The 288,358-nt window shown below is 44.7% G+C and overlaps 3 protein-coding genes across 7 annotated transcripts; 1 reads left to right on the top strand and 2 right to left on the bottom strand.

Moving 5' to 3' along the window:
* Nucleotides 1-10,595: 10,595 nt before the first annotated feature.
* On the bottom strand, nt 10,596-113,074 carry PSD3 (pleckstrin and Sec7 domain containing 3). Of its 3 annotated transcripts, XM_065662415.1 has the most exons (16): nt 112,979-113,074; nt 100,470-100,578; nt 85,397-86,453; nt 83,585-83,977; nt 69,136-69,342; nt 68,955-69,035; nt 65,728-65,840; nt 63,406-63,464; nt 59,686-59,775; nt 36,833-36,876; nt 28,320-28,513; nt 25,873-25,943; nt 19,868-20,025; nt 18,840-18,984; nt 15,459-15,602; nt 10,596-11,026 (listed from the first exon to the last, which is right to left on the bottom strand). In XM_065662415.1, the coding sequence occupies exons 1-16, from the start codon at nt 112,997-112,999 to the stop codon at nt 10,814-10,816; spliced, it is 3,099 nt and encodes a 1,032-aa protein (XP_065518487.1). In that variant the 5' UTR covers nt 113,000-113,074; the 3' UTR covers nt 10,596-10,813. The 3 variants fall into 3 exon arrangements, with proteins under 3 accessions (XP_065518487.1, XP_065518489.1, XP_065518488.1); XM_065662417.1 differs by lacking the exons at nt 83,585-83,977; nt 85,397-86,453; nt 100,470-100,578; nt 112,979-113,074 and adding an exon at nt 80,067-80,154; XM_065662416.1 differs by lacking the exons at nt 10,596-11,026; nt 15,459-15,602; nt 18,840-18,984; ... (1 more) ...; nt 25,873-25,943; nt 28,320-28,513 and adding an exon at nt 36,160-36,233.
* Nucleotides 113,075-134,713: 21,639 nt separating this feature from the next.
* On the top strand, nt 134,714-141,743 carry NIPSNAP3A (nipsnap homolog 3A). Of its 2 annotated transcripts, XR_010608824.1 has the most exons (7): nt 134,714-134,827; nt 135,964-136,171; nt 138,157-138,318; nt 139,369-139,518; nt 139,885-139,971; nt 140,080-140,269; nt 141,080-141,743. XR_010608824.1 is itself a non-coding variant. In XM_065663306.1 (6 exons), the coding sequence occupies exons 1-6, from the start codon at nt 134,753-134,755 to the stop codon at nt 140,154-140,156; spliced, it is 759 nt and encodes a 252-aa protein (XP_065519378.1). In that variant the 5' UTR covers nt 134,714-134,752; the 3' UTR covers nt 140,157-140,334. The 2 variants fall into 2 exon arrangements, 1 of the variants encoding a protein (XP_065519378.1); XM_065663306.1 differs by lacking the exon at nt 141,080-141,743 and having other exon boundaries at nt 140,080-140,334.
* A 953-nt stretch (nt 141,744-142,696) lies between these two features.
* Nucleotides 142,697-238,605, bottom strand: ABCA1 (ATP binding cassette subfamily A member 1). 2 transcript variants are annotated; one of them, XM_065663419.1, is made up of 51 exons: nt 238,242-238,605; nt 237,720-237,801; nt 220,592-220,742; nt 215,498-215,591; nt 211,550-211,691; nt 210,538-210,659; nt 192,455-192,576; nt 190,358-190,549; nt 183,009-183,092; nt 178,237-178,477; nt 177,509-177,648; nt 176,708-176,824; nt 173,646-173,834; nt 172,391-172,596; nt 172,123-172,299; nt 171,321-171,543; nt 170,751-170,972; nt 169,924-170,128; nt 169,265-169,378; nt 168,631-168,802; nt 167,955-168,086; nt 167,295-167,434; nt 166,133-166,270; nt 165,377-165,597; nt 164,852-164,924; nt 164,121-164,323; nt 163,065-163,113; nt 162,843-162,956; nt 162,388-162,536; nt 161,832-161,956; nt 161,357-161,455; nt 160,136-160,325; nt 159,891-159,985; nt 159,440-159,472; nt 158,587-158,692; nt 157,816-157,890; nt 157,224-157,393; nt 156,142-156,319; nt 155,475-155,590; nt 155,242-155,386; nt 153,822-153,945; nt 153,060-153,189; nt 152,806-152,926; nt 152,562-152,624; nt 151,991-152,097; nt 151,418-151,559; nt 147,738-147,872; nt 146,896-146,999; nt 146,676-146,768; nt 146,259-146,502; nt 142,697-146,056 (listed from the first exon to the last, which is right to left on the bottom strand). In XM_065663419.1, exons 3-51 carry the CDS (start codon nt 220,655-220,657, stop codon nt 145,916-145,918), a joined length of 6,783 nt encoding a protein of 2,260 aa, XP_065519491.1. In that variant the 5' UTR covers nt 220,658-220,742; nt 237,720-237,801; nt 238,242-238,605; the 3' UTR covers nt 142,697-145,915. The 2 variants fall into 2 exon arrangements, with proteins under 2 accessions (XP_065519491.1, XP_065519490.1); XM_065663418.1 differs by having other exon boundaries at nt 162,388-162,539.
* Between the last annotated feature and the right edge of the window lie 49,753 nt (nt 238,606-288,358).

The following is a 288,358-nucleotide window of genomic DNA, read 5'->3' on the forward strand; positions in this document are numbered from 1 at the left end:
CACCTGGTTCCGGACACGTCCTCTTCATTAACCCTGTTACTCTCCACACAGTATCCTACCTTCCCACGCTGAGCCATGTCCATCCCAAGAACTGCAAGCACAAGGCTGTTTGCTTTCTGTGTGTTGTACAGCCTGTTTTCTCTCGCTTTGGACAGCCATTATTTCTCACCCACTCCCACCTCTTTCTGCACTCTCTGTTTTTCTTTAGTGGCTGACTTCTCTGCTTCCCATGCATCCTTCCTTCCCATCCAGAAGGCCATCAGCCATCCCCAACCCTGACAGTGCCTTCAAAACAATCTCATCAATTTTGAGGTCAACGCTCAATCATCTGTGACAAGCTCTTTGTGGCAGCCTCCCTCTTCCAACCCATGTGCTGGTAAATATGTTTTTAACCCGTTAATTATCCTTTTGGTGTCTCTTCACAGCTAAGCAGCGGTAACCTTGCAGGCTATACAACCTGTAACAGCCTGGAGGGGCAGCCACCTCCTGCAGAAATGCAAAAGGAAGAGCAACACGCTCCAGCTGGCCTCACATAGGGCTAGTATGTGTGCAGTACATTCGCTCCAACCACGTGCTTCATCGTGCTTCCTTCAGTAAGGACTGTTTCCTACACATCTGTGAGGGGCTTGACCAGCCTCTGGTGAATGTATTCAGGGCCAGGCTGTTTCTGAAAGGCACAGTACACGCACTCTCTGTATCAAGAATCCTTGAAACTGTTGGCTGCAGAAATCAGAAGGGTGCACTGGAGAACTTGCTGCATGAGCTAACGGTCTGTATCTTCCCTGAGCAGAACAGCCAGAGGTTGCTGTGTGAGCTGGTAAAGCCACCTTTATGTTCTTGTAGGAAGCAACTGTATGGACTCCAATAAAAAACATTCAATTGCAGAAGATGAAATACATTTGGTTTATTTCTTTCTAAAGTTTGTACATATACATATATCATTATACATATGTGAGATCCTTCACTAGGGTTGCTTGATTTCAATTACATAAAAATTATCGGTAAGCTTGTAGGCTCTCTGTTGCCCGTAAGCAACATTTATTCCAACTTATAAAAACACAGAGGAACAGAGTTATAGTCAGAAACATGGACACAAGAGAGAAGTCTACTTTATATCTCACAGTTTCAATACATCAAAGGCGAATTATTTGTCTGTATACCGTAGGCTTACTTTATCAGCAATGATAAAATAGAGGAAAATATTTATATACAGTCACCTCAAGTGAAAAATAAAGCAATGTAAACTTAAATTCCAAAATATTATTTTAAATGATATAACAATATCCCCAAAAGTCCTCTTCCAAGGGGAAAAGGACTGATTAAGTGCCTTCATTTATCAGGAAATGATCATTCTAGTACCAGTTACATGAAGCAGAATAAGGGAGGGCATCCTACGATACCTGTAGAAAAAGAGTGACAAGTCTGCTTCAGGAAAGCATCTCTGTGTAAGCCAGTATATGTTTGAGTCCTTATGGACATCAGCAGCACGTGGAAACATCTCCCATGAACCAGGGCTTGACTAAGTCTGCACAGCTCTGACTCTGACCACTGAGGAGTATGCTTTTCTGGCCATGCATATTCCCAGGAGCAAAATGGGGTGCCCTGGTGGTAGGACAGCCTCAAACCCGAGATGATGACTGCCCCAGGAGTCAGAACAGCAAGTTTCACACTGCTGGACAAGATTTTGTGATTACCTCATGCTGCTTCACAGCAGACCAAGAAGCTACCACAAAGAAGAGAGACTGGGACTGCGTCTCTACTGTGTTGTATGAAAAACACTCCAGCGAGTCAGTGATGAGAGTAAAGTGAGTTCAAGGTTACCAGAAAGTAGGTTCCTACACTTGGCTAAAGGGACAGGAGGTCACACCGAGGAAAGATTTGCAAGGACTGCTGTCAGGCCCTGTAAGATCTGCACATAAGAGATGCACAGGGTGTGTGCAAACACAAGTGCAAAATGTTTTTCTGCACTACCACTACTACAGTTAGTTTTCCCATATGAGTACCACACAACTGTAACTGAAAATTCAGTCCCTTTTCTTGTCCTAAAGGAAACAACACAGCAACAGCTCAGGCAGAGGAAAAATGATATTTTCCCAACAGTGACTCTGAGTGTGATGGTCTCATCCTCATCTTCCCACTACATCACCATAGGAGGCAGGTAACCCCACGGACAAGCTCTGTGCCGGAAAAAGGATTACAGGATCACAGCTCACCCAAAGCAAGGTGATGGGGACGTGCCTCTTCATTTCATCTCAAGCTGCAGTCTACTCATGTCTCACTCCTGCAAGACACAATCACTCTGGCCACTGTCCAGTGAAGTACAAAGGCAATGACTTCACTGAGGTTGCTCAGCTGATTCAAGGTAACTTGCATAAGGTAACTCCAGGTAGGAATTCCACCCACAGGCTTTGGTCTCCTTTCCAGGGAAGTAATCCTAGTATTGCCCTCACTAGAGTGCAATAGGAAAACTGGGTTTCCTCATGTCTTTTTACTTAGACCAGCAACTTGTTACAAGGTTGTTTAAACCTTCAAAGAGAAACCTCCCAAAGGCACACAAGATGCCCAAGAGAAATATTTCAGGTCTGCCGCTCTTCTTTTTCCTGCTGATGAGCCAGACACTCCTCTGGAAATATGTACAGTTGCAGTAAAAAACTCTCACTACTGCTATGACCGTGTCTGCAGGAGACATCACAGGCACCTGTCCTGCTTGGACACTTTCGGACATGATGTCCCCTTGCTGAATTTCCACAGAGTGAGGTGAACATTTTCAGGAGTAAAGCTGTGTTAGATCCTGAGAGCGACCCTTTCAGAAGTCAGCATGGATGCTCTGGTGCAGGCATCGGCCGACATCAACAGGGAGAGAGTTAGCCTGGCGTTAAGCTATAGCAGAAAATCCCACCCAGTAATCCTTGCTTAGACTCTCATAAATATAAGCCTTTGCTTTTGACATACAGGACAACAGGCAGCTCCTGGTGGACAACACATGGAGATCAAGGCAGCTCAAGGGATACCCTAAATCTGCAAAAGCTCTGATGACTGTTTAACCTAATTTCAGAACTAGAACAACAAAGAACCTAACAAAGTTTGCAGCTGCTTAAGTGCGTTGACCAAAACAAGCCCCAGAAAAGAACAACAGCAGGCTTTGGAGTGCTGAGCCACAGAAGCCATACTATACCTATGAAATACATACACACATCTATAGGCACCACTGTAACATGTTCACCAAGTAATGTAAAAGCCTCAGATTGTACCTCACGCAAACAGTATTGAACTTAAAAGTTTTCAAACTGTCAGAAACTCTGTTCTTTAAGCCAAGTTATTATCCCAGCCTTGAGTAAGAGGACACAGTTCTAATGAATACAAATTCAAAAACAAAAAAACAAAAGCAAACAAACAAATAAAGAAAATAACAAAAATCCCCACACAACCCACACATCTTCTCCTCCTGCACTCTTTCGGAATTTGAAAGCACTGAGCATGAGGTTTCCGTAAGCACGTAAGTGATGTAAGACTTGAATCACTGATAAGGGTTTGCCTTGTGCAGTGTCACAGACTGGATATCATTGACCTCCCTTATTCCAGCAAGAGGCTCAGGGGAGTCAGAGGATTTTGCGTCAAGCAAGTCTCCATGGCAGCTTGGAAACAGCAGTGAAGCTGAAACCTTGCCTGCTTACACAAAAATACCCTCTTGTGCTGGTCTCATTTAGGTGAATTACGTCCAAGACCACTGCTATAGAGTGGCTACTAATTACAATGGTTTATGTCAGAGAAAAAATCCTGTCCTTGTAGTCTGTAGCACTTTCAATCTTTTCATTGCTAAGTGATGTACTTTTCCTTGGTCCAAATAAACTTCTGGCCAGTACCCCAGCTGATCCCTGGCACAGATTTAATAGCAGATGCCATGGGAGGTCCCTCATTGTTTAAACATTTATAATTTTTAATGACTGCTCATTGTTCAAATGGGAGGACAAAGCACACTTTGGGCTGGCCTAAATTTGCTCCTCCTGACCATGGGAACAAAGTCAGGTCAATGGTGCAGCTCTTGGGAAAGGTGTTGCTTGCATTTGCTATGGAAAATGCTCTAATAAATAACTAAAAAGGAGCCTCAACACAGCTAACAAAGTGGATGGGCATGGTACATTCTCTCAGGCAGGGCTGAGCTTGCCTCCTTTCACTGTTGCCAACAGGAGAGCAGATACTCCCAGATAGCATGCAGACATATTTCACTGGGACCTGTCCTCCTTGCTCCCATTTAAACCAGCCTCCTCATAAAGCGACTGTAGCACCCCTGGTTGAGGGTGCTGCTGTCACAAGGGAGAAAAGCAGCAGGTGGTAGGGACAGTTCCTCAAGCAGCACAGTACAGGTGGAAGAGGAAGCCAGCCTTTCTAATTACCCCCAGCACTGAGGGCAATGCTCAAACACACATTCTCCAGCAGGTGACCAGCCACTGGTATTCCTACAGTATCACTGTCCTATGTACTGGTGCTCAGTTTAGGCAACATCATTTCTATAGAGGCTGACAAAGCCTCTTGTAGCTGCAGCACATGTCCCACATGGAGAAGCTGCAGGTGAAGCAGCTCACTAGACTACACCTATGCTGCTGGGAGAGCTCTGGGAGAGGGGAGATGCCAGGCACACTGCTTCTATATGCACTAAAAATACCCTCTGAAGAGCACAGGAGATCAGCTCTGTCATGGTTTAAACCCAACCACAAAGCTCATTCACTCACTCTCCCCACCTTTTTTTTTTTCCTCCCTCTTTCTTTCCTTCCCCCCCCTCCCCCAGCCCCCCGCTCCCAGAGGGATGGGGAGGAGAATTGAGAGAATGTAACTCCCATGGGTTGAGATAAGAGCAGTCCAGTAACTAAGGTGTAACACAAATCACTGCTGCTACCGCCAATGATAATAGCGATAAGGGAAATAACAAGAGAATACGATACCACCATCGAACGAGTTCGACCACCCTGAAGAGAGCCCGTGCGCTTCCGGGTAACTCCCAGTTACCTCCCTGGGCATGACGTGCTGTGGTATGGAATACCTCTTTGGCTAGCTTGGGGCAGGTGTCCTGTCTCTGCTTCCTCCTGGCCTCCCCTCGTCCCTGGCAGAGCATGAGACTCACAAAGTCTTTAGTCAGGGTAAACATTACTTAGCAACAACTGAAAACAATTGGTGTTATCAGCTCTGTTCCCAGGCTGAAAGTCAAAACACAGCGCTGCACCAGCTACTGAGAAGGAGAAAAACGGCTGCTGGTAAACCCAGGACAAGCTCTTTCAAAGAAATTTCTGATACAGCTTCTTTGGTTCAAACCCCCAGGCAGCCTAGTGAATGGATCCCTGGGGCACACGCTAAGGAGCTCTGGTTGTGCTCTGTGGAGAAACAAGGACTTCACAACTGCCCTCTTCAGAGCAGATGTGACATTCCAGAGCCTGGGGAGAGCAATACCAGGGAAAGTTTAAACCAGCAGCAAGCTGTAAGATTGCTGGAGATAAGGTGTGTATACTGCCTTTGCCTCTGCAACAGCAGATGGTGGTTCCGATAACCTGGATACCTCTGTGCTTGAGGGACACTGGTTGAAAATGGCCTTTCTTTTAATTATTTTTCTTTTCTTCACCACTCCCAAAGGCTGGAAGATGTATGGCCTGATTTGCAAAGTTCCCAATTCCTTGCAAAACAGTGTTTCAAAGTTTCCCCACAGCATGGGTTGCCTCTGCCTCCGAGACTTTCGGAAAGGAGACCAGGAATGTCTCAAGTGTCTGGTCTGAGTGTGGGAGGGGGGACCTTGCATCCCTGCAGCTAACGCTAGAGGATTACAGCAGTCTGAAACTCTGTCTCACACCTCCCAGCTATAACTGTGGCTGGAAACCAGGCTACCAAGGAGCAGAATGATAAAGCTGTTCACAGGGTTATCCATTCAACACAGCACTGCTTCAGAGCAGGTTTTCTCAAGGGAAGACGGGACAGTCAAATTTTCTGGATTTCTGCAAGCATGGAAGGAAAGAGACCTGTTATACAGAAGCAGCTGAGGTGCTAAGATGACAGACAGGAGCAGCTTGACAGAAAAGGAGGAGGAGCTGTCAGACTAACTGTGATAAGGCCAAAATTGAATTAGGGGTGGAGAATGTAGACACAGTTAAGTGGTATACTGTCTGCAGAGAAAAGCCTTCCACACTTTTCAGAAGAATATTGCCATTCAGTACCTGCAGAAGCCCAATGATTTACCCTGCCACCTTTGACTTTCTCCACTGCCACATCCACCTCCTCACCGAACAAGCTGCTCTAATGAACCAAGAACCTCACTTCCCCACCAGAGAAAGGCAAAAATGCTGACTATTTCAGGCCAGAAGAACCACAAGCCTTGTTACCAGAAGGCACTAGGGCTGTGAAAAAATCACCAAGCAATTGCAGTCTCTGGAGGTCTGCTAGCCCACACTCCTGCTCAAAACAGGGCTCCAAGAGAGCCTCAAAATGTGGGCAGACTGCATCCTAGGAGCAGGTGGGATCAGAGGGAAAGCACTTAAGGGATGAGCTGTTACAAGCCTTTAGAAAGCTTCTGGTAACCATTTACAAGTGGCTGGCTACAGATGAAAAACTGTCTGAGCTGGCGTCACAGCTGAACAGCGTTCCCCCACAGCTCCCCTGCATTAATCACTCTGCTGGCTGACTTATCTCTCTACATCAATTAAAGACACAACATAAATACTGGATTTAAAATCTGTAGTCATGTTCACTGGTCCATGCGTGATTTATCTGCAAGACGCACACAAACACACAGCCAGCCCAGAGAGTCTCTTTAGCAGCCGCTGCTGAACGAAAACCATCTCCACCAGACCCCTGCATCTTGCTGACTCATGGAGAACAGTGTGGTTTTGGCTTCAGGAGAAGATCTCACCTGCTTTGGTTACTACACAGGGAATGAGGAAAGCAATTTTGTCCTTCACCTCCCTGCTGTCAAGTGCAGACCCAGTGAGGCCCTCTCCTGCCTCACCTCCCTCAGCCAGGAGAGGAGATGGTCCAGCCTCCGGAGGGTGAACAACCAGCAGTGCTTCCAAGCAGGATGGGTCCTCAAAGACCTCTGTCTGCATCTTTATAGGAGGGATGCTAAAATCCGTTGGCCCCATCCTGATCCCTTCCCAGCATCCCCCACTCTGAGCACGCAGACAGAAGCTTTGCCTGAGCAACATTTGCATGCCGCAGCAGGGAAGATGACAAGGAAGGATGAAACCTCCCTGCTTCACTGACGCAAACACTGGCTTGCACACACACACGCTCATGGTGGTCTGCCAGTAACTCCTGTTGGCACTGAGCACCCCCGGAAAGCTGCAGGCTGTGCTGCTGATATCAAGTTCAGGTGCATGGTGGGTCTCAGAGGAGGGCTGGAAACCAGCAGAGTATCCTTACACATTGCAACAGGAGCTCCAGAGCCACTGCGGTCAAGCTCTGATCTCAGCTAAAAGCAAACATTTCAGCAGAAAGGCAGAGCAATGCAAAGCTATCTGGCCAGACTCTCAGTAGTGCAACCCAAGAAGATGCACCACTGAGACTTCCTCAGAACCTGTCCTCAAACAGAAGATGGTTAAATACTATCTGCATACTGCCTAACAGATGATCCTATTCCCAAGGGAGTCCAGAAGCCACAGGCATTCACAACAGGATCACTTTTTTCTCTCGGCTTCTAATACGTGCATTTTCACATGGGTGCTTGCAATGGCTAGAATTTGCAAAGCAATGGAGCAAAATGGCATTAATTAAAACTTAAGCAGAACCTGAAAAATCCTCAGTAAATTAATCTGCATGCCTCAGCAGTCTCACCAAGAGTGTTCCAAGCTCAAATGTTTAATGACTAAGACACGCATTGAAAGAACTGCATTTGCTAAGTCCAGATGAGACTTTAAAAAATACACCCTAATCCATTTATATGTGCACATGGAAACACAGAATAAATAATGGGGAAAAAAAAATTACCATTTTTGCAGTTCACTTTTGACTTTTCTTATTGTTTCGAATCATTTCCTTTGCAATGACTTTGAAGAGGAATTATCCTGTTTCAGTGTCAAAGCTGGGCAATGCATTTTACACACATAATTTCTTTTTGGGTTCCTCAATTTAACTGCAGTCTACAGCAACAAGAATATTTTTAAAGCCGGGGGAAAAAAAAGAAGTTAAATGTCACCTCTTTGCCTTTTAAGGCACTGCACTCTGTAATCACAAGAGGTTTGCTGGGCATATTCCAGCCGGTCTTTGAAAGCTCAACTAGACAACCCCACCCTGACAGCTAACCAAGGCCCACTTACAAACCTCCAGATTTATTTTTTGTTTCTTCTGCATGCTTACTAGCAATGTTTTCAGTAACAGGACAAGTTTTCTTCTTAAATAAGCATTCAGCGGTCTCTGAATGAATTTCTTCTACTCTCTCCTGCTTGTTTTAAACCACTAGAGCATGCAGGGATCTGGCTTTGTTCCCCTTGGAGAGCTGTTGATCTACCACATTTGATTAATTCAAACAATGCCTCCCAATGAGCACTGTCATGCACCTGTCTACCCTGAGTCTCTTAACACAGCATCCTGCACCACATCACTTCAGCTCCAAGCAGCATAAGGCATTTCTCTCCTTCAGTAAGAGGACTGCACATTTGCTCCACTGTAGTAAGCATGCACAATTTCTAATGCTCCAGCACTTGGTAAGTACGGATGGTTTCTATTCAGGACTCTGCAGTTTTAGCAGGATTGGGAGCCAGCCTCCTGACTTCTACCAGTGGCAGATACTAGATATGTCCCAGCAATCACACATGGGAACAGTCCCTCTGGTTTTTCTGATGCGCGGCAACTGCAAGGATTGATTTGCTTCACCACCTCCCGCATTTGAAAGTGCAACATCTCCGTTACAGACAACAGTGAGCACAGCATCGCAAAAGCTGTTGAACGGTGGTCCTCAGTGAGGGAGGCAAGTCATGCGGTGCCTGTTATGGTCCTTTTCTCTTTGATCACTCCCTGTCCTGCCCACTGAACTGGCAGTTCAATAAGCTAGATTAATTGACTTGGACCATTTGGCAAGTCTGGCAGGGCACAAAGCCACCGAGGTGGTAATTTTTTTTGATGTGTGGTCCTTTGACTACTCGGGCTGGAAACACCAGTGCGTTTCCAAACAATCCTTGCATTGATCTTGACTCCTCTTTATGCACTAAGAATTACATCCATCAGGAAGGCTGTCCTGCGCCAGGCACAACACAGGTTTGTTGTGCCTAGCAACAAACAAAAGAAAGGCTAGTTTGGTTGTACTGCATGTAGGGGAAGGGTGACGCAAAATGGCAGAGACCTGTTTGAGCTCACTCAGCGGGCCAGTATCAAACCTGAGGTTAAAACCCAAGGTTAAGTATCAGGTGAGAAAGTGCTCTCTGCAGAGCCACAATGCCATCCAGGCGAGACGGTCAAGAGCAGGAAAATGATTTCTACATCATCTTTCTACCCCCTGTGCCTGAAAATTGCTGGCCCTGAGGGATCTGTGGCACAAACCAGGAGGCTTTCAACTACAAAAAGCTTTACCCATGGTGGCCTCTCCCTGTCCTGCGCTTCTTTCTTAGAGGCTGGTGCAGGGTACACAGGAGCTGCAAGGTGAGCTGGCTCATGGTGGGTGGAGAATAAGATCTGCCAAAGCTGAGGCTGCCTTGTGCTGGCCTCCAGGCACAGAATAGCCAGTGTGGCATCAAAACCCAGCCCGCAGTGAGGACATCTGTCCCCTTCTCCAGTCTGCACCAGCCTCTTCCACTTATAGGTGAGCTAAAGCAGAAAAATGGAGATCTGAGGAGAATCCCTTACTGAAGAGAAAAGGCAAAGGGCTCTGACACTAGCAGAGAAATTACAAACACCTATCTGTGCACACCAACACGGAAACTCCTGGAAGGGGGAACATCAGGGAACAATACATCATAAGGCTCTATATAGCAGCTAAGTGAGAGCGTATAGTTAAAAACTACACAGAGGCCTTTTGTCTTTAAAATACAATGCTAACGGCTGACATTTACAGCAGCCTTCTCCACAAATAAACTTAAAGCCCAGGTAGGCATTCTGACCGGGAGGTCAAGAGATCCCTAATCTCCCTGACTGCAGAGAGCACAGGTCTGGATACCTCCCAGCCTGCTAACTCAGGAGAAGGCTCTTTGCTTGTGAGAAAGCAAACAAAGTATTCAAATGCTGTCATCCTAGCATTGCCAGAGGTTTCCAGGTTTCACTCCTTCGTGCTCGTGGGTCCAGGGTCAATCCAATGCAATAATGATAAGCAACAGTGACTATTTACTGCTGCTAAGTACCAGTACCAACATGCTTCACATTGTTCCCAGCACCCCTAGCTCTAGCTAGCCTTCTGCAGCTGCCTGATTGCACAGCTCTTCTCACAGCTACAGCTCTCTTCCACAGCACTGCAGCATTTGTCCAGTTACTTTTCCCACCCACCACGTCAATAAAGTGACAAGTGACTCGAGAGATGAAAGCCACGTGCCGATGGGAGGAGATAAATGGGGAAGAGACAGAATATACGTCACAGCGCTCTATCTCTTCCAGAGCTCCTTTAGAAACAGAACAACACAAGAAAGTCCTGATGCTTCAACTGCTAAATGATAAATTAACAAAGCAAAGCAGGAGCAAAGACATCTCCCACAATCTGCACAGAAACAGCAAAAATATACAATAGAAAATGTCACTAACACCCCATTCAGGCAGATGCACTTTTTTTTTTTTGTGAATGACAGGTTATTAAATGGAAAAATTTTGAACACCGGTACTTTGCTTCATGGCTGTTCCTCTAGCTGTCATTTGCACCTTAAGTGACCTTCTGCTTAATGCTGGGTGTTTCTGGCCTGTGGTCCTTCCTCTCTGAGACGTTGCGTTTCACCTTGGCACTAACTGGAGACTCCTGGTTCAATGAGGGACTCGAGTGGGATTTCTTCAGTCCTGGTGCATCATTCTCTCCTCCGCTCAGCAGATCCTTCACCCCTTCTTTCAGGAGACTGACGTAAGTCTCATAGCGATTTTTCTGGGAAATTAAAAGAAAAACCTGAATCAGCCTGCAAAAAAATCTGCAGAAGCACTTGAGATATCGTACCCATAACTTAATGCTCTCTGCTGGCCTTGAAGAAAGTCAAGAGCCTAATATGGATGGGAACAATGGTGCCTGATGTGGACATGAACAATGGTGGGTAATGTAAATTACACTCTACAAAAAAGATTCAAGGCAGGTTGAGCCCGGGGGCGCTGTGCAATTAGAGGCACACAGCAGCAAACAATTCCCAGAGCTAAGCTGAACGGTGGCTCTCAGATACTTGAAGCGCATAAGGATTTCCAAGTAACAAAGCCAAGTAAGAGCTTGCTGACTCCAGTCACACTGAGTCATATTCTGTGCTCACACGTACTGAGATGCTACGTGCCCCACGCAGGAGAAAGAATGCAGCAAAGTAAGGGACAACAAAAATCCTGCTCTGGTTTGCTACAGCTCTTCCCTGCAGCCCTCTACTCCCACCTTTTCCTTTTGCAGTGAAGGAAAAGGTCCTTTTCCTTGCTTTAGCCCCGGGGGAGAAACCAAAGCAGGGCACTCCTAAACTCAGATAGTACTGGCTTGGCCACCACTGAGCTTGTGAGAGGATGCTCTGCAAGACCAAACCTGAACAAAAAGGAGCAAATGAGAGGGCTGAAAGCAGCAAGGCATGTTTCCTTTACAGGGCCACACACGGTGAATGATGAAGGTTGCTCTCTGTCCAGACACCTGTATTTTACAATTGGAAAAAGTTCACTTTACTGTGCCCCACGTGTTCTGTTCTTTGGAGTGAAGCTTTCCCTCTCCAAGGGGAAGATTCTGCTGTGTGCCACAATACCATCTTTTTGCACAGAATGTCTTGGCAACCAACAAAATGAGGGTACATTAACAGAAGACCTCAAAATCAGAAGCTGGTGCAGGAGGTCCTGAGAACAAAGCAACCCACCTCCCAAGGATTTGTTTAAAAATGTGCCCCTGACATATCCACTAAAGACATTATGCAGGCATTGTAATTCAGATGATCTCAGTGGGCTGGGGTCAGGGATGGAAGCAGTAAACACCCATACTGATTGCTAATTTATATTTCAAAGTGGCAAAACAGCAGCCAACTATTATGTACCTGACAGAGGAAAAAATGTTGAAGAAAAATTCTTCCTATTTATAATAAAATAATAAAGTTCTGGCAATAGCAGGAAGGGCAGGAAGTCAAAAAACTTGGTAACTACTTTGAAGTGTGGAATATAAAGGGAAAAATTACAAACAAGGAGAGAACGTGACTGGGTTTCCAAACAGTCCTTTGAGTAAACAGAACCGCATAGAGGAGGATCATAAAAAAATCCACCTAAAAATTAAATTAAAAAAAAGCAGTCTGATCAATTCCATATCTGGAGTTCCAGCTCCACAACACGAAAGACAAACACATAAAGCAGGTAAGATGTGTCATTCAATAAAAAAAGAAACAGAGAAACAGCAAGCAGAACCCTGATCGTGATGCACTGGGCTGATGAACGATTCAGCATATAATGAACAGGACACCTCTGCAAAAGAAAAGGCAAGCCAGTGCTCTAAGCCTGGGATCATCAGGGTAGAGAGGGACTTTACCACTGTATGGACTTCCACTTTTTGCTGGTGCAGTAAACGCCACCAGGGTCAATAGACCCACCATTCAGAATAGAAATCTAATGCAATTTCTGCCCAGCAAGTCTGCCAATGGACTTTGTAGGCCCATGATTTCTATCGCAATTATGCAATGCATTTGGAAGTTGCTATTTTGATTTCAACTGCAACAAGCTTGCCCTTTCAGTGATCTCACATTTGAAGGTAGGTATTAAAGCTGGTGGAAAATTTTCCTTAAAAGAAATTGATCTGGAAAATTCTGTCAAGAAAGTAAACCCACAAAACTTAAAAAAAGAAGTTAAACTACTCAAAAGCTTCTGAAACGTTCTCTCTGAAGAACAAGAGCATATACTAAAGAGGAGATGAAATAGCCACCCATTAAATTTCTATCTTCACCTCTCACCTGACAGCACTCAAAAGATCTCTCTCAAATCATTAATTTGCTCCAATGAGCAACCATCATCTGGAGCAGTACTTGCTCACACAGCAAGCAAAGAGTAATGTTCCTTCCTTGGTGTCTACAAGTAAACACACCAGCAAGAAGAAATATTCCTCGCTGCATCCCTGACCCAGGTGCCTCCTGTTTCACCTGCCCTCAGGGGGAAACACCATTTCATTTGTCTTTCATCCAGAATAAGAATGAAGGGAACACTTCATGTTCATGTACTTCATGTGGGTGTAGAAAAAGGGGAATTACAAGGGCCTGCAGAAAAGAAATCTGGTTTCTGCTTTTCTAACGGGAATATTCTGCTTCCTTTGGGACTCAAAGGCCCTTCTGATGTGCTTCTGGAAATGTACCAGTATGCTCCTTTGTACATGGATGCAAGGTCTGGTCTGCAGTCTCAGCCTGAAAGAGCCAAGTACAAAATACTGCCCCATCTGCCTCTTGCTCTTTTGCTTTGACCCAATGCAGCAACGTCTGTCACCACCTCCTGCCTCATCCTGGCAGGATTTTGTTCTGAAGGGAAGTTGAGGAAACCCCCAAACCTGGGGAAATTTTCCATTCAGGATTTTCATATAGCTCACCTTTGGTTTTGGGGGTTTTTTGTTGTTTGGTTTTTTTTTTTACTGTCCATTGATAGTTCAGCATGGCCTGCAAACTTTGTCCCAGGTGTGAAGGTAACACCGCATTGCATATCAGCACCTTGAATCATCATCATCACCCAGACACGCATTCCTGTTGTGCTGATCACATATCTGAATTGCACAGTTCAATTGCTGCTCAAGGCTTTCACAAGGGAAGAAGGTACCTTTTGTTTCCTGGGCTGTAACGGTTCTGGCTTGTACTAAGGTATGTGAGAAATGTTTCTCTAAAGACTGCAATGATAAAATTGACAGAAAACAGAAAAAACCTCACAACTATCTCCTTCTCTATCAATCTTTCTAAAATCATCTACATTTCATCCTAACTCACTGTGCTTCTAGAAGAGATTGAAATAAACTTTTTGTCAAGGACTCAAATCCAAGTAACTCTTTGCTCTCTCAAGTTGCACAAGACCCCCTGTAGAAGGAAAGAGTACAGAGGTACAGGCTTGCTCTGTACATCCAAGTGCTGTGTTCAAAACTGACATTGCACCATTGATCACAACCCTTTGATCTTGACTGTTCAGCCAGTTTCCAAACCACCTAAGTGTCAATTTCGTAGTCCACATTTTATCAGCTTGTCTACAAAGATGCTAACAGAGACAATATCAAAATCCTCATTAAATTCAAGAACAGACAACATCCACTGCTCTACTCTCATCCATCACACCAGACATTTCATTGTAGAAGGCTATCATGTCAGTCAGGCATGATTTCCCCTCCATAAAGCTATGCTTATTACTCATGATGACCTCCTTGTCTTTAATGAAGTTATTGAAGTTATTTTCAGGAGAATTTGCTCCATCATCTTCTCATGGACGGAGGGGCAGCCAACAAGCCTGTTAGCTCCCTGGACCTTCCTCCTTGTCTTTCTTTCTCCAGCTTATATAACACATGGCAGGAGGCTTACTTCAGTTATGGAGGCTTTTGTTGCCTCTGGTGGTCTCTCTGACTTTTGTCTTACCTGCCTCTTCTTCCGATTATGGATTCTCCTTGCCAGGCACTGCCTATCTAAAGTAGGATCCTTTCAGACACAAGGCAACACTGACTTGCAGTTTCTGGGAGGGAAAACTCAAAGATGTCGGAATGAATGGTTGCTGAGCCCCTCCCACACAGACCTACAGTGTGGCAGATACTATGATGGACAAAAGCTGCTGTCAAATACTCACAACAACCTCCTAATGCAGCTGCCTAAGTCGCATCACTCAGTCCTGTGATATTTAATTCTACCCTTTTCCTGCTCATCCTGACATCCAGCTCACTCACTGGTACACAGCACAAATGGCTCTGATGTGGCATGCCTATGACAGTAATTTTAGAAGAGCATTTCTTTCAGAACGTACCAATGGAAGACAATCATCATGATCTGCATTACTGAAGAATGCTGTCATCCTGTGAAGATCGAGGTGCCAAGACAGTACACAATGCATAGTCCTGCAGTGTGAGACGGCTCCTGCCTGAAGACCTTATCATCTCTTCAAACAGATACATCTGGTATATCACCTGTTTTGCAGGTCAGGAGCTAAATTCATGGCTAAGGTCCCAGGAAGTTCTTATCAGAAAGAGGAGCAGCATCCCAGCTGCTGGATACGAACTTATTCCTTGGTGAAGTGAGGTGAAAAATGCACAACCTAAATTGAAACCTAAGTTGAAACTGTATCCAAAATATAGGACCAGCTGCCTCATCCAAAAAGTACACCCAAACAGGAAAAGTAATCATGTTTCCTATACATACCTCAAACTCCAGATAGTGGTCCTTCAGTTTGTAATCCTCTACTTCCTTGCCTTTGAGTTTCTTGTCAGGAGGATAGGAGCGGTGCTCAGCAAGCTCAGTGGAGATCTGTTTCAGCTTAGTTTCATGGGACTTCAGCTGGTCATCCTTGAAAAACACATTAGGCACTTAAGAGGCAGAATCTAAAATATTTGATAAGCACAGGAAAATAGACACCTGTACAATAATACCAATTAGTTTCTTTTTCTTTCTCTCCTTCTCTCCTTTAACTAATCATAATCAGATTGATAAGGTCTGTTATCCCAGAGCTCTGTCCCCAACACCTCTCTCAAAGGCACCCAAGCAAAGTGGCCAAGTTTGCAGAAAAACTCGGCAGCTAGCAGATGCCACCGGGAAGGATAGCAAACCTGCCATCCCTCACCTTGCTGAGAGCAACGGAAGCAGCTTGCTGCAGAGCATTACTGACAACATGACACTCCTGCTCTAATACACTTTTTGGCAAATTAATTAAGGCAGCTGTGTATGCAGTCAGACCAAGGACAGAATGAGACAGGCGAACACCCTGCCTCAGGTCTTTGTAATGTAAAAGTAGCTCATTCCAGGACAGAAAGGACATGAAGTCAGTGTTCCTTCAATTTTTGCACAACCAAATGCTCTCTGGTCTGCAGCTTCCATTTCTTCAGAACAATACAGTGCATCCAGAAGAGGAAGGGCTGTCCAATCCCCAAAAGGTACTGTGTTTTACTAAGCTGCTACGAGCCTTTATCCCACTGTGCAGCTGCAGAAAGTGAAGAGCTACTACTCCCCCTTTCGAGGCAATTTCCTTTATCATAATCCCAGGCCCACTCACTTCCTCCAGTCCATCTGTCAGCTAACCTTCCCTCTGCTCAGAAGGTTTCCATCTCCTGCAGCATGGCCTTCTGGCCATTTATAGGCTTGGATTTGAATTTATGCTTGAATTAGGTAAGTCCAAAATAGAGACATGATCATGCAGATCTCAGTGACCTAGCCAGAGTCATAACAGCGGGTAGTACCCAGCTCAGGTCCTGTGTATGCACCTAGCCTCAGAAGAGGGGACAGCTGCCAGTAGTTGTCCCCCCACGGTGTGACTGCGCAGCTTGCAGCTTCAAGCCTAGCTTGGACATGTCTGCACCGCACTGTGAGTCACAGCAGGGACTGAGCCTTTTGGCTCACTGAGCTGGAGCTGTGGAAAAGAGCAGAAAAATTGAAAACTTCTAAAGAGGATAATAGCTGAGCCCCAGCTAATCTTGGGTTTCAACTCTTTTGCAAGAGAACCAAAGTAAAAAAACAAGGGATAATATGCCTGGGCCTATACATGGTAGGGTTCAAACCACTCGCTATTGGCTGCCAAAAATTCATGTTGCTGTTAGTAACTACCCTGGATATGCTTGCTCTCTCTATTAGGGCCCAATCACCCTTTACATTGTGCTGAATCCTGGGTCCCAGTGACATCCTGTTGCAGTGAGTTCCATAACCTGATGATGGGAGGTCTTTGAGCAACTATTAATTTGGCACTTGTAATTTCCAGGGCAGCAGGCCTTTGCAGCTTTTGTGTGCACATGCACATTCTCAGAAAAAAAGGTGGAAAAAAGCCCCAAACCCTAGTAGATCTTTTCTAGACTGGTTGCTCCTTTATATATAGCTTTGTCACGTCCCTCTTCGGCTGGACTAACCAAGATCAGACACTGATTTTCTTTTGAAAGCAAACTTGGCACAATGATCTCGCAGAATACGTCACGTCCCACCTCTCTCCCACACCCACGTTAGGTTCTCACTGCACACCGACTTCTGCCTGACCAGAAACAGGCCCTTTGAAGAAGTTCTGTCCATCATGATTCGGCCCACAAAATCCTAAACAGAACCCACAGGGATTTGACAATACATATTTTTTTTGTCTGCCAAATGAGAAGCAGCCTGCTGGCAGCTTTTCCACACTGACAGATAAAAGCAAACATGTTTCTGCTTGCCTTTGAATTTATCTGCTTTGAACACTTCACATTCTTCTGCCTTTAGCTAAAACAGCTTATCTTATTCCACTTTTCGTGTCTCCCCTTCTTCAAGACACAAACCACAGGGCTGTGTTCTATTTCTTTCCTTTCCAGATTAAATGGAAACAATGAGACTAGGAAACAATGTGCTAAATGGAACAATCACACAGAACAACAGTGAGTAAAAAAATTTTTTTGGTGACTGGGGGTAAATTACTGGAGCGCCATACAGTATTTTTAAAAAGGTATGCATGATCAAAAGGTAAACCACACGGATGAGACAAGTTAGTATTATACTGTATGAGACACGTTTCAAACTTTAACCCAGAATAGAACATGGAAAGTCGGTCACCACACTGTTAGAGGAAAGGCTACTGCTACAGAGAGGGAAAAAGCAGGGGCGACATAAAAACCCCCACCCTCTTAAAGAAATGCAGATTATGAGATAATGGTTTCTAAGGAGTGTTGCTAAGCTATGAAGATGGCAAAAAAAAAAAAAAAAAAAAATAAAGATTTAAGATGCAATCCAGCATGGGCAGATGACTTTAAAAACTAAAGGAGGTTACTCATAAAGTCTACACCTAGGACTGGGATCTCTGTCCTAGATCACCAAGGACTTGTGACCTCTGCCACTGTCAACCTGATCAACACAATCAATACCATGTTCCTGCCAGTGCTGGAAGGATTGCAGGCGTGCATCACGGCTCCTAGAGTACACAGACCTATGGGCACAAGCATCAGACACAGCCTGTCTGAAACAAGCAGAAGTAGGTGTTTTTTCATGCAAGAAGTAGTAGAGCTGTGAAACTCCCTGCTACAGGATGCTGCAGAAGCTAAAAGCTTATGTGATCACAAGGGGAGACCAAAGATGCTCACGTAAGACACAGTTTATAAATATACATCAAACAAGAAATCCCTGAGCTGGTAAGAGCTGGAAAAGTATTGTGGGAGAAATATAACTGATGCTTGCCTGATGTATCAGCTTTCACCTTGTCACCTCAATAAGCTAAAGACCATTTTTCCCGAAATGAGTAGCAATAAACAAGCATATTCAAAAAAACCCACCAGTCAGACAGTATTTGAAATGTCCTCTGCAGAGCCATAACCATGGAATGAAAATTCTGTATCTGGTACTACGAACACTGGTGATTGCTTCTTTTCTTCAAAACTATAAAACAATTATATTCAAGTCTGCTCCTTCTCTCTCCTTACTTCAAACCTTGCATCAGGAAACAAGCAGAGATTTACGGTGCAAGCCTCCCTCTCCGAGGAATGCTAGTGGCAACAGCCTCAAAATAATGCTGAGGACAACCACCCAGTCTCCTGCCAGCCAGAGAAATCACTATCACCTACCCTCTACATAATGACAGCTCACCTGAGATAGCTTTGTTGTGGTGGCTGGCAGGAGTGGACGACTGAACTTCTTCTGAGAGCCAATTGCTGCCGGGAATGGTGGTGCAGAGAAGACGGCAGCCACACAGTTGATCTTGTTGATCCAGATCTGCATTTCTTCTTGGCTCCTGGGGAAGAAACACATTTTAAGCATGTGTTGACTCAGCCTCCTCTACCTTTCCCACCCCTTCAATGGCATTTTGAAAGCAAAAATAACCAGAACCGGACAAGTCTTAGAGTCTGTTCAGTCTTCTGGTCTCTCTTTGCAAGTGGCTAGTGTCAGGTATCTCAGTCATAGCCTGGCTCGTGATTAGGTCCACAACTCAACTTAGCACACATTTTTTCCTAATCCAATCCAGATGACACAGGCAACAGAAAGAAACTAATGTCCTGATTCAGAGGTATGTCCTAAGGTCTTAGCTGTGCTGGACACCACAGATTTCTTAGAGGTTTCACATGAATCTCAGTAGAAAAGGGCTCATGCTGAAGACTAATGCACAGGTTTTTAATGTCAGAAGCAAAAGACAGGTCATCTGTTCTGTCTGGATACCACAGCCTGAAGACCGTAATCAAATTATTCTTGTATTAAGTGGTAACTTTGTTTCTGACCAAAGCATATATTCTAGAAAGACATCCGGCTAGGACCTGATGACATCAGGAGACAGACAATCTAAGACCGCCTTTGGACATTTTTTTCAATGATTAATCACCCTGACTGTTATAAGTTTGTGCCTTGTTTCCAAATTGAATTTCCTACAGCTTCAGCTTCCAGCTGCTGCATCTTGTTATGCCTTTCTCAGCTAGATTAAAAAGCCTCTTAAAACTTGATGCTTCTTTCTCATGAACTACTTTTGCACTGTAATCAAATCACTACTTAATCTTATTTCTGATCAAATAAACAGAATCAACCTCTTAAACCTCTGCTTTAACCTGTTTGGGAACGAATTTATCCCTCCTTCAGCACTGCTTTCTTTCCCCAGTGACTGGCACGAAACAGAAGTGAGCACTTACTGGGCTTGGAAAAGTAGGACCCTCCAATCTGCTGTTTTAAGCTTTAGGACATTGGGTTTCTTCTCATAGTCTGTTGCCTTGGATGCCAGTGCATGATGCACACTAACTGCATTCTTCAGATCTTCCTCCGACAAAGCCTTTTCTGGCTTATATTCATCCTGCAGGAGTTAACAGGGGGAAAATGGCATCTTATTTCTCCATGTAATAACCCTTTTTCCTTAACCTAGAAAAAAACTTGTTCCATAGTCATAAATAGTATTAAAGTACATTAAATGAATGAAGTCTGACTAGAGCACTTGAGAGTGGTTTCCACTCCCTTTAACACCTTTTCCTTTCTCTTTCCTTCTGTTTTTTTGATCTCTTTGTAAGTGAGAAAAGTAGTTCCACTATCTGCTTGACAGGAAGAGGAGTAAACTGGGAGTATCTGACTATCACAATAGCTGCGGGTTACCAGCTTTCATTTAAGGAATCATTCATGGCCTGTTCCCCACCTCCATTGCCCAATTGCTTGGGTTCTCAGCTTCCACTGCTCAATTTTTATTTCTCCCAAACAACTACCTCTGTATGTCCTCCTGGCAGGCCCTCACACAGAGGAGAATCCTCATCATTAATCTCCACAAAGCAAACATATCAAACTCCTTTAAATCTCTCTGCTCAGGGTCTGCAAATGGCAAGCACAGCACTGTCCACGTTTCTGACACAACAGTACCACTCCTAACACCAGATGACAAAAGCAGGGGGTCAAACTTCTCTATGTTGCAAGCATTAGCCTGGGAGCAGTCTTTGATCTCTTGAGTTACAGAACCTGGATGAGGGTACAAATGCGGTGTAGCCACAAGTCCAGTTTAAAGTCTACCTGACTATAAATGGCTTGGGAAAGCCAGGACCTTTTCCAAGGAAAAGGCACTTGCCAGCAATGCTGTATGAGCCTAGCTTCTGAAGGACAGGCCAAAGCAATCTGCAACTGACTCTATTTCTTACCCTTAGCACATCAAAAAATCAGTCTCATCTGAAACACCCACCAAGGGAGGGGGTGTGACAGCTGCAAAACAGAGGAATAGTTCCCTGCAGGCGTGTGGTTAACTACTGATCCCTCTACTTGAACACAACAGTTACAAGACGGGGTTTAGCAGGCAACAGATTGCAGGACATAGACCATGCGCAGGGACAGCACTAGCTTAAGTACCCAGGGAGGCACCCACGCTGAAGAGGAGCTGGTTAACACACATGAATTGGTTTACAGGGCTTATGTGACAGCACGCAGACCAGGGCTGCACCCAGAGGTAACTACACCTCTGCTGAAGGCATGTGCTCTCAGCCAGACTAGGTATAGTCAGGGCTCTCCCAGATGAGTTTCAATGGATGGAGTGACCATCTCCTACAAGGGAGGACAGAGCGTCCTGCTCATCTCATCCTCCCTCACAGAGGCCCAGCTATCGCAGGCTCAGGACTTGCTGCTGCTCAGACCTGAAGAGATGCAGCTAACCAGCAATACTGTTGCAGCACCACTTCCACCTGGGGCAAGACAAGGACACAACCCACCACAGATCTGGCAGGCCTAGCAGAAAGGCAAAGCACTGCTGCACAGATGAGCAAGGGGTAGCATTTAACATGTGTGACAAAAGGAGTTTTCAAGTAAGCGAAGATAAATGGCCTTCCTCACTCATAGCTTGAGTCCCAGCAACCTTTGGAGGGATTTCCACATCGCCCTGAACTCATGCTTAAGGCACTCTCTAAACTTCCTTCAAGGGAGATATGGGAAAGTCTCCAGCTGAAGGACAAGAACTGGAGAAGGCTGTCTAATGTCTGGCTGAGCCCCATCTTGAAGATGGAGAAAGCAAGCCCACAGGTCATGCGCTTCCTTCATGAGTTCAAAAGCCGATTTATTTGATGGTTTGGGGGGGGAATGACTTGCTCTACTGTACAGGGGGACTGGAAAAACTTCAGGGCTAGGAAATGAGCTTACACAGACCTCAGAAACATGAGAAATATCCTGGCTTTCCTGAAGTTACTGCCTAGGGACAGTGTCAATTATCACCTCGCCTGTTGTCTCTCAGCTTCCTCTGTGAGACGCATCTGATGTCCACAACCCACTCTGGTGTCCAATCCTGTTTCAGAAGAACTCCACATTTGGGCAGTCCCAGAAGCAGTCCTGGCTGAGAACCCTTCCTTATCCACAGATAGCATTCACACTAATCCCACCGGATCAGATGGCTGCAATCTACCTTGACAGATGGGGCTCTGCCAACTTCTCCAAAGGCACTGATCAGCATACCGGAAATGTCTCTGCGTAGCTGGCCAGCCTCAGAGAAGACTAGAAGGACATGAATGTGCTGTTAAAATTCCACCTCTAAGGCCTCCAACTCTTTCCAGCTGGCAGGGAATGCTTAGGGGCACAGGAACACCCATATCTCCTATGCCATCAAGGACAGCACATGCTCTGATGTGCCAGTGTCAGTGTGGAGGCTGAGCTGAAACGGAAGGCAGCTCACTAAAGTTAGACCAAGCCAGTGACAAGAAATAAATGGTAAGCCAAAAAAGAACTGTGACCTTTCTATCAACTGAAGGCTGATGCAAGTGCTGCACACAATGCAATGACACGCTGAATGCATCTCTCTCAGACTCCTGGAGAATGACTTTACCACATCCTGCTGACCTAAAGTCAGCATGTTTCTAAATTCATTTTTGATAGACCAGAGAATGGTATTTGGCTTTTTATCAGTCAGTGTACTGTGGGTGGATATCTCCCTCAGTTGCATGTGACAGCTGCAGAATTCTCTTCCAGAATGTCTCGTCACTGAACACTTTACATCATTCTGGTCTTTCTTTAATATTGCAATAGAGGAAACACATTTGAGAAAAGTTATATAAAACCACCTGAAAGCCCGCAAGATCGCCAAGTGCAACATCAAAGAGCAAAGATGTTGCAAACCTCACAGAAGAGCCTGAACAAAACACGAAGGTCCATGTCCTGCACTGCTTGCCCAGAAGCAATGTCTAGCAAGGAAGTGAGGCCAGCCTTATGTCTTCTCTTTATAAGCCTCTCTTTTGTATGCACATCACATCCCATGTCAGTCAAGTGAACAGACATTCTGTCAAGCTCCTACTTCACAATTTCCTATTGCTATGAACAGAGGGCAGGAAAGTAACCTTGGCCTGAGGACGCCTAGGGCCAAGGCCAACATCCCAAACATGTCAAACCTCTCATTTTATGTAATACTGCACAGGCATATTTAGTTGGCTAATTGTGAACGCTTCCACTGAGTGCCTCCAGTGGCATTTGTGCTCACTAATTCAGAAACCATCTCTCTTAAATCACTTACTTAAAAATAAAACAATATGCAGCACATGAATTGGCACTGGAACAGTTCCAATGATAAAAAAAGAAAATACATGCGGGCATGGAGACAAAATGGCCCAGATAAACTCCTCGGTAAATCTCAAGTGACCACTCTTTACAAACCACTCTCATACATGGACTTTGAACGCAGAACAAGGAGAACTGGACTAGTATGCAAACAGAATGACAGCAGAAATGGGATCACGCTGCCCACTGGGGGAATCACAGCTGCTACAAACAGTATTTATATTACGGTAGTGTCTTGAGGGAACAGCTGAGTTACAGATAAACACAGAAAGCAACACTGCAGAGGTTGGTATATGTGTTTGTGTTTATATAGCACCTACGACAGTGAGATTTAAATCTCCCCCACTTGAATAGCACTCAGTGCAATGGACCCATCACCACAGATGTTACCTCCACAGATAAACAGATAATATACAGATGATGAGAGAAAGAGGGAAAACGAGTGTTTGTTTATGTGAATGCACCATGTCCCATAGCATTCCACAATCAGGAGAGAAGGTAAAGGCAAAAACATCTTTTGACCATGACTACTGCCAAAGCTATACATTTCTACCCAGAAATCAAGCTGTTCTAAAACGCTCCTGAATCTTCTGAAATTAGGATAATTTCAGTGTCCTGGTATTGTAAAATGAAATAACAGCTCGTCAACTTTTACTTGGCCTAGCTGCGTATTCTAAAACCCTGGCACCCTCAACTTCTGTGATACATCCCTAACTGAGCAAACTTTATTTCAGGGCTGAAGCAAAGCCCAGGGGAGGCTCAGAGCTGCCCCATCATTCTGTGAATGAGATACTTCCCGTCAGGCCCTTTTGTCAACCTTGTGTTAAAAGTACAAGGCACTAAAGTAAAAGCCTTGCTTGTCACTGTGCTACAGTAAGATAATTTCAGAGCAAGTGTCTTCAGGACCAAGTGGGAGAGTGCAGCTTTGCAAAGTAACTACTCTGTAATCACTGAATTCAAATACCGTGACAAGCGCAAGACACACAAATAACAAATACGTAAGAACTCCAGCAACGCATTTCATTCTGCAAAAATGCACTCGGATGTGAAATTACTCTCTTACTGGTGAGAGCGGGAAGAGCACCATTCTGTAGAGAATTTGCATGCTACATCAGCATCTCTACATCTTGTTAAACAGCATTTTAAACTAATATACCAGTAATACTCATAAAAATATGAGTACTTAATTATGTACTTAATTATGCATATGACTACTTAATATGAGTACTTAAAATTATTAAGACTCCGAAATAGACAGCATCTCCATTTCTTCCCCTAGCAAACTTATCCCCCATCAAACATCAAGTAAGAAATTAATTAATGTGTTATGGACAAGGAACCTTTTCACTTCTTAGGGAGCCATGCAGTCTTCTCAGATTTATTTCAGAAATCAAAGCAGATTACTCAAACCTGCCATGAAGGCCACTTTAGCAAAATCTGAACCTGCTGCTAGCAAAAGGACCAGAAGGAAGGCTCAGCCTTGTTCTGGTCTCTTGCACTGGCTTTGAGTATGTCACATCCAACTTTCAGCCCAAATCTTCCATCCTGACTGCAGATTGTTTTGTCTGTTTCAAGACTTCAGCTCTCTCAAAAAGGTACTGCACTAAGAGCATCTACCTTGCAAACCTCATGCTGTAAAAATCAGAACCAAAGTACTTGCTTTTTTCTAAGAGACTATCCAGAGTGGCTCCAGTGAAACCAACAACTTCAGAAAGCCACAGCAGGGGAGGAGGAAACAGCAGTATGCACTTGAACTTGTGCCCCTGACAGTTGTAAACCGTAGTGGAAAAATAGAAAGGCTTTCAAAGGAGCACACTTCTACAACACAGGACTGCCTGGACAAACATCACCTACTTCATTAATATTTCACCTATGCTGGGGGCCAAGAAGTCTTAATAATCTACTTTGTTGCTATCATTTATTTGATTTTGACAGTTCTCACCCATATGTTGCATTTCATGTACCAAGAGTACAGTTAAAACTGCACTATAATATATTTAAACTTGTGCCAAAAGACTTGAAGGATTTCAGCTGACATTTTTTTTTTAGACTTCTTGCTGTCATGGAGCAAAGTTTATTAGAAACCAGTATCTCATCTTGCTCTGGGGAGAAAAAAAGTATCCTTTTATCCTTCCATTCTGCTGGGGAGTAGAAGCTGCAGCTTCCTACCAAGGCCAAGGCGCCATTCAGTCGATTTGCAGCTGGTCTTGCAGGCACTGCAGAAATGTATACCATAAAAAGATGGGAAAGGAGGACAGCCTTACGGGAGGAGAAGTCATATGTATGAAATGCAATGTTAAAAGCAGCCTAGAGGAATGTATGCAAGACATAGAGAGATAATGCTGTCTTTGCTGGTGAAGCTGGCTATTTTTTCAGCTGTGATTGACGGCAATGATATAACCAGAAGTGATAGGGTACACATGTGGATGGGGACAATGGAACTTTAAATTATGAAAAGAGAGAGATGTCAATGAAAGGGTTTATGCCTATGTGTGTATAAACAGGGTAAGGGGCAGAGGGTGCAGCTACGCTGTGTGTCAAAGGGAAAGGAGCCTGGAGGTGGGCTGTGAGAGCGGAGAGGATGCCTGCTGCTTTATCACGCTTTAATTAGTTTCCAAAAGACAGTGATTTCCCATACCTTCTGCAAGTACAGGACCGTTCCCTTTAGCACAGCATAAAAGGTTTTCCAGCCTCGCTTTCCCCGGGGAGCTGCAAAGAAAACAAATGAAAACCCATTTAACTTGGATCCATTTTTACACTTTGTCTAGGCAACAGGAAAGCTACATTAATCCTGTGTTAAACCTCCTTTGTACTCTCCTTCTCAAAGGACAATGCAACTCAGCACAGTGCCTGCACATACCTGCTGTGTGAGAGAGTAATAAACCAACTCTGACGACAGCCCTGGACTGGATCAGAAGGGAGCAGCAGCAATGCAGAAAGCAGGTCAGAGAGATCCAGCCTTTGTGCTCTTGCAGGTAGGCGGACACTGTCCCTACAGAGCTAGGTCTGCACCCTGTGCCGTGACAGTTCTCAGAAGGAAATACCCTTTCTTCATGTCACAGCAAGCTGGCAGGCATTGCTCAGGACCAGCGGGGCACTGCTTAGAAAGCAGTGCCTCTCAAGAGCATCCTTCCCTCTTGCCACTGCTGCACACCTGAGTTGGCACTGAGTGGTTAGATAGCTTCTTGGTCCCCTCCCCTGTTCCTGCAGCCACAGGGGAAGCCAAAGAAGAAAAAAGAGAGGGGAGCTAAACAGAATACTAATGAGAAAAACAAAATCATCCCTCAAGAAACCTAAAGAGGGGGATTCAGCATGACTGCTGCAGTTTGAGATTCAGCTGCAACAGAAGGAGAGAAGGCACAGGCTGTACGGTCACAGCCTGAGACTATAAGCCTGCATCTAAGCTCCACCAAACATGCACCACCTACCAGCATCGACTTGCCTCTGCACTGAAATTAATAACTCATGCACGACTAAAGCATCACCCTCAAAAAGGCATCCCATTCTGATCTTAAGACAGCAACTGATAGTGAAGAGGTTATTAGTCCCTTGCTCCAGAGGTTAATCATTCTCATCTTACATAACGGGCCTTGTTTCTAATTGGCATTTGTTTGGACAGCTTCCAGCCACCGGCCCCTGTTACATCCTTCTCTGGATTGCTTAAGTGCTTCAGTCCTCAGTACTCCTTTCCTGAGAAAACACCTATAATATGCCAGCACATCACTTCATTAGGAATCCTGCACAGGCTGATCTGTAACAGCTCCAGTAGGAAATGAAATATAACAAGGTCTAACTAACTTAAAAAAAAATTGTCTCATTTTATTTGCAATGAATCAGAGTCAGAATGTAACTTTTTCAAGAGCGGCACGACAATGGCAGGCAGGCCCCCTAGACGTACAGGAACTTCTGAAAATGTGGCCTTAATTACATTACTCATAAAAGGATTATCCCCAGAATGCCAGCATCCAGAGTGTTGAGTAATGAGCATTTCTCATTACTTTTAATTAAAGAAATAATTTAATAAAGGCAACTAGATACAATTACTTACTGAGGTTAAATAAACAGAAGTTTAATAAAGAGGAACCTATTCAAAGCATCCAGTCATCACAAAGAATGAGGTCAGTTTGATTTCGACATCTCTGTTTGGATTTAGCCGTCCAGCTGTCAGCCTCCAGCTTACAAACACCAACCTCCAACTGTACCTTCTAAATTATATTAGCAAAACATGCAAACATCAAAGAGCTTAGCCAAGCTAGGAGACAGTTGCAGTTACTGGAAACCCATCATAAAATCAGACTTTGCCTTCAGAATGCAGTCGAAGAGTGTGAATCCTGAGTAGGTGATCATAAACAACTGGGAAAAATACAGATGCTCTGAGTAGCAGATCAATAGAAAACAAACAAATGAAGATGTCCAAACAACAGAACACACACAGGTGAATCAGAGACTTTCAATAATTAGTGCATCACAAATATATGTAGGACAAAAGGGAAAGAGAATAATAAAAGTAAGAGGCACAGCAAGTTTGCCACAAGAAAAGGGCAGGGAGGAACAGCATAGTGTAAATCTGGCTGTTACCAAAAGCTGCTGTACTTCATTGGGTAGATGACTCAAGGCTAGCAAAGTAGGGAAGGAACAGTTACAGCATCTTCCAAGTAGAGATAAAGAACAGCCTTTTTTTAAAGACAGACCCAGAGGCATGGGGAGATTTGAAACAATCTGGTGTCACACAAGGAAAAGGAGAATTACTGAACTACTACGAACAGCTACTGTAATTCACTGCAAATTGTTTTGTCTTCTGTAAGCCATGAGATTCATTTTCTTTTAGTACAAAAGATTTACATTGCCTGCTGTATCACACTATTCATTATGCTTACGTATTAGAGCTGCTACAAATGGGACTGAACATTGTAAATCCTGGCCTAATAGTGGAAGTGTGATAATCCAATTGCTGCATTGTTTGTTATTGCTGCAATTTCCCCTAATGAAGCAGCACTATTTGCCTTGAAAGCACATGGGCTCATCGTAAGTGGCATTATGCATGGATAACAAGAAAGTGAGATGTTAAGAGTGAAAGATACTCACTTTTCTTTCCATCCATATCCGCATGGATTTTCCGAGCCAGAAATCCAGTCTTATACACAATAGCATTGGGGTCATGAGGGATGTCCAGGAATGGGTTATTTGAGTTGCCAATTCGACTGACAGCCTTTGTCTGGCTCACATTATCCTTTTCATCTGTACCATCTGAGTGAGACTTTTTCTTCTCTTCTTCATCCCTTAAAAAGCAGTAAAAAACAAGCATGAATGAGGGACTAACCAGCAAAGTTTCATTTCAGTTATTCTTGCACATTCCTTTTCAAAACACACCCCTCTCTTTATAGGGGCCCTATTTAGAGAAAAACTTCAGCTATGCTCCAAAATATAGTCAGATTATAGGAAAGCTTCAGTTCACCTTGTCCTTCACTAGCACAAGGACATAGGAGCCGGATCTCAACGAAGCCTAAGCTTCCCTTTTACAGTCTCAAAAGCCAGTATTTCACGACCGTTCTGTGTCCTCAAACTCCACCTTTTTTTAATTCTAATTATTTGAGTGCTAAAGTGTGAAATATTTGCCTGCTGGGTTCTCCTGAAAAATCTCCAATTTCTTCATGAGTTCACATGTAGATGAATTAGATTACTGCAGATCACTGTGGCTTAGCCCTTAACTTTGCATATGAAACACAGACTCTACTTCTTTTTCTTTATTTTCCTCTGCAGACTAGCATAAAAGTAGTAATTTAAAAATAAAAACTACACTAGGTGAACTACATTATCTGTATTTTAGAAACAAAATGCTGCCCAAAATGTTACTTATTAGGGCCATGTATTCAACACATTTCTTGGGGTCAGCAATGCAACCCTTTTCAGCAAGTCACAAGCACTGCCTGACTAATAAATTCCTTTTTATACATCACAGCCAGTTGGAAAAAGGACCAGGCAACCTAGAAAACAAAGGGTGTCCATCACAAGAGCAGGGCGATGGTTTCAGAGAAATCTGGGTGGATGGTGTATTTGGAGGAACCAGAGTTAGCATCAGATTAGAGAGCACCTCTGTATCCTTGAAGTCCCCACACACTCCTCTCCAGGTGACTGGGAAAGGTGTGTCAGGGAGGATGAAGGCTGTCACTGGAAAGTCATGGTAGCAATGCTTCTCCTGAGACCAGCATACGATGCAAAAAAAAATCAGTATCACTTAAGTGTAATGATGGCTGATGAGGGGGTGCACTTCAAGCCGCTGCATCTCACTGAACCCAGATGGTCAGGAGAGAGAGAAAGTTCAGGCAGACCTTCCAATCACATGCATACATTCAAAGACATCAAATCAGATGAGGATTAGCAAGGTGTATGTCAGCCCAAAAGCTCATCTGGGAACACACTACAACCATGTCTGTTTATGGGAATTACTATCCCAAGAAATGTCCTCCAAGAACTGCAGGCTAGAGCAACAATGTGTATTATCCTGATCTCTCCTGAAACGGTCTTCTGGGAAATAACTTAGTCTGAGGAGACACGAGGAGAATAGATTGGTTTGACAACAAGGAAACCAAATCCAGAAACACAGAGGCTATATTAGTGAACTCACCAGTGCCAGGGAATGTTCCAAGACATTTGACTTTGATCACTTCATATTACTTTCTGCTTGGCATGGTCTCAGCCCAGCACACTGCCAAACTATTTCCAGACACCATTTAGGAATTAGCGCAGTTAAAAACCACCACAACAGGCAGTACCTTTTGTAAGGTAAGACTTTTCAGCAGTATGGATATGGATACACATCAACATTTAGCCTGAGATTCAAGCAAATCACATAAAGCCATGCGATTCAGTTGTACAGAAATGGTGCAGCCAAATTGGCGCACCACACCTTCATGGTGTTGTCTTGCAAGGTCCTCTGATTAAGAGGAACAAAACTTTCACTAGAAGACTCGATTCCTGCAAGGAAGAGCAGTCCTTGCATCTTTCAGCCTATTGACACATGTTTTCCCACTCAAGAACAGAATGATTTGCAAAAAACTTTCCTTGGTCAAAGTATGCTTTGGTTGAAACTCTCTCCAACTGGAAAAGTGTAGGAATTTCTGACAATTTTGATTGTCCCATCCTTCCTGTATCTACCACACTTACTAGCTGCTGGTACGTCTGTGGACACACAGTATGACACATGTTCCTTAGATATTTGTCTGTTCCAGGAGCAAGTTCTACCAACACAAGTCTATGGTACCTAATCCAGACTAAAATTTCTCACTGGGCATAAGCTCTTAGGCTGATTTGTCACACTGAAGTGCCTTGTGAATTCTGGGATCTCAGCCAAGGACACAGTGGATTTCTCCTTGCCAGCAGAGACCTACTGCAGTAAATGGCTTAGCTTTTTTTAATAAGCTATCTCCTTCGGAGCTATGGGACTGAATTATCCTATAGTGATCAGCTGTCCTGTGGGAATGTACCAGTGCCCTTATCCAAGCAGCTGCAGGTGGTGTGGTGAGCAGTCCTGGGGATGATGGACACCACTAGTGCTGAGGGCAGTGCTCTCGAACTTCGCATCTCTGAGGAAGCTATTAAACAGGAATTCTTCAAAAGACAAATGCAGACAGACCAGACAAGGACAAAATGACATCTGCTGTCATGACTGCTGGTAGCACTGAACAAACCTTTAATTGGTCCTTTAATCTGTCACCGAAAATGGGGCATTGTTGAGACTCAGAAGCCTCAGGCACTTTTGAGAGCTGAGTGCTCTGTCAAGATGCATAAGGTCAAGATACAGGAGCCAGTCTGTAAGATGCAAGGGAACCAGAGAGGCAAGGGGGACTCATTATGTAGAACGAGAAATGGATGAACAACTGAGAAAACAGAACTAGAAGGAGCTTCTCTCTCTCTCTGATCTTGAATATGAAACACCAGTGGAAATAAAATCAAGTGATCTGGGACTCACTTATTACAATACTCCATTTTTAACAGTGGTCAAGTGTAAGGAGAAAGCGGGGCAACTGGGAGGAGTGTCACAGTTGCAAAACAGTTCAGGTATTAGCTTTGCTTATGAGCCCTTTGAAGTTGGCTTAATAGATAGGTCCTTGACAGGCTTTAACAAGGATTTAGCAATTTGAGCTTACCCCTCACCAGCCTTTAGAGTATGGTTGCAAGAAGGAAGATACGCAGAAAATTCAGCTGGCCTCTGGATACATACAACCTGAAAACTGATCTTTGAAACCCTAGCCTGTGGGGATGCAACTACTTCCTCATCCTCAGATGGCTTTTGGGAGATGATTCAAGTTCTGTAATATCCCCAGTGCAAAAGCAGTCTCCAGTGATGCAGGAACAAGAGTTAGTGGATGGTGTCTCTGTTCAGGTGTGTTCAGAGTCATGGATCTAGTGTCACATAGGCAGAGCTCAGGTCCCTGTTAGGGACAGGCTCAGTGCCTCTCCTTTCCATGTTGGTTTCAACACACCTTTCAGTAGCAAAACACGACCATGAGGGTCTACTTAGGTTTGCAGAACTCTTAAGAGATTTTCTGTCTTTGATCAGCAGAGGGAAATCACTCCTGGCTCTGGGTCTGCAAGTGATTCCTCTGCTGACCCCGGACCTCTGACAATTGAAAGGGGCTGATGGCTGTGAACCCTCTTGTGTCTCTAGTGTCTTCGCTCTGCAGGGTACTTGTGACAGTAAAAGGCTACCACCTGTAAGGTTTCTCCAAGAATCTGCTTACAGAACAAGGAGATTCAGTTACACCTCCCTTAGCTTGTCTCTTTGGGAAGAGATCTGCAGATGTATCAGTAACCAGGGCACCAGCTGTCCATGAGAACCAGCACACCAAACCCAGGATCTGCTTGTTCTATCACTTGAAGACACATCATTAAAACAGCAATGTTTTCCTTACCAAATGCATGATCACTGACAACCAGAAAGAGTTTGGCTTTTAAACACACAGATTTGAAAAAACTGTAAAAATGCGTATGTTGCCATTTTGGTGAAGAAATATATTTTTGCCTCTCCCCAGAAAGACCATATACAAGAAAAGTCTCTTTTTTTTTTTTCCTTCTGAGAGAAAATCATCATCTTGTTCTCTCAGGAACAAACACATTTCTTTATGCTTTTGGTGTGATTTGAGGCTCTGCCTTGGAAAACTTCGAAGTCACTAAGCTGGAAAGACAGGGTCAAGCCCTTCATTTTTAAAAGTCTGCTCCATGTCTGCATTTTTTCAAATAGAAAGCTTAGATGACATAGCAAAAGCCTATACAAATCCATTTAAAAAGCTGCATTAAAAAAAAAGAAAAATCAGATTTGTAACATATATTTATGAATCTTTGGAATTGATAGCATCTGTAGTAGCAAACTGACTTAAGAAACGAGCAGACAGAAGTTGTGGCATCTTCCGCAAAAGGAGGAGAGAAGAAAGGAGAGCCAGGTGATTACCACCTGTCCCCTTTCAAAAACCAACCAAACAGGAAACATCCTGGAACTTGGGAGTCAAAGAGTTAATTATAACAGGGAGAGATTTCTTGGTCTGATCTAGAAAAAGGTGAGCTTCAGCACAGACATCTTTATAACCACCCCAGTCTTAGTGTCACAGTTTGCTGCAGGAAACACAGAAAGGATTTGGCAGCAGCCCTTCCGCACCATCACTGTCAAAGACCTATTTTGGTTTGGCTAGAAGCTGATTATTTTTCAGTGCAGTCTAGAAAAACAAAAAGAATATACCATATCCATGTCTAAACTTCTCTGGAAAGAAAACTATCATCAACTAGTCAAAACCCAAGTGATTCTCCTGAAAGCTACACTGTCCTGCTGAAAGAAAGCTTTCAGAATACGACTGGCTCAAGTGCAGTCATTTGTTTTTTGCAATTCTGTAAGCGGTGCTTTGGGATTTCATATGGTAATTCTGGATCACCACTCAGCCTATTTTAAGATGATGATTTTATTATTCCTATCACCTTCAACAGGAAGTAAACACAGTAGCACAAACAATGGAGAACAATAATGTTCACTGCCACATTTCCATGTAGACATCTGCAAACAAAACATATTTAGATCTGGCGCCTCTGAAGCCAAATTACTTTTTCTTCTTCAGCTTAAAGATGATGACAATGGGTGCAAAAGCAAAGGATGAGAAATGTCTAGAAAACCTGGGCCACAATATTATAGACAATAAGACTGAAGGGATGACAAGAGGTCAGCTAATCTGTCTCTTTGCCTCTGAAGCTGGATCCACTTCTCCTGACCCATTCTGGGCAGAATAAACAGCTCACAAAACCCTTCAGCAAAAGCACTTCCATAGCTCGTCCAGGCAAACCTATGCCCTGGTTTAAAAGGCTTATTGCTAGAAAGCTTCTTTTAGAGTTGAATCCAAACTTCCCTTGCTTCAAATTTAAACCCACCCACAATGGGCACGAAGAATAATTCACACCTTTCTTCTCTGTGACAGCCTTTACACACTGAAATAAATACACTCAGGTCCCTCTCCTCAGTGCTCCCTTTTCCAACTAAACAAACCCAACTCTTAATCTTGCCGCTCATGTTCACAGAATCTTGAATTCATTTCATCTTACGAGTGATGTCAGGGTTGAAGAACAAGAGCATGAAAAAATCTTATGGAAGTATGAAATACCTCAGGGAAATTCAGGCAGCATGAGAAATCAAGACACAATTACTGGGGCTACATGCACTCCTGGAGTGATTCCAGTAACCTCAGCACTCTGAAAAGAGGATGCATGGACTAACTGGAAGAAAAAGTACATGGTTTCACTGCAGTCAATAGGAACTTCTGCCAATGACTTCAGTGAGACCCAATCACCACCTAGTGCTTCAGTAAGTAGAGGGGAAGTATGTAATGGGACAATGACAGAATAATTGTATTTCTGATGGTTAGTTTTCCCGTAACACTTTTCTCTTTTCTCCCAGGACACTGAACAAGGAAGGCAAGAGGAAACAGCAAACAAAGTAAATGGCAAGCCAAGTAAATGGCAGAATGTTTTCTGGCAGTTCTACTGTGAAAAGCAACCAAAACATTTGGGGGGTGCAGTAAAAAGGAGCGCGCTTTCAGGACCCCACATTCACCAGTTAGGGGTAAATTCCAGGTCAGATCTCTTTATTTTAGACCATTGAATGCAATATGCTTTTAACTTTTTGAGGAACTTCAAGCCTGGAACTACTGCAGAAAAAGCAGTGTAATGCAATTCTGTCTTCCAAAGCTGTAATTGTGCTTCCCTGATGATAAAGGATAAATGAATACTCCTACTGAAAGTCTCTAGAGCACATCTGCTGATTAAGGTGTCATTTCTCTTGACTACAAAATTGGAGTCAATGGTAGCCTTTTCTTTCCGTGGGCTTTGGATCAGACTGTAATTCTACTGGAAATGGATGGCAAACCATTTAGGATGATGACACACCCAGCTTACAACTAGTAAGATAAGGATCATGCAGCAGTCTTCCCCCATGTTACATATTGCTGTTACCCTCCCCTGCCCATAGACTTATTAATCTACCAAAGAATGTGCTGCCAGAACAGCTCTTAAACTGCTGATTAGCTCATAAGAGAAAGTCTTAGATCCTCAAAGGGATTCTAGCTGGTGAAAAGGCATTCCGTCCACATGCCAGCATCGCAAGGGAGCCCTGTTTCCACCTTTGCCTTACCTCCTGCTTCTTCCCCCGTACCAGGGAAGAAAAGCAATACTCTTTGGAAAGGAAAGAGAATCTTCCCTAGTCCCATTACTGCAAAAGCAGCCATGCCCCCTTCCTATCTGCTTTTCTCTGAAGATCACAACAGCAGAGCAAGAGAGTCATGTGCCTCCTCTCTTTAGCTCAAGGCAGTCCTGAGCCTTCTTGGGGTGATTACTTTACACCAACCACACATCTTTACGAATGACATGTAGAAAGTGAGGAGATGTAAAAGATGCTGCCCTCTTCCAGCCAGCACTCTCAGCCCTAAAGGTAAAGGCACAAAGTCTTTGACTATGCCCAGAATGAGCTTTGTTTCTCTGCATGTGAAGTAATTTTCCCATCAGTCTGAGGTATTTGTCTGAGTTTTGAACTGGAATGGACAATTGGCTCCTTTGAGCTCTCTGCTGGGAGAAGGTGGCTTTACACCCACATCCCAAGGCCTTATTTAAGAATGAATCTGATTTCTCTCTTCCAGCCTGCTTTCAATTTCTCCCCAGAAAATTCATTAGCAAGGGACATGGACTGGACTATGTAAATGTGAAGCAGTTACTACCTATACAGAAGAAAACTCTCATAAATCACCTTGACTGAAGCTTACGGGAGCAAAGCCAGGCATAAGCCAGTTCCCACCTGGAGGCTGCCCAAGTGTATTAGGCACAGTATGGTCTCTTGGCAAGAGGAGGAAAATTCTGACATTGGGAAAGTCACATAATGGATTCTGCTGGGTCCAAAGTACCCGAGAGAGTCTTCCTAACAGCTCCGGTGTTGTGACATGTAAGATTCACACAGTGTATTCCAGGTCCAAGACACAGGCTGGGAAAATGTCTCCAACCATATTTCTCATAAAGCTCATCAGAAATGGCACTCCTTGGTGATTCTCCTTAGCAGAACACCTTCCTCACTACTCTGACATTATCTAATACACTTACGAACAGAGGCTGCAATCACAGTTGGGACCAGTAGCCTTTGTAAGTGAGGCTGCACACCCTGCCCTGACAAGAAGCCCATTTGCAGATGATGAACTTAAAACAAGCAAGATCAGAAGCCAATGAGCCTGCAAGACCTATGGCAGGTGTTAGGACTTCTAGCACAAAAGATGCAGGAGCATGCATCCCACACATATATTGTTCTCAAGAAGGTGAGATTTCAGATATGCAAATCCACTCAGGTAAATATCTCGTACAGCCAAAATAGATAAAAGACTTTTTTTTTTTTTTTATTTTACTTCCAATTCCACTGTTCCGCAAGCGGCAAAAACTAAAATAAACTCTTCTACTCTTTGCTGGCATGCTTAGACCTCCTGAAATCTAAACAAAGAGAAATGACAATTTAACACAACCAGAAACTGAAGCTCTCTCTTGTCTGCAGTATTTCCGCAGTTAACAAGTGTTAGGCTGTCAAAAGCCTATGGACAGGGGGATATCACTTTGTCCAATTTATCATCTTTCATATTAGGTTGTTGTCAAGTTATGCATAGTTAATCAGGAGACAAACCAAGACAATAAACCAATAGCAGGAAACTCAATCCAAGGCATGTGTTTCTATTCAGTGGTTCTGACACAATGTACCAAAAGATAAAGGGAGAAGTCAACTTCTGTTTTATTTATGCAGTCACAGAACAATGGAGGATTTAATTTCTCTCTTTTCAGGCTGAAGTTTCCTTCTAAACGAAATGTCCTCTTTCCTTACAAATGCAGTTGGCTCCTATCATTAACAACTCCCCTCACTGGAGAAACAGATGAGGCAGTATTGCCAGGTCTTTCATTAACAGAAAAGCAAACTCATTACGTACACTGGCTGTCTTCTACGGGCTTTGGAGCCCACTCAAATGGTGACATAGGACGTACAGACAGATTACTACAGAGGCACTATTTTTAAACTCCCGATTTCTATGTGGTATACTTACACTGCCCATTCCAGCTTCTCATTCTTGATTGAATTGTAGAGGGCCTGCAAAGAGAGAAATGAGACGGGATTATTGTTTGACCCCTGCTACACATACATTAATATCCTGAGGAAAATTACCTAATACCAGCAAGTGAGCTGTCTCTCATCAAGGAAGTACCACAACTGCTCGTGGTAACACAAATCTCATCTAAGGAAAAAATATCAGAGCGCAGAGTTTGAGATTACACTTATTTTCTCAAGCAGGTTTTGCGGTTTTGTGGGGTTTTTTAAAATAACTGTGTTAAGTTTGCAAAAGCCACAAGTCCACAGCCTTGAAATTCAAGGTCCAATTAACTCCTGATAGTCAATGAGATTTGTCACTGACTTTGATTAAGCCAAAGTTTCACCCTATGGGCTTACCTGTAAAACTATGCCAGAATAGCTATTTGAAGTCCCTGAGCCTCACAGACACCTGAATGCTTTCCCAGTCGCACACCCAGACAGAAACACATTAAGTTTCTCAGTGCAAAACAAAATGAACAATAAGCAGCTTTTGTGCTTAAAGATCAATGTCTTGGACTGCTGCCTGCTAACATCATTACATTTTTAATTTGTAGGAAAGATGCCAGCAGGTCTGACACCAAAGGTCACAATTCTGCTGTTGATACCAGCCTGCAAAGAAAAGTGTCGTGAAGCTGACTTAAGCCTGGGTGGATATCGGTTGGCACGGATTTCTTTTGAGAGGAAGTAGGTACATCACTTGGATAAGTGTGACTGATTTCAGCTCTCCAGGAGCTGATGCATAGGATGGGTAAATGCCTGCTATTACTACAACCTAATGGAGTTCTTCAAATAGGCCACTTGACTCAAGTGAAGTATTTTGGTATGGAATGTCCCTGATTCTCACACTTATAATCCACATTTGTAATTTACCTTATATACATAGCTAGATTTACTCCCTCTGGCACATAACTCCTACACAGCCTCAAAATATGTTAACGTGTAGAAGAACTGTTGGTGCACATGATTACCAAAAAGTAGCACATCAAGTATGAACAAGCCTGAAAATCACATACTATAATAGCTATGACATGTTCAACAGCAACATTAACATTTAAATAGCCTTAACTCTGACCCAAAACAAAAATAATTTGGAAAACTGAGGAGCTGAAACTAGTTTTGTGCATATGCCACAGCTGAACTTGCAATGAGAATCCCATGAGCATATCCCACTGTTCATCCTGTGATCCACTGGCTCCTCTCTGAATCTTGCACAAGCTATTTGACGATCCTTAATATTCAGTTCTGTGAAAATCTGTCTCGATTGAACATACACAAGCAGGTCAAACATACTGGTACAACTCGCCTCACGCTCATGCTACACATGCAGCAACTTTAGTCAGAGTGTACCATAAAAGTAGGTTTCTCAGAGTAACAGAACAGATATGACCAACAGGAAGAATTATCCCACATCCTACTTATACTGAGCTACAAGACAGAGGTCTCCTAAACACTAACAAGGGCTTTGCTGCACTATTCATAGCAGTATGATAAAACATTTCCAACTCTGGAGTTTTCACTATTTCTATATATCCTATCTTCTCTAAACTTGTATAAGAAGCTCGGATCCAAAGGCAAACAGCTGAAGGTGAAGGAAAGGGCATTGCTGGCAGTTTGTAGGCACTTCACTTAATTTTCAGGTGACAGCTATCAAGAGATTTTAAGACCAACCTGCAAGAAGAGAGCAAAAGAAAGGACTAATATTTCTCCTACCATGCAGCCAGCAGCCCAGGAGAGTTAGACTCAACTCCATTTTTTCCGCACAAGCTGATGCTAACACTGATTCCCTAGGGTCACTCAGTATTTTCTACTAGAAGCCACTATATTTATGATTTGGCCAGAGCCCTGATCTTATTCTTTGACTTGTTCTTTTCTTCCTACTATGATTAAAATATTCTCTTACATTTTGAGCCAGAAAACTACTTCCAAATATAAGGCAAAGAAGCTGCATTTTTTTCCCCACTTGCCTTCTCATTTTTTCAGAAGCAGCATTTTTCTTGCCAGCTGGTTGGATGAGTTTCTGAGATGTAGCAAAAACTTGGCCTTGGGTACCAGAAACACCTTTTGCTGCTCTCTGGCCCAAATGCCTACAAGACTGGGTCACAACCTCTGAAAATGAACACCTGCCCTGGGCAGTACTGATTTTTATCTGATTTTGCTAAGGAAGTCCCTGGGGATCATTACGGCCAAAGATCAGGACACACATAAGCAGCACTCCAGGTTGGCTCAGGAAGAACAAATGTCCCAGGCTTTTGCCTTGCGGCAAGAGACACATACTTGTCCTGATCTTTACTAACGAACCAGACTCCATCTTCCTTCTTTAGGGAGGACACCAACCCAGTCGTGAGGCATACATCTGATGCAGGACACAGTATCCCCCATAAAGCACCAAATATAGCCTCTGAGAAAGTCTCTGCTATTTACAGAAATGAAAGAAAACCGTAGACAGTACCCACAGCCCAGGAAGCTGTGTACAGGGCATGTCTGGTGTGTCTACAGAGTGTGTCCAGTGAGACCTCAGTGAGTAGACCTCTCAAGGGATGGAGATACGTGAGTTCTTGTGCCTGCACCCCAACCCAGCTCTCCGTCAGAGACTGCTGCCAGGCTCCACACTCACCGCCTGTAAGAGCTGCTTTATGTTATTTCTCCAAACAAATTTATGCTTTAACATTTTCCTGGTGTCTACTGGGCTCTTGCATGATCCAGAGAAGAAAATTTTCCTCCTCCCATGTTTTGCAACCAGTGGCAGACATGTATAGCACCTGCTCTGTCACTTAATTCATAGCTGTTTCCCAAGGCAGCATTCAGACAGCAGCTCTTGTCAGCAGCCATTTCTCCAGAGTATGATTAAATCAAACAAACTTGGAGGCAAGCACTTAAATGCTTCACTAGATTGCAACAAAGCTGATCAGAAATTATGGTGGTACATGACTTTCACTATACTTAACCAGCTGCAAGGACATATTTTATTAACTCACATTTTCTCTCTGGGACCTGGGAGCAGGGGGGAAGCTCTGCTTTAAAGTACTCTTACACTTTGACAACAATCACAGCTTCTTACCTGCTAGCATGGCAAGTGCTTGGCGAATTTGCTGTCTAAGCTAGAAAACTGGAAGCTGGACCACAACAGGGAATACCAGAACAAATACTGCATGACTCTCATCCTCCAAGCTGGACCAATACAACTTGGAAAGGGGAGAGATTTTCTATCTCTTTCAGCACCCAAGGCTACTGTAGGCAGGATCCAACCCCCCAACTACCAACTACTCAGCAGTGTCTGACTTCACTGCTTCAACCCTTAAGTTCAATTACCAAGACCACAAAAACCTATTCCTTACAGCTTTCCCCTCTCTGAGAACTGCTGACCTCTGGGGTCCACCACACCTGAAGCTCAGCACTGCTCTAAGCTCCCTGGAGAAACTAATGCAGTTTTGAAATAAGAATAAAAGAAATTAACTGCTGTATAAAACGAAACAACAGGGAACATCCTCTGATTTGACCCCTGCGCACTGCAGTGTAAAAAAATAAAAAAAAAAAAACCCAGGATTTATTATGTGTTTGTGGGATTTGTTTGTGTTTGTTCACAAACTAGGAAAGAGACTAAGAAATTTACACTTTTTTTTTTCTTTTTTCTTTCTTTTTTTAAATGGAAGGCTGCAACTCTGTGAGAAACTGCCAAGTTCCATCTCCATTTTCCCTTTGATAAGCAGGTAGGTCAACTAAAAATCCAGACTTCCACAAGCTCTCACCAGTTGATAGTTTTATTCCAGTTGGAAAGAGAAGCAAAGCTATGCAGGGAGCGCTTTGAAAACTCCTGTTCATTTCACAAAGCTGGCAAGAGAAAAAGGTCACTCGCCATCCTCACCTCCCTCAAAACCTTGTCACATGCAGGAACCACTGGACCCATTTATACAGGCAGCTCTTGGCACCTGCTGACTGCTGGCCATGCTGTGAGTCAGCCTCTGCGTGCAGAAGCCCTGAACAAAAGAAAGGCACAACCAGGTGTACTTAACAGGGACAAAGCCATAATGAATTACCCAGATATGCACCTCAGTAAATCACAAGGCTGGCTCTTGAAGCACACTACTGACTACACACTAGCCCACCCAGAAAATCCTGCCAAGAGAGGAAAGAATACACCACAGGTATTTCTTATATCTGCTTCGGGCACAAAATAGGAGCCAGAAATGCCTGAGTGTGAGTAGCTAAATGGGCAAAACCAAAACCAAGTTCAGAGAGCCAGCAGGGATGACCCAGACTGTCTTCTCCAGCTTGTGTTTCCCAGGCTTTCTGCTCACACCCAGTTCTACCCTGGTGTCATAGAATCACAGGACAGTTTGGGTTGGAAGGGACCTTAAACCTCATCTAGTTCCAGCCCTCCTGCCATGGCCAGGGACACCTCACACTTGACCATGTTGCTCGAAGCCCCGTCCAACATGGCCTTGAACATTGCCAGGGATGGGGCATCCACAACTTCCTTGGGCAGCCTGTTCCACTGCCTCACTACTCTCACAGTAGAGAATTCCTTCCTTATACCTAACCTACATCTCCCTGGTTTAAGTTGTTGCTGGGGGAATGGCCATCTGATCATTATAGGCAATACCCTGAGTGGCTTTTCCTGCCCATGGGACAGGGATGCGCTTGTGCTCTCTGACCTAAGCCACCATCCCCTGCAGCCACTGTGAGAAGAAGCCTTGCCTGGGGACATTTCTTCTTTCCCTCCAGCTGGTAATGGCAGGGTTGATCCCAGCCAAGGAAGCCCCAGCCACAGCCCTGTGTAAAGGTGTGCTTAGTCTTTGCTGTCATAAATGCTCAGTCAGAAGTTCAGCATCTCCCCCAGTTGCTCACACCAGTCCACACAGGGCTCTGTGCTGGGATCACAGCCATCAACCAGGCACCACACCCTGCTCCCACCATACATGGTTTATTGGAGGGATTAAAAATAACAGAAGTAGCAGAACTCTATAAAAATAAAACTGGTTGCAGAAGCAACAGATACCAGACACCACAGGTGTCTGTATGCAGACCTGACAGGTGTTAACGTGTCTGTCCTTTGTACAAGGGCGTATCTCTCTATCACTGCCTTCTGCCAGGTTTGGATGAGGTGCGACACATCACTATATGCCACTCCCGGTTTGATGTTTCAGTGATTACCTGAAGGCTGACTTTCTCCAGGAACTGCTGCAGATCTACACTACTTCACCATCTCCCGTTTGCCACACTCCCTCAAAATACCGATCTTGAAATACTCTCCTGTCCTCATGCACAGATCTGTAACACCTGGTGAGGCAAGGATAAAGCTTCTGATCACTGAGCGCCTGTAGCTCCTTGCCAGGCTCAAAGCCCACATACCCCAGTGTCTTGTGCATTTTCCCCCTTCTGATGACGATGCAGCAAGGATGCTGGAGTAGTACCCTGAGAAGCCCATGGGTTAGTGCACAGCATGGCATGTCTGCCGATATCGCTCTCAATTTCAAATTCCACTGGTTTGTACAACAAACGTTCTTCTAACAAGCCAGCATACATTATTCATAAAACAGCACAGAGCTGTTCAGCAGCATATGGAACTGATGAATGTTGTTTTGGTGTGGGTGGAGATAGGGTTGATAGGAATGTTTTAGGGGGAAGGAAAGGAGATCATTTCACCCAGGGAATTTCAAGTGCGTCACCAACTGGAGGAGAACATTTCTAAGAGAAACTCCTCTGTTAAAAATCTGGTTTGTATGGAGAAGGAGGAGGAGGGGGAGAAAGAAAAAAAAAAAAGGAAGGAAAGATTGTGCCATATATATCATCATAAAAGAGAAAAGGATGGTTAGCTGGGGCTCCTGAGAGCCAGGAAATTAATGCTACAGAAGAAATGCGTCCTCTGTAAAATTGATACATGGGGGCTGCTAGAAAAGATTTGTTCTGTACTTGCTGGAGTGTTTCATCAGTGTTATTGGTAAAAGCAGCATGCTGCATTATTATGGGTGAACAGAGGAAAGCCTAGGGAAGTGTTTCTCAATAGTGGAGCACTTACACAGCCTATTTCAGAAACTGTTTTATTGGCCCCGTGCATTTGCAGGCAGGACAGGCACAGGCACTCTGCAATTCTGACCATGGCTGCGGAAAAACAGTCTGTCCAAGGGAGAGACTGCTGAGCACACTGGGTCACACAGACAATCCTAAGGTCCTCTGACTCACCTTGCATGCAACCAGAGAACAACGGTACATCAATTCACAGCATCCTTTTTGCAGGTTCTCCTGCTGGCATGAGGCTGTGGTTCCTACTGATAATATACTTCTGGGATGCATCAGGTCGTGGAGCCTGTATACATAGGTGCATGTGTGTATGTATATATGTGTGCACAGAAGCACTACCTGATGTTTTTCAAGCAGATGATAGGTCCCTGGGCTACCTAGCTTCTTTGAAGCTGGCAGCAGGCAGACCTCATATGCAGGCACCATGTTGGTGCTTTGTTCACACTGTCTAGAGCATGATAGTATTTAATACTGTCTAGCTCAGCAAAATAGGCTGAGTCACACAAGTGCAAAGTATCAGATGAGTATGTTTCTGAGGCACAAATGGGTTAAACCTATCTCCTGTCCTTAGTCAGCTGAACCAGTCCCGGAAACAGGTCTTGAGCATTGTAATTACTTCATACGGGGAGCAGATATAATACAAGGCAGTCCAGACACAAAGTGAGAAACTGACAAAAATATGAAAGAGGGCAAGCCTACAAATCACGCCCTGTTTGAGACTGGGGGATCTACACAGTGCCACTGCCCAGAAAGCCCAGCCTAGAACTAAAAAAATCTCATGAGAGGTGATGTAAAAGAACAGACACACAGACTTACACTACAAAAAGACCTCCTTTTCCATGCTGCACATTGGCAACTTCCATGTCTTTTCCACCAACACATCAGTACAGAAGAGCTAAAGCTCAAATATAAATCAGTTCTCTAAATCAGTGACATCTTAGCAAAATAGATGGGCAGACAAAGAACACAAGGGGGAACAGACATATGGAAAGAACAGGACTGCCCAAAATCACAAGACCAATCAGTGGCAGAGCTGCTTGTCATCTTGTCAGTTGGGCAGGCATCACTGATGGGCATGCGGGAATCTTCTCAGCCCTCCGTAACACAGCTTCTACAGGTCTTAGATGCTACACAGATACAAATACTTCTGTATGAAATAAGGAAACAGCACTAAAACCCAAAGCTGCAGAATGCTTCCCAACTTATGGAGCTAGGCAGGAGAAGTGGGTATCTCACACAGCACTCAGGAGGCAGAAATACAAATCCCACAGATGGATGAACATAAAGCGTTCATTACTGCAGTAGCTAACTAACTGTGTTAGACACCATCCCTGCCCTGGGGACATTACACCATGCATAGACAGTGGACACAAAGCCTGGGAGAGAGAACAGAGGTACAGAGATTATGTGATTCACCCAATGTCAAAAGACCTAAATTTCCACCACATGCAAAGATTTTTTGCACATAAATCCTCCCACTGAAGACCATGCGGTTACTTCCACGCCTGATGTGAAAGCGATCACAAAAGCGAGGTCCCAGAGCATCTGCAAGATGCAGCCTCTACTTTGGCATTTGCTGAAGTAGCAGATACTGCATCAGCAACAGCCCGAGAACGATGGCCATGCTATTTCTCCTCCACAGCCTTAGCAGTACACTATTTCTTAGTTATGGCCAATAAGAACCTCAAAAAAGAGGTTCCTGAAATTGGACTAAATAGAATACTTCATTTATTTTATATGCATCACTCTGTGATTACAGCTTTGCAGCTGAGGCTCTGAAATAACCATACAACCTGTAAACCAGCAGAGAGTGATCTGCTAGGAACTACTGTGCAGAACTGGGTTCTTTTCACTGTAGCAGAGGAGGTTTCCCTCAGGACAGACAGGAGATTTAGGAAAGGGACAGTACAGGAAGATACATTCATGTGTCTGCTTGTTTGCATACACACGGACACAAGACATGGTTAAACGCCTTTGCCTGATGCTCTGAAATATTTCAGCCTCATTCAACACACCTTTGCAAATGGTGCAAATATATCTTCTATTCCCAAGGCAGAATCAATTTGCAGCAGGAATGAAATTAGAGGCATATCCAGTGACTGCATAAAGTTCATCCAGCCCTTGGAGATACGGAGCACCTTTGGGAGGTAGACAGCTATTAAAGCTCCTGCCAGGGGTTCCCGGGTGCCTCTCAGTTATTGAGCGGGAGTGAGGAATGAGGAAAGAAGAGATACCGCATGGAGTGGGGGTTGCTTGCCTAGGGATGGGCAAGCAGATGCTGCACACAGCCACCGTAGCAGCTGGGCACAGCCTGTGCTACCAACCACTACAATATACTAATGTATTCCTATAAACACACAAGTGATGCCTTCTTAATAAACACTTGATGGCAATATTTAATCATGCATGCAAGAGAGATGATATTTTTACCTAGCACCCACACCTACTGAACCACAGAGCTGTAGAGAAGGAGCAAAAAGTATTTTTCTACAGGACAGCATTCCCATTAAACAGATTATCTCAAGGACATCACTTGCCAACTCCAGCAGCTTTCCTGAGAGCAGAGACCCGATTAGTATTCTCCCTTGCAAGTTTTCACTCTTTACTATTGCACCAAGCTTGGTGACAGAGCATTCCTCCAAGAACCGATCACTATCACACACCAGACCTTTTTCACCTTCAAGTCTCCCCTCAAACCCAGAGATTTTTAGTCTGACCTGCAATTCTGTGATCACTGCAGATCATTCAGAGCCCTTAATTCCTGCAGAGCGTAACCTTTTCAACACCGCCACCTCCACACCCAGCCAAGGGAAACACTATGAATATTAAGCTATTTACCTTGCTTTCTTTAGTAGAAAACTCAGAGGAGTTGGAGATTTTCATAGACTTTGACCGATGGGACTGCCGCCAGAGAGATTCTTCTCGGGAGTATTTCACCGAACCTGTGGCTCTCACCCGGACTTTGCTGGTGCTCTGAACACTGTTAACTCCAATCATTTCCAAAAGTGAGTGTATGGGATGGGAAGAAGAAATGCTAATGGCACTTCCCAATCCCCTGCAGAGGAACTGGAAAAGGTTATGTCTGGAGAGCCCAGGCTCAAGCAATCAGTGTTTGCTTAAAACGCACTAGGCTGTTTCCTCCAGCATCTTCAGGCACACTCTTTGGAGCCAGCCTGATTGTTCCAGGCATTGCTCACGTCACTGGATGGTTGAGGGGGGGGCGAGAGGGGGGAGAGAGAAAAAGAAAAAGAAGAGGCTGACAGAAACTCCTCCCCTGCTCCACTCCCCTCTCCAGCAGCATCAACTCCCCCTTCATACACACACCAACAGCGACAGAGAGAGAGGTGGAGAGAAAGATGCTGGAACAAATGCCAGCAGATCAAGCAGGAGATTCATTTTCAGTTCACACGGCCACGCTTCCCTGCCTGCATCAGCCTGCCATGCTCATTACTGCCTGCAATAACAAAGGACACTGTAAAAGGAGTCTTCAATCACCTGCCAGCTACAGGCTTCTGAATGTGAGAAATATGGATGGATTCCCAGCGCACTGGAGAATCAAATGAAAACCCACAGCACCATAACAAAGTTCTGGCAAGCCCCAGAGAGATGACCCAGCAAACCTCCACAACTCTAAGCATATGCACTCGTTAGCCAGAGTCCTTAGGGTGCCTTCCCTGGGGATAAGGGACAGTGAGATCACTCTCATGCTGTACAAAGGGCTTAGGAGAAAACAGTTGACTTTCCCAAGGTGATCAGTGGAAACCAACGGCAGAGCTGTGAGCAAGCAGCTGGGAACCCATCTCCTTCCTCAGAATCAAGAGAGCTGTAGCTCCACGAGCAAACCGCATGCTCCGGCAGCGGACTCCACCGAGCTTCCAAGCAGCACCCTCTTCCTCCACTGCATGAAACCCACGCCACACAATGATGGGAGGGCCACTGCCATGGCCCATGCACACCTTGCATCAAGCATTCCTGGAGCCACTCTTCCCCATGCAAGGGGTGAGGAGGCCAATGCCAATAGCAGCCAGTGCTCTTGCCAGGGTGGATGCGCTCTGTAAGGGAGAAGAGAGGTGTTTACCCCAATGCTGCAAAAGCACCATAATTTCTGGCTCCTGGAGACCCAGAGCACAGCAGACTGTGCATTGCCATGGCAACCTCATCCAATGAGAGAGAGAGAGAGATCTCCTCTCTGCTCCGCATGGAGTTGTGGCAGCTGCCGCACGCCGGGGCAGGTGGAGCAGCTCCTGCAAGCACCAAGGCAGAAGTGTGTGATGTGGATATCACTCTGAACTCAGAAAAGGAAAAACAACTTGTGCAGAGGGAGCGTGAGGAGATGGAACTCACAGCAGGCTAGCACCATGTTCAGCAACCTGCCCCAAGCCTAAGTTGACTATGAGCCGGCAGTGTGCTCTTGTGGCCAGGAGGGACAACAGTATCCTGTGGTGCATCAGGAGGAGCGTGGCTAGCAGGTCGAGGGAGGTGATCCTCCCCTTTACTCGACTTTACTCAGGTCACATCTGGAGTACTGTGTCCAGTGCTGGGCTCCTCAGTAGAGGAAAGACAAGGAGCTACTGGAGAGGGTACAGCAGAGGGCTACAAAGATGTTTAGGGGACTGGAGCATCTCTTCTGAGGAGCGATTGCAGGAGTTGAGCCTGTTTAATCTAAAGAAGAAAAGACTGAGAGGGGATCTCATTAATGTAGAAAATATTTCAAAGATGGGTACCAGGAGGATGGTGCCAGAGTCTTTTCAGTGGTGTCCAAAGAGAGGACAAAGAGCAATGGCCATAACCTAAAACACAAGAAGTTTCACCTCAACATGAGGGAGAACTTCTGTACATTGAGGGTGTCAGAGCACTGAACAGGCTGCCCAGAGGGGTCATGAAATATCCCTCTCTGGAGACAATCAAAACCTGCCTGGACACGTTCCTGTGTAACCTGCTCTTGGTGGCCCTGCCTTGGCAGGCAGGTGGACTGGGTAATCTCCAGAGGTCCCTTCCAACCCTAACAATGCTGTGACTGTGTGACACTAACCCAGTAGACTAGTCTGGGAGGACACCAGAGCCTCTCATCCCACCCCACCACAAGGTACAGGGAGCTGCAAGTCTGCACACGCAGCCAGGGACAAGGGGTCACTGCCCTGGCACGCCAAGAACATCCTGCACTGAAACAGCTTTGGCAGACAAAACGTGGGTGACAGGGCTCCACTCACACCCAAGTCCCGTCCAGTGCCAGCCAAGCCATGCTAATGCAGAGCAAGAGTCTGCTCGCTCTGTGCACACCAGCACCCAGGAGTAGGTAAGAAGCAGATGAACTGAGCGGGCCTTTCCCCTAGTTATATCTTCTCAGCCTCTTGCAATCAGGGATTTACATCCTTAGTGGGCAAGTGGCTAGACAGCCATATTATGGTCCTAACTGCATGTCTGCTCCTAAAAGAGAGTGCTGCATCTCCAGTATGCAGCAGCCCTTTAGTCAGCAGTCACCCTTCGCTCATGTTACTCTCAAGGATGGTACAGGTGCAAATCCTTTCCATACACTGCAATAGGCGTGGACCATGCTGAGGGACAATGGTTAAGTGCAACAGTGAACAAGGAACCTAAATATCAATATAAAAACTGTCCCTGGTGTGAGAAACTTCAGATTCCTTGCTGATCCTGCCTCTGTCCTGCTTGAGGTACAGGCTTCTTCCCACTTGGCAAGCAAGAAAAGCTCATTTTCACTTCCATGACAGCCAGGTCTAGCAAACCCACCCCTATCTCACACATTATGATTAAATTCCAGATGTGCTCCAGCCTTTTTACACAAACCTGTCATTGGTAAGGGGTACCTGAAGGATCAGGGGACCTTTTTTTCTCAGGCAACAAGCAATTACATGCTTTAAGTTACTTGTGCCACTTTCCAGAAAATGTTTTATGTTACTTAACCTGTCTGAAATTATCCTCTGTTAGTGGAAAAGCTTTTCAAATAAAACCTCTTCTTAGAGGAAATTTTCACTGAAAACAGCTCCAGATGAGCTAAGCAGCAGGTCCCAACAGGTGCTACGTAAATGGCCACAAATCACTCCCTATCCTCGCAGCCCCCCGCCTAGCTGATTATTCTTGTTCTTGGATTTATAAGGCCACCTCCCTAAGCACTCTCAACATCTGAAATAATTAGATTCCTTAAATATCACACACGGACCTAGGCCAACGTGAATTACTCAGAGTAATTTCATTATTAAACACAAGCTAGACGGAATCACGGCAACATTTCTGTTGCCTGCAGCTCAGCGCTACCACTGCTGCCTAAGTGCAGCAGTTCTCTACCTAGCATCTTCTGAACTGAAGTTAGCAGATCCTCAGGCGGGACAGGAATCTTAATTCACTAGGGAACAGGTCTGGTTCAGCTGTAACCAAGCAGCAGTCCAAAACGCTCTGGGTGACAAGCTGCATCTTGTTCAATTTTATTTTTTATTTTTCCAGTGGTATATTGAAAACTCCTTTCAGCTCACACCCTCCTCAAGACAGAGCCTCCTGAGATCATGCTTCTGAAGCCTTAAATGTCTTCAGCTCAGGGATTCAGCCCAGATTTCCTCAGTGCCCCTGATCTTCCTCTGCAAGCGATAATACACCTTCTACTCCTGACAGAGTCAGTAGCCTGTGTACATAGTGACTGTCATCTTGTGGAGAGAGACCACTCTTCAATGTTAGAGAAGTCCCACCATTTTAGAAATCAGCATGCACACAGGATTGATTTCTGTCTGTAACTGAGCAACAGGGATTTCTGAGGGAGAAGTGGGTTGTTAACATAAATAGAGGGATAGAAGGGAATTTTTGTTATAGAAGGGCTGAAATTACTGTGCAATACCAGAAAAATCAAAACTGTCCACACCCAGGAGAGCCTCCAGGTGTGCCAAGAAGACCTGATCTTCCCCTGGATCAGAGGCCAGCAAAGAGGTGGCAGGAAAGGGGCAGAATGGAGGTATTCAGCCAGTATTTAGTCTGAACAGTCCAGTGATACCACTGGGGTGACCAAAAGAATGGAGACCCTGTGTATGGACCTTCCCTACCAGCACCTCTAAGGAACAAACCACAAACTAGTAGAAGAATTTGAAACTCTGGGCCAAAACAGATGTAGGGGAGGAGGAAAACCAGAGTGTCTACTATTCCTTCCATCCCACCCTTTCAAAGTCACCCAAAAGCTTTTTACCTGTCACAGGCACTACGGCAGACTACATCACCCATAGAAGAAACAGGCAGCCGTTCCAATTTACTGTGCAATAAACTCCTTCCCACCTCTTCCTCCTGTAAGTTGCCCTGGAAAGCCAAACATACTCAGCCCTTTCTTGGTCCTCCTAAGTCATTCAGCAGATCAACAACAGAAGAAGAAAAGCCATGGAATTCAAAGAGAAATTCAATACTGGCTTTCAGGGACCAAGCCCAAGGACTGCACTATTGTGTCTAAAGAACTCCAGTGCCCTCACACAAAGCCGCAAGAATCCATTAGCATCATTTATGCCTGATCCCAGTGACAAAAATACCAACAACAAAAGCCAACAAAATGCATAAACACGCACACATCAATTACGTAAAATATACTCTCAAGAGCCAGTAACGTATTTGTACAGCACAGAAAAACAGCATTTTAATGCTGGAATTAAATACTGTTTGTTAAATAAACAACATTAAATCTTTCATAAGATTGCTTTCCTTCTTCCTTCACTGTTGATTCTTTCTTCTCTCCAAAATGGACAGGGAGGGGAAGGTGAATTCTGCTGAATAAGCTACTCATACACCATGGCTACAGAACTAGAGCTTAACGACCGATCAACAGTAACATTATTGAACTGACATTCCTCTGATATTAAGATAATGATTGCTGTGGTCTGCTGATTAGGGGGAGCTGACAATCAAAATTAAATCTAAATGCCTCCAACTGCCATCCCTGTAAACAGCAGAAATACTAGAGCAATCCCTTCATTTCTACACGCATGAGCAACCAGGTCAAAAGGAATCCTAACAGGGTAACAGCAGATATGCTGGGAAAATGATATTGACTTAAGATTTCAAAATGGTTAGCCAAAATTATCCACCTAGCTGCTTGACCAACCACAGTGCATTATTACCAGGCATTTATGGAGATCCTGCGATTTATCCCAATCTGAATTTGCCAACAAAAAATGTCTGTTGATGTCCTTGAGAAAGAATCACCCATTTTCTTATAGTTTATATTGTAGTACATACACCTGTGCTATAGGCTCCAAAGGGATCCCTGGGGAAGACTCTGATTTCTCTTACAATATGGAAAGTAATGCTTACAATGTAAGCAGTCAAATTACTACAGCCCAGAAAGCTACCCTATGTCAACTATGTTACTGTAGCTGCGTAAGCATGTGCTCTTAGACCACCTCAACTCATAGCATCAGGAAAACACAAGCATTGCTCCTATGTCCCCATGAAGGCAACTGAAGCCTATATGTTCTACTTTAATCGAGAAGCAAGCTAAAAGTGCATCCACAACCAGCTGGCTTGTGATCATAAATACAAGTCTTTATTACTGACTTTTCACATTACTAAGCCCCTAAAAGCAAGCAGAGTAACAAAACTATATTGGCTAGTGGAAGATCAAATCAATCTTGGTATCACTGTATCTCTCTGGAATCTTGCTTCATCTTGAGCCAAAAGAAACCATTCCTAAGATAAATGCCCAGCTGAGAGTGGTGGGAGACCACAGGTTTAATGAAAACAAGCTCTTTGATAAATAGGGATAACAGGGATGCAAAGAATTTTGCCTCCTTAATCCTGATTAGCATTTCAAATTAAGAGATGTCATTACTCATTTTCCTTTCCTTGAAGCATACCTGAAAGCAGCTCTGTGTCACAGACTAGCTGTTGTGTTTCCTGGCAAAGCACTACCGTCTCCAAGGGAAAAAGTTTCTCTTCTTGAATTTCTCTTTTTAGGAAAACTATCCTCTACTGTCAACAGACCTGACAGAAATTAAGCAACCCATACAGTAGGTAACTAACACAGATCACTAAGTTCTTTTAAGTTAAAGCTGCCAAACATACCTACAGCTACAGCAGCACCTCAAACAAATCAATAAAAACACCAAAGCCCCTAAAAATATGAACAGTTATGACAGAAATCCACAGGAGGTGAATCAGCACTGGTACAAGGCCTCCCAGTTCACTCAGATCAGCTGCAAACAACCCCTTCCTCTGTCCCTGCAGTGGGCACGCTTAGAGTCAGCAACACTGAAATAAAACCCTCAACCACCCACCGCTCCCCCAGAGATGTGCATACAAAACCAAACACCCTTCAATGCTTCCCTCTGATTCTGACAGCAAACACAATAACAACGCAAAGGAAAGGAGAGGGGGCAAGAAAAGGAGCGGAAAGGAGGAGAGAGAATTGAGGCCACCCTAAGAACTACACAGGTTTCACGTAGATGTTCCCTATGCTTGCAAGTGTAGCACCGTAGAAGGAGCAGCTAAGGGAAACAGGCTTACTAACCTTTGTCATCTCTTTTCTTCAGAAATGTATGAACCTATGAAGTGATGTTCAGCTGTCTTGCCCAAAAAGCAGGCAAATCCTTCCTAAGCCCCATGACTCCTGCCAAAGCCCATCTGTCAGCAGGGCAGAAAATAGGTGGCTTGGGTTTGCCCCGTGTTTGTACCAGGATCTTACGAATACTTCATAACCCAAAGAAGCACGACTTAGGAAGGAAATTAAATGTTCTGTCTAATATCAAAGGAAAGAAGGGAAAAAAAAAACCAAAACCCAACAACATTTAAGGAGCAACCTAGCACTCCTGCTTGAAAGAAAACAGTGTAACTAGGTCAGAGAGAGAACATTACAATGCCATTTGAAAAGCGTGATGATAAACAGAAGGAAGGAGTACCAAAGATTTATACAGCAATAATTCTAAAACTGATGGAAGTAATGTTTTCTCCTTTCTTTTTTTTCTTTTTTTCATTTTTAAAAATATGGTATAAATTATATTCCTACTCCTCCTTCCCTCGAGTTGCAGCACAGAACTTAAATTTCAAGCAGATCAGTGGGTGGAAGATCAAAGAATGTTTTTCAGAATTTGTTTTCTACCTACATGGAGGTGGGAGTAATATGTCATAGGGACCAAAATGTATGTGTGACATTGTATTAGAGATTTCCCAGCTCAAAAGGTGCCCAGAATTCATCCTTTAAAGTGGCAGAAGCACATCATTCCTGGATACTACCAGTCTGTATCCTCCGCACTGACAGCACAAGAAATGGGAAGCTCTCAATAGCTCTCAACAGTGAAATTCATCCTCAGGAGCTGCTAAGTGTTTCAGTTAAAGCAGAGGACAACTGACAGCCTTGGCTAGCTGACAGACTGGAGGAGCTAGACATCAAGTGATTCACTTGCCTGATCAACCTGGCCAAGACACTACAGAGACCTTGCCTCCACAGATGAAAATTAACCCCCCAGACATTCATTAGGAGCCTGGTATTGAGCCATGTAATTGCAGCTAGTAGTAATGGAAATTCTTAGCTGACTCTGCTTGGGTTTCACTCCTTGATGACACAAAGGTGGTGAGCTAGGTGAGATCTTTTGAATAACAATCGGCAAGCAGAGAGATGAAAGCTTAGAGAAGCAAAAATAATTCACAGAAATGCAGATCATGAAAGCAGAAACAGGCCCATCCTGAAATGCCTGCTTCCTAACAAGATTAGCAATCCCTAGTACCAGCCCTAGACCACACAGAGGAATCCTTATTCCTGCACTACCATCACAAAATTTTATAATATAAGCGTTTCCTAAAGTTCTGCTTTCCCTGATCAGGGACAGAGAGTTGGTAGAGAGCATTAAGCTTCTGTTACTATCTTACGCTGCTTTCCTCAATACAATACCTGGGCTTATTTGACTTGAAAGAAGTGCAGAAATCTCAGACTTTTCTCTTTACATGCATTGAAGCAGGTTCCTGGAATGCAGAAAGAAAATACACCTATTTGCATTTCAACAGGACAGAAGGGGTGTTAAGGCCACTGATATCCGTGGGATCTGAAGCAATGAATTCACCATCATAACCTTTTCATTTTTAATTCACAGCTCTGCACAGGCATGCTTTACCTGGTTATCACTCTTAAGTGGGACAAACAATACACAAAAAAATTGCCACCCAAAAGAAACAAAGGTCATTGTAGCAGAAAGTTCCTCACTGAGGATGGAGGGGAGTGAAGACAAGCCGGGTGTTCCCTTCAGTCACTATGGCTCTGTGGGTCTTTGGAGACTGAAAGGAAAGTACGCTTTCACAAACAACTGTTTAAGACAAGGATTAAAGATTTTATCCCGTGTTCCCTGACTTTTATACTGCCGGATTAGACTCTGCCGTCTCCTAGCAGCTGGGAAGGGCCTTCAGTAACAAAACATGCATTTCAAACAGACAAGAAATGGCTGCCTCAGAAACATTATCCCAACAAATACATTTTTGACAGGAAAAACTTCACTTGGGGGGAGAAACAAGGAGGCAAGCTGTCTAAGAGAGCAGAGCCCTGGCTTCTTCAGAGACACTTGGTCTCCTCCACCCCTTCTCTGCCCATAGCCACAGGATGCTCCAACAGTCAGTGCTGCCCTCCTGGAGTCCTTCTGGCATGCTCCTGTCCCCATTCAGTAACAACAGGAAGGTGGTAATTCCTTGGTGAAGAGCCTCAGCCATGAAATGGAACAAGTGCAGAGACTGCAGATGAGAGTAATTGTGGTGTACACAGCAGACTGATTAGTGTGATTTCCTCTGCGTAAAAATGTGGGTTGCTGGGTGGAGTGGTGGACACCTGATGCTCATTCCCTTCTCTCTGCTAAATACCTGAAATGACTGGAATGGATGAAACAGGATGCCAGTAATTCTCTTTAAATTGAGTGTTCGCTTTGGAGGACTCTTAGAGGAAAGAAAAAAAAAAGGAGGAAAGAGGAGGCAGAAAGACAATATCAAAAAGAATATATTAAAAAAATAAATCCTTAATTAAAGTGCAGGGAACTGACAGCAAAATGAGAAAAACCCTACCTTGCAGCTTCTAAAGTAAATTCCATGTCCCAGCAATCCTGATCAAGAATTATGATTACTTAGGAAATTAAGGAGGACTGGTTCTTCAGAAGAATTCAGCACAAATAACCTTCACTTTATTTGGTCACTTCATCACAGTGCTTCTCCAGGAGATTAAGGGCTAGCCAGAAACCAGCCTTTGAGAAAAAGCAGATCTTTTACACAGGAATGGAATCTTATCTCCGTCAGCAGCACATATTCAGATGGCTCTAGCCAAGTCCCCCTACAGAACCATTTCAGGTCCCTCAGCATGATGGAGAGGCTCCCTTATAGCGTGATGGCTCAGCAAAGAGCTACCACCTCTTAGCAGAAGACACACAAACAGGTACGACCCCCTTACACCCAGTGTTCACATTGTGGGGCAGCACAGACACTACAGTTAGCACACATCAGAAGCTGGGTGATGCCCTTGACTCCATGAATGAGGTACCCTGGCTACAGCAGATACAGAGGACATTCACATTCACAGGACAATATGGGCAGGTGGCACTTAGCACACAGGCTAATGAGAGGCCCCTTCCTCGGATGCTGCCTAACAAAAGCAGGGATCCATTTCCCCAGAAGTGACTCGTCGTCGCAGGCTCTCTATGGGCCAGAGCAGACACTTCCTCTCCTCGCATAAGGAAGGCCTTGTCACTGCACCTTGCTGGAGTGGAGTTTCGCACACCCTTGGCACAAGGCAACAAAAAGAAGACACAGTGGCCAGCACTGTGTCACCACTTCATTCATGAGGACTGCAATGCCTGCAGGAAATGAAGCAAGTGTGCATGGCCAAAATCAGGTTCTTTACAAGCCAATCTCATCCTCTTCTCATATCTCATGAAGCCCAGCTCTGAAGAAAGTTATGGTCACAAATGCAAATCCAGAGTATCATCAGTGAAGACAATATCACTGCACCAGATTAAAGCTGGTGTGAGCACAGGAGGAATCAGCCTCCAGATAAACTGCCTCTATGCTGTAGTCATGAAGCTCCTGACATTGCCCCAGCAGATTTCATCTTCCTTCCAAGTAGGGAGACACTAGCCACAGCCTACTTTTCTACAGGAATAAATGAACAACGGTCTTGTCATGATTTTCTTAGGCTAACAACCCATAGGTTGGATTTAGTTGTTTGTTCCTGATGTGTTCAGCTCTCTTTCAGCCATGATGGTGCTGTATCTCTCCTCCAGCTTCCCTCTCTCTCCTCCAGCTTCCCTCACCATCAAATGCATCTGCAGCAGCTAATCTGGGATGTCAGGAACTCCAGTCTGAGGAGATCATAGAATCAACAAGGTTGGAAAAGACCTTTCAGATCATCAATACCAACCATTAAGATGAGTGCTGCAACTGGGTCCTTTTGTTACTCTCAGTCCCAGTTAAGCTGTCACTCGTCCCCACCTGTAAAAGATGTTAACTGTGTGATTCACCATCAGCCTCAGGAGTGAGCACTGAGCCCATTCTCCGCTGAGTGCTGCTGCACTAACTAGAACATGGGCAGTCACGACTCTGGTATTTAGCAGTCCTTCCAAGGCTTCAACTCACCAGGACAGAGACCTTTGCTACAGGAAAGATTAAGATCAGGGCTGAGATTCACGAACATCTTGCCAGATCACAGCTTGATACTATTTGTGTGTTCGGAGTGTGACAGCTCAGAGTCAAAGGACAAGGTTTCATGAAGCTTCCTTGCCCTTGAAAAATTTCATTTTCAATAACCTTAATTCTGCCTGGATTTAACAGATATGACTCACCTTCTACATCAGCCAGACCCACGGAGATAGGCTCCTGATTTACACCAGAGAAGAGAATCATCAATTGGGATGCTGGTGCTCATTTACAAGGAATTTGCCCCAGTCTGAATGTAAATAGGAACCCTGTAGGAAGGATAAACTACCAGCATGCACCTAAGAGCAGTGCATAACTGGAAATCAGGCTACTGTCTCCATGTCTAGTCCTTTCTATCAGCCAATGGCAGATTAATGGTATGTGTGACAGACAGCCGAACTGGAGCTAAGATGGAATAAAAGGGAAGGCACATGTATCTGCCTGCCTGGCAAAGTACTGAATGTGCAAACACTGCAAGCAGATCCCATGGGGAGAACCACACTTTTAATCACAGTTTGGCATATTTGCCTTTATGGGTCCTAGTTTTAAAGGCAACCTCAGATCTGACAAAAGGAATGAGGAAGAAGAAAAAAAGATCAATCTCTGTGCAGATGGCTGTACCAAAGTGAAATTCTTTTCAGTGTTAATGAATAGGCAGCAAGACATAAGGTGAACAAGATAATATATCAGCATTTCTCATTTCCATCTCTTGCTAGAGTAAAACTTCTGTTCTCAAAGCACTATCAGCACTATCAGACACACTAAGAATCATGTCCTGAAGGCCTTATGGTGTTTACCAAAGTGTCCTTATTGTTGGGATAAACTCAAAAAAACCCAAAGAGATGGCTCCCTCATGGATTGGAGAGAAAGGAGCAATCAGATCTTACATGAAAAGTCTTCTGAAGCTGATCACACAGAAGACAGAAGCATCCCTCCTCACACGTTGGTATATCTGCCCCTTGAAGGGCCATTTTCCCATCCAGACGAAACAAGTGTTCAGGGCCACACTCTGTGCTCAGTAGCACCAAGAGTGGTGGGATTGACTGAAGGCAACTGCTGATTTCTCCCTGTGAGCCGACTGTCCTAGATAGCCCAAGCAGTATTTCCACCCTTGACTCTGTGAATTGGGCCCACACTAAGTGCTGCAGAAAGCTTCTCTAGTTCTGGCTGAGCACTACCTGCAAAGATGTATGCACTTGCTAAGATGTGTCCCCTCTTCCTTCCCCTCCAGCACGACTCAGCTTTGCCCTGGGGCTCAGCAGAAACAGAGCGTCATAGAGGGGTGCAGCAGAGCAATGGCGGTGGGGGGGGATGCAGAAAGGCCGGCAAGGCAGAGAAGCCCACCTGCTTCCCACAGATGCGCATTACTCACCAGTGGGTGCTTAGGACCTCACTCCCACAGGGGCACAGTGCCACCCTGTGGAAACGGTCCTTCCTCTCCGGGCAGCTGGGGAAGGATGCGGGGAGATGGCTCGCTGCCGCTCCGACGCTCATTAGCTGCACTGCTAATGCACGGGCAAGCCGTATGCATTTTGGCACTGCGCTGAAGCAGGGCTCTGTGAATTTAATTTATTGAGACTAATGCAAATTTAATTTCTGCTAACTCTTTGTAATCACATATATAGTGGCAAGGTGGCTGCTGCTGACACAGTGATGTGGCTTCTGAAACACACAATTACTGCCACTCACTCCACTCTCCTCCACTGACAGTTTAAAAACAAGGGGCAGATCATCATCAGATCTTAGACAAGCCGGAGGAGAGACCACGACTGGGTGTCACCTCTGTCCCCAAGACATGAGGGCAGCATGCAGAAAGAGCCTCAAATACGGCAGGACACTGATGCCTGGTTTCTTCCATCCTCCCACATCCAAAAAAATCCTGAGCCTCAGTCCTTGCTTTGGGTGGGCCAGCGAAGAACCAGGATGCCTCAGTATTAGCAGGTCAGTGCTAAACACCAAGATACAGCCCAAGCTGCGCAATTCTTTCATCAGGAAAACAAACAGCAGGTGAGCACCAGTGGAAGTCTCTTCTCAGTACACTCGGAAGGTGATTTAAACACAGTCTGGAGACCTATTTATTCAGTAAGGGCTGTAATTAGCCTGCAAATTAATCTCAACATATCTCTCTCTAGCAGAGTGAGAAATGAGAATCCTTGGAAAAAGAAAAATATTAAGTGTTGCTGCAGACAGATGAATACTCTGTATACAGTTTTAAACAATAAAGACATTAAATCCAAACGTAAGGAAGTTGAGTTTATATTCATAATCCCCTAGTAAGAACTGAGGCAGGAGGAATCAACAAAAAGTTCCCCAAAGAGGCTGGAGAAACTAAAGAAACTAGAAATACTAGAAAACAAAGTCTGACACTTGTAACTATGCAGGTACATCTGTATTTCACAATGGGCAATTATTTTGACTTACTTCAATAGGCATTGGGTCAGCTCTCAGATGCAGCAAGCTCTCATTTTTATCTCCATTACCAAGAAAAAAAAATATATATATTATGAATTCTAGTGTATATGCTCTCTCTTCACTTAAGCAGACTTCTGTTTTACGCCAGCAGTCACACAAAAGAGAAATGAAACACTCGTTACTACTGACAATGGAACAAGATTCGTCCTGCTTAGCCTCCCTCCCTGTTCTTCATATTTAACTCCTGGCACAAACTTAATGAACAAAACCTGAAGCAAAGCAGCCTGTGCCAGACAATACATTCTAATCTGAAATTACATCTCCTGCTTTAATGTGAAAACCCCAAAGCACCTTTTGATGAAAACACACACACGCCTTACAAATATGCAGAGCTCAGGATTAGCTTACATATTCAACAGTCAGAACTAACTGGCTGCTTCTGTCCACTGTAACCAGGAGACAGCACTCTGAGATGGTATGGCTGCATGAGCTTGCAAGACACACAGCTCTTGAGCTGGCCCTAATGGAGTTCAGTCTCAACCCTCCATGCTGCAGAAAGTCTCAATAATAATCAAGTGAAGGCAAGAGCAAAAATGACAGCCTATATATGTTCTTGCAGGAGAAATATGCCCATCGCTCATTGTGCTTGACAATTAAGATAAAGAAAACACAAGCAGAGTGTTCTGTTTTAAACCATTACTCACAAAAAATGAAAGCCACGTTCTGCAGTTCATTCCTTACCTTTAACAGCCCTTTTGGGAAGTCTTTGCCATCGTTCATCCCCTGGAGGTTAGCAATGAACTCTTGGCAGGTCATCTTTTTCCCAATGTTCTGGAATGGATGGCGGAGAGATATAGCATCATATTATTACTGCTTTCCAAAATTAGGTAAATAAGCAACATCAGATGAAACCCATCTCCATCTCTCATATAAGCCCAAGGCAGGCAGCACTAAGAAGGCATTCCCAAGGTTACCCAAAGACGAGCATTCTTTTGTGATGTCAGAAAAAGGGAAAATGCATTTGGACCCCAAGTCCCACACACCCATCCAAAAAGAATAACACCTAAATACTGGAGGGTAATGAAGAGGTGATGAATAAGCTTCCTGGTACCTGCATGGTGCCTTACAATCCCATGTCTCAAGAGGGCCTATGAGCCTCTGATGGCAAAGCTCTACTTGTTCCTGCTGTGGGGCATAGGAAACAGTTGAATGAGGCCCTCTCCAGACCTCTTCTTATAGTTTCCAATGCTCCCTTCCAGTAGCTACTGCCCTGACTTGCAGTAAGACTCCCAGGAGCAGCCATTACATTTTCTGATTCTTAGGCTGAGGCTGCCCTGAGTGTACCGTAGGATTGCTCTTTTCTCTCCTCCTGTCTAATTCTCAGAATGGAAGTTGCCCAACTGAGTCACAAATAGGAAAGGAATGGTTATGTTCTTGTAGGACCTGAACTGCTTCATTTGGAGGCTTGAAGCTGTTCTAAGGTGTTCTTGGATCCCAGTGGCCATCACCCCTTAGAGAAAGTGTCCGTACTCAGTCCCCTAGGTGCTAGAAGTCCCACCACTGGCATGCGGGGAGCCTTGTGAGCCATCAGCAGTGACAACACTGAGTTGGTGAAAGTGGAGACCAGAGTGATCCGAGCTGGGATGAGCTGTTAAACATGATAGAGGCAGAGGGAAAATAGGGCCTTGTGATGACCAAGGTATCTTTCAAGATGCCACTGCTGCCAGTCAAAACAATGTGAAGATGACTTCTCCATGGTCAGGGTATGCCTTGGCTGCAAAAATATGGTGGAAGGCCTTTGTGTGCAGATAGTAACTTGGGTTAGGATCAAGAGGCCAAATTAACACAGTAATGGAGCCCAAAGAAGGGCACCAGTTGGTAATACAGGTCATTCAATGTTACACTTACACGACAGGTTGGATGGCACATCCTCTATTTTCCTTCCATAATGTATGATCAGGGAGGGATAAGAGAACCAGCCAACTTTGACCATCAGCCTCATCTAGCCACAGAGGAAGATTCCACATCCTGTGGCTGGCATGGACCAGCAGAAAGAAGGCAGGCAGGAACACTGGAACAATGATGCACTGCTTCCCACATCAGGAAGGCTCCTGACAACACAGTCTGGCTGTAACCCTGGCTCTCTGGTTGCTAAGCTTTGCAGAACACAGCTTATACTTGCAGTCTTTGACTGCAAGCTGGAGCTGTTCTAACAGACTTGCAAATGTTTTCCTTCCTCCCTGCAACAGACTTCAGCCTGCTTCTGTTTGTTTCCTCCACGCAGCACTTCACAGCTTCCCCACGCTGACCAAAACCAACAGCAGTGCGGCTCATTGCACCCACTGAGATAATCGGCACTGCAGAGGAATGGCTGTTTCGCTCCAGGACCAAAGCTAGTATCTCCACGCAGTGCCAAACAGGTTCCAGAAGATGTGCCTGGCAGTCTAGAGATGATACCTTAAAAGTCTCTAGGATCACAGTCTGGTTGATGACCTCCCTGCAGAGAAGCGAGCATGCATCTCCAAGACACAGATAGCAAAGATGATTTAGTTACAAAGAGAATGAAATGTGGCAAGACAGGGATAAATAAAGGGATTAGTAAGACTTTGTCTACAGGAGTTAAGAGAAAATGTGAACTGAAGGCAGAGCAGCTGCACTACAGCCCTACAAGCAGTTGAGCATATTGTGAAATAAAAGTGTCCACACTTATGATGAGTATGTCAGCAACAAATGGATCTCAGTGCAGACAAGCCCTGTGACTCATTTGCTTCCTGTTCTGGCAGAATCATGGTAAGCATGGGTCAAGATCATTATCTTTGTTAGGAAACAGGCAATTAGTACGTATCTGCAAGGGGCTGCATTCAAAGTCAAAAATGCCCAACTTACCACCTATGTCGAATAACGCAAAGCATTAAGAGGAAGACCAAAATTACAGGAATTCAGAGAGAGAACACAAGTGCAGAAGTCTGGCAAACATTACGGCTGCATACACATAATATACTAACAAACGCAAGTAGGATCAGCCTCCAAAGTTACACATTGCACCAGCCAGTATCATTCTAGCTTCAGCTGCAAATCATCATGAGCAACAATGGGTCAGACCCAGAGAGTTTACTCCAGTGCCTAATGAATATTGTAGGGCCCACTAACGCATTACAGGGATCAACAGCAAATGCTGCCAGGCTGATGAACAACCACTTCTCCCTCCCTGGATGCCAAGGCTGCTCATTGCTCTGGGGAGCGGGATACCTGTGCAGGCAGTTTCAGGTGTGCTCAACAGAAGCAGTGTCTGCTAAGAGGTGCACCTGGACACATTCCTGTACCTCAGCTCACCCTCCCAGTGACTGACATGCTCCTCAATAAGGCAAGGCTCAGCCTTCAGAGACAAAAATTCTTTGCGACAACCTCCCCCTTCCCACTTCTACCATTTTCAGACAAAGGCATTCAGTCAACAGCAGATGAGTGTCAAAACCCCTGGGAAACATACACAAGGCCTCAGCTTCATGACCTGCACTGCAAAGCTGCACCCACAGGGGATAAGCAGCCCTGAGAGACAGACCGAGGGTGCCCCCATCGCCTGCTGCCAAACCCATCACCCTTGTTGCATAAGAACTCCCAGCTGAGGCCCTTCTGAAAAAGCCCTTGGCAGGAAGGGTCTCAAACAGACAGAAATCCCAAAGCCATTGGCTGAAGCCACTGCTCCTGCACGATATCATGCCATGCTCCCTGTGTTTTCCCCTCTCCTTCCTCACTCCAGGATGCAGGAAGCCTCCCATCAGCATGAGAATACCATGCCTAGCAGGTATACTGCACCATGGGTGCTGAAATACATGTCCTAGGGCTGCTGGCACAGTGTACAGGTACCAGTATGACTAAGAGGACTCAAACTGGAATCCTATTTCCCCCAGGCAGGCAGTGAAGGAACACAGGGCTCCTACTCAGGATGCCCACATCCGCCCTCTGCTCTCTTGGCTCCAGGCAAAGCCGTCATGACCCTGACTATGCAGAGCTCCTGTTCCACCACATCTCCCCTGTGCAATTGGGTGCCTGTGAACATCACCTTACCCCTGTGACATTCCCAGCTCCTCTTCACCTCCCTTCTTTCTTCTGCCTTCCCAAATGTTTTCACATACTGCAAAGGGGAAGCCAATCCCAATCACAGCCTCCTGGCCAGGGGCTCTAACCAGGGAAGGATGAGAAGAGCAGCAGAAAGACAGGGGACAGAGGACACGGAGCATCCTTACACATCATAGCAAAGACAGGCACAATGCCAGCTTACACGACTGATCTGAGCATGCTGGAGAGCCCTGCCCGGGACAACATCCTGGGAGTGCAGCACTGCTCAATGCCTGCAGACCTGCATCACCAGCAGGCTACCAGCAAGGGATTCTGCTGCTAGAAGGCCTCCCCCTCCAAGCACTGTGTCAGGGGAGCAGTCTACACAAAGCTGTGCATACTCACGTGGCCATGCAGGTCAGTGTTCAGCAGCATCATGGCACACGTGAGACAGTGAACTCCATCTGCAGAAAGAGACATAACCAGAGTCACAAACAAACTCACGACTGGACCTTTAGGAACAGCTGAAACTGAACCTCGTAGCCTAATTGAGGCTGTTCCCTTAATGTGAATCTGTTTTATCAAGAAACACACGTAATTAAATAAATGAACAGTGAGGTCATCACACAGCTGCCAAGCCAGAACAGCCTTTCTTTCATCTTGTAATGACTGTCAAAACTATCTTGCAGCACCCATGGATGAGGCAAACTAGACAGGAAACCACACTGTCACTCTTTTCTTGCTGATACCAATACCACAGCCTGAATCAACTCCCTCTTCTACATTTATTTCAGGGCAGAAAGAGAAGAATAAAATACCCCCATTCTTGTGTGCAGAGTGGGTACAACATGGTATCCTGTCTTCCCCCTCCTCTGGTCCCCTCCTCATTCAGGGCTCAATTAGACTGCATCTGGGAGAATTTCAGTCAGCTATTTATGCTGCCTTGGCTCCATACCGCATAGAGAATGCTCCAGTGATTTCTAAGGCTGTCCTGTACCAAATTCCCCCAACAATGAGCCAGAAGAGACAATCTATATCCCTCACTCCATCTTTGGAGTCACTGCTGCAGACTTGGGAAAGCCAGCGTAGACTGACAGTTCGGAAAAGTGAGCACCAAATTCGTAGTCTGGAATTTCCAGGCACCCTTTTAAAGCCCCACAGTGTATTGGCTATGCACAAAACACAGTGAAGGTGACAGTGCCCAGAGTGCTATTTATCATCTCTGAAAATCCAAATGCCTCTAGTCAATTTACAAACATTAAGAACATACTAGGAAAAACATTTTCTTCATTCTCTTTTTCACAGACACATGGTGTCACCTTCCCTTCTCTCACGGGGGTGTCAGAAAGACAGTCATTTATGAGACATGCACACAGTGCAGGGAGATGTATTTAAAAACCTCCATTGAAGTGTCCAGAAAATGACTACGCAAAAGTCCCTCTTTCTGTGAAGGAAGAGAAATAAGGGGTGAGCATAGATACATCCCACATTCAGTGTGACTATGACAGGCTCAAATTTATGCAGGATGAAGCCATTACAAAAAGGTGCTCCCCAAGGAGCACCCCAAGATCATATATTCTCTAAACATTTGCACAGGCCCTAGCACGCAAGCAATGTGGCTGAACTGTAGCAGAGTATGAAATGAGAGAAGAAGTATTATCACTAGCAATAGTTAAGTCTAAAGCAGCTTGAAACGTGGCTGTGGTGCTCCAGTTCAGGTCTATGCATTTCTCTAGAGTAGCCTGTCCTCTCATTTCCAAACCACAAATGCATTCAGAGGATGGATCCTTGTCTCTAAGCTGAAGAGTTATGGATTTGATGAATGGACCATGACCCAGTTCAACATGACCCAGCAGTGCACACTTGCAGCCCAGAAACCAACCTTACGCTGGGTTGCATCGAAAGGAGCATGGCCAGCAGAGGTGATTTTGCCCCTCTACTCTGCTTTCATGAGACCCCACCCGCAGTACTGTGTCCAGCTTAGCCCTGCTTATTCTCTTTCTTGCCCTCCTCCCTTTCTCAGGATGTGATCAGCCTGCACTGTCATCACCAGGCCACATGCCTCTGCCAGCACAGCCAGCTGAACATAGCAGTATGCCAGTGGACAGTTTGTCCTTTTCTCCAATGCCACCTCTCTCAGGTTAGATCCACGTGTTTGTTTGTTTCCCCCATCCATTTCTGAAATGACTGAAAACATTGGCAAGGAGGCAGCACTCTGACTGATGTTAGCTAGTTGAGATGAAAACATGCCAGGGTCTGGATACAACACCCAAAATTCACCCCCACAACTGGCAAGAACTGGCATGCCTGCTGCCAGTGCATGCTGAGACACAAGCACTGAATGGAGCGTGGGAAGAGAACAGCTTGTCTTCCACCTGAGATGGGACCTGTTCTTATCCACACGTGCGTAGCTACAGTACAGGTACCCACAAACGCTGGAAGTCACAGAAACCAGAAAACCCCAGCTGAGGACATTCAAGTCTGGTGATGCTACAATTGAGCATTTACACTGAGGAGGCCTAAATGCCTTTTCTGACGGGGGAAAAATACAGATTTTTCACTGCCTTAGCACGATTATGTGTGGAGAATTTGGAGGGTTTCAATACCCTAATGGGGTTCAAGTCTTCAATGTGGCATAGCAATTACACACCTGCAGCTCCCAGGCATGTACCGCACATACAGATGAAGGGAGACAATCAAAGACCTTCATATCAGAAACAAAGTTACCTTGAGAAGAAATAGTGTCTGGGTTGCACTGGTAGTATCTGCTGGAGAAGTGGATTAAAACTCTCTCTCGTTCCTGAGTTTCTCCGATAAGTGAAAAGGCTTTAAAGAAACTCCTGAAAGAAGAGCAGAAAAAAGTGAAATTAAAGTCAAGAACCATTTTTTGCCTCACACAGCACACAGAGTAAAGCACACTTCACAGCAAAATGTACACTAAGTCATAAGCACACACCAAATATTTTGTTCCAAGAACACTTCTTAGGAAAATGGGCTGTTATTCTGTGTGCAGTTAATCGCAGCATTATAGTAAATGAAGCACGAGTTAAATTACCACTGCTTTCAGCCACGGAACATACAAACTAATAAGCAATTAGACTATTTGAAAGAACTATTCTTATTCTTAGTATTTTTCTTTGGGGAAGGAACTGAAGCAATTGTTCCTTATGAATGACAAACATCCAGGGTGTTCTGTCCTTTTGTAATCGCCAATCACTCCTGTACCTTTCAGCTTTACGCTGGCTAGTACTCCCATCCAGATTGCAGGAGCTACTCCAGGGGAGTAAGTGAAGTACATGCACTGCAGGCTCAGAGCCCACACAAAAGGTGCAGTCTTCCTTCTGGAGGGTCACCTATGAGAGTGGTGAGGGCGACACCATTTGCATTCCAGAGGGCAGTGTGACTACCTGATCTGCAGAAAACATCTGGGGAATGGGGCAGAAGAGCCTGGCCCTCCTGGGTTCTTGCTCATGACAGGCCAGGGTGTAGGGCTGGTCACACTCATTAAGACACAGCCAGCGAGCCTGTGCAAAGAGGTGGGACATACATCTTCTACTCTTCATCCAACACTTCACCACCACTCCTCTTCACCATGCTGCTATTCTTCCTGATAGAAAAACTTGCCTCGTAGCCAAAGACGAACTTCTGCACTTCCCAAAATCCCCACATCCTGGAGCCAAGAGATGACCTCAGTGGCATCAACCTACGCTCATTTGTCAGGATGCTTCTAAGAAAAGCCTGAACACACAAACCTACTGGGTCTCAAGCAAAATAGCATACAAAATAAATGCCTAATAGACAATTTTTAAATACCCCATGAGACTGCATCTAACACCAGATCTGAGAGGTGTGGAATATGTTGCTGGAACATTCACATCTATCTAGTCTGGACGAATAAACATTAATTTTTTTTCTTTGATGTAAGGTCAGAGATGGGCTGTACTTGCAATGATCTCGCACCCATACAGAGTGTGATCTGCCTGGTAATAACTTAATTTCACATGTGATGCATTTCAAGTAACCCAATTCACAAGTAGACACAACTGAGTTTTCACAGGGTTTCTCTTCACTTCCTACCTCATACCCTATGGGACATTTTGACAACTAGCCATCTTTCCTCCTCCTCCAGCTCGAGCTCTTTCCAGTGACACCCCCTGCCCACGCCAGACACCACTGACCTACACCCTCTCCTCCTCTTCAGCACCTTTACCACCCTGGAAGCAGCCTCAGAGAGGCAACTAATGAAACAACGTTTGGCAAATAAACAAGGCAGGTTCCTTGCTCTCAGAACATGATGCTGTAGGCCTAGGACACAGGGTAAGTTTCTGCCCACCAGGAGGACCAGGACAGACTCCGAGAGGAGCTGGAGCAATGGTCCCACCTCCTCCCCTCCTGCAGCCCTGCAGAAGACATGACTGTTGCACTCAGGAGATGCATAGGTGATGTGAGTCCAGGGTGTGGAAGCATATTAGAACGATGAAGGAACAACATTCCCCATGTTCCAGCCCTGCCACCAATGGTGATACACACTGCACAATGGCCTCCCACAGTTGGGGGATAGCATCAGTCTGGGCTGCCGCCACGGGCTTCAAAATGCTTAACAAACCACAGCTTGTCAGCGAGCCAGCAGCAACAGGGCCGTTGCCTCTCGCTGTCTCCAAGCAGCATGCCTCAGCTCCCCCAGGTTTCGGGATAATGCTGTGCCCCCCAGCCTCTGCTGCATGCTCAGGGCATACAGCTGGCCCTTGCTGCGGCTGCTCCTGAAACCTCAGCAAACCCCTGGCATGTCTAAGTCCCACACGAGCCAAGGCATATTTTAGAGAAGGTCATGACTACTAATATTAACAAGTGATCTACCGGGAGCAGAGACCTCCTAAATATGTGCTACAAATTAGGTGTTGGATTTCACAATTTAAAAAACGGGTATATTTAGCATTGCACTCCAGGGCTGCTAAAACCGAGAGTGAGCAGCAGATCCCACGCTACCCAGGCTGCTCCCGCCCTGTGCTGTGTGAGTGCTCCAGCTTGGCTCTGCTCCCCTTGCCACGGGACCAGCCAGTTCACTTCTTTTCCATCGCCTTCAGCAGGCAGGACTCCAGGTTTTCCATTGGGTCTGCCATGGTTTCATCGAGTCAGCCCTTGGCAACACATTTGCAAGAGACTGGGTAGTACCTGCAGACCTGCTGGGTTTGTATCATTACTAGAAACAATCAATGCATATGAGTAACTTCAGCCAGATGATTTAAACTCACTTTAAATCCCTTCAAATACCAGAACACCAGGAACCGTGCTAACAGGACACTGATACACAAACTTGGTATTCTGCCTCTTAAGAAAAAATACTGAAAACAAACATTATTGAGGCCTAATTTCAGTGGAAGAAGGAAGGAAAATTGAAGGGCTGGGTTTTCAAACACCCACGCTGGCAGCTACCATACTCCACAGCATTTTCCACATGGAAGTTTTTGCTGTTCTGCACATTTTTGGGTGCCTCAGAGGGATGCAGCAAGGGGGGCTGCAGAGCCACATCAAACCCTGGACATGGCTTTGTGCACTGCAGCCAGGCAAAGCGAGCTTTAAAAGGCATCAGCCAAAACGTTTGTGTGGCTCAGCTGTGAGCAACACCTTCATTCCCTTGCAGCACCTCACAAACTGCAAGTCCCCTGTTTGCAGAGTGACTGGTCCCACTTTGTCCCACCTCCACTGCATCAAGGACCATGTCTAAGCAGGTCCACCCAAAATTTTCCCCCTCTGGGAAATGTCAGAGCCCCAGCAGCACTCTGGAATACAGCAGCATATAAAGACAAACAGAAGAGAAAAGCTCCACCCCAGAAACATGTCACATCCCTCTCTTCACCCTCTTAAGCCCCCTCTGGGCAACTGCCTGAACCAGGACAACAGATCCAACAGCACCATTACCAAAACAGGAATGTAAGTCTGCAAATGGGATGTACCTGAGTGAGTAGTCTAGCGTCATGCCTGTGAAGTCAAAAAACTTAAGGTATTCTTCGGCCACAAGCTTGCTGAAGTCGTTGCTTTAAACAAACAAATAAGTAAAGGTTATCATTTGAGAGTGAACCCCTTCAGAACCAGCAAGAACAACAATGTGGCCAAAGGCCTCGTATCAGCACGTACTTTTTACCCAAATGCTTTGCCACATCAGAGCGTTTGAATCTGTCCAGACGGTAGAGGCGCTTAGCCAGCCGTCGGGCTGCTTCCAAATTGCTGCTGCTGCCATTGCTGAGATCGTGGCCAAGGGCTCCGGTGGCATCTTTCTCCTGAAGTTCATTGCTCCCCATGGCAGCACTGAAGTCTAAAACCATACTCTGCAGTTCAGCATTGCTATGAGACAGAAAGAATATGAAAAGAAGAGAAACAAGATGACATTATAATTTCAAGAATTATTTACTCTTAGAATTGAAGGCAATTAATGGTACAGAGACAAAATTACACAATATAGCAAATTCCACTTAACTGAAGGAGCTGTGTGGAAGAAGGACGTTTATTTAGCAGTCATCAGAGGATAAGAGAGCTAAACACAGAGACCCAAGTATGGGCCTTCCAGCCCAGAAACACATTTTGCCCTGCACTTACCTTCTGAGTGTGATGAGTATCCACAACCTGTGCTCACTTCACAGAGAGCTGTTTGCTATTATCGGTCTACAACTGCATCTGACAACACTGGCCCCTCATTTGCTTTTTGCACTAGTATTTTTTAACCCAATCACTTTCTTGGCTTGAAGGGGTCCCTGTAAAAGTAGGCCATTAGTAATTTTCCAGGGGAAAATGCAGAGAGCAAGCCAGGGTGCTCAGCAGCTCCAAGCTACTCGGCACAGGTCCCTTCCTTATTCTTCCCCAGTTGTCCTGGAAACAATACAATTCCCCAAATCTAAAATAACATCCACAGAAGCCTCAGCAGCTCTATGCCATCCCTGAGCAGCAGGCATCCCACAGATAAAGCAGGACTCAGACCAAGGAACCCAGTCTGGGGAATGGGAAACACAAGTCACCCAGGCCAGCCTGGAGAACTGCTTCCTTTTCTCCCGCAGTAATTTCCCTCACTGTCTGCTCAAAGACAGGATGTTCAGCATGGCAATCCCAGGGCATTTTACATAAATCATGCATTTATAGATTCTTCCCACCTCTGCTACAGCAGAAAAGCTCTGGCTGAGCTGTGTGCCTGCTTTGCTTCTCCCCACAGAAAGGCAAGAGCCCTCCACAGCAGAAAGCATACCCACAGGTACACACCCCTGCATACAGGCAGGCTTTTAACTTTGGGAAAGATCTTTTCTGACACTGCATGAAAATTCTTGCAAAACCTCAGCTCTGTCTGTGTGTGCATGATGGCATTGCTATTAAAAAGAAAATACTATTCAGAAATTATTTTCACCAAATCCTCATTTACACAGGGCTAATGAATGATCAGCAGGGGTCATGGACAGGGCAGACACAAGTGGAATGAGTTAAAGATGATTTAAAACACAACACTTCAGCATACCATGGTTTCATACACCACTGTAATCTTCGGGCTTGACAAGCCACGGTTAGAACAACCGAGCACTGCGATCCAGTAACAATTATCCAGCCATTTACTGAAATGTCTACTAGCCTTATTAACCCTTTAAAGGTAAGGCGACCTTAAAACAAAAAACTTTGCTATTCTGCATGCCTCCTTCCACACAAATCATCACCTGTGCCCTACCTCCCTTCCCATGCATGGTTTAAGAGAAGGAGGTGTGTGGCGCTGGGGAAAACAGATATCTAACCTGTTCCTACAAGACCTGGAGATTTGATTTTGCATTTATTTCAGTGTAAATGATCAGGTGCTACAACAAAAGTGGCTCAGTCGCAGTACTGTAGTAGGGAATTAATAACATAAATACAATTCCAGCAGCATTAACATCACTGACCACCAGCTACCCTAGAAAACAAAAAAGCTCCAAAACACTAGCCAATATCTGAAATTTTCTAACATTTTTGTCTACTCCGAACTTGTGAAGAAAGCAAATTTCAGAATCCTCTGACACATTTCCCAAGCGATGTTTTGTTCATTCAAATCAGGCATGACTAACAGTTGAGAAGAGGAAAAGATAACCAGGTGAGCTAACATATCCACATATTCTTCCACGCACAAATGCTGCTTCGAAGGCCATGTCACTTTGCAGCCTCACTCTTCAACGACCTACATGTGGGTGGGGGCAATCCCAAGCACAAATATAGAATGGGTGGAGAATGGATTGAGAGCAGCCCTGAGGGCAAAGACTTGGGGGTGTTGATTGATGAGAAGCCAACCATATGCTGGGTTGCATCAAAAGAAGCAAGACCAGGAGGTTAAGGGGGGCGATTCTTCCCCTCCACACTGCTTCTGTGAGACCCCACCTGGGGCGTTCAGCTCTGGGGCCGCCAACACAAGAGGGACATGGAGCTGTTAGAGCAAGTGTATGAGGATGATCAGAATATGGTCAGGGGGCTGGAGCATCTCTCCTGTGAAGACAGGCTGAGAGAGTTGGGCTTGTTCTGCCTGGAGAAGGCTTCCAGTGCCTAAAGGGGGCTTACACAAAATACAGAAAGGGACTTTTTACAAGGACAGATACTGAGAGGACGAGCAGGAGCAAATTTAAACTGACAGACGAGAGATTTAGATCAGATATTAGGAAGAAGTTCTTTACTGTGAGGGTGTAAGGCACTGGCACAGATTGCCAAGAGATTTTGTGGCTGCTCCATCCCTGGCAGCATTCAAGGCCAGGCTGGACACGGCTTTGAGCAACCTGGTCTAGTGGAAGGTGTCCCTGCCCATGAGTCCTGGAATAGAGTGGTTTTTTTCCTTTGTAGCTGGTACACTTCTGTGATTTTGATTTAGTGTGAGAATAACACTAATAACACAATGATGTTTTATTTGTTGCTCAGTAAATCAAGGACTTTTCCGTTTCCCATGCTCTGCCAGTAAGGAGGGGCAGGAGGAACTGGGAGGAAGCAGAGACGGGACACCTGACCCAAACTAGCCAAAGGGATATTGCATAGCATAGAACATCATGCCCAACATATAAACTGGGGGGAGTTGGCCAGGAGCTACCAACTGCTGCTCGGGCTGGGCTGGGTATTGGTCAAAGGGTAGTGAGCAACAGTACTGTGCATCACTTTTTTTTTTGTTGGGTTTTATTCTTCTCTCTTTTGTCATTATTTTTTATTATATTATTATTATTTAATTTCAACTATTAAGCTGTTCGTTTTTCAATCCATGGGTTTTACCTTTTTTTCTGATTCTTCTCCTCATCCCACTTGGCGGAGGGAGGGAGGGCAGTGCGCGAATGGCTGCATGGTACTTAGTTTAGATGCCAGTTAGGGTTAAACCACACACCATGGCAAGGGGGTTGGAAAGGTCCTTACCACTCTATGATTCTGATTCTTTGATAAATCACAGGCCTGTTTCACCACTGCACTTTACTAAAGGCAATATTTATAGCCCTGAAAGATGGCCAAAGCTGACAAGAAACATCTGCACACTGCTAGGAACGAGTGCACTATGAGAGCCAACATTACCGCAAACCACTGTAAGTTTAGAAAGAAAGGAAGTGCCAGCATCTGGCACTTGGTGAAATAAACAGTACAGCAGCTCCCAGCTTTTGTTTTGCCTCTTGAAGCAGTGGCAAAGATGTGAACAAGGAACACCCAGCAAGAAGGAGAGTGTGCTCTTTCCCCTGCTTGCCAAAACTAGCCAAAAGGCTGCATAACAAACCTTATCTTCAAACCTCCCCAATTTAAAACTTCCTCCTGATGGAGGGGACCCATACATGTATCGGCTTGAAGAATAAGGGATGCTTCCTTCAGTTATTCTGACAGTCAATTAGCTTGGTACTTTGTAAGTACAAAAAGACAATCAAATCAGCAGTATAGGTTGCCTGTAACATAAGGCTTCTGTTAAGGGAAATGCCAGATTGTTAATATTAAAGAGAGACTTCAATTCTTGGGATTTCCAAGTGGTGAGAAGAGTCAGTGCCCACAGCACTGAAGGCTTAGGAAATGAAGACTATTGCAAGCTGCCTTCTGGACAGGTCATTTTAGCAGGGTCTAGGGCATGTTACTCAGGGACATGTTACAAGGCTGACATCTCTTCTTACCTCCAAGACTCTCTCAGTGAACCATTTTCCTGCCTTGTCTCAGTTTCCCCAGCTGCTGAACACAGACAGCAATACTTGCTTCCCTCTGTAAAGTGCTTATCACAGGATCTAATCAAGGGCTAGGAGTGATTGCAGACTCTCTTCTGCAGTCTTCAGTTTCTGCACACAAAGGACCCACAGCAGCACTCCCAGCTAAACACAGCCAAGAAAGGGCTTTGTGATACAAAGCAAGACTGGTCATGGATTTCTCATGCAGCTTTACTCTTTATCACATAAAAATGAGAAACCTCTTAACTAACAGAAGTAGGCTGAAAATGTAAACAACTATATTCCCCCTAATCCTGGATTCAAGGCCAAACAGGACTATAATGATACTACTGGTAATTGCCTGTACAGCAACAGCTCTGGATTTTCATCCAGAGACTGTTACATTAATCTCCTCTATCGGAAAACACAATAAGCAGAAGCCAAAAAAAACAACCCCTGAACCCCCTGGTCTCACAGGGTGTATGAGCTGTGGCCAGAAACCAGCTCCTTAACCCTTATTTCTGTCCCAGCAATGCATTCCTTACACATGCTCTCTCCTTCTGCCAAAGCATTCCCAGGTTCACAGTGAATGCACAAAGGCTGTGATCACCATATCCAGCAGAAATTACAGCAATTCAATAAATAGCTGCTATGGTAAATTCAATACTAACAGCAGCAGCCGCCCCTCCATCCTCATGGATGAAACACGGGCAGACTGTAACATCTGTAAAGCTGTTTCACCTTTAACACACCGTAACAGCTAGGCAGTCTGAAACATTTTATGCTGTCTTCTTCACTTACACCATTATAGACCAGGACAAGGGTGATTTAGCTGCCACTGCCAAGGTATCTCAATCCTGTCATGCTCAGCACTTAGCACACTTTATCTGTTTTAAGAATATCCCAGATTCACTTATTCTCCTCCAACCCCAATCCCGAGTTTCACCAAAATCTAAAACCTCCACAGCAATGTAAGGTTGTGGAGTGGCTGCAACTTCCAGACAAAAACAGAGCAAAGCCAGTAATGTTCAGGATATAGGCACTTCGTATCACAGCGGTCCACGTTTCCACCCTACTAGCCTGCAACTGGAAACCTCAGCAATATGTACCTGCAGTTTCTGATGCCTTAAACCTTGAGATGCTCTTCATTTTTTAGCAAATAAATGGGGGAGGGGGGGAATCTCTGTTTTGTCCCAAGGAAGAAGAGCATGTCAGCATTTTGCTTTATAGGAGAATAGCTCAGATCCAGCATGGAACAAGTGACTTGGCCACTAAGAGGAGCTGATGTTCGGAGTACACACTGAGTAGCAGGCAGTGACAACTCAGCCTAAGCACTGTCCTCAGTCCAGCCATGTCACTGATTACAGCTTGCCACTGCCTGCAGCTTTTTATGGATCAAAGAGTAGCATGCACTCTGCAACACATATTCCCCCCTGGATGCACACGGGACCCTTCCCCAGGGAACGCTAACCCATCCAGCACGCATGTCTGCAGGGAGCGCACTGGATGCACAGATTTCAGAGGAAGCTTGGATGAGAGAGGACTGGGATCTTCACAGCTCTTTTTGGAAAAAGAAGAGGAGGAAACAGGAGGAAATCAACTTTTTCCCTCAAATAAATCTGCATGCCTTTAACATCAGCTTTAGTTCAAGGCAGGCTATGTCAGGCATTTGCCAGCAAAGTTCATCAGAGCAAAACGCTGCAATGATTAAAAATAAGGAAGGGTGGAGAGGCATTCTGGCTCACTGAAACTAGGGCCAGAACAAATGTTGTTTTCAGCAGGGTTCAGCATCCGCCGGGGAGTCACGCTGGGACTGACAATCACCCTCTGCAGCTCCATGCTGGCCCTGTTGTTTTACATGCCTTCACCCTGATCTTTCTTCTCCTCCTGGTTCCGAAACAGAGAACACCATTCCCTTAACAATAACCATCAACTCTGGCCATGAAAATCACACTGCTTCTAATCCAACAGCCCCTCAGCAGTGGTTCTCACCCCACAGCATCACAGGGGCATCAGAAAGGCAGAAGCACTCAGATGCCCCTGACACCAGCCTGGACCTCACCGGGGGTAGAGACTTTCCTCTGCAAAAAGCGCTGCCCTGAGGGGACAACCCTCTACACTGCAACCCTTCAGAGAGGCATGGATGCTCAGCCACATTTCAGAAATGATCAGTGGCACAGGCTGCGTTTTGTTTCAATGGAGCTGAAAAGCCACGTTTGAGCAGCCTGGCTCTGAAAGGAATAGCCCCATCAGCGAAAGCAGAGAAATCCCGGCAGCAGTGGGACGTGATGAGTCAGTTCCTGCCACAAATGACCGACCACACAGACAGGCTGGGAGCAGTTCTGCTGCAGCTTTGCTGCAGCTCTGAACTGGCTTCTTCGGGGCCAGGAGACAGCGAGCACAAAATCACATCAAGTTTACCTCACCAGTTACCTCCAGCTCCGGGGCTCTTCCAAGATACAACTGTAGGAAGGGGAGAAAATAATAATAAATAAAAATAATGCCCTTTCCTAGCAGATGACTCACTGTGCTATTTTACTTCGAATAGTTTAATCAGCTTTGAAGTCCTACATATGGATTCTCTTCAAAGACATGCTTTGAAGTAGATCCCTCTTTGAGGACTGACACAGCTGCACTTTGCTGCAACTCGATTCAGTGGGTGTCTCATGAGCACAGCATCAGCCAGGACACATGAAGGGAGGACAGTTTCTGCACCTCAGAGTACCCGCCAAAGATCCATTAAGGAGTACCTCAGCCTTGCCACGTCACACAGCAAGGAGCAAAGTGAAAAATAAACCATCCCCATAATCCACTATTGGTTATCAATAAAACGCATATGCAAAGGCAATTTCAGGGGCTGAAATGCATGCTGCTCCTTAAAAATAACCTCTTGCTCCCTGTAATCATCCACCCTTTTTCTTTGATTAAAAGAATTCCCACCGATTCTAAGTAGAGAGCCAACAGCTAAAGCATTCAGAAAATGCCATTTCTGATAGGCTTCCATTACAGCAAACGCAAACACTGTCATTACGGGATCAGAGCATTAGGACAAGAAGTCCCGCTACACGCAGGGGCAGGATTGCAGCCCTTCTGAGACACCGTGTCCTTCATTACACAGACACCTGGCTCACTGCCACCTGAAGTGCAAATGTTTTCTAAAAATACCTCAGGTTTGATTTCATTTCAACCTCAGGCTCCTGGTATCATAGCTGTGGCAGGGGTTAGCAATTGCAAACGGAATCACACCACATTAAACCCACCATGCTTAGGAAGTGAAAACCTGGCCCTTGCCACAGAGGGTGTCCAAGGGCTATCCCCGCTGTGGACATTTCTGGCCAATGCATTGACATGTAGCCTGGCCTCTTGGCTACATCAGGATAGTTCCGCACTCAGGATCTGGCCCACCTGCCCCTAGACATAAGCAAAAACAAGACCCAAAGATCGCACAGCACCCCTGTGGCCTTGCTCAGAAAACACTCAGCCCCTAAGTGGTTCAGGAGCTCTGCAGCTGGATCCCCTGAGCCCATCTGCCCCATGCATGCTGTGGGTGTAAAGTGTCCCAACACTCAGCAGCAACAAGACATTTCCCCATGAGGCTCCTCCGGGACAGGAGCACAACTAGGAAGTCAGAATACTTCCCCCTCACTTGGACGCCGTTTAACTGTTTGGAGACCGGTTCAGGAAGCGCACATTGACAGAGCAGCTGGTCCAGCTGGACCTTGCTGACAAGGAGGAAACTAGATGCTTAAGAACGTGGGGTTTTATGTCTTTTACTTAAGGCTTCCTTGGAGATGTGCGATGGAGCGTTTCGGCACTGGCAGTAGTATCACACAGGTGCTTTACATTTGAATCATGCAGCAGAATGAAATGCCTGCCCTCAAAAAGAATAGTTAATAACTCTTATTATAGTTAATAAAAGACAGACTTCCGCAACAAAGGAAAACCAACCGCCAACCAACCCACAGCCCATCCAGCTGTGCTAGCAAGGAGTCTGCATGCTACATGCCCTGTTATTCTCCACCGGTGCTCCCACGTCACATCTGAAGCTACACATGCTTATGCCACCCTGCCAACTGCCAGGCTCTGCCTCTCTCTACCCCAGCAGCCAGACAAACAGAGGAAGAAAAGAGTTAACCAGCAAGAACATGCAGGAGGGCTTGAATGGCAGCCAGTCATGGCTAACGGATGAGACAGAAGGCTGCACTTTGGGACCGACCTGGTGCTGGCAGGGACGCCTTGTTTCAGTGAATGAATGCTTCCTGACCTAAATGGCTTTGACTTTAATGGAGATGTGCCAACAGATGCCAGTTTAGAAGCTGAGCTGCTGACAGCTTTATACTGAGGCACTTTGTGCAGTGAACTGATCAGCTGTTCCACTTTTTTTTTCTTCTTTTTTCCCCCCGTTTTCTGTCTCTGTCAGCTCCTGGATTTTTGTTTTGTTTGTTTTATTTTCAGAGGAGGCTGGGAACTGAAGAGGCGAAAAGTAAGCAGCCTTTTTTTCCCTAAAACAACAGTTCGTTTAGGAACTAGAAGCAGTTTTACAAAGTCTCACTAAACTGGTGTTGCACGCACCTCACCAGCCAGAGCAAAACTGGCAAACTTGCATGCTTGCATTTCCAGAGCCTTGATAAAGTGATGCCACTTCTCCACAGGGAACACCAAGGCGATCAGTGTGGCTTAACATTTTTGTAGATACTAAAGTTGTGCAACAAAGGGGAAAGTCCTCAGCTGTCAAAATGCCACCAGTTTCAGAAATTTACCCCTGCAGATTGCACCACTTCATCTTTACCTGGATTTAACATATGCATGCCAGCATATTGTGCTTACTTGTGGTTCAACAACTGACAGATACACTAGCTCATGCGCAGGAAAATGATCTCCAAGATGTGTTTGCTGTTCACCGGCTGCAGACGAATTTGGCGCATTCGCTCTTCTAGGAAAACAACCTGTGGCATTCTTGTGAATAACTTTCCTTAACCTGAGCATATGGATGGCAGCAAACAGGAAGCACCAAATTCTGACAGCACTAGCTCTCCTACGTTCCAGTGTTTGTCACGAGTTGAGGCTCGTCCAAAGGCCAAAACACATCCACGTAGGGACATAGGGATCTCAGTAGATTCAACTGGGTCACAAGGTGAGTCTTCAAAGGGGAAACAAGTTCTACCAGACTGCTGATGTACAGACTAATAAAACGAATGAATAAAGGTTCCATGTTAGATATGTAAGTACTGACCCTCATATTCACATTGAAAACCAAACACAAGCTACCTTGGACAAAAATACCGGAGTGCCAACAGATAACTGGCATGGAGAATACTGATACACTGGGAGGAGACTTAGTCAACCTGGAGAAAGGTATCAAGACCAGGTTTATCTCGCAACAAAGTTTATTGCCTCAAAGAGGAATAAGCAGAGTGCCAACAAAGAAACTGCTAGAAAAGACCTGTAAGAAAGAAAACAACTATGGGAACTACTATGAGAGGCCCAAACTACTAGGAGTAACCTGGCAGCCACCGAGAACTGCAGTTCATGTTCCTGTGCATTTACTCAGAGAACACCAGGTTCCCTTAGGCAGTTTTCTTCCTCCTCCTCCTCCCCCTTGAATTACAGAAGAATACATACGTGGCTAAATTTGTGTTTGCACCTCTAGGAAAAATAAAGTTAACAGGACTTGCAGAATTTGCTGAGCACCGTCAGTTCTTTGAAGACGATGGCAGGTGGCAAATATTTAGCATTTTTGAGGATTAGGAGCTGCAATATAGGTTTTTTTTTTTTCTTTTCTCTCTGGATTTAGAAAAATCTTGAGCGATGTCCTGCCAACAGAGACCACACCTTCCAAGAGAACTTGGAACAAATGCCAGAAGTTTTTCTGGGTTCTTTTACTTTCTTGTTCTGAGTGTAGCATACAAGGGAAGAGAGAATGAGAAGTCTGCCATAAAGAATGCAGAAAAAAAAAAGAGATATTAAAAAAACTGTCTTTAAAGTCTAAAATCAGAAAAGAAAGATAAAGATCATCACTGACAGAACTTCATATTTCTCTTTTAGATAAAATGATGCTCTAATGCTCAGTGTATACACAGCAAAGATAATTCGCTCTTCCTAGGTGTATCTTACTCCTTTGGAAATACACCCCCTTCCTCCCACTCTGATTTGGTGTAAATTATTATACCCTGTTCAGGCGATGCATCAGGCTCAATGTCTGGGTAGCATCAGGCTCAATGTCTGTGTAGCACCATGCAAACAGTCTTCCTTATAGCCTCTGCGATTAAGACTGAATTCCCATTTACCAAGGCTGAGCTTTGTTCCATCTCAACACAATCAACTGGCTGGTACGAGAAGGGAGGAGTGCAGTGTGTACCTGGGGCACAGGTACAACGGTGAGGACTGCAGGGATAATGTGGGAACACAGGGATCAAACGCAGCCCATATATAACATCTTTATTGCCACTGCAAAGCTTCCTTACACTGGCAACCTGTGGCTCAACATGTTTCATGGGGACCCCACAGTGCCCTGATAGAGAGGCTGTCCCTTGGCTCTGAAACGTCAGACACTACCCCAGTTCTCACATCTCCATGTGGGGAAATTTAAGGCTCCTTCAGCTGCAGAAATCTTGTTTTTTTTTTCCCAGAAGGATAATCATCATATACCTAGGAGTGAGATTGAGCCTTCGAAAAGATACCAAGTGCTGGAACCACTCCCAAAGGAATGCAAGCTGCACACCCTTCTCCCCCAAGCATCCTTCCTCCACTGACCAGACACAAAGGGCACCAAAGCTCTGCTAGGAAAGGACCGCTTGCAAAAGCAAGCCAACCTGTCCTGCAGGAAAACATGGGGCCTGCTGACGACCCCGCGCCCCAGGGAAGCGCAACAGAGGGTGGCTGTCAGAGCAGGCACATTGCACGGCTCTCGCCAGGACTTACTGCGTTTAGCCATGGCCAGCAGCTGATGGGAAGGACAGCAGGGACGGAGCCTCCAGACATCCGGGAGCCCATACGAACTTGCAGCCCGCCAGCCTCTAGTCATTTTATTATTTCTTTTCTTCCTCCTTTTTTTTTTCAGTTCTGAAGGCATGTGACTGGCCTTCACATACCAGAGCTGACCCCTCCCAGAGCCAGCGATTTCCTAAGAGCCGAGAAGGATGTTACCCTCCCGTTTTTTCACTACGGGACTAGGCTTCCCTGCCAGTTCGCGTTAGGACCTCACGCCATCTAGGGTCCGCCTGCCAGTTACGCTCGGGATCCCTCCAGAGGTAAGGGTGCCAAGGGTGCTGCCATGCCCAGCTACCCGCTAGCGGGAGGGCACGGACAAGGGGAGCACCTGCTCCTCCTTCCCTCCTTGGCACGCGGCTGCCGATTTCCAGCTGTAATCCATTAACTCTTTGCTCTCACATCCGCCCTCCCCTTCTGTACCGGACCGTGAAGAGCTGCGAGCGTTTCACACTCTGCTGCCCCATAAATTAGCGCGGCAGTTGGAAGCACACTCACTCTCCACGCACTTTCCCACGCGGTTTTTTTTATGTCTCCGAAACACCACGGCGCAGGGAGGTGCCGAGGTTTTGCTTTCGGTTTTTGCTCCCATGGGTTGGCGGCTCAGTTTAGGTAAAAGCGGGGGGTACGCTTCTGGTGCCACACTGCAATGTTGTGCTGCTCTGCTCTCAAACTCCCGGCACCCCAAATTCCCCTGCTGCGCTTTGGACTTGCCACTTTCACACGATGAGACCCCCCATCTGCCTCCATTCCTACGGGATGGGGTCCTCCAGTTGCAATCCTGCCTCCGCCTGCCTTCCAGCGGCTTCACATCGCCGGGCGCGCGGGGGTGCTGCTGAAGCCCCTGCCTGCAAGAGACGGCGGCTCCACACAGGGTACAGAGACCTCCGGCGGCGCCGAGCGATAGCGCAGGCAACCGGCTGCTGCTCCTGCTGCTGGTGGATGGTGCCCCTGCTGCCGCCCCTGCTGGCGGTGGTGGTACTGGTGATGGTGGTCCTGCAGCGACGCTGCCGCCCCTGGTGCCTGTGGACCCCTACCACCAGCGGCAGGACACAGGTCCACGTAGCACTGCCTGCATCTGGCATGGCACAGGGCTTGCCTTCCCCACTTTGGTCTCCAAAAAAAGCTGGACCACTTCAGTGGGTGACCCTTGATGCTCTGAAGCACCAGGCAGGTGCTACACATCAGGAAATTACAGCCCCAACACAACTGCAGGTTCATGGTGCCATAGGAAACAAGGACTTGCAGCAGAAAGTACAAGAATGCTTCAGTGGCTACTGCATGTGCTATCACACATGTGTATTTTTGGTTCAAACAAGTCTGGAATTGCTTCAGGCAACACAACCACGCATGCAAACTCTTAGAAATAGTACCCACAGCTCAGGCAGCTATTTCTGGTTCACCTGAGCATCACAGCAACACACCATCTTGACGCTTCTGTGAATAACTCTCATGCAGTCCCCAGCATGCACACTGCTCCTCACCCACACACTGTAACACTGTGACTATCACTGGCTCCAACAATACAACACACATGCTCTGCCGGTCACCTGTATCTTCGTGCAATATGACATGATATCAGAATATCATGGTGGAGGGGTGGTTAATAAGGTATAAAGTCCAGGAAATTACCCTTTTGGGCACATTCGTGGTTGGCTGTACAGCTGGAGCTACACTTTATCACAAAATCAAAGAATTGTAGAATGATATAACTGTTTGAATTGGAAGAGACCTTAAAGATCATCCAGTTCCAACCCCCCTGCCATGGGCATGGACACGTTCAAAGGTTGCTCAAAGCCCCATCCAACCTGCCTTGAACACTTCTTAGAAAAGCGAGGTTTTGGGGCTTGTCTCTAACAGATCCCTGCAGACTAAAACACCAGAGCTTTCTAACAAACCTGCTGTGGGAAATGCTTCTTTCTTTGTATTTTTTATTAAGGGGAGAAAAAGGAGAATTTAAAAATCCTCTGTTGGCTTATCTGTACGGCTGCAAATTTAAACTCAAATTAACTTAATTCCCAATGAAATACATACTAGGCAGGCACCTAATGTGTCTCTAAGCATCATATAAGCACACCTATAGGATAACTTGTGTCTTGATGAATTGGTGTGGGCCTTACTTGACAGTACTTCTTAGATACTAGATGCTGCAACCATGTAGTAACAGAACCAGGGTCTGCATATGCTGCTTGTCCTCCACACAGCACTCTCTGATTTCAGTATAGGAAAGGAGCTGCAAGTGCCAGGACTGACCTGAGTTTCTTGCTCCATCCAGGCTGTTGCAGACTAGCAGTCACATACTGCCTATTGGCACTGAACAGCTCAGGGTTGTACAGGACTTAAACAAAATTCAGTAGGACTAATGGAAAAAAACCATTCTAAACTCCTAAGTCCTTCTGTCTGTTCTTTTAATGTCAAACTGTACCTTAATCCACAAAATTATCAAAACTGCTTCTGCTCAAAGGACTTCTTTCACACCAGCACAAAAAGAAAAAAATAGGTGAAAGACCTCCTACCAGTGACTCCCAGGAAAGCTCAGAATGACTAGTCCCATGTAAGGACTCAGATAACCTCCTGTCCCTGGAGGATGGAGACCCAAGGCATCTTTGTCACTAACAAGGTCCCTCACCCCTCTGTAGACTACTGCTTCTGGTCTGAGCCCCCACTTTGCTGTCACTGCCTTTCACTCTCCACCACCCCCCCCCCCACCTTTGACAACACACGATGAAAAAAGTTTGCTCACAGACTGAGTTTTTGCAGCTACACATAATTTTCTGTCCACTTAGCCTAGTTTTTGCTTCTCACAATTATTCTCTTAAAATAGTTTTGTTATCTCTTTCTTTATCCAATAGAAAATACTGACATTTTTGCAACCCTCCCTCCCCTTTCAATAAGTAACCAGTGCACAAACGAAAAGAGCACGTTACAGCCTCTAATCCATGAATGTGGTGGGAGCAAAACCTTGTCCCAGCTGAAGTAACCAGGACAACACCCATTGACCTCAGGAGAGAAAAAGCTAGGCACAGAGACACCTTTAACATACAATCACAAACTGCATTTGGACAACTCATCTACGTGCACAGGGTGTTATTGTTCCTAAAATTACTGTAAGTATATTCAGGTATAACTGGAGCTGAACAACGTTCATACATAACCAGCAAAAAACTCCACCAGAACAGGTCCCAGGGATGCGTCGATACCAGCCAGCCGTTTATTGACACATGTATCACCTATAAAACATTGGTAATGTAAATTTGTACTTTTCTGATGAACAGCAGGTTTGGAGAGATCACTTCTCTCCTGCAGCTCATTCTATTACACTGGAAATTATTCTGTGTAGAAAACATGCAGTGTTGAAAGAGACAAAACTACACTCTGCAACCATCCACTGAAGTAAATAGACATCAGGGAAAAATCAGCAGGCACACAGAAAGCTCACTCACGGCTTTTACCTTTCCAAATGAGGGATCTCCGTGACGTCTCCTTTGAAGAGTGTTTCACTTCCATGCCTTAAGCCATTGGCGACACCTCCACCGCAGCCTGTCACCTCCACATCTGGGGGAAGCTGCAGGACATCTGGCTGTCCCAAGGCTGAGGTCCGATCTAGAAACTGGCCACCCTCCTTCATGCGCTGCTGGATCATGGGAGTGAGTGGCATCTCAAAGCTGAAGTAGCTATCAGGCTCCGAATACAACGTCTCCAGCGACTCCGCGCTGTAGTATAAAGATGCATTGTCTAGGATGTTTTCAAACTGTGAGCTGTATAGATCAGTGGAGACATCGGAGTGCCTCTGCCCAAGGATATCTTCATATCCTCCTGTGGCTGCTTCCCCCTCCTCCACCATCCTGGAAATGAATCAGAAACAGCTCATTTCAGCTTGGGGAGAAAGGTTTAGACCTCTGGGTGAACCTCCTTACCTTCTACCTTTGCAAACAGAAAGGTCAATGTGCCTTTGTGCTAAGAGCACAATGCGGATAAAACACTAGTTTCTCCTTGCACCACCTCTGCTCATGACTGGCACCGTCTCCCTCTCTAGGGACATAAACTGAAGCAATCTTTGTGAAAAAAGGAGGGCAGGGGAAAGGCCTAATATTGCCTAACAGATAACATCAGCTGCTTATGTGCAAAGGAGAGCACTCAGAAATGCTTCCCCTAGCACCACTGCCATGCTAGAGGCTGCACAGGTAGATGTGCAACCACATGGGGCCTCTGTCAGTTTACTGCTGTCAGAGGACAGTTTGCTGGCTCTGCAGCCCTAGGGCTTGGGTCTTCCTTGAAAGGCTAGAGGAAATCCCTCCAAAATGCAAAGGGAAGTGAATGCAATTAAAAGCCTGGAGCCAAGAGAAACAGATTTGAAGGGTGAAGACTCAGCCTGCTTGCATAGGGGAAGGTGTAGCATCCGCCTGTGGAAAGTGCTGCTCTCTGCTGTTCCAAATAGTGTGGAGCTTCTCATGGCACATGCCAGGTGTCAGGGCTACCTGCCCAAGTGATCCCACACACAAGCAAAACTCCAAAGATCCCGAGGTATACAGGCAGGAGTCTCTAAGCTCCTGTCCCTTGCTGAGATCCTGTTGTTTCAACAGCAAACACACCATCAGGCCAGAGTAGGCACAGTCTGCTCAGACTGCACTGGTGGGACTGTTTGCTTTGTTACAGATGTGCATGGGGAAACAAAAGTGAGCACACCAGGATGATCCTGTAAAAAGCAGCACACAAGTTTTGCAATATATATATATATACAGATAAAATCATATACAGTTAGGTAATATAGAAAGCACACCACAGCATTTACCCTCTTATAACATACAAGGCCTTGGGTAAAAGATCTTTACCACCCGATGCCTCAGAGGTGCTCACACTGTTCTTGCACAAACTCTGTCCAAAACCAGAAAATCTGGCCAGGCACAGACAGCCAGGCCTGCATGCTGCCTATACTTAATTACATGCCTGTCCAGGTCCCAGCTGCAACCTGGTGCAGATGCCTCGCCATGCAGCCATTACTCTGCAACAGCGAGAGACATCTTTACATTTCCAAACATGAGGTGGATTTCAAACTTTCACGAGGTGGTGCAGAGGGTGTTCAGTCCCAACTTTATGCACTAGCCGCCACCAGGCACGAACAGCTACCACTGCCACCATGCCGCAGGCAGCAGACGAACAGCCAGTGTTTGCCATTTGCTCCTAAAGGGGTAGGCACAAGCCACGTGCATGTGGAACGAGAAAAATCGCCCCTGCCCCCTGTGCCCCCACAAGCAGTATCTCACCTGCCCTGGCCTCTCACTAGCACAGACGTCTCCTCCTCACCACGGTTCTTCTTGTCCTTCACAAAAACTTCATCCTGCCTGCTGTCATCGAGCATCGCTCGAGGAGTGGCTCCAAGGGCAGCGGGTCCTGGCTGTGGGTCCTCACAGACCTCGCTCCAAGCGCTGTCTGGTGAGGAGACCAAGCCTGGGGAGACCATCAGTGGCACAGGGTGGATGGAGGTTTTGGGGAAAGCCTTCCTCTCCACGGACACCGTCTCCAGCAGCGAGTGCTTCTTTCTTCTCTGCTCCTCATTTTTTTGCAGCCATAAAATCTCCACCCCTTGAAATTCTACATGTTTGCTCACAGCTGCCTCTTTAGAGAGCCTCCTCTCAGGACCCATTTGCATTTTGCCTTGACTGTACGCTGAAAACTCCTCAAAACGCGCCCACCCTTCCACTCTGCTGGCTGCTTCCAGGTTTGTCACAGATGGTCTATGACAGCTTGTCTCCTGCGCTGCATGGACCTCCTCGGTTTTATTACTGATGGCTTGCAAGGACTCGGACTGCTTTTCTCCAGTCCATACTGCAGCCAGATCTTTCTCTACAATCAAATGCATCTTTTCCTCAGCTGTTCTTTCAGATGGAGGAGGCATGTCTGAGGGTTTTTCTTGGCCTGCTGGAACTGGTTCTCTGGCCGCCTGCACATTTTGGCTGCCAGTAATGCTCTGTTTTTCCATTTGCGTCTCCAAATCAAGAGAAGTATTTGCTCTCTCTTGCACCTTTGTTGCTTCCAGCCATTGAGGGATTTTCATCATCTCTGGCAGGTTACCTGCAGGTTGCAAACCTTCTTCTGAGGCACACAGCTGTGCTGCCCCGGCATCAGGTCTGGAATCCTCTGCAGGAGCCGTACGCTGAGGAAGGGGCCTGCCAGGTACCTGGTGCTGACTGTCCTGGCTTTCTGGGCTGCGTGTTACAGGTTCTGCCCTCAGCCCGTCTCTGCTTGCCTCTACAGTGCCATACTCTGGAAATTCATTGATGATGGTATGAGGGAGCAAAGTGCTGCTTCCGCGGCCACTACCTGCAAGGGAAAAAGAGAGTGTGGGCTTACCTATCTACAAACAAACAAAGCACAAGCAAAAGGCCTGACCTCCCTCCCCAGCCCTCTCTGAACAGAGTAACTATGCTCTCCCCAGCAGGGAAAATACCGTTCTGTTTAACTCACTTCTGCACGCTCTCACAGTGCACTTATCCAGAGCTGGTCCTTTTACATACGAGTTTTTGGGCAGCCCTACTTTGGGAGTGTGCGCCGCCGAGGAAGGAATGCCAGAAATGTCTGCTACACTTCAGAAAGGGTCCCAGTGGCCCACAGACAGTCTGAGGCCACAGGCCAGGCGCAAGGGCTGAAGAAAGCAGATATTCAGCAGTCTGACAGTCATCCACAGTATGTGTTGTGCATGTTGGTTTTATTAAATAAAAAAAAAAAGGGTTTAGGTCATTTTCACTCGTAAAGATGAAACATCAGGAAGATAACCAGCCCCACCCCTTATATCCCACAGCCTTGACAAAACCAATTAGCTAAATTACAAAGCAATTAATGAGCGATTCAGCTTTCTGCCTGCACTACCCTCTTCCTTTAACAACTCAGGTAACTGAAGGCCATGTGGTAGTGATGTACGCTTGCTGTGTAGTTCACGTTTTCTGTTGCAGCAAACCCACCACTGCACAAGAAGCCTGCTACCCCTCCCCTCCTCGTGCTTCTTTTCCAACCGGTGTAAACAAAGCAGGAGCAAAAATGAATGGGCCATTTTCCAAGTGTGGAGCATCCAGTGGCTCCCATTGTTGTGGGGTAACAGAGAACCAGCTGTCCTCAGAGGGATCTCACCAATGACACAATGACAGATACTTGGCTACCTTCTGTTATGGCCCAAGGAGGAACTGGGATTTTGAAAACACAACAACAAACAACCAAAACAAGAAGCAGCAACAGCTGCATTTGCTGCACCCTCCTGGAAAAAACTGGCCTGGAGTATAAAACTGTTTTAAAACAAACAGCAGAGGGGGCAGATCAAACACCTATATGAAAAATGTCAGAAGTGAGAGCTCGGAAACCAGACATGAGCTTACATTTGGATGCTTCGCCCCACTCGAAGTGCATCCCTAGGTGCTGTACTGAAAAACGATCCCCATCTCCACTCTGAGCAGGCTGGCCGTAAGCCATCTCTGAGGAGGAAGCCATGTAGCTGTTGTTAATGATAGGCTGAGTTCAAGGTGAGAGGAAGGATAATTTAACACAAGCTCAGCACCCCACTAACGTGGCCATCTATCTGCCAGTGGTTTGTAAAGACAAGCGACAGCTCACACCAGTCAGATCACTATCCAGTATATCTAGCCACAGGATAAATACCCCACATGGTGCGTGGTGCAGGATCAAACTGACAGGCTTGGAACTTGCCAGACCACAGCCTCTTCCCCAGTAGGTTCTCCAGATATCTCCATGCTGTTGATTTAATCACTCTGCAATAAAACTTCAGTGGGTCAGGTTTCACCTATATGACTTGGTTTCTGTTGAGGACAGTGACTGGACAAAACAGGGATCTCTTTTCTGCTGCAAGGTCCCAGTAAGCTGCGAGGAGCATGGACGCCTTGTTCACTTCTGTACCACCAGCCTCTCTTCATGGCATGGTTTCCAACACACAAGCGTGGGTGCACTGGGAGAGGCTGAAGAAGAGAGCAAGGCCTCTCTACTTATATGAGTGTTGCCAGGCACAGTGTTTTTTCTAAGTGTCCAAAGCCCCAGACAAACAGCCCTCTTAGCACACAATTCAGCCACTCCATGCTTGAGTGCATGCCAAGCCCACCCACTTCACGGCATAGGAGGCAGGTTGCCTGTGAAGTGGGGGACGCTTCCACCAGGACAGACTCACGGATAAGAATGATGTTGTGTGGCTGCAACAGCCCTACGCTTGCACCAGGACCAGCCCGAGCCAGCAAAAAGCCCCGTCTCCTTACTCCCGTCACTACAGAAGAAAACGTGAACCCTTCTCGATGGACACAGCTCCAACTACTGCAACTCTCAGCTTGCAGACCTGCAAGCAGGATGTGCTCCAGTTGGGATCGCTGCATGCCCCCAAGCGGGGCAGCATCTGGCCATGCCCCTGCCTGGGCTGAATGCTCTGGCCATATCCCAAAGGAAAGCAACACATAGTGCCCCTGGAGCTGAGACCCCCTGCGCCTCCCTCCAACCCACACACCCCTCCTCACTGGAAAGAAGCCCAAAGCATACCTCCCCGGCCTCCATGGGCTGGGATGCAGCCAATGTGCACTGGAGGCCAAGCTCTGACAAGGCACCACACACAAACCCTGCCAAGAGGCCAAGCTCATCTCTGCTAATTGCTACCTTAGCTTCTGAACTAACATGAAGGAAACAGAGGTGGCCTTATTTCTGGTGGTGAACGCTAAAAACACTGCTGCACATCCCCATCCACCACCAACAGCCGCTGCTGATGACGGTAGGCAATATCATAGGCAATGATGGTAGGCAACGTCATCCCAAGCAAATTTTACCCTCTTGCAAGCCCAGCAGACTCCAGAAAAGGTACACATGCAGAGCACACAGGCACATATATGGGTGACGACATACCCGTGCAGAGCACCTAGGTGCATATATGGGCAGAGGGAGACACGCAGGAGGGGGGAGCATACACACAGGTACTCCTTTGCCACACTTGCAAGCTGAATTTCACCTGGGCAAGAAACGAGCATTTTCACAGTAGGAAGTTAAGGCCCGTTCTACAGTGAGGCACCAGCAGCCCTACTTTGGAAGCCCTGCTGCTGCCGCTGCATGCAAGCGCAAGGCAGAGGGATTCTTGCCTTCACAGCATCTTGCAGGAACACTGTCTAATTCACTACCTGATTAAAAATAAATCACACATGGCACCAAAGTCTGCCCCCACTACGCTAGGTACAACCATGCACACAACTGCTGAGGTCTCCACTCCCTGCAGCAAACCACCACCAATTGCCCTCCACTCCTGAACAGTGCAACGCCTTTCCCTTTTCTCAGAGAGCTATTTCAAGTACCAGAGCTCAGAGGAGCTTGAGCTCTTTAAGAGAAACTCCTCCCTTATTCCCATCCACCACCACAGCATCATGTCTTGCTGCAGCTACTGGCATATCCTGTCCAACCCCATCCCCCAATATGACTGCATTACAAACAAGGCTAGAAAGGCAACAACAAAATTTAAGGACCGCACTGAAGATGAGCAGGGAAAAAAAATACCCATCACCAAACAAACAAAGAAAGGACACACACTCTCAGGTAACACCAATTTCTACTTTGCATTGAAGGTGGCTTCTTTCAACAAAGAAAAAGAAAAAATAAAAAGAAAGAAAGAAAGAAAGAGAAGGAAAATTAAATGGAGAGAGATAAAGCTAAAATAGAAATTGGGTGAGTGGCTAGAAAAATGAGACCGGGCAAATATAACCTAACAGCAATTGGCAGTCTTTCTGATGACTAGACGTTGAAAGAATTCATGACTTAAATCAGGCATAGATATGATATTTCATAGGTAAATAACCATTTCATGTCAAACAAGCTTGTCTACAGCATAATAAAAGGAAATTCTAGGAAGCAAAACACAAGTTACAAGCATAGACAGACATTTTGTTTACAGGTACATTTTACAAAAGAATGGTGTGAGTGTCTCTCTCTATACAGTATATATATATATATATTAGCTAGCTCGAGAAATTAGAGATATTTGCTTGAACAGTCTCCTTACTCACAGAGGTTACTGTAGCTCCAGCAGTTACCCATTGGTCAAAGAAATAAAATGCACAGATCATCAGTTTATCTATAGCGATACCAGCTAATTCAATTGCTGCTGTTCTAGTCAACTGGAATCAAAATAGTTTCAAATTTCCTGGCAGCTGCTGCCCTGCACTGCACACAATGATGTAAATGGATGCTTTCTGAGTATTATGAAACTGATGGGGGAACTGCAGTCTCATTCAGTCTATCGCAGGAGCTATAAGGAGTCCACCTTGGCAGCTTGCAGGGGGAAAAAAAACTTCCTCCAGCAAGGCTGCCTGACGGTATGCCAGGAAGACGTCTGTGCTTAGCTGCCGTTTATTGTAACTGCGTCCATAAGCGATGAAACGGGTAGAATGGCGATGCCGAGAGTCGTGTGCTGGTGTCGGAGCGCGGGGTTTCGGCATTACGGAGCTGGGAGGTTTCACTGAGCAGCCCCATCATCTTGCATTTTATTTCTCTGCAGCTCCTTGCGCCGACCACAAGCAGCACACGGGTGAGCCTGCATGCAGCGTCACACCAGTTATGCTTTCGTGGTACCGGCACTTCTTGCCATTATTTGTAACAGGCAAATTAGGGCAAGTAAAAACCCTGCATGTGTTAAGGGGAAACGAGTCTCTAGGTGACAGAGCTTAACAATCAAATCGCAGGGTTTATGGTAGTATGTCATCATTGCAGCCTGACAGAGAGGGGGTCACACGTGCTTCCCCGTCCTGCACCCCCTCAAGTTACAACTTCTATATTAACTAAAACCATCCCGATTTATAACACAGTACAACACGGAGCGGCCTCCCCGTGTGAGAGGGGAGGGATGCTGCACAACCACCGGCAGCCTTGCACAGCAGCCCTTTCTCCAAATGATGTCATTCTCCGTGCCGTGATAGGTCCTGCCTGGCCAGCGGAGGTCCCTCGTTAGCCAAAAATGGGGGATTAGCATAATGCAAGCGTTGTGCTTTTGTAACTGGACTGCAAACAGCCACGCTGGACTGGGCGCAGGGTTTTCTGCAACCTGCAGCCACTCCAGGCTTTCGGGCAGTTTGCTTGCCCAGGGAAGTGGAGCCAGGCCATCATCCATTCAAAGTTACATTGGCATTATGTAAAAACACCAAGTTGGTGGAAACAGGGAAGCTGAGTGAAGGCGGGGGGGGGGGAGGTGGGGGGGAGGGAGGGGGTGTGGGTGCAGGGAAGCAGAGGGGAGAGCTGCCTAGCAGAAAAGAATCCCTGGTTAAATGCTCTGCTGCCTTACTAAACAGGCACGGAGAGTGGAGAGTACCAGAGACATGGCAGAGCTTACACAGAAAACGTGACCGTGTTGGCTGAGATCCTTCACCCTAAAAAGAGATGACCAGCGGGGGGGTTTCGTGTGGCCATCAGTGGCGGGTGTGACACAGACCCAGCAGTGTGCACAGGCAGCGTGTGCCTTGCACTTACTGTGCTTGAACAGCCAGGCAGTGGTGCAGCAGCCAGTGGCTCAGGATTACCCAGAAATTAAACTGAACGGTTCAGGGAAGAAAATAATCCCACTGCAAGCACCCTTGGGCAGTGTGTCATGCAGGAAACCCCGCATCCGCTGCTTGCCACTGCTCTTGCATAGTTTATAAATTGTGGGATTCTACGGGCAAGCAGGGGCTGTGTTAGTGAATCTTCAGCCTGCCACACGACATCCGTGCCCACACTGGGTAAACTTCTCACAACTGTCTCTGCTAGTCAAGCCCCAGTGCTCCGGGTCAGGTGTGATGTGATGCCTGAGTTGTCACAGCTTGAAACACATAGAGTGAGAACATCTGCTACGTTAAGAATGTAAACCCTATCCATTACGAAAGCAATGAGCAAAACAGCATGTATATACCTGGATCACTGTGTATCTATTTGAGCTGGTGTGGGGGGGGGGGGGTGTTACAATTGCAAACCTTCTAACCCTGTTCCTGACGGAAAGCCTTAAGTAAGCAATGCTGTGAGTTGGTTGCATATTTTCCCCCCAAAGATTTTAACTATTTCCCAGTGGTAAACAGGGTTTGGGAGCACAACCTCACTGAACTAAGTGCCCACCAAGGAGCTCTGCACCGTTCCCCCCGCTGTGGGAAGGATGGCACCTTGCCACAATGAGCTCAGAAAAGGACAAGGTCCAAAACTAATAGGCAGCACGTGCTGGGAGGGTTTAGTGTGAGGGATTATCCGCTACAAATTGCTCTATGGGCCACAGATGGTCAGTGAGATAGCTCGGTCCCAAGAGTCATTACCCTGGAAAGCAGAGGGGTAGTGAAACAGCTGCTAGCACGAGCAGGAACAGGAGGGAATACAAAGGGAGTAATAGCTGGTCTTCTCATCCTGATGTAAAAGTGTGGGTGAGCCTTAACTATATTTAACGCACTTTTCTTCTTTAAAGGCCCACCCCCACATGGCTGTAAGAATTTCAAGTTTTGGTTTAAGATGTATGTTTGGAAAAGTCTTAAGCCCAAAGTTCAAAAGAATCCAAAAATTTCTATTTTTCAGAGAGGAAGCGGCTAACAGGTGATTTTCTAAATGCATATACACAGCATGATAGCAAGAATTACTTTAAGGGCTCCCAAACAGCCTTCAGCCAAAGCGTAAACTTCTGGATCAGTGACGCAGCCCACAGCTGCTTTGGCACTTGCAGCATCTATAAAGACTTTACAGCCCCTCAGAATTCACTTGTACTTAATGTTATATTTTTTAAAATATTGTATTTTTAAAGAATCTTTTTTAAAAGCTCAAAAGCCATTCAAATAGAAAGATCTCATCAGATAAAAAATGTATTGTCAGACTCTGAGCAAGCAACAACAGCTTAAAAAACCCCACACTACTACTCACACATATCAGACACTCTGGATCTTTGCAGCAGCCTCTGAAGAAACCAGGCACATCCACGGAAAAGGATGGCCTTTACTGCATTTTAGGGTTCTGGAACTATTAGCTGGGGTACGAGAAAGCTTGCTAAGCAGTCCTCAAAGCACCCCAGGAGATGGATGCCATGTTATACACCCAGCTAAAACAAAAATAGGGCACAGAAGGGCATCTGCATCTCCCAGGGTCCAAGTATTTGCTGCTAAAGGTGCGGCTGGACATTGCATGGTAACTTCTCAGCAAGTTCACACAGTGAATGAGATTCCCTTCCTCAGGAAGCTGGACAGAGTTAAATAAACAACACAGGGGTCTAGAGCAGAAAGCGCTTGTTAAAAGCGGTGAACTGGAACAGGAAGAATACCTGCATTACCAGGCCAGAAATGCATCTATCCATATAATCTTAATTAAACGCCTTCTCCCTGTTCATTATCAAGCCATCTCCAGCAGCAGGATAACATGCATCTATTATTTCATAAAGTTGCAAAGATGAATTGAGGCTGCAGCATGATGAAGGGCTTGTGTTGGTGTCCTGCCTGTCTCACCAGGTGATGGGGCTGAAGCCAAGGAGACGAGAGGAGCCCTCAGTGACAACTCACAAAAATGCAGCTCTGACCTACAGCCACCCAAGTCAGCTGTCCTCCTGCCATGCCTGCTGACCTGGGCGCTTCATTCTGTCTGCCCAACTGAACGGAAGGGCCTTCCTGCTGCTGAGGAAATGTTTCTGAGCCCTGCCAGCTTCAGGCGAGCTCAGCCTGTCCCATGTGTGCTCACAGCATCTGAAGCAGACAGACACCACTGACATGGCTCCAGCATCACCAGGCCCCCAGATATTTGTGTCCGTATGTCAGCACGACTCTTGATTCAGCTGGCAGCACACAGATGGGGAGGTAATAACTGACTTAACTCTGGCATTTCCTAACTTCTGCGTGCTGGATTCTGCACCTTTAAAAAACAATAAACAAACATCCCTTGTTTAACGATTATTTGTACTAAACTCTTGGCCTTCAAACAGCTCTGTTGTTTACCAAGTCAAGGATGTGGTAATCTCCTCCCTGCAGCTGTAGGTTATGACAACTTGAACTATCCAGCTTTAAAGTGAAGGTCACAAGACATCCAATTTCCTCCTGCAGAGCAAGGGACTTAGCATAATGCTTCACGCCCCTTCATTTTTTCTTTGCTTGGAACTGGAAACACAAGCACTCATCACACCACACCTGATGGCTCCCAAGCATGCCCCAGCTTCACCCAGGCCTGGAAAGCAGGACTCAAAGGAAGAGACAGCAAAACACCTCCACCTCAGGCAAGCCAAGATGCAGGACACACTGCAACCTGTCCCCCTTCACCAGCATTAGTTTTATCATGTGCACAGTGAGATGCACTCTTCTGACAGCACTGTAAGCGCTTGCTGCTCCTCAGAGCATCCAAGCGCTAGTTCAAAATGACCTAGCTTACTCCATGTTGGAGTGAAAGAGTTGCTCCCAGCAAGGCCAGTCTATGCGCTGATGCTGGAGAGTGCACAAACTCAGTCAGAAAAGTACCTTTTAATACAGTACCTCTGGAGTCTTAAATTCTACAAGTAAACCTTCTCACTGCAATACTGCCAACTAGCAACACCAAACATCAGCAATATCTCTGAGAAAATGGATTTATTACACATTACTATTTAAAAACTCCCATGGGTCTTCAGCATGACAGAAAATGCAGAGGGACACTAGAAACAACAACAGAAAAAAGCTAATAGAATCAAGTATGCAAATGAGAATGATGAAATTTTATTAAGTGTGTGGGGCCACCACACATCTGAGCTTTCTGGATTGCAGCATTGCATGTTTCCCTGGTAAATCACGGAATCACAGAATGGTTTGGGTCAGATTGGACCTTAAACTTATCTGCTTTCAAACCCTCTGCCACAGGCCAGGACACCTTCCACTAGACCAGGTTGCTTAAAGCCCAGTTCAGCCTGGCCTTGAACACTGCCAGGGATGGGGCAGCCACAGCTTCTCTGGACAACTTTCATCAGTGCTTCGCTACCCTCACAGTGAAGAACTTCTTCCTTATATCTAGTCTAAATCAACTCTCAGTTTAAAGCCATTCCCCCTTGTCCTGTCACTACACACCCCTGTAAAAAGTCCCTGTCCAGCTTTCTTGTAGGACCCTTTAGGTACTGGAAGGTTGCTGTAAGGTCTCCCCAGAGCACTCTCTTCTCCAGGCTGAATAAGCCAAACTCTCCCAGCTGTTCCTCATAGAAGAGGTGCTCCATCTCTCTGATCATCTTTTTGGACTGCTCTGGACCTGCCCCAACATCTTTCTTGTGCAGAGGACACCAGAACTGCACGCAGTGCTCAGGTGGGGTCTCACCAAAGCAGAGGGGCAGAATCACCTCCCTCGACCTGCTGGTCACGCTCCTTTGATGTTGCAGGACATGCTCTTAAACACGTATCTGACGTACCTGTTCTCACAGGTTCTGTCCATTGTAATCAAGCAACATGAACGTGAAAATCAGGCAGTCTTAACCCCTAGATAATGCAGTTTCCTGCACCTCTTCAGGAAGCAGAGCTGCAGAGGAAGATGCCAGACCGGGAGCCTGGACTTTCAGGATTGCCTGGAGATGGAAAGATCAAGAGATGAAAACATAACAAAGGGTGGAGCAGTGAAATGGAAAGTGATGCAGTTGAAGCACTGAGCAAGACTACAGTCAGCAATCTGGGCTAGTGTGAGAATGATGCAACATGTGAGTGAATGTGGTCTAAGGGCATTTTACACAGTGAGGATCAGGAAGGTATCACCTCCATGCAATGCAAAAAGGATGTAGCAGAGCTGGACACAAGTAAAGTGACACAGAGAAGGCAGACAGAAAAGCAAAGGACAATGTAGTAAGTTAGTGATACTCATTTTACAGAAAGTTGCTGGGGTAATTTTCTTAAGGCTGTTTAAATCAGCCACAAAAAGGCTCTGCTTGTACAAAAAAAAAAAAAAAAAAAAAACAGAAGAGGAAAAAAAACCAAAACCCAGCCATTCTGTGCTTCCTTTGCTGCTGAAACAAATTAAAGAAGCTACAGCAACAGCAATCGTTTCCATGATTCAGATTCAGGAATGGGTATGCTGCATGGGTTAAGGTATAAATTTCATTTTCTTTCATGTGCCAGCTCTGGCACTGTCTGAACCCTTGCAGAGGGGATTCAGCAGACATTGCCAGGAGAAAGTAAACCTTTTTCCGTAGAATTGGGGTTTTTTGGCATTGTCGGGGGGGTTGCCATGACTCAGTCGTTCTGGCTTGAGCTTGCTAAGTAGGTGGATGAGCACAAGAACTAGCATGAGACAATCCACAGCAGAGTGTGGTTGCGACCGTCTCTTTTGGCAGAAGCAAGCTGTTAAATGAGCTCAGCTGCCTCATGACACCTCACTGTACACAAAACAGCAAGTGGCAGGCTTTCCAAAAACCTATTTGTTTCACCAGGAACTCAAAACCAAGCTTCTTCCAGCAGCTGTTGGAAAAGACCAGATTTGCGTAGCAACCCAGGGACTTTTTTGTGAAGGATGAGATGATTAACCCCCCTGTTACACACGACGGGAGAAAGCTTTATTCTCCTAGAAGCATCAGAGAAGGGACTGTTCCTGAGTCTTAAGAAGCTATTTTCTTCCTAACAACTGTCTTGGATTTATTTTCTTATACAACAGGAATTACGGGGTCCCTGGCTTTCATGTTTACTTAAGCAATCATTTTGTAGTATCCCCCTATGTTTTCCCCCAAGGAAGCACTTTTTAGGACCAAGTCATGTTGTCAGGACTTTTTTCTTCTTGGTATTTAAATATATTAGCTGCAAAGTCACAAAAATCAGCACTCTGTGGCGAGCCCAAGCCCAAAGATAAGACTGCTCAATAGAGACCACTGTTTCCACGGCTGGCTCCAGAGGGTATGTTTCCATACACAACAAACGCCCTTTATGCGAAAGAGGCTGAGAAGACGCCTTGTCCGAGCCAGCCAAATTCAGTTTTTAAAAAACATTTTCTTTTGCTGGAAGGCAGAAGGCTGGGGTTTCGCCAACGAAGGCGCACAGGCAGCGCCAGGCGCGTGGCGGCACGTGGAGCATCCTCCCCGCTCCCATGGCGGCAAGGAGCAGCTCCACGGGCAGGGGTCCCTGTAGGGTGACGTACGGCCCACAGCACTCTCACCGTGAGGTGAGGATCCCAGGGGCCTGGACCAGCTTCTGCTCCAGGGCAGGAGAATGGGCAATAGGTGTGAGAAAAGAGCCAAACACAAGGCATCAGGCAGCAACAGACAAGTGCACAGCAGTACATCAGGGATCAAATATCTCAGGTAAAACCAGGCTGAGGGCAGTGAAGGAGGGAAATGAGGAGGACTTGGTTTTCGTGCGGCAGCTTTATGACCATTTGAATGTCATCAATGAAACACCTCTTCTACAGGCATCTAACTTTTTTTTTCTCCTCCTCTCACCCATGAAAATAACTACAAGGTTCAACCTGGAAGGTAAAAATCAGCAAGGCAGCTGTCCTGGGTTCAGCAGTGGCAGTCATTTTTTTCCTTCTTAGTACCTAGTGCAGTGCTATATTTTCATTTTTTGGCCTGGGAACAGTGCTGATAACGCCGATGTTTTCAGTTGCTGCTCAAATGTTTTAGTCTGACCAAGGACTTTCTGAGCCTCATGCTCTGCCAGGGAGGAGGGGAGGCCGGGAGGAAGCAGAGACAGGACGCCTGACCCAAACTAGCCAAAGAGGTATTCCATACCACAGCACGTCATGCCCAGGAGGTAACTGGGAGTTACCCCAGAAGGGCTAGGGGGACTGCAGGGTTGGACAAGGTATCGGTCAGTACTCAGCTGGGGGAAGTGAGGCGAGTTACTGGTTGGCTGGTGCTGAGGTGTTGTATTCTCTTCCCTTGTTATTTCCTTTATCATTATTATTATTGGTGGTAGCAGCAGTGATTTGTGTTATACCTTAGTTACTAAACTGTTCTTATCTCAACCCGTGGGAGTTGCATTCTTTTCGATTCTCCTCTCCATCCCTACAGGAGCAGGGGGAGGGCAAGAAGGGGGGGAGTGAGTGAACGAGGTTTGTGGTTGGGTTTAAACGACGACAGCAGCTTATTAACAAAGTCTGCCATCTCCCATCTAGGCAAACAGAAATGTTTGCTACAGTCGCCCCCAATTACTCTTTCTTCTTTGGCTTGTCCTATGAAAGTATTTTAGTACCCAATTAAAATATTTATACTCTCAACATCATCCAGTAGAGCATCAGTAATATGCCTGTGGCTGAAAGGGAAAGGGTAAACTGGGGGGCAGAATTAATTAGGCTGTTCAGCCACTTACATGTTACACTCTTCAATTTCTGAAGCCAGCCAAGGCATGGGTGAACTGCTTTGGATGAGATAAATTAAAGTTCAGCTTTACTGCCCACAGTGACAAACTGTTCTTTTGATCAAGTTTAAACACCAGTACTTCTCCTGCCCCTGCCCCCATCATTCGTTTACTTTAAATCTTTCATACTTTGACCCACAAAAAGCACATCTTCCTTCTGGTAAAGGCAACTCTAGAAAGTAGCAGGTCTGTTTGGATTTTTGGTTGTGCTTTTTGCCTTCCCATCTAACACAGAGAAGAACAGAGAGACTTTCAGGCACAGCTGCTTCCTCCCTAAACGTCTGCCATGACATATTTGACATATGTCAAATCAAAAGAAGCCATGATTTGGTTACAGAGCCCTCGGCTTGTGTTACTGTGCCCTCAGTCGCTCCATCCTCATTAATCTTCAGTTAATAAGTGGTTAAAACCTGCTGACTTGATGAAAAAACATAGAAGGGGTAACACCACTCTCATTTATCTATTGTGGTCAAACATCTTCCTGGAGGAGGAGGAAAAGAAGGAGGACTAGGAGGAGGAGGACACATTTGTCTGTGACGGCATGAAGCCAGGCACAATGTCACCCAGTTTTCAGGTACAATTCACAAACGTTATATGTTAACCACTGTTAAATATTTGGAAACCCGCCCTTGAAGTCACTCTCATTTCACTAATGTTAGCCCCTACTGGTAGTTTCTGATTAATAAAGGAACGGAAAGAGATTCAGATATAAGGCAAGAAGCAGCACAGGAAAAATACAGAAAAGCACACACACAGGTCACAATATCTGGCTTATTCTTTGCCACCGTTTATTTTACGGCTCAGTACTCAGTCAGCTCAGAATACCCATCACATTTGATAATTGTTTTGGTTAGTAATAACAACAGATTCACTTGGATTTATTAGACACAGCATACTTTATTTGATGCCAATCTCCGGAAATGTACTAATGCCTGCTGACAGTGCTCCCGCACTGTGTCTTTCCAAACAAGAAGTGAGGTCATAATGATTCATGTAATAATTTGATGCACATTTTGTGGCAATTTAGAAAAGTCTAAAATTCATAAAGGAGGACATTTTGTTTGGGTTTTTTCCCCTTCAGTCTGCAATTAGGATTTCCAAAGTGGAATACCAAACTTTAGAAAACCCAAGGAAAAACTGTTTATTCACTTTCCAGATGACAGTTCTGCTTTCTTTTTGGTTCTTGGGGGTTTTTCTTTCCTTTCCTTACTGAAGTGGAGGAGCCTACAGATTGTTTCTGCACAAAGTGCTGCCCTTCTCCAGCAAGAAGGGAGTCTTCTTTAATTAAAAGTGACATTCCAGAAAGTTTGCAATTAGAAAGGATCAAGGTGCAATGAGAACAGCCTGAGGAAATACTTTTGCAAAGAGGGCAGAGATTGTTGATAATTATAATGAGGCAAGAGAAATATTTTTTTTTATTAGCTACATTTCTTTTCTTCTAAGCTTGGGCTGTGAAAAGATAGAAAATGTCCTGTATTTACAAGAAAAGAACAAGAAACAAGACTGATCCTTAGGCAGTAACATTAGATACTGCACCTGGATTTCTTGAATTGCGAACTACAAAGGACAGAGCAGTTCAGGTACAACCTCAAGTACCTAAATTAAACTCATCTACCTCTGGCTGTAGGAAGAGAAGCATGCAGACCACGAAGGGTATTCCTGGAAGGACCTCCACAAAGAGATGGCCCCACTTCAGCATGTGCAATTGCAGAAAGTGTGGCTGAAACAACTCTGCTGCACAGAACTGCTGGGACTTCCTGCACTGTGTCTCCAGTGCAAGTCCCCGCTGTCACATCAAGGTGGCCAGCTGAGCCAAAGAGAAAGGTGGGAGTGTAAGACTGTAAGGGAACTGTTGTGACTTTCTGAGGCCAAACCTGTAGGCTCCTTTGGTCTGGTACATACACTGTGGCATGGGCAAAGGGCAGCATAGCACAGTGAGCAAGCCCTCATGGGTTTCATTGAGGAGCACCTTCTGTAAAACTTTCCTGCGTGGCTTAAAAGAGGTTTGGGTTTTTTTCACACAAAAGTAATAAACAGCACTTACCCGCTTCTGAAGGCTTCTCTTCTTCCAAGCCAAATAAAAATTCATATTTGGCCTTAGCAACAGTCTGGGCGTGAGCCGATACATCATTATCCCACACAAGTGCTTCTGCCTGTGGAATCAGAATAAACAAAGCTTATCTACCTTTTAGTGGAAAAACAGCAGTAGAAACATGAAATCCCTTCAGGTGGGCTGTCAGGTAGGAATCAAAGTGTTCATTTAACTCTGTGACCACCAAGATGCACAGAGCAGACATGGGTCAACTCAAGAATGCTTTCAAAGAGATCACATCTCTGTCTTCAAACCCAACCATCTCAATATTAAGCAGTGATGTCAGAGCACTCAACCCCTCACATTTTTAACAGGCTTACCTGCTGCAAGGACAGCAGCACATGGGAACCATCTCAGTAATACCAGTTACAGTTAAAAATGCCTAGGGAATAGTATCAGTAACAGCAAATTTGAGCATGTATGTTGCAAAACTGGCACCCCTGGGAAACCCATAAATGGGGCAGGCTGTTTCTTTATGAGGAGGCTGGGATGGAGAAAGGGAAGTGCAAGGGCTATAACAAGGCTGATCAAAAATGGGGAAAAGGATAATGAGGTATGCAAATGTGTGGTAAGTGCTGTCTGTGGGTCCCTGCTGGGCAGCTCACACCTAACCACCACCATCTAGATCAGGACAATGGCTCAACCTGTTCTTATGACCATACCACACAAGTCAAACCTGCTTCCATGACCAGAAAGTGGGGAGGTGGCACAGGGTGGTCCCCCAGGCTAGCAGAGGAGTATCTGGGGGGATAGCTGGACAGATGGATCCAGTGCCACCCAGGACCAGTGCCACCAGCACTCTCCCACTGTTTCGTACTCGTAACAAGCAGTTTGACATACTAAAGGTCCAAGTTTTTAAGAGGAGAGAAAGGCTGCAGGACTAAGGTTGAAATTAGTTTTCTGAACAGGTGGGGACAAATTCAATCTCCAAGATAAAGCACACACCAGCAATAAACTGTAGTGCAGAAACTGTCTGCAGTCAGCATTAAGTTTCCTCCCAGCTGGGCAAGACGGAGCCCGTAATTCTTCTGTCTGAAGTGACAGATGAAATAAGTCATTAACTCTATAAATTCTTCAGTGACCTTTATATTCATGCCCTATGTCTGAGGCAGCCAATTGCTACAGCATAGCAAGTTACTGCATGGCTCACACTGGCGAAGGCTTTAGCTTACAAAAATACTCTAAACCAGAGAAGCCAGATAGAACATTCTGCCCCCCAGGACAATAACAATGTTTATGCACTTCCACCAAATACCTTAGGGTAAGCGTCAGCTTCAAACTGAAATTCAAAGTACAGGAGACACATAATTCACAGGAACACAGTTAAGGCTCTTTAATCAGAGATGTATGGAAACACAATCTACACATTCCTCCAAAGCTAGCCCTCGAACAACTGCATTTTCTCTCAAGGGCATATTGACAAACAAGTATCTTGCCTCATGCCATGTAAGTGTTTTGGTCCAGGTTTTCCTGGACTTTTACCTCCATTTCTTCTCCCACCTTTCTGCACTGTGCTAGTTCTGCAGGATTTAGTCCATCACACCTCTGTAATAGGTGAGCAGTAGAACTTGTGCAGGGGTCTTGGATATATTTACCATTCACTGGCCCAACTATTCATCACTGGGGCTGCAGTGGGTACTTTGATGGACCTAACTTTTGGTAGGCTAACACTAGTCTACCAAATACTTTGGGGGAAAAAAGTGATGAAACAAGTGAAGGGCTTTCTAGCACAGAGATGACTACCACAAGCATGATAAAACAAGCTTAGAAGAAGCCCCCATGTCTCCCTTGCTTTTACTAGGTTCATTCATTCACAGAAAGGGGGGGCAGGAAGGGCTAGAAAAGGAACAGCTGGACCGAGCACACAGGAGGAGGCTCTCAGTTTGCAATAATGTGGACACGAGGAGCTTATAGAGCCAGACAAAAAATCAGCCTATCCAGATGAATGTGAAGGTATGGGACAGCTGAACAACTAGCTGGTGCCAAATCCCACTCACAGATGGGTGAAATGGAAAATAAAACGGACACAGCAGTCCAATCCTGAGCAGTCAGGAATTTCTCATCTACACACCTCTGGGACACAGCATCTCCATCCCTCAGGCCCTGCTCTTCAAGACTTCACAGTCATATGCTGCACAGAGCTTCCCTGCCAGCAAACACATTTTCCAGAGGTCTGCATTTGTCTGTACCTTACTGTGAAGCAAAGAAGAAGAGTCTGGTTCGCAGCACCCTACGCATCATTCAGTAACAGGCAGAAATTATTGGTTACATTAATGGTTTCCCAGTGTACAGAGCAGAGTTTACCACAGTTATGTGCCCAAGTGGAGACTCCATCTGAAAGGGGTAACTTGATTTTCAGAAGTACTGAGCACCACTGCTGAGATTTGCAGATACTGGCTTGTGCATGGGAACAGCTGAACCTAACATCTATTTAGGTTTATTTAAAGGTAAAACAGTTGAGCCTCCAGATCCAGACTTAAATGATACGTTTATGATATTTAATCCAAACAACAGATACTAAAAAGAGAAAGCAAGAGGGGGAAGAGAATGAAGATGCTACAAGGTCAGAACTGTCTTTTAAGACTATTGCTTTACTGTCGTTCCTCCTTAGAGACAGAAAAAAATGGTGGGGAAGATACACCAAACAGAAGATTGAGACAGAAAAGAAAATCTTTTAATTAGGGCTTTGAGCAACCTGGTCTAGCAGAAGGTGTCCCTGTCCATGGCAGGGGGTTGGAACTGGATGAGCTTTATGGTCCTTTCCAATCCAAACCATTCTGTGGTTCAATGAATCTGACACTCACCCAAACCTTGCAGAAGTCACCATGTCCCGAATCCAGGAGCCCAGAGGAGGGCTGGACAAATGGTCACAGCACTTTCCAAGCTGCATCATCAAGGATTACATAGAAGCAAGATTGGAAGGGATATAGAACTCCTGCTTAAGCCTTCTTACTCAGCTCAAGGGCAAAGAAATCTGCATCCAGGTCAGCTCATTTCATAATCGCTTCCCTCAGAGGGCTTTAACCACCACCATTTGATGAATCTGGTATTTGCCACGGCCGGACAGGGTGACGCTTGCTCAGAGCTGAATACCCTTAAATCAGCCCAGCTCCACATATATTTCTTATGAGCCACATACATACTGGTTTTCAGTCCGATTACGCTCCAGGCAGAGCAGCAGTGAGTTCCTGCCCTTTCATTCATCACTCTCGCAGTGCTTTCTGCCTGTTTGAACACGTTTGATCAAGCCTATTTCTCTGGGTCACAGTTCTTGGTCAGGAGTGCTGGAGAGGCTGCATTTGCCTCTCAGATGAATTTTGTATAACATTCGTGAGGTTAGGCTGGATGTGGCAGCTCTCACCCCTAAGGCCTCCTGCCAACACACTGGACTAGTTTCTGTTGACCTCACACAAGGCACTGGCATGGGGTCAGCAGAGGTCCCCCACCTTGCTGGCCTTCTGTCCCTTGCTGAGGGAGCAGAGACTGTTTAGGACATGCCCATAGTGCTCATACTGGTTTCAGGCTTGCACAGGAAGTGAAAATACTGAATACGTGTCTGGGCACTGAACTGAACAGCAGTAGGATACTAAGACCTCAGGGATCATGCTCCCCCAGATGGAGCTGCCAGGGACAGATAAGTCAGCCTGGCATGAAGCATGCACACTGCCTCTCCTCTGCTGTCTGAACATGCAGGCTGGAGCAGAGGGTCAACAGCTGCAAGGAGAAACCATTGCCACAGTTACCCCAGAAAGGGGGCTTTAGGCAGGCTCCCAGTGAGAACTGGCTGCTGCCCGTCTTGAAGCACATTGTCTCTCTGGGGGTGAATTTGATTTCAGCTCCGGTTCTGAGCTCACCTCAAACTGGCTCCAAAAAACCCAGTGTCTTTTAGACAGGCATGGTGAGTCATACAAACCTGAAGAAAATGCTTCTTCTTTCTCCGCGGAAGGAAAGCACCAAAGCATCCTCTTTTGAATTTAGCTGAGGTTCTGGTTGGGGCCTTTTTGGGCACTGTTTTCTTCTTGGGGCTTTTTTTAAAGTATCTATATTCCAGAAAGCATTCACTAAGGAGTATCAAAGTCTTGTTCTCTCACCACCACTTGCAGCTGAGCCAACAGGAGAGCTGGGCTCCATCTCTGTGGGTCTCAGTGGAAGGAGACAGCATTGTCCAAGGCTGCTGGGTAAAGGAATGGGTCGGTCTGAGCACAAAGAGCCAAGGAGAACCCGTGCCTCCTGAAGCATTCACACCCCAGGTCATGTGTTTCCTCTGAAAATGTCTAATAAGGAGGAAGCGTTCAAAGGAGCAGATGATTAACTGGCAAATGTCAGTCTGGAGTTTCTCAGACCCCCTGAGAGGACAGATGCTGTTAGACAGACTGACTCCTCGCAGGAGACCTTGGGAAAAAGCAGAATGGGATGGGTGCCCAAGCTTAAGTCTTCAGGGAGCAAGAGTCAGCCAAAATGCTGGACAGCATGAGACCAGTCATGCGAAAGGAAAACATGAGCAGGAAGGGGTCTAAGGACCTTTCACAGAGGGCTGTGTGCTGAGACACAGAGGTCAGAGCATCCTCAGGGCACCCCCTGCAATCTTCTTTAATAAAACCCAGTGGCTCTATCTGCAGAAAGCAGTGTTAGTCCAACTCTTCTAGTCTTACTGGAAAACCTGGAGAGAACTGGCTAGTTGAGGTGAGGACCTCTGCAGCTAATGAGGCAGCCTCAGGGGAGCCCCTGTTTTGCACACTTTTGCATGTGCACAGCTCCACTTCCCAGAGCTGACCACCTTGGCCGTACAGCCACTGGGTGCCAGCTCCCTGTCAGCAGCCCCGGCACTGATGGCACAGTGCTTTCTTATGGCTTCAGAGCCTAGTGGGGAAATGCCACAGCAGCACTACTGCGAGGAAGCAGGAGACAGTCTCTGCAGGATGCCTATGGCATCTTATGGAGGACTCCACAGCCACACCTGGACCATTTCTAATCCTAGGCTGTGCTTGTTCCATTCTTATTGCTTCATCAACATCCCTAGCAGCAAAACGGCCAAATGCCTCTCTGCAGCCGCACTGATAAAGTGAGATTATGCTCTCGGGAGGTGTTTAAATACCTACCTTCAATGGGAGTTTCTGTCGAGACTGACAGAAATACAGTAACTGGTAATGGAACTAGCCTGACCATATGAGTCAAGCTGCAATGCTTGTCAAGTCTTCACAGAATCACACATTGTCAGCTCTGCCTCTGCTGTCACGGAGGGGCAGCAGTCTGGCACAGCCAGTGGCGAGCCCTTATTTTTAGGTGCTGTAACCATTCCTCCGTAGGCGTGAGTTTAGCAAGACTTGCTGCTTTTGACAGGTAGTACTAATTGCCTGAAAAGACTATTTCTGTTGAGCTTTTCTTAAGTCACCTTCCTAAGTAACAGGATGAAATGGAGAAACCTGGAGTTAAAATAAACTTGCTATCTGGTGAAAGCTAGCACCCCAACAGTGCAGAGAGAGAGCAGAGAGAGTGTTGGTGCTCTGAAAAAGACCCCACTAACGAGGTTTGTAGTTTTACTTCCATTTTATACGGTGTATGAGGTCACATTCCCCATACACACACTCCCACATGTTAATACATGTGTTTGCAATTCCTGAGTTAAAGCTTTAGTAAAATAGATTAAGACATAGAAGAACAAGAGTTTTGTATGGATGAATCTCAGCTAGAGCTACCAGAAGTTAATGCTAACAAAGGTTTTGGAAAAGAGGAAATTTCAGCTTGGGTGTTAAACTGATCCTAACTATTGAGAGTTGCAGGGAGACTTGTAGACAGCCAGAGGCGGGGGATGAAAGAAAGGGCTTGTATGAGGGCACTGCCTACAGCCATTATCCAGCAGAGAAGTTTTGATTATATAAAGGGACAACCAAGTCAGCTAGGACTTTTCAGCTGAAGGAAAGAGGCAGCTGAGAGACAAATGGCAGAGGTGCGTGCAGTTTGAAAAAAAGCAAAGAGCAGTCAGTGATTTATCATCTCTTTTAATACAACGGCCAGAGGACATCAAAAGAAGGTATTAGGAGCCAGCATCATGCCAAACAGGAGATGGTTCCCTGCACAGTTTGTAGTCAAAACCACAGACCTCCCTGCAAAGCACTGTCATGGAAACCAAAACCCTACAGGAGATGAAAAGGAGGGTGATAAAAGCTCGAGGGATACAAATCCTCAATATATGTGGAAATCACACCCTTCTTGTGAATCTGCAAGCTGAACTCTTCCCAGGCATTTGCTGATACCCAGAACCACATCCATGTTCCTGACCTAAACTGACCACTGGGTCCAAACTGGTGCAGCCAACCACTCTTACCTGCTCACCGGGCTTTGTCATGGCCCTGGACCAGACAGACCTCAGGCTTAGTACTGTGCAGCCAGCTCCGCTCCTCAGTCCTCAGTGCAGTGCGCCCCACACCGTCACCCCAGGGATTCACCAAAAGGCACTGTGGCACTGCAGGCTGCCCATGCCACTCCCAGCGCCGCGGGATGTGTTTACCAGGAGCAGCCTGACAGGAAGTGGTGGGGCTGGAGAGAGCAAGACTGAAAGGGTACAGATACCATCGGCGCTGCTCTCCCAGCTCAAAGGCAGACTTCACAGAAGTTCAGTGTCTGATAAGAGACTCAATTTAGAAATGAAGCTAAAGAGTTGCTGCTTAGAAATAGGCATGGGAACAGTGACAAAAAAGGGATGCCTTACCAGCAGTATCAAGCAGTTGCAGGTAAAACTTGTTTTCAGACTGGTCATCCTTTTTTATACCTGCACTTGAGTTTTTCTCCCCTTAAAGAAATGTTTGCTTTGCTGTTTGGTTGAAGTTTTTAAGAAGAAGCCAGCTGTTACACTGAATTACATGCTTTTTATTATGCAAAGGCTGACACTGCCTGAGCTGTAACTGCGTGAATGTGAACAGCATATTAATTCAAAAAGTCTGTATGATTACACTTTGCCATTAAAAGTCATTCAGCATTTTGATTTGCCAAGTCAGTGATTTTTGATGTGTGCTGTACGGATGTCTATGCTTTACGTCTAAGGTATGTGCAAGAATCAAAGCAAGCCCACGGAGAAGCAGGCTTCAGCTCACTGCCTGAACCACCATGTTCTTCTATAAAACACAAAGAGCAAAAAAAGACACAAAACTTTAAATAAAGCCACAGTGAAAGTATTTTTCTTGAGTTATGTCGAACAGCATTTGGATGGGGGCCTGACGTAAGAAAAACTGCACAAAGACAACACCTTTTTTTCAGATAATTCAGTGGCACATGTACTAGGCATCTTGCACTTACTTTTTTTTGCTCAATCTGTTTCAAGTATATTTATCAAACTGACAGACTGCTTCCTTTCAGCAGGTAGTGCACTTCCATCATGTTTAGGTGTCTCAGATGATAGAACAATGTTCAGTCAGGCCACAGGTCCGCTTCACATGGATTTCAGCTCCATGGAAGATAAAATTTGGATGTGCCAAAGCGCACCTCATTGGCCGACCAGAAGCTACCTCTGTATCTTTAAACAGCTACGTTCTTTCCAAAACCCAAGCCAACATCTGCACAGCCTTGAGAACTTGCAGGGCGCATCCTTTCCCATGTGCTCTACATTCTCTAGGTCCAGATAAATAAGCGCCGGTTTTACGGATGCAAATAAGGATGGGATATTGGAAGAGCTTTCCTTTTTCAGATCAGTATTACAAACTATTCTTTGCACCTCAATTTCAATGAACAGTAAAATCTAACAACAGAACAAACCAAAAGAAACAAACCCCCACACACCAAACCATTCTAGCTACGAGCAACTGGAAGAATTTACATTTGCAAAGGTGTAAAAACCGGCATTTCCTCTGTGGTAAGGGCAAACTGTAGAGCTACAACACAGCAACAGAGCATGCAAAAAAGGGTACATATATCTCCCTCTAACTCAGACACAGCTCACTGACCCTGCATGATTATTTCATGTCACATATTTAAATTAATTTTACAGCTTTCACCTAAATTGTTCTGAGTCTTAACTAGAGTTAACGGAAGCTTTTCAGATCAGAAACTTGACTGAAGTCCAGTCTGAGCCACCCTCTCCCTGGCACAGTAGAGGCAGAAGCCTTAAGTCACACCACCCAATTTCACCCAAGCCTCCTGCTGCGCAAGTGGTGGGGACTGAAAAGATCTTGTTGCAAGAGCAGTATGCTTTGCTTGCTATGGAAGTGTGAGTTAAGGAGTGCCAGCACCGGCAGCTGCGGGCCCACAAACGGCTAGGGGACAGCAGGCAGTTTCAGCTGTGGCAGGAAGGCAGAACACACCAACGGTGACACAACATCCCCCCACATGCAGCACAACTAGGCCAGGTGCCACGAGTGTCCTCCCCCTGGTGAAGAAGTTAATACTACCTTACCCCTCATTAGGCCACAGAGAGCCCACAGACACGAATGCTGATGAAAACCAGAACTCGCTGGTACTAGAATTGGTTTTCTTTTCGAGAAAAAGGTTTTCCTGGCAAGGGTTCTGTTAACGCTAAAATGCAGCCATTCCCCAGGCTTAAGTGCATCTTGCCATTGCACTTGGCATTTGCTCAAGCTGGAAGAAGTGGTTATTACCCCAGTGACACTTCCTGCTTGAAAACTGTTGTAAAAAAATAATGAGTACACTTTGGAGATAAGCCACCTCTTTCACTATGCCATTTCACACTGAGAAGAAAAAGTAAGCCCCATTCATGCCTTTTGCAAAAAAGGGAGGCTTGCACTGTGTAATCTGTGCCATTTGCATTGTTTTCTTACAGCTTCCAAACTACTGCCCCACAGAATCAAGACAATGCCCTCTTGTTCAGGCCTTTCACCAGGTGTCAAAAATAATGCTTATGGCTGCAACACAAAAGGCTCGTCAAGCGTGACAGTGAGCAGTGGGCTTCTGCCTTAGCAACCCATCTTCAAAAACCAGCTCCAGCCTCCTCTCCTGTGGCTTAGCCCAGCAGTCATGGCACTGAAAATCATGTTGTACAGTTAGCAGAGCAAGCCATGGCAAACACTATGCACGTCCCCAGCGACAGCCAGTGGCTGAGGAGCTCCTTGGAGATGGAAATGTAGAGCCCCAGCTCTAAGAGACAGCCTGATCCGGATCCGGTGCTCTGGCAGGTTTGTTTGCTCACAGCATCCAGGAAGTACAGTCAATTCAGAAGCAATTCAAGTTTCAAGGGCTAGATAATACTGGAGCTCCTCAAGACTCCTGAATCAACCCTGTAGCAACCTAGCCCACACCCAGAGGGCTAGCCCTCACCCCACCCTGCTTTTAAGCCCCATCCACAACCCGCCTTGCTCATCTCTGTAATTCAGAGAATAAATGCTCAGATGCATTAGCATCCCAGAAGCCTGTGTCTCTGACAGATGCTGGCACAACAGCAAGAGACATCTCAGAGCAAGGAGGGGCCCTGCTCAGAAAAAGCACCTGTAAACATACTGAAGAAACATACTTCAAACAGTGCCATGATAGCAACAGGACACTTATGGCCAGACTGAAAGTGGCAGGCAGATACTTACAGCTGCTCACAAATAGCTTTTCCATCCCGCAGAAGCATACAGTTTCTACTCTCCTCCCCAACCTCATCTCAGTGTGAACAAGAAAAAGGACTGGAAGCAGCCTGTTACCATGGGTGCCAGAGAACATGAATCGCTTCAGAAAGGGATTCAGATGCTTAAGACACAAATTGCTCAAGACCTAAATTTGTCAGTCTGAGGCCCCACTTCTCTGCATGGTGACATCCCAGAGGAGGTCTCTACCACACCCCCTCTCAGCCAAACTTCCAAAGGAAAGGACCTCATTACAGTGTCACAGCCCACTGGGATGTGACAAACCTCCCAGGCAATGGAGCGGGTCTGGGTGGAAGAGCCAGACTGTGAAATCCTTGCTCCAGCAGAAGCCAGCTTTCCATCAGGAACTGGCTGCAAGGAAACACCCCTTCAAGGAGAACACATGGTGCATGTTGCTGGGCCTAGGGACGCTGCTCCCACTTCTCCTTGCCAAGCCCACAAAGCTCACATCAACCAATTCTACCAGCTGCTGCATGTGGGGATCCCCAGTGCCCTCGTCGCAGAGCTGGCATGGAGCAGGATACTCCCACTGGCAGCTCACTGCCCTGACCTTTGAGTTTTGGCACAAGGTCACAGGTTTGCTGAGCCACAGCTGGAACACAGCAGCTTGGCAGATGGCTCTCTAGCACCCTGGGGACCCACCTCATCTTACCCTTCAGTTGTTACCCCCTCCCTCCCTTCCCTTGGCCTCCCATCCCTAAGCCACTGCACTGTGCTGCCTCTAAATCATCTCTAAACCAGCACCAAGCAGTATCCCACGCTCTTGTTACCTCTCAGGAACCTTGAAACTAAACAGAGGAACTCCAAAAAGGAACACATGCAACACCTCAGAAAAATCACTCCGGATCCATCTGCCAGCCCGTCTCCCCATGAAGCAGAGATCAGTTCAAGCAATCAGCTTAAAATCAGCCATGACCAAAGCATCCTTCCTCTGCACCGATGGCCATGTGTGGTGAATGACTTGTGCCACCTTGTCACCAGCCTCAACACTGGAGCTCCCAGCACTTGGCTCAGAGAATGCTCATGGAGGCAACTGCCTGTCTGCAGAGATGCTCTGTGGCACTGGTCCACAGTACTCCCGCAGACAGGCTGCCTCTTCATCCCACAGGAATCAAACCCCAATCATCTCTTAAATCATAGCTGCAAAAACAAACGCCAAACTTGCCTGGTAACATGGGCAAGAATAGAAAGGACCATTCTGGGGAGGAGGTAGGAAGAGGGAATACTCTGAACGACGTCCAGGTCTTTCAGCTATGCAGCTTGACAACAGTGAAGGAATTCTTGTTGAGAAGAAAACGAACAAACACTAATGTGTTCACTAGAATCCTCACTGCTCTTTTCCTTCTCAATTTGGCAGCATAGAAATGGCTGTAGTTAATCAGGTAATCTGCTCAAGCACCAACAGCAGAAGAGGATCCCTTTCACGCAGGTAAATTCTGCAAGAATCTTCTTTATTTATCAAGAAGTCTGAATTTTTTTGTTGTATCAAGTTTTGAAGAGAGCACTGTGTAAGTCTCTTCAAATTGTTTTTAACATCATCCCTACTGCAAAGGATTTTCTTATACTCCTTTCTGCAAGGAACCAAGGGTGTAATTTAAGGGTAGCATTTGCACAGGGACTCCTACATGGTTTAACATCACCTTCTCTCCCACCAAAGGCATACCCCAGACCAACATCACTGTAGCCAAGTTCAGACTGCATAAATCAACAGAGCTAGGTCAGATTCATGGCTAGCATTAAACTGGTAACAGCTGCTGAAACACATCAACTAAGGATATGACTGATGAAAACGCTTCTGGAGTGGAAGAAGGTTTCCTTCTACTAGCTGAACCAGAAAGGCTTGGGTGATTCTCAGAAGCCTGTTACAACTGCTTCAAACAGTGGGTGTGCAACCACCAGTTTCATTAGAAATAGCACATTTGACTTTCTCTCTCTGTTTTAATGGCCCTGCGCACAGACAGAATTAAAGCATGACTGAAGCTGCGAAAGCAGTATTAATTGCAGTTGCCTATTACACACCCTGATCGCTTCAGTAACACACGGATGTGCTCTGCCTGACAACATATTAACAGGCACTCTATGGGAGCCAGGTAATTGTTGTTTATGGCACAGAAATACCATGTCTGTATGGGAAGTCAGCATCTTTGATGAGTTTGAGTAAAGTTCAAGCTCATTACAACTCTGTTTATGTTCCCATTGTGAAGCGTAGCTCCCCATCCCTGGTAGCCAGGATAACACCACAGTTGCACAGTAGTGTCCCTGTATATGTTTAATGTTCTAAAACTTTACACCTTTGGTGAATTCATCTCAGCACTGCTCCTCCCCAGAAAACTCAATGCTCCTGCACTGGCTTTTTCACATCATCTCACGCAACTCAAGATTTTGGTATGACTAAGAGAGGTTGTCAGTGCAGCAACAATGCCAGTTTGTTACACAGACAAGTTACACGGAGACAGAAGGAAACCAACTCTGCAGGATGCAAGTCGGGGGTCCCAGGCCCGCCGTGGGGGGTCCCAGTGCATACTCCGTGCTGCAGCTGGTGTCTCTGGGGATCTATCAGTAAGGAGCACAGAAGCGGGCTCTGAGCTTTCTTACTTAAGTGCGAAAAGAAGGAGAAAAAGAAAAAAAAAAAAAAGAAAAAGGGGAAAAACAAAAAAAAAAAGGAAAAGGGTAAAAAGAGCAAGGGGGCAGAAAAGGGAACAGAAGGAAAAGTGAAAAGAAATAGGAAAACAAAAAGGAAATACGGGTGGAAAGGAAAAAAAAAGGTAAAACAAAGGCGGGAAAGAAAAAGGATAAGGAGAAAAGAAAAGTGAAAAGTAAATGGAAGGTGAAAGTGCCCCGTCTGCGCGCTCCCGCCGCCCCGCACGGGCACCCGCCGGCCCTTACCGCACCGCCGGCTCCTTCCATCTTCCATCGCCGGCCACGGCGGGTCGCAGCCGCCCTCCCGCGGGGCCGGGCCGAGCCGAGCAGCGCTGTGCCGTGCCGGGCCGCAGCGGGCCGGGCCGGGCCGCGCCGGGGCGCCCTGCCGGCCCGTGGCGGCGGGGCCGGGCAGCGCGGCGGCGGCAGGCGGGCCCAGCGCGGGGGGGGGGGGCGCGGCGGCGGCGGCGGCGGCGGCGGGACCGGCGGCAGTAGCCGGAGCGGCGGGGCCGGCGGGGCGGGGCTCGGCCCAGGGGCGGGAGCGGGGGAGCGCGGTGCGGGCGGGGGGAAGAGAGCGGAGGGCACCACGTGCTCCTCGGAAAGGGTTAAGGAAAGGGGAATTATGTCAGGATTAGCAGAGCCACCGAGCGAAGAACGCAGCCCGGGCAGCGGCGGCGCCGCGGACGGACGCGGCCAGAGCCGCGGGGGCACGGACGTGCCGTGCTCTGCTCCGCTCCGCTCCGTTCTGCTCCTAAATCCCTTCAGTGCGGCTCGCAGCTGCTGCTGCAAAAACAACCCCGCAACAGAACAACAAAACAAAGCAGTCCAAAAGGCTTTTTCAGCCCTGGGGCTCTCCTCCGCAGCCTGGCTTCAAAAAGCAAACGAGCACAGATGTCGCCAGAGTAACCCCATCCGAAGGCCCAGACCTGAGCTTTCATTTTTGACTGTGTTGGGGGTTTTTCTCCACAGTTCAAGTTCTCCTGTGTCGGCAGGTTCCTGAGCACACACACTGTCACGGTCTCTCTAACCAGGAACTCGGCATGTTGTTCTTAGTAAAAGTGGGTTTTCCCCGTCGGAAACTGTCAGAAAACACCCTGAAATCTCGTGGGCCCAGTCACCGCAGTTAGCTACACAAGTAGCTGACAGGCCCGAATAATGAAGGATGTTGGTTTCTGTACTTTCAGTGTATTTGCATTTTGTTCAGCAGCAGTCAAAAGCTTTATTTCTTTAACCCACCAAAGTTGAGCATAGGCTTTCTGGAGCAATGTGGAGCAAGGACCAGGTCTTACTAAGCACTTTATGTTTGCTTACTCCCCTGCACTGGAAAACAAAGCTTTGTGTTAGGTGGAAGCCAAGGTTCTTCCTGCTGCTTTGCTGTTATGAAAGGCTTTGGACAGTCCCTGTGGTAGAAGTGCATCACCATGAAGTCACTGACAGAAGCGTACCACACCCGGACACCTCTGCAGCCCAGGAGAAAGAGTAGTCATGCCTTGTTCCCCACTGGCCTCCCGGCTCAGGGGCAGAGCCATTCTCCCTGCCAGCATAGGGCAACCTCAGACTTCCAGCTCACCAGCGCCAAACCAAGAAAACAAATTCAGAAAATCAATTTCTGGCAGGGTGAAGGTAAATCCACTCGTAAAGCTTGACGCACCCTGGCCCAGACCTTTCCCTGTTTGGCAGCAAGAAAGGGGTGCCAGCACCATCCCTGGACTCTTCCAGGTTGTCTGGAGGCTCCATTCAGCAGCATCTCCTCATGCTCCTCCCAGTAGGGCTGCGGCACACAAAGCTCATGCTGCTCCTCCAAACCTGGACACCCTCCTTCTCACCACCTCCAGCTTCATCCCGAGCAGCGCTGCTCCTGCTTTCCACCCGTGCCACCCTGCAGGATACTGCCTCTGTCATCTGGGTGCCTCAGGCTGCTGTACACTGTTATCTCAGAAGGCATCCCTCTTTTTCCCTACATCTTCCTCCCTACAACTTGCGCCCCAGCACTGCAAGCTATGCTCCCACACACATCCTAGGAGCAGCACAGGATCTGCCTCCTGCCCTCCCATCAAGCCGTTTCTGTCTTCTGCGAACAGAGTTGGATGGAAACCTGGCTTTCCATCCCCCAAAATGGCTGGCATGGATTGCAAAGAGGTCCCTGTGCGAGCACACAGGTCTGCCTCTGCCCTGTGTGCCAGTGCTGAGCCTGGCACCCAAGGAACAGCCTGTCCCTCTGGTGCAGCCGCTGCCCATGAACATGTGCAGTGGGGACAGGGTGGTGTGCTGGAGGGCTTCACCCCTCTCCCCAGCCAGGGCTGTGCTGCCAAGCACGTTCTGGCCTGGCAGGGTTTGGTCCCATCTGTTCCAGGCGCCTCTGAGGCCCTGGGAGCTGGTGCAGGGGCATGGGCTGCAGATCCCCATCTGTGCCACATCTGAGCTGGCTAATGCAGTGGAAAGAAGAAGCCACCCTGCACATGGGTCTCAGAGGAGGTGATGTGCTGTGCGTCCCTCCTCCCAGCATGGGTGAGGTAATGCCGCTGTGGGCCAGCAGGCAAAAGCTGGGTTTGAGGAGAAGGCTGGTGCTGTCCCTTGTGAGGGGACCTGGACAACTACGTGGCCACTGTGGCTGCTGTGCTCCAGTTTGGTTGGTTTCCCCCTATTTGTGTTGAGAAGAATCTGACCTTTTTTCTCGGGTCCATGCATCTGGCCTTTGTCACCCGGACACTGATGCTGCTGTGCCATATGCCTGGGAGAGGAGAGCACTTGATACCCCGCGGGAGGCTAATCCTGCAAGCCTCTGCCACTCTGGCATCTAGCTGTGGGTTTGCTTCACTACAAGAGTGTCCCGGGGTTTGGCACCACACGTCCTGAGATTTGCAGAAGGGAAGGCAGTATTTCTTACACCATCGATCAGAGCTGCATAAGGGCAGTATTAAATCTCAGAGCATTGCTGTGAACAGGCAGTCGGCAAAGAAACGGGGTGGGGGTAGTGCATTTATGAAGCAAGTCTCTATTTTTTGTCCAAATGCTTGGTTTAAGTTTACAGTTATATGTATATATATAAGTCAGCAAAAGCTGACACAAAAACTAGTGTCTTGCTAAGTACTTACGAGAGGGGCTTGACACATCTATGGAGCACTCCAAATTGCTGAAGAATTTAAGTTCAAGTTTGCGGTATGTATTTTGACACCGCCCAATCTAGAATAAAAATAAATCAATAGAAAAGCCAGAGGCAGGCACCCGGGAGTCTGCCTCTGTGAGGATGGCAAACAGTCAGCTCCAGAGCAATGTCCAGCCTGGTTCAGTGGCTAAGCTGCTGCAAATCCCCCAGCCAAGGGAGGGCAGCAATGGGAGAGGGGAGCCAGGACCAAGCAGGCAACCTGGCAGTGTCCTGGGCACAGGGCTGAGGTTCAGCTAGGCAAACAGGGCACACAGGAGACCGGAGGAGGCATCAGAAGTTGCTGGCTATGGCAAGTACCAGTATGAGAGCAGTACAAGGGATGGCTGGATCCCACAGCTTGGTTAAGGGGGAGTTGTGTGAGAAGTGGCACAGTCAGTTGCTGGGGTTGTTTTGGAGCTTTACAAGGCCAGTGGTGCTCTGGTTATCCTGTCAACCAGGATTGCCTAGGTGCTGGTATTGAAAATATCAAGTTTACATATGCCATGCAGCAAAACGGGGACTCAAGGCAAAAAGAGTAGTTACGGTGGATTGCTTGTTTGCAAGGGGTCTTGAGTGGAAAAACGGAGGTAAGCGAACAGGAAAACGGGCAAGTTATGGAGTGTCAAGGCACTGCCAGGGTGTGCCTGTCAAGCAGTGCTTTGATCACCAGAGTGGAAGCAGGGCAGCAAACCAAACTCATTACTATGACCATACCACATGGATCAGACTTGGCTCCCATCACAGTGTGGGGCCACGTGGTGCTTTCTTTCACCACCAGAACAGCACCAGGTGGATGCATGGACCAAGCATCACAGCATTGCTGTGTCAGTGCCTGTTCTAGGCAGCGGGAACCAACCTCTTCCCACCACTTCATAAGACAAACATTAACCGTACAGGTCAAACCTTCACAGCTGAAAACACCTCTTTCACCACACCACTCCCTCGGGGAAAAAAAGGAGTATATCGCAGTCAGTGGTCTGTAAATGCATAAACTCTGTAATCTTTTGCCTATAAAGGCACTCTCTTGCTCATTATTCTCCTCTCACAGGGAGATGAGAGGAGTACGGCAAACTCATTTCCAGTTTACTTCTTCTCATTCAAAAGGCAGAAAACCACATGTAGGTCATCATCCATGTATTCGCCAGAAAATGGCTCAGGACATTGCATTTCAAATCAAATAGAGATTCTGTGTTTCCAAGAGGGAGAATGCAGCTAGCAATGAAAAAAAAAAAAGAAACCAAAAACCCAACCAGAAACATCATTATCAGCAGATGGAAAGACTGGGTTAATAATTTATTGGATTTTCCTTTGTGTGTCTGGATTTTTTTGAGCACAGCTGGGAAAACACTGTTTCCCCCCCCCCGCCTTGTTTTACCCAGAAAAACAGAGTCGCCATCACAACCCATTATTTCTGACGTGAGGGTGGAAAAGTAGCTGCAACAGCACCAGAGGAACAGCAGATTTGGAGATAAGGTGCAAACTAGAAAAAAACTGGGCATGTGTAAAGAGGGTAATCTTTCTCTATTATTTCTTATGAAGAGACAGATAGGACTAATAAAGCATTATAGTAATGCCCAGAGTGACAGGCACAGCAGCGAGTGGGTTAGTGTGCTCACGGGCTAGTTGGCTGGCATTGCTATGAGGAGTGGTATGCTGCAAGCCATGCCAGTATCATCATTCTTCATGTGGCGTTTTCCTCACGGCTTGCCAGGCTGGGTTGGCCTCACACCCAAAGCTCCTGGAATCTTCCCTTTTAGGGGTTAACTGACTCTTGTATTGCTCCTTCCCTCACTGACAATCCTCTAGAGTCTTGCCATGCCCAGGACTCCAGGAAACATAATTTTTCCATATGCTTCATCTCTTGCCTCCAGAGATTTCACTTCATTTCACTCCCTCCCCCATCTGACAAGTTCCCTGTGAGGAAAGGAAATGACCGACATTCCCTGCATGGGAGCCCTGTAACTGGACAAAATTAGATCATTTAATGGGATATTTCAGAGGCTTGTTATTCCACCCATCAGACTTCAGGAATCTTTGATGTGACATTTCTCTCCAAAAACCAGACACTTCAAAGCACAGGTGCCTCCCCAAACCCTGCTGAATTTCCCTGCTTTGGCAGGTTCATGGTTACCTCCTGGGTCTCTGCTGTCACATCCTCTCTTAATCTTAACCTTTGCCCTTATCCATCTCTAGCAGATCTCTCTTTTTTGCCTTCTCTTTAGCAGAGTGCTGCACGATCCTGAAATCAGTCCATCAGCAGTGGGTACCATTATCTGATTAGGCCACCAGTGACAGCCAGGATTACCATCCCCTCCACAGCAGCCACAGCAGTTCCTGGGAACTTATGCAGAACTGATGAGCCCACAACAGGGACAGGTCATTGACTCTTTTCCTTGCCAACTCTCTCCACAAGTGGAATCCCCATGCAGCATTCACGGTGTCACCCAGGGGCCATCCTAAAAGCTCTCCAGAGTGAAGAACCCAGGGAGGGGTTGCAGCCAGGCTGATGTTGGTCATGTTCTTCCCAAGCACCTCCAAAAGTGACAGAGAAATTATCAGTTACTGCTGGGCTGCCAAGTCCTACCAAGTTCTGCTCCTGACGCTTCCCACCACTAAGGGTGCAACATGGCCATCTCTGTGGGTGGGAGAAAGCCCTGTTTCTGGCATGGAAGCAAGAAACCAGGTCTAGGAGTTCAGGATGCTCCAGCAACAGGAACGCTAACAGTGAAGGCAGAGGAAAGCATATGACAGTTGCCAAGAGGCAGGAGCTCAGTGTTGTTTCTGTGGCTGGATCTGTGCTAATGAGGGAGGTTTCTAGGGATCAAATCACCAAGACTCCTTCCCTTCCCCCAGCTTGCCACATAATGGATAAAGGTGAGAATCACAGGTTGATTTATTTGCAATGTCACCTATATGGCAAGGGGGGATTTGGACTTTGGGAGGAAGGGTTCCATTGCCTTCTAACACAGAGCATTCATTATACCAGCATCATCAGTCCCACAAGTCAGTCTGACACACGCGCAGCTCCTCAGCTCTGTCCCGGAAGATACAGTGCCTAGCAGAAAAGCAAAGCAAGAATGTAAGGAAAGGGAGACCTTCCTCTCTCAGACTGAAGCACGCAGCCACATGGTCATCAAGTCAACAGTGCTTTGTTGAATCAGATTAATCAATCAAAGGCCATCTCAAAATAAGTCTGCAAAACCTCTGCCTAAGAACACTATCAAGGGTCTTCCCCTCAGCCCCCATCTGCCCTAGACTCAGTGATTCCTCTGCTGTTCCTGCCTTGTGCCTAGGTATGGTAGCCAGATGGACTCACTAGCAAACTAATTTATTTAGACTAACAACCTCAAGAAGAAAGAGTGTTTTGCATAAACAAAAAAAGGTGAAGGGAGCACACTGCTTTAAGCATAACAGAAATGCTCCAGGTAGTCCATTTCCCCTCCTGAATAACATAGAAATGCTCCAGGTAGTCCATTTCCCCTCCTGAATAACATAGAAATGCTCCAGGTAGTCCATTTCCCCTCCTGAATAACATATGTGATTCTACAGAATGGTGTCCTTTCTAGGGAAACCTTAGCCAGTCTCTATAAATCATTCTGGTCTTGACCTCCAAAAGGACATGCCAAATACTGGAACTCTATGGTATGCTGTAATGAAAGGAAGCATATATTTCAAGCCAAGAAACTGCAGCTTTGTGGTTTTGGCTTCCTTAGACACTGGCATCTCCCTGTAAAGTCCCCATGTAACTTTTTCCCCTTTTCATGTGTGTCTTCTTTCTCCTGCCACAGATGGTTCAGACAGGATTGAGCTACACACAAATACCCTTCTGTGGGTATGTCACTAAGAAAAGACAGACTAGGGATAGCGTGGGCCCTCTCCGGAAGGAAACAGGAGACCTGAGTACGCTGGATTTGGAGAAGGCTGAGGTTCTTAATGACTTCTTTGCTTCAGTTTTCACTGGCAAATGCTCTGACCACATGGCTCAAGTCTTAGAAGGCAGACGCAGGGACTGTAGCACCTCCCGTATGAAGACAGGCTGAGAAAGTTGGGGCTGTTTAGCTTGGAGAAGAGAAGGCTGCGTTGAGACCTCATAGCAGCCTTCCAGTATCTGAAGGGGGCCTCCAAGGATGTTGGAGAGGGACTGTAACAATAGGAAAAGGGGTAATGGGTTAAAACTTAAACAGGAGAAGTTCAGGTTAGATGTAAGGAAGAAGTTCTTTACTGTGAGGGTGGTGAGGCACTGGAATGAGTTCCCAGAGAAGTGATAAATGCCCCATCCTTGGTAGTGTTTAAGTCCAGATTGCCTGTGAAGACAACAAACAGCCTTCACAGTCAGGCAAATGTAAAGCATGTCACCCCACTGTCCTCCCCAAAATGAGATCATTACAGCCTGCAACTCTGGTGCATTCATAGAGTAGTCACTGTCTGAAATGCTGCAGACAAAAAGGGAATCAACACCATTAAAAGTACTAACCAGATCTGTTTCCTCTGCTTGAACAAAGCTGCTGCAACGGGTGCTGACAACAAACAGCTGGAACTGGCTGAGTACATCCATATCCCTCCCAGTTCTCCCCAGGCTGGGAGCACACATCAGTCACAAATGATGGGTAGAAGGTTAAATGCCAACAGTTAAGCACATTTCACTGGGACAGAGCAAGCCAGAGCCATTGTGAACAGATCGATACCAGCTTTGGTTGGAATTGTAAGGTCTCTGCAAGCAGGTCTTTTCGCAAGTGGTCTAAACACAGGAGGACACCGTTCAGTCCTACAGCAGAGAACAGGAGCCAAAGCTGAAAAATAATCAAGCCAGAGGTATCATGTGTCTTAACTGGAATGTGACACCAGAAACAGCCGCTCTCCTGCTGCAGCACCATGGTAATAGCCATGGTTTGCAGTGTAGAGGGCTGTATTACCCTACAGACGTGGGGGGTATGGCGTTTTCTCCCTCTGTAGCTGATTTCCTGGGGCAGCCTGCCACACAAGGCAGCTATGCAGCCTCCTGAGCTGACATCAGCCTTGAAGGGTCATCTGAAGAGATGGAAAGCCCTAGGGGAGCAAGAGCCCTGAGGTGCCTGGGAAGACAGAGCAAGAAGGGAGCCATAGCTGTGCATCAAGTAACAGAGAGTGTATGCCTGGCATTACCCAGTGAAGCTATGGGGTAGAAAACGGGCTACCAGCAGAACACTGCCATCCACTCACACCATGTAAATCTACAATTCCCTGCTCCTCTCCAAAGCAGGACCCCAGGCCTCCTTTCACACTCATCCTCTCTCTCTCTTCTCTCCCCAATGTCAGCCTCAGCAGGCATCCTCTAAATTTCCACACCTTGCTGTGTGCCAACCCACTTCCTCACAACTAGCCTCACCTCTTGCTTCTCACAGTTCTGGCCTCCTACAGCACTCAAACCCAGACCCCAGCACAGGATCTCTCAATCCTCCTGCTATAGACTGCAGCTGCTCCCTGGGGAAGAGTCCCAGCCCCATGGCCACACATCCCAGTGTTGTGCTCCCTACCTCCCCAGAAATCATTTATCATCTTATTAATGCTCTTTCCCCAGCTAATTGTTCATTCCCATCCTGCCTTTGGCCTGGAACAACCCTCCATCAGTGAGACGGGCACACAGACTCAACATTCAGCATTACTTGTAGCAGCTGGAAAGCTTAGGAAGTTCCCCCCCACCCGCCCCACTCTCATTCCTGCCCACCATCTGGAAGTTGTGCCAAATGCCACATCTAGCCGGGCCCAACCTGTGCCGACAGAATGCTCTAGGCAAGAAGCATCATTTTCCATTTCAGCTTTTTTTTACAGTTTTTTCCCCCAAAGGAATTGCTGCTATCACCTTTGCTCCCACCACCCTTTACCTCAGCCTTACTTTTCCATCCACAGCTGGATAAAACAGCTCCTGCTTGTTCCTGTGCTATAGCCCTCGGCATTAGTTTTCACCATTTCCATACGTTTTCCTGCCTGCCCTAGGTAACTGTACTAAAAGCCAGGCTAGCAGGCTATATATCATCCATCTCTTTTCTCCCCCTTACTTCTAGGAAATCGTCACGAGGAATGCAGAAGTCATGAAATTGACAATACAATACTCCAGCATAGAGATCCCATCTCCTGCAAAGCTGGTTTTATCTAAACAGCCAAGGGCGTTGATGGGAATTGCCTGTCATTTCTCACTCCCTATCATTCACCATCTCCCATGTGGATCCAGCTTCCAGGTGAACCGTTTGCTGCTGTGTGCAATGACGTGCTTCTCCTGAGTCCCGTAAATCCAAAAATCCTTCTTTATTCTGTTTCCAAAAGCTTGATGTTTTTTCCGTCAGCGTCATACTGACTTTTTACAACTCCATCAAACCAGCTTTACAACTCTGGAACTATCTCAAGGTGAAATCCAAGTCCATATTCAGCCCAAAGGAAAAAAGCTACTCAGTCCCAGAACTATGTGTTACAACCCTTCACAGTTCTTTTCTCTTTACGTTTTTAAAAGAGGATGGTAGGCTTTTGATAGCTGGTGCCGAAGCAACATGCTGCTTTCTGCCTTTCCTTGATGTCGGAAAGACTTGTCTCCTGGCTTGAAGAGCTTGCTGGATTCCTATTTTCTGAGAGAGGCAGAAGATGACGAGGAATGTATGGTGATGAAGTGATAACTATCTGAGACAGTTGTGGGAGATACAAGCTTTGTTCAAAGCCTGCTGGAGGGGGTAGAAAGCTATCACTGACTGCTTTAGCCTTTGGAGTCTCCCTTGGTTCTAAAAGCTTTAGGTTCTTCCCAAACTTTGGATTTCCAATGGCTGTCTTAAATGTAAATTTTTAGTCCGATTTTGATTCTGCTAAGCACACTCAACTTCTACTGTTTTAAGCAGTAGTGGCAGTTGGCTGTGCTCAGGATAAGGCTGTTGTGCAAGTAATTTCAAGTGCAGGACAAACAATTCTTAATTATAGCTTTCCATGCTGACAGACTTCTCTGAAGACCAGGGCACACACTCATGAATTAATCCTCCTACACCTCCTGTCAAAAAGGCAAACCCTAGCAATCTGACTTCTCAGGCAAAACAACCAAGGTAGAGAAGCTAAATGACACGATCAAGGCACAGATGCAAGTGAGTGTTACAGTCAATATGAAAAGACTGCTCTTTGCTTGGCAATAAACCAGATGTCTTTCAGCCTGGCGCCTCTCAGTCCCTATTAAACACATGTTTCAGTCCCACTGAAGATAGTCACTTACATGAAATAAGGCAGGCACACACTGCTTTATAAAACTGGACCCCAAATATGCCTGTTCCACATTTTTAGATGCTGGTCAAGCACAGTGCAGAAGAATGAGCTCCAGTGCATATACCACATCCGAATTGGCCACAAAATAGCCAGCAATCCCGGCTGCCTCGGGAATGAGCTTTGCTGAACTGAGTCCTCAAGGAGGGACTGCATTTCCCCACATCGCCTGAGCTTGAGCTGTTGGAACTGGGTGGAAAAGTAAAAGAATGATATTCTGAGCACTCAGGTTTGTCCCTCCTTCCTCCTGTTTGAATGGGGAGCACCTTTCAGTCAGTGACCTCAGGTTAATAAACCTGACTCACGTCTTGGATTTGAGTGGATTATCTGAGTTGGATGAGAGACTTTTGCCTGGTTTTGGAAATCAGTGTTTGTCAATGTGTTAGCAGCTCACCTGATACCAACAGATCACTGGTTTTTGTAGGTAAAATAGTAAGGTTCAGCTTTTCCAAAGAAAATTAGTTCTTCATACAGCAGTTCCTTAAACACACCCATGGGAAGCAGACAGATTTGCACCCTAGGTTAGCACAGCCAAGAGAACAATGGGAAAACCTTTCTACTTCCAATAATGGGTATGTGATTACTGCTAAAATGACTTGCTTAAATAATGGACTTGCTTAAATAATAGCTTTGATCTCAAATGAAAACAAATACTGCAGGTTTATGATGACACAAAACTACCGTATCATCTGGTGGTATGACAGGAATCCTTTGTGCATTTCCTGCATCCTCCCTGCATTTCCTGCAGGGAATGCATTTTTGGAATGCCATGTGAACATTGCAAAGGCAGTCTTTGCATCTCAAGCCATACAGCTGCACTTGATGCAGCCTGAGGATTTGCAGGTACCTTGACGAAGGTTGTCTTCTGGATATAAAACATTCAAACACATGGGAAGAAGCATTGTGCTGTGTGCACTGAGGTAACCTCGCAAAAAGAGATTGCCAAAGGTCCTCTCTTCAAAAGCCATGTTTGAATTCAATTAAGGCATGACATCTCTAGGATCCAGGGAATACCTTACAAGAATTGGCAGTGGTTGGGCATAGATTCCAGCAATTTACTTTTGCCAGTGTGTGTGTGTGGCTGGAGATGCAGTAGAGGAAGGTAGTAGAAGTGAACAGATTGACTTAATTGATCCTAATAGCCACCATGAGCATGGGTTCTCCTATAGATCAGAGCCTGTAGAAGGTCTGGGAGATGCTAGTGTGCACACCACAAAACCTGGTGCCTATGACTAATGAATCTCAAGCTACCAAGATCTTTCCTAAAGATGTCGAGACAAGCCACCAGTCAGAAATGCCCCGTGTGGACTGGAGTCATACTTACAGTGGCACTATGTAATGATATTGCAGTGACAGACTGGAAAACTATGGGGAAAATTCATATCCTTGGACTGCAGTATGAAAGCCATTCTTAGGAGAAACAGTGGAATGCTTACAAAGACCAGAGCATATTGCAGTAAATAAGGTACAGAACAGACCACCCAAAACTATTAATATAACTACTGTTTACCCTGTGGAAGAGATCAAATGTGTAAAATGGCTTCTAAGCATTGCTCCTTACACAAAAAATGCCCAGTTCAATCCCAGTTATGTTTTCTTAAAAGCCAGTGTTTTGCTCCAAATTACGGGACAAGGAGGCTAATAAAGGTGTTTTGGAAGGCAATACTTTGTACTGAGATTCTGAGATTCCCCCTTGCCATATCTTTCAACCCACCACCTTAGCTTCTCCCCCTAGTCCCAAAAGAAGACACCACCACAGACAGGGACCAACCCCAGTCTTTCTGAACTCAGTCCCGTCCTTCAGCCACAAAGGTGTCCTCATCTCCTCTGCCCACTTTCTGCTGAAGCAGTACTGGGAACAGTGCTGAACTGCATCAGTGAGGATTCAATCAGACCAGCTGGGGCAGGGATTTTATACTCTATGTGGCCCCTTAAGGTCTTGGCTAGATTTGGCCCCTGGGCTTTTGAGGTGCAGGCTTTGTCTTGGGAGCCTGACTTGACAAACTTACAGGCAGCAACAATTTGATTAAACAGTGCTTGTTTTAGCCTTGTTTTCTAAGAAAACAAGAGCTCACAGGGTTACGCTACCTGTTATCTGTTTGTTCATCTGTCTGCTTCCCGTAATACCCTTTGAACCCGTTAGCTAATTTAAAACAGAAGTAGGACAGAGGTCTCAGGGAAAATTAGGTTAATGGGAATCAGCAATTTATTAATGCTAGTTCCAAGGGAAAGACAGGGAGAAGCACACCCATTCGGGCAGCCGTCAGCATTGGCAAGTGGTCCACTCATCTAGGCACTTTTTTTGCCTGCCAGAGGTATCCACCAGGACACAAATGAGAGATGAGAAATACTGATAGGAGTGCATGAGGTAGGGTAAAAGAGTGAATCTGTAGGAATGGAGACTTCACATTGCGTCTTCTTGTCACCATGGGTAGAAGTTCCTTGTAATTTGTATGCCCTGCTAGCAGGCAAACAAGGCCATGGTTTTCTTGGTGATTTGACACCAACAGCACAGACAGTTCCTCAGAGATTCTGCCAGCTCTAACTAGAGGACTCCATTTTCTTTGCTGGCAGAAGGAAGAGCTCCTGGTTACCAACTGTCAAGTCTTTGGTAAGCACTGAAACTCAACATCACAGAGAGCATAATGAGGAAAACAGCCAGACCAGGTTATGCCATGGCATTCATCCTTTCACAAGTCTCTGCCAATCTCAGCAAGAATTTCTTCATGGTATATAGGAGGCAGAGCTGCATTGCAGTATTTAATCCTGAGGCATCCTTGGTTGTTTCAGGAAGTCACGCAAAACATAGAAGGCTCATGTAGGTTTTCAGTGGCAAAGGACTGGCTCTTGGCAGTAGCTGCTTGTATCAAAACACTGTAAAAATCTCAGGGTAATAAATAGGGCTTACTTTCTCTCAGAAATTGACATTATCTCAGACAAGGTGTCTGGAGAAAAGCCAAAAATGTCCTGACCTTTTTTAATCAGAAAGGAAAAGGCTATAAGCCATCTAGCATTTCTGAACTTGATGGCGATTAGGAGGGATGGTAATGCATGAGTACAACATTACTCAGCATTTAATCAAAGCGCTGACATTTTACAAAATGCTATTTTTACTGGTTTTGCCACCAGCATGTTAAATCATCCCTCAGAACAGAGGGCAGGCAGATCTCTGCCACATCCCTGCTGGCTGCAGACTGAGGGGTTTCTTTAGATTGTGTTCCTATTGCTCTTTCACTCTGCATGGACCCTGCATGTCTTGTGTTACTCTGTGGTCCATATTTCACAGGTTATACATGCTAATGTAGCCCATAACAGCTGCATGAGTGCATCACCATATCTATTACTTCCAGGCCTGGATATCCTACTTTCTCCCAGGCAAACTTTTGAAATGTTTCACTGTCTTAACAAGTGGAGAACATCTAATCTAAATTTCCCTTCCTGTAATTTCAGCCTGCTTGCTTCTATCTTATCCACAATGGACAGAAAGAAGAGATTGCACCTTTCTCTCCTGAAGCACTCTTGTAATTACATGAAAAGGGATCATATGACCCCTGAGTCACCTCTCCTCTAAGTTGAACCAACCCTGGCTTTTGTTCAGCATTCCTTGTAAGTCCTGCTGCCTGTGTCACTTGTTTGTACCAAGATAGGCCTGCCTGCTGGATAAAGCAAAAATGCAGCAGCCTGCCTTCTCATTAGAGCTGAGCTGTGATTACTGCAGCTACCTGTCTCCAAGCATGAAGAAAATGTTCCTGGCTTATAGGCTGCAACTTTTCCTGACACAGATCTAGAAATACCTAGCTCTGCTGCTGCCAGTCTGTCCAGACCTAGGCGAACTGAGCCCCAATTTATAGCTCCTTCATTTGACAGGCAGGTCTAGAAATAACCATATGCTTAACTTAAACACAGCACAAACAAGGTAATATGAAGTTGCAGATCGTACAGATGCAGTAAAATCTGGTGGGGATGCTCACTGTTACGACAGACTTCCATGTGGATAGGTATTCCCTCTTGAAAGTTGTTTAAAAAAACTTGTTCTGAAATACTACAGGTGTCTTTAAAAAAACAAATAATGACTATATCAAACTGCTGGGATACCAGTGGCTTCCAAATACATGTGGGGACTTCAGAACATCAGGAATCTCATGGGTAAGCATTGGTATTTGAAGCCCTCCAACTGAACGATTGAACCAATTTGCCTAACATTGCTGTGACTCACGAGTTTCCTAGTATCAAGCTGTTTGAGCCTGCTGGGAGGATTCTCACTATAGTAAGTGTATTCCTCCTCCCTAGAGGATGATTACAAGTATCAGAATGATTTCTGGTTCAGGCTGGTGTTTTCATTTTTTTGTATCACTGTGGGAGAGATCCACGTGGAATCACTCAAACCACTTACTGTTACGACTTTTCCTCCAGGCTGGAATTTCATACACAATCAACCTTCCTTCAGCTGTACTGGCCAAGAGACTCTGTACCAAAGCTTCGTATGGAGTTTTACAGGCTTCGTAACTTAAAAAGAAAAGGATTTGGTTTGCTGTGGGTTTAATGCATTAAATTGTAAGAGAGAGTTCTCTGCAATTGTAATGACAGAGCACCGATTCAAAGCATTTTCTGGGTCTTCTAGACACAGATCTGGACATATTTAACTTGAAGAAATCCAGAAATAGTGAGGGCATTTTAAGACACAAACATTGCTTGTTTTTACTCTTTATTGAAAGAATGAGTCCCACATGGGTAAAGGTAAGCAAGCAAAAAGCAGCCTGTATGTTTATTTTTGTTAAAGGGAGTGGGCACTGTTGTAAATCACAGTCTCAAGCCCACTTGCAAACATTCTTCACATTGCACGCCCACTTAATTCATATCTTTCTACCTGGAGTTTATTCAGGCACTACAGCCACTCGTGTGGTAGCAGGAGTGCTGAAGTGTATCTCACAGCTCTTGCTGCCTAGTACCACTCTAGGGATTTGCTCTGAGGAGCACAGTGGCAGAACTTGTCTGTTCTGCTCCCAGCCTCCACCTTCTTAGCCCTTGGTTTATTTAACTAAGCTATACCCTGCTCAGCACGTTCAACCTGTGTTAACCATAGCTCACACATAGGTAGATAAAGTAGTCCAGCTTTCAGCTGTGCTCACTGCACCAGGATTCAGCTTGGAAGGACAGGGAGGGTGATGACACCATGCTGGACAGATTCAGAGGTAGCTGACAAGTAGTACTGGAAATATCCCTTGTGTGATTAGCACAGACCTACAGCTCATCTGAACTGTGGCAAGAAAAACTGTGTAACAGAGGAGCTTCTCTTGCAATGCCAAGAAAAGCAAGTTTTCTAGGGCTTGAGGGAAGAGCAACTAAGGCAGAAACAGAGGCCTATTATTGGTACTCATTTCAATGCAACTCTAGGCAAAGGAAGCCATGAAAGGGGGTATTTACAGAGACTGGAAGAAGGAACAACTTTTCAAGGCAAGTGGGACAAGACTTTTTCTACAGGAAAGAGATGTTTATCTAAGCAATGCATCAATAATTAGGAGATTGTTTAGAAATCCCACTCATTATTTTTGGCTTTTCATTAATGAAAAATCCTCCAGGACTTAATCCTAAGCTCAGGAACTGAATTAGGGCAGAGGAGCTTGCTCACAACATGAGACGTGCTGCCTCTAACCCCAGGGAGACCAAGCACAGTCATCACGGAGTTCCTTTCATTAACACAGCCATTGAGACTTTTGCTGCAGGCTGTGTGGGTCGATGTCATAAGCAGTATTACTGGTACTACAGTGGATCACAAATAATGAGATAAAGAAGAAAATACCTAGAAATTACATGCTTACTACATGCCAGCATTGATGGTTCTCCACCCAGGTTAATGAGGCCCACAGTAAATCAGCAGTGCTCATTGGGATCCATCAGCATCCACATTGGGCTCAGGCTAAACGAGTCTGCATGGGGAAAAGGGGTAAGCCAGTTGGGGCATTCCACTAGCACAAGCACAGCAGGAAGACAACATGGGGGGATGGGATACACTTGTCTGAGAGCAGCCTGATTGCATTAATCTTTGATCCAAGGTGGGTGAGGCTGAGAGAAAACACCCAAGAAAGGAAAGTGATCCCTATCAGCCTGCCCCCTACTCTTATGTCTGCCTAGGACCATGTATTTTCTCCACCTCTGGTCTTGGCTTGGAATGGGACTGCAAGGTAAGAAGGTGCTCTTCCCACAAAGCAGTCTTGTGTTGGACTACATCTTCCTTCATACAAACCTGATGCAACAGGTACTTTTCTTTAACTCCTTTGTCACATAAGGACTCAGATAGATTAGGATGCACAGTATTGTTCCATCCTCACCTGAAATCATTCTGGATTTCTCCAAGTTAAGTATGTCCAGCTCTGTGTGTAGAAGACCCAAAAAATACCAACCCAAGGAATAAAGGGTTGACTCTGAAATACTGACCTCTGCCATCTGGCTTTACCTACTTTCAGACTAGAGTAGCTAGAGCCAGCCTTAAAGCAACATTTAGCTCTCATCTTACACTCACTTCTCTGCAACCAAACCTGGGTTCAGAACAAAAGTGCAACCTTGCCTAAATCCTAGAGAAAATCTCATGCTGCACCTCCAGAAGATCACTTATTGTATACAGAAAAGAGAAGCAAGTAAGAGAAGGCCATAGCACAATTTAACTTAGGAAAGAGGATCTGGGTGTTTTATCAGCATCCTTTCAGGTCTTAATTTTATTGGGGAAAATGCTAATTGCGTTAATTAGTACCTGTGAAGTGCAAAGTCAACCCAGCTAGGTCTTCCTTTTGTAAACCTTCATTTGCATACTGACATTGTCTCCTTTCCATGCTCTTTGTAGCACAGACCTCCTAGTTCTCAGATGCATCATGCTTGAAATACCCACAGTGGCAGAAGCTACCTTATGTCACCCCATCTGTGAAAAAACACAAGCAGAACATTCGGATTTTTTGCCTAATTATCTAAAAAGGGATTGTCTAAAAGGAATATTTCACTCTCCAATTTTAAAAATATCATCCACAAAGCCCAAGTAGCTATTCTATAAGGAAGAACTGCAATTGCAGTGGCCATTAATACAATATTTAAATAATTTAAATAGAGTATTTATGGCCTTAAATACAAGTATTTATGATGATAGAAAAGATTATTTTTATTTTTTTTTTTAATTAGAGGTTTTACAATAAAACCATTTTACTATACAAAAATTATTGGAGGATTTTATCTTTAACACATCTGCTCTGCCTGAATTATTAAACCATTACAGATTTTCCAGGAAAAAAAAAACCAAAAACAAAAAAACCTATTTACTAAGCTTCTGAGAAAGAGGTCTTCTGAAAAAAAAAGGATAGGAAACATATGTTGAGTATTTTCTTTTGAACAGAATTCAAATGGACATTGTGTCCTTGCTACAGCTGTTTCCAAGAGGAGTGGAGAATGTTTCGATACAGTACAATTTATCTCCTCCTAGTGCTGATATAAACAATGACACAAGGCTTTTAAAAACCAAGCAGTACGAAGCAGCTCTCTAATTCCCTTCCAGATAGCCATAAGTGCCTGCTCTGCCCTTTATCTTCTTGCTGTGCAGCTCTGAAAGGCTGCAATACCTCAGCCAGGCCAGGCCAGGCCAGCTGATGGACCCCACCTTGGCATGGTAAGGGGCTGTGCCAAACGTCAGCATGTATTTGGCTGTGGAGCTGATAAATCCAGAGCAGAGAGCACAGAGATGCTCTCACACTACGATGCTCTCACACTGCTTTCTCCAGCAAAGCGAAAACAGGAAGCCAGTTTTCTCAATGCTCACCGCCTAGTAGGGCACCCCAACATGACTCTGGTTCAAGCAGCATATCCTAAGGCCCTGGGTACAAAGAACACTAGCGTATCTCTTGCCACTGGCAAACGCTGAGCTGACACTGGATTTTGTAGGCATTCTCATCAGTGCCACACAATAAATATTTATGTACAATGCAGATTGTTTTCATGAGACGAGGAATGCAAGCTGTTTAGGAAAAACAGGGAAGAAAATACTGACTTTGATAAGATGTTATTCAGATTTTCATATGACACAGCTGAGAGAATGGAAACCAGAGGATATTTACATGTTCTGGTATACTGGGAACATACCAATAAGACGTGTTACATTCAGGAATGTTGCGTTGTGTGCAAACCAGAAAACTACTTGTTGCTTGCTCACTCAGCAGCAAAACTAGCAAGAGGAAGGGCAGCACTCAGCATGAGAGATCTGTGAAAACATAACAGTGGAAGCCCCATTACACCTACACTAGACAAGCTGTTTGCACACCTTTCTCAAGCCTAACCAACAGTGCTGCACTACACAGTGGAAACCCTACTGCCACTCAGTGTCAGTGGTGAGTTACACCCTGCTGTACTTTTGAAAATAGCCTTTCTAAGGAAGAAATGTAAGATGAAGGATTTATGGAGAACTAGAAAGAAATTTCCTTGTTTACCCTTCATGCAATAGAAAACTGAAAGCTATGATTCACAAATGGGAACATAGCCCCTTAGCAAAGAAGCATGTGCTTTCTGCTTTCCTAAAGCTCTAAGTAACTTTCTCTGTGTTTAAGCAAACATCACAAATGAAATTTAAGCTACTCTTGCAAGCACGAGGTCTGCTGGTACAGATGGTTGCTTTTCTTTCATTATCACCACCTCTAGTGCAAAGGAAATAAAAAATCCTACCCAGTGCTTGCCCGTGTTCGTAAGTCATATGCAGATCAGAATAAAAGGGTTTCCTCTTCCACGTGAAAATGCAAATGAAAATGCAGGGAGTACCACACATAAATGCACTAACACATACAAATCACCTTCTTGCATTTTGCCTCCATGGAGGCATCAATAATAAAAGTTTTTGATAAACCACTTCAATTGAGGCAGCTCTGGCAGTCACAGCTACATAAACTGAGGATTTCATTTCATTCGCCAACTCAGCACCAAAATTAAAACTTCCCATCAAAAAGCGTTTGTGACAGATACTATCCAGTATTATTTCTTCTATAAGATGAATACTGCCATTCCCTGATGTCCAATATCATCTGCAAGTTGTGAAATTTATGTCTGTGAAGCACAGCTCCTGTTCACTATCCTGTGCACTGGTAAACGACCTGCTAGTCACAGGTTGGAGGTATAATCCTCTCGCTTCACTACTGGCTTTCTCACATCCATGTGGAAAAAAGGATATACTCCTGGGCTTCCAGAAGAACCTGAATGAGAAAATACCAGCGGGTATTGTGAATACAAGTTCCAGGCAAAAATGCAGAGCTGAAAGAACAGCCTTCTCCACAAATCTTATCCTGGCCATTTCCTTTCCAACTCAGTTTTCTCAAATATATTTGCTGCATAAAGTCAGTTGCTGAAATGTTTCAGGGAATCATTTCAGGCCTCGACTGAGTTCCAGTGCAACCTGTTGCTCATTTTTGTTCTGCCTCGTATTAAAGTGTTTTGCTCAAATATCAAAAACCCATTCACCTTTCTCTTACCTGACAATACAAAAGAAATAGAAAATCAAAGCTTCTTCCCGGCTTCTTCTCAGCTTCTTCTCTAGCAAGAAAAAACCCTGCTTTTTAGGACTACTTGACTCAAATCCTGTCTTGTGTGACTATTCCTGATAAGAAAGCAGACACAGGAAAGGTTCAAACAATAAAAATAAAAGCTTTTAAAGATGTGAATGAGTATTTCAGCACAACATGGCCGTGAAAAACAAGACTTCGTACAAATAATAAGATAAATAGAAGATAAATATTCTGGACTTTGTCATCTCATTCCCTTCCTTCAGCTGAAATACAGTTTGTTCATAAGTGAAAACAACCCCATGTTAAACCAATCTTAAACTAGCAGAAACTGTTATCAGTAATCACACTTCATGTGTGCTTCTGCTTTAGAAACAATGAGAGTTATTTGTCATACGGCAAAAACACTTTAGCATGTCCTATGCTCAGTTCTTATGAAATAAAAAATCTTACCAAGAATACCACTTGCTAATAAATGTGTAACACATATGCTGTGCAGATGCTTCATTCTCGCATTGCCAACTCTTTTAATATGCCTGTTAGAACTACTCCTTCTATCTCATTTTAATGTAGACAATCTTTCTTCCTGGGCTTGTCTTTAACAAAGAGAAAAATTGTTCGTAATTGAGAGAAAAAGCATGAAAGCACGAATCCATCATTTCTCTCTTCACCTTAATTCCATGCAGAGGCCATGAAAATCAGTTACTGAGCATGCAGAAGGAATATGCTGCCCCTGTTAAGAGGAATCATGAAAGATATTGCCATATTAATTTAGATAGTCTTCCATAAGACATCCTTTGCTAGGAGCTGCTTTGTCTCCCATGAGTAAAACATGCACCATGCATGCACCAACACCAACAGAAATGTTACCTTTACATTTGTTCTTGTCAGTACTTAATTCCACAAAGTTACACAGGTTCAGCCATCACAAAATCCCGCCCCTGCGTAAAGATGTGGGAGTAAGAACTACACAGTTGGGCATACAGCTGCAATGGGGTGACAGTGATCCCTGGCACAAAGCCTGGGTTTACCAAAACAAGCTACAGAAAAAAGCCACAGGGCTTTATTTGGAGGATTTGCATCCATACAATTTGAAGTCTGATCCTGCCAGCACTGGAGGGTGGGTAATCTACTGAGTTATTTGCCCCAGGGCAAGCTGTGGGGGACACAGTTCCAGGACTCCCCAGTCAATCAGGGTACTTTTTTATTATAATTCTATATCAGCAATAGTGTGGCCAGCAGGGCCAGGGCACTGATCATCCCCCTGCACTCGGCACTGGTGAGGCTGCACCTCAAATCCTGTGCTCAGTGCTGGGCCCCTTGCTACAAGAGACATTGAGGGGCTGGAGCGGGTCCAGAGAAGGGCACCAAAGCTGGTAAAGGGTCTGGAGCACAAGTGGAACAGCTGAGGGACCTGGGGGTGTTTAGTTTGGAGAAGGGTTAGGGGGGGACTGCCTGAAAGGAGGATGGAACAAGGAGGTGGTTGGTCTCTTTTTCCATGTAATTACATGAAGTAACGGCCTCAACTGCACCAAATGAGGCTTTTGCTGGATATTAGGAACAATTTCTTCACAGAGAGGGTGCTCAGGCGCTGGAACAGGCTGCCAGGGCAGCGGTGGAACCACTGTCTCTGGATGTGTTCAAAAAAACTCAGTGACATGGTTTAGTGGTGGCCTTGGCAGTCCTGGGGTAAAAAGGTTGCATGTGATGATCTTAAAGGTCTTTTCCAACCTCCTTGATTCTATGGTTATTCTACGATTAATTGTATTGAGGCACTCAGGCAGAGATACCATATTTCAGGCATGGAAGCCCAGTAACACGAATGAGCATTACTTTTTAGCTGTGTGTCCATCCACCCATCCATCCGTCCGTCCGTCCCACTACAGCGGAATATACCCCCGCAATTAAACACCCCGGGCTGCGGGCCCAGACAGCGGGGAGGGCCGCAGAGATCGCCCCAGCGGCCGCCCAGGAAGGTCCCGCCTCCCCGCCCCGCCTCGCCTCGCCCAACGGCCTGCCGCCCGCTGCCCTCCCCCGCAGCCGGCTGCGTTCGGGGGCGGTTGCTCTCCGCCAGGCCTGCCGCTCGCCATGCTGCCCCTGCGGACGCTCCGTCGGCCCCTCGCCGGCGCCGCCCGCCTGGCCCGGGCCTGGGCCCGCCCGCAGGTAAGGCCGGGGCGCTGCGGGGGGAGCCGAGCCGAGCCGAGCCGAGCCGAGGGACGCGACTCCGGCAGAGAACGGGCCGGGGTGCGAGCCCTGGGCCCGGAGAGGGCGGGCTTGGCGCGGCAGGGGCGGGGTCCGGGTGCGGGCGGTGCCGCCTGTGTCTTCCTGCAGAACTTCGGCCCTGGGCAAGCCACTGGTGCAGGGTTAGGATTAATTCAGGGTGCTGTGGGGAGCTAGACACCATAAATACCAAAAGTGGCCTCAGCGGATGGCAACCAAAGCTAGATGTGCAGTACTTGAAAGGGTGATTAGGAAACAAGACTTTTGCTCTTGGCTGTCTGTGTTTTGTCGCTCGAGCTGTACAGTGCACATGCCTGCTGATGCTCGTGAAATTAGACATATCCATAATCCATCCTCTGTGCAAAAAGCCACCTCTGTGCAAATACAGGCTAAGGCAAAAGGTTTGGTTTGGCCTTAAGTTTTTCTGGTTCTGTTTGAGAGGTGACTAACGTGTCCCAGGTTATTAAAACAGTTGCGAAAGTAAGCATGTTCTGGGGCTTCTGAAGGGGTTTATGTTATATGAATAGAAATACTGTTCTTGACTAGCCAGTGAAGGGCAGGGATACAGACTTTAGAAACCTCATGCTGGAAGAAATGAGTCTTTTCCCAAGCTTTGGTACCTTGTTCTTTCTTTTCCCAACAATATGTAATTGCTAATATTGATGGAAGATTGCAGCTAGAAAACAGATTGCAGTAGTGTGGGTTGGTTGGGTAAGGGCAATGTAGGCAGCTGTTGTTGTTGCCTCTATTTTGACGGCATCGGCACCCTCACCTTTGAATAGTATGTTCAGCTGACTTTATTGGTTTGACTTTTTTGTATCCTGCTGCTGGCTTCATGAGGAAAGGGTATGAGAGAAGGCAACTCTTGGTTTATTATGAGCTAATAATTAAACAATTGAGCGTGGCAAATAAAAGCCATGTCACGATCTGTCATACTGCTGAAACAAGCTGCAGCAAGTAATGCCCACAAGAGCTATTGCCAAATGAAAAAAGTCACAAGATACTTTTGTAGTGGAGATCACAATGTACCCACTGCTCCCAGCCCCCAGTTTGTGATTTTTCCCAATGTTGTATCCCAGGTACTCTCATTCCTTGCTACGGGGCCCAGACAAGATAATAGCGTTTTCTATGAAATTCGCACATACGATATTAAGCCATCAAAGATGAAGGAGTTTGTGGAGATGGCCAACAAGTACTTTCACCTTCGCACAGCTCATTCGGAGATGGTAGGAATCTGGTCTGCAGAGCTGGGAGCCATGAATAAGGTGGTCCACGTTTGGAAGTACGGTATGCTCAGCATCCCTTTGCACTGTTCTGCTCTCTCTGTGCTCCCTGTCTCCTAGGCAAGAAGGTGAGGAGAATGCTTATACAGCTTGTATTTGTTGCCCTTACTGTAAGAAAGTGTCCCACAAGAATATTTGTTCCTGTACCGATTACTAAAAATAACACTGGAGCCTGTAAGGACAATTTTGACATGTTGGGATGGGAGAGTTACAACTGTTCCTAAACAGCAGTCTCTGCTTGAAGCAGGTACGATGGAGGAACTGCAGCAGAGTGCTTCTTCATGGTAAAATTTTCTAATTTAGGGCCAGTTCCTCAACAGCAGATGTTTTAAGAATTTCAAAATGGATGTAAAAAAGTCCTTTTTGTCTTTAATAAGATTATACGCATAAGTGCAGACAATCTATATGCAGTCTGTGTAAATCTGAATGTGTGTATAATTGTTGTCAAATTTTAGTTCAGTGTAACAGTCACTCCCCTACAGTAATGAGCACGCAGTCTGCATGCTTAAAGTCCTCCTGCAGCTGCACTGTGGTGAATTGGAAGCCGTCCATCAGCTCTGATTTCCCAGGCGCACAAAGTGTTTCGTTACTGCATCAGCCTTGGTAGCAATAGGCTGCTTGCAGTATAATAAACTTTATATGTTGTTGGATTTGTTGGTGACCTGGATGTTGCTGGTGAGGCAAGACAAGCTACAGTTGTGGCACAAACTGGGCATGCTGGCTGTGCTCTTTGTAGAGCCCAAGGGAACTTGCTACTTGGGTTATGGATGGATGAGAGGGCACACGGGTATCATTTCTTTGTACATCTGCTGGTCCAGGGTAAATCGGTGTGCTTATCTGTATCTGGGTCTACATATACAGACAATTTTGCTTCTGGGGTCCTCAGTCTACTCATTGAAATCCACCATGTTCACAGTACCTGTGTAGAATAAAGGGTCACCCCTTTTGTCCTCAAGGGATGAGAGGACCAGCTGTCTGTCAATAGAAATATTACAAGTTTTCATGCATCTATGAGTAAGAAATTGTCCTGCTTCTCAGAAATTTTCAGCCTTCGCTATTATTTATTTCTCTAAAGAAACACATTTTTTTAATAATCTGTGAGAAAATTTTAAAATTAAAAAATAAGGAAAAATCTGTATTTTTTTTATTTGTTTCCTAGTGGTGTTTACATGTGCAAGTGACAGCATTCTTTCTCCTTGATTCACCAGACCTCTGCTTGTATGTGTTTAGTAGTTAAAAATAATTGGTATATTTTTCTCTTAGTCCCAAGATACTGGTATTTCTTAAGGCTCTTCCTGTTTTCTCAGATGCTGGATTTTTCTCTTGTGTTATTGAAAGCTGTCTGCATAAACACCCTGCTTAAAATGCCACTGCACCCTAACCAGCTGAAATTCAGACACTCTAAACTCAGTGGATTTGTTTTTAATTAAGAAATAAAAAAAGAGGAAAATATTTAGATTTTGGGCATTTAATAACTTTTAATGTAGCTGAACAACTAAAAATTACATCTACGCTTGTAATTTTTATCTGATTTTATATAAGCCAAAACTCATATTTTTCTTAATTTTCTCTTGGTCGACTAATACCCCTTCTGAGTCTCCTTTCACTTCCCCATTTGCTGTGCTTTCTCCAAATCTCTTTACCCTTGGTAACTGTTGCCACATCCAGTAATCCCTGCAAATGCCATATGTGTGTCTTTCGTAGCCAGTACCATTGCTTAATGCATTTTAACATTTTATAAAATTTTTTGGAAAGTTTGTTTTGGCTTGAAACCATTTAAATATGAGAGCTAAAGCAGTGATTTCTGCAGAATTTAACGGAAAATTACCACATCTGCGTCCAGCTAATATGCTGTTTAAAAACATCAGTTTCAAATTTATAGAAATGGAGCTTGCCTCCTTGTAATTATACATTTTGATTGACCTCGATGTAACGTTAAGTGCACTTTTCACTGTTTTTTGTCTTGGGTTTTTGTTTCCTTTCTTACAGATAACTTTGCCCACAGAGCAGCAGTTCGGCATGCACTAGCCAATGACAAAGACTGGCAGGGAAAATTCATCTCTCCAGCTCTCCCCTTGATAGAAAAGCAGTACAATGAGGTTGCTTATCTGGTACCCTGGTGTCAGCTCGGGAAGCCTCCAAAAGAAGGGGGTGAGCTTATCTTCTCTCTTGCTGAGTAAAGTTACTGACGCTGATGGACTTAACAAAAAATGGCTTAAAGTTTAAACCAGATATTACGTGGTTGTAGAAGCCCTTATATAACAAGTGCACATGTTTCACACCCACGTGAAAAAGGTGACATAATACAGATGAGGGACAAAGGTTTTGAGAAGGATTTTATACTGAGTTCCATCAGTTACTGTCTAGAGCCCTGATCATGAAGGTTGTAAAGAGGTGTGTGGCTTGCCTCAGTGAGCATGAAAAATGGCAATGCCGTAGTAGTGGTCAGAGGAGTCATCTGGGACTTGCTTTGTCCATCCGTCAGTGAGAGGGCATTTCCTGGAGACACTAAAGAAAAGATGATGATTGTTCTCTTTCACAGAGGTTTTTGAGTTTATCAGTTTGCTTTGATGTTACTGCTGCTTTTGCCATAGTAATTTCAAGAGAAAAAAAAAATCCCTATTTTTAAAAGATACATGAAAGTCAAGCATACTTTGTTACTTTGTGACAATCATAGATCAGGTGTAGATGTCCTGTCCATATGTATACTACTTCTTCCTGTGTTAAATGTGGTATTAATAGTACTGTTAGCCAGTGTATGAACATTTGCAATCAAAGGGTTTATCATAAACCACTTCAGTACCAGAAAACATGACCAGCCTTAAAAAAGGCCAACTCACATTGTTCAATCAGCTGTCCAAATCCCAGAAACATGTATGAGTATTTGTGATACCGCAAAGTAGCCTGTGTCTTCCCAGGCAACACTGAATACTGCTAAGCTGGGCTTAGTGTGAAGCTTTCTGTTCCTCAGCATCCCAGTACTTACATTTGCACTTGAACTAGCTCCAGTCAGCAAGCCTGTGTTCTTGTGAGCCCCTGAAAGCTGTGAGAGGTTGTGTGTACTGGGATGAAGGGGCAGTTTCATGTCCTGCTGACCCCAAATGGCAGGGAATTGCAGTGCCGGTTTCACAGGAACAATGTTGTAAGAAACAGCACATTGCATATTTCCTTCCTTGAGGTCATCTTTGCCTTTTTTCCCAGGGGTATATGAATGGGTTACTTTCCAGATGAAGCCTGGTGGGCCAGCATTGTGGGGTGAAGCGTTTCAAGCTGCCATCAACGCTCACGTCAGTACAGGTTACACCAAACTGATTGGTGTTTTCCACACAGAGTACGGATTTCTTAACACAGGTACTACTCAGTTTCTGGGAGAGACTTTGGCATGGGAAGGGGTGGAGGGAGAGGGGCAAGCATTTGTCCTGGATCAGGATTGGCTGGCTTGATAAAAGTGTTGGTGTGGGTCACCAGAGTCCTGTAAACAGTCCTTGAACCCATCTTTGTGTATTGGGTTATAAACTAGGTGCTGCTATTTTAGAAGACTCTCAGATCTGGTGTTGAAGAGTCAAACCTTTTAAAGACTCAGCAAAGGCTCATCATCACTTGCTTGCCTGGAGAATTGTTTCTGCTAACTGCAAGGCACCTAACTGGTGAAGGCAGACTCTTAGTACCTTTTGTGTTGCAGCACAACAGCATTCACTGTGTTTGTACTTTCCTCAGTCCACGTGATCTGGTGGAATGAGAGTCCAGATCACCGGGCAGCAGGAAGGCACAGAGCTCATGAAGACGCCAGAGTGGTAGCAGCTGGTAAGGGATGAATGATCCAGAGAACTCACTAGTGCTACCTGCATGCACGCTGAGTAAAGTATTGTTTCTCATTGGATGCCTGTCTTAATTAAACATGCTTAATTTCAGTGCGGGACAGTGTCAGATTCCTAGAGTCCCAGCAAAATATGCTCCTGATGCCTCTGCTGTGCTCGTCACTGAAGTAACCTTCTTCTAAGGATGCAACTGATGGCAGAAGGGAAAAGACGGAAGTGCTGTCAGGAAGTGCTAGAAGATGGATTGTCAGACCCTCGTGAACTCAGCTGTTCTTCAGTTTACAGTAAATAGATGCAAAATGTTGATCACTTGCAGTGTAAATCAATAAAATCTGCACCATGATAGCAATTGCTGAGTTAATGGTGATACTCCTACCTCCCCAGGAAACAGAACTTGAGCCCTGTCACTTATGGCATGGGCCACACTTCACCCATCTTTTATTTTAATTCCTTAGTTTTTAATACTTTTCGGCATAAGTAGATCACTTACCAAACCTTGCAAGTTAAGTGCTCTTTTCCATCACAGCTCAGGGCCGGTATGGTTTTCGTAATGTGCTTTGGTGACTCTTGTAATTACCACATCTTGGATATTGCATACTGGGTTAAGAAGGAATGCCCCCACATATCTGTTAACTGATTATGTTTTAATCAGGCTCCTCACTGGAATGCTTTGTATTAATTCCGAATCATGAAAAACATTAATGCGGCTGGAATTGCACCTATGGAGGTGCTGCAGTGGAGCTGGTCAGGTAGTGTGTCCCAATGAACTCTGCTGGAAGACAAGCATTTGTCACTATCTTATTATAGTTCAGTCCAGCTCTTTCCTTGTTCAGCAGGCACTTCCTCAAAACTGTAGATCACACACATAATGCTTTTCCTTAGGTATTTAGTATTTCTCTAGGCTGTTGAATAGGCCTTCTTGTTCAACTGTGAAGGTAAACTCAGCTGACAGTCTTCTAAATACTTTTTGCCAGGCTGTTAAAAGCTAAATAAATGTGTATAGAGCATGAATTCTATTGCTTACAGCTCAAGCTCTTAACTCCTTTTAAACTGTGAAATGATAAACCCCATTCTCCAATTATGGCATTTTGCAGGTCTTGGATTTTGGACAACAGCGGTCTTGGTAATAGCTTTAGAGCCACTAAGCTGAAGTGAACAGCAGCACAGCAGAAGGTACACGGGCTGAGGAGTCACGCTTGCATGTTGTATACAGTGGAATGGAGCACACCCTTCAGCATTTAAAGGTCAGGAAGTGGCAGAGCACACAGGAAGCTTTCCTACAGGTTAATCACTGACCTTCAATGACCAATTGATTTAACTTTTCTGCTGAAGTGTCTTTGTGCAATCTGCCTAATGATGATTATCGCTTCTCTGAAGTGCATTAGGATCTCACTGAAAGCACTTAAAAAGACCCTGCTGTTTCATCCAAGGGCAATTACATCCGAGGGCTGTTACATCCAAGGGCAGGTGGATAGGGTCCAGCTGCTCTAGTAAGGGAATGTAACAGGTCCCAGCACCCATACACATATTCATAACTCCTCTTCCTCCAACAAAGCCATCTTTTAACATTCTCAGGGTTGAACAAGCACCACTTCAGAGACCACTGTCTTATATTTTACAAATCAACTTTTTAAGGTATAAATGGTTGATAAACCATCACTACCAAGCTGATTCAGAATGTTACCTTATGGCAGTTAACTCAGGACTTTTTTTTTTGGTTTTCTAAATAACAAAAACATGGGCTGAAAAATGGGACAGGGAATTAACAGAACTTTTTTTTTCCCCAAAAAAAGTGAAGTTCTGTTTTTTATTGGAATAAAAAAGAGCTGTACTAAAAACAGTGTAATTTTTTAAGTGAAATTATTTTCCCTGTCACCAGCATTAAGAGTGAAGCGCACTCAGGATTTTAGAGCTGTGCTTTATTCCAGAGTTTGTGGTTTTCTGACAAGTGGTAGATAAATCAAGCACATTACCCAAAATACCAGCTGGACACTAGATTAAAACCCAGGAAATTTTAATTAGCTTATTTAGTGTGAATTTTCCTGATGAGTGCAACTTCAAGAACTGTCTGGATCCTGGAACTTAACTGGTTGGTGGTGGGATTACAGGCAGTAGTTGGCAAAATCTTAACATCAGTTTTCTTTTGGGCAATTGGACCATTATTCTGCTTTGATTTGTAAACTGCTGTTCTAAATCAAGCTAGTATTAACTGGAATAGTTTTCCTTTAATTTGCTACTAGCTAAGGGTTCGTTAAGTTTAGCGTATTTCAGAGTCTTTATACTGAAGCATAGCATTGTGCTTTGTCAGTACAAACAGGCATAGGCTGTTTTAGCAAAGAGGGGAGCAGTTATCAATAGCTGCAACTTTCCACATCTGTGTAATGGAAATACTCAGAGGCAGGTAGCTGGCTTGGGATTTAAACATCCAGGTAAGTTTATTGTGCTCTGCAGCTGGTTTTGACAGTTGCATGGATGACTGTTTTCAGGACTTGCTGGAGACCTTTTTATTTACTACCTTTAGAAACTCCAAGTAGCACTTCCGTTTCAAATCTCGTGCCAGCTCGCTGGACTGAAAATAGTATGTGCACTGTGCCAATTTGTAGAGATACTGGAACTTGCTTGTACATTATACATCAACTTCAAACAAAACAAAATGGGCAAAACTAGAAATTCTAACAGCACTCCTCAAAAGAACATATGCAAAAATGACATTTTGAAAACCAATGGTGCCACAACAGCTTTATTTTTCACTTAATACAAGGCAATTAGAGTGCCTTTTGATACTTCACATAACAGATATTAGCAAATACAAATATATATACTTTTTTTTTCTTGAAAACGACCATTTAAGGATTTAACTTAGGAATTTCAGTTGTGAAATCGCTCTAGATTTTTGCAAAGTTAACAGATATTCCAGTGCAAAAAATAGATCCCATTACAGATAGCATAAAGTGCTTGGAACGAAGGACCAACTATAATTCAGGAGGGAAGGATAAGCATAAAGTGGTAGTTTAACCATGGGGAAAATACAACAACTCCTTACCGAAATACGAATGTACTACAAAAAGGTCAATAGTAATATGATTTAGAATAAGTTAACACCTCAGCGCAGTTTCATTACCAAGAGTGGTTCATATACTGTATGTGACTCTACAGTGATTTTTTCCCCAACACATGAGTAAATTAGTGGCTGTCTGAACTTATTCCATGACAAATCTTCATGTGAAAGTTGAATTATGCTGGCTGTTCAGGACAAATGAGTCAGGTCAGAGCTGTGAAATAGTCTGGTTAAGATCTGTATTTACTGTAATATTTTGTCACAGATAGTAGACTCTGTATGAGCATGACAGTCACAGGGCAATAGGAATCAAGAATTTTGGTGGTGGGATAAGGAAAGAGGATTATGATGTAACTGTTGTCTCCTGCTAAATTAATCATTTAAATGAGCAGTTTCAAAGAGCAGACCACAGCCCTTTCAGGACCAAATCTGAATCCTCCTAGAACTCGTTCTAGTTTTACATGCACTAGTTTGGTGCCATGCAAAACTTAAGCCCTTCACTTTGGTGACTTAATGCTGATTTGTAATAGTGATTTTTAGCAGTGGTAAGCCTTTAATACATGCTAGTTGTTTCAATGATACCGTAACATAGCTGCAGCCTCTCATAGAGAAGTCATGGCTGTAGCGCAGCTGTTTAGTAATTTTTCTGCACCTGGAAGTCTGGTGTATTCATCACCCTGCTACTCATCCCCGTAGGGTGACAATGCCATAAACGTAATAACAAATCATGTTTTAAGTGAGGTATACCAATCCCCATTATACTCCTTTCTCAATCCCCTTAGCAATGTACTAAATACAGTTAAAAAAAAAAAAGTATGAAAATAGGCACTTCAGCAGAGTCTGTAGAAAGCTCTTACTTTATCCCAAGGCAGGACACAGCAGGGATTGGGAACTTTGTATACATTTAACTGTGTTTCAAAATTTCTGATTTGGCCAGTGTTACCAAGTATACTTGGAAATACAGAATCAGAATCGTAGAATGGTTTGAGTTGGAAAGGATCTAAGGACCATCTCGTTCCAACCCCCCTGCCATGGGCAGGGACACCTCACACTAGACCATGTCACCCAAAGCTCTGTCCGGCTCACAACAGCCTCTTGACTGTCTATCAGGCTGCTATGGACATTCACAGAAGAAAACAGTCCGTGACTGATTCATAGTGGAGTGGCATCAAGAACTAGTGCCGAACCTGTATGGGTATTTATGGAAGGGGCATGACATATTTGAATAGCCCAGGAACTGCACTTGGGTTCAAACCACATTACCAAACCTATTTCTGAACGTAAAAGCAAGGTAAAGGGGCCTGTAAGCATACTAATGAAAGCATACTCTCCCATGACTGTTGTACAATGTCAATGAGAATTGGTTGTTCTCACTACAAAATATGCCCTCTAACATTATTCTGGCTTCATAAAACTTCAGAAATTATTGACTGATGTAACTGTAGCACTTCTACTTTGAAGAATCTTGTCCTTCAAGGGGATTTTTACTGAAGCAGTTTGTCACATGTGTAATAGGGGTGTGTTCTCCAGTTAGGGATCACCAAATGACTGAAACTACACTGCACAACAGAAGCAGAAACTTCTTACACAATAATCTAATGTTATACCAGTTTCCAAACAAAAACATTTGACATGAACAACTTGCAGTATTTGCAGATAGCAGCTGATTGCTAGAGTCTGGAACTTGGTCAGATCATGAACATAGCTATCACTGAATCGACAGAACGAGAGCATAGCATTGCAGGCACAATGTAAAGAAATACTGTGGCTACAAAGATCAATTGAAAAGCACTTTCAATCCCTAATTAAGCTACCTACCTATTTAAAGTCATAAATAATACTGTTAAAAAAAAAAAATCTACATCTCATTTCTAGTTTTACCTGTCAAAGCCAGAAATGGCAACATGCTTGTGCTAAGCAGTAATTTCAGATTATGGGTACCTTTCTGGTGCAAAGCAGGGGTTAAAGAGCAGATATTACGTATCTGAGTGACATCTCATGATTTAGAATTTGCTCTTGGCATTAGCAGCTTGTACAACTACTGAGTTTGCTGCTGTGGTCCAAACGCTAGGTCTGCTTCTCACCCACTTCCTCCTGCTAGCTGTTCAGGCAGCTGCTGCAGTACCTCAAAGAGCAGGAGAGTACTTCACAAAACCCTAGCCAGAGTAGGTTATTGGTTATGATGCTGGTGGGTCAATCCTGTGCATTTGCAGGGTTTATGGTTCTGTGTATCACCACTTACTGATGGAGATGTACAGATATGATAGCTTGTCTCTTGCCATCCCATCTGCACAGTACTGCTTTGTGGCCCCAGATTTGTCAGCAACTCACCTACACCAGTCTAGGAAAAGCAGGTGGTCAGGTAAGTTTTCACAATCTAAGGCTACAACACTGGTGGTGACTTTTCCTGCCACTGACTGTTTTGGTGCATTCATTGCCAGCAATGGATGTAACACCACAAAATTCCCATTCACAACACGAATGTTTTAAAGATTTAAAACATGCATGTCTAAAATACCTATAAATAACCACTGGCCACGATTCCACAGTGAACTATTTCTGCAGTGCTAGTGAAAGCATACTGTACAGGACAAGACACAGTATAGCTGAAATCCCACAGCATCTGGTGGGTGCTTTACCACAGCTTCAGAGTTATACTGTAATGAGCTAAGTTCAAGTCTTTCACTTCAGCACAGTACAAGACGACTCCATGAGGCACGGCCCGCAAAGGAATTTGTTTCTGTTGCATTGAATTGCATTGCATTGAATGGTTATCAGTAGAGTGTCCAGTTTCTCTTCCTCTAGCTTCTTTGGGAGTATCCTATCCCAGGGAAGTTTGCATTCTGCTCATCATTTCTTTGCTGGAAGTGGCTCACACACAACTTTCTTTTACCTTCTCATCTTGCAGGAAGGAATTAAGGATTGCAATGTCTACCACAGTCTGGTTTTTGTGCAGTGACAGATCCTTAGTGTGGTCGTCGTCGCTTTGGTCCTTAGCAAAATTTACAAATACCTGCAGGAAAAAAAGGCTATGTCACACATCACCCTGAATTTTCATTAACTCAGGGCATTTTACACACTGAGCTTCCTGAACTAGTCCCAGGATTCAGCACTCCACTAAAATGCCTTTAAAAGATAGGTCCAGTAAACTGGTGGATTTATTCTTACCTCTGCAAGAAGAAGATTTTGGCAGACAGGCTACTAAAAAAACTTACTTGGTCAAGTGTGGTCTGAGAAACGGAGTAGTCTTCAATGTGGAGTCTCTTCTTGTTCTGGGACAGAATACTGAATATTCTGGCCAGGGAAGATGGTGAAGAGGGAAGCTGGTACTGCAGCATGTTCCGATGCTTTTCCTTCAGGACACTTCCAGGGAAGGCATGCCCAAAGAACTCCTCAACGGGCTTCAGGTCTGGGTTTGCCCCTGCAATTCTCACCACTATTGTGTAACCATCTCCAAACCTGTAAACAAGAGCACCAGCACAGGAGTTAAGTGTCTTTGAAACAGAAGTGCAGTTTAAAATCCAGCAGCATCTCCTATAGCCAGAATAGCAATTAAGACAGAGGAATTAAGTCTGACTGTATCATCTCCCTAAACCGCAGATAACTCTGTGGTGTAAAATGAAAATAGCTACCTGTTCTTTAGATGCTGGACACTGCCCAGACACCTGAATCGCCCATTGACCATGATCGCCATTCGAGTGCACAGGGCTTCACATTCTTCCATGCTGTAGGCAGAAATAACTTCATTAGCACTGCAAGCAGCAGTGAAGGGCAGAGCAGATAAACAGAGTTTAGCATCCAGCCCTGATGGATGCAAAAGCCAGGGTATGATACAACTGAGCTGCTACTTGCCTGTGAGATGTGAGCACCACTGATCTTCCCTCTTTGATTACACTCAGAGCACAGTTCCACAGGAAACGACGTGCTTTGGGATCCATCCCTGTTGTTGGCTCATCCTGCAAAAATATATACAAAATCGAGGTTATTCTGTTACATTCTACCAACAAATATCTCTGAAATAACTGTCCATTCTGTTCATGCATACTGGAAATGTTGAAAATAAGCAGGTTTGACTAATTTTCTGAAATGAGAATATAATTTACACTCCAATTTTTAAATTAGCAAATGTTTTTTTTCAAAACTGAGAAGTACTGCTTATTCTGCAAGTATAACGTTGAAATATGCTGTTCTAAAACAAATCAATTAGTTTGTTTAAATAGAGAACTAGACTACTTTTTCCTGAACTATGAATTTTAATAATCCTAAGATTTGTCCCCAGTTTTAATCTAAAGAATCCCACATTATTTATTTCTAATCTTCACTGAATTATTAAAACCACAGGACTAATTCTCCCACACAGTAAGATTTGCCCAGGTCCAGCCAGGAAGGCTGTTATTTTTGTAGTTACAGAAATCTTTGCAGCTGTACTAATGTGGTAAAGATGCTGGCAGTCTGGCATCATGTTTGAGACCCCACTTACTCAGTGATTTTTCAGAAACAGAAGCCCAGAGTCACATTATAGCTTGCACGTACATTTAAATAAGGAATCTTTATTCCTTTATTGCTCTTTGCTCCTGTTTAAGTGACTAATGATGTATTTAAACGTTATCTGGCTGTGACAATCTGGTCTTCCTCTGAACCTGATTTTTCTGTTTTCTAAGGAAAATGTTAATGAGCAAACGTTGCAGACTCACCAGGAACACCACAGGTGGCCCTCCAATAAGGGCAATGGCTGTGGAGAGCTTGCGCCTGTTCCCTCCACTGTAATTCCCAGCATATTTTTCTCCGTATTTCACAAGACCCAGTTTCCGAATTGCCCACTCACCAACCTATAAGAGAGAGCACACCACCCGCTTGAGTCAAGCGCAGCAACATCAATCTACACAGTGAGATTTTCCTCATGAGTTTTTACCTTTAAAAATGTTAATCTTTTTTTTTTCATAAGGGCCACTGATGTGAGGCTCTCATGTGCCATGGGTATGGGTTTTGAAACACCCTGTTCACCTCTAGATTATGATATACTCAATACTGCCCCTGGGAGGCCAGAAAATCAATTGGCTACCATTAATTGGCCAGAGAGCATGATTTTGACATCAGTCAGCCACATTAACCAGCAGTGTAGTGCTCATAGCAGCACTGGCTTTAGCTAGCGCCCTGGGTTCAGCAGCAGCTGTCATTTTTCTTTTTCTTAGTAGCTGGTGCAGTGCTGTGTTTTTGACTTTCAGCCTGGGAAAAACGCTGATAACACCGATGTTTTTAGTTGTTGCTGAGCAGTGCTTACCCCGATCAAGGGCTTTTCAGTCTCATTCTCTGCCAGTGAGGAGGGACACAGGAAGCCAGGAGGGAGCAGAGACAGGACACCTGACCCAACCTAGCCAAAGGGGTATTCCATACCACAGCACGTCATGCCCAGTATATAAACTGGGGGGAGTTACCCATAAGGGACTGATCACAGCTTGGGTCAGGTTGGGTATCAGTCAGCATGTGGTGAGCTGTTGTATTCTCTTCCCTTGCTATTTCCCTTATCATTACTATTATTGGTGGCAGCAGCAGTGGTTTGTGTTATACCTTAGTTACTGGGCTGTTCTTATCTCAGCCCGTGGGAGTTACACTCTTTTGATTCTCCTCCCCATCCCTCTGGGAGCAGGGGGAGGAAGAACAGAGGGAGGGAGGGAGTGGCTGTGTGGTTCTGAGTTGCCATCTGGGCTTAAACCATGACAGTTATTTGTGGTGCCCAATGTGGGGCATGATGGGTTGAGATAACAACAGATCTGACAGGAGTGTGTCTAATCATATTTGTGATAAGCATTCATTGTTTCAGATTAATAGTCACATGTCACAATGCTGATTTACTGGCTCTCATAGTTGTTGCTCTTGATCTTACAAGTTCCAGCATATCGTACCTTACTTACAGCTGGTATTTGCTGTTTTAGTGTTTATTGGCTGGGGAGCCTAGGCTAAGGTTGTTGTTTCACTGTATTTCATGTTAATGACTTGTAATGCAATGGACTCATTGATCGTGAAACTGATCTGTCTTGCATTCCCAGTGTGGTCATCACCTCTATACTTTGAGAGGTATATAATAAAAGTGTTTAGCAATTACACATCTTTTTTCTGCTCCTCGGGTGGTCAACCTATGAAGGAGACGTCCCCAGCTCCCCCACCAGACTATTTAGAGCAGCATTTGAGAATTCTAAAGGTTTTCGATGGTCTTTAAATACCCTTGAAACCTGCCTGCTGCTTGTGCTGGGGATCAGCATGTTAACACCCATACAGTGTGTGTTTTACCCATGGCCGTATCAACCTGAGAACACCCTATTTTGTCTCATCTCGAAAGTTAAGCAAGGTCAGGCTCAGGTCTTGTCTAGGGTTAAACAACAATATAGGAGGACCACAAAGAGATTTTCCCTCCAGGCTGGACAGTCATGAGTGTGAGGATGTATGGGGTTGTATGGGCAAGCACCTGGGCCAATGGGCCCCTCCAGTCCTTTGGAACTTCACGCCTGAACAAGTGCAAAATCTGGAAAAATCATCAGAACATTTAAATGAGGTGTGCTGTCATCCTGGCAACACCAGGGAGGGACAAATCATGGCAACGTGCTGGGACTTGGCCTACACGTACAGCGCGACTCTGGAAAAAGATGTCTCTGGATCTGATGGCAAAGCAACAGACAACACAGCTACTCAACCCCTAAGCACAATAGCTACACCAACCCTGACAACAGACAGTGCAGCCACTCTAACCACAGTGACAGACACTGCAGCTGCTCCAATCCCAGTAATTGACACTGCAGCTAAACCAAAGGACCAATCTGTGCCAATGTCGGTTGCCCCTGTAAGCAAGGGGAAGAGCAAATGAGAGCCACAAAGAGCAACTCATGCAGTGAAGAAAGATGAAGACACAATGTACATACTACAGGGGACAGCATCTGAATGAGAGTTATTTCTGCAGGAACCAGAGAAAGAGGAAGAAGAAGAAGAGGTTACTTCTTGACCCTGGACCTTGATCAAGCTGCAGAACATGCAAAAAGATTTCAGCTGTCTTCCAGGGGAGCACATCGTCACCTGGTTGCTCTGATGCTGGGACAATGAGGCTGACAGTCACAAACCAGAAGGTAGGAAAACCAAGCAGCTGGGATCACTTACTAGGGAAGGGGGAATTGACAGAGCAATTGCAAAAGAGAAACAGTCCCTTGAGCCTTTGGAGCTCAGCCTTTGAGTCCAGAGCCTTTGGAGGTGACTCTTGGCAGCTGTGAAGGAAAGGTTTCCCTACAAGGAAGATGTTATGTATTGCTCAGCCAAGTGGACCACGACAGAGAGAGGCATCCAATCCCTAAGGGAATCAGCCATTCTAGAGATGACTTATTGAAGGCCAGATGCTGGGAATGCACCTGCACATCCAAAAGAATGGCAGACTGCCCTGTGCAGCTAGCTTTCTAGGTGTTGTGGACTTGCAGCAGGCACATGCTCACTACTGACACACATCAATCCCACTGTGCTGCATTTTAGCTCTTCAGACAGATGGGGAGGATCTGGCCTGTTATACAAGAAAGAGTATTAGTACTAGTGCCAATGGCCAGGCATTGTTGTCCTGGGGACTAAGAAGTGTTAGGGGGAAGAGATTCAGCTACTAGTTGGATCATATGCGGAACTGGGTCTCTTTTTACAGGGGGCTGATGGGAACATCACACAGAGGAACTCACCAGCAACATTCAAAGGAGCTTTCAGTCTTCACCAAGCATCGCTACTCTCAAAGAGGGATTCAAGCTAGCTGGATATACCCTAGACACCAGATCTGACCCCTATCCAAAGCAGTGAGTACAGATGTCATCTTCCTACCTACAGTGGTTCCTGCTCTGCAGCACCCAGGACACTTCATGAAAACTGTGAAAGATGCTGTATGGTATTGGCAGCTGCCACTAAGTTGCCTAAAGACTGTTAGTGTAACACCATGTTTGCATGCTGAAATAGCAGTACTTTAAGGATGCAGCACTATCAACTGGAAAGATGTAACAGCTAGCCTGAGGCTTCTGTTAAGCTATAGAGTGCTTCCTCCCTGAGACTTTGAAGAATTAACTCTTGACAGCAGATTAGGTTCTGCATGACCTGCAGCTTAACAGCCCTTATACTCTTAAGGGAAAGAAGTCATTCAGTAGAGAAATGCATTCACTGTGAGAATTCAGGACCCAAAGTATCTGACCTTCATTTAGTACATTTTAGCAACTTCGGTTTGATCTGGAAGGAAAGGGGGACAGATTTCACCACACAGCATCTTCAGCATCTTCACATCATGGCATTGCATGTGTTGCAGGGAGAGTGCATGCAGGCAAGGAACAACTGGTCACTGGAGTGGGTCCTATGGTGTGTAGTTTACCTTGCAGACTTCTTTCTCTGGAACACCTCTCAGGAGTGCGTAGAACTCCAAGTGCTCTCGCCCTGTCAGCAGCTCATTAACAGCATCGAACTGTGGGCAGTAGCCCATGTTCTGATGGACTTCTTGGATGTTGGACAAGATACTGTAAAAGAAAAACCCCTTTGTTAGGATTTCATAAGTACATGCTGCTATTTTAGGTGTTAAAAGGAGGAAAGTGAAACAGTAGTTTTGTAATCACGGAACTAACAAAAATGCAGGATCCTAGAAGTCCATCTTGGCCAAATTCGTTTTTTTCTCTCCCTGTCACCCCCTCATTTTTTTTTCAATATGATATTTGAACACGAGAGGGCAGGTACTGAGAAGTGACTATCAGAATAAATCAAGTTTCCTAAGCTCATGAAATACTTTACCAGACTCAGCAAAGGGCAGAAACAGATGCCAGGAGTTGAAAAAGGGAAAAGTGGGGCAGAGTTTAGACTTGCTGGAAGTGGAACTAAGGCTGTGGGAGATGACAAAGAAAGCAGCAAAGAACCTGCTTTGACACAAAGCAGAGAAAGATGCATTGTTTTTCACCTGTTTCCTTTGAGGAAAGCTTCTCCTCCTGTCACATCTGTATCACCAGTTAGCATCTTAAAAGTGGATGACTTGCCAGCACCGTTTACTCCCAGGAGTCCAAAGCACTGGTGATACAAAAGAGCAGATGAGCGCAGTGTTTTTGAGAACAGGATTCAACTACATCATTTCAGCACTGACAAGATGGGAAGGAGCAAATCCGACCCCCAGGACAGCTGGAGGGAGCCTTTTGTGCATTTTTAGAAAAAAAGCCTCTGGGCTTTTATTTTAAGTGTAAGCCTTCAGGATGAGAAAATGAATTAATTGTAGTGCCACCTTGGTGCAGTGCCATCACAGCCTATCTGTGCCAATCACTGAGGTACCAGAGTTTGGCCTCTGGTCCCAGACACTGAATTGAGTACCTTCTTCAAAGGCAGAGAGACACAAGATCAGAAACTGCTTCAACTTCCAGGCAACTTCCTTTGATATAGTCTGAATATAATCTGCTTCTGATCTTACCCTACTCTCTGCTGTCTGTTGCTCTTAAATACTGCAGTAGTAGCAGAGCAAAGAATTTGACAGATAAGCTTACCTCTCCAGGGGGTATTCCAACACAGATCCTATCAACAGCTGGCTTTCGCTTCATTCTGTAAATCTGAAACCAGGAGAAGAAGAATGAGAAGGACAATGTCAGTGAGAACTCTAATTTGAGCCGTAAGTGTTCAAAACTCCAAACACACTCTGCTTTTGATCACACTAAATCCCTCTGAATAAGGCTTCTAGTGAAGTGCGTGGTTTTGTATCAAGTAGTCTTAGGAATGCAGAACTTCTGTCACCTTGGTTAGCTCCTTGATTTCCAAGATGTCACTCTGTCCTCCTCCACTAATTATTCTCTGTCTTTCTCTGGTTACATCCTCATCTTCATCATTCACCGGAGGCAGCTTGGCATAGACAGGCCTGGAGAGAGTAACATGCTAAAGCTTTAGCAGAAGATGACAGGGCCTTCACAGTCAATATTCTCCACACTTCATGGGGGGCACCAGTGAGAACTTCACCTGCCTGCAGCACTGAAGTGAAGCAGACAACCTACCTGGGCCTGATGAAGAACCTGTACTGGATGAGCACTGTGATGAGGAAGAAGACAACGCCCTCTACTGCCATCGCAAAGAGGTTCCTTCCCACCAGGTCCCATGACAGAGGAGACACAAAACGATTTTCTCCTGCCAAAATGAGACGAACAGCACAGTCACCTTTCTCAAGCAACAGAAGAAGGCTAGCATTTCTTCCTGCAGAGCTCACCAAGTTGGGCGCTGGGGCAACTGGAAAGTAGCCAGCGGGAAGAGGGAAAGGACAGACCACACAAGGGGCCAGTTGTGGCTGAATGCACATTTCTTGCTGCAGCAAAGCTGGGACATAGGCCCAGAGAAATCAGTCTGCCAAAGGACAGCTGGCCCACCTTTATGAAAGTTTAGTGAAGCACAGAAAGACTGAGTCAGGCCTGGCATCTGCATCCCATTAAAAAAAAAACCTATCCAGTTTTCCAGGGTCTCGGCCGCTCCTTACACTTGGCCTAGTGATCCTCTCTATGCAGTTGTGTTTATGCGGTTTTGTTTAATGCCCCTAATAACTCAAAACTATGGGTATCTATCTGCCAGGCCCTCTTCTGTCCTTGAAACAACCTAAAAAGGGCAGCTGTGGAGACTTGCCAGCTTCGGTCAGGTTTGTAGTGCAAACTGTGCACTTTAAGTTCCTGACGAGTCAGAGGAGCAAGGGGTGCTGCTTATCCAGAGCAGACCCAAGCTTTCCCTGTTCAGTTCAGGCCACTGTCCCTGGGATACACAGTTTCGCTTACCAAACCTCTCCAGAGCATCAGCCATGGCCTGGTTTTTCACCATGTCAATGAGTCCCCGCCCCAGGCAGAAGTGGGGGAAGATGAGGAAAACAGACTTTAGGATGTCATTGATGTTGTTCAGCTTCTGTTAAGACAAAAATCAAGTGCCAGTGAGCCATGTGAGCAGAAAGCAGCCACCACCTGCCACGTGTGACCACGGAATCATAGAATCATTTTGGCTGGAAAAGACCTTTAAGACTGACTTCAAATGCATGTTGTGATTGACCCCTCCGTCCCCCAACACTGCATCCCCACTAAAATTCAATGATTAGAAATGCTCTCCCAAAAGCCACTGCCATGTCTCCTCTGGACAGTCATTGTTCTTGCCTTGCTCAAGATGCTACCAATACAAGCAAACTGCACCCAAGGAGAAATTCCTCCAAACAGTCACAGTCTAAAAAGCGGTGTCTGCAAACAATAATGTGCAGAAAGGCTACAGGTTGAGGAAACAAGAAAGCTGTGCTTGCACAGTCTGGTTATCTCAGAGGCTGTGTAGCCCCTCCCTGTTGCATACTGCAGGCCCTAATCCTTTTATTTTGTGGTCTTCCAGTTGGTTTAGCTCATGGGTTGGATTGACAGCAGCCTGAGGAGAGGTTCCTGTTCTGCCAGGCACTTATCTACAAACATGTACATGTTCATACTGAGCTAAAACAAGCCTTGTAATAAAAGAGACCATCATCAAGGACTGCCTCCCTATGCCTAGGGGCAGTGGTACAATCAACAGGTAACTCCCACAGGCTGCCCTCAACTTCTTCCCACAAGGTACACTTCACGCCATTATGGATCAAATGCGACCTGCTAAAACACCTTGCATTGCTTATAGGCATAAGAGGAACTTCCACCGCCTCCAGGCATCTGGCTTTGGAAAAACTGAAGTGTGTAAGTTCCCAGTACAGTTAGAGAGGTATTTGCCAAGGGAGGCAAAATGGAAGGCAATTAAATGCCTGACTGCTTGAAATGGCCTGTAGTACACAGAAACTGCCCCTTATGAAGAACATACAGAAAATTCCATCTGAACATAAGAAATTATTTTGTTTTTTACCCTAAGGGTGATTGAGAAGTGGAAGAGGTTACCCATAGAGACTGTGGAGTCTCCAGCCCCAGAAACCTTCAAAACCTGATGGCCCTGTGCAACCCACTTTAGCTGACCCTGCTCAGAGGTTGGACTATACAATCTCAAGAGGTCCCTTCCCACCTTAACTACAACACTGATGAACCATTTCTCCTCAGAACCTTTGTTTAAACTGCTGCAGCAGCTAATGGCTACCCCATCTGGATGGGCTAGCCCATCTGGAGGACTGGCTGCTTAAGGCAAAGTGGGACCAATATGAAACTAGATTGTAGCAGCCCAAGACAGTGAGGAGCTTCTGCTGAAACATACGTTGTTGGTGAAGAGCTCCAGGACAAAGGTGGCCACACTACTATTGATGCCGATGAAGAGGTTCACACTGGTCAGCACAACATACGCTGTGCTGGGGATTTTGAACACGAAGGAGGCTGGATACATCAGAGGGGTGATCGACCACCTGGCAAGAGGAAAGGCAGCAACATCAGGTAAGAACCTTCCAAGTCTAAGAGCCTTCCCAGTCATCCTTCTGATGACAAATCCCTTACCCATAGAGGAACAGAAGGAGAGCCAGGACAGGCAAATTGGAAGAGGATACATAGGACTTCTGCTGGAAGCAGATGAAGATGATGATGACTAGCGTGGCTGGAACAATGTAGTTGCACTGGAAGGTGAAAAATATGGCTTTAGATTTGTTTCCAAATGACAAAAAAAAAAATAATGAAAGGTGTCTTTCTGCTCTGAACCAATGTTTTTCAACATTGTTCAGTGTTCTCAAAGCTGTGTCCAATGGAGATTCTTAGGAGTGTCACATGTGTGAACTACAATGTAGTACACATGGATTTATGCTTCTTGGTCCCTCTAGAAGCAGTCAACAGAATCTCAGAGGTTCTGGACAGCACATGTTGAAAAAAATCCTTCTTTGAACGGAGCAGAACAAGGGGCTACATAAGCAAACATTGTGGAGCAGGTATTTTAAAATGACATAATAAATGCTGACAATTAAGCTTATGGTTACCCTCCCATCCTTTGTTCAGTGTCCCATGTTCCACTGAGGTGAACCACTGACCCTATGACAAAAGTCATAGGCACAGTTGTTATTCACTGAATTAGTATAGTGTCCACTGGCCCCAACTGTCTCTTTGCACTTCAGTGCAACAGACATCCTGCAAACACAGAGTGGAGGACAGTTTAGCACAGTCACAAAGCCCTTACCATATCCCAGACAAAGTTGGCCAGCCAGTAGATCACAGGCTTCACACCACTGATGAACTGCAAGTGTTTAGCCTTGCTGACACGTTCCTGGATAAGGAAAACCACAAAACTGGCAGGAACAAAGGACATGGCAAAGATCACACAGATGGAGACTAGGACATCCACTGAGGTGGTCATCCTGGATAAAAAAAAAAAGAAGCAAGCAAAGTGTTTGTATGCTGGTGCTAGCTCCTTTGAGATGAAATAAAGCTGCTCATGCAGGGTAGTACAGAAACTGTTTCTCCTTCTGCTGTCTTTGTTCAGTAGGGTGAAGGATGGCCACGAGGCTGTCTTAACTGCAGTTTTTCTCCAGCCATACAACACAGGGAACATACACAGCCTGTTGTCATCTCAAGACTAGCACCACAACCTGAAGGTTAGCAACTTCAGCGTAACAGACTGCTTCCTGCCTTCCTTTGAGAAACCACTTTGTTTCTCAATGCATTCCTTGGGATGGATTGGGCTTTGTCTTTTGTTTGGTTTTTTTTTTTTGGTTTTTTTTTTTTTTTTAAAGTTCAGAGCTGTGGTAGACTGTCAGTCTACCACTGCCCTAAGATTTGACGAGTGCATGTGCACACAGCTTAACTCCAGACTCTGGTTGTGGTAGTAGTGGGCTAGTCCAGTAAGCCCTATGCATTACTGTGTGTTGCCCCTGATTGAGAGAGTGGGCAAAAATGAACAGGATCTATCAAGTTCCTCGTCAAACAGTGGCACCTTCAGACAAAAGATACACCTTTCTTGATTTGGCTGAGAGGAACTTCCCAAACAGCAGCAGGTCTGAAGATTACTCTGGTTCTTAGAAACTACAGCTTCCAGTGACTCAGAGACATAGAAAGCTTGCACAGCACTGCTGTTCAACAGCCAGTCTCAACAGCACATGTTGCCACCTGCCCAGACCATGGCAATTAAGGCCATCATGTTAGAGCCTAAATACCACAGGCTGCTGAATTTCCACCACTGAGGCTAAAACTTCCCATGTTGCCTGTTTCCAGTAACCAGTAGCTGATGAGCCCAAACCTATCCACATTCATGTCAGGACTTACAGGGCCACTTCAGAGAGCTGTTGCTTGGTGAGGTTGAGTGGATGATTGAAGGCAGTGATCCCATAAGCACTAGGATTTTTTCCCTGCTCCAGGTTAGCCCGAAGAATGGCATTGTTGATCACATTCAGGAAAGAGGCAATGGCATGCCAGCCTTTGTTATTGAACCACACCTGCAAGAGACCACATCAGCATCAGAAAGGCACAAGGTGCATCAGCTACACAACAGGTTCCTGAGCCCTGCAGAACACCCCTTCCTCTATATTAAGGGCACATAATTTCTTTCCACATCCCTCCAGCTAGTTTGCTCAAGGACAGAACATACAGTTTGATCAACAACCACAAGAGGCTGCTGAAAGCTAGTACTGATCCAGCACTGAACTCCTCAGCCTTAGGCCTAGACTCCCAAGGGAGAAACAGATTCTGGGGAAACCCACACAAGGATGCAAGCTGCATTTGCTCCACTAGCAAATACGGAGAGCTACAGTCTATGCAGTTGTCCAAGGCATACTGCTGTGACTTTGCTAACTAAAAGTAATTCCAGGTTACCAGAGCTTCAAATAACAGGCACAGCAGTGAGGATTGGTTAATTTACCTTCACATTGTTCTTTGTATCCAGGCCTTTCATGAAACTTGACAAGCTGTTGAGAAACCGATCTCCAGAACTTCCCTGCAAACAGCAAAGACACAGTTACTTCCCCTCTGAGAGTACCTTCATTCATGTACTGCAGTCTAGCAGGGTTCACACATTTTTCACAGCTCTGACAGTTTTCTTTCCATTCTGCAGCCTGTATCTGCCAAGCTGGAGGTGGCAGGAAGGCTGAGAAATTGCAGCTTTCTTCCCCTCTTTCCTTTCTGCACTCCCACCAGTAAGTCAGGTCAGGCTTATGCCTCTTTTTTCCCGGCAGTAAGTATTAGCCAGGGTTGCAGCAACCTTCAGAGACACTGCAGCCCACAGGCAGTCTCAGAATAAAGCAGCGGGCCATATTCTCATCTTAGCAAAGGTAGATTCAGCACAGAAGGGCTCAACTCAGGTTTCGAAGAAGATGGCAACCACTTGTTAACTCCCTGAGACTTGCCTGCCCAGACCTGCCATAAGGCACTCAGAGGTGACTGTAATCCTCACCACTTGCAAGTAGTTTTCGACAGAACCCACATCAGCACGTGGGCTGCATAAGCTTCAGCCGAGTGTGTCCCTAAGCCTTCTGCTTCTCCCAGATGCCAGGGAAACCCCAGCTCAGAGGCAATAGGGAGAAGCCACTGGAAACAACTGACATGCTCCCCATTTTATGGCTTGCAAGTCACCTCCCAGGTAGCCGGACTCTGATACTTGTTCATGCTCAGTTTATGGAGGACAGCTACTCACCTGTGCTAGCTCCAAGATTTTCTTCACTTGTTTAATGGCATCAGTGACTTCATGGCTTGGAGGAAGCATGAGGGAACTGCTGGCTCCCAAGGAAAAGCCACCATACCTGAAAGTTCGGATAGAAAGTGATGCTAAAGACCTGACTACTTGCTGACCTCCAAAAAATGCCACTCCTCCTCCCTCCCCAGTTGTCTCCTTTTCCTGCACTATACCCAGGACAGTTTCTCTGCTCCTACACAAAGGAATTACTTTGATCTTCCTACATTGTTGCTTAGCCATGATGTCTCCTACTCCTTTTTTTCTAGGATTAAATACCCATCATCTCATGCCCAGGGAGGCTGTGAGTGCTCCATCCCTGGCAGTGTTCAAGGCCAGGTTGGATGAAGCCTTGTGTTGGATGGTTTAGTGAGAGGTGTCCCTGTCCATGGCAGGGGGGTTGGAACTAGGTGATCTTGAGGTCCTTTCCAACCCTAACCATTCCATGATTCTATGATTCTATGACTGCTCAGCGTGCTGTTCTGTTTGATGAAATCCTGCTATCCTCTGCTGTGAGTGCACTCAAAGCTGGCATCTCCCTGGCTCTTCTGCTTGGAAAATAGCACCTGCCAGGATTAAGTATTAGTAGGCTGGCCTTGAAAATCTTTTCAAGCCAATGCTGCTCTCTGCATAAGGCAAACATGCTTTCCAGTGATGTCTTCTGGGATTGTCCCAGGTTATCCTTAAACATGCTCCCTCAACGTTTGGCAGTTAAGAGTTATAAAACAAACTGTGAAGTGGGGTGGGTCTGTCCTGCTTAACACAGTGCTTGAGGATTAGTGGACACATATAAGCTAGAGAAAAAGCTGTAACTCACCTAAACTCATTCACCCAGACCTTATTCTTTAAGCTGTAGAGACAGAAAAGAAAGTTGATGTATAATATGTGAAACAAGAGGAGACACAGACCTAACAGTGCTGCAGGCACATGGCCAGGCAAAGAGAGTGCAATAGCCTCTCACATCTGGCATAAGTCCCACTACTCCTCTTTGATGTAATCCCCCTCCAGCACAGGTTGGAGTACAGACTTCCTCTGTATTGTGCCTGCAAGGCTCAGGACACAGCCCATGGTGCTGCCACAGCAGAAACTAATAAAGCGGAAACACCACTTGAGCTGTGGATCAGGACAGTGTGAGGAGCTGAGCGGCTCTGGCCCACTGCTTAAGAGCTTGGGTTGCACATGCCTATTTGCCTGATCTGCGCAGCATCCCCCATGCAGCAAGCAACGTTTCGTGTGGAAGGAAGGAAGAGGATGTGCTCAGCAATTACCTTTTCCCAATGATCTGCACATAGGTCTTCACTAGGTAGTCTGATATATTGCGACCTGTCAGATTCTGAAGGATGTCAGCAGTATCTTGCTCGCGCTGGCATCACCAGGGAAAACACAGATAAATGTCCATCAGAAAACACAGATGCCAAGTTAAATAAACTGTGTGCAGTACACAAGAATCAAACCCAGCTGCTCTGCTCTCCATGAGCACCTCTCATTGCAGTACCACTGAGCTCCCTCCTACCTGTGGTGGTGGTAGCCCGCCTGCACCAGGGGGACACACAGGCAGCATCTTCTTGATCTTCTCATTGCTGCACTCGCAAGATGGGGAAGGATTCTGCATGCTCCAGTTGCCTTTCGAGAAGATGTTCAGGACTGAGTCTGGGACTGAAGCAGTGGTCCATTCTGTTTGCCCCACAGTACAAGGAGTGTCTCTGTGTCAGGGAAGAGGCAAGGCAAATGCAGTTTTTGAAACAACTCTGAGGTCCTTTTCTTATGGGCCATTTAAATAACAGATCCCACAGTCCCCAGAAAAGGCAGGCTGTTTTTCAAGGAAGCCTGACATCATGAGATGAACAGCTCAGAGCAACAGACCAGACTCTAGTTTCTAACAGATCCCAGTACCAAAGAGACTGAGGTTTGCCAACACTCAGTAGACACTCCCCTCTTCTCATTCACTCCACAGCACGCGAGTGCTTTATTTCAGTCAGTCCCAGCAGGCACAGTGTCCAGAGTTCAAGCAGTGTGTGGATGATGCTTTTAGTCATACGGTTTAGTTTCAGGTACTCCTGCAAGGAGCAGGGAGTTGGGATCAATGATCCTTATGGGTCAGTTCCAACTCAAGATTAAGATCAAGGCAGGCAGTCTTTCTTGCATGACATTGTGGCACGAAAATATGACTCCTCCCCAAGGAAGCATCAGTGGACAGCCTCCTCACAATGCTCCATGGGTGGAGTAACCCAGCTCCTGTGTCTCTTTTGCAGGATACAGCTTAATTTCCACTACTCGCCAGCACATAGGGCCCCTTGCCCCAAGGCCATGCAGCAATTCAATGGCAGAGCTAGGAAACATTACCAGTGCTGTCTGGCTCTGTACTCTTTCTGCTGGTGTTTGCTTGGTCCTAGTGCAGACAGAGAGGATTGTGGAATGGGAATAGCTACAGCCAACAACATACAGCAACATGACTAGGTCGTTTTCCATGTTAAGGACCAAACAGTAATTTAAGGGAGAGATTACTGTCTCCTTTCCACCTCTGTCAGTGAGGATTTGCACTCAAACCTCACTCCCTCACCATGCTGAGGGCTTGTAACTTTCTAAAAGGTCCTTAGCCAAAAAAATGAATGTAATTGCAACTCTTGCTTAAATCCTGCTCTGGCCATGTATGACTATCGTAAGCTTGCTAAATCTACTGGGTGAACAGAAGCTGGGGCTGGGCTCCCTCTTCTCAGCCCAGAGTTCTACTTACGGGATGGAGTGTCCTTGCATACAGCGGGTACCAAAGCCAGGTTTATTGAGAAGGGCATCCAAAAGCCTCTGAGTGCCTGGATCTTCTGGAGCATCATTGCTATGGGTAAAGCAGAGAAATGCTATCAGATCAGTGGGATAACAGGCACACAGCAAAAGTAGCAACAGAGCAAGCCTGACAGCACAGTGAAAGAGCTCAGAAAAAGGATATGGGTGCAGATTTCCCTTTGAAAAAAGTCTGGCCTAGGAGCACACACACATATTATCTTGTGCATATTATTACTAGAGTCAGCACCATTCAGAAATAGTATGGTCTTGCCAGTAGTTGGCATTTAAAGGACCAAAAGGAAAATAACAGGACTCTTAAAATGTGCTTCTGAGCTAAGCACAGAAAACAAATTTAAACAACCTGGTAAGGAAACCAGTAACTCACTTTTGCAGAGAAAAACAGCATTACTAGGCCACCAGAAACATACCTAACAAAAGTGTACTGCTCATCATACATCCAGGGCTGTAATTCCAGGCTGGGATACTTTCCAAAGGGAGGAACAATCAGGCTGAACATGAGAGCAATACACACAAAGACAGCGGGTAGCACGATCTGAAATTGCAAGGAAAGAATAAAGTCTTTCTAATGTGAATGTTCCCAGAGACATTAGGAGCTACATATGAATGACTTCTTTGAAGTTTCCCAGGAAGGTCTTTGCTATTTACACCAAAGCATTGCTAGACACCAATTCAAGACCTATCCTGGCATTCAATCAGGGCACTCACTTGGGATGTAGAGGATTAAGTCTGCAAATCCTGCTTTCAAGGCCAAATTGAAATTTCAACCTCAGTTGCATGCTTGCTGTGCAAGAATAGGGTAACTACATGGTTAAATTGTAACAGGCCCCTTTTTTGCTCAGATGTGCACTGAAGACCAGTTTTGGTTATCTGTATTCCGCTGAGGTTTTCTGCCCACCTTTAACTCTGAATACAATGCATGGTCCAGAGCTGTTGAGGGACTTCGTACATCTTGGGTGCTCTCACCTGCGCAAAGAACCCCTTCCGGCTTCTCTTGGCAATAAGCAGCCTCTTCCACAACAGAGCCATGAACTGCTGCTGGGTGAGCTTCCAGCCTTTCATCTGGTAGGATCCTTTCCCATCCATGCCACTGAGAAGGTCTGTCTCTCTGGATTCTGCTAGCAAGAAGAAATTACCTTCATACAAAAGCTCAGAGCAACATTCTCTGGGTGCTTCTATGCTGGAGAAACAGGGTGATGGCTGAGCAGAGATGACAACAGAAACTCACAAGAATGCATTCTGACCCTTATGTTTCTGAGCCTTGATGGGAGGATTTGGCAGGCTGTGGATATCGCACTGCCCGCTATTACTAAAGGCAAATAAACCATCACTTCTTTGGCAGTCTCAGCCGTATGATCTGCAATATTTATAACATGAAAGAGTGTCCAGAAGAAGAAAACAGGCTTGAGTCCCAGCAGTACCTGGATCTATGTCTGAATCATTGGGATCAAATGCATCGTCTTCTGTAAATGGACGAAGGCAGCTCTGTCTGTCTCCAAACACACGCCTGTTCCTTCTAGCTGGCAATGTCCCATCTGAAAATAATGCAATTACGATTGGCTGAGCTGCTTCAGTTAACCTCACCCCCAGAAAAAACAAGGCCTGAAGTCCCCCTTGACACTGTAGGAGATAACTTCACCCACCTGAGGTTTCTGCATCCACACCACTATCATCAGCCACTTTCAGAAAGATCTGAAAAGCAACGATAAGTGTCAGTGAATATTAGAAGAGGAGTGATACTGTGGGGACTGCCATAAGAGAGCACAAGACAAATGCAGCATAAGAAGAGAAGACACATGGTTTCTCCCGCGTCTCTCCTGCCCCTGGAGACATGGGCTTTGTGGCTTCTCTCCAGCCTTCATGAGCCAGCCTGTAACCACATACTAGCCATTCCCCTTTCCAATGTCAGCTCCCACTGCTCCTGTGTTTCAGACAGAGACAAACATAGTTACTAAATTCAGGGAATTCCATTTTCCTCCTATTCTGACAGTGTTCACACTCCTCTTAATGCTTGAATAGGCACCTTTGTGGACCTTGTTCCACAGACTCTCCTAAACCAGAAAAAAATCCATTTTAATCTTATAGATAGCAGCCAGAGGCCTTCACAGCTATGGGAGGACCTAGACACCAACCTCAAACCGACAACACCACTATCATTTCAATTTCCCTTGTCATTATCCAAAAGAACAGGGGATAAACAGGGGATAAAGTGTATGACACTTCCATGATAAAAGAAAAGGACACCTGTCAGTTGGAACACAGCCACAAGGAACAAACCCTAAAAACATCCCTGACAAGGGCACATGTCTAAGTGGTTTCTGTAATGCATGTTCTCCAGTACTGAAAGGTATGTTTCAGCTAAGAGCAGCATAAAGCATCCCTAAAAATACCTCAAAGGTGTTTACATTGTCATCAGAATCCAAATCGGGAGCCAGCCTTCGCATGACATCTCAGCAAAGTGCAGCTGAGTACAAAGGACCTGTCTGTTCTTGTCTGTGCTACATTTCAGTTTTTAATGCACGCTTCTATGAGCACACACTTAAAAAGGACAGAAAGCAATCCATTTTGGAGATGAACACACAGCTGCCTGTTCCACAATAAACGTTTACAGGAAGAGGCAAGACTCCATATCATTCTTACTTCTGCCATGATTCATTTTGCCTGCTTTAGGTTCAAAAGAGGATCTTCAGGTCACTCACCTCCTCCAGAGTGGTTTCAGAGATGCCGTAGCTGGAAATGCCAAGATCAGCAAGACGGTCATCTATTTCATGGAACAGTTCCACAAAAGCTCCCTCTTTAGCAGCCTTGTACGGCAAGACATAGGTTAATTCATGGCCAATGTCCTCTACCAGCCTGGCCTCAGGAACATGCTTTGTAATGAGATTTGAAATTGCAGAGACATCTAGAAGAACCAAAAGGAAAAGACAGTGTTCATCTTGCTACTGCTTAGTATGTGAAAAGAAGATCTCAGTCTGAAAAACCTTGCTGAGGGAAAATGGAACATCTCTGGAAAGCAGCTCATTTCCGTGGAAAGTCTGGTTCTTTTTACATTTAACACAAGCTTGGATGAAAGCCTGGACTCAAGCCTGGCTATTCTTTTTATCTGCAGAATCTGGGAGAGCTTTTACATGCTACTGGCAGCCCTGCAAGTTACTTATGTACAGTTCCCCAGCAAATATTACAGATCACTAACAAGCCTAGAAGCTATTTAATCTTCCATTATTAAATCTTGGGACAGCTTGAACCCAAAGTGACTTGCTAAAGTAAAATATTCCAACATTATGGATTTAAAAATACCATTTCTGTAAAGTTAATAACTGTCCGAAGACTATAGCTGCACAGGGGCACAAGGTTAAGGCAGCTGCCTACGGTAAAAGATAGAGCAATGTCAGTACTGGGGCTGAATCTTACATTCTTTTCCAAGCCTCACCTATTGTCAGTGTGTCACTTTCATGGTCACTGCCGAGGCCAGCATCAGAGCTGCTCTGGGAGACACTGTCATCCTGGTGACAAAGGAGAAGACAACCATTGTTTCCCACAGTTTAGTCAAAAAGGGGCCCATCAGATGCTACACTCTAGGTAACTCCAATCAGATGCTGCAACTTTCTGGATACTCCACAGAAGAGTTAGAAAGTAATGGTGACATACCACTGCCAAAGGGCTGAAATACAAGTAAGAGGTCACAGCTATAGAAGTGTGTGTTACAAAAGCAGGCACTTCATCTATTCTGTATCTCTCTGACTCTATGGAAACTATAACGCAGATGTACGTTCCATGCAACAGTTTAACCACACATGATTTGGTACTGTACCTATAAAAAAAAGTAACACTTCTTTTAAAGAATCAGGGATTTCTCTTTGAGACATTCCACCATATAAAATCTTAATTGCTGTTCCCTGCAAGGTTAAGATTTCATGAAGGAAGAATGAATATGAGCAGGAAGAGTCAGTTGTACCTTCTTCAGATAGGACACTGTGCTGCTGCTGTTTCTGCAGGAGCTCAGAGAGGAATCCACATCCTTCTTGACCAGGGTCAAATAATAGCCAGTTCCCAGCTGGTTCTTCAGGAAGAGAGAAGAGCCAACACAGCAGAGCTTGCCATGAGAAATGATGGCAATCCGGTCCCCCAGAATGTCTGCCTCATCCATGTGGTGTGTGGAGAGAATGATTGTGCGACCTGGAAGAAAGCAAGGAAAGACACTGCTAGTAAGCCAACCAAAATGTTCCCAAGCCAAAATCACAATCATCTGGATCCTGCCATGAAGTTGCATGGGATGATGATGCCGCAAGTCCGAGCTCCTTTCACTGAGGCTAGCAGGATGGAAAAGGTTCACTACTGTCATGAGTTTATTCTCTACAGTCTCTGCAGGCCCTTGTCATGCTCAGCAAAGACACATTAATTTCATCTCAGCAAGGTTGGTTGCACGGAGAAGAACAGGACACTGCTGCACGCAGGAGTGAATTTCTGACTTAAGCTGTCCTCACAACCCAGTGAGGAACTTTGTTCACAAGCTTTAACATGAACAGGATGAGAAAGGAGGACAGATGAGAGATCAGAACATCCTTATCCTGCATGCTCTTTGTTCCTTCCTCAGTGCAGGCAAAAACAGATTGGCAAAGACATGTTGCTATTTTGAGATCAGTCATGAGTCAGATTGTTTTTCTTCTGCTTTCCACGACACATTCATTAGGTAGAGAAAAAGACCACATACCTTGCCGATACTTCAACAGCAATTCCCATATCCCTCTGCGAGAATAAGGATCCACCCCAGCTGTAGGCTCATCCAGAATGACAACCTTGGAGCCACCAACAAAGGCTAAGGCAACTGAGAGCTTCCTCTGCATGCCACCTGACAGGCACAGAAAGAGGTGTTCAGGCTGATGAAGAGATCAGGGGAACAGCAGTAGCTGCAGCACAGTTGACAATGAGCAATCTGACACAAAGCAAAATCGCCTACTTAGAAGACTAAGCACTGCTACTGTTTCAGGCCTTCAGGGTCTCATCACTTTCAAGACGGGGTAATTCATCTGGATGAACCTCCCTCTCCATCTCTCCTCGTACTTCAGTACATTACACCTTGCAAGCCCTTTGATAAGTGAATATCTAACTCAACACTGCCAGTAGCAAGTTGCCAGCTTGGAGGCGTAACCATATTTGAGGATCTGGTGCACAGGTCTCGAGAGCTTAAGCTGCAGAAGTAGGCCCCCAACTGATACCCCTCCTGTGCAAGAGTGCCAGAGGCAGCAGCAAGGAATTATATTACACTCTTTAATGCTAACACCAATCTGTGGCCATTTGTTGTCCTTTCCAAAAGTCAAATGCACAGTCTGTGCTGATAGTCAAGTCAGACAAAAAAGTCTTGGTCTCTCAACTATCTGGTACAGACTGATACAGGAATCCTGCTGGTCCTCAACAAGGAGGAATGGAACTCCAGGACACCGAGTAAAGAAACAGAAGTGAGCATAAGAAACCAGCACATATGGTTAACAAACAGCAAGGGATTTGGAGATTATGGCCTGAGCAACTCTGACCTAAACTCATAAAACTCAAAAATACTAGTAAGCATTTGGAGAACACACATCACATGTAACAAGACTATGTTATTGTAGAAACAAGTACAAAATACTCTAAGAAAGTAAGTGACTTGTAATGGCCATTAGAAAGCGTAAAATAGTATAAGACTGTTAAGTTTACTAAGACACACTGATGAGGTACTTGATAAATAAATTATTTCCTGAAGTGCTTAATTGTGTGGTAGTCTATACCTAATTGGAGGATCCAACCAAGGTCCATGATGCAGTCTCTGTGAAACCCAGAACAATTTTGCTGGGGCTGAGGAAGCAGCTGAGAAATATAAAAGCAGCTCAACCTACCAGAGAGTTTGCTTGTCCTAGCTTTCAGTTTGTGAGGCAAACTGACATCCACTGCCATCTGCTCCACCTCCTCTTTCACCTTCTTTTCCGGCAGTCCTTTGAGCCGTGCATAGAACCAGATGTGTTCCTCCACAGTCAGCCTGGGAAAGAGGAGCAGGCTCAGGGCACAGCAGAGAGCACCATGCTGGGCTTATCCCCTACATTAGCATTACAGCAGGAATGTTTGTTTGCTTGGGAAAACATCTTTTAAGGCCAAGGTTTCATAAAGGGGCTACAAGACTGGGTGTGCTCAGCTTGGCCCGATTTCAGGGTGTGGCTATTCAGCACTAATGTAAGTAATCCTCCTTTAAGGGTGCTTAACAGAGTACCCCAAACATCCCAAATCACTAGGTACTGGGGAAACGTTTGGCCTAGTTAAGTTTAATACAGTAGATTTCTTTAAAGGAGACAGGAAGGATCTAAGTGTAGGCTTTTACTGAAAATTCACAGGCGCATACAAATGCGCCAATAAACAAAATATCCTTATACCGATCTCATACTACCTCACACCATGGACGGATAAAGATAGGACTGTCTTAGCTGAAAGCATACTACTGTTTCCTAAAGAACCCAAACAACTGCTGGGTAACACCAGTGCTGCATCTCACAGATGTTACTCACAAGTCAAACAGCACATTGTGCTGTGGACAGACACCCAGGTTCTGCCTGATGTTGCTGAGCTCAGAGCGGATATCCTTGCCCAGGATGAACGCTGTACCCGACGTTGGCGGGAACAAGCCAGTCAAGATGGACCTGAAGGACAAACACAACAGATCAGCAGGTTCCGCCTCTAGGAAATGGCTGCTGCACATGCCAGGATGGATGAATGAAGAGTGGGTGGAAGCCCTGGGGAGCACCCACATCAAGAGAGCAGTCTAAGAAACATCTCGCTAATGGATTAAAAAGAAGTATGAACTCCAATGGTTTTAACAGTGATCAAAGCACACCCACATGACTCTGCTTGAAGCAAATATTTTTTCCTCTAAAAGCTTCTTATCTTTTTAGTCCCAACTCATTTCCTCACACCGGTATGTCAGAATCACAAATGGCATTACTACAAAATGCTGCCAGCAGGTTAATTCGGCGCTGCCTCAACTTGAACTACCTCCAGTTTCAGTCCCCTGTATCTGTGCATCTTTTGAGGCAGCAGCACAACTACAGTAACTCAGCAGAGCTCCACTGAGCTGTTCTGCACCAGCTTGCACACTGCAATGCTACAGCTACCTCAACCATGCTGATAGGAACTGCATTATTCAAAGTCACTTCCCCACTGTCTTAAAGAATTATTTGTTCTTACATGGTAGTGGTTTTCCCTGCTCCATTATGTCCCAGAAAGGAGGTAATTTGTCCTTCATAGAAGTTCAGTGTGAGACCATCTACAGCAACTTTCTTGCCATCACGATAAACCTTGACCAGGTTCTGGATGGAAACACCAAGGCTGAGATGTGTAGGCTCTTCCTCCTTGCAGACTAGACAAAAACAGCAAAGTAGAGAGAGATATGGTAGGTTTTAACAGCAACCCCATAGGAGTTCAAACAAATGTCACATTCCCCCAAGTCTGTGGAGATCCAAATTGACATGAGGTACACGAAGACCTGACCACATTTCTTCCTCAGGGACAGGAACCTTCCACAGAAGTGGTCCTTTAGCTTTGTTCTCTCTATTGGACATCTCAACTGGGAGATGTCCAGGGTCACCAGGGTCAGCAAACCGGGAGGAATTCTCAGTTCCATGAGGCTGGAGTATCCTGTTGCATCCAAGTGGGCAAAGTACCTTGAGTTTATTTGGATTTGATCAGCATAACAAAACTGTGATAACAAAGGGATGACTAATTTCACCTTAGCTATGTCAACTCTGTTGTCCTTGGACTCATTTCAAAAAAGGCAGACTCTAACACTTCGCTGCAGAAAGACTCCATTCGCAGCACTCACCTTCTGAAGGCCCCTTCTGGTCAGGATAACGGTGCTCCCTCTCCTGTGGTTTCTCACCAAACCAATATGACTTTGTGAAAGGAAAGTACCAGGGCCTGGGAATCCCATACTGGCCTAAAGAGAAAAGCATTACATGAGCCTGACTTGCATCTATCCCTTTTCTTGTATTAGCTTTCAGGGCAAGAAGGGAAGTAGTCAACCCCCAGTAAGTCTCTAAGTTAGGCACGCCTAAGAAGAGATCTTTCTTGATGAAGACATTGTCAAACTTTGGGGGTAAGAGACCAAATTTCACTTTATAGTTAAAAGCCCTGTGCTGAACGGTTCTAAGCAGCCACATGTAGTGCTGATACTCTCAACTTCCCCCTTGCAGCAGGGCCTGTTGATTTAGCAGTTCAGAGGAAGGAACAGCTAAAGCACAGCAAAGGTTCTGGGATTAGTTCAGCCGTGGCCACAATGTTTCATGCCACAGCCTCTGTGCTGGGAAACAGTCACTGCTAGTAGCAGCAACAACCTTACTGTGACACTGGTCTGTGGTTTTACCCCATGAGCTCTCTGCAGCTGTGCTTAAAATGGACCCAATTTCCACATGGCAAATGAGTAGGTGAAGGGATCTATTTAAAATTGTAAAGACATGATGCTCCCTCAGAAGCAGACCTCACCTGGGAAGACAGATTCAATGTACCAGGTCATGACCCCATATAGGAAGGTGTCAAACATCATCATGACAGCAGATGTGGTGATGCTAAAGCCATCTTCTTCCAATGGGCTCTCAAAGAAGTTGTCCCACTGAACGCCAACTCCCTGTTCCTCAAACAGTGCAAAGTATTCACAGCCAAAGCCAAAGGCCACTGGAGACAGCAGGCTCTGCAAATGGGGAGACATGAACATGCATTCAGTTTTTCACAACTACTCTTCAAATGGACAGCTCAGCTCTAGCAGTAGGCTAAGAGACATGGTCCAGAAGCCCTATAGAAGTCAAAGATCCAAGGAGCCTGACCATATTTGCAGAGAGAGACTCTAAGACTCAGTCTTGGTTCCAGCCAGCAATCAAGGCCTTAAGTCTCTGCTGGACCACCACCCAGAATTGTTTGTTTCCCTGTTTTCCTTACCTTGCTCTTCAGATTTTAATGCTAAGGAGGAGATCACTGTCACCCTTTCCAGGCAGGCAAGAAGTGCTGTGCAGAGGAAAGGAAACTGGTTCCTTCAGCCTGTTTATCTGGTGGTCCAGCATCACGGCTTAGTCTGGCTTAGTCAAGGCATCTTAGGCTGGCTGAATTACTTCTATTACCAAAGCCAACAAAACTCTTTCAGCAGCTCCTAGCAGATTCAGTGAACTTCTTCACCAAACATAGCCCTGACAGCCTCTTACACTGGAAAACTTTCTCCCATTGCTACCTCCCCTCTTGCTATTAGTGTCCATATAGAGAGCTGCTGAGTACCATGTTGGTGGAGGCCTGGTACCCAGGACAGTTCCCTCAAGACTCACCGCAAATATCTTGAGTGAGAAGCTGACATAGTCCTGCCAGGCAACACACAGCACATAAGGCAGGTACAGTGTGAAATAGATAATGCCACCACAGGCAGCTGCCAGGTTGGCCCTGGAGAACATGGTGCTGATGAGAAAGCACTGAAGGATGGTCACAATGCCAAAGATGGAGAGGAAAACAAAGACCACACTCGGGTCGCTGTAAGGCAGCAGATTCCCCATCTGGAAGGAGAAAAAACAGGTGCATCAGGATTTGAAAGGACCCTCCAAAGTGGCTCTAGTACAAGCAGGTCCGCAGAGCTGCTGCTTGGGGAGGCTGGGCTTGCTGTAATTTGCACAGCAGCCTTCCCAGCAGTAGCACCTTTTCAAGAGCACTGAATCTACTACAAAACCACCTGCTGTTTTCAGCCACCTAGCCATGCTTTGTTCCAAAACCCTGTTCCCAGAAAGCTGCTGGTCAACGCACAGTCTAACACACTAACTCCCCCGCAGCGTGCCAGTGCAGATCACTGATTAGCAGGCTCTCAAGGCTCTAGATTCTGCTGCCACAGACCAACCCAGCTAACTCACCTTAAGGATCAGCACCAGCAGGCCTGCACTCATCAAGAGAGGGATAAGGCTGCTAATGAACCAGCTTAGCCAAAGGATGCCATTGTCAAGTCCCATGATCCTCATCGTCTCCTTCAGCCGTGCTTCCTTCTCATACACAATGCCCTTAATTATCACAGCCACTGAGTAGATCCAGGCTAAAGTCATGAAGAGAGGCATGGAGCGGCTCATGACACGCAGAAATCTGAGAAAAGGAAGGAAAGGGGCCACGAACTGAGTGAGAAACATCACTGCAACTTCAGGTACCACTCAGGTCTAGCAGAGCATGTGACAGCTAGGGCTTCACTGCACAAAGCAGCATATGACTAGTGTCTCACTGTGAGATGAGACTGATGGGTCTAGAGCACATCAGCATTCCAGAGTGGGAGCTGCAGTTGCAGCTCAGTAGAAGAGAAGGTACAAAGACCTGCTTTCCCTGGGGACTATTCTCAGTTGCTGTCTCTCCACTCTCTTGTGCTTAGGTCTCTGATTATTTTTCCAGTGCTATTTTTGTCTGTATCAGGTTTGGGGATATGGCCACATCTCAGGAATGTATTCTGTATGTGAAAGTCCTGTATGGACAGGCTTCTCCTGGGAGGGACTCTGCAAGTCATTACATATTCTAAATCCTCCATGCAGGTGTGCCAGTTCCAGGAATTAGGGACACTAAAGAGATTGCTCCGCCACTTATAGTAAGGACATAAACATGCCTGAGGAGTGACAAAAGCCCATCCCTCCCCAGCCACAATCCTCCTGTGTACCTTTGAGCAGCCTGAATACGTACATGTCATCCACATAACACGGGTAGGGCATCTGCTGCACATAAACCCCTGTTGTCTTCTCCGTGCCTGTCTGCACCCTGATGATGGCCTGTTCCACTACATCCTGCAGGTAGGCAAAGCCTCCCCAGACATAGCGCATGTCCTCAAAGGGGTCAGCACGGGGACCAGGATCCCAGTATCTGTACCAAGGGAACAAGACCTTCCCATTAGAAATCCTCATCACCACATCCCCATGGGAAATTGTTCATAAGTCAGGATGTCAGGACTCACCCATCCTTGATCTTGTTGGTCCTTTCCACATTATCGATATCCATGCGTATCTTGTATTTCACATGTTGAGGAAGCTCTGTGCTGTTAGGAGCTATTTCAGGGAAGACTACACCAGCCCAGAACCTCCTTTCATCCAGAAGCTCCAAGGACTTGTTTATAAGCCGGACTTCTGTGGCCACAGGCTCCAGTTTGTCCAAGTTGACACACTAAACAGGGACAGATTCGGAAGCACTTATGGGATAAGTTACCAAATCAGAAGGTTCTTGACGGCCACCTGCCAGTCAAATGTATCACTGAGAAAGACCCCAGCAGAGGTGATTTCTGGACAAGAGGTCAGGCAGCATTGCCATACTAGCTACAGGATCCCATCCAAGCATCTGTTTCCATAGATAGTCTTATTTCCTCTGTTACCCACGAACTAGGTCTGATTCTGACAGTTTCTGTTTACACTCATCTGCCAAGGCAATCAAGTAACAAACAGAACAAATTTTATTATTCACTATGTCTTCCTCAATTTTAAGCAGCTGCTAGGTTCACCACAGGCCTCAGCTAAAACCCCAGATTGAAACAGGAGCTGCTACACTGCCAAAGTAAGCAGCAGCTCTCAGTCGCCCTGTAACAATACGGCAGGAAACCACGTAAGATGCCGAAGTGAGAACTTCAAGAACAAGGCCCACGGTCAGGTTCCTACATCTATGTTTAGGCACATGAATAAATGATATTTTCTAATGAGCACTCAACCCTACAAAAGCCTGGTCATTTACAGACAATCACAGAATCACTGAATGGTTTGGGTTGGAAGGGACCTTAAAACTCATCCAGTTCCAACCCCTGCCATGGGCTGGGACACCTTTCACTAGACCAGGTTGCTCAAGCCCCATACAACCTGGCCTTGAACATTGCCAGGGATGGGGGAGCCACAGCTTCTCTGGACAACCTGTGCCAGTTCCTCACCACCCTCACAGGGAAGAACTTTCTCTTAATATTTAATCTACATCTACCCTCTGTCAGTTTAAAGTCATTTCCTCTTATCCTCTTGCTACCTGCCCTTTTTAAAAGTCCCTCTCCATATTTCTTGCAGGCCCCTTTTAGGGACTGAAAGGCTGCTATAAGACTCCCCAGAATGGAGAGTGGACTGAGCTACTTCTGTCTGGACTGAGGAACATTTCTTCCCTTCCCAGGAACACCCAACAGTGCAGGTGGAGACCAAGCTGCTGCCTTCCTCAGCTCCTTGCCTGCATGAACAGGATCTCACCTCCATGAAGCGGGATATGGTCTGGATAGCCCGGTCTGTCTCATTGAAGGCATCTACCCAGGTATACACTGGGTCATTTGCTGTCTCCAAGTCCTCCGGATGATTTGATAGGAACTGAGCAACATCCTCCACTGTCCAGTTGGAAGCCGGCAAGTGCAGGTCCCAGAGAGCTTTGCTCTTCAGCAACGTCTGCAGATATTTTGTTTTCAAAGGAGAAATAGCTGTTGAGAATTAGTGTTTGACCCCCTCTCTCATTACGGAAACGAGCACTACAGGGGAAAATCCCTTTATAAAGGTGCAGGAAGAGGCCATCTGCCGTATCAGTGTGGTGGGAACCTTTCTTTTAGCCTCCCCTTGGAAAGGTTGTGCCTCCCTCAGCAAAGTACCCACCGGGTGTGCTTTGCAGGCTGGCTGGCTGACTCCAAGTCCTACCACCGCTCTCTCAAGGAGAGGGCAGCAGAGAGCCATGCACAGCTCTGCAATCCGCACATGCAAACCAGGTCCTGTACCGGCAAAACAAGGAAGAGGGAGATGTGTGTATAGGAGAAACACATTGCACTGATGGTGGTTGCCAAGCTCTGCTCACTTCTCCAGAACAACCTCTGCTCCCGGCTGGAAGAAGGGCTGTGCCATGGCACCATCAACACTGGCTGAAGCAGCCCTGGTACAGCCGTGATGTCCTGCCTCTCTATTCTTCTGTATGGGACAGTGCCTTTTTTCACCTGGTTTAACTGCTAGCTTTCTTAGGACTAGTGCCCCACTGCATGTATGCACAATGCACCACACAAGTGCAGTCCAGGTAGAAGCACCTGGCATAGAAGCAGTAATCTGTCTGCTGGTTGGACAATATAAGGGCAGGAGGGGAGCATTAATTGTAAAGGTCACAGCTGAACTGAAGTCAGGGACAAAAAAACCCCAAAACCCTGTGTAAGAAAGAAAACTAAAAATCTGAACCAATAAAACCAGGAATGGGTTTTCTGCCAGAACGAAGAATGAAGTGGGGGCATGAGGAGCTTTCTCATGCTCTGCTGTTACCAGCAAACCAGAAAGCAACCGCTTACACACTTACAGTAACAGCATTGCTAACTGGGTAAACCAAACAGGCCAAGCTGGCAAAGGAGAACATGCAAGAGGAAAATCCAAGCAAACAGTGTTCAGCTGCACTGTGCTGTCTTCACATCTCATTTCTCAAGGTTGGCTCATGCTGCCACCCCCAGTAGATAGGGGACCATGCCTGCAGAAAAGGGGCTCAGCCTCATCATGTGCAGTAGCAACAGTGAAGCTCCTTGACCTCAGATGTGTCGTCTTCCCTGACGTTAGCAGCTGCATTAGTATCAAACTGGAAGTTTGCTTGCCAGAGATGGGCAAGCAAACCACTTTCCTCTCCTACAGCAAGAAGCAATATGCCAAAATGACTGCACAACCAAAAAGCTGGGAGGTGATAACCAGTCACCCAGCAGCATTGCAGCCTCGGTGGCTAACAAACAGCAAAGGGCCAACCTGCCCTTGAAAGCAGCTACAAACAAGCAACTCTTATGTTTCAGCCTATTCATGTACAAGCGATCTGTGCTGCATCTCTAAGCTGAACAGGACAGTGCCTGAGAGCTGCTCAGGCACTGACAGTGAAGTACTCCTGCTTGTGTGAACTGCAGTAGATGACAACAAATGAATCCCTGCTATTGCCGTACAGAGGACGAGACCAGTGCTGCAAGGATCAAGAATTAACTACCATACACAGCAGGGTTAACAAGAAATACAAAAGCAGAAAAGCCTGGAGCTCATTTAAAAAAAAATAAATAAAAAAATAGTAGCAATATTCATTTTCAAAGGAGAGGATTGCAAACCAACATCCAAACCTTGACTTCCTGTCTGCACTCTCTGCAGCAAACAGTTCTATTTACAGTTGGTGGCCCCAGTTCTCACCTCCATATGCTGGTATCTACAGAATTAACTTTCATAAAGCTAACAGAGAGACAGGAGTAATGAAAATGATGTCTCTGACCCTAGTGTTTGTCATGTTGATGGGAAAGTACAACAGAAGACAACTCAGCATAGCCTTACATTGGGTAAACAAGGAATGAACTTCAAGGCTTAAAAGACCTGGGGAGGTCTCTGTATAACATGCACCAGAACACCCAACCAGCTGCTTTGCAGCGACAGCAGGAAAAGCTACAACCATTTCTGTTGGGTGATCCCTATTTTACACTGCTGTGCTTCCAAAGACATCAGCAGAGAGTGCAGGGATCCACACCTCAGAGTTGCACCTGAGGGAAGCAACAATGAGCTAAGCCACTTAAGCAGATAAGGCCCTGTTAATGCAGGTCCAACACATGAAACAATGCTCCAGGGAGCCAACAGGCTAGTAGAAAGAGTATCAAATCTGAACAAGACTCACAGCCCTTCTTCATGGTCTAATATGCATGGCACGTTATGAACCGATCAGCCGTAGGGTGATGTCTGCTCTTCTCCCATAACACCCAAGTATTATTAAATTAAGTGTACCATGCAACTCCAAACTAAGTTTTTACAAGATTTATGCCAGATACTGCCAGGCATTGAGGTTCAGCTCTACCTAGCATGACAACCATTCAGTTCCTACTGCACCCAATAGGGCCCGAGGCCACCTGGCACCTTCCAATATCTTATCTAGGTACATGAGCACGTGCTTTGCTGCTATCATGAGAGCACTGTTGTGAAGAGGTGCACAGCTCAGGAAGCTGAACATGTCAACAACCCCACAGATCCCCAGTTTACAGGAATACCCCAAGCCGGATATTCATACCGCCTTAGGGCAACACTGTGGCAGAAGCAGCCCATTTCCCCACAGGAGCAGATGTTAGGAGGTGTTGACATGCACTGCTCCCTTTTGCAGCTGGCTGTTACATGAAGGAAGGAATGCCGAGCATAATGCAATATTGGTACAATCACAACGTGTGTCACAAGGGGTTCCATCCATACTACTTATCTGCCCAGCTCAGCAGTGAAGCATCATCTAAAATAAATATTTCATCAGCTATTGCAGAGGATGACAGTGGTGGTTCTGGCAAGGACAGCATACTGACCCGAATGAGATCCATTTCCTGACTGCTTTCCATAAACGTCCAAATCTTCGGGCTTATCTCCTCCCACATCCCCCCGAGGTCACGAAACACACCCAGCTCCTGGAATGTCCTGTTCACCTGTCGGCAAAGAGAAGAAGGTTATTTCCAAGAGCTGGCAGAGATCCACAGCAGGCTGAGAGGGTGCATTGACCTGTCAAGAAAAGTACTGATTGTTGCTTATATTCAAACAGCAGTTCAGCTTCTGCAAGGACCAGAGCAGGGAAAACCAAGTGCACTTGTAAGAAAAACAACAACAGGGAGTGTGGATGCCTGTGGCTAAGCACTGCGTTTCAAGCCTCCGTGGCGAATGACTCTGCGTTGGAGATGAAGGGCACACAGAAGCAGCCACTCCCCACGTGCTAGAAGAGCCTCGTTGAGGGAGCTTGTAGAATTAGATAGCGCATTAGGTAAACCACAATGAGAAATTATTGAGGATCCTCTGACCAGCCTGCAGTGGAGCAGAGGAAGGACACTGAAGGCCGACCAAGGTCTTTCCCACTCCTATATCCTACATCAGAGATGCAAAGCCTGTGCCTAATCAAAAGGCATGACCAGGAAAGGTTCTAGCCAACTCTAGAAGAGTTCAGCCTGGCCTTTTCTCCTTGAGCCTTCCAACACCAAGTGCACAGGAGGTGAGAGACTAGGGAGGCTGTGCTTTGCAGGCAATCCTTTCTAGGCTTGTGTCTGGGCCCAATTTAACTAGTGCAGCTCAGCCAGAGAACATACCTCATTCTACATATCAGAGGATAAGGCTAGAGTTACCTCAGTCATGACCTCCCTTACAGCTGGTGTGTCTGGAGTGTACAAGATCTTCCCAATCAGCAAGGGTTTCAAAGCCCTCCAGATAATCCTGGAAAGCGGGCTGGATTCCAGGTTCTTCATCAGCTCATTGCAGTATGGTGCTGAGGAGGAGAGGACAAAGGTGAACGGCTGAACAGCATGGTGACAACTGCAGAAGGCATATGACCCATTTGCGTGGACTTCAAGGACAACCACAGCTGACAGCACAGCATTTGTCAGACAATAGAACCCCTCCTCTACTGCAAAGCTCCACAAAAAGCCCCCTTTTTCAGTCCAAGCCTCCACAGTCTGCCCCAAAACCATGGAGCACTCCAGTAGCCTCCAGCATTAAGAGCCACACTGCTGTTTTGCACCACTCCCACAACCCCATGCACAGCATGAACAAAATTTGCCCAGAAAAGGCCAGATTTCCAAAGGCTGCACATGCCTGTGCTCCCTCTGCCCTCAAAGGAGGTCAGCTGCACATCCTTCTGTGGACTGCACAAAGCCCTTGGAAATCCCTTGCATGTCAATATCCTTGCTGGCCCTAAGGGCATGTGCAGGAGGTGTCATGGGCATGCCTTCCTGAAACAGCAGAAGGTATGCTGTCCCTTAGGACCACCTGATTTCATCTGTGGAACTCTGGGAAACACTAGTGATGACAACCACAAAGTAGACGGGGCCTTAGGTCATGCCACAGTTACACTTACTTGTGGAGTTATCATAGAAGTTAGTTACATCATCTTCAGTGCCGTTGCCTCCAAACAGCGCTTTGTAATTGTTATCTTCATACCAGTTGAGAGATTTAATTTTGAGCCCTCCACCTTCAGGATGGCCGCACACAATGCGTGACACAGCCTGGTAGATCTGCGTAGAGGAGTTTGAGGCATTCACGTTGGTCAGGAACATCACCTCTTGCCTCATGTCACTCCAGCTCTTCATGCTCAGCAACTGGAGGAGGTAGGAGAAGAGTGGAAACAGGGATAGGAACAGGATTAGCAGAAGGAGATCCTGCCACTTTCTTTCAAATCAAACATCTGTTTTTGAACAGAGGAGAATCAGAGTCACAGAGTCATAGAATAGTCAGGGTTGGAATGGACCTTAAGATCATCTAGATCTTAATCACCTTGAACATAACATCAACAGTATAAACCAGGAAAAACACATTTTTCCCTGCCACAGTGGGAGAAGACAGAGGGAAGGAAGTCTCTTCTGTGCAAGCAAGCCTAAGGAATGTGCCCTTACAAAGCTCTTTACTCTCAAGATTTCTCCTCCAGTGCTGTGCATGGTTCCTGCCCTCTCACGTGGAAGCTGCTTCTCCTCCCAGTTGCTCAACAGCTCACATTCCAGTGGAACCTCCTTCACGCCGAGTGTGGTGGGGTGTATTGAGTCAGAAGATGGAGCAAGGAACAGCATGAAGTGAGTGCAGCCCATGGGACATAGGCTGGATGAGCTGCAGGCCACAGCGGTGTCACCTGGCACGATGCCACCAGGGTCAGCAAGCCTCCACTGATTTACACCAGGCAGCCAGTTTGATCTCCTAGACTGGTATCGCTTGTCCCTGCCTCAGCACCTCCCTGCCCCATTGACAACAGCCTTCCCAGTAAACCCTTGAAAACAAGTGCAGCTGCAGCCTGGAGCCTGATCACAGCATGAGCTGTGGACACAGCTAGACACAGCAAGGAGCCTTCTCTTAGCCAACTGGCCTGACATCAGGCTCATCTGTCTGGCATAAGCATTTACCTGCAATGTGTCATAAACAAAAGGACCAGGTTCTCAGCCTTAGACACCCACTGCATTAGTGTTGCCATATTCAGAGACATGGCCAAGTTCAGCATAAGGGAAAGAGCAGTGCACCTTTATGCGAACTGGTTTCATGGTACACTCAAGCATTGCTCTCTGCTTGGAGATGTAAGAACATCAGCACAGGTGTGTCCATACAGACTAGAAGTCTGTTTATCTCAGTAATCTCTGTGATGGTGACAATAAGTGGATGTTAGTAAAAACAAGGCAAAAGCAAAATGCAGGATACTTCTCTCAAGTAACCTTCCAGATCCTATTTATTTTCAGCTTGGGGAAATTGTATTTCCTAACCCTCGATGAATTTATTCCATGGTAAACTCCTGAACATCCACAAGTATTTAACACCAAACACATTCACTGGAAAGAACCTCCTCTCCCCTCTCCTTAACTTGGCTTAGCTTATGCTTAAGTTCCATTTGGTGCCATGCTTTTTGCACTGGAAGAGACAGTGAACATTGAATCCCTATCTCTTTTCTTCTGGGCCACTCAACCCTTTAGGCCTCTGTGATATCCCCAATTCATCTAGTTTCCAAGCTAACAAGTCCCAGCCTACGCCCTTGTGACTTGTGTGAAAGTCTTTCTACTTCTAGATGTCCTAATTGCTCTTCTCGGAACTTTTTCCAGTTCTGCTACCCCTTTTTGGAGAGGAAGGACCTACATCTGTATTCCAGTAATCCACAGTTTTATATAGTATGATGGTAACATCTTACAGCTGCTTCTCTATCACTTTTTAAATCTTTTCTAGCATTTGACTAGATTCCTTGACTGCTACTGAAATACCAGGTGACATTAACTTGGATGTTCTTGCTGTGCTGCCCAGAACAGCAACATGCACTAAAAAAGGCAGGCAGAGCTGCTGAGACACCTATTTGTAAGTGCTCATCAGCTGCATCTCAGAAACAACTTCAGATGCTGTGGCCCAACCGCCCCATTTTCAGAGACAATAACAGAGTCAGTCCAAGGCCATCTGCCAGTTTTGCTCACTGTGTATTAGTTTTGTCACCTTTGTTTAAACAAAATGCAGATAATTGAAGCCTAGGACAAAGCCAGCCGGCAACAATGCAGAAAGTGACTTCGTGCTGGAACAACTCAATCCAAATTCATCTAAAGAAAGCATGCCCAGAACCTTAGACTGGGAGGCAAACCTGGCCCTTTGTGTTTTTCTGTGCATGCTTTGGATGTGCCAACACCTGGACAGAAATCCTGGATGCTGAACAGCAGCCACTATGTGTCACACAGGGGGCCTCTATTTTTAGCTGCCTGAAAACACATGACACATTGATATGGTAGAAGACAGCTGTAAGAACAGCTAAAGCTTGGGGATTCAATATGTCTGTCCAGAGTGAGTGCTTCAAGTGTACTTTCGTCTCCTCACTATACACTGCTGTCTTTGTCTGCACCCTGGTGCCACTCAATCTGGTTCCACAGGTTCAGGGTGACTGACAGGATACCAGCATCGTGGGATGTGAATGAAAACAAAAATAATGTCACAACAGCTTTTGCTCATTACATATGCTCACGTGGATATTTGGATTTGATGATTCGTCACCCAAAAGGCCAAGGCTGCATTTCAGATGTGACAGTTTTCAGTGTTCAATTCAAAGGGAGGCCTTGGGGAGATTTTGGTACCTCAGGTAAAATTTTCCTCAGCAGAAAGTCAACTGCTTTAGCTAAAGTACCACAATCTCCCTAGCATGAGCAAAGGCACACAAATAGGAAGTGTAGCTAATTTCCATGGAAGTATGAGTATTAATCATCTTGCAGATGATACTTGCAGAGGGACTGCATTATCAAACACATTTTTTACACACAATTTTAAAACAGTTTGAGCAGAGAGCTTTGTTTCATCTTTGGCACCAGCTTTCCAACTGACATGCAGAGATACTGGAAGCAAGTATCTCATGTTTGGAGGGTTACTGAGCTGTTTCTCTCCAACATCAGACCTGGCTTTCTACGGGGTTTCTTAATAGTTGCTCTTGCTCTCACCACTTAAATTGCTCTCTCAGGTTGATTTAAAGAGCCCAGGGACACAGATCAAATCAATCCCAGTACTCAGAGACAAGCATTTTGTTCAAACCGTTCTCTAATTAAAATTCCTTGCTAGAAAGGCTCCCAGACATGGCACAAACAATAGTTCTCTCCACCCCCTCAAGCTGCTGCCCTTTGCAACAAGGGAGCAAGTCCCTCCTTTTCACGCAGAAATCGGCCTGCCAGACAATAAGAAGTAACTTTCGGTCAAGCCATCTGGAGCCGCTCACGCGGTATAGAGAGGAAAATAGCTGCCTTTGTTTGCACAGCAACAGGGCAGAATAAAAGGTAGCCCTACCCAAAACAGCTGCCAAGCAAAAGGCACGTTACCCTGCGACTCTTTCGGCCACATCAGCAAACTGAGTATCACATGGTTTCAATTATTTTTATCCTAGACGAGAAAAAAAGGCGAGCTGAAGTGACGCAACGGGAAACAGCTGTAATCAAACTGCGAACGGCAGCCTCCCTGCTAGCAGCGAGAGCCCTGCCACGGACTTAACCGAAGCTGATCCTGGAATCGTCTTAGTTTCACTGTAAATGGGACCCGGCGGCAGGTTGTGGGACTGGGGAGGGATGCGTGCCAGGAATTGTTGGCTGGCACGGCGCTGGCTCCCGGCAGCTGCCCCTCCGTGGGAGTGGAGCGCAGGCTAACCTGAAGTGACCCGCTCTGGTGCTCGCTCCCAGGGGTTACTGCCGTTCACCGCGCTCGGCTCCCTTCCTCTGCTGCAAACGCGGAAGACGGGAGAAAGGGAGGAGGAGGCGGCGGCAGCGCTGTTTAGTTTAGATGGCTGCGATTTCTGCTTCAAGGGAGAAAATGTTTTTGCCTGGTAGTAGCACTTCAAAGTCAGAGCCAGCCAAAAACCAACTAAGATAAATTGCTGGCTCAAGCGCCCTCTCCCTCCTTCTCCCCCGCCCCAAGTTTTGGACTGCTCATTCATTCTAGGCATTCAGGGCTTCTTCTGAATCCATCGTTTCACCTGCAAAACCGAATGCTTGCAGTGTAATGTCACTCTTTGCCTCTGTAAATCACTGTGACGCTTTTTTCTCAGCTGGTGTTGTGATACCATTGCACTGAGTGCCCCGCAAAGACTGGAAAACAATTTCTGCCCCAAAAAGCTAGTCAGGCAAAGAGCAAACAGTGGCCCGTAGCTACTAATTCAGGTTAGAACAGCCGTAACATCCCTTCCATATGCCATACCGTCACCACATTCAAAAAGCAGTACCTACAACCAAATAGCAACCCTGACACGGCTGGCAACTGAGTGAAAAAAAGAAAGGATGCAAACCTCACATGCAGTTTGCAAAGCACTGCTAGACAGCACAGCTATTGCAAGCCCAACAGCTGTGCTGCTGCTGATAAGCTAAAACCCACAGAAAACATATTAATTTCTGCTTCTCCCGTGAGGACCAAAATCTTTAGCCACACATCTGATAAATTCCTATGGTGTTTGTAAGGGAAAGTGCCAGGGGGTTGGCAAAGTGTGTGCTGCCTCTGCTGACACAGAGAATGGCTGCAGGATGGGGGGAGCTCCAAAACAAACAAGGGATTTGACTTTTGAGTTATACCAAGGAGACTCATGTTTGTACTCTATTTGCAGGTTAAGACAGCAACCAAGGTGATGTGTTCACCTGACATGAAGTCACTCCTTACCTCTTTAACAAGCTTCCGAAGGCTCTCTCTCAGAGCTTCCACTGTTTCTGACAGGTCCCACAACGATGAATTGAAAGAAAGTCTCTACAGAAAGAGAGAAAAGGAAACTAGAAGTTACTGCAGGGCACAAAGAAATTAAACTCTTGTAAGCATTCTTGTAAAGAAGAGTAGTAAGGACCGTTTACACTGTAAAGTGCTTGATGGGATAGACAGAGCTGGCTTTCTGTGCACAACCTTGAGCTTACAATACTGTGGCCTTCAGTGCCCCACCATGTGATGGGGACACCCCTTTCCTTCCTCACAGGTTTAGGTATACAGGTGGTTTAGGTACAGGTTTAGGTACACCAGAATCATCCCAATATAATGCTGAATGCATGCACATACACTTGCAGTGCAAAGGACAGCTTGCATTCCAGGTCACAAAACAAGCACAGAACAAGCCTAGAGGACAGCATTTGGGCAGACTGAAATCCTGCAGGCCAGTGCCAAAAAGTGAATGCCAAGTCTATGGAAGGGAGGAAAAGGCCAATTGGTAGACACAGGCTTTTAGTGGGACTCAACAAATACCAGCTCAGATACAGAGGACACCTGCTGCAGTGTTTGTCATCTTCATCACTCAAGTCCTCCCATCAGGCCTGGATGGTTTTTATCTAAACTGAGGATGTATTTTAAAATAACCAGCTTCCATGAAACAGCTGACATTCACGATCACCACAATAGCAAGACTGACAGGGTTTCCAAAAGTGGAAGGCACAGTTTTCAAGAAGATATTTGTTCTAGCAGGGAGTCACACTGAAGACGAGCTCCTTGTTTCCAGTTGCTCAACATGTAACCGTTAGGCCTGGGTTTTGGTTTGTGGGGCTCTTTTCCCTGTCTTTTCACACACCTGGATTATCTTGCATGGGAAATATTTGGACACAACCCATGTCTCAAGGGAATAAAGATGAAAATAATTTCCTAAGATTTCACATTAGCAGCTACACATTGCAGCATCTGAAAGCATGCTAAAGTTAGAGCATTGTGACACACAGAGGAACAGCCAAGGCCCTTCGTTTTAGCACACATCTTTTGGGCTGAAGCTTTCAGTTTTCACATCTTTCCTGGGGTAATTTGTGGAAGCAAAGTCTGGAGGCTTTCACTTATTCCAGTTGATTTGCTGGAGGGTGGTAAGACCTGGTCAGTGCCAGATGGTGTAAACGGGCACTGCTCCACTGATCTGCTTGGGGCATTTAAGACCCAGCTAACTTTTCAGAGTGCACAATTAGTGCCTGCTCCAAAGACAGTTGCAAATTCAGGGAGGGCTTCTTTGACCTCTGTGGATTTCTACTAAACACAGTCCTTATGATTCAGATAAATAAAGACACATCATTAGGGCCAAAAGAAAAGCAATTCAAACTCCTCACAGGTTAAGACCTTCAACACGTATAGTGAGAAAATATGAAAGCTACACAGGTGAATTACCACTTTAGCAACATGATGAGGTAGAAGGTCCTAGATTAATGCCTAACAGTAAGACGTGCTTGTTCACCTCCATATACCTCATCAAGCTGTATACAGATTTGTGTTGTTCACTGTATTTGGACGTGATTCAGGAACAGCATGGATGAGAAAGATTTTTCTGATGATACTAATTGGCTCAGAACAGTGAAAAGTTAAAAGCAACCTGCAAAGGATTAGCAAAATGCCTCATGCTAGCACACTGTTATAAATTATTTCATATATTATATGAAATTCAGTGCTGCAAAGTACAGTACATAGGAAGAAGACAGTTCTACCTTAAGATACCCTTTGATGGCTCTGACCAGCCATCAGTGGCTGGTCATCAAAGTACCATCAGGCAGTACTGCCACTTAGAAAGATACATCTTAGAATTACAATGATAAGACAGCTCAACATCAATATAAATCTACAGTGCAATCCCGGTTCTGAAGTACTATGTGCAATTTTGGGTGCTCCGCCTCTGAAGGAACACAAGTACAGGAAAAAGTCACAAGTATGATGTAGGGTAAGAATGGCTTCTGAAGGAAGAACAACAAACTACTGTTCTTCCAATGGAACCTGAAAGGACAAACAGAGATTATGACAGAGGTCTGTGGAATTACAAGTGGGATGTAGAATGGGAACAGGGGACGATTACTCACTGTGCCTCATCATACAGTACTAGAAGGCTTCCAGTGAAAAGATCAGTTTAAAACAAACCAAAGAACTTGCTGCACACCGAACTTGGTCAAAATGGAGACATTCAGTAGATACTGTGCAATGCTGAAGGTACCAAAAGTTAATGTGGGTTTGATAAAAGGGTTAAAAGAATTCACTAAAGAAACAAGAGCTTACCAGGTGCTATTGAACACCAAGATCCTAGCAATAGCTGAGTAAGTCTGAGTTGCAAACTGCTGAAGAACAGGACATGAAGTTGAGAAAATGTTACTATACGCTTGCCCCATGGCTGGATTCTTTTAGATGTCTCATTATGCAACACTGCTGCACTAGCACTCAGGGGACACTCAGCTAAGCAGGACTTTGGTCTGGCCCACTGTGCAAGTCTTAGGTGATTCACAGACCTTGCAAACCTTACACTGAATTGTGAGGAGAACCCACCTATCCTTTCACATCCCATTACCCTGATCTTTCTTACCTAAAAAATTCACAGCGCTCCAAGTTCATTTCTCATCAGAACTTGCAACGATTCCATTGCTCTGGAGGGAATTTTGCTTTCATTACCACCACCCTTTTCACCCTAAAGCCCACTCAAGGAGTCTCTCAAATCATATCTCCAGAGACAATGACAAAAATCAGTCACAAGTGGCCAATCTTCTTTGAACAGATGAGCATGTTATGAATTTCCCTGGAAGATAACTTTGCAATGGCTTATCAAGTAAAGTAGTTCATTACACTCATAAGAGTCCTTCAGATTCCAGGCAGCTCCAGCTTGGTCCCACTGTGAGAGTGTCTTTAGTAGGTGTCTGCACTACACCGGGGGGTTGGGTAAGGGACAGCATTGAGGGAGTGGGATATGGATGGACAGTGACTAATTTTCCAGTGTAATGCTGCAAAAAACCCCATTGTCTGCCCTTTCCAGTCACACTGTGGAAAGATAAAGCTCTACTAGATTTTGAACAGAGGTGCCCCATACAATTACTGTGTTAGTGGCTGGCATCATAATCTCTTGAGGTACAGATTGCACAGAGTGTACTCTGTACATGCATGCTACAAGACTCAAAACAGAGACAAATACTTGAGATGTCTAGAGTTGACTGTGCAATCAAGAGGAGCCTTGAATAAGTCCACCTGTCAGCTCCTGCTAGAAGGGATGGACAACTCTGTTTCTTTAACATGCAGGGGTGTGTTTCTTTAACATGCATGTGTCTCAGGTGTTGAGAGGTCACAATAAAATTCAGCCAATGTCTGCATAATACAGCTAACTGGGTTTGCTTAATAAGAGCACTGTGCCATGTTTGCTTTGAAAGAATTATTATAACTTTATACTGATCTCAGCAGAAATTTTACACTGGACTTTGCAGAAAAAATCATGTGCTTTAAAGCTTCTGCTTTTGTTTCCTGGGAGTCAAAGTCCTGAAGTACAGCTGCTTAAAAGCATGACATCATAGTGCTTCAATGAAAACACTCTCAAAAAAGCAAGGAAAGCCACAAGTTCAGTTGCAGCATGTATTTACATTAAGAGACCTTTTCTAAAGCTGTTTTTCAACTGGAATGCATTTATTATTCAATGCTTAGTTCATGCTAACCATATCACAAAATGCCACCCATATTACAAAGGAATAAAAAAACAATCAGATTTTCATGAGCTCATCCACACTCCTTCTAGGACCATTATAGTAGACAAGCCACAACATATTTATGACTTATTTCAGACCCACACCACTGGAAGTGAGTGCAGCGAAGGCCTTATTAGGCAGCAGTGAAGAGATGAAATCCCACAGGACGAATTTGAACTGTCTTTGTTATTTAACCTTCCCCACAAATAATTTCGTGGAGGCAAAGCTGCCCCGTAGACAGGTGTTATTATGATATGAGACAGTCCCCACCCATCACAAGAGCAATCCAGTGGCACACCTCTGACTTATTGCCACTGCTCTTGCTAACCATAGGTACCTGTAGCCTTTTGCAAACTGCGTAGTTCTTCCATGGGACAACTGCTGTCCTAGCGCAGGAAGAATGCCAGAAGGAAATCAGTGTGCATGCAATCAGAGGTACTGTTTCACTGTTGCTCTCAAACCAGCTTCTCCCGCCTCACAGTCTCACAGAGTACACCTGGTCCAAGGTAAATCTCAAGAAGATGTGTCCACAAGGGGCCTGTACAAGACGTCTTATGCCCCATGTCTTATGGCCAAAAAGCTTCAGAGAATGGATGAAGATTGCTCTGGGTCTTGGAAAAGCAAATTTGACTTTTCTAGACACTCGTTGCTTCTAATGGAGTGAATACTCAGTCAATACGAAAAGCTGATCCTCTGCATTGGTGCCCCGTGATCACTCCTGGATATTCTGCTGGATTTTGATCTAAACAGCCTGTCCCAAATACGCTCTTACATAAAAAGGAATAAGGAAACACACTTTAAACACCTTATCATGCCTCTATGTGCTTGGCCTTGTTTTCTCATCCTACAGAACTAAACTGAAGTCAGACAGAGAATCTGTGGCAGAGCTGGAAATCCTTGTAGAAAATTTTAATCAAAAGTCTTTCTTTGTATTAAATGTTCTATGGCACTCTGGGTAACACTCAAGCTGTTTTGGATAGAAATGATGAACAGGTATGTAAAAAAAAGTGTTTATTTTTTTGCCTTTCTTTTGAAAAGAAAACATCCTTAACAGTGCCGTGACATTTAGAGTTCGTGTATTTCACCATGAATACACTTTAATTTCCTTTTTCAAACTGTGCTCCATCTGTAATTTGCTAATAATTACTGTTTTGTTGTAAATTACCTAGAACACTTACGGCTTCCCTCAGGCTGCAAACACACATGCTGGCAGAAGCTGGTGCTGACATCAGGGTCTCAGCCCACACACACACGCGCGCCTTGACCACTGGGCTCAATCTTCCCTTCCCCTTCCCCTAATGTTTCAGCACAAATGTTTGTATAAGTACACAATCGGGTCAAGTCACTTCTAATCCAGATCAATTCCGTGATGTAATGTTCTGCTTCGTCTTGCAACAAAGGGGACAACAAATGGGAATGCAGAGGGGCAGGAACAAGCAGGTGAATGCTGGCCTGAGTCTTCTGGATTAAGACAGTTCAAGAAATTACAGCTGCTCTACTGCCTCAGTGGCAAAACCTCCTGTATTACTATTTAAGCCTTTGGTGCTGAATTTACACAGTTATTGCACACAGTTGCAAGTCCTTTTCACCCTAATTGTACTGACCTAATCATATTAAGATGCTGCCTCTTCATAAATCACAGAATGCTGCAGCCAGTGGAGCCCAGATCCTATTAAATGAGCAAAACAGAAAAGCCTCTGAATTGCTGTACACCTGGATTTGATTTGGTCCTTACTTTCACTCACCAAAATATGCCATACTGTGGAGTGTATGAAGGGGATTAAGGAAAAAAATTAAAAAGAATTTTCTGGGCAAATTGTTGGCACTGGTTTACAGGCTCTGTAGTAGATACGGTACATGCTATCTTCAGTGCGCATGTCCAAGATTTGACCCATAGTGCATTTAACGACAAACTATGTCAAAAGCCTCCTTTGTTCATGAACGAAAAGTTCCCTCTTTGTTGAAAGATGTTACTGCAGGTCAAGGCACTTCTTAGCTTTTAAAAACACTAAGTTACAAATGTGCTGGTCATGAGCCTAGATTTAAGTTATGCATTCTGTCTAGCTACATTGAAGCCAGTTAGGTTTCATTTCACTCACTGATGCATTACAGAAGCTTAACTAGAGGGTAGCCTGTGACATTTTTCTGAGGAGAACTGCGAACCTTTACGAGGTGTACAACACACAGCAGGTTTAGAACTGCTGGTTTCTGGACTCAGCCTTTTTTCCCTCTGAGCGCAAAATCATGAGCCAGCTTCTCAGAAGGCCCCCAGAATTGCACAATGTCTTAATCTACTTCGCTGTTGCCAAGTGGCACGGGGTGGCTCCTGTCTTCTTTCACCAACAATATAAACACAGATACACTCAGGACCTGCTTCTGTCATCTAAGTCGTAGGGATTGCCACAAATGAAAAGAGCCAGACTGAGCTTCCAGAGAGCCCAGAAGACCAATACTGAGTTGTACTATTTTAGTTGTGGCTATTTTCACCTCTTCACACCCAAAAATTCTAGCATCTCTGAATGATTTAAAGTAAATGTGTGCATCTAGCTGAACACAAGAAACTGCTTGTAAACATTCCTTTTCAATCAGCCCATCTTTGTTATGGGGACAATTTTAGCACTGTTACCTCATCTCTTAACGCTTATGATTATCTTGCTCTTCCAGCAGGAAAGAAAAAATACAGACGGAGGACACGTGGAAGACAGAAGATGAGCTGTGGAGAGAAGTAACTGACCACTATGTACTGCACAGAAGAGTAATATGATTCCAGTATTTGATAATGACCCTCTTTGACTGGGGACAAAGCCAAGCATGTGGTACATGACTTTCTGTCCTGAAAGGCTCATCAAATCTGGAAACTCACACAGCCGAAGTGTTTATTTCTTCCACAGCAGACAATAGAGTGTTTGTTTTAGAGGGTAACAGAGTGGGTTCTGTGGTCCCTTCTTCTCTACTGACATTTCCAGCATTAACTTCCTCAAACTTTTGTATTTTACCAGATATTGCGGACATATAACAAAGCATCACTGGGGTTTCCTAGATAAACAGCTAAATCTGCTCCAGTCACCCCTAAATAACGTATTTTCACGAAGTTCAATGAATTATTGCTCCAAAACCCATTAAATTGGTCAATCCTTGAAACAGGACTTCAGAACTTCAGCCTTCTTTTTACGAATTGAATATACTCAAAGATTGCGGCTAAAAATTTCTGCACTCAGTGGACCCATCATAAGGGCAGGGGGCTCATTCCAGCCAAGACTCAACATCTGACCAAAACACAGGCACAGCCAAGAGGCTGTTTGTTGCTACTCAGCATAAATATGTTTCTTGACAAACTGAATTGCAGACCACATACATTTATGCTCTGCAAGTACTATACTGCAACAGGAAGGATAGGAATGACAGGAAGGAGCAATGTTGTTCATGCTCCAGTGATAAAGACAATCTTTCTTCTCTCTTACTGGCAATGAACAGTTCACTCTGGAAATGCAGGGATGGATTCCTAGACTGAAAGCTCTAGAAAATGTCACTGTGTCAAGAATAGCTCCTCACAGGTGGGACACATGGACTCACCTGAAGGGGCTTCAGAGGATTCAGGTTAGCACGGAAGGCTTGTTCAGCTGCATGGAGTTTTTCCTTTGGCAAGGTGCAAATGTAGGCTTCAGAGTCCATGGCCACCATCTGATTTTGGATTGTAAGAAATTCAGACAGTGCTGATCTATTACAGAGATCTTGCAGTCGCATTCGGTAACCGGATAAGAAGACCTGGAAAAGTGGAGAAATCATGTAAGTCTCCCTTTGTGTAAGATCCATAGCACAAAATTGGTTATCTCCTAGGAAAAACTAACCATTCATAACATTTCCAGATAAAGGTAAGAGGGCATTCTTCCCTACAGGTTGTGCAGCCCTGACCCATGCACAACTCAATTCCAAGAAAAAAGATGTTTCCCTGCTGGGTATACAGGGGAGAAGTCCTGGGGGGAGGCGGGTCTGTCTCCACTTCTCTACAAACCTGCACACAGCAGCAGTGATTCTGTTCTTCACAACAGCCATTTCCTCCAACCAAGGGTACAGACATTGCCTAACTTTCAGTCTTCTGGGAACTGAGTCACAGAGACAAAGCAAGGCTTGTGACCAGACACACGTCTGGCAAATGTATGTGAAGGGCAAAAGACCTATGTCCAAACTCTGTAGATGTATCTGCCCGCCACATTTTCTGTGCTGTTCTGAATCAGGATCACCTTCTCCCTTCCTCTAAATTATCTCTTTACTCACTGCTGAGAGAAACATTTTGCAGTGTTTCAGGGCAGATAATGTACGGGTGGAAAAGGAAAAGAAAATAATTATATTTTTTTCATCTTAGAACTAAACAGGATCGATCTGCGTCTCAGAGGAGTTCACAGTTCCTGAAAAGCCTGAAAATTTTCTCATCTTTCAGAAACAAAAGGGCATCAACAGTCCAGGGTGGGGGGAAAAATGCACTATATTCAGAAAACAAGCAGATGGAACCGATAGGAGAAGGAAGAGATTTATAATGCAATGCTTGTGCAAACCTTTAACTTTAGTCTGCATCCATATGCCAAAAATAAGATGTTTCCATGCTGCAAACTCAGCTGAATAAATGAGATAGATAGCTCTCGTACCAAAAAGGCTGGCCTTTTGAAACAGTTTGGGTGAGGTTTTTTGCCAGCAGAGATACTATTGCTTTTGTAGCCATGCTAAGGGGTATTCCTATGGCTCTAGAATGATACTCAGGAGACCTGAGATAAGTCTAAAGCAGCTTCCCTGGGTGGACGTAAAGGAAACCAGTGTCTCCCAGTGTTTTGGTGATCACTGAGAAAAGTGAAGGTGAACAATCCTTCAACCATCCCCTGTGTCTGCCCACCTTCTTTACTCAGATTTTAAGCTCTTTTGGAGAAAAGCTCCTCTTTCCAAACACAGTGAGGTCCATAGCATGTGACCCTAGAACAAGGACCCTGCCTACTCCCTAAAACTGAAACACCCAGTCACACAAATCAATTCTCTGCAACCATTTCAAGTTATCTGAAACCTTGGTGTCTTCAGCATTTCAGTAGAACATATCTTTAACTTTTAGGATTAATTATCAAGCTACACTAAGCCAGATGGCTTGATAGAATTCACTGAAGAATGAGACAACATGTGCAAAGGGGGCAGCATCTGTAACTTCACGAAAATGAAGTCTGAAAGAACTATTTATCAACTCCACTTTAAAGAGAAGATCTAGTCTGGAGTTGGGTAGCAGAATGGATTTCCTCCTCCTTTCGCACATCACCTTTTGCACTGCCTTAAGGAAACTACAAGTTTTTAGAACACACGTTCCAAGCTTGACAATAGCAAACAGCCATCCCAAGGCAGGATCTTCACTGCCTATCTTTATGAAGGCCCTCATGAGAGCACTCACGAGCTTCATTTGCAATCAGTACTCAGTTGTACTACATAATATTCAAATGCATCCTTCCACACATGGGTCTCAGCATCCTTTTAAAGCTTATAACCACATAAGACATTAAATTAAAGGCAAGAGGGAAGTGAGAAGGTGGGATTAAATTTTCCTCTGTGTTTGGAGAACACCTAGCACATGAATGGGATGGAATTTCTTGGATGAAACAACAGACCAACATTATAGTAGTAGTTGAAAATGCTCTTTACCTGCTGGAGGCTGACATCTGCATTCAGTAGCACCTCCACTGCAGATGATGGCATGGACACATTATGATGGAGGAAGTCTGAGAACGTCTCGTTGTCAATCAGGAAATCCCGAAGTTTCAAGTCTGGAAAGCAACAAAACAAGCAACATTCTTGTCAGGCCAATGCTGAAAGGAAACTCATGTGAGAGCTCGGAACAGGAAAAGAAAGCTGACAAATGGGGGAGAGGGAACTACACAAACCATAGTACGAAGGGAAAAGAGGAGCTGCTGGCAAATTGCTCTGAAACTTGGAAGCTTTCAGAGATGTCAATCTGTGATGTCTGATCTCAATTAAAAAGACAAAGAACCTTTAAAAGCAACTCCTTTAGCATCATTACTTCAGCTCAGTTTGCACATACATATGCTGAAGCAACAAGGCACACTGAGCTGCTGCCCTACTCTTGGGTGAAACTTACTGCATCATTAGCACTGCACAAAGATTCAGCTTCACTTAATCCCTGTGTTGTTACCAAACATGGGACTGAGCTGGTGCATGGACCACTGAGGGATTTACTAGCCTGTATTTTATTATTAGTACATATACTCTACCATAAATTTCAAAGTCTGGCATATGCGGACACACAGATGTGATACAGAATTGCACAAAGGTCTAGAAAACAATCTTAGTTGGCAAAGTTTCTGCAAATGCTTTTTAATTACATATTCTTTTTCAAAAGCTTCGCCTTCTGAAGCCACTGGTGTTTCAGCTCTTGGCTTTGAAACGAATTTGTACCTCTGTCACAGCAGATCTGTACAGGTACATCTAAAAATTATAAGCCTGGATCTTAGGCAACTGACCTTCACACTGTTTTGGGTTAGGGAGAATTCTATCTGTACAATAAGGAAAGCAGCTCTGCCAGGAGGAGCTGAGAGAGCAAGTTTATAAGGGTGAAGATATCCAGGCCCAGACAAGTTCAGCCAGCTAGGTGTCACACTGCTTTTCCTACTCTAGGAAGGGAGGATGCCGCAGCCCTCAGCAAACAGTAGAAAACAATGAACCCTAAAGGGAAATAGTGCAAGGGAGCCCCGAGTGTTTGCACCTTCCCCTTCCTATAGGGAACAGCTGTAACAGAACATCTGTGTTTTTCCCCATTTCCATGTTTTTGGCTTAGCTCAGCGGGTGATAGCCTCCAGCAAGCCCAACCCTCATGTGAGAGCTGCTGGAGGAGCAGGGGTGCTGGCAGGGGTGCGGGTGCCACTTCTGCTTCTCGGGCTGCGCTTGGCCGAGCAGCCATCGATGGGAGGAAGCCACGCGCTCCGCTCTTGCGCACGAAGCACACGGGGTTACTGACGGTCATTGCTCCCTCATCCACATCTCCAGTTACAAATTCCCTCTTGCCTTTCTGTTCCACACAGAAAAAGTAAATCGCCCTCCTCTGCTGAGGCAACACGGAGGTTACTTCGGGACGAAAGTTCCTCCCTCGCCCTCCTCTCTCCTCCCACAGCAGGACCACTCAGCAGTATACTGCTTTTGCCCACCCCATGCAAATGCCCCACTGCACCCTGTTCACCAAAATGGATCACTATCCACTGGGATAAAGGCTGAGGAAAAGAGACAGCTCCCGCAGTAACATAAAAACGCCCTTTTCTTTCCAGCGGAGGCTGAAGCACCCCGCTTCACTGCAGCTGGAGGAAAAATTCCCCCCACCCTGATTCCTTGGTTACTTCCTAAATGCACTGAACTCCCTAAACACTTCTGCAGCTTGTTTATTTTTGGGTGAGATCATCAACAGTTCAGAAACTTAGATGGACAAAGGGGTGGCTGGCTGCAGGCACACTGGCATGCAGAGATCAGATGTTTGCAAGCTTTTTCATGTAATCTGTTCCCTTTTAAAATATTTTTCAAGCTCCTCTTAAAGGGCCACACATCTTTTTCAAAATGCAACCGAACAGTAATTCTGCTTTTCTGTTTCTTCATTGCTGCTTTGCTTTTGGGTTTGCCTAGGACTTTTTTGTTTGAGGGCTTGGTTTGGGGTATTATTGGTGTACGGAAGCAGGATTTTCTTGGTCGGGAACATATTCTGTAAGTAATTGCAGGAAAGCAGCCTGAGCTACACTGGGATTCCTGCTGACCTGTCTGTAATCACGACGGGGAGTAATAAAGAGCCTGTCATCTTCCAGGGCTGCAATTAACCAGCCCAGCATTAGCAGAGCATTTCTCACCTGCCTTTTTGTCATGCTGAGCATTTTCATACCTGCTCTGCAATAGAATTTGCTGAAAATCGAAGCTGCCTTCCAAGGCAACTCCTACAAATGTCCAAAGGAGTTTTCATCATCATTTGGGTGAAAACACAAAGGGAACAGAACATAAAGTCACCAAAACTGCCTGTGGGACAATGCTTGGCTTCCAGCCGGCTGGTCACAAACCCCTGCTCGCTGGTCATAACTGCTCAAGACCACGCATGGAATTTCTGTGAGACCAAGGGACTGAATCCCAACACCACAATCCCACTGCAGTGCTCTAAGCAAATAGCCAGCCTTTCTCACCATGCGTTCGTTACCCCATCTGGTCCTACTTCCAGCACTTGTGGCGCAGTGTCTTGTGCAATCCCTCTTAATGATGGAGGCATGCATAATGACTTGCACATGAAACCACAGAAAAGCACCAAACACTGCAATCAGCCTAAATTCCTGCCCTAGATACTTCAAAAAGACAAGAGTTAATAGAGGTTTCCTCTTGAAAGCAGCCATTTTCCTCCAAGAGTGCTTGCCACTAGGGCATAAGGAAATACAAGAGCTCTAGTTAAAAGAAGTCCTCCAAAAATAGAAAACAAAAGAAACAGGCAAGTCTCGAAGGCTAATATCAAGCTTACCTAATAATGCAAACATTTGGAATGGAAAAACACATTTTACAACCATAGGCCTACTACTGCAATATTTTCCTGCCGTAACAGCTCAGACACACTATCAAGTTACTCGAAATATGTGAGGCAAAATATGTCAGCTCAAATGTAATTTAACTCGTGCAACTTCTGTCACGCTTGAGACTGACCAAGAGCACAGGCAAACTATTGCAAGCCAGCTAGCACAGAACAATGTAGCTGCAGCATCCAGACAGCACATCAGAGAGATGGACTTTTGCTGACAAGGACATGCAGCCTCTCCTTCCCTCTCCCCTTCATGTTCAAGAGAAAACCAGGGGAGCTGCAGTCACGCAGGCTCCCCTCACCACCACATGAAACCTCAGGTTCCAGCAACAAAGACAAAGCCGAGGTTCAAATGCGGAGATGAACCTGAGGTCAAACTGAGCAACCATGCTCAGAGACGGTCAATGGGATGAACATCTGCAGAAGAAACACTGAGGTAACTTGTCCTTATGGTAGTCTACTTTCGCAGATGCAATCTCACAAGACCAACAGCAAGACATCATAATCAGAGGCTCTGCTTATAAGCCACGCAAATAACCCTCAATGCCAGCAGTCCCAGCAGGGTCTGAAATGCTTTTGTTCTACTGAGCTCCAGTTCAGGCCCTGGGCACAGCAAAGCAGGAGATAGTCCCCATCCCCATGAAACAAGCAGAGAAGTCCATTTCCCATACAGGGCAGGGGAGAAAGGTCCTCCCGATGGTCACATAAGGAAGTCTGAGCACAGCAGAGAGCTCCCAGAGCTGGAGGTCTTGTGCCTTAACCACAAAACCACCTTCCTCTCTCAAGTCACAGGTCAGGATTAGACAATCACACATGGCATAATTTCATGGACACTGACTTCATGAAAGCGCATCCATCCTTTGTGTCCACACAGCTCAAACCCACCTTGGGGGCTGAATTCTGGGCATGGAAACCAGACACAACCTTCAGATTGCAGAACATCTCCTACAGGACCAACACTCTGCTTTAAGTCTTTGTAAGATTTACATTTTCCTGACATCTGAACCTTTTCCAGCACCTTCGTGCCTGAGCACAGACTTAGGTCAATCATTCCCCGCTTGAGAATCAAATCATTGTGACAAATAATAAACAAATATAAAACCTACTCAAGATGCTGAAGACATCCACAAGAATTAACAAAAACAGAACCTCCATGCTTGCTACATTACTGGTTAAATCAAACAGCAAAACAAAAATTGTTCATTAAAAAAAATAGCAAGTCAGTGCTATGTGGGGGTCTCCATTCCATGGAGATCAGAACTGAAGCACTGACTGTGCAGTGCAGAAACTGTCCACAATCTGCATGTTCTCCACAGCCAGAGATTTTTTAGCATGCTCAGTCTAGAAACACATCCCCAGCGACTTTCACAAGCTCAGACTGTGGCTCAATGCAGGAAAAAGCAAAGGAAACCACAGCCAGGAACCAGTTTTAATTTTCTGTTCTCACTAAAGTATGACCATGACAGGTCTCACAGTAAGCAGTAACCATTTCCAGCAGCACTGGGAAGATCCACAGAAAAGTGGGACAAAAAAGCCTCTAAGGACAATTTACAAAGCAAGACTGTTCCCCTCAAACTTCTATTCTTTCTTGCTTCACTTAGAAGCACAGAGGGCTCATACCTTCCTCCAGAAACTTAATGGTGCAGTGTCTTTTAAAATTAAACAATAGGTTAGAAAGACAAAACCCCACGGAAATTGTGGCTATGGTTTTCATATCCTGAACACTGAAAATAAAAGGCATACCAGTGGCGTTTCAACATATCTCAGTCTACCATAGACTACAGAGCTCACCAGGTCTAACTTCAATATGTGGGGTTTCTGCCCAAAGGGTTTGTGCCCATAGTCTACAATAAATCAAAATTTCAGCCAGTTTAAAGCTAACAAGCTCAGTGAAAACAATGTGAAGTCAAATCTATTGTTTACTGACCAGCTTCACATGCCATAAGTTCCTACAAGGAACTGGGTGAAAGAAGGGGGAGAAGGGGATTCATGTCATAAGTTAATTCAGAAGCTAAGAGGAAAGCGGGGCATTCTGTCCTGTCTACAAACATGACTGTTTGTCTTTCACTCCCTCTTGATGGAATGAGCAAGTCAGAAAACAATTATGTTACTTTCTGTATATCCACTATAGTTGGAGGATTTACTAGCCTTTGGCTAAGCCTGTATTCCTCACAGGCAAGCATCAAGGCAAAAGAGAAGCTGGTGTTAAATTAATTATGAACTTTCTTTTCTCGTCACAGAGACTGCTTATAGAGCAACCCAATCATTTTCATTACAGCAGCATTAAGGCATCACAGCATCACAGCAAGCTGAAATAGTAACAGGACAGGGCATGAGAAGTTTTAGCTTCGTTCTTTAGAGTCAACAGGTTTCCACAAGTGCCTGAAGGAGGCAAGAGAGACAAGTGGGTTTCTAACACAATGGAGTTAGAGGTCTCCACCAGTTAACGGAAAGACCAAAGCTGGGAAGAGTGGCAAGGGAGCAAATAAGGCATCTTCTTCTCCCTGCACAAAGAGTTCACATTCATCACTTCCAGTTCCCCACTCAGGTAAAGCCATGCTTATGCAGCAGGGAAGGTGGGTGTGCAGCACTTCTGACACGGGCTCTCACATGAGAACAATAACTTGCACCAGTCTGATTGCACAGCTGGCTCTCAAGACTGTGCAACACCACTCCACAGCACCCAGGCATGACTGGAGGACAAGGTCAAGATGCTCCACGGTCATACAGGCATGCTTCATCCTGGGCATCACTAGTTCACTGGTCATACTCCCTGTAACAGGAGTTTTTGCGAGACAAAAGCAGATGAAGGGGCTGATTCATAGAATAGAATCAAGAATCAGATAGATTGGAAGAGACCTTTAAGATCATCAAATCAAACCCTTTACCCCAGGACTGCCAAGACCACATCCATGTCACTAAGGTCCTACACGATTTTTGAACACTTCCAGGGATGGTGATTCCACCACTGCCTTGAGCAGCCTGTTCCAATGCCTGAGCACTCTTTCGGTGAAGAAAGTTTTCCTAATATCCAATCTAAACCTCCCCTGGTGCAACTTGAGGCCATTACCTCTTGTCCTATCATTTGGTACTTGGGAGAAAAGACCGACCCCCACCTCACTACATCCTCCCTTCAGGTAGCTGTAGAGAGCGGTAAGGTCCTCCTGAGCCTTCTCTTCTCCAAACTCAACACCTCCAGGTTCCTCAGCCATTCCTCATCACACTCGTGCTCCAGGCCCTTCACCAGCTTCATTGCCCTTCTCTGGACCTGCTCCAGCTCATCATGTCTCTTTTGCAGTGAGGGGCCCAGACTGAACCCAGGATCTGAGGTGCAGCCTCACCAGTGCCGAGTGCAGGGGGATGCTCACTGCCCTGGCCCTGCTGGCCACAAGAAGCTGAGACTAAGAGCAGGAGATCTTGGCCTGTTACAGCATTGTACCCTACTGAGCCAATGACCCTGACCCGCAATGTGAAAAGCAAACCTTTCAGATAGGACAATACTGAACAAGGGCAAGACAGCAAATTTTCATCTGCCTTCATTATATTAATAACTTTGGACAACACATCTAGAAAACATGATTTATTTTTTTTGGGGGGGTGTGGAGGTGTTGGGGTTTTGGGGTTTATTTGTTTGTTTGCTTTTTTAAGAGCAATTACTATGCTTTTATTTTTCTTTTCCTGTAGGGCAGCCTTCCCCTATGTGTATTTCCACCTCCTGTGTGGTGAGAACAGCTCTCAAAGCTGCCTGCATCCCTACTGGAACTGGCAGGAGCTGAAACGGAAGAAGTTGGACAGCCATACCTAGGTTTGCTAACAAGAAATCAAACAGCTCAGCAGGCATGTTGTGCAGGATCTGCTGGTGTGAAAATACAAGCCTAATTTGCTCACAGTCTAAGTGCTGTTCCTTCTGCAGCCACGGCTTGACCTGTTTTTATGCTAGGCTACAGCTCTTTGCTCTCTGCTCTCTGCCTGCCTCTGCAGACATTAGATAAGAACACCCATTTAACCAGTGATCATCATCTTCGTGTATTTGCCACGCCAAATAGTGATGTGAGTAGAGGGAGGCAGCCTGCTGCTAGGATCTCTCCTGGGAGAAAGGGAAATGACTGACCCAGGCCTTCCCTCTCATCTTGGGACTGCAAACACCGGAACCATCTCCATTCCTCTACAAGTCATCATTTGTACTTGGAGGAGCTTTAAAAAACAGTGGCCAGCACAGCCACTCTTGGCAGAAAGCACAGCCAACACCTTATAGTGGTACAAACACAAAAGACCAGTCCTTGGTTAAGTTTCTCTGGGGGTCTGCTGGCTTCAAGGATGCAGAGCCCATTTAAACCTGCTGAGATCCCACCTCCAAACCGCCTGGAAAGTCAGCAGCGAACACAAGTCTCAGACCTCTCCCTGGGTAGTGCTTTAACTCCCACACACCATCAGGACCCTCTCCTGTATGACACACACAACAAACTCTGCATGAGAAAGCAAAGGCACAAGGCACCGACATGAAAGCCAGCGGCTGGTCACCCACTGCTTACAGAGCTTCGGTCTAGGAAGGGGCACACCCAACCACCTCCCTAGGCTCAGTGTAACACCATGATAGAGATATTCCCGTGTCTTCCCCGGCTGCAAGCCAAGTTCTGTTATCAGTACAGACAACTGTGAAATGCAGCTTGCCAATGGAAAAAAAAAAGGAAAAAAGAAAAAGAAAAAAAAGAAAAAATATTCTAACAGTGCAAAAAATGAAGCCATTTAAAAAGAAAACGTCCTAAGTATCTTCACTGTATTGCTTTAAGAAGCAAATGCCAAGCAGAGCTCCAAACTGCATTGCAGTTATAATTGGTTGAAAATTCTCCTGCTAATTTTCACAAAATAAGGATAAACTGCAAAATTCTTGGCCTTCAAATTGGCTTGTTAGCCACAAAGATGACATAACTCAGGTATGATCAGACACAATGCTTAATCACTGCAGCAAATTATTTTCAGGAGTGGTATACAGAACACGTTCAGGGCTGGTACAGGCTATGGAGAAGGTCTGTAAAGGTCAAACCCAGCTCAGAGAAAGAAAAGTGCTTCTGAAGAGGCAGAAAGTAAGGGTTTGCTGTTAAGACTGGATTTTGCCTGCGCTAGAAACATTATGCCCTCGCTAAAACACAGATTTTAGACGTTTCAAAACATCAACTCAGACACAGTAAGATACAGTGACAGAATTAATTGGAAGACAGACTGGAAAACAAATGCCATGGCCACATCCAGCCACATACCCCTATTCTAATGGCAAACACTGGTGTGAGCATACAAGGAATGACATTATGGTATTAAAAAGCATGAAGCTAAGCAGAAATTGAAAGTTTGAGTTGTGACCATGGAAAAACCTGTCCAGGATTCCTTGTACTTGAGCAAGTGACCTTAAATTCAGTGGAAATTCAAGTCACAGGAAAAAGCAGGGCTGGACATTTTAATCAAATGACCATTACTAACAGAAGGGTTTTCATGAGCTGGCGACGTGAGCTTGCATCTGGTATACTGCTGGCTCAAACGCAAACAGGAAACACCTATATCAGAACCATTTTAAGCCCCCAAACAAGCAGGCAGAATCATCCCAGCAGTACCATGCTACTCTAAACTTATCACAGCACCAGCTATCCAGTGTGAAAGGCTTCCCCCATGACACTGGTATGGGTAGTGATGAACCTCTAGCAAAATGGCAGGCAGAGCTGCCCAGGACCAAAGCACCCTGACTCCTGCACTTACTTGTTCTGCCTTACACACAACGTCTGATGAGAAAAACCCATCCCTTCCTTGGGTGTGAAGCCTTGCCCTGCCATGGCTCCCCTCCTCTCACTCGCACAAATTAAGGGAACTTCACATCTAACTTATTTTAGATATCAAGTCTGCAGTCAGCAGATCATGGTGGCTCTTGCTTCCCCTACATTCAGGAAGACCTTTCACTTCTGGATTTAGTGCCAAGTCTAATGCCCTTAATCTAGCACACAACAGCAGAAGCCACCTCCAGAGCAAAGGGTCAAACCAAGAGTTTAGGGCAACCTTTGCAACTGTTCAGCCCCTTCACTAGTATAAATCAGACTGTTGAGCAACACCACTTCAGAACAGTTAAAAAACTTTCCCAGTCTTTGGGAAACACTGAAAAGCAGATGCTCAGTAGATATGATTACCCAAAGTCATGTACAGTCTGGCCTAGAGATCACATCTCTTATACCCTCAGTGTGACAGCATACTGCTGTTCACATTGGGATGCTCCCAACAGTCCCTGCTTTAATAGTCTGAGGAGCTCATCCTTCTGGTTGGTATTCTTTTGGACCAGCAATATACTAACCATTCCTTCCATTCAGTAGTGACATAACTTGCTGGCTGAAAATACACCTTGGAGTACTGGTACCCATATCAGTGTCCACTGCATTTTACATAGAGGACAGAAATATTATTAGTAGACACAGAAAACATCAGTGCCTCTTGTTGCTTTAGGAACCTGATCCTCTGTACCAGCATCCCAAAGCAGTGCAAATACCCTAAAGAAAACTGAGCGTGCACTGCTGGGGTGGTCTTCTGAGTTATTTATATGGATGCATTGGTAAAATTCTTTGTACTTCCTTCAGGTAGCAGCAAGAGGAAACAAGAAAAGGAAGGAAAGAGGCCAGGTAGGTGAAGAAGCCTGGGGTCTTACAGGGCTACTCCATTGTGTTGATTTCTGATCTCTGGCTTTGCAGCGCACTGTCCCCCACCTGCTGGGTAGTGGGCAAGTATGTGAACGGAGCAGGGTAGTGGTATAGGTGTGCAGGCATAACTGACAGCTGCTGACCATGTCGTAACACAGCTGTGCCTTCGCTACAAGGAAAGTTGTTGGGACAACACAGTTCCATGTGTGGCTCTTTACATGTAGTCTCAAGTGGTAAAGCTGTTGGTGGGTTGTGGGTTTTTTCCCCCACTGTTCTGAAGTAGCATTTTGTTCAGTAGAAAACAGCTGCTGCTTTCCTAAGCAGCCAGTTGGCACAAGTCAGAACAAGCACTTAGACTTGAGATATTGCTATTTGCAGTAAGCTGTCTTTGTCCCATCAGCAAATCCCCTTCTGGCATACGTGTATGCTCAGGGAACCTCAGATATGGTCCTGTTATGTTTCAAATGCAATTGCTAAAATAGAAGAAAAACTACTCAGAGAAAGGACCCTCTGAGATAGTAATAGTTCGTACTTTTTAAGTTCTGACTGGCTACAGTCATGCAAAGCTGCCAGTGTCAAGCAAAAATGCATTTAAAGACTAACACAGGTAGCATTTGCCTCTGAAAAGGCAAGAAGAATAGAAAGGTTCAGGGAGGAGAAAAGAATAAAATAAAACAACAAAAGCCACAGGCAAGGATCTTTCTTTAAAATCCCTTAAAAGAGACCTTTAATGCACATCCTTTTGAACAAAGTCTAAATAGACAAGGAAGGAAACTGGCCATTTACAGAGGGTGTGTCACAGGTAAGACTGAAATCTCCTCCATATACACGGGATTAGTGCTGCACAGTCAGCATAAAAAAGATAAGGTGACATCTTCAGCTAATAGGTAAGCTGCATTCCACTGAATTTTCAAAGCTACACCAATTTTTCATTAACTATTTTATGCCACAGCATAAGTAATAAGTAGTTTTAACAATCTCAGTTAATTATTAACAGTTAATACATAAAAATATGGGGTTGAGTTGTTTTGGTTTTTTTCATTCTGCATTTTTTTCATTCAATTTCAATGGATTTTTCCAGAATTTTGGAAAGAAAAGCATATGCAAAGTATGATGTAAGCATGTAACCTGAACTAAAAATGCATCTGAAACAAGACATGACCACTTCCTGATAAAACATGGTAACACCAGAAAGAACCCTAGGGGTGGACATGAAGAATGCTGCAGGTTGTTGAAGCTGCAAATTGTAGCAACAAGTGGTAGAATATGCTGTTTGATTTTAGCCAGGAACCTGGCATTAACACTCACTTATTTTGCAACCAAAAATATTTAAATAAAACAGCATCTGTTTCGCATGAAAAAGGCTGCCTACAAAAATTGAACTTTAATGGATTAAAAAAAAACCCCGAAACTTTGAATCAACATCAACAATATTTCAAAACCATCACCTTTTATTGCACACTGATTACACTGAAAACTGCCACATCCTACTGTGTTTCAGAATGAGGGCTCCAGTTGCTTGGCAGCCATTGTTAATTTCTCAAGAGCGCTGTAAAAATTAGGTAGTGTTCATACTGCACAATGAAGACGAAAATGTATTGTTACTAGAGAAGGCTCCAGAGCTGAACATTAACTTGTCAAAGCTGAACATTAACTTAAGAGATACAGGAGGTCAGATCCAAATTAGGCAGTCTAGCCTTAGCACCAAGTTGGATAAAGGAGCGGACAGGGCTTTTTCCAGCCGTGGCAATTTCATAATCACCAGTCTCATGAGAGCTCAGCCCCATGGAAATCCCCCAAGAAAGTTGAACTTTTCACCGGATGACAGTGGTACACATTTCCTAGGGGACCGCTAGCACCAAGCTCAGTGTGAAGAGTCTCTATCCTGCTCTCACCCTGCCTCAGACTGTAGCTTAAACAAATCACGTGCAATCTTCCACAAATCAGGCAATTTGTTGAGAATGAGATCAGAAGTCATTGATAAAAAATCCAGAAATTGTGTCAGAGTGGAGAACAGCAAATAAATGCAAATTGGAGTTACACTGAGCTTAAATTTTCGGCAACATAATGCTGGTATTAGCAAGCTGTACTGACAAGGTTGCACACAAAAAGGAGGCAATAGGAGAGTGTGAAAAGTATAATTGCTTCCTTAACACCCTCAATTTTATTTGCTGGTTCAAAATAGAAGTCAGTGTTCACAGAACAGGCTGAAGAGCTTTAGGAGACTAAAGAAAGCACCCAGAAATTTTTAATACTGTCCTGCTTCTGCAGCAGATGCTAATATTCCTTATACAGTAACAAGCGCGTGAAGTAACTCTTGTGCTCTTTACCACTGTGCCTTTATCTATACAATTAACAGCAAGATAAGGTTGGTGCCTTTAAGGTACAGTGATTTGGTATCAGTTGGAATAGCTTTGTTGCTAATTGTAGATATGGGCCCTGCTGGCTTCCCAGCATGCAGGCAACCCCTTAGCTGGCATGAGGTCATAAAGTAACCAAATTGCCGGTGCAGCCGTTCACCAGTGCAGTCCAATGTCGACATGCTTGTGATCCTCCTCGTGTTTTTTGAATAGGGTTCATAGTCTTCTGCAACAGAATTCTCATAAATTCTCAACCTTCTGTCACCTAGTATAGTACAGACACTGCAGCAAGGCCAGATTTAACGTAACACTGCATGAGTGTTTTTCAATTCCACTTTCAAAGGGATTTCAGTCTTTCCCTCCCACATCCATACCTAGGATCCCAGCTGCCATAATTCTAAACCTGTCACTTTAAAAGCATCTCAGCAAAAAATAAAGTTCAGACCAAAACCAGGAAGTAAAGCCCAGTTCTGCAGAATCAGAAGACACATTACAGGCACTTCAGATGCACATTACACTCTATCTGTTTACCCACTTCAACCTCTAAGCAAAGTCATGCAATAACAATGCTATTACAGATAAAGAAACCTCTGAAAGTTCATGGACAGCCCCATGGGAAACAAATATGATTCTCCTGGTAGCACATTTAATGCTGCAGCAGACCTTTGTGACTAAACCTCTATCAACATAATTTTATTACTTCAATCTCACTTCTGGCTTTGAAGTATTAAGGAAAGCAGAAGTAGTCTTTACTGAAGGTGCTAACTATGCAAATGTGTAATTCAGCAAATATCATGCCACCTTACTAATAAAAGCAACACACAACCTGAGACCCACAGTGCCATAAGAAATCCCCTCTACCCTTGTATATCTCTTGACTACCAGCCTCTCAGTTTCAGTTTAGGACAATAAAAAATAATGGTCCCACTGGATTCCCACAGAGGCTGTGTCTGCTATCTGTAGTAAAAGACCTTTCAGGAATGTTTTGTAAAGGTTTTCCAGAAGATCTGCAGTCACCTGCACAACTTCCATTCACATACCAAAACAACCCTAAACCAAATCTAAGGAGTCTCAAGTCTGTGCCTGTTCAGTGACCAGTGATTAAAAAAATAATTAGGCAAATACAGGAAAATTGCCATGTGTACCTGGATCTCCTACCTGCCTGACCAACACGGCACACTACAAAACCCTTTGCACAATGCAAGTACCCAGTATCAGGAGCTTGTTCTACTTGCTCTGTCCCTGACAGATCACATCTGACCAAAGCATAAGTCACATGGGGCTTCTCTTCTTGGCTGGATGCTTTGGGCTGGGAGGCAGCATCAGCCAGGAGTGCCATAGGGAGTTCTGCCGAGGGCTAACACAAAGTGCTGAAAACCACGGAGTAAAGCAGCCTTCCTGCGCACCCCTACCAGACAAGATCTCTCTACCAATACCACAAGGCAGCATTTTTGGCAACATTTTCCCGGCCTCAAGGAACGAGAAGGACCTTGCGTGTCACTGTGGGGTGCTGCATCAGAGAGCCCAGCAGTATATTTATGTGCAGCCATACAATGGCAGGAATGCCACTCTGCAGCGCCTGGTGTCTGCAGGTGTTTCCGGGGGTGAAGGCCAACTGTACATATGGCTTATTAGTCCTCATTCTAGCCTGGCTGGTTTTTGCTAGGATCATTCCCTAGGCAAGTCAGGGAGGAAGCCGCCTTAATTAGGGAGAGGTAGGCAGATATAAGGATCCATTTGAATGTTTAGCTTGAAGGCATGGGGTCTTTTTTGTTAGGAAGACACTGAGGATGGAGTCAGCTGTCACCTTAACATCATCTAGGTAAAACATCCTGTTTTCCTGAGCACCCTGATAATCACACGGCAGCACACACAATGCCAGAAAGCCTCTTGCAAGGCTGCTCTTCAGCCTAAGCCCCTCATCATCCTTTATGTGTTAAATAAAAGTAGCACTATTAGCACTGACCAGAGAGGCTGCAAACTCCTTCAGTCCCAACATTTATCTGTACAGCAGGGCTCAACATCAGCAGAGAACGCTAGGTAGCTGGAGTTCCTTCTAAACCACAAGCAATACTAATCCAGCAAACAACTGGGAAAAGCAGGACATGTGGAACAATAGCCTGAGAACTGATGCAATTTTAGGTGATGTTTGTTTCCCTCTGCCTATTTCATTGCTCCACTTTTGTTTAGTTGGATTGGTTTCAAGGAAAATAGAAACATGCCCTTTGGGATCACTGAAAACTAAGAGCAATGAAGTAAATACCAGCCAGGCTGGCTGATATGTGCGACTGTTAGCAACAACCAAAGAAGGTGGCTTTAATTTTACCCTGTTTATTTATTACCCCATGGCACTGCAGAACAAATACTGGGGAGCCCTGTAGGGAGAAGGAACAAAACTAGTGTGCCACAGCCAACAGCAAGCTGTATCTCCACCTTTCAAAACAGGAGGAAAGCTTATTTCTTGCAAACACTATCTCCTGCCAAAATGGCATTGAAGCCAGTTGCACATCCAGTGCCTGCAAGCAGTCAGTCAAACCTACTGCAGGTGGCAATCCCAGCAGCCATCTCATGCTCTCGGAAGTGCCATCACCAAGGTCTTTGACTCTGTGTTCTAGTTTGCACTCTGAGTTATCATGACTGTTGAAGACCTTGGTGACATCTCTGGACAGAGATGTAACAAGTGTTGGGAAGGAGAGGGCACCTGGCATCTGCCTGCAAAATTGATTATGTTAAGGTATGTGTGTGCCTGCACGTAGATTTCACTGCTCAAGGCTTGCTGAACATGGCCACAGGACAGCAGCACCCATACAGCGTGATAACTGCCTGTGCTGAACTCCCTCGCACCACCCGTTAGTACTTCACCCTGGCCAGAAAACGTGCTACATGAAGCAAGACTGGGCTGTTCCCCACTGGTAACACATTCCTGTCTCTCCGCCAGAGAGCTCTTGTGGAGCTCAGAGCAACAGAGAACAGGAGATGCTCCTCAAGCTCCTGGACAAACAATCCTGTTATGAGCAGCTACCTCCCATCTCATCAAAAGGTGACTGAGACATAAAGCCTGTCGGCATGAGTGCACAGCACTGCCTTGACAAAACCTTAGTGCCCCAACTTGTCTTTAACCAAGACACTGACTCGCAAACACCACTATGTAAGCACCATGCCCATCTGCCACAAGTCTCCCTTTCACAGGATTTGGCATATGCCTAATTTCAAATCAAGCAATATTAACTGTCACACCTTGAACGCTGGTTTATGAGGGTTATTTTAAAGAAGCTTGTAATGAAAGGACTTAGGCAGATTCAAACTTCTGAAACTAAATACAGGCATGCATGCTTTGAATGACTAGCATTAGAACAAAATCTATACCACAGCTCTAATCTGTGTGCTAGTGGAAGATCACATCCTGAAGCCTGTTTCAAAGCCAGGAGGCAGCCAGGGGAAGCATACACGGGAGCAGGACATCACACCAGAATGTGGGCATGAGGGAGCTCCGCAAGTAGGGAGCATAAAACATATGGGGAAACATGAACTGCAAAGCTGCATCTGTCTGGACCACATGGCTTCAGGTCCAGGCCAAAGCTGGGACGGAGGTGATATTACAAATGTTTCCAATTATTAGCTCATAAGGTAATCAGCGTTCCTGCTAATTGGCAAAATATATGTATAAAGGCAGTGCTTTCAGATTTGGAGGTGTGCTTATATCTGACATCTACTCCTACTGTCGTATTTCCAGCCACTGGAGAAACCACTGGAGAAAATGCCCCTGTAACTAAAACATCCAAGCCTCTCTCAGACCTCACTGTATACAATAGTTGAAGGCTTGACCTGTAGTTCCTTTCTATGCATAGGAATTAAGCACTGCTAAACACAAATACACAAGTACTTGTAAGAACAGAAGATGCTGCTTTATGCATGATGTCAGAGGATGAATCAGCAGCCAAGCAGTGGGCAGCAAGGACCCCCAAGATGGAGGTTTTGTGTAAATGAGCATATCATGAAAAGGACAAACAGGCTTTGTTCCCTTTAAGCCTTACCAACAATGGGCATTCTGTCATTCTAATGGAGAGACTTAATTTTTTTATTACACATTTGAAATGTTTTATTATAGAAATACAATCTTTGATGACAGAGTCTGAGGCATATTTCTGCAGCCAGTCTGGTAGTCTTTACAGTATAGAGAAACGTGAGCCTTCTGACTTTCAACTTGTACAATGCTCTATGCAAGATGCTTCTTGGAATCACCCCTCCCCCTCAAACCTTCCCAGCAATGAGAGTTTCAGCTTATGGCTTTGATAAGTTTTCTTGTAAATGCCCATGCCTGACGTTCACTGCGTGTTTCAATACAGAACACCAGTGTCTTCTCTCTTTGGAAGAGTCCACTTGCAGATACTACTGCAGGCATGAAGCGTAAAATCCAGTAACAACAATATATGTCATTCTGACAAGTCAAGATCTCCATGAAAAACCAGCATTAAACCTCTCCTTGGGAAATAATAATCTTAGCTCACTTTGGCTGTGTTCATTATGTGTCCATTTCTGTGCAAACGGTTTGTTCTGCATGTTCTCCCCTTTAAATTGCTGCATATTTATGTAAAAGCATGACAATGCCACTTGAACCCAGCACTATGGGTTTTGAACCCAGCAAGGAAGGGAGTAACTTATGTGTGTGAAAGCATAAGCTTATACTGCTCAAAAAGTCAGTAGACCACAGTATTACCTGCAGATATGACCACATCAGGATTCTGCACAGCTCTGAAGAGGGGAGAGAAAGGTTACATATCCAAGCCAAATCCCTTGCACAATTTGTGTCTGTGCATACAGCCAGCACACATCTGCCAACCTGACACTAGCAATACAGATTATTTCAAAATTACCCCCAATGTACTGAGCAGCACAAGAAAGGATGTAAAAAACCTACTATCTCTGCTTTAAAAGCATGCTCAGGCCACATCAGACATTAAACTATTCACATCACACCAGGTCAGATACTTCTCTTCCTGAAGCCTGCCTAAGCCAGGACAAATGAAGAGAGCTCAGAAGAACTCTCACAACTGCAAAGCCAGGGCCAGCTTTCACGAAATGCTGAAGTACCACTACATTCAAAGAGCTCCACATGCCTGAAGAGAGATTGTAGGTGAAGACACTTGATGGCTGCGTTCCCATCTCTATTTCCCTGGTGTTCTAAACCATTACTTTCCATCCTTTCCAGTGGACACATGCAGCATTAACACAGCAGCCAAGAGAAATAACCTTTCAGAGAAGAGTGCCCCAAAAAGCTCTTAAGTTGCCATGTCAGAGAGACCCAGCAATAACACGAGAACTGCTACATTTCCTGAGACCAGGCAGAGCTGCTTTATGTCCCAGCTCTGCTGCAAGCTTCCTGAGTGATCTCACCCTAGTCACTTATTCATCTGCACGAGACAGGAAGGCACTCCAGACCTTCCCGAGCAAGCTAAAAGTGGGAGGATTCTCATTTCTTATGGCAAATGGAGCTGTGTGAACCCCAAAGACAAAACATTTTCTGTTGGACCCTGCCCTTCAAAATTCTGCCAGACCATAGCAGAGATTGAAGCATCCTTCACCAAACAGTTATACAGAAACAAACAAACAAACAAACAAAAAAACAAAGAAAATGAAATAGAGACTTCATTCTCTAATAATTATCAGCTCTGAGTTTGCAAACTGCTGGCCAATATCAGCTCTTCTGCATCTGTGTTCGTCCAGCACACTTCTCTCTGGAGCTCAGGGGGCAGAGCACTACATTGCGGCTATATTGTATTGGCTGCTTCACTGACAAAATACCAAAATAACTACTGTTTTCCAAAAAGACACACTGCTTGGACTCCTTTGAGAAAGGCAGCGTTTTAACTGACTTCAGTAGGCTGAACATGGTAATTTCACATCCAAAAAAGCTGCTATTCTTGGCATTGCAGACCATCCCTTTTCTGCTGAAGAAGCTAAAGGGCACACAAAGCTCTGATACAAGAGAAGCTTCAGGTACTTCTGCAGGACTGGAAAGGGTTTTGTAAGCTGCAGATTTTAACTGTGCATGTTCCCATTGCGGTACACTTCAGAAGTTTACACACATGCAGAATTAACCAGAGCGAAAATGCCAGATGTAGGTGGCTCTTTTTACAATGCCGTTACCTGCGCCAGAGGAATTTCCCAACTTGCGCAGTTTTCCCAGGACCTTCTGGACATCCCGTATGCTCGTATCCTGTTGGCTGTACAAAAGCAACCTCTTGGCATCTGAGAACAGGCGGGAAACACTGGTGACAGGAAAACACAAAAACAACCAGCAGCCGTCAGCTCTCTGAGCCAGCATCCATAGATACCGTTTCACATCCCAGTTCCAAACTTCAGTCCCTTCCGGTTATGCCACTGCCCTCTCCGGTACAATGAGCCCTTTCTTCAGTGGCCACCCCAAGATAGTCAAAGGAGCCCAGCAAATGATGGCTGCTAATGCAAGGTCAAATAAAGTTACATCAGGAAAACATCCACGCATTTGAAAGCATTTACTTAAGACGGGGATGGAGAGGGCCTACTGCTGCCTGTAAACTGCTTCCTCTTAGCAGCACAGTTATTTAAATGTTCTCGCTCCTTCCAAATGCTCCTACAAGTTGCAGACACATTTTACCCTGCATTAAGCCTAGCTGGCCTAGCAGTATGAGTGCAGCAAGCAAGGCAGGGTACGAGGAAGCTGGCTGTATATTGAGCTTTCTGCAACACATTAGCCGGCAATAAGTGACAGATGTCAGGGAGTATCCCCCTGACTTGCTCTTTAACAGCCTCGCTCTACACTATCCATCTCGGAGGTTCATTAACCAAGGAAAGAGGGCCTCTGAAAAAATAACTCGTGTCTTGCCTTTTTATTGGCCAAATTCTGAGCAACTGATAAGAGAATGGACTTAGTCCTCACCCAGAGGTAAAACAGAGCTTTTCATTCACAAACAGCTCCAACTACCTGGGGGACATTGCACATGTACCAGCCGCCTGCTAAGCCCCCCTGAGCTTGGTAGCAAGCTTGGTACTTCAGTGGCAACAGGAACAGCAAAACTCTTGACAGTGTAAGGTTACATAGCTAGCTGGCGACTTGCAATTATCCCTTCTCCGCATGTTCCTCTAAGAACAGAGGTGAGGAAGAAGCAGGCAGACTCACATGGAGGCATTGAAGTTCCCAACGATACCAGGGGACTCCCCTGGAGTTGGGTAGCGGAAACAAGGGTTGTTGGCGTTGCAGATGATCCCCTGTATCCACGGCAAGGTCCCTGCTGAAGGCATAGCTTTATTTGGGAAGTGACCTAGAACAGAAACACAAGAGTCAGCAGACAGAAACACAGGACACAAGCCACTGCTACACAGCATTGCATTTGCAAGGCAGTGCTAATCCTGTGCTGGTTACTGCCCCAAATAGCTTGTAAGAGAGCAGAACAGCCAACTTTAAGGGCTGAGCTCATGTTAAGTTCCCTACAATGTTCTAGGCTCCTTCACTGAAAACCTACACCTTGTTAAGCCTATAGGAGCAGCTCTCTGCTAGTATCATCTTTGCATCAGTGCTTTCGGCCACACTGACTGGGATATAGTACTTTTTGCTGAAGGATGCCCAACAGTAGGCAACTCCAATGCCTGGCAGTGGTGAAACACACGCACACGTCCGTTCCAACCTGCTGTGCTCCTCCAGATTGAATGCTTAAATTACACAAGGATTTGGCCTGAGGCCATTTGGACAACCCCCAGTCAGAGTCTGGGCTCTGAATACACCTAATATTTCTATTCAGTCCTTTTGGTTTTCAAAATCAGCCCACCTCAATTGCACATACTGTAAACAACAAGCAAAGGCCCAGTGAATGTGGGGTGGGTACCTACATTTGTTTCCCTAACCATGTCATTGCTGTCCCATATTAGCTTGATTTCCAGTCAGTATTAAAACTTCAGAGTTCCTAAAACATTCAGGCATCTGCCTGCCATATTTCAAACCTTTATGCTGAAGTCTGATTCTTGCTGCTAAAGACCTACTTAAGTCATAGCCCAGATTTTATGTCCTGTTTACGTTCTGCATTCCGGTCAAGAATTAAAGCAGTAACAAACTACTTGTGGCCAGTAAGCCACTTAGGCATTTCTGAATCCCTTAACCTCCAGCAATGGGGGAAGAAAGGCTTCCCTTGCACCTTATACAAGCAGTGAGGCTGCTTTCTGCAAATGAACTCACTTCTTCAACCCCACACAAGGGAGGGGAGCACAGAGGAAAGTTATGCCCCTTCCTCACTATCGCTCATAGCTACCCAAGGCAGTTGCTCAAGGCTTTGACCAAGTGATGCACATTCCCTCCTCTGGTGCCCACCTTGCCCCCACAGCATGCCTACAGTCAAACGGCAGGGGCAGCTCCCTACCTCCACAGCCACAATGGACATACCAAAGCCACAGGAGGAAGAGAGGTCAAAGCTGCCAAATTACAGCAAGGCTGATTAATGTGGAAGGCTGAAGGAAAGCAGGGAGGGTATCAACCCTCCTCCAATGGAGAAAGCCAGAAACTCTGTCCAGGAGAAAGGTGAAGGAATCAAAGGTTCATTGTTTCCAGTACCCAGGGGACTGTTTGTCCCTAAGTTCTCTGTTTAAAACAGGAAAACTATTTACCTGAGCTCTCTGGCTTTTGTTTCATTTTGCTCTCTTATTCTTATTGGCTGAGGGGTTTGGGGGTAGGGAGAAGAGGGAAAATACTACGACTTTCAGATTCTTTTTGTAACATATCCAAGAAAATCACCTTCTCTTTACTTCATGTCTTTTATTTTACATGGTGAAGAACTCAAACTACTAAAAGCAGTATGAAAGAAGAGCACAAATGAAGAAGAATTCAGGGTAGCTTTTTACATACAGTGATGCATGTAACAGCATTTTCTTGAGGAGTAAAGCAGGAATCTGCCAGTTTTAACTCGGATGAGTTACACAGAAAACAGTGTAACAGCACACGATTTTCAATTATCTTGCTGCAAACATCTGGCTTTTCAGAGGAGACCAAAGTCACTTTTTGCCAGATTTATTTCCCCCAAATGAAGTGCATTTTGAATGCTTTAAAGGGTCACAGGAACAGAAAAGTCAAGCTGCACAAAACACAAGTCAGCAATCTTGCGCAATTGCAATTGAAGATTGCAAGACTGCAAGATGTGGACTGCACTAGACCAAGCTGATAGAAATAAAAAGTCCTGACTGGAAACTTAGCCCATAGAAACAACACAATCCTTGGGCTCCTCAAGCAAGAGGAGAGAAATCTTTCCTATTTGTTGAAAAAGACAATACCATTAAAATACTGAGGCTGTCTGGAGAATATAAAATAATTGCATGCAGCTCTGTTACTGCTATCATCAGGCGTTTACCTGCAGCTGATTTCATAACAGCATGCAGCACTGCCACGACAGATAACGTTCCTGTCTCCCTTAAGGCATCCACAGGGTTGCCACACAGTTCAGCATGAACTCAAGGTTTCTCGCTGACTACCTCTGCTCACAGTTCAGCAAAAAAATGTTCCACTATACAACACATCTGTATCTGTCAGCATATAAACGAGTGTTCAGTGAAATCAATCCAGACTGAAATGAAATTTAGTTACCTTTTCTCAGAAGCTTTTTGAAAAATTGAGGAGTTATCCATTAAAAAAAGTGACTTAAAAAGTTACCAGATGCCCTACGCTCTACAGTTGCTAATGTTGTAATCGGGAAAAGGCAGACAAAACCACTTCAGTCAATATAAATGGGAAGGAAAAAGGGCTGCAGGTGACTCAAAACTCTGCACCAGGGTGCCAGAGCAAATGATTACTAGGAGACTAATAATCCCAGTCTATACAGCTCTACTAAAAGGCAGCTCTTGCTAGGTTTGACTTTATATACAGCACTGCAACGTCTAAAACAAGTAACCGTTGGGGTTACTAGTTATTTATACCAGCTGAGTAAGCTGCTTATTACTTCTCTTGCTTCAATTCAGCTCCATATTACAGGTGTCTCTCCTAATACCACTTTAACATTCAGTTAGAAAAGGCAACTTAAATGTTATGCAGTAAAGCATGAGATTTAATTTAGGGAAGCTTCAATTAAACTGCCAACCACTGTAGAAAGTGAGTTAAGCAGTACATGGACCAGCAGTGTCCAGAGTGTAATGGGAAACTGTACACATGAACACTTCAGCTTTGAAAGGATCCTTGACAGCCTAGCAAGCAGCATAAAATGCCCCAGCCATCACAAAGAAGCACAGGGTAAGCTCAGCAAGAGCCAGTTCTTTACCTATTTTAAGGATGAAACACTTCAGGATGTCCTCCAAAGTCAGGTTATGCTGACCCTTAAGCCTTCCTTTCAGTAATCAGGCAAAGGAAAGATAAAGAGCGAGCTCTTCCACAGTCAGCTAATTGCAGTATGAGGCTGTCATCAACCACAGTAACATGTTGCAAACAAACAAGTCACACATCCTGAATCAAGTGGCCACCATCACAGAGGCCTAAAAATCATTATTCACAGAGCAAGAATAAAAACTTTCTTTGAAAGAAAAGCAGAAATGTGCCCATTTTAAAAGGTAAAGGAAAAAAGTGGAATAGCTTTTCCCCACAAATGTATGACTGCTGAATCTCCTGAATGCAGAACTGACACTATAATGGCTAGAAAGAATGGAATTGCTCTTGTGCTCTTTAATGTGTTACATTAACGCACATTACTGCCTGAAAATGAGATTGCTTTCTTACAGATCTGAACACTTCTTTCTTTTTTACACTAAGTAAAAGTCACATACAGGCCAACAATGAGACATAAGACTGGGTTCTATGCTAGTTTTACAGACTTGCCAGAGTTCTACAGCAAATTCTCAGCTAATATATTATACATGCGAAAGAAAAGAGAAACATCACAAAAACCATCCAGAATGTGTATAATTTCAAGCAAGATTAACATGTCAGAACACACCGCAGTCCCCAGGGTGGAAGGAAAGGAACCATTAAGTCTTCTCTAGAGATTTCTGAATAAAGTGTACAATCACTGCCCCTGCTCTTTGTGTCTTGCCAGCTGCATTATTACCTTTTAACTACGAAACAACCACCATTCTGGGTACAGCTGCTGTGTTTGGTACTTACATTCATGCTGCTCATACGGCGGATATGAAAGTCTTACAGAGATCAAGATGAAGAAGATAAACAGAGGCCAGGCAACTTCAATCAGCAGCTGGAACTGGAAATAACAAAGAAAATATTAAGACATCATATTCAAAATACAGGACAGAAGACAGCTACCAGGACAATCTGCTAGCAAGTCAGGATAGTAGTGCAAGTACTGCCTTGCTTCACATTGACTATGCATTCCAGGACCAAGAAGTTTGTTCCTCCAGCTTCAGAGGATAACCTGCAAAGAATTACAGACTTTTCGTATTGATATGTGCCAGTTATTGGACTAAACTGGGTGTGCTTAAGGGCTGTTTCTGGCTTTTTGTAGTTCTTTGTGTTCCCTGACTGAAAGAAACTTTCTAGTGAATCTTCCAAAACTGAGTTGGATTTTGGCCTCATATTTTAGAAGAAGTAGGAAGAAATTTCATCCCATTCTCACAGTAAACCATTGAGCTTCTACACCCTAATATATCAGGCACAGGAATGGTGCCAGTGCACAGCTATGCCAAATCTTTCCATTTCAGTGCTGCACAAGTATATTGGTATCAGGAAAGCAGAGCTGCTAAAATTAAGCTTATACTTCATTTCTGTTTTGTTTTAGTACACATTTGTTCCCAGTGATAGGCACTGACTGGTTCAGGGTACCTACAGGCAGGCAGCAAGTGTCAGGTAAAGGTGAAGAACTCAGTTGTTTAGAGGGACAACACAAGAATATAAGAAAGGTCTGCTACTAAATGGAGAGCGTTTTTTCAGACAGGAAATTGAAGCACAAAAAAAAATCACTAAGATGTGCTGCATCCCAGAGAAGCATGTGGACAAAGCATGAGACACAAGCTGAGGCTTCCCAGGCTTGAGCTTCACCAGCCGTACCCATCCCTTCCCACTCCAGAAAAGCTGCCTAAACATACATTTTAGGCAAGCCATGAGACAAGGGAAATGGAAAGCTTTTAATGCTGCCACTTCTTTTGTTTTTCCTCCTTTGGGAGAAGGAAACCAGAGTGTTTTCTCAGTCAGGTAAAGAGAAGTCTTTTCACCTTCTTTCCTGGAAAACCCCATCTTTTCTAACATAATGTCTCCATCATTCTTATTACAAGCCAGATAAGGTAAGACCTGCACGCCAGTGGGACACAGAATCCCTGCAAACATGTTTTCCCATGTTACACCATTAACAGCTAAAATTAAGCTCTTGACACTCAGCACAAGACACTTCAGGAAAACTTTGAGATAAGACTTCTGGGTCACTGTCATACCCCCAAAAAAATCTCACACTGTAATAACAGTGTATTAAATCAAATTAAAGCAAATGCCACTCGATCCATCTAAGATGGTTCTTCACAGACACCCTTAATGGCTGACATTCAACCAATAGCTACCCTATCTGGAAGACATAAGAATTGAGCATCAGAGTCTCCCAGGCACACCTGGTAACAGTGTCAGGCTCTGTCGGATGAGCCTGGGATACTGTTTTCATGCACATACTGTATGACAACTGGATAAGACCCACTAAAAATGATGCCAGGCAGATCCCTCATTATCTTTGGTTTCTGTTTGTACAATAAACAATGTAGTGGCAGCACACACATAGCCATTAACAGTCACAGCCTGCTTCCTTCTGCACTAAACAGTAGTCTGGCTCCCAGAGGTCAGATGCTTAGAGCTGGGGCACTGGCAACTTGTCTGTTCCTTCCCTTTTCAGGATCCCCTTGCAGCTGCTGCCAGGATGGCATAGCAGAGCTTTTCCTCCTCCTGACACAAAGGTGGCTGTGAAACCAGGACAAGTCATTTTCTTCTCCAGCTTCAATGCCCATGCTCTGGCACACGTCAGAGCCCTCTGCCACTCGGGCTGTAGGGTAGGATAGGAATATGCAATTCCTAGTACACTGTTTAGGGAAGAGTGGCATCAGCTCGGTCTGTGGAGATTTCTCATGGTGATCAAGATAGATAACCTCTCACAGTCCTGCTGCTGCCATATAATCAGTGAGGAGATGCTGCCCTTGAGATCAAGCCCTGACTTGCTCAGAGAAGTATCAGCCCCAGTGACACCACACTGGGGTGGGCAGTAGTGTCCAAACAGCCCTATTGTTGAAGCAGTAGCCTGGCCAACTGCACACATAGCTCCTCAAAAGAGAAGCTCCTCAAAATCATGCCTGATTATGGTTAATTACACAATCATGAAGGTAACTACATGCACAGTGCCATATGCCTCTGCACATGTATGTCTAACTTCAGACTGACAGGCTCAGGGGAAGACAGAGCAAGAAGGGATGCAGCTTGGACTGACTGAGATGTGCCTTTAAAGCTGAAGACTTGAAGCTTCATGGCACCCATAGAAATGCCCTTAGTGAGAGACAGCTGGCAACTACTGTACCAGAGTCTTGCATGGGGTCAAGCTCAGTGTCTCAGCAGCATTTCAGTAGTTTAGACTCCCTGGCTAGCCTCTTGTGCTGTTCTACAAAAACTGAATTCTCTTGCTTTGCTCCTAAAGGTCAGTATGTTCCTTCCTTAACACTTCCTGACCTTCCTGTGACAGCAGTTTTCATCCACTGTGGCCTTTACAGAGGAAGAAAGACAAGAGATACTGAAGGGGACATGTCCCACTCAGGTTCATACTAAGTAGATACTGGAAAATCAAGTCTCCTTTCATGCTGAAACTGCTAGACCAGCCTGGGAAAAACAGTGAAACAATCTTCAGATCTCCAACCCCTCTGCCACTCCTGCTCCATCTGAAGTTGGAAGAACATCCTATTTGCACTGGGCAGGTGAATCCAGAGGCAGCATTCAGCCAAGCACAAACTGCTCCTCATTTTACTGAGGCTAGTCCCTGAAGCGTGCCAAATTTATACCAGTTGGCTGATGACACAGGATGCCATTAAATATTGAGATCTACACTGTGTCAACAGGAAATCTGTTGAGCAAGAACTAACCAAACTATCACCCCCTCTCACTGTCAACCACACTCATCACCTTTGTGGCCCAGTTTCAGTGCAGGGGACTATCAGCAGCTGACCAGTTTCTCCATGCAAGTTCGAGGCATCTCCTCATTCGCAAGGCAGCAGGGAGAATACGTGTTTTTACGCAGTGAACCCCAAACATGATTTTGTTTCTCCCCCTGCCTCTGTGAACTCCTTCCCCCACACTCCAGTGCTGTTGGAAGTTATCCAGTACAAAGTAACACTTTGAATTGCACACGTCAGGGTGAGCTTTGAACCCCAGCTTTCGCAACGCAGCCCAAACTCAGAGCAGCCAAGGCAGAGGGTTTGGTGGGAAGCAGAGGCTAGCCCACACTTCTTGTGGGAAGAAAGGTAAGGATCAAACTACTCCTGGGCTACCTCTTCAGTAAGTACAAATGGACAGAGCCACCACCAGCACACCCAGCTCAAGGACAACGGTCTCCTAAAAGTAAAAGCAACAGCTAAAACTGTTCAGCCATGATAACAGTGTGGTGATGTTCTGCGGCTCTTCTGCCATTTCTGCTAAATGGCCTTCCCCCCCCCGATATCTCCAGGTAAAGCCCAAATGGAAACCGTTAATGAGAAAAACCCTACAAATACAGGAACCCCACAAAAACAAGCAATGCCTTAGGCCTTCGTTGCAAATTGACTGATAATACCAGTGTGAAACAGGGACTATGAGCACTTTCTAGTCTCAACCCTTTAGGCTACTTGATGGGAAACGGATGCAGAAGCTGCCAGGTCATACCAAGAAATAGCTGAGCAGATCCAAGATCATGACAAACCTACAAGCAGGAAGGCCTTTTTCACTGACACACGCTCAGCCTATTGCTAATATCTATCACATAGATACTACTGCCATCACTGGCAGCTCTGTAACCACAGAGGCATACAGGAAAAATGAAAGACACCATCAGCTTCCTCTGTCTGGTTTTATTTAAGAACAGACTAATTCAAGCTCAGTTCACTGGACACAAACCTCAGTCAGACACCTGAGCAAAGACTTCAGGGACTGTCTCCGTCTCTAGTGGTGAATATGATAGCCTCCCCTCCCTTGTGACTCCAAGCTTCTAAAACAACCCTGCCCCAACCAGCTGGCAAGCACCCTGACATTTGCAGGGTTGAGAAGCTTATCAGAGAGACCACTTTCCACTCACCACCTCAGTAACTCATGTTCCCTTCACATTCCCTACTCATACCACCTCAAGGTCAGATCTAACAGGACATATCCTCTGCAGAGGCCCATTGTACAGGACATGCCCTTGTCCAACACAGTTATATCCCCTAAATCCCTGAAGGGCAATTAGCACATTTTTTCCTGGCTTTTAGCTGCCTGCAGGAGTTACAGCATTCTGTGAGGTCTCATTAATGCAAAGGCGGAAGAATTTTAAGAACACCATCCTGGATTCAGGCTCCTGTGCCTTTGTCCACACAGAAAAACTCTGACTGCATATTGTCTAACAGGTGCATTCCCACACTGCTAACAGATGGCGAGGCTAGAACTTAAACTAATCAGAATGCACCTTGGTAGAGAAACATCAATTGTTTGAATTTGTCTTCGCGCCAATGTAACATGTCTCATGCCAGTTCCTTAAAGTATACCCCCTGTGGTAAAATTACACAACGGGCTTGGGTTTCTCTCCCTGATTGAAAATGCCTGCTATTGCCTCCACCACTTCTGTCATTAGGAAATGGCACAATTATGCTGTTGTTGCAGCTTACAGCAGTCAAAAGCTTTTAGACTGGAGCACATATCACAGCAGTCTGGCAATGCCTCACCTTCAGAGCAGAGCAGGGCATAGCACAGGTTTTCATTTAACATCTTCCTTGCTGCACATGGCAGTGATACACCCTCTCTGCCATGGTCTGACATGAACATTTCATTATTCCGACACTCTCCCATGCTGGGATTCAGGACAGAAGTCTTGAGCACCTTCAACCCCCTGGTTTCTGTCCACCCGCCACTCTTCAATTTGATTTGGGTCTTTTCAAAGGCAGATCAGCTGTTCTGCTAGGGACCACTAGAGATAAAATATTAAGATACAGGATGCTTCCCTGTAGATACAAGGCTACAACTTAGACCCTAAAAAAAAAAAATGCTTTGGCTAATACTTACAGTCTGTCGTCTTCTGTAGGTGAAGTTCTTCCATAGCAGCAATCCCAGCTGCGTCCAGAAAGCCATCTTCCGTCAGCAAAGCCTAGGAGCTCGCTCCCGTTGTGCAGCAGCAGTGGCAGTACACAGCAGAGGTGATGTGGCTGGGCATTAACTAGGGGGAAAAAAAAAAAGAAAAGAAAAAAAAAAAAAGAGTTTAAAGGAAAAAGCCGTATCAGTCAGACCAGAAAAGGCACCAGTGCTTTCCTACCCCATGCATTCCAGCCAAGTCTCATGGGTCTCAGTAAGATCAGACTTAGACTCACTGTGTCTTAGCTCAGAGATCCAAGGCACAAAAGAATGCAATACCTGATGGACAACAATTTACTTCTTTCCTGCCCAAAAATTCCAAGAGCAAGAACAAGGAAAAATAAATCACAGGCTTTGAAAGCTGACTTGGAGACCCTTCCTGAATGAGGCTCAACCACACAATTCAACCTTTTGGGTTTTTTTTTTCAGCTTCTTTCCATATTTACTTTTACAATGGTGAAAAGCCTGATGCCAAATTAGGAAAGCCTTTGTTTTGAAGTCCAGTTAACACAGCCACTTGCAGGAGAAAGTGCTATGCACTTAACAGGCAAAGGAGAAACATCCATTTCCTTAAAGGTAAGTGACTAAGAATGGCCCTGCAGCCGTTCATCATATATGGATAAAGTGAATGGAAAATTGCTGTTGAATCAGTGTTCAGGTTTTGTAACCACCTGGCTTCCAATGCTGTTGTTAACTGGGTGCATTCAGTACGCATCTTGTGAGAGTATGAGAAAGTATAAAGGGTCAAAAAACACATTAATCATTTTTGTGGCTACTAATAATAGCATTATATAGGCTTGGATACACACAGACTTCCAGGAAGATTCAGTCAAATGGAAGCTTCCTGTGTATTAGTTAAGCATCATTAAACCTTTTTACCAGAATTAATTTGGCATAGATTAATTTACTTTTGAGTTTAAGGCCACTTCAGATTAAGAGTAATTTCATCCTGAGTAGGTGTTCACAAAGGAATTTAGTTAATCCACATCAAATTATCTGATTTATGTACTTGAATACACTCTGCTGACAGGCTCAGTGTTAACAGGACAGCTAGCAGCCGATCCAAACACACAATGAGAGAACCATTCCCCGAAACATCTGTTAAACTGGGAACACACATGCTTTTGATTCTACTGTCCCACATACCAGTACCCTAGCCCTATTCAGATTCAGAGTTACATGCCTGAATGCAAACTGCATTGAAAATGTTCCCAAAATCCGTAAGTGTGCTAGAAACATAAGACTTCCCCAGGAAACGCTCTGACCAGTCTTACACTGGAGATAGATAATAAACGGGAATACTGGATGTGAGCTTTAAGTTAATGAACACTTGAGGCATTTAAGTCTCACCCAAAAGTAAATGACATGAATACAATGACTTGCAGACTAAAAACTTGTCTCTAACAATATAAGTCTGTGCAACAAAAAAAAGTTTCCCTAACATGACTAACAAAAACAATTAAACCCATTACACCAAGTTCTACAGATAATTACTCTGTAGTATCACAACAGGACAACAGTGCTTCTTAATGCCAGTACAGGGAAGCAAAGAACAATAACAGGCGCCTACAAAACCCCACAAATGGAACCTTGTGTCAGCATGCAGGCAGCTGAGTGTACAGTCAGCACAGGCTCACGAACTTCTGCCACGTACTGCTGTAATTCACCGATTTGACTTCTACAGATGCTCCTTCACAGAAGGGTGCACAACTAACCTGACAAGAGCCTTCCTCCCCTGCCCAGTGCTTCCTGCTGGTTGGAGCACCCTGACACTAACACACTCCAGCTGCACACACACCTGGCTGTTAGTCAGTGAATGCCTACACACACTCAGACACATGACAGGTTAATAGCACATACACAGCAGGGAAAAACACTGCTGTTTGTGAACAATCTCAGAGGACTATCCCTGGCTGCTGAGGACTGTGCACACATGCTCACAGACCCAAAGCATACCTTTGCTGATCAGCCTGGGTACACCGAGGCTTTGCAGAACCTCGTCTGCATGTCATTATTACACAAAGCTGCAATTAACATGTAACCCAGAGATGAAACTGAGTAGAGAATGTTATCACTCCTCCTTTGTACCCCTTCCACTGACCCATTTCTGCTCAGGTTTCAAGTGATTTGGCAACAGTGCTTTTACTCACCCTCTGAGCAACCTGGAATGCTACTCACATAGTGCACAAATGCCCTGTGACCACTAACCTGGTGCAAAAAATCCTTCACTAGGAGAACTGCTCTTTTCAAGCATTTTCCCACGAGGCTACTGGTCTGTAAGTCACAGACCTCCATTTGCTTTGCTGTGCTCTGCATTATGCCACAAACGATAAGCCTTTTTGCCTGAGTCCAATCCTGCAGCAACTGGACAAGTTCAGCACACAGAAGTGAAGGACAGGAAGGGACTTCACAACCTTATACTATCACTGGTTTTACCTTCGGAAGGGTCTTCAGAGTACCCACTCCATGTTCCACCTCTACAATACCGACAATTCTCTGCAACAAGCTACTTTCCAATAGTAATTGTAATTTTCTAGGAATTACAGCCAAACACCAAAATCCATGAATATAAAGTGCCATAGGAAGAGTGCAGGAAGGATCCCAGGGAGAGCCAAAGGGACCAAGCCATCAGTGTAAATACACCCAACTCCCAAGCCTTAATACCCTGCACAGAGGCAGAACGAAGTTCGAATCAATCTGTGAGATGTTTAAACTAAATACGTGTTTAATCCACGCCAGTGAAAATCCAGATGTTGGTCCACAATTGCAGTCAGTGCACAGGATCCAGAACACAGAAATACTGCTTTGTAGACGATGTAGGGTTCACATTGCACTAGCAACCTGTAGTGAGATAAGGCCACATATCTGATTATTTAACACATCTGAGCTGATCAGCAGAAGCCTGTACAGCCAAAGATGCAGCTGTGGCCATCTGCTTGTACTCCAGCTCTCTGGAGTTCAGCTAAACTTCATGGGGACCAAAGCAAATGTTCTGGCCTTCAAGTAAGGCTCATTTGCCTGGATACAAGTTTCAAACAAAACAAAAATACTGATTTATAAGGGCTGTGCCTGAAGACTGGAAAACCTGGCCCAGATGTAGGCACTACCTGCTAAGTCTCTACATTAAACTAGGGGACAGGATCTAATACTTGGACTGATCACCATCAGCACCATCAGTCCAGTTCTTCTTACAGCCATGACCGTTTCAAAGACATACTCTGCCCCAGTATCTGCTACAGACCAGGTAGTACAGGCTTGTTGATGCCTACAGCTGTCTCCAATTTTGATCCACAGAGGCTGACATATTTGGTTCACTTCTGATACAAGTTAACTAGGTCCACTTGAATTACTAGCACATCAGAAATACTCTGCAAACTAAGAATCTCAGAGGAAAATGGGTTAGCACCTTTCAGATGTTCTTCCAGCTGAAAACAGACAAGAACTGTAAGCCAGATATGCAGAAACTGATAGACGCAACACTCCAAGCTCAGCTGGAGCTGATGTCCATCTGTATCTCCCCTTCAGACTTTTCACTTGTCTGATCTCAAAAGTTAAGCAGGGCCGGATTTGGGTCTTGTCTAGAGTTAGCCAACTATACAGGAGGAACAGGAGATTTTCCCCAAGGCTGGACAGTCATGAGTGTCAGGGTGTGTGGGACAGTATGAGTGAGTATCTGGTCCGCTGGGCCTCTCCAGTGCTTTGGAAGCGTCGGAGATGGAAGGCAGCTGTATGGAGTCCCCACCGACAAGCTGCAGAAACTGCTGAAGGGAACAGTGAATTATTTTGAGCCTGGTGGGCCCATGGCACCTCAGGCCATCAGGGCAGAGATGCAACATAGAGATGGACTCATGATCGAGGGTTGGACTTAGCAATGGACACTACTGACCAGGTTATTCACGAGTGTGAACACTGCACACAGCCTCTCCTGCTCTGAGAAACTGTTACAAGGGATGGAGCCTGACATCATGGATCAGATGGACTCAGCAGCTTTATAGGGGCTGGTCCATGCACTAAGATAAGAGTGCACTGAGATAAGAGTGATGGTACATTGAAAATGAGGGATCTGAGCATGACATGAATGGTATGGAATAAGGGGTGGATACTGTCCTGGGTTCAGCAGTAGCAGTTATTTTTCTCCTTCTTAGTAGATAGTGCTGTGCTGTGTTTTGATCTTTTGGCCTGGGAACAGCGCTGATAATGCCGATGTTTTCAGTTGCTGCTCAAATGTTTGGTCTGACCAAGGACTTTCTGAGCCTCGTGCTCTGCCAGGGAGGAGGGAAAGCCAGGAGGAAGCAGAGACAGGACACCTGACCCAAACTAGCCAAGAAGGTATTCCATACCACAGCACAGCATGCCCAGGAGGTAACTGGGAGTTACCTGGAAGGGCTGGGGACTTGCAGGGTTGGACGAGGTATCGGTCGGTGCTCAGCTGGGGGGAGTGGGGCGAGTTACTGGTTGGCTGGTGTTGAGGTGTTGCATTCTCTTCCCTTGTTGCTTCCTTTATCATTATTATTATCGGTGGTAGCAGCAGTGATTTGTGTTATACCTTAGTTACTAAACTGTTCTTATCTCAACCCGTGGGAGTTGCATTCATTTCAATTCTCCTCTCCGTCCCTCCAGGAGTAGAGGGAGGGAAAGATGGGGGGGAGTGAGTGGACAAGCTGTGTGGTTTATGGCTGACTTTGTTTAAGCCATGACAGCCAGTTAGCACTGCAGAGCCAAAAGACACAAAAACCAGCTAAAGCCCAAATACTGTCTAAAGAAGCAACACTGTTTTTTTGTCTAGAATAAGAAAAGCTGCGAGAATATATCACCATAGCATTAGGTTTTCTGTGATGCAAAGTATCACAGCTGTGCGGAAGAGAACAGGGTCTTACACCTGCCGACACCGGACAGACACTTTGAAAGTGCAATCTCTTGTTTTTGACAAAGCACTTGCTCTGTGAAAGCAGGAAGAATTTCCTTAACTGCAACACATTACACAGCTCAGTTGCGGAGAGGTCTTCATGTAAGACATCTGATTTTCACATCCAATCTTTTCATTGTGTGAACACCTGTACTGGAAAACTGTACTATGTTTTCCAGTACAGACAGATACCTGTATAAAGCAATTTTCAGCCTAGAGGCATGCAAATTACTTGTCTTCATCACTCAGAAATCTATTTTTATCTAGCTCTGCTTCATCATTTCTCCACCTCTTCACCACATACACTACACAACTGCGAAACTCAGGCTACATGGAGCACACCAGGGGAGACCCAAACTGCCTATTGCTTCAGGTACAACAGTCTAGTAACACAGGTGCAAACTCAGACTGACACCTTAATACAAATAAACAGATGTCATCAGATGGGGCTGTTCGATAATTCAAACAAGCGATGCACATTTGGAATAACATCCTAAATCCAGACATATGCTCTATGCAACGCATAGGTACAGCAACAACCATCTGGTTACCCAGCCAAGACAAAGTAAGGATTAAGAAGCCATTTTGTATTTTGCCAGCAAGTAAATGGTGGGCATCCAGTATACAGAGGTATAATTCAAGGGTACATATAAGGGTACATATATAAGGGGTACATGCTCTACCAACGTGCATTGAGATGTACGCACTCATTAACACGCTGTTTGTCCGATGTCTCAACTTTTCCCAGTTCCTGACAAAAAAAATACAGGAGAGGGGGATTAAGGAAAAAACATCTGAATACTTCGCCAGACCTTCTGATAGAGCTTCCCGCAGTCTTTTCCTAGGGAAGAGCTTACGCTTACAAAGAAATTGTTTAGCTTGCAGAAACAGTGGACACCAGAAGATAGATGGGAGGTACAGAGCAATCTGCTTGTACCTCCTGATCCAGCCAGGGGTTCCTGTTTTGCTCTCAGAAAAGTTCTAACACTGGACCAGGACCTTCTCCGCTTGCCCAGACCGGCGGTCAACCCACCCCTCACAATTAAAGCACAGTATCCCCACACTTGTCCCACAGTCTGCCTTTGTAGACGCTTCACTACAGGCAATGCTTTCCCCCCCTCCCCGCAGCAGAAACCCTGCACAGCCTCCAGACCTACAGGGCTGCAATTCAGAAAATTGCTCCTAAGAGAAAGCTAGGCTAAAAGGCAACCTTTGAGAGCACTGACAATGAAACACATGCTTTGACCAACCCTTTCTTTCTAGATGAGAGTTACTCATTACTTGGAAGTAAAATGGCTGTTGAAAAGTCCATTAGCTGGTATGCCAAGAGTTTCCAGGTCCAATTTGTCTTAAATACAAAGCAATGTATTTTTACAGCTGTAGATTTAAAGCGGGGGAAAAAAGGCTCAAGTGGCAGAGAATCAATTCCCCACCCCCATGCCTGGTGTCTGTACTAAGTAAACATAAAACAGCCTTCAAAAGCAGCTTTCTGCAAACAATGCAGCTGTTTGCTTTCTTTTGGGGGAGAAAAAAAAAAAAAAAAACCTTTCCCCTAGAGAAGAAATCACTATTTAGACAGGGAACAAGGCGAACTTATCAAACCTTATGAGACTGGAACATTTCAGGATTCTGGCAAGAAGACCCGTTATGTCTTCACAATTGCTTAAACCCAGTCCTGGTCAGCAGGGTTAAAAGCTCCTACTAGTTGATGAAGGTTCAGTGGCATCCATGAAATCAGTTACCAGCCCGTGTTCTCTTGGTCAGACTTTCCATATCACAATGGCTACCACCACTGGTGGCTCTAGAGACCACGCAGCCATGCTGAGTACCAGTCTAATATCTGGCGATGACACCCTTATGGGAGGGTGGGGAGGAAGGCATTCTTTGCTGGACACAGGACAGGTTTGAGCTACTAGTGCCAGTGCTGTTCCTCTCCCATGATCAGACATGGTATCGCACTTTACACTTTCTGCCTTAGACAAAATGTTGTGATCTTAAGGTCCTTTCCTACCCTAGCTATTCTATGATTCTATGATCTACTTAACTCTAACAGCTTTTGCCTACATATGTATCAAGTCAAACAAAACCCACTTTGTAAGAAAACAGACAACAAAAGAACAAACAACAGATTTCAGCAGAAATACAGTGCTCTTTGGAAATGCTGAGAAATGTCTTAACATTTCACTTCCTTTAGACAGTGTTGGGCTGCATTTTGTGAAGCAAGCGATATCATAAGCCATGTAAACTCTGTAAAGCCCAGCTCCAAGGCCAAAGTCCCCCTGTGCTCCATTTGCCATCATCTGAGAGCAGGTTCCCATGAGGGCTGTGAACCCCAAGGCAAGACAGAAGTGCCCACCTCATGAACTGACATTTTGGCTCAAACAAGACAAAACGTCAGAGACCTGCTGCCCTAAATGGGCATTTGGGTAACAGAAGTACAGATTACGCCAAGATTCCAGAATTAAATCCACATCTCCCAAACTAAAGTCGAGCGTGCTGGCCACTTCTACAGACAGCACCAGGATTCAGCTTCTTCCAGTATAGCAGCTATAACCAAGAGGCTTACACAACTACATCCACTCTTACAGTACATACAACTTATGACTCTGCAAGGCCTTAAGAAGCTCTCAAGGCACAGGTACTTGGTGGGCACCCCCACCGTAACTTCCACAAATCCCAGAAAGGAAAAAGCACTCTTCATCTATGCAGCTTCAAATGAGACTGAGGAGGAAGCAATTCTGGTGAGACTGGCCTAGATAAAAGGCAGCTGTGGACAAATGAAAGAATTTTTTTATCCTGCTGCTACTTGTTATCCTAGTCGCAGATAATACCATATCAGACACAGCCAGTGCACAAAGAATAAGAAGTAATGCCCATTCTGCGGTCAAAACAACTCACACAAAGCTTGCAAAACCCACAGAAGCCAATCTGATATTCCTGCCTCAAACTTTCAAGAAGTGAAAAATCTTATTTCCTAGAGCTCTAGGAAAGAGGGGAAACTGCCACCCAAACAATGATAATTTCACAAGAATAACAGTATTTCTCTTTTAAAGAGGTTGTTTAATCTGAAGAGCCTGAATTAAGTTACAAAAAGGTGTCATGAAAAGCATTAGCAGCGCAGAGAGTTCAAGCAACTCACCTGAGCCCACAAAGCAGAGCAAAACAAAAGCAGAGTTGAGAATATGGCCACCAGATCCCACACTTCAGTCTCCTGGCTTAAGCACCGTTAAACTCTGTAGCAATCACAAGCAATGCGGGATCAGCAGTGGAGGTGTGAGCTTTGAACCTACAGCCTGCTGCCTGGGACATAGGATCGTTATCAGTAGAGACACACAGACACTAAAAGCAGGTCTTTCATAACCTCCGCACAGAGGACATTTCTCTCTTGTTTGCCAAATGAGTATCAGACATCAGGTTTCCTATTCCATCGAATAAGTCAATCAGTGAGAAATGCTTTCTTCTTCAAAAATGAGCCAATTCACATCACAAGGGTTACATTGACTCCTTGTTGCTAACAATGGAATTTGAGTGCTTCTGTGTCAGCAGGCCATAATTTAATTAGGACCACAAACTACACTATTTGGGTGGCAATTCTTGGCAAGATCCTCTACTAGTTTACATCACTTTACACACACTATCTGGCCCTAGGTTACGTAGTAAGCAGGTTTTGGCCTTGTTTCTCCAGTGCTTACTAATTCTGAAAGCAACCAGTACATTGCTTTCAACATGGCCATCCACCTGCGCTCTAAATAACAACGATTAGTATGACAGACATACTTTAAGATCCTCCTTCATGCTAATCCAGCACCAGTTTAACTCCTTTTACCTCTTTGAGGAGCAGGTCAAATTTTGTAAAACTAATACTAAAGGATAGTGCCAAAACATCAGGAAGCAATGAAACAGTCTCATGGAATCCCTCTATCAACCTGCCACCTCTGGTCTAGACGAAACTGAGACACATAGCACCTCACTCATCCACAGAATCCTTAAGGCAGCAGGCACACAGCTACGAAACACTGAATAAATGTTTTCTAAAGTTCCCAACCTCACCAAAGACTGGAGACAGACAACCAGTGGAAAAGGATTCCACCTGTTTTAGCACAGGCCGACAACAAAATACGTATTCACAGCCTGCTTTAGCTGCTGCTATTAAAACAGCAGGTAGTAAACCATAGTAAACCATACTAGGTTCTGTCTGCTGTACTAGGTGCTACACAGGGAAGGGAGCTTGAATCTCGCTATGGCAAGAGTTGGAGCGAATACAGTGTTATGTTAGGGGCAGATGTCTGGCTTCCCAACTAATTAGGCAAAAAGGTAAGGGATTTCTAAAGGCATTTAGCTTTGGCGCTAGGACTGTGCCTATGTGTTTTTCAAAAGTCAGTGTATTATGTGTTGCACCCTTCTGAATGCTCTGCTATGAACAGCTGAGCAGACGATGATTTTGAAAGACCTGTCCCAGAAGTAATATAATAAGCCCTGAAATCCCTCTTCAGAGTATCAATTTTTCCTCTTCTGTAAGAACTGAACTCCTAAGATGTATTTGTGAGCCACAGGTGGGCCCATCCCTACCAGTCAAACTACAGGGGACAGTCTCCCAGAGAGTCAAGAACTAGCTTACAAAGTACTCAGCAATACAAACTGAAGTACGTTTTCCAAGGTCTTCAGTGCCTCCTTAGACATTTACATACAGCCACATTCTGGCACATGGCTTGGCCTTTTATAAGCTTCCTTTGTGTCACAACATGCCCAGCTGTTTTCAAAACCTGTCCCAGGTCACAGGGAAGCAATGCCTGCCTACCAGAATGACCACAACAACTGGTTCTTGTTACTTGTAGCATGCTCTAAAGGCTCACAAGTGAAAACAAGCACAGCTTCAGTAAAACGGAAGATGTCAAGCTTGCATGCACCACAGCTGGACTGACCCAAAGAAAAGCACGTGAAAGAGACTGAGGCACAGACTTAGGCAAGAGCAATTTCTTAAATGTCAAATATAACACTCAATATGAAATACAGCCACTGATTTTAACAAAAAAACAGCTTCTACTGGAAGATTGTGAAATACATGATGCATTTCAACTTTCAACATCACACTGAATGGCCCCTTTTTTACCCCTACAAAAAAAAGCCAAATCCTAGTCCATTCTTCCGCAAAAGCAAACAGACAAGGTAATTTGCTTTGTCACGGCCAATGTCCAAAAATCCATAGTCCATATTGGCAGATATTTCTTTTTTTTTAGCTCTCAAAGAATGAGCTTTTCTCTACTGGAATCTCGAAATAATAGAACATCCTGCTAAAATAATAATTGCGACATTTGAGCTCAATTCATGCCATTAAGCTTTGATCTCTGAGCAACTACAGTATCGCCAGTACCGAGTCTGCAAAGGCTGTGTTACACAGCCTCAGCCTCTTTTTCCAGCTGATGACGCATCCCACTTAAGGACATTATCTTTGCAACTAGGAAAAATAGTGAAGTATTTCACACTGGAAAAGGTACTTTTCTGCTTGGCAGCGGGCTCAAGTAGGAGAAGGAAGACAGGGCTTCCCCATGAAAGTCATCAGCCTCATCAACTTTAAGGAAAAGAAACCCATGAGCTCAGATGGTGTTAGGACAGAAACACTTTGCACCACAACCTTTTCCATAGCACATCCTGGTCATTGGATCACTTCAGACAAAGCAGCCACAGATCCGGTTTTACAAAGTGTAACGCTGAGGGGTGCTCCACGATTCTACTGCACAGTACAGGGAGCATCACTGGTATGCTTGTATCTTCTATTGAGCAAAGTTACCAAGCCTTGCAGGTTTGCCATCACCTCCATAAGGATATTTTGGAAAGGAGTGTCTCATACATCTTGGTTTTGTAACTTGCTCTTTATTTTGGGAGAAGACATGGACACAAACTGCACACAGTCCAAGGTTAAACTGCTGTTTGAGGTGTATGCCTGCCCTGTAACATCAAAAGAACCCTTACTGTTATTTTCCTTTTAATCTTTGCTATTTGGAACCATCATGCCATAAACCAGCACGTACGTTCACGAGCAGAGCAGAATACAACATGGCTTACACAGTCGAAAATATCCCAGTGGTGCCTTTGAGATTCACTGGCATAAAGAATAAGCTGAGTGTTAAGCTTGATACCTACACAACCACACTGATATCTGCAGCATAGATGTAAGTAACAGCAGATGAAATGAAAATATCCCTAAACTATGCAGAAAAACATCAGCCAAGAAAAAGCCTCTAGCACAATGAAAGGAAATGACATTGCTAGGAAAAAGCAATAAACTGGCAAAGGCAGTATTTAGCATCCACTGTCAGCCTGAGCAGAGTCTGATCCTTTAAAGCCTTCAACAAGACCTTGGCTCCCACGTGGCTACCATATAACTGTATGGATTTGGAAGTCAGTAATTCACTGAAGTGATAAACAGATGTCCAAGTACTTTTGAAAGCAGTTAAGTGTCAGCTATGGAGAGGAATGAATTTCTGATCAATCTTGGCAACCGATACAGAGTTCAATAACCACTTATCTCTACGGTTATTCATAGAAGAATATGAAAATAATTGGCACACATGATAAGGAAGCCCGGGTGCCTGCTGTGGCACAGGGCAGCTAGCATGGAGCAGTGCCAGAAAGTGTGTGCCAATCTTCCCTTTTTTGCCTGATCCACAGAGGGAGCAGTTGTTCCACACACTTTATATTCTTTAACTCCAGCTGTATAACCCATACCCCCACTGCTGCTGAAGCTGCAACCCGTAGGCTCAGCACAACAGTTGAGACTTGCAAAGCAGGCTAACGTACAGGTATTTTAACATCACGCACAGACAGATCTAAGAGAAAAATGACAGAGTTTGTTCATGTCCTAAGCTACATCTCATGATGCAGAAGGATTCAGGGCAGAGCTCCATACGTTTGCTCTAATAGTTTCCAGGAACCAAGCACAGGTGAAGAGCTGCTGCTTATGAAATTTCCAGCAAATGGCTCAGGACAGAAAACACTTCAGGTAAGCACAGAAGTGGCATGAAATACCAAAAGGAACAGCAGCAAGCTTGCATGACAGAATTGTGAACAAAAGTTCTGTAAGCTTTTAGTAGATACGGGATCCAAACCACTTATTTATTCTTTTTATTGAGGTTAAGCTATCCTTAATGATGCTGAGAAAGTTCCAACAGAGCGAAAGCCTACTCCCACAGACAACCAAATTGACTGTAATTATGTCTGCTTTTATATATAAATAAATTTGGGAAGATAGATGTAGTAGTGTGGAAAATTAAAAGCAGGTCACAAGAACTAGGAATTAAGGTCTGGAAGACGTGGCAATCAGGAGAACAGCAGAATAACATGCCAAAAATATGATCTGAAAAAAATCTGAAAACAGATTTTGTACAGGTGATGGTATCAGTTTACTAAAAGAAGGAAGCAAGTCCAGATCTCTCCAGAGACAGCAGGAAAACTCCTACTGCTTACTTTTGGATGAATATTTAAATACAGGTTTGAGAGAGCTCTGAAACAAAGCAGTATGAATTACTGCTCTGGCTTAACAGAGTAAAGAATGATTAAAATGTCTAAAATACTTTTAAACAAAGAAATCAGATAAGAACCACATTGCCTATTAGTAAAACAAAAATGCAAAATGCAGGATCAATTTAGTTTATTAAATACAAATGTTTCATTTAGGGGAGGAGCAGGTTTTGAACTTCGACTCCTGTACTGCTACCAGAATGAAATGTCTGCGTGTCTGTGCTCAAAAAAAGAATTGGTGCCATTTTGTTGTTTGGTCGAGGATTTGGAATTTTTTAATCCATTCAAATTTGGTCCTAATTCTGCTTTTATAGCAGCCATAGGCAGACTCTTGTTATGGGAGCATAGTCACAATATGGGGAAGAGGACAAAGCCATCAACAGATCCCTGGAATATCAGTATATTCCCCATGAATACAGCTCTCAGACAAAGACGCATGACCATTTGTTTCTTTTGAAGGCAAAAAAAACCACTGGAAAAGCGACGCTGCATCTGAAAACCTGGCACTTAAACCCAGGTTGCTGACACTAGCAGCACCGTCTTTAACAAGATGCGTCACCTGCCACAGGTGAGAAAAAACTACACTTTCACTCCTATCTGTGAAAAGTACAATCTTTTGTCATGTCATTGCTGCAACCATGTTGGAAGCAGGCAAGAGGAAAGAGGGGCAAGCCTTTAGAAGAACCGGGTTCTCCTGTTTCCTAGCCCTGCTCTTTTCATCTACATCACCACCACCACCACTGCTCTGAGAGTGTCCACATGGCTCAATTTTAGCATTTACTAAGCTAAAAATCAAGAACACTAATGAGTATTAGTTGCAGGGTTTGCTTGCCTGCTCCTGGTAACAAGCATTCACTTGGAAATGTGGAAGTGAAACTGCAGATTGTTACAGGGAGCCAAGCGAACAGGGTGGTAACAGGTTTTGGCCACCTCTATCTACCACACAGCTCTGCCTGTTACTTGCTAAAAAGGAAACCACATCTCCAGAGCGATCTCTGAACTGTGTGTTCTGTGATCTCTGACTTTGTTTGTTCTTTTCCCAGAGAATGACCTTGTTATCTAGCCCGAACCAGAAGAGCCTTGGAAAGGCTCTTCCATTCTCCGTTTTATGTCTTAATACCAATTGTTCCCTAACAAAGTCAGCATAACACAAACCCATCTCATCACGTTAGACTCTAATTAGAGCTCTGCTAAGCAACACTCCTCCAGAAAATAACACAAGAGGAAAAAGGTTAGCTTGTGTGTGGATATGTACAACATTCAAACTGATGTGCATTCTTACTACCTATGACCAAGCTTTTTCACTAATAATACAGTGAATAAAGGTCTGAATGTTCCCATTTTTCCTACAGTGTTAGCTTGTTGTGTCAGGAAAGCTGCATCAACAGTTTTCCATCCTACACTGTCTCCCTCTCAGTCTTTGAGGAAAGCTCACATGCTTTCCCCCCCAATGACAAACACTAAAAAAGACAAGACTAGCTTTGCTGCCACACATTTTAAAGAAATAGAAAAAAGAAAAAAAAAAAAGAAAAATAGAGAACAGAGTGCTCCAGTTAGTAGTTCAGATCATGTTAATTTGTCTGAGCTGCTCTGTGTGACTTTTGCATGACCAATAGATATACATGCCACGTAACTATAGAATATGAAATATTTCAACATTTTTGTGGCAATCATCTTTTGAACACTGCAAGTAGAGTCTCACCATGGTGTTTTTAATCTACACTCTTAGTACCAGTAAACTGCAGAGGTACATCCCCATTAACTGCACAGAAAACCTTCAAGCACTCAAGTTCAGATCTGCATCCAGCATAAATATAAGACGATCTCAGAGAGAGTGCATTTCTACTAAGACTGACCCAGAAAAGTGGGTAGAGCCCCTGCCTCCCTCAGATAAACGATGAAAATATGTCACATGTATAAAATGTCTTATTATACAGTGGATCCTGACTCTAGCCCCTCTCACAGCAGGGGTCACCCGGAATAACCAGCCTAGTAGAAACCCTGTGGTGTTTGGTCAGCATTGGCCTCTGGACTTTTTTCAAGATCTGGTATGTTGCGCAGCCTAGGAGATCTATATAAACACCAAGGGTGCCTGCTCTGAAGTTACTTAAACAAAGTGGTAGTCTGGTTCCCTTTCTGCTCTTCTCCTGTCATCATCTTTGTGCTGGCACCACTGCTCACAAAGCCATGACAAGACTCTAAACACAGGATGCTGAAAAAAATAATAAATACATAAATAAAAAAATCACCAAGCAAAAAGGGTCTGCTCTCAGTCACTCACCATGGGCTGGTGAACTCCAGTGCCGGCACAGAGAATGAGATGGATGAGGAGAGAAGAGAACGGGCAGTCGGGGGAAAATGAAGCAGGTCCATTACTAGCTCACTGGCAACCTTCAATTACTCTGGATTAAAGTTCTGAAGGAACCACACCCCAAGAAATATTCTGCCTTCATGGTGCAACGCATGTAATAAACACTGGCAGAGCTGATCACATCTGGCCACAGATGGATGAGCTCAAGACCCATCCTCCTCCTGGCTGTGTCTTTGTGGGTCTGACTCTGCCAGGTGAACTCACTGGTGAGAAAACAGGCTTGCAGAGGTGAAGGCAAGGAGACTCGCTTCATGAATTGTGTGTCTCACACTTGACTAACACATGAACACGCTCCAGCCCAGAACCTGGTTAGGAGATCCACAGCTGCTTTCTCCAAGTCACTAAGGCTTGTGACTTGAACCACAGCAGGCCATTTTACCCTCGCAAAGCCAGTTCAGCTTATAGAATGCTAGAGTAAAGGCTACTCCTGCACAAAGACCAAAATAGTTTTACTCACCTTTTTTTTAAGCTCCTGGGATTTCATTTTCTGTAATTCTGCATTTTACCAGGAGCCACTCTTATTTACACCGTAATGGTAGATGTTGAAGTTGGTGTGCCGGACCAAGTCTATGCTTACACCAATAGCATCAGGTAACAAGTGTTTTTGAAAACAAATTCAGCACTACAAAAAGGTTTGCCAGCAGCTGCCTGTGGCAAACTGATTTATCAAAGTGCCTCAATCTCACTGGGTGACACTGTTAAGAAACTTTCAACATACCTGCTTGCACTGCTATGCAGATGTATTCAGAGGAAATTTGAAACTGATATCCAAAGGATTACCACAACTCCTGCAAATGCCAAAATCTAACATATAGCTAGCTACACATGAGGTGTTTTGTTTCACATCATATGGCTAAGTGCACTGCAGCAGCAACTTAACTGGGGAAAATTACCGTGAATGGTTGGGGCTAGCTGCTTGATTATTAGACTCAAACCTAGATGATAGCTGTTGTGATCTAGTGCAACACAGAGGCTAGCAGGTATCTCCCCGAAACACCTACAGTGAGCTTAAGAAAAGCAGTGATTTTTATCACTTTTTTAAAGCCACGCATTCTCAACTTATCAGGTTCAACTTTAATTCTCTCATGTTCCACACTACCAAACTTTTATCCCTACTTTGTCAAGAGTTGACTACTAATTCTTACCCTCATAATCAGCCCTACCGAATTATCATTACATGAGAAATAAGGTGCTCCATAACACCGCAGGCATCATGCCCTTACTTGTCCAGACCCTAGCAGATACAGATGGTTTCATACCACTCTCACATAAATTAATTCACATTTGCCCAGTGAATTGTGAAGACCCACCAACAGCACTTGTATCTGTTACATCAGTAACACACTGCAGAGTCCCAGGCAGTATCCATTTATCTGAATAGCTTAATCAGGCAGTGATCTGTGTTACGGAAAGTCTCAGCACGCATTCCCACTCCCACTTTTTAGGTAGGCAAGCTGTGCCATAAGGGCCACGCACAAAAAGCATTTGCACTGAATGCATACTACCATGACCCTCTTTAAAAACTGAGCGAGACTGCTCCATTACAAAAGCCTTTCTACAGCCATCTGTTGTTAATGTAACATCCTCAAGATACAACTGTTCTCTGCAGTACAAGCACCAACTCATTTTCAAAGGCACATCCGAAATGAACTTTAATGTGTTAATCCAGATTGGTAGTTTTCAAGAAACTGCGACTCATCTTTAGGCTTCAATTTAGCACATGTTCACAAGAATGTAAACACATGTTTACATTCCTCTCGCTTCAGTAAGGGCTATTCCAACACACTAAAGATCAACTTTGATCCTTCAAATAAGTTATTTGTACAACCTTAAAATGTCCAAAGCCAACAGCTGTGGGGATGGGGGTGGAGGGAACGCAGCACTTCCGATTTAAAACATGCAAATATACTGTTTAATATGAAATTTCAATTTATAATTGGAGTCTTTTCCTGATATACTTTAAGCAGCTGGGCAGTGGTGCACCTCCAGAACTAAGCAGCAGTTATTTTGAAACAGGCTGATATGTTGTAATGTAGCAGTCCAGAGGTAACAACAGCCTGGCATGCAGAAGCAGGATTTGTTGTGTGCAGCTGAACCCCCTTGCCCATCACAGAAGCGGCCGTATCGATCGTTTATTTTTACACTCCCCCTCAACCCAAGGTCCTGTCCTCCCTTTTTTCCACCTCCTCGTCCCCATCCCTCTCCCCCAGTCTATTCGCGTAGGAGCGAAGAGGGTGAAAACCCTCCCGTTATCTTGTAGCACCCACCAGGGCTGGAAGCGGCGGCGGTGGTAAGGTGAGCCACCCTACACGAGCGCTGCCAAGTCAAAGTCGCCTCGCTCAGGATCAGCTAAAATAAAATAATTACACATGTATAAAACCAAAATAAGCACACACAAAAATCCCTAAAAATCCCCACCCCAAACCAGCCAAACAAAACCAAAACACATACACACACACGCACACACACACACACACAAAAACAACCAAAAAAACCCCCCCCCCAAAACAAACTAAAACCGAAAAACCAACTAAGACCGAAAAACACCACTATTAACCCCTTCACAATCCCCCGCTACCCCATAAACCACCCCCCGAGCCGCGCCGGGCACAGCGGGCGGCAGCACGCCAGAAATCGAAAACAAAACAAAACAACACTAAACCCCAACCACTTCTTCGCTTTGTTCCTCCGGCTCCATGCCGCCTGCCCCGCGCTGAGCGCGGAACCCTGCCCCGACAGCAACCGCGGAGCGCCCGTCCGGCTCTGCTCTCCCTCCGCCGCCTACCTACCGGCCAGCAGCCGCCGTCGCGCCCGCGGACAGCTCAGCGCAGCTCACTTCACTTCACTTCTTCACTTCAGCTCTGCCGAGCCCAGCCCAGCCGAGAGCTGCCGAGCCTCCGCTCCGCGAACCGCGCTCCGATCCTGACGCCAGCCCCACTGCTGCTACCGGCGGCCCGCGCCCCGCAGCGGCTCTTATAGGGCGGCGCGGAGCGTCCGCGGCGGGGTCGCCTGCCCCTTTCCCGGCTGGGGCCGCCCAGCAGCCTGCTTTTTGCCTTTCCTTTAGTGTCCTCTCTCCTTTTTGTCTCTTCTTTTTCCTCTTTCCCTTCTCCTCTCCTCTCCCCCTTTCCGATCCCTCGCTTTTTTATATTTCCCTTTCCTTCTGCAGCGGCTGCTGTTCGGGGGGGCGGGGGGGAGGAGGGCGGGGACGCCGCTATTTGCATGTGGGCGTGCACATTGCAGCCAAAACCAAACGGCGGGGCTGTGCATGGCCGCCCCGGTGCCCCGCTTCAGCGGCGGGATAGCGGGCTGGCTCCAGCGAACTCCGCTCGCCCAGATGCGTGAGGGGCACCGCAGCCCCTCACCGGTGGCCTTTGCCGCGGACCGCGGGCAGAACCTGCAGGAACACGGCCGCTGAGCTACCTGCGGGGTCACCGCGCTCCCACCGCCCTCGGCTCCATGCCTGGCCCGCTCCCTGCATCGCCAGAGCTGGGCACAGCCGCATCCGCCGCTATCCAGCTACAGAGAGCTGGTCTGGCAGGAATCAGTAGTGACCAGCCTCAACAGGACCGGAGTCTGTCCTCCATGGCCCTTAGGGTGAGGAAAAGACAAGGAACTGTGAAGACGAACACTCTGATGCTTGTCCGTAAGTTAGGATGAATTCAGTCCTGTCAGTTCTTGGAGAAACAGACAACTTTAAAAGCAAAACTTAAAAAAAAAAAAATCTTGGGTTTATTTTTAAAGGTTTACAGTGCCCAACCTGACTTGCTGCGAACACAAAATCCATAAATGAGTCTTTTAGTTACCTGAGAAGTGACCTGTGCTATTGATCTTAGCAATTACTGAATTCTCAGCTGTGACAGTGTCACAGTTCCTCGTCCTCCCCAGTGGGCTTCTCCCCTAGAAACATCGCCCATCACAAACCCCATGCCAAAATCTGTGCTTATTACATGGCCCACCTAAACCCACTGCAGCACTGTCTGCGAAAGCGTAGTAGTGCATTTTGAGTGCATAAAATGTTCTGTGAATGGAAGCAAGTAATGCACAAAAGGCAGGCAACTCTAAATTATGGTTCTCTCTACCGGCATAATGCACTGCCGTTGCCCTTGTGCAGTGAAGTGGTTGATGTTATCTTTCATGCTGTTAATGCTTTGCCTTATTAGGAGCAATCTGGATGATACATTGTTACTGAGGGAACTGTATCTTTGAGTTTCCTGACTTGTATTTCAATACTCGGCCTACCACCATTGTATTTTTTCAAGTGGCATAGAAATACAAATACCTGAAAGCAAACTCCAGAGATGTCGGGCTGATTGTAATCTGACATAATACTGTGCACTGGAGTCTCACAGACAGCAATAAATATTCAAACTAATAATGCAGAACCTTCTACACTGAATAAAAGCTGACATGTTCATTTCAACAATGACCTTAACTCTGCCCTCAGTCACCATCTCACGGAGGTGCTCAGGACGAAACGAAAAAGCTCCTGATTCTGACCTTGTTTTCCCCAATGCATAACTTCACCAACCTGAACAGACTCACTCTGTACCTTTAGCTGGTTGGAAAACTGAAACAAAAATTGTGTCTTTAATGTATAAATGCAGCTGTGTGTTTTTCACCATATACTAGAGCTTCCCATCGTAACACATTTCCAAACATTTACTGTATTGTGACTTCAAACTCTAAAATAAATAATTTCAGCCTGTTTACTCAGAACACAGGGAGAAAGAGTACGTTTAGTTTACTGTGAACAGAGTGTTATGGCTCATCCCACGTAGTGAAGAATTTGAAACAGAGTGGCGCATACTGCATAGGGTTTCAAAAAAGAGTTAGTGGCCTGACATCAGTGGAAACAATGCTACATCAATACCAAAGAGCTGAAAATTGCCCTGTTACTGCTGTCTCCTTAATCCAGGTTCCTCTAAAGATAGTGCTGGGGTTTGAAGTATCAACATAAAGCTGAGTTTTTTCAGTTCTGGAAACTGGTATCAGTGGCAACTTCTATAGCATTTGGAGATCATCTTCCAATAAGCCAGCTAATATACAGCTGTTCATGAGAGGCAAATGGAGTGTTTAATTTGCTCTATTAAAATACCCATACGGTGGTGGGAAATCTGTGCACCACTGGACAGCACTTCTCCACTTCTGCATTTGCCTGGTTGCGCGAGAGTGGTGTCAAGTCACTTTGAGACAAGCACTGACAAATGGCAGAAGAAGGATGACGAGGGGCAGTGGCATAGTTAGATCTAATGGCTAGGCTGTACAAACACAAAGTCAATAGCCACACCGGGAATAGTTTCTAAGAATAACATTGACTGTACTCTTATTTAGGTGGCTTGAGTTTTCAGAGTGGATGAGCACATGTGGCTCCTATAGATTTCTCAAAGACATTTGTATCTCCCAACTCTTACACCCACAGCAAGCACTATGCCGGCTTTTGTGTTCTGTGGAAGGTGTGATAGGTCTCTGCGGACAAAGCAACCTCAACCAGGGAATTCTGCTTAATTTAATTTATTAGCAGCTAGCACAAAATTTCAACCACTGGCTGGGATACTGAGGGGAGAAAGAGATGATATAAACAATTAAACACTCAGGGAAAGACCTTTACTCCTCCGTCCCCAAGCACAGCTCCAGTTAAACATCTCTCCTATTCCGTTCCGAGTTTTGACATCCCTTGCTTTCAAAAGGTGTTATACTCAGTCCCTCCCAATTCCTTCTGTGAGGCACTGGGCAATGTGATAAGTTGGGGTCAGCACATAATGGTTTTTTCCTTCTGTTCCTTGCTTTTTACTCATTTCCTTTCTCTGTTCCTTGCCTCTTACTGTTCCTCTGCTTCACAGTGCATCCTCCACTGGCCACAGCTCCTTCCAGGGTTGCCCGTGCTCTGGCATAGAGTGTCTCCTTCCAAGACTGTGTCTCTCCTTTCCATGTTTCTCTTCTACTTCCTCCATGTCCTCACAGACCTCCCCACACCTCCTTCAGTGTCTCCTGCCCTAAAAGCTGCTGCTCTTTCTTAAATATGTGTGAGCAGAGGTGCCATGAGCCTCTGTCATTAGTTGACCTTCTGGCACACAGTGGGTTGCTTTCATCTCTTTCAAAGCCGGCTGAAAGCAGCACTGACTAGCACAGAAGAGTTCAGGGGCTGCTTCTTTATAGCCCCTTGCTTTTAAAACCCTGACAGTTGTGCCCAGTATACAGTTCCCACAATATGCACTTTCAGATTAGACCTGATCTTTTCCTCTCTTCCAAAGGCTAGTATTCTCCTCCAACCTATTCCCTCACTACAATGTCCTTTTGCAAGTAGGAACAAGCAGCCCATACTGGGGTCCATGGCTGTGTGCAAGGGAAGAGCTACAGAGCTGCAAAGGGACTGTAAGCTACGTCAGTTATTGAGAAATCAGAGGACACATAAATTGCTGTTCATGAAAAAGGCATTATGTTAGTGCAATGAAGGGGTGGAACTGAAGATAGGAAAGCATTGTGTTGTTGCTAAGGAGGAAGTTGTTTCTTCATACTTGTAAATTCTACAAGGCAAAACACACCATTGTTAAGATTGATGACTTCTGCAAGATTGATCACTTCTTACATCAGGATAGTAGAGAAGACTGTGGGCTTAAAGCACATCAAGAAATGCCTTTGCATAAACAGAAGAGGTCTAAGACAATTTGCAGCAATAAAAAAAAGCCACAGTTTAAGACACCTTTTGCAGACAGCTGTTGAGATATTTCACCTGGAAACCCAAGCTCTTTTTAGCCCTCAATGACCTAGTTTGAACAAAGTTCAGGAAGATGGAAAGATAGCAGATTAGTAATACTTACATTCAGAAAATTACTTTTCAAAGAGCTTTGCTCACCTCTTTTCTATTACTTGACAGTATTGTAGCACAACTTCAAGATTCCTCACTATTTTATCTTGGGATACACTCTGGAGATTAATCTGCATTTCAAGCATCTGCTCTCTCTTGTTTTACTCTCCCTTGATTTGCAGTATCTGAGTCAGAGGATGGTGACAGCTTTTATAAGGTTTTCCTGGAAGGAGCTTCTTACTTTTAGTAAGAAATAATTGCATTGTCATTATTTTACAGCAACATAAGCATTCTAGCTTCAATTTATATTTCCTAACATGCATTAGTCATCCCTGCCTGGTTTGCAGCCCAGCGTGTACAAGTGACTACATCATGCTGTTTACTGCAACCTGCCACACTCACTTTTCTTCCTACCTTTCTATTTACAGAAACACAGGTAACTGGCAGATGCTATTTAGATGTTCCACTTGGACAGAAACAGGAGGGGCTAACGTGTAAATGCCTCTATGTCCTCCATTGTGCCCTGCAGCAGAGAAGCTCTGAAGTGCTTATCTGTGCCATGTGAAGAAGCAAATCCATGAAGTTACTTCTCTCCTATCAAAGAACTCGCAGGCCCGTCCCAGTGCCTGCTGAGGGCAAAAGAGCTTGCTCTCATCTTCTCCATCTCAATATAAATATAGGCTTCAAACTGGTTGCAATCATTAATAAGATGGTTCTAAGTCCTTTAAAGAAAATGTAAATACATTGAAGCTCAGATATGAGCAAGCCATGATTTAAGCAGTTATGGGTTACATTTCTTAATGCAACGTACCTCATGTTTAAGAAGGGTGATTTAAAAGCCATCTCTCATGACGGTTGTTTGCCAAATGACTGCTGTTATTTTGAGAGCCTTTTACCACAAACATAGCCTCGTAATTTCTCACGAACACTTAACATTAAACATAAGGAAAATCAAATCTGTAGTTATTTATATGCAACAGGTGCTGTGGAGCATACTGTTAACAAAATTACTACATTTTGGATGTAAAATACACATGCAGCCAAATATTTAGGGGGTAAAAATTCTTTGACTTTGCCAGAAATGAGCTGATTTTCCCAACCATGGATCTAACCTATAGTTACAGAGCAAAGAAAGTATGTAGAGTCACCAACTAAAATACTGGAAGCTTATATAATGTAGCCATTTTAATTTAACATTAGCTTTCTCCCGTTTCTTAGGTTCCCCAGAGGTATTCTGCATAAAGACGTGAATGCATTTTTGTATTAGTGTTTCAACCTTCCTCAGTGCAATCTTTAAAAACTGTAGCCCAAACTAGGACTCCTGCAGAAGTAGTGCACTACATTTGCATTGCCAGTCAACGTTTATAGGGATAGACTGACCTGCATGAGCCAGGGCTTCTATGAGAGCAATGTCATTGGAAGGGTAGGTATGCAAAATGCAAAAAAATCAATGTGAACATAACCCATACTTTAAAAATTCTGCATTTCATCTCCCATGATAAATGTCCATGTTAGTAACACCCCCAGCGCTTGGAATAAGGAAGCAAAAATTCATCATAAACCAGAAGTAAAGCCTCATAGACACAGAACCCAATCAAATGCAAAGAAAGCCAAATAAAAGGATGCAATATGGTTTTATCTAACCTCAGCTAAAGCACGGTTAGACACATCTTCACTGGTGTGAAGTGGATCGATCAGGATGTAAACTTCCCCAACGTGGCCCATGAGATTAAAGTTAAAATGGTCAATTGGCAAAATTTCCTTCTATGCAGCCAAATGCCGTTGCACATCAGCTGTAGCACTCTGGTTTCTCAGACAATTATTTAAGACAGGTAAAAATTTGTCTGTTTAAGATCCTTATTCTTCCAGTCTCATGAAACTAAATGCAACCTTCGCCTGAATGAGGACTCCTACACTGGGGGCATTACTACAAAAGCTGCAGCCTTTTACATAGAGATAATGTCTTGGAGTAGCTCCGTTAAGTCAGCCGAGATGAGCGCTTCTGCATTTGACTGCATATGCTGCCAGTGTCCCCCTAAATTTCAACTGTAGAGGTAAAGTCAGTCCCTGACTAACAGTCTTCTTTTGCCCACAGCTGTAGAGCTGTAGACAACAGCATTCAGTCCAAATCTTAGTGACAAGTTTAGGATCAGTTTAGGAAGTGATGTTTTTCCCTCACTAGATAATGACAGTCAAGCCGGGAAGGAAATGCACCGTCAAATGTTCAAAACTGGCCTATGAGCCAGAAGGAAAGAGAGAACTACTCCCTACCTGTACAGTCTGCTTCAGCACCACTATGACCAGACACCACAGAGGAAAGTGTGCTGTCCCTTGCCTTCCATCTTAACAGTTATAAGAGTTATACTCAGAGCAAGCCTCCCTCAGGCCCTGAAAGGTTTTTATTTATTTAGCCTCACTGCAATACAAAGGTCAGCGTGCCCCTTGGCCTTCACCCAAGCCAAGGTAAGCTTTTAGGCTCTTCAGCTTCACAGCAGCTTCCTCCAGCTCTCTCTGTACCCATCAAACCTCCATTGTGGAGCTGGAGGAGTGTCTCTGTGCTCCTCCTGACAGCATCTCCACATCTACGAGAAGGGAGGATACAGGCTTCTTGTCTGCATGAACTACAATGCCCCTGAAGTAAGAGTCGTGCTTTCTCGATGTTGTTGCCAGAACCATTTCCTCCTCTTTTCCCAACCCTGGCCTCCACTGAGCTCATGAATACTCCACAACTGAGCTTTTGTGTGTTCACGCCATTCTACAAGGACTTGCTTTCCAGGAGGCAAGAAACACCTGTTTCATGATTCCTTTTCCAGGAATGACTTTTTCCAGAGATAGGACTGAGGCCAGATTTTGCTTTTGTTCTCATTATACAGCCAGAGAAGAATATTCTGCAAGCGAGCTTTAAAGGTGTCTCTGCAATCTTGAGTTTCCCAAGACACCAAGATAAACTCATACTCCAGAATGAAGCACCTCCATTCAAACCCAAAGATTTCCGCAGCTTCTCAGAACTGTGAGCAAACTTCCACACTTACAGACAATACAGTCTGCTCTGTAGAGCCTACCGTGTTTTCCTGTCACTAAGTGTTCAGTTTGGGGGCTGCTTTACACTGTGTTTTACATGGAAAATTGGGCAGTTTTTTAGTTCTGCCAGCTGTTACTTTTTGCCCTGTTGAATAGCTTCACTTTCTGAATGTTCCAGCTCTTTTATCAAGGCAGCAGGTTTGACCTCTACATTCTTTAGCTACTTGCAGACATCCGGGACTGGATCTAGGGTGTAGCCAGCTTGCTCTGCCGACGTAATCCCCCTCTTGGCTCCAAGATGGGCCACATCCTGCTTTTGCTCATTTTGTCTTAATCTGAAGAACAGGATCTCCGTGTGCCTGTTAATTATCTCTGCAGCATCTGCAGCAAGAGAACATGGTCCAGTTTAACCTTCTCTGGTGCCCGTCCACCCTGTCCACCCATTACTGTGTAATCTTGTCAGGTAGTTGGATAGACTAATCCCATTGCTGTAAATGCCGTCTTTGACTTGCCTCCAGTGTTGGTGCCGGAGGCTCTGCAGCCAGTGGTCAGGATATCAACAACCTTCCCAGGGATTCAATAGACTCAAAATCTATTCTACATTTCCACAGAGATTCTGGTACCTAAGATACATCCTTTGTTATCATTCTTGGCCATTCTTCCTCTGTATCCCCATGTAGCATACACAAGTGTGAAATGCTGCCTCTTCATTGCTCAGCATCAAAACTCACTAACAGCAGTATCCGGATCCTTCTTCTCCTTCAGCAGAACTTCTTCTGCTTCTCTTCAGAACTGTTCTTAGAGGACCTCCCTCATTTTGACACTTCTGCTGCAGCATAATCCAACCTCCCTCTGTATCAAGTATAACGAAACCTTGTGGAGGCACTCTACTTTTGGAGAAGGGCAGGACAATCAACCTCCATTTCTCCCTCTTCAAGTCTTTACACAGTCATTCTACCCTGCTACACTTGCTCCTGGTCATGCTAGCCAGACCTTCCGTAAAAACTAAAAATTCTGGAGCTTCTTATTTCTTCTATTAGCTGTTTCCTTCATTTCTTAGGATTCAGAGTCCCGTACATAATTGTACAGGAATTAGCTAGCTTTACTGACTCTACTACCTTAAAAGGAACAAAACACTCTAATCATTTTTTTCCCAAGTGATGATCCAGTAGATCGGACCTTTCCTTGGCAGCCAGTAAAATATTTTCCCTTCCTTGAGAAAAGAAGTGTTTTCAGCATTAGCTGTTGTTTTTCTTGATAGCCGCAAAAACTTGTCCACTATCTTACTGCACATTAAAGAAAGAAATTTATTGCAATTCCTGTACCCTGTGATCTCTGTCCAGGCTCCCTCCCTAAGCTGCTCACATCACTGTTGACTTTCATACTTTCTAAAGGAAGTTATGATCAGGAACAAGTTTTTTGACTGGGATTTCCAGGACTTGTCTTAAGTGATGTGTGGGCTACTAAATCATTGTAGCGTACCAGAAAGAAGTCTACAGTGAAAATGATTCCCAGTAATCAGCCCAAAAGTATTAGTTTCCAAAAGAGCTATATAAAGAAATGGGAGGCATGAAAAAACTGATGGGTATGTAACACCAAGAAGGGGTGCACATACGGATGCATGCAAGACAAGTTTAATCATTATGTTAGTACATAAAGCTCTCCTAAGGTTAGCCACAAGATAAACATGCATTTTAAGTTTTGGCATATTCTGTTTTCTTTATTAAAATCAATGGAATATAACTTTGACAAATTCTTGCAATCCAGGTGCCAGAAACAGTGTCACCTCATAAAAAGCTATGATCAAGAAAAGTGTAAAGGAAACCTATACAATCTCATCTGCAAAAATACTGTTTTTCCATTAGTGCTTTTAGTAGTTCATACAACATGTAGCTCTAATCATAGGGAATAAGGAGTTAATAAAGCTTTGTAGAGTTACTTTAGTGCACACACACCATTTTGTAATGCATCTGTCTATGATCTCTTTTAGTGATTAATTAGATGGACTTTGGGTCTCATCCATTTCTGCTGGGTTGTATTCCCTCTAAACACTCACTGGGCTGACAAAGTGGGTGTTACTTCAGTAGCTCAACTTCATATCCAGAGTTTCTCCACTGAGTATATGTCATGTTGAACTAATCCCACATGGACATTATTAATTTTTCTTTTCCCCATTCCATTACCACTTTTTCATCTAAAAAAAAGAAAACAAACTATATGGATGTCTGTTAGCATATAGAAGGCATCTTGTTTACAATATATGTTTACCATCCACCAATTTCTTTCACAGAAATCAGTATCCCTCAGATTCAACCTGCTACTGATTGGGCTTAGTGAGTTTTTGTCTGGGACAGAAAGGTTCTGTGCAGCCCACCTGCATGTTCTGTAGTCCCTTCGTGCATCAAGGTAAAGGATTTCACTGACTCTGAAAAGTAAATTAAGGCTGGAATTGAAAAGCTGCCCAGCAATATTAGTCCTCAATTAAATGGGAAGTGTTTGTCCCAGTTTCTGCCACTTTAACAAATATACTCAAAGTGATAGATTCAAAATTTCGTTCTTGCTCTCTAAGACTGCTTTGGAAATTTTTCAGTTTGGGCATTCGGGTTTAATTTTTCTAGTTTGTTTCCAGTTTTGATGAATGATCAAGTCTCACAGAATAGTACCTCTGAAGCCGCCAAAAACCGCCTGAATTTCTTTGGAACATTCTGGAGTGATCACTCTGGAGCCGCAATGTTTTACTTGCTTTCCTCTACTATTTCTAAACATCGTGCCCAGTGATTAGGGGACGGTTTAAAGGTAATATCAACTAGCTGTTTATACATCCCTCAATATCCATGATAAATAAATATCTGATAGCAGAAAGCTTATGCAAAATTCCTCCCTGTGCAACTACACATTAGACATATAAGCACATAACATGGTGTAAATAAGGTAATACTGTGCCGTGAGTGGATTCCTGCATACAAGATCCTATGTAGCAAGTGAGCTGTAGGATATTACAGCTGGGAAAACTCAGGCTGCACGGATGGAACCAAGGCTGTAGAGCTAACTGAGCTAACTGAAGCTTTTCTGCCCCTGGAATTAGCATTTAAAAATGGGAGATGGGTTTTATAGCAAAGTAAGAATGAAAAAATATCTGCTGGCTACAGAATAAAAAGAAGTTTTCTTAACCTAAACTCAAGTATAAAATGATTCCACCTTCTTTGTTCTTTTCTTCTTTCTGTTGGCCTTACTGCCACCCTTTTAACGGAAATATATAAATAAAAAAAGGAAATATTAAAAAAAAATCAACAACAAACAAATACGAAAAGCTCAGAAGGACTGGAAAGAAGTGTAAGACAATAAAAAAACAGAAAATGCCCTTGAGAAGAAAAAACTTTTCAGTTTTGGTTCAACCACAGATCTTTCAGAGAATAATTATTGATGTTTTTATCAGTTCTGATTACCTTGTTCTTCATTAGCTTGTTGCACATGGGCAAACAGAATCAGCAGTGATTGGTGAATGCATTCCGATCCTGACTACACAAGGATAAACTTCTTCAAGAGAAAAAAAAAGTATGTTCTTTCTTTTACGGGTTTCTTTTGGTCATTTTTCAAGGAGAACTGAGCATCCTCTATGCATTAAGCAGCTTAGCTGCTCTTGGCCCAGCTGTGTCCCTGCAGGCTACAGCTGGAATATAACCCTTCTTCCATACTGCCACTTTGAAAAACTCACTACAACCTACCACTGAACGACAGTGTGAAACGGGAATCCATCTTTATTTACACCATTATCTTTACACCGATGTATCTTTAATTTCCTCACTGTGTCAACCCACGGCATTTTTTCACCCAGTACTCTGGGTAAATCTGGCCAGTTATTCTGTTAGGAAAAGTTTAAGTCTGGTTAATCCTACTTTGGAAAAACATGGTGAAGAAAATGATTTCTTCAGGGATCTTCCCATTCTTTTTTTCCACATCACTCACCCAACAAGGAGCAGAGAGTTACTAGAAAGTACACCTGAACACTGTATCACAAACATGCTGAGCTGCACACGCTGCCACAGAGCAGGTGGAAGAGGTGTGAAACCAGCTACAGTGCCATGGCTGGAAGCCCTGTTATCACAGGAAAACATATGGTGAAAATCCCACTACACTGTAACTGCTGAGAGGAGGACCAGCAGCCAGGAGGTTTGAGGCACCTCCTCTGTTCACACAGAATCGGCCACCTTGGGAATGTCAGTGTAAACTACTGCCAGTGCTGTCCCTGCTACCAGAGCTTTATGCAAGCCTCTGCACTTCAGGTTTCAGAATTTTCCAGCAATACAGGAGTTACGGGCTCCCCTCTCAGCTGGAACTGACTGGGGACTTCAATGACCCACTGCTGTTCATAGATGGTGGTACTATGTGGTATTATGCCTGCCATGCACTAAAAATTGTTTGACATATGGAATTTACTTGCTTGGTATTAGCAATTAATAGCAGTCAAACATACACCTTTGCCACTTGAATTGCGATTTTAGAGAACATCCTCATTGACCAGTCTTCTGGCGTGTGTCTAAGATTTGATGATGTGTAGGTCTGCGTGCCTAAATCATTTGCTAAGGAAAACTCTGGTGAAGACAGGCAACGAAAAAGCAAGTCTGATTTTATAAAAAACAGCAATTAGACTCTAGTTTGACCTGTGTCTTCGAATGTCAGCAGTGATACACTTCGAACTTAACTACATATTCCCTTACATACAGTGAGTTATCACAACTACATGCACATCGTGCATACATTTATCTCACCCATACTTTCCTGAGAATCACAAGACCCTGTCTCTTCCCATTTTTGTTCCTGGGACTGATTTGCAGACAGTAAGGTTTTGTATTTCCATCTTTTCTCTTGCACTCCCTGGTGCGTCCTAGGTGGAGACTGCCAGCAGCTAAGCTTTGTTTTGTTGTTAGTATTCTGTGGAGTACTGGCAGCAGCAGTATAGAGCAGATGGCAGGCCTTTCTCCTTACTTTAAGATGCACCAACTGACTTGGAGCTGTGTACGGCCACGAAGTAGAGACTGAATGCAACAATACATCCAGATAATGGTAATGGAGAGAGGGGGAGCAAAGCAACACATGTGACCCTACTTCTGACACTTCCACAAATCACTGCCACTCACCTTTGAATCAAGTTCCTCCCTGCTGCTCTGGATCAGAGGAGTGATTATATTACGTTAGTGGTGACCAGCTACAGACAAAGACAAGCTGCGCTCAGCTCCATAGAAACACAAAATAAAGGAGAGCCCCCAGTCACAGACACGACAAAATCAGTCCATATCTTCCCTACATAATCAGTTTAAATCCAGGTGTAAACTGCTGGTAAACTTAACTTCAGCCTTTCACGTAACCACGGATCAAGAAAGCAGTATTTTCTGCTAGTTAGAGAGTACAGTTTCATCAGCTGCAGTACTACTACTGATTTATATGAAGCTGCATTACAGAACCTTGGCCTTGCATGCACATATTAAGGGAAAACCCTTTTCAAATTCTTCTGTCAAACCAATCTATGTGAAAAGCTTCCTTCTGCCATATACAATGATATCTAAACCCTGCACAACTATAGCTAGCTGCAAGAAAACATTAGAGATGGTTAAAACTGAGTCTCTCATAACAAAGTTTGGGCTTTTCAAATTCTCACAAGCGTAATTAATTTCTCACATGTTTAATGAGCTTTAAATAAATGGATGAATCCTCATCTGTTGGTGTTAATGCAACTATGCAAATTATACATGGGTGGGAATCTACCTAGAGCACATTTTCATATCTCTTTCCTTTCTGACAAGAATTGTTTCTAAACCATCTAATCCACATTTATCCCAAGGACAAATGTAGCACAGAAGCAAATATCAACAAGATTCCATGCTGGACAGACACAATTATCTCCATGGAATACCTAATGTGATTTAGTGTCTATGCTACTTCAGACCTCATCCTCCCTTGTACTTTTTCCTTTCCCCATACAAAATAGATTTCCTTTATTTCTCCCTGTCCCCATCCTGTACATACATCCCTCACTAGTTAACAGTAGCCCCTGGAGCTGGACTCTTTGACAGGATAAACCAGGGTGCATCCAATGCTGCAGCTACATTACACGAGTGTGAAAGCCTAGCTCATGCACATGGGGAGCTTGTTTTCTCAAGTCAGCAAATTGCTGAATTGCTGGGGCATGCTGCAAATTGTCTAATTACTGGAAGACATTCCTCCATCTCCATAGACCATTATATTGCTAGTTTAAACACAAACTCACCTAGAACTTGTCTACACAATGAAGCTCCTTAGTAAGGAAGTGAATTTACAGCTGAGCACTGTTCTACTTGGGACAGATTCTGTGTGCAAGAAGTAAACTACTGTTTGGTCATGCTGAATATGGGGAATGGTGAATATTTGCTCAAGAATGACCCCCAGAAGACTACCCAGTGCAATGCAGATCAGCCTTGTGAAGCCTGGTGAAGACAAATATGCTGAATACACTGAAATATAACCAATGATAAAAAAAGCTGCAAGAAAACCATAGCTTTCCTGCAAAGTTATGTGATCCATTATTGATTCATTATTGATATACCTCTGCATCTTCCCAAACAGACGGCAAGTTAACTGCTGGAAGATTAGATCCTAAGCAGCCTGGGAAAAGGCTTTCACTGTATCAGAGACACAGGCACCTATGAAGTGGGTTTCTCCTGTTAGTCAGACAGTTGTTAACAGAACTATTACATTTTCAAAATGAAAATTAGGCTTTCCTGACGTTTGATTTCCTCTTTGTGCTGCACTGCAAAATCTTCTGTCCTTCTACCTTTCTCTTTCTAAAATTCACCTCAAGAGTTCTTTGCCAACAAACCTCTTCTTACTGGTTTAACTGTTCTTCTATTTACAGCTTAGCTGTTCTGCCCATCAACCCAGCCCTTCCCTTCCCTTTCCCCTTCATTTTTCCCTTTTCCTTCTCCTTCCCCTTCCCTCCCTTCCATGCTCCTTTCCTTCCCTTCCCTGCTCCTTCCCTTACCTGTTCCTTCCCTTCCCTTCCCTTCCCTTCCCTTCTCTTCCCTTCCTTCCCTGTCCAGTGTTACACACCATTCTTTCTTCACTACTTTTTGTCCCATTCTTTCTGTCTTAATACTGACTAGGACGGCAGTCAAACCTCCCTAAAACAAGGCTACAAAGCAAGCTACTCAAAGGGAATGTGACCATTTCTAGACAAGGCAGCATACTTTGGAAATACCCCTCTTCCAGTTGTAACAGTTACAGAGAAGTTTTCATTCTTACCTAGTACAGTAGACCATGAATATGTTGATTTAACAAACTTTGGCATCACTCGTTTAGTCATGGCGCACCCATCGTGAGTGAAGGGTCTAGGTTCCATGCCTAGCTAAGCTACTGAGATGGTCAACTTGAAATAGGTAAAAACCACTTACAGTTACATTAATCCTATTTTTATACATATATATGGGTCTTAATTATTATTTTTAAAATAGAAGTTTGGAATCACGAAGACAGTTATCTGACAGCTTCAGAGTATGCAGACTCAGATTTCATAAACACATTGCACATGGAGCTGCCTTTCTAAGTGATCTGTAAGCAATAAAAGATACAGTTTGAACTCTCTTGCCAAAACTAGGCTGTGACTAGTACAAATTCTTAAGAGTCCCATGCTGATCTCCTGGGATTGGGGATTTTCATCTGCATTTAGATGCAGGAAGACAGAAGAAACTGTCTGGTATAAATTACCATGAACAACATGTGATTTTTTTCTGCCAGAAAAGCTATGTACAGGCTGAGCTTCATGCATAGTGCAGATCCCTCAACACCACGTAAAAGACGATGGGTTTAGGTCTTTCCTTTACAAAGACCCTCACTCCTCTACACCCTTACTCTAGACCAAAAACACTTTGCCCAGCCTAAACAAAGAAAACAATGCTAAGATAAACTTCCAAATAACTTCTGGGAAGAAATGAAGGGACGTATTTCCCTTTTACTTAATCTGCACACCCACTTTTAAGCCTTAGGAAAAAGCCACTGTTTCTGAAGGTGGAGGAGATGCAGTTAAGAGTATGGAGCTGTAAGTCCATTTCACTTTGTCACAGGGATTTCATGTGCTGATACACTACAGCACCCCAAAGAGCAGCAGAGGCTTCACCATCTCAGGCAGTTGAAGACGTTTGGGATCCTGCTGCTCTTGGATGGGATTTTTTGGTTATTTTTAACGGCCTTTGTTTTTGTTATTCTGACAGTGCCTGAGTAGAAATGAGTTAAATTCTTCCTAGGATGGGCAGAGACACAGAAAGCAATGTTAATTGAGTTAATTGGTTTTATTTGGTGTATGCATGGAATAAAAAATGTGGAGCTGCAAAATGCAAAACGTAAGTGCTACCAAAGGTTTGGCCATCACTTAATTCAAGATGCCCCTGTGGCCTAAAACTGAACAGAAATTTTCTTTCAAAGTGTGCATGGCTACTATTGAAACAGAAATAAAACTCTCTGGCAGTGAAAAATCATCCTGACAGATAACCGTGGTAACCCGGACTACCCATATCCCCAACCAGAAGCCAGTAACCTTCTTTTCGTGCAGGAATCAAGGAACAAACATCAATTCCCTCCTGCAGGCATGTTCAGGTGAGCCATGTTTTACTCGCCAATAGACATCCACAAAACCCTTCCCTTTTTTTCTCTTTTCAGGGAAAGGATTTTGCCCTGCATTCTGGAACTTTCCAGGTAACCCCGAGGGGGACACAACTATGAAAGCCATTTGTGTACTTTTACTATAACTTGTCTTAGCAGGCCAGTTCAGAGAGGCCAGTTCAGAGAACCGCTTAGACAATTAAGTCAAGAATGCCAAAAGTTACTAATGATTACAGCATCTCTACATTGCTGATTAAATAGGACCACGAGTGTGTGCGGTTCAGCTGCCAGACCCAGACTTCTTTCATCCATTTGCACTGGGGTTCAGATCTTCATCACTGTTAATATCAGTTCTGGAAAAATGCATATACTGCACCCTTCTTTTAATGGCATTGACATTAGGACATAAAACAGTACTCCTAGCCAAGACCCATGTCCTGCATATGAACCATATCAAGCACCACAATCAGGACTCATATGCTGTACAATAAGGTAACATAAAGGCAAGAACAATGTGTATTTCCCCCCTACCCCACAACAACTGAATAGAAGAAGGAGAAGGATACAGTAAAACCCACAAATCTTAAAAATTCAAATGGTATTCCTGTGGCATGGGCATTCTACCTCCATTTCACATATCCAGTATTTCCTTTAGGGACAGCTGAACTAGTACAACTGCTCATAAGACATGACAAGCTGCGGTGACTTCACATCAGTACCAAAATGACTGAAATCAGGAAAACTGCTCAATTCAGTCTCTATTGTATTGCAGGCTCTGCGATGAATTCAAAGAACAGGGATTCAAACATATGATTTAGAGTTTTACTCAGTTCAACACTAAAATGTCTAATCTATAATTTTTTTAATGGCAATCAGAAGAATTATCCAGACAGTATTATCCTTACAGGAAAGAAAATTCCCAGGTGTATCCCAAGTGTTTCTAACTCCTAGTTAGCCGCACTTACTGTCTGTGTACTTATTAATCTCTTCAACCAGCTGGGGTTGTAAAACCAGGTCTCAGACCCAGGCAGAGGCTTTAAGTTATTGCTAACAGGTAATTACATATAAAAAGAGGACAGCGCTTCTTTAACACAGAAAGAATTGTTATTTACATAGTGCCCTGAGCATGCCACAGGCTCTGAAGGGAAAATTAAATAACCAGCATATGATGTAAAGCAATAATCCTGCTCTTACTCTAATCAAAATGAACGTGCTTGCTTCCCTAGGTAGAGGGCTGGGCTCCATGTTCATTTCCATACTAAACTATGTGTTTTTAAATTGCCATGCTGCAGGGATTTTTGTTTTCTTTCAGTACTAAACCTCTCAGTTCCTCAGCTACAGAACAGGAAGAGATTATTGAGTTCAGCACAGTTCTGGAAGTCAAAGGGAGTTACTTCTCCAATAGGAAGGCTTTTGTTCAGAACACAAGGCTGTTTAGACACAGAGTAGTTCTGTAAGCTGTAAGGAACAGTTAGTGCCAGAGAATTTAGCTTGTTCATTGTGCTCATCAGTGTGTGTTACCATTCTGGCATGAAAAAGAAAAGCTGCACAGAATTACTAAAAAGGTAATTGAACTTTTTCATAGCCAAGCTTCCACAGTCCACTGTTACTTCAGACCTGTACGGTGCCCATGACTGTGCTGACAAACCCCAAACAGTATCTGGGCACAACCACAACAGACTGACAGTTCCGCTCCTGCAGTCAGACGTAAGCGGATGGGTGCTTGCCAGTCTCTCAGCCTGCAGCACCTGTACATACAGTCTGAACATTTAACTAACAAACACTTCAATGGAGCTCAGCTGAGAAGAGTGCCCAGATTTCTCACACATCCAAGAAATACTCACCACTTCAATCATATGTTGGACAGCCATTCGAAAAACAGGACACTGAAAACTCAGTTTTTCCTGGAAAGCTTATGGTGCAACAGCAAACTTCCACCTACCTTCTGTCTGACTTCACATTCCTAGTGATATTTTGCTTTACGATTTTACCTCCAACTGATGCAAAAGCATTTATTATCATTATCGCTTATTACGCATAAAGCCCACAACTCATTTTATTGTTTGTACTGCAGCAATGCACAAGGCTTCCAGCTAGTAATCAGATGTAAACACCAAATAAGAAGAGAGCACGTCAACATTTTTGATGCACCTGAAGCACTGTATTTGCAGGCTCTGTATCTGCAGACTAAGAAATCCTTATATATAAAAAAATAAGATCCTTTAGTTCCACACGTGGCCTCATTTATCACAAATATGATTTCATTAAATAATTCTAGAAACCTGCTTTTGAAATCCCAGTTATATGACAAAAATTTTAACCTGGGCCTATGGAGGCTAATGATGTTCTTGATACTGGGGAAAGAAATCTGACTAAAAAACTCCCATATCTGAGATGAGAGCATCATTCTAGTTCCTAATTCTAAATTCCAAATTCTAAAAAGGAAGCTGAAAACGAGCACTTACAAAGTCCTAACTGCTGTCTTTACCATGCAGGACTTTTGAGGTGTCCCAACATGAGAATATAATTGGAGCTCTTGTCTTTGTAGGCCAGATAATGAATATTCCATTAAACAAGGCTCCAATTACACTTCCAAGGAAACTGAATTGGAAATCTGTGCTATTTTTGAAGACAATCCAGTTTACAATACAATTCCAGCTCAGCTGGCTTAGTTTCCAAGCGGGGCAGACATGTCTAGTCTTGTTAGAACACAGCAGAACCATGAGCTTTATATCCTTGGGTAAATGCCCTCTTTAAGAACAGCTCTGTTACAGTTTAAACTGTCTAGATTAGAATGTAAAGCCATCTTAAAATACAGTGGGACAGGAATGCTGCTTGAAAATGCTGTGTATGTGTCTATCTGCGTTTCAAACAGAACCACTGTTGAGATTGATGAGGAGAAGTGCTCCTTCCTGGAGCACAGCATTTGCTGCTGGCTGCTGTCTGAGACGTCTGGCTGCCACTCTGAGTTGTCATTAAAGTGACACAAGGAGGGGACACAAGGAGGGACAAAGGCCTGAAAGCAAGGACAGATAAAAAGGAAGACAGCAAAGACAGCACAGAAAATGCAAGCACTCACAAGAACAGACCCAGCAGACAACCCATAGAAGGCAGGGTCTTCTGGAAGGTACTGCAATACCAGCTCTGGTATGGTACTCTTCAAAAGATCACTTTATCTGGATTCATTTCAGCTCGTAATTCTGTCCCCCTCAAGTACGCTGACACTTCTTTTATCTTTAAAGTATAAAACCCATTTCTTCACTGATACATATGCAAGTCCACACTTGCAAGAAAATTCGGGAGACAATAAAATTGTGTGGATAAACGTAAGTAAGATATTCTCCCTACCCCACTAAAGAAACAAAAATTAGTTTTTGTAAACTTTGTTATTCACAAGGAAGTCAGAGGATTCACTTGCGTATGTAATGGGCCCCCAGACAGCTCCGTGCTTAATAAACAGTAATTGTGCAGTTTCCCTTAAATATCCCTGAAGTGAAAGATAACGCATGCTGATGGAAAATCTCTATCAACAGGTGCGGGCGATGCAACAGGGGTGGTGATAGTGAAAGAACTTCAAAGGCTCACAAAGTGATGAAATGGGTTGTTTCCTACCACCCCCACCACCATTTCCCATAGCAAATCCGAGTATTTCCGCTTTAATTATTTGTGCATTTGTACAGCACGGGAATGACCAATGAACAACTTCACTCAGCAGCCTGGTACCAACAGAGTACTAAGAGAGACAGAAACCAATGGGTGCTTTAAAAATGGAGAGAAGAAAGTCCGCAAGGGGGGACGGGTGGGATTGCAGGGAAAAAAGACACAAGGGAGAGGGAAAACAATGGAAGCATTTAACTCTACAGCAAACCGCAAAGCTGTTTCTACAAATAAAGAAGGATTCTTCCTAAATTCTTTACTGCTTCATTTTACATGGCTGCGCAATATGGTGCAATTTGTGTGAGTGTACCCTACAGCTGAAGTAGCAAAACAGGAGCAATCTGTATCTCCTGAAAGAACAAAACAACAAAAGAAATCGTTCATCTCTTTTGTAGCTATTTAATGACAGTTAAGCTGTACTGCAGTTGCTTTTACGGAGTGGTACACAAAAACCGGGAGCGCGTATCATGTTTCAAATTCTTGCAGCATTAAATTTCCTTCGATTTTGGCCTCCTCTAGGCCATGGGAGGACTGCTGTGCTGTGCTTTGGGAGCGTATCCTGCTGTTAAGGCAGCTAAAAAGAAAAAAGTGATTACAGTGTCAGGAAGACCTACAATCATTCCTGAGTTAAAAAGAAACACCCCGAAGATAATTCAAGCTTGAGGTCGCTGCCCGGTTAGGGTCATCTTCACCGTTCTTTTACAGCCTTGTCCTTGAAACACAGGAACAGTGGTGTTGTGGGTGCATATGACACCCAAACTCCTCTCATGATCTTCCTGGCTAAAGACCACAGGGCAAACTTCCGTAGCAAACACAAGGGGCCAAATTGAGACAGGGTAAATTGCACCTATGTATTTAACCCCTCCAAGCACAAAATTCAACCCAGCTGTAGGATTCACATGTGGGGGCTGAGTAAACACAGCTACAACTGACTTACTTCATCTCTTTTAAAAACTGCTGTGTGCACCTCACCATTGTGGTTTTAGCACTGCAGAGTTACACTAGAGTTCTTCTAGGGTGACGGTGCATTTCGGGTTGCTCCTGAAAGAGACTGCAGAAAACAGGGTGTTTTTAACTCTTTCCTCCAGCACAACCACCAGCTCAGAAAGAACGGTGTCTAGAGGTTTCATAAGTCTCTTTTGAGCACTTCTGCTCGATCCATGTTCAGAATCCTCACTAGAACCACAGGATGGTTAGAGTTGGAAGGGGCCTTAAGATCGAAGAGTTCCAACCCCCCTGCCGTGGGCAAGGACACCTTTCACGCTAAAGCAGTGTCGCAGCAAGCTTTGCGCGAAACACAACCCTCACCCGCGCAGCGCAGCCCGCACATCACTTCGCGTTGCTGCGGAGCACCACAGGGCTACGTTTGAAGAACGTTTGAAGCAGCAGCGTTTGAAGGCGCACCCGAGGCGCGGCGCAAAGTACCGGGACCGAGGCCCCCCCAGCGCCAAGTCGCGGCGACCGGCAGTAACCCCGCGGGCAGCCGCGCTGCGCTGCGAGCGAAAACACGCTCCTCGCCTGCCAGCGCTGGGGATGAGCAAGCGTTGGGGTATCCGGCAAGCGCATAACCTTTCAGCTGCAAAACGAGGGGTGGTGGGAGGGGAAGGCAGGGCAGGGGGAGCCGGGATGGTAACTTCAGCAGCGGCGGGCGCTCGCAGCTCCGCCAAGTGACACGGACACGTCCCGGGCTGCGGGACGGAGGGGGCTGCACTCGGGAGGCGGGGGGGGAACTCGGGGAGCGGGCAGGGCGCGGGGCCGGTGTGTGCCTGTGCTGCGGAGGGCGCCGGCAGCAGCCCCATCCCCGCTGCCGATCGCGGCGGCCGCCGCCTGACCGAGAGTAACCCCGCTGGGCCGCGCGGCGGCGAAGTGGGTGAAAAGTAACTCGGTGTCAGCGACCTCGGGAAACGCGGCACGGCGCGTGCGCGGGAAGCGTTCTCCCTCCCCCATCCAGCACCCCCTCTCCCCCCCCGGCTGCCCTGCGGCGTGTTTGGGGGGGAAGGGCAGGAAATGCAGGCAGGGACTGGTGCGGAGCGGCGGCGGAGGGGCTCTGTGCATCCTCCCCTTGGCTGAGTCCGGCCGCCCCGAAGCGCCTCCGAAGTGGCCGGTGCTGTCCCCCCCCTCCCGCAGGTCACCCCCCCACCCGCTGCGCTCCCTCCGCCCGGCAGGCCGGCTGTGCAGGCACCCCCAAACCCGGCACGCCGGCTGCCCTCCGGGTAGGAGTCCGTGTTTGTAGGCCTTTATTGCTAGTAGTAAGGCTGTACTGAGTCGTTTTCACCGATGGATTTTAACGGGGTTTTTTTTTCCCGGAGGTGGGAGGGGGAAGAAGACGAATGGCTTTACTTCTTATCTATTTACGATCTCTTTTAGGGAGTTTGGGTAATTCATGCTGGTGCTTACCCAGACGGCCTCTGACCTTCATGTTACTGCTTCCAGCATGTGAAAAAGAGTCGTCAACTCTCACGTATATATGTAATGTGTATGTATGTGTGTGCGTGTGTATATATGTACATTTAATCGGCATCGTTACGTGCCGCATTTCGTAGTCCCCAGCAGCTTCCCGCTGGACGGGGTTAAGGACCAGCAGCGGCGCTGGGGAGGCATCGCGACGCAGCCAGCAGAGGTGTGACTGCCTGATGGGCCGCGGCACCCTGCCCGGGCAGGACCGGAGATCCAGCTGCGAGCTGCCTGCTCGCTGGGCAGCTGCGCCAGGAGCCCGAAGTCTCCCACGGGGAAGCCGACAAATCTCGGTGTTTTTTAGCGTTTTCCCTCGCGCACCGCTGCAGGGAGCGTTTGTTCGGTGAAACGGGAGGAGGGTGGTTAGTGTCAAGAAGGGCACGGTGCAGAGGGAGGCTTGCAGCGTTTCAGAATCCGTGTTCGTCTCCTCTCCGTCCTCCGGAATTTAATTCCTTTAAACTGTGAATAATTTATTGCAGCTCTTACAGGCTTCAAATTGTACAACAGCTTACAGAGCACGAAGAGAACCGGTGTGTAATATTTTTTTTTTGAGCTTTTGAGTGTATCCAGAGATAAGAGACAGTGATTATTATAACTGAAACAAAACTTTACCGCCAGGAGCCCTGCAAGTGCTTTACAGCTGTATGTAAAGCTACATGAGTGCAGACCTTGGTGGGTTTATCCTGTGTCACCACTTCCGCCTTTTGTAAACACGAAGTATAAGAGATCATTGGGTAGATTGCATCTGGAAATGCATATTTGTCTGAATTATGAAGACTGCTTGATTCAACCATCCATCTTAAACTGTAGGACGTATGATGACAGTAACAACATGGAGAAAACATGATCCCATTGTTCATTACAATAGGTTTCTAAACCCATGTTTCAATTACATCTATGTGAATTTCTTCCATTTTCTGTTTCAAGCGCAGAGAGACTGTCTACCTTTCTCTGAAACTGGCATCACCCTGAGTTACTCTTTCATGAAAACTCACCGTACACTTGGCTTTCCTTTTTCCTAGATGTAATAGTCTTCTCTGCAGGTGCCTTGCCTCAGCAACAATTGTTCCAGATACTGTGTGGCCCAGTCCTGAGGAACATAAACGTATTTAACCTAACAGAACACACTGCTTTCCCAGAACATGAACATGCCAAAACAACACAACTGGCCCACAGGACGAGCACAGGGAGTCTGCAAGTATATTTCAATAAAGAAGGAAAGATAAAGTTGGTATGAACCTTCAAACTGTACTGGGAAGAATGTATTATTTCAAATCCTTTATGTTTGTCCAGGCAGTCAGACAATGGCATTCCTAAGAGCATACCGTTTCTGTTTTACAGCACCTTCAGAAGTACTGGGTACCTCACAGTACAATTTGAAAACAAGTTCTGGCTTAAAGTACTTACAGTCCATTTTCCTGCCACTGAAACAGTCTGAAGTGGTAAATGACAGACATCTTAGTATTTGATTTCAGGGCACTGATTCATTCAGTGCTGGGTTTGCACAAAAGATGGGCAGTCACTTCTCCAAGTGTTCACCTTGCTTTACTCTCTGAATCCATGGTTAAATTGTCACCGAAGTCAGTGAGAGAGGAGTTGATCTGGCCCAAGTTACTGCTGAAAATGACGAATACTAGGAATCGAAGTTTACTGGTTGGATACCAGTATAGTTGCACCCCAACTTTACTGTTTAGGAGCTGTTATCCCTGTTACACAGCAGAAGCCTGACCTGGCCTCTCCCGTTCAAGTCAGACTCCACATTAAATAAGCTTAGTTTAAGCAGACCTTTGTTTCCATGACCGTAGGACGGATAATGCCTCACTGCAGCTGAAGTGTCATGCTGCTGTTTTTGCCTTCTGACAAACTTCTTCCTACTGTGATTTCTCTCACTGTTAGAGACTTTCCACAAGTATTCAGACAGGGACAAAATGGAGTTGGTATGCAACTTCCTCACTGCCTTGGGGGGCTGATGCAAGTGATATGTTTGGACAAATAACCTTTTTTTCAGGGACTAGACATTGCTATCAATTCTGCCTGTTCTTCATGCCTGAAAGAGGACAACGGGACAATATCTGCACTCAGCCATCTGAATCCTTCAAAAAGTAGCTTTCTGTTTGCACACACCCCTAGCTAGCCCATCCAGCCCAACCAAAAGAACTTGAAGGCGACTGTTTTCCGACATATAACCTAATTTTGCACCTTTTCAAATAGGACCAGAGTTGAGGCAGCCACAGGATCATTTGCAAAGATTTTGAGCTTCAGTGGCTCTGTTCTTCAGGAGAGAAGCCTTGACCTGTAAGTTAGATCAGAAGCCTGCTCACTTTGGTACCTGGAGGAAAACTCTTGAAAACACTGGATTCACTGAGCATTATTTTGTGTGCTTTTACTAGGTGTGTTGTGGGCTGCCCATAGTTGTTGCAAGACCACATGCCTCACAGGCCACTAGTTTTTCCTGCTTTCTGGCCACATAGACAAAGATGGTCTGCTCCATTTAACACATCAAACCTGTAGTTCAGTTACCTTCAGCAGGCCCTGTTACTGCCTCATGCCGCTTCACATGCACCCAGTACCTTCAGTCCAAAGCTCTGTGTCTGAGCCTCAGAATATAGAGAATCTTCCACTGCCCTCCTGCTGCTCAGGAAACAGCCCTTCTTGCCTCTTCCTTCCTAGCAGTCAACCTTTCCTGCCAGCTGCAAGCAGCCTTTCGTAGCATCTATCTAGTTTGGCCTCCCAGGTACCAGAAGGTCACAAGACTGCCTATGTATCCCTGAGAGCTTTTCTTTGTCTCCCAACCTGCTCTTTAACGGCGCTCACAGGATTTTATCTGCACAAAAGCCTCTTTCCAAGTTCTGGCGCTTGGAAGGCCCCTGGAATATAAGAATTACCTACACCCACGTGCCTGTCCTTCATGTTGACAACTGAGACACGCAGTGACAGAATAATACTTGGAAGAGTGTGAGAAAGGAAGGTAAGTGTGCAAGAGCATTCCCAATGGAAATGAAATTCAGGCATCAGTTCTTACCTGGCAGCGTAAAAGTGCTAGACTTAAGGCACTGATGCTCATCCCTGTTGAACGCTGCTCACTGCATCTTGAGAAGAGAGGGGAAGTGGAGGAAAGAGGGTGCAGCTCTTTTTGTATCCCCCCAACTATGCAGCTGCCTGTTGTTCAGTGGGTATTGAGCTGCATGGGCAATCTGGCAGATTCATTTCTCTGGAGCTTCTTAGTTCTAAGCTGTTGAAGAGAACTGTCCTACATAATGTAAATGTATTCCACAACACAGCACATTATTCTTGATGAAGTCATATGGATGCTAGGCTGAAAATTTGCCTCTAATTTACTCTGCTCACACAGCCTGCTTTCAAATGTAAGGTGAATGACTTATGGTAACCCCAGATTGGTTTCAACACCAAGTGATTAAGCCACGACATCCAGACCAAGTAAATTAAGGAAGTGGTTTCACAGAACAGGCTGACACAAGACATGCACAGAACTAATTCTGTAGCAAAAATGGGGTGAGTCATGCATCTGCTACATGTGCTTTGGTTAAGTTCTTACAGATCAGTATCTCCTGTACATAAAGCAAACATGAGGAACGAGCTATAATCTCACACCATCCTTGTGTGTAACTATACTCCCATAGTAGCATGCACCTTCAAACATTTCTCCCACTTAACCTACCAGATGAAATTGAGCGTCACTCTTACCTCCTCTCTGCTGCTGCTTTCTCACCCAGTCTCCCTTTTATTTAGGGAACCGTATCTCCAAAGTCATGACACGTTTGCAGTGGCTGAGCAGACCAACACTTCTCTTTAATGGTCATCTGTCATGCCCCAGAACTTGCAAGGATTCCTTGTCTTTCGTAGTTTCAAAAAATGTGAACCAGATTCCAAACCCATGCCCTGGTCATCTCAGCAGATGCTCAGCAGAGCTCATCAATAGTTTTCCGTTTTAACACACATCCCTATTGAACTGCTGATGAAAGAAGAAAGTTAGATAGTTCCATTCTGCTATAGTCAGAACCATTAAGTATTTCAATAGCAACTTATTTAAAAGCAGATACCATTTGGGGGCATTGCTATGGAAGGACCAGGAGAGCCCAAGCTGAAGCAGATGGCAGTGGAGATGGTAGGAAAACTGCCTCTTGCCCTGATTTTGCATCTCCCAGGTGCCTACTCACCTTAGCATTACCCAGGAAAACAAGTAAAGGAAGCAAGCCTCTACCATTATTACAGCTGCTCTGTTAGATTATCTTCAGCTTTTACCAGAAGGTCCTGTCAGACAGTCACAAAATATGTTACACTGAGGATCACTGCACACTGAGAATTCTCCACTTTCCTGACCTCCACATACCTGCTGCATTAGAAGCAGCTGTACTTGCATGCTTCTTCTCATCAATCTAACAGGCAAGTATCCGCTCCACTGGAACTGCTCCTTGGGTTGTACTTATCTGATCTTTCCAAGTTCTTCCCAAAAGACTGGGGGCTCTCATCTGCACTGAGAGTGGTTGTGTTTACTGAACTGGCTTAGTCTTTCCTGATCCTTCCTTAGCAACACCCCCAAATGCTATCTTCTTTTAAATATATTGCCATTGAACTGCCATTGGTTCTGGCTATAGCCACGGCTGTCAGACTGTTACACAAAGCACGTACTACCCTCATGTACTCTTAGGCTGTTTCTCCTTTTAAACTCATACATTCTGTTCTCAGGTATTCTCTGTGCTCTGCTATTAAAACAATTCTTCCATTTCAGCCCAGAAGTGGCTGCATTTTGCTGGGCATGCTGCATTTGTGTAATGTCTCTGAACTGAAGTAACCCCAGTGGAGAACTCTTGTCATTATTACAAGTGCTGCCACATGGCAGAACCAGATCTTCCTGCCTTGAGTCACAGAAATAAGGAAATGCAAAATTCTGTTTTCAGCATTAGACAACCACCAAAGGCATTGGGTTTGCAAGGTGATATATGCTATAGAGGCCAAGGGACAGCTGGGCTCTAAAACATGCTGGCATAATTTTGGAGGTACGACTTAGTTGTTACATGCAATGGTAAGGAATTTTGCAGGGATGAAAGGGCCATATTTTAAAAGCTACTTTAGTGTTATGTAAAATCTCACTGAGAACTTACGGGCCTCTTCAGTCTCCTAACCACTCTGTGCTTTTCAGCTGGAGGCACACATGGTTCTCCAGCCTGGGTATGCAGACACCCTGGAGAGTGTGTTCCTGTAGTTCTCCCTAGTACATTAGCAGGATCATCTCATGATGGACATCTTGAGAGCGCTTTCGGCAAATTGCGATGGGACCGTTCAAGGAGTTTCGCAGTGGGTGAACCGACAGAACTGTATTGACACAACTACTTGTGAGTTTTCATCTGCCCCTAAAGGCTGTCAATACTTTAAAGAGTCTTCTCTGTGAAATCCAAAACTAGTTTAGTAGCCCAGGGCTTTTAAACTGCCTCCTTTGCAGTAGCAATACAGTGTGGAAACAGAGGGGCTTTTAAATCTCTCTGTTTACCTGATCTTGCCTCAGGCAAGATTTTGGCCCTAAATTTGCTCACTGCATTTTCTAATAGCAACCCTGATGCAGTCAGACCTAACAAATCAAGGTAGCAGCTGTTTCCTCTAGAATTTTTTCTTACTGTGTGATCTTCCAAACAAATCAGAAGGACAGCCTTTTGGAATATAAATAGGATTCATGGACAGAACTGTTTGTAGAAGGCTCAGTTGCTTTGCCGTGTAGAGTGATAACAAGATTGAAGGCACCTCTCAGGGCGCCCTGCAACCAGCTTCCTGACCCTCCTTTAGAAACTAAAAGCTGTGTTCTCCAACTTCAGGAGTGCCACACTACAGGCATTATCTCTTAAATATTTTAAGAGTGAGACTAAACTTTAGATTGAAGGCTCTGAGCTCAGTGTGGAAAGAGGAGTTTAATTCAAACAGCCATGGCACACTGTCTCCAGAAGAGGATGAGACTGGTTATACCTGCTAGACTCATATGTGGCATGCCACAGTCACTTAACCTATGTCCTTGTCTCCATCTCAGCCAAAAACTATCCTTCAGAGTTACAAACCCCCTTGCTTTGAATGGTGGAAACCTGGTTGTCTAAACAGCCAGGTGCTTCCCCTGGTGTCTTCACAAAGCTGGCGAATAGCAGCTTAAGAGTCATAAAGCTTTACATGTACACAAAGGGTGTGTAGTGATAGTGTGTTGACGGAAACGTGGCTATGAAGAGCTCCCCTGTGCCCTTTGGCTTGTTACTACAGTTGCATTTATACATCTGGCCATTGTGGCTGTTTTTTTAATTCAATGAGCAAACCGAATCAGTGGTAGGGAATTGGGAGGCTGGAACAGGTTGATGGTGCAAACACTTCTGTTGCCCTTATGCTGAGATGAGTAATTAGCTTCTTATTTATTCCAAACAAAAACTCAAGAAAACCTGCTAGCAAAGGTAATGGGGAAGATTTTGCTCTTTCTGCAGCCCCTCAATACCTTTCTGTTTCATACATGTGCATTGTGGGATTACCTGTATGTACTGTAACCTCCTTTTCTCCGGTATAACCCTTCACAGCTGCCAGCACAGAAGCATGCCAAAACAGGGCCAGGCTCTCTGGCTGTGTATCAAGGTGGGCAGAAAACCAGTCATTTAGCCAGAAACTCTGGAGTTCCTGTGAACAAGTTCCCATGAATTTGTGTTCTTCTTTTCTACCCCATCATGTCTCGTCTTATTTCACAAGTCTTAAGCGTATAAATAGGTCTGTCCTACACACAGGTAAGTGTTGGAATGTCTATGGATACTGAATAAAAAAATAGATTATAATAATTTCCTTCTCCTGAATGAGTCAATCCCCTAAAGCAAATTCCTATCACTCATCATGTCCAGTTGCATTTACCTAAAGGTAAACCTTTCTCCAGCACTTACCACAGGCATACCATTATTCAGAGTTCTGTTAGAAAAATCTCTGTCTGTCAGTGTCAGCATCGCTGACCTGATGTATGTCTGTCACGGCTCATTAATCAGACATTAAGGTTATATGCAAGTGCAGTCATGTTTAGTCTTGGAACAGGTTCTGCTTCAATGGGTTTGAATGCCGCCCATTTCCAAGAGTTTATTGGACCCCTTATTTCCAAGGGAAAGTAACACCGCAGCTTTTCAGGAAACTGTATTATATTTCACATTTTGCCCTTGACATCGGCCAAGTTTCAGTCCTCCTCCCAGGCACAGCCGTGTTTCCCCTGTGGCCAGTTCCCGGTATCAGCCAGGGGGAGCACTATAGAACAGCTCATGACGCTGTTTTGCAGTGTAACAGCGCTGCTTCTGTAACAAGAGGATCGGGAATTCAGCCTCTGCACGTTTCTGTCATTAACCCTCTTAAGTAATTGTCATATTTCAAAGTTTTATTCTCCATCTAATGAAAACGCGGGGTGCATGGCCAAGAATTAATTCAACAAATGTTCTGTGTTTTCGTGTTCGTTGGAGTCACGTGCTGTAACTAAGCAACAAGAATGTGTGTCTCAGGTGTTACATCTGAGTCTAAAACATGATTTTAGCTAGCACACATTCACGGGTATAATATTATAATAGATTCCTGAATTTATACACATACAGAGCATCAAAGACGTTTGTCCGTGTCTATCAGAAGTAAGCAGGTCCAGTAATGTTCTATGAGAACAGTCTGGACTGCTTTCATGGTCAAGCTCTTAGTTTTCTGTTGTGGGAAATAAGTGAATCATTCATTTTGCATGTACTCATGCTCCGAAAAATCTAACTATGAGAAAGTTTGTGGGAAGTGATGAAAAAAAGGCTGTGAATGTGTTGGGAATTAGTTTTTCATAGACTTTGAAGTCTAAGAGTTCCTGGAGTTCTCTTTTGCCCTGGCTATTCATTCAGCTCTGATATTTCAGGAGGAGAGATTTAGGAGTGTGGGGTCTCTAAGGTAAGTCAGTACATAGAGCACAGAAGTGCACGTCTTGAGAACCAAAAAGCTCTATGGATATCACTTCAGTGCCTTATCTTTCATCACGCATATATTTGCTACCCAACTCATCCTCTCCTAGCAGAACGGGGGCTATCTTGCTGTTCTATACAGCAGGTAGCACCGTGAGGGCTTGATTTTATGGGCCTCTAAGTCCAACAGGAATATATATAATTGTACAGACAGTGATTTCCTAGGTTTTGTAGAAATTGTTTTGTTACCGCTTTTCATCAGCATAAGACTGGAAATACGGTAAAGATAAACTTTGTGTAGATCTCCCAAAGAAACAGATGCCATTAAGATAAGACCACAAGTATTAAAAGCCTCTCTGTATTACTGGTAACCCATAAGAGAAACAGTGATACTCAGTCTCTTTTTAGCTGTGTATAGAAACATATCATAAAAATAAAAATTGAATGTTTAGGGTGACAGGCATTTTCATATTTCTTATGCAATGTCTTAGCCACACAACCAACATTCATTTTAATGGCAGTCAAAGCACTAAATCCCTATGTGATGCTTCAAAAACTCATGCACAAACATGTAGTACCTGGAAAACAGAATTCAGAATTCACTGTCAACTAAATGAGGAACTGTGGAAACTCATAGAGGTAGAGCCAGTGCCACAGAGAAACATATAGATATGTATTTACATTCTGGTTTGTACTTCCTCTGTCACAGGAAGCCCTCCTGCATAAGATTTTATAGGAAAAAAGCTGTAGGAAAAATCTAGCAAGTCACATGAGAGGTTACAATGCTATAATTTTGGGCCAATGTAAAATTATCTCCTTTCTTGTCACAACAAGCAATTCAAAGTTGCGCTTGTCAGCCACCAACAGACTACGGCTCTTCCCCTTGTATGTAAGAAAGAAGTTCCCTTGTATGTAAGAAAGAAGTTTATTTTGGAGTTCCATGCAGAGGGAGTCTCTACATGGCTTCTCCTCGCTGTGTAGTTGAAGTCACTGATGGGTAACTCCAGGCAGAATGTGATAAATTCTGTTAAGCAGCCACACCGAAGTCATGCTGTGCTCAAAATCTTACGTGAAGGAAGTAAATACACCTTATATGTAAAGGTAAGGATTTATGAATACTATAAATAGAATCTTAATAGTCTAATAAAATAATTACTATCAGATCTAATTACTGCAAAAAGACAAAAAATGTTAAACACACAGTTCTTAGTTTCCAGCCATTTTTCCTGTTGTTATATTCATCCTCTACTGCTCCTCTGGGTCCTAGTGGTAGTGGTTTCCACTTTGTTGTAGGAAAAGGTGTAGAGAAAATCATCAGCATCCATATGCCTTTGTCAGGAGGTATAATATAATTTTTATCATAACTTTGGTTACTTGTTAAGAAGGATAATACCTGGGTCCCTCCTACCCACAAGGGCTTTAAGCAAGGGGAGACCAACCTAAGCCCTTGAAGAGATTGCGTATTCTATGCACAGTTCTTGCACCACAGAACATAATATATTGCACAGCTGGGGACTGCTGGGTCCAAGCAACAGTGCACATAGCTCTGCATCATTGGAGCTGAAGGGCAGGAGCTGGAAGCAGCTGGCCAGGATATACAGCCAAGAACTCTTCCCATTATCAACTAACTTGACACTTCATCAAGCTTATCTTAGTACCAAACTCAAGCAGTAACCTCAAATGCTTTTTTAATAAAGCCAGTGTAAAACTGGGGTATGTATTGTGCTGTAGCATCTGCTGGAAGAGGAAGTGAAAGTCTCAGAGCACTTGAACTATATCCTGGATAAGACAATATAAGGTCTCGCCACAATCCTATGCAGGGAAAAAGAAAGGGAACTTACTCTCCAGTTTCATGCTGAGGCTTGTTTACTGCAGCAAAGTGAAAGCAGTAAGACACGAAAGGCTTTTCTTATCAGTAACTTTTCTCTTGGCATGGTATTTCTACACTTATCAAGGTGGTCAGTACTGAGATGCAGACCACAGTTGCTACTGTCAAGGTTTTTATGTAAATATTCTCTGAGTCCTGTTAGCTTTAGCTCAGTGTAAAATCACCTACTGTATTGGTCTGCTCGGAAGATTGTGTATTCCATTGACATGTAAGTAAAATGTAACTGGTGATTTGCCATTGAACCATAATCTTCAGATCAGAACTCTGAATGCCTCCAAGTCCATGTGTTAACAGAACATAAGAGTGGTTACATCAGGCAGGTCACAGCTCTGTCTCCCTCTGTGTCCGGAGGGCAGTAGCAGGCATATAAGGATGAATATAAAAAGAGGGCAAGCATATAGCGGTATTTGTCTATGTAGAGGCATAACCTCTTGTCTCCAGTGACTTTAAATTCAGGGATGTCACGGTCTCTTTAAGTTAAAAAGAGAGGGAAAAAAGAGTGGGGGGAAAAAAGGGGGGGGGGAGTGGGGAGAGGAGAGAAGTTAAAAAAAAAAGAAAATGAAAAAGGAAAAGAAAAAGGAAAAGTTTTAAATTTATGCTCTAAAACCAGAATATCCTCATTGGCGTGATGGCTGAGTTTGAAACCTGCCCAGAACTGTGCTACTTACAGCATACACTGAAGTAATAATTCCTACCAATCATCTACTTTGGCTCCTACAGGAGAAACTGGATCTTCTTCTGTAGGATTTATGGATTACAGCTGTAGCATCTGAGAATAAACTGACCTCGGAATGGAGTTTAGTGTTTATAAAAAGTGTTTAAAAAAGCCTGTGTACCCGAAGGTGAAAGAGTATGTCAGGTCTGGTTTGAACTGAAAGCCTGGGCTGTATAAAGGTTTTTTATCAGCTCACTGATGGCTTATTTGCAAAGTGGGAGAATGGCTTATGTAGGCCTGGAATGCCTTCCAGGACTCTGGCTCATGCACTGGCCCACAGTAAGGGGTGTGAAGTACATCTGTATGACAGTGACAGTATGGAGAACCAGACCCTGCTGTGAGAAGCGGGTGACAGGATGAGATGTAACAGGCACAAGCTGCGACTTGAGAAACTCTGGTATTAGAAAAAGCTTCTCACTGTGAAGGTGGCCAGTCCTGGAACAGGGGCCTGGAGAGGCCTATTGGGGATCTTTACTCTTGAAAACTCAACAGGTAAGACCCTGAGCAAACTGATGTAATTGACCTGTTTTAGTGAGCAATGAGACCAGGGACCTGCAGAGCTCCTTTTCAACTTCAGTCATACTCAGAATCAATGATACTTTCAAACCTGTGGAAACTTCAGTTAGAAAATGTGGTTCTCTGGGAAGAGAAGAACCTTATTCTCTCTGGGTCAAAACCAGTTTGCATCAAAGATCAAGAAAAAAAAGTGTAATTGCAGTTTGTCTGTGATTTATTTTTAGTTTTTTAAAGGATTATTAGCAAAGCAGCGATTAACCACACCAGCAGAGACGCACCCAGGCAGACCATAGCTATTGATGTGCACTTCATCAGCGCTTTTGTTTTCTGAGATTTTCAATTATATTTAGTTAATAGGCTCTAATGCCTAATGTCAGAAGAGTTGGAAATACCTTCAGAAAAAAGAGTGAAAACTCTGACTGCTAGTCACATGAATCCTATTCTACCTTTGATGGCAACATGTAATCTAGCTCTCCTGCAGTGTTCTTCATCCATGTATGGCAAAGCATTTTATGAAGGAGACTGTAAACATTGCCATCCTTTTATAAAAAGAGGCTTCCTTATGTATGGAAGGAGGTGTTCAAGGTCACACTGAAAAGTACTGTCAGGGGTAGGAACTGAGCTGTGTCAGAGAAAACAAATGGTGAACTTTTTATTCAGTGATCACACTAAAAAGCTGTGGAAATAATCACTGTAGTTCAACCCAAACCAAAAGACATGTTGGTTATCAAATTAGTCGTGAGTTGCAAAGTACAACATTTCCCACTGTTTTTATAGCTAAAACATTTGCTTGAACTCAACCCAGATTTGGAACCATTTTCCATTTCCTACTTAGTGACTGTAATGATTTGTATCAGTACCAGGTGAGAGCTCCAGTTCAGAGTTACTTGGCCGCATACAGCCCAAACAGAATACAAGTCTAACATTACAAAGATAGATGCTAAAAGAGAAGCATGAACTTCTGTCTCTTTCAAAGGACAACCAGTAAAAATTTCTAGGTATTAAAATAGCCTGATAAACAGAGCATTATTTCCTTTTGCCTAGAATAGTTACTGAGGTACAAAGAGAAAGTGAACTAGCTCTTCCATCTGTGCAGCTTTCCTGGAAAGAGCAAAACAAGAAGAAAGATGCCAAAAGAGCACAACACATTCAAAGGTGTCTAAAGAAGCCATAATGAAAACAGCACCACTACAAGAGATGTAAGATGCCAACAACAATCCAGCTCTGTTGTATATTAACATTCAGGTACAGCTACAAATATGAGATGTTCATTGATCCAGTATCTTGTCTCACACAATAGCCAAAGACAAGGTTTTAGGAAAAAAAAAAAGAATAGGAAGATCATGTAGAAATACTTTTGCTGATATACTGTCATCTTTCAGTAGTCTGAGGTTTAGGCAAAAGCTGTATCCTCACCTTTGTGTTCATTATCCTGTGATGGACTTCCATTAATTCATATGATGAAATTTAAACTAATTGCCATCAGTACTTAGAGGTGATGCAGCTTGACCATCACGTGCAACACACACTGCACTGGCAAACATTCATATGAAGAAGGGCTAATGCTACTATAACCCGATGTAAAGCTGGACCTGGTGCTAGACACACCTTCGCAAATAAAGGCATCACCCATTTTGCTGATAATGTTCCAAAGCTGGGCTTTGGCTGGTTGTGCTTGTTTTCAAAACAACTCACCAACACAGTGATTTACCTTTGTGACCTATGTTTTGAGTAACACATGAGTAGTATTGAAGGAATATTGTCATAAGGAGTGTTGGAAGCTATGGTCTGGCCTACAGCCTTTTGCTTGGAATAGTTCCTCTCCCTCCTGCCCCCGCCCTGTCCCAGCAGAAGATGGCTGTCATCCCCTCAGTTAGGGAAGACTAAATTATCACTACCCTTTGATGTGGTAGCTGTCTTAGTCATCTCTGGTGTTGAATCTGTGCCTTTAAAATGAAACTTGTACAAAAGGAAAAACAAAAAAACCCCACAATTAAAGCAAGGAACAAATCTCAGTAATTCCCTTCCATGCAGTCAACATCTATCTTTCAATGTAAAACACTGTCTACAATTGCAGGGACACCCACCTGTCCTTGGGCTATGCAAATGTTGGAAGAAAAGATTAGTCCAATCTCCTGTACACAAGGCTCTTATTTAATCCAGGATGTGGGTGATACCGTTCACATTGCATTTACATAATGCTGGAAGCAAAAGGTGAGCAAACCCAGCTGCTGTGTGTGCTTTCTCTCTCTTTCTTGCACATAAATTATGACATGAGATAACTGACTAAATTTTCAAACACTTTAAAGGGCTTTAGGTGCCTGCTTCTTTCTTTGTTATTGTTACGATTTTTAAGCATAATAGATTTCAAACAGCAAACATTTTCACACAAATTGCACATATTCCCAGCTCCTCAACTTTGGATATCTTATTGGAGATAAGGAGCAGGAAGAGGGAAGGATTTCAGCTGGATGCACTGTGAAGTGTAGATGCTGCTGACCCAAATATGGTATTCAAAGTCATTGAAGGTTGCATGAACATACCTGATTTGTGTGCTTAAGGACATGAATATAATGTAAATACAAAATCTGTTTTAAAACTACACTTGTAGGACAGGTTTCCAGAGCTGATGATCACATACAGCTGTCACGAGCCTTCTCGAGAAGCATGCATACTGAGCATCTGGAAATCAGACTACTTTTATTAATTGCTTCAGCTTCAGGTCCTGCAGACTTGAGTTTTGCTCATTGTTCTGTATGTATGAGGAACACAGAATGGTAAAGCTAAGAAAGAGAAAATAAACCAAAAAGCTAAGCTAAGCTATTGCTGTGGGTTTGGTTCTGTTTTTTAAACTTGAATAATTTCTAGTCAGTCATTAAATCTTTTTTCTTCTTTTGTTTTTGTTCAGCTTTAGTAACATCAACTCTTAAATTGCCACAAAAACACACAAAAAAATCTGTGTTAATTGAAAGGTACCCAAATGAATTTGCCTCTTACTGTCAAGAAGTGCTTAATTAAAGTAAGAAAGCTGAGATTTTGAACAACATATTCATTATGATGAAAGGGACTGACATCCTGAAGGGATGGAATGACACCAGAGAAAAGGCGTCTCTTTTGTCTGACAATTATTTGTTCAAAACAGGATGACTCAGGGCATGAGCCACAATAAAAGCTGACAATACAGACGAAGATGTTCTACTTCCTTATTGGCTACTGAGTTAATCTTTCATTGCCTAGAAAAAGATGGAGCTTTTATCCTGTGCCGCTTGCTGTTTTATCGATGCTGTCTTTAGAGAATGACTTACCACTGTCAATTACTGTTCCAGTCCCTGCAAAAAATTCCATCCCACAAACAAAACGACCAGCAGCAATATTAGTTTCTTCCCTGCCAGCTGATTAACAAGCAGGTCTGGGTCAGCCTGACTTTGGACATAAACATCCATTTGTGGACATAAACACCCATTTGCCATTCAATAATTTGTCTTCAAAAATCAAGGTCATGGTCTCCATGTAAACTTGCAGGAGATATATATTATAAAAGGCTTGTCTTTCTCCTGTTGTGCATGAGATCTGGGAGTTGTGCAGTCAGAGCTGTGTACCTGTAATGGGTCCTGCTTACCGTGGTTAAACAGGGCTACCATCTGGCTGGGGTTGGTAGCCGTGGCCATATTCTGTTCACTGCTAATACTACAAGCCATAAGCACCTAATAAACTGCAGGTCTGAAGCAGTTGGAACAACAAACGAAAAGGGAAATCCTGACTCTTTCAAAGCAAAGGAGAGGAAAGGAGGCCCTTTGGAACCTCTGGTATTTGAGCGCAGCTTAATCTATGTATTACAAGTTGGCACATCTCAGCCAGGTATCTTATGGAGTAATTTTTATCTGCAGACATGACTCTTGAAAAAAATTCTCCACATCACTCTGCTCTTGCCTAGCACCAACAGACGATGTCCTCATAGAAGGTTTCTTCTGAGAAGGATCCAATTTCTCCTTGCAGACAGAGGTAATGTATAGGTTGCTTTTACTGCTGCTTGTGGTCACTTTCCTTCTAGCCTTAGTCAGACCTTGTCCACTCCATTTGTAATTGGGTTTTGCTGCTGGAGTAGTTTTCTCTTTTTCTAATGAGCCAAGTCAGTTCCTAAAAGCTGTGTGGCTGCCTGTGCTGGCACAAGGGGAAACTGCAGGAGTGTGCAGTCAGCAGTAGGAAGAGGAAAGATGGGAAAGGGAAGTAATACTGTACTGTATTATTACCTAGCTTTTCTAGAGCTTTCTACTCTCCCCTAGTCTTGGTTGCCTTAAATAATTCTGTTTAACTCAGCCAGTTTTGCTGCTTTAATGAGAAAGGGACACTTATTTTCTAACTAGTAACCTTCTCAATGCTTTCTCAGCCTGTGGATTTCAGCCCTTTCTTCATAGCTTCTAACAAGGCAGTTAAAAAAAAACTGTTTAGAAAATTTTACTTCTTTATCATTAATGGTTTATTTCATCCCTCCTTAGCCTATGCTGCTCAGCCTTACATCACTGAAGTCAGGGACTCTGCTGTTTTATATCAGTTGGGAGCCTAGCAGCCAAGAATCTGCTTCGCTAGTTTTGCTAAGAAATCTACTTCAGAAGCATGATTTGTAAAGGCAGGACTATTTCACCCCCTATGATACTGTTCACATCACAATGCTGTGTAATTCCGTCTCCAATGATTTGCTCCGCAATATTTTCTTCTAACAGTTTTTCCTAGCAGAGTACTATAACATGGGCGACTCTCCAGTCAAGCAGCTGTTCTGAACGATAAAGAGCATAATTTTTGTCCCCAGCATGGTTATTTTATTCCTTGGTTCCTTAGGAACTCCCAGGCAAACGTCATCCAGTCCTGGCAAACACTCACCAATTCCTACATGTTTTGTATCACAATTGTTCTTAATGCCTTTCCCTATGACAATGGTCCATCAGCAGACAAACATCAGCATATCTTTTCCCTTGTTGTGAAGGCCACAGCAAAATGCTCATTTTGCCACTGCCTTTTGATGTTCTTCCTTTGACCGAAAATGTGTGCTTTGGATTATATTTATTTTTCCTTAGAGGACAGAATAAGGAAATAACAAACATAATCTCCAGAGAAAGAGTCCCTCTCTGTTTCCATCCTGTGAGGACAGTGCCAGGGAGAGGGGGAACTACAGCCCTGGCTATGGGTATACAACAAATGCCAACAGTTCAGATTATCATTTGATGTAATTTATGATCAGGCAGCCCCCATGTATTCCCACTCAGAATCAAAGGCTTATTATGCAAGTTACTGCCAAACAATTAACCAAGAGAAGCAGACGCTTACACAGAGCCTATTCATACCTAGAGAGCTTATGTAATTTCTGGCATTTCCTGTTTCCAGCTGGACTATAAACAATGTTAAACATTTATATCTTCAAAGTTTTAATTGCTCTCTGTAGGAATCCCAATGAGATATGTGCTATACCTATTATTATCCATGTTTATGAGGAGCAGGAGACAGGAATGGTAAGTTGTATAAACACCGATGAGAAGTTTCTGGCATCTACCTGTAAAAGAGGCCATTTGATCTTCTCTCAATTTACGCTTTCTCCTAGCTGCATTACCTATTCCACCTGAACTGTGAAATGAATGAAGGATGTAATCTCATTTTGAGGGGGTAAATATTATTTCACATGTGCACTAGAGACCTTCCACCTACAGATTATCTAGAATCTCATTGCAACCAAATGCCTTCAAGATGCCCTTCCCTTTCCCTATGTTCTTGCCCGGTATTTGTGACAGCATACCTGCTGCATGAGAATAATGACAACTCTGTAAGGAGGTTGCCTGTGGACTGAGTCTGGTGTGCCTGTTCTGCTTGGAGATACACACCTGCAGATATCAAGCACTCGCAAGAGTTTTCCTTCTAGAAACAGCAGCAGAGTTGTGACCAAAGACACTGCAGGCAGGTGTGCAAAGTGGTGGGGAAAGGGTGAGTGAGTTTTAAAAGCACTCATGTCAAGAGCACACCACTGAAATTTACCAAGACAGATCAAAGGCATTGATCAGGGGCCTTGGAAAGACAACAAAATCCTGGACTGAAGTTGGGCGAGTGCCCAAACACAAAGCATGTTACTTTACAGTAGAAAAGCCTGTTAGCCCATCTGTTGGTCTATGTGTCCTTGTGGTGTCCTATGGGAAAATGAGTTCAAGAAGTCACATGCTGCAGATGTGTGTGTTTTCGTTAATAACTTCTGAATGCATAGTCCAATTACAGTCAAATTTGACAGAGAAAGAAATTACAAAGATATAGAATTCCTTCACATTTTAGGAAAACAGGTGAATGGGTGGCAGAGTAACTTCTATCAGCACACTCACTAAGGGAAAAGCTGCACCAAACATTGATTAACAGCACAGGGCATACATGGAACAGAGATACTACTGGTTCCCCAACCACTGGAAAGCTCTAGTGAGAGCTATACTTAACAGACCAGAAAAACTGACTCTGCAGCTTGTTTACTGGTATTTAATAAGGAGTGAGTTGGCAAATCAGCTGTGATATAACTGTAAAAAAAAAAAAAATCAAGCAACTATAAGATGCACATCCAAAGAAACCAGGATTTATGAATTCTGCTACTTCTGGAACTAATTTATTTTGATTCAAGAAACAGGATCTAAAGGGGGCAGCATCACATGTTCACATTGTTATACCTATTCAGAAAACCACCACAATTCAATGTATACAAGCACCAGCAGTTAACCCACCCTTGATCACCTTTATATTCTTAAGAATAAAACCTTTAAAAAGACCTAAGCATCTTAGGAACAAAAGTTACTGGAATGCCCTGAATTTCATCACTTTTCAATCTTTGGTTTCCTGAGTACACCTAAAGGCATTTTTAAAAGTGTTTGAGACTCACATGAACATAAAAAGGCCTGTGTTGTGTGCCTTGCATGGAGCCTTGGAAATCAAAGGTCTAAAATAAAAAGTTATCCAAACACCGTAATGCAACTCCAGAGTCTGTGATGAACTTTTCAGAAGATTATTTCTTCTGATTATAATGAGACAATTAATGAGAAAAGTAGTCGGAATTTGTGAGTCAGCACATGTTGGACATTTTAATCCATCTATATCTGTGATGCTTTTGCCATCCGACAGCTATGCAGTATGATGTGAGAGAAAAAAGATATGTAGGATAATTAAGGCCTTAAATCAGCTTTCCATATTTTGAGTTCCTAAGAAAATCTAGCTAATACTAAATCACTGGCTATCCATCTGCTTGTTCCTACTGGGATGAAACTCTAGAGATGAGCCAGTGGTCTAAGTAAGTCCCTAAGTGTAAAGTGTACAGGACGGCCTAAGTGGCAAGAAGAATAATGCAGTCTGCCCATAAAATGTTCACACTATTTTCTCAAAGAGCACACTTCTTTAATACTCACACATCCACAGTGAGGAAGGAGAGGAGTGTGTGTATTCATTTGTCATGAACATGCTGACTCTACCAAGTTGAAAATAGCTTGTGATGGGCCAGCAAGCTGCACTGGAGGTCTGGAGCATCACTGAGGGTTATGGAACAGGTATGCATGGCAGAGGCAGTGAAGATCAAGGGTCAGGGCTTTAGTGGCTGGCATTTCTGGACCTTCAGACTTACTCCCTCAGACACAGGAAACTGCAGCATCAGCAAATACATTTGCCTGCCTCTTGTTACACCTGAAGAAAGCCAGGAGGGAGGTGCAAACAAGAAGCCCTATTGAGCAATACTTCTGACTCCCTCAAGTGCAGAGCTAGCTCCTCTTCTGTAAGACAGCTGTGCTGTCTGACTATAACATGTTTACACTGCTTTTGCATTTCGAAAGTTGAGTGCCAAGCAGCAGAAACTTTCCAGTCTTTCACCAGTTTGTGGGTGAGCTTTCCACATGTCAGGCAGGACGAAGTCACGAGGAAGCTGGAGGAGAGGGAGAGAACTTTCTCAAAAAGCTGACTTTTGCACTTTTTAGATTCAGCCTGAGCAGGGAGTAGAGGCTTTATTCTGTGCAGCGATGCTGACACTGCCAAACTGAAAATACCTCATGATAACTTGGCCAAAGTGCTGTCATGGAAGTTCTTGAGCATGATCTTGTCCATGGCCTCTTCAGGTTTTTAATTTCCCAATGGAGGCATAAGAGGTATAAAAATATAACTTGTTCTGTGCACATCTAAGTAGTATAAAAAAATCCACAAAGAGAAGAAGCTTTACAAAGGAAGCTCTACAGTCCTAATCAGCCCTATACAGGTCCTCAACAAAGCATGTTCTCTAGTCTCTGTTTGAGCAACCTGAAGAAGTAAAAACTGCCAGCCAAGGGCTGTCAAACATCATTTGTCAGAGCATCAGTGATGGCCTGAACAACAGAGAGAATTAATGAGGAAACATTAACCTGTGTGTGGAACTAAGACAGCTTACAAGGATATTTTGTACTCACTATAATGCTGCAGTTCAGACACAAATTTATTTCAGTTTCCTTACTTAACCCTTTAAATTGACTGTTTAAATTTACTAAATTGACTGTTTAAATTAACTAAATTCTAGTGTGTGCTGTCCCTGCCCATGGCAGAGGGGTCAGAAGTAGGTGATCTTAAGATCCTTTCCAACCCAAGCCATTCTATGATTCTACGACCATAAGACTGGCTTTGGTAACATACTGTAATCAGGAATTTGGAGTCACTGGATTCTTCCTTGAATTCCTTCCTGGGATTTATATAGATTGATATGCTGTGTTCATAGAATAGCTTAACATTGGAGAGATTTTTTATCCCAAGAGAGTGCTGGTGTTAACCTGCTGACATGAGTTTGATTTGGTAGTTCTATTACTTTAATCTTGAGTAAGTATTATCAAAACGAGTATAGCCTGGAAGAAATGTTTTCTCGAATTTGTCATCATTTATCAATCATTTGCACAAAATTGGTCCTTTTTTAATGTAACCACTATGAGTCAAGGCACAATAGGCACTTGTAGAGGACACCAGTAATTTCATGTAAAAGCCTCACCAGCACCCTTGAATAGTCTCAGGATCTTACTTTGTCTTGTAAAAAATGCTAGCTGTATCATTAATGCTTATGATTAAAGGGGAATATAACTCCAAAGAAATGATTTAATGTCTAAGAATAACAACTAGCTGTGCCATGAGATAACATACACTTCAGCTCCCCCTGACTACACCATTGGCAAAGGGTGGGGAAAAAAAAACATATTCCTCCTAGGCAGATGCAAAGCTTCAAAGGCAGTAAAAGCCTGTCAACCTGCTAATCTCAAGTGGTACCAGAACTGGAACTGTCAGGAAGCACTAAACACTTCCCCAATAAATGTTTTTCCTCAGTAGACATAATACCATTGAAAACACAGAATATCCCACATTAAAAAACAAACCAACCAAAACAACCTACGGCACTATTGTTCAGCACAATGTAAAGTGAACTCCAAGCTTGCCATCTCACTCTTTTACTTACATTAGTGATTATATTCCACTATACAGTGAGCACAATAGGAAGATTATCTGTTGAAGTGTGATGACATCCTTGGAAGGGACCTTAGGAGCTCTTAAGTCTAGCCTCCTATTCAGAACAGGCTTAACCAAGAAAGCAAACCAGAATATATGACAACAGATGGGTAAACTGGCCCAAGTCACTCTTGAGTTAATCTGCCTTTTAAAGTCAACATAGCAGTACATTAAGCTGGAGTGATATCTGATAATGAAGAAAAGGGCTTTCTTCAGCTATAACAGAAGTATGTAGAAGAGTTGTACCAGTCTTGTAGCAGCAGTTGCACATAACAGAAGGTGTTAGGAATGGGAAGTGGAGAATAAGGAAGTATTCTTGTTCGCTTGATGGAAAGCAAGAGAGTTTGCTGGTTTGCATGGTATGGCCTGTGAAAGGGCATGTGGTGGCCCTGTAAAATGGGAAGCAGTGAAATTTGCTGAGCTTTGGTTACCGAGGTAGAAAATTACAGAAAAGGGGCAAAGAAATTTTGTGTCATTCTTGCCTCAGACTAAGTCAGTAAGAAAAGTTCACTGAAGAAAGTCATGCTGTAACGAGTTGCCCCAAAACCTCACCCGTGGGATATGTGTTTTTCATCCAACTGAGATGTTAAATTCAAGACAACATCTAAATTTTTGTTTTTCTCCTGACCTCTTCCCAAAGACAGATTTATAAAAAATTAGCAAGGTTGGTATAAGACAGAATGACAAGGACAATTAAAGTAAAGGCCAAGTTGTTCTAGAGAAACAAATGAGTAGAACTACAGATAAACATAGGTGGGTGAGTCAACCTGGCACTTCTGTGGATGCCACAGTTTCATCATTATCTTCTCTGCTGTATCTGTCATATTCCACCCCCACAAAAATTAGTAATGAAACCATGAAAGAAGCTATCCAAGAACACACCAAATGAATGTCTGATCCAAAAGTCAAATATTTGATGTCAACTTTGGTAAACTGGTACTTTCCATGAGGTTGGATTTAGTGTTGTTTATAACCAGACACACTCAACATAGAATAGGCTCAAGAAGAGGAGAGAAACCATGTCAGAATCTCAATTTCTGTGATTATTCTTACCATTAATAGAAAAGAAAGTCTCAGAGTAGAGACCAAAAGAAATCATGTGTACAACTTTGCTAACTGGACTTGGTTGGAGTTAGAAGCCTTTAATTTCTCTCAAAACAACTCCTGTATCAGTGAACCTAATATTACGTGAACCTAAGTAAGGCTTCTGCCTCCTTCTATAGAAATGGTGCCTGTGACTTTACAAAACCTTCCTCTGTCCCCTGTGTTGACAGCCTGTGTTTTATAACAACCAGAAGATGTCTGTTTCACGTGACAGGATGAATAGCCAGATAATCCTGTAGCACAGAACACCTTCCATTTCACTTGGAAGGCATCCTCTAAATGCAGATAACAGCTATTTATCCTACAATGTTCTCCTGTTCATTTGGCAGCAAAAGCTCTGTGAGAATTGAGTAATCCATGCTTTCTGCAGGCCTTTGCTGAACGCTAGTAACCCTTCTGCCTGCCTCTACTCACTTCTCACAGACCATACAGGCAGGTTCAAAAATTCCCTTGTGGGCTGGCACTGCTCAGAGGCACAATTTTGCAAACAGTTGTTGATCTGGGTGTCTTCCATTGCACTAGAATAACCCCAGGACCAGGACAAAAACACCCATTGATAAACACTTTCCCAGAGAGGCCACATACACAACAATAGCATATGTTCTGCATTTAATTATGATTTTGCAAACATGCATTGGTAGTAAACACATCAGCTAAGCAAGCACAGGCAATGTGGGAGTCCTGTTAAAGAAAGAACATCTACTGAAAGTTGTATCTACTGATTTAGTGCTTGCTTACAGCCAATTACTTGCAGGGGATGTTGGGACACGTTAAATCAGTGATTTCTGTTTGTGTTTGATTGTTCGGGTTGTTTTTTGGTTTTTTTTTAATTGTCATTATTCAAATACTATTTAAATGAAATACTCTTCTCTTTTTTTTTGTCAAATATGAAAATTTGACACAGTAAGAGGCAAGAGGCACTAGCAGTGTAACTCAGATTCAACTCCAATGCTTCTAGCAGTTAGACAAAATTCACTCAGTACAATTACAGCAAGAAATGGTTCAGCCAGATCTGCTGTTGAGGTTAGAGCAGCCAATACATGAAGCGGCTGGAAGACTTGTACTAGTGTGACCTTTGTTAAAAATATGTGATAGTATACGTATGAATATATATAGGTATATTTCTGCATATGTAACTGTGCTTTTGAACACAGAAATATCACCAAAATGTGATAAAGACAGCCTAAAAGGAATTCCCATGAAAATCAGAGGATCATGGTATAATCTAGGTTGGAAGTGACCAGCCCAACCTCCTGCTCAAAGAAGGGTCAGCATCAGAGATCAGAGAGGGTGCTCAGTGCTTTGTGCAGTCACATTCTGAAATTGCTCAAGGATGGAGACAGCAAAATCTCTCTGAGTAGCTTGCTCCATTAGCTTGGCTGTGCTCATGGTGGTACAGTTTCTCCTTATATCAATCTAGACTCTTCCTGTTTCCACTTATGCTTGTTTCCTTTCCACTTATGCTTGTTTCCTGCCTTTCTGCCATGTACTGCTGTCATCTCATTCAAACTGCAGAAGTCGACCACCAGGATTCTGATATTAAACCTTTATCAATTTGCAGACTCTTTTTCCATTTAAAGTACAGATCTCTGTATGGTAAATTTAAGCCTTCTGAACAGGCAGTGATTTTCTACGGTTTCCTAACAAGTTGTTGAGGACCACCAGTTGGAAAGCAGTCAAGATGCATGCTCAGCAGAAGGGTAGAGAACCAGTCTAAGTGGAAAGATGAGATTTGGCAGCAGATGTCTAGCAATGGAGAAACCTTAGCATTGCTGATGCAGTAATTTTATTCAGGTGGAGAGGAAAAAGATATAATAGAGGGAACATCATCTCTCTTCACTAATGAGAAAGAGCTGGCACCCAAGCTGCTGTAAATCAGCTGAGCTCCAGTTCATTCAGTGGAGATACATGCCTCTCACTCCACCTCAGCATTAGGCCTGAAGTATCATCTCATTCCCTAAGGAGTTATTCCTTGTCTCATTCTGTGTACCATCTTCCATGTGCTGGCACATTATACAGCAGCAGGGAGTTGCTTGTTATGTCTTTACAGTGTTGTACTGCATGGTAATTCATTGCTCATCAGAACTTTGAAAAGTTCATCAGAACTTTTTTTAATGATGTACCCCTGTTGCTCTGAAATAGGGTGAACTCTGAATATTAAAGGTTTTTTATGTTCAGCATTCATTTTTATCAAGTGGCAAATACAACATCCTCATAGCATTGCTGAAACTTTGGCCACATTCCTGATATTTGAAGAAAAAAATCATTATTCATTTTTCCTTCTTTAGCACAAGTCAAAGGTAGAAAAGTTATTACGAAGACAAACAGTTCTGACAAAATGTTTGTAGGATGCTAGAAGAAGTACTGGCAGTCTATTTGTGCCACTGTATAGCGAGACTGAATGCTGCATTAAACAGCTCTTACATTAAACAGCTCTTACTTGTCTGCAGAACAGAAGTTAAAAAGTGGAAGGATCATGTTCAGGTTTAAAATAAGACCGATCCCAGGGATATGGCGGTGTGTATTTACATTCTAAGTAAGTCAAGCTGAATTTTCAATCTGATGCAATTCTGGTATCAGCCACTGAATGAAAATCATTCCCTGATATCGCTCTAGATCTTTAATTACATCCCCTGTCTAGGCAGGTACTTAAGTACATGCTAAACTCTCACTTAAACAGGATCACTGACATGCTTCCAAATTAAGACAGATGTTTGATGGTGTGTCTTGCTTAATCATAGCAGAGCTTGATTAGTTTCTAAGTCAAACTAAGTAAAAGTTGACACAGATTAAAAGGAATTGAGGTGAAATATCCCATGCCAGGGCAGATAAAGCACAAGGGTTAAATAAAAGCACGACACATCATACTGATTTTTAATGAGGCTGTTAGGTGGATCATTCATTGCTGTAAATCAGCATAACACCATCAAAACAGACAATAAAATGCTGATATGCAATTGCTTGGATTTACAGCAGAACAATAGGATGGCAAAGTGAGGAGCACAGAGGTCCAGTATGCCAAGGCTGCACACCAACTCTTACCTCCGACACCTCATGCCAGTGCAGTGCAATTGCAATGCAATCTTCAATACTTCAGTGACTATTCACAAATTCTATGCATAACAAATGACAAATATGAACTACATTTCCTGTTGTGCTAGTGCTCCTGGTGTAGCCTTTCCTCATTCATCAGCTTAATATCCCGATCAATCTGCTGGACAACAAATGAGATCCAAGTACCTAGTGATGTCTTAGCTAATACAGAGTCAAGGCATGCAATTTACATCTGTATGATCTGGCTAAACCACACTGTATTTTTTTTTCCATGGAGTCTCATGGATTCTGTCCATTCCAGATTTCTGATTTCCAGTGTCTTCTTTTGAGATGCTTTAGCCTACTAGTGAAAAAAACATACCTTTTTTTTATAAATATAAAGGCTAGGAAGAAAATCTATTGATTGCACCAAGCTGTTTCTGCTCAAATTTCCTAAAATAATTCTCTTTCAAGCAGAAGCCAGGTTCAGAAAACCTCAGCTTTCTTAAAAAAATGAAGCAGTCATAATTTTTTTTTTTTAATATCTTTAGATCAGAAACAATTAGCTTTAATTCTAGCTCACTTTAGGTTTCAGCCATAACCATTTATAACACTGTAAGTATTAAAGCACATCATCAGCATTATAAACCATTTGATATAACATTATCAACTGTTTTTTCATTATTTTACAACTAATCAAAAGAATGCATTATTACTGTATAATCAATAAAAGTAAGTAATAAATTAATTCCATGCTTACACTACTGGCTTTATCTCAAGTATTTTGATTCCACTGTGACTACATTTGTGATGTGAAATGTTTTTTTTGAGGAAGCCAGTATCGAAAGGAAATAAAAATGCTTAGAGAAAACACTAAGGAAATAGATATTAGAATGTTGCTGTAAGTGACAAACCTGATAGCTCTTTTATGAACTGTCTCTCCAACACTAAAAAAGTCTAAACCAGTTATAGAGCCTTGGGATGTATGTGAAACTTATCTGGTGAATGACACAAAAAATGTCTCAGTTTATATCACGAATGAAAAGGGAAAAGTGAAGCTCATGCTACATCTACATGATATATAGATAATATGCTTTAACTGCCCTGCTCTTTTGTTGTAAACTACACTGCAATTGTTGTAAACAGGAGTCATCACTAACTGTAAAGGAGTACAAAACCAGGAATAGATAAAAATGCATTTTCAGTATAGCTGATGCTTGGTGCTTGCATTCATGAAACATTCATAAAAACAAGGGCTTAAGAAAATCTCCTGAAAGACCATACCTGGACAAACTGGCAGAGTTAGAAATATTTTAAATTACAAACTATAACCAACAGGAGTTAGGCTCTGAAGAATGAGGTAATCTCCTGGTAACTCTTGTGTGTGGGGGCCTCCATATGCATTTTCTTCACTGATGATTCAAAATAGGAGTTGCTCCAGAGAGGCAGCAGAGTCCTGTGTCACCTTAAAGAAGTGAAACCATTTTAACATTCCTCCTGCTTAATCTGCCTGCTATTACACGGTGTTCATCTTTCCACATGCACACAGAATCTCCATAGTTTTAACACCAAATAGAAAGCCTAATTGTATGGAATAGTTATTTTTAGGAAACACATATAGTTATACACAAATAAGAAAAGGGCATGCCCCTTGTCTCTAACAAAGGTGAAAAATAATAGCCCAGTTTTCTCCTCCTTTCCACAGCTGGTATAGGAATTGTTACAGAATAAGCACACAGTCTTCTCTGCAGATTCAGATGAGACAGAAGCAGTTTATTTCTACAGGTATAGGTAAGAATGCAAAACATCTTGCAATTCAGCTTTCTATGTACATGAACTCTAAAAGAAAGTTTATATAAATCTAGTACACATAAAATTGCTCCAGGAAGGGACCTGATATGGCAGAGGAGCATTTGCAGGGAACAGAACTTTATTCCAGCAGATGTACCCTCTGGGCCTGATAACTCAGTATCTGCAGCCATGCAGCCTTGGCATACCTCTGTTCAGCCAGTCTACCTCTTGCTTGTGATGCTGTTGTGCCCTTCACTAGTTTTCAGGCCTAGCAAGAATTCCACACAACTTATATGAAAATAACAATGTTTCAGGGGTAAAAAGATATTTAACTTGCTCCTCCTGTTGCCAGCTGGTTTATCAAGACTTACCAATAATTCAAGCCTCTCAGATTATTTTCCTGACATGTGGCATCCAAAGAAATAGAGGATTTATCACCTCAGATGATACTGATGGAGTACCGTAGAACATTGCTCTTTACTAAATACTTCCTTATTTTTCTTCTCTGGTTTTGTGTTTATACAAGCTATTCCCCATCTGACCTGCTCCAGAGACCACTCACCCCAATGCCAAGAGACAATCAGGTGTATGAAGCTTGCAAGCCAGCACAATACTGTCCTCTTTGCATTTGGCAATCATTTCTGGCATCGCCAATTATCTTCTCTCTAACCTGATTTTGCTAAATAACTTGCTAAGCTAGCAAAGCTAAACTAAAAAGCACATGATCCTCCAGCATGATCATCTGCTAAAAAATACTTTCTCTGAAAGCAGATAAAAACATAATTAAAATGCTCTTCAGGGAGGCATTTTCTGCATCATTGTTAATTCAAGGTTTGTGGTGGTCTTAAAATAATTGACATTTTAAAATCGAGTTTTGGGGTACTAACAAAGCTTGTCATAATACTTACTGACTAAAGCCATAATCTGCTCTCGTATTTTCCCTCACAATTAGGCAAAATTTAAAAGTTCCCAGGCCTAACTCAGGGCTGCTATTCTTCCTGCGCCCTGAAAGGACAGGCTGGCACCTGTCCTTTAGTTTAGTTCAAAATGGCACCAAGAAAAAAAAGTTGTCAGCCTCTGGAATCACCTCTTTGGCACAGATTTCCTTTCCCCTGCCTAAGCCATAAGACCTGAAAGTTCCTTTCTCCCCCACCCGACTTTCACCATGAAACATTCTGTGTTGGGTTCCTTAATCTCACTAGATACCAGCACCTCTATGCGGCTTGGCTCTAGATGAACACAAAAGAGGAACATCACTGAAGAGCTGGGATAGCACATGGGAGACTTTCTTTTCTTGATTCCAGATCAGAGCAGTTCCAAACTTGATAAGCAAACAGGTGAGGGGAGGAGGCAAAGGGACAGGGTTAACCTCAGACAGTGTTAAGCAAAGCCTGCAGAAAGGCTACCCAGCCACCTGGAGTCAAGCTAACAACTTTGTATTATGAACCAAATCTGAGCTTGAAGGAAACCTGAAGTTCAGCCGACAAATATGGTACAGACAGACCCTAAAACATGCCAAAGACAGTAGGTGAGGCTGAGCATCCTTGCAGGACTGTTACACATGGATGACCTCACCTTCTAAGAGCATAAAGGTGGCAGTGTCCAGGTATTAAAGCTTGAATGAAAATGTGTCTGTCTGAAGACTGTCTCTCCTACAGGCAGGAGACAGAACCAGCACATCCCAAGCAGTTCCCACCCTACTCCTTGCACACATTCAGATACCCCATTTTAACTTCAGCAGCCAAACAATGCCACTTGCCTGACAGAGAGCACAGGAACAACCCAAGGAGCAGCAGCTGGAAAGTTTTACCAGTGCAATGCTGCACTGGTTTTACCTGGAT

The sequence above is a fragment of the Lathamus discolor genome, chromosome Z (assembly GCF_037157495.1).
Source record: "Lathamus discolor isolate bLatDis1 chromosome Z, bLatDis1.hap1, whole genome shotgun sequence".
NCBI lineage: Eukaryota > Metazoa > Chordata > Aves > Psittaciformes > Psittacidae > Lathamus > Lathamus discolor.

Coding starts and splice junctions, on each gene's coding strand:
- PSD3 (XM_065662415.1), bottom strand. CDS start 112,999: ATGGAAGGAGCCGGCGGTGCG. Junction 83,978..85,396: donor CTAGTGAGAGGCCAGGGCAG/GTGAGATACTGC, acceptor ATTCATTTCCAG/GATGGTGGAGGAGGGGGAAG. Junction 28,514..36,832: donor GAGAAGCTGGAATGGGCAGT/GTAAGTATACCA, acceptor CTGCTTTTTAAG/GGATGAAGAAGAGAAGAAAA.
- NIPSNAP3A (XM_065663306.1), top strand. CDS start 134,753: ATGCTGCCCCTGCGGACGCTCCGTCGGCCCCTCGCCGGCGCCGCCCGC. Junction 134,828..135,963: donor GGGCCTGGGCCCGCCCGCAG/GTAAGGCCGGGG, acceptor GTTGTATCCCAG/GTACTCTCATTCCTTGCTAC. Junction 136,172..138,156: donor GGTCCACGTTTGGAAGTACG/GTATGCTCAGCA, acceptor CCTTTCTTACAG/ATAACTTTGCCCACAGAGCA.
- ABCA1 (XM_065663418.1), bottom strand. CDS start 220,657: ATGGCTTTCTGGACGCAGCTGGGATTGCTGCTATGGAAGAACTTCACC. Junction 176,825..177,508: donor TAAGGGAGGTCATGACTGAG/GTAACTCTAGCC, acceptor CTTTGCCGACAG/GTGAACAGGACATTCCAGGA. Junction 153,946..155,241: donor TGGAGCTCTTCACCAACAAC/GTATGTTTCAGC, acceptor TTGTCTTAACAG/AAGCTGAACAACATCAATGA.